We start from the raw sequence: 243,793 nt of genomic DNA, 5'->3' as shown, positions 1-243,793 counted from the left end.
CAGCCGGGAAGGGGTTTGGCCGCCCCCCGGCAGGACTGCCGCGCGGCTGGGGTTCGCTCGCTTGGGACCCACCCAGCCCGCTCAGCTGGGGTCGGTAGCCCGGTCGGCAGCGCCGCCGCTTCCTTTGTGTGCGTGAGGGAAGCTGCGGCGGCGAGTCTCCCCGGCGGGCTGTCAGCGCTGCCCGCGAGGAGGCGGGGAAGGGAAGGGGACGGGAAGGGAAGGGAGGAGGCGAGGGAAGGCGCTGGCAGGGCGGCTCTCCCGTTCCCGTCACAAGGTAAGCCCTGCTTCTCAGGCGGAGAGAGGCGCTGGAAGCGCCGCGGGGCCTCTTCCCCGACCTGCTGAGCGGCTTCGCCCAGCCCCGGAGAGCGGCCGGCAGCGCCTCGGCGGGGCACCGCCGCCACCCGCTCCCCGGCAGCGCGGGGAGCCGAGCGCGGGCTGCGGCGGCTCGGCGCGGCGCAGCTCCGGCACTTTGCGATGGGCTGGCGGCAGCGGCGGCCGGACAGCAGCGGGGGCCGACGCGAGGATCGCAGCTAAAGGGCGAGGAGGAGGGACCATGGCCGCATCCAGCAACTCCAGTTTGTCCGGCTCATCGGTTTCCTCCGGTAAGTTTCTCCGCCGAGCTCCGCATTTCCCTTTCCCTCCATTTTAGCGGGGAGCTACCTGCCTGCAGAGCGCCTCGCCGTCCCGACCGCCCCCGGCGCCGCCGGCAGCCGCAGCACTGGTGCCCGAGCCCCGTGGGGGATTTGCCTGGGGTGGGCAGCGATGCCCCTGCCCGGGGCTAGCTGTCCCTCAGGCGGCGCCGAGGAGGGCGAGCGGCGGGGCCCGAATTGCCTTCCTGGCCGTGCCTTTGTGTGGGGTGGGGGCGAGGGGAGCTCCGCGCTCAGCAGCTTCGCCGGTGAGCATCATCCCACTCGGATTCGGGAAGAGGCACCAGCGGTTCCCCGCGCCTCCGCGCCCGACACTTTGCCCCGGGCACGGGTTTGGATGGCCGCGGGTACTCGGAGACCACCTCGCCCTGCTGACGGGCGTCCTCTGCCTCCGTCCCCGCGGGACAGGACCAACCCCGTACGGAACCTTGGCGCGGCGTGCTGTGCGGATGCCCTGCCGGTCGAGGACTGCCAGACCTGCCCCTTCGTGGGCGTCGTGGTACCCAGGGCGTTCTGAGTACTTTGCAATACTGGGAACGATTCAGTTCCCGATCCAGATAAAAAAAAAACGCTGTAGGTGGAAAACAGCTCCAGGGGCGGCCGCGGGGGCCGTGCGCCCCTGTTAGGAGCCGATGCTTGCGCTGGGTTTTAGGGGTGCTGGGGTGGGAGGCGGTGTGGTGTGGTGGTGCGGGGTGGAGAGGTCTGGCTCTGCTGCAGAGCCTCAGGAAGACAGAAAAGTTACGATGCGTTTCTGAGCGAGGCAGCCTGAAATTGAAAGCAGTGATGTAATAGTACCACCGCCTGCTGCTTAGATCATATTGAAGTTATGAAGAATCGGCAGAGAGTAATATCATGGCATTTTAGTGGGCTGAAGGAGTAAATAGCAGGATGAACAACTTTAGAGACTTGTGACTTGCCAGATTCAGAGTTTACAAGAGAGCTTCTTAAACATATCAATATGTGCTGTGAAAGCAGACAAGCTCCTTTGTCTATGAATACAGTTGTAGAAAAGGATAAATAAATTTAAAAGGCCATGAGCAGTGGTGTGTTTTAATGATAGCATATGTGACTTCAACAGCTTATTCTGTGTAAGTGTTCCAGTGTGCAATAACAGTCATGGCAAAGAAAGAACTATATCTTGAACATATTTATTCCAGCTCTTTCAATATAAAACACAAACATTGTGAGCCCTTAACTAGAAAGCACCTGAAAGAAGCAGGCAGGAGAAATTATGCCTTCTCATCATGTTTGTGGTGCAAGAGTCACAAGACCAGAATGAAAGCAAGCAAGGGTCAACCCAACTCAGTAGCTTGTTAGTTGAGGTACATGTTTGGGCAATGCCATTTTTATGTTCTGGATCATTTGTATGTTTTTACATTCAAGTTATGTGATAGAACTAGGAACTGGACTGGAACCTGGGACTCACTTCCTCAGTGCTCCAACCACTAGCTACAGAAGTGTGTCCCCTACATGTGTACCTTCCATGCCCCATGAATCTCCAGGTCTTCCTTGCATGTTGTTCCAGATTCTGAGAAAGGATGCTGAGTGTATACCTCTGAATTCCCTTTAGCTTTACTGAATCTAGGCTCCAGTACCTGTCTCAAAAAAAAGGACAGATGGCGTCTCCCTTGTCATCTTAGTTCAAATGCCTGAACTGCAGGGAAGAGTGGAGTTCAGGCACATCTTTGGTCTGAGCAGTTGATAATCACTAACTCCAGATGGCCTTCTGCTCAGCAGGTGAATCTAGCACCAAACTTAACATTTAGCCAAGGAACTGAGCTCTGGGCTTTAGATGTACATACTGAGAAGTCAGGGGGTTTGGCACTTGACTGTACCCTGCTTTGTATGAAGCCTTTAGCTGGAGCTTACAGCAGCTTACCATTTATCTCTTGGTTTGTTTTTTCACAAGGAGGAGCACAACTGAGCCTTGGCCCATGCTTTTGTCTCTTAGATGTCACAGTAGTACAACTAATAAATACTGTCAAATGCTTCATGAAATAACTGAGTGTTCTTGGCTTTTATAACTTACAACTTTGGAGTGCTTTTTGGGTTTGTTCCAGTGCATTCAGCCTATATTTTTTTCTATGCACAAACTAATCAGAAGTCAAATTTGCTGCAGCATGATAAAGTTTCCCATATTAGCAGACGTCATATCTGACTGCGTGCAGCTGTATTTTGGCTGTCTGTGGTTTCAGTTCTCAGAACTCAGCAAGTCTTAGAGCATATTGTTTACATAATCTAACCAAATAAACAGTCTTGCTTTTAAATTTCATTTTGGTGGAGTTTATGTGGAGGTTCAGCTTGCCCAAATGAAGACTTCCAAAGAGCATAATTACTTCTGTGGAACAGAATGATGAAGGTTATAGCGGCACAATAAGTTTTATTAATGGAAAAAGGAAGTCAAGTCTGTGGCTGGTAGCAGAATACCACGCAGCAAGACTAGGCTCTACCACTGTCTTGACCAAGCTGTACAGTGTGATGCTGGATCTTTTTCCCCATCTTCAGGCACAGTTTAACTGTTTGTTTTTCATCTTATAGGGTATTTCTGAAGCCAAACTAAAGCATTGCTCGTATAATCCTTTTAGATCCTGAAGAAATCTAGCAACAATTACTGTATTTCGAGTGCATTTTTAGCTTCATCAAAACATGTCTTTTGATTTTTAGGGTCTGGCTTTGGTTTTTTCCTTTTAGTGTACTGATGTACAAACATTCTGAGAAGAAATTTAAAGGTTCACCTCAAGAGCGTATAAATAATTCAAGTTTGAGAGCACTTAGGGTTTGCTGCTGTTTTGAGGCAAAAACAGAAGACCTGCCTTGCTTCTGTCCTTAAATTAGTGTCTGTAACATCCAAATATGTGGTTACATTTGAGAATTAGGATGTGATACTTGAGAAATCATAGGGGATTTGCTTGGTTTAAGAACTTCTGGGGGTAATAGCTGACCTGCATATGCATGAGTACGAGTTGGATTTCTTGATAACCAGATTCTGGCTCTTGCGAGCAGTATGGTGCAAAGCATCTTCAGGTTCCTTCTACTCACTTCAAGAGTTTGATTACTCTCTGTTGCTTATGTGGAAAGGCAAGACTTAGAGTATTGCCTTGAGCTTATGTCTGTGTTAAAGACCAGAGTTTGGTTCTGTCCTGGAGCACTGTCTGCTCAGTGACATGACAGGGTGGTTAGCTGTGGCTCCTGTGCAGATGAGGACCTAACATGCATCGACAGCTATGTCTCCAGATATCAGATAACAGTAAAGCAAGTGTTTGCACTTAGGGCTCTGTAGTTAATTTGCTTTCACAGCTAGAGAATGTGTTCATCCTTCAAAACTTGTCTGTGGTCTGTGTGCTCATCTCAACAGCCACTGTGAGGCTGCTAATTACAGGGTCAGTAGTACCAGGTATTCACCACAGACCCCATGTGACAGGAGCTTATGGAGCTTCTTCAGTAAGTTAGCATTTGCTGGTAACAGTATCTGCAGGAGAACTGTGAGGATTTGCATTGCATTTTTTAAAATGCAGCTCTCTGCTTTTGGTGACAGAACTTCAGTTGCTCTGACTACCAGCAGTCATGTTTGAAGGTGTCTGGGGGAGAAGGAGGTATACTGTGCTGAAGGTGGGCATGACAAGCACTTACATAAAATATTCTTCTTTGGACCTTGGGTAAATTTGCACAGCACATGAAGTCCTTGAATTATAATTACTTCCACAAGGAATTCTACTTTACTTTCCTGTAATCTCATCTATAGCATATGCCCAGGTGATCTATTAGTTGTATTCTTTGCAAGCCCCTAAATTTTATTGTTCTCCCTAGATGAAGTGCTGATTCAACCACAAACAGCATCTTTTATTTCTCTCCTGTCCTCTGAAGAGGACTATACATATTTTTATGCTTTCCTTCCTGCTACTTTTTCCTTAAAATATGCACATTCCCTTGCCACTCCTCATCTTAGTATTGACTCTTATTCGCACTCATTCTGATCTTTCCTTTTTAAATCTTCTTGTTGTTGTTGTTACTGTTGAAACTTTTCAGCTTGCTTCTGGTGGAAAAATTACTTCTCCCACTGTTGCCAGCTGCCTCCAGTTTCCTCCACCCAGTAGCCAAATACTGATTGTACACAGCTGATGAACTTGGAGCTCTGTTTGCTGTAATGTAAACACAGTCCTGAGGGAAGAGACCTTTGTGGCTGTGGCTGTTCTGCTTATCTGAGGAGCAAAAAATCCAGCATGCTTCTCAGCTAGGCTCTGTGAAGTTGGATGCTTTGTCCTCTGCATGGTTTTGCCATCCAGAACTGCTATGAACTGGCTGGAAATCCCAGCTGCCTTTAAGGCTTTGAGTTCTGACTGAAAAGCCTTCTTCCAGGTAACCTCCCTGTAACAAGTGGGTAGGTTAGGTATCTTGCACTATCAGGTAAGAGTCCACACTGAAGGTATCTGCTAAATGACAGCGTGTGATTGAGCCTTCTCTACCAGCAGGACTCGAACTGTACCAAAACCTTTGCCTGAGCCTGTGCTGTGAAAATGGCAACACTGGGAAAATGTAGATGAAGACCCAAGGCAAATATGTAAATGTATGTGTCAGTTTATCCAGTATTTTGTGTTTTCTGTGAGCTCCAAAGGTAGATTTGCAGGTGTTAGGCTGAAGAGATGGCTCTGCACCTTTCTGCTTCACATCCATATGGATGCTTCTTCGTGTGCCGTGCACATTTCAAGTAATACCTGTTATTAGACCCAATGATGGAGTTGAAATGTGTGCAGGCTTTCTGCTACAGGCCTGGAGAAGGGCTTGTGCATCTTGTCTGGGTAGGTTTACTGCTGCTCTAATAAAAGATGCTGCTTCCCTCCCACCCAATTCCCTGTTTTTGTACACTTGGGTACCTGTATGGAAAACAACTGCAGTAAGTTCTTTTAAACTCACTGACTATTTATGAATTTATTTTCTTTAATTGAAAATCAGAAAGTGTTTTCCCCAGAGCTTCAGGACAGAAAAAGGCCTTGAAGTATCACTTAGTGATCTTCATTTAATTAATAATGAAGTTTACCCTTCAGAAACTAATTCTCAGAACAAATTGAAAAGCAACAAATTGTTTTTATCTGAATAAATGAAGAAGGAGATGTTGTTTAAAGGCAGCATCTGTGTGTTTTCACACACAATGTATTTTGAGAAGGACAAAAAAAAGCTTGGGGAGGGAAGGAGAAAAATCTTTGATGGTTCCAGTAACCAAACAAGGTCAAAATAAAATATTAAAGGCTCATGACTCTCTGGGGGTCATGAAGGTGCTATGATGTGAAATAGGCAGATGTATGGTAAAAATGAAAGTCAACATAGGCTGATTTTAATTAAGATGCAAGCAAATAAGAAATTAAATTACTCCAGTACACAGATTGAGAGAGATTCTAATTGAGAGAAAAGATTATGAAAATAGATGTTTATTTTCAATGATTTAATAGAATGAGTGTTGTGAAAATGGCACACGGAAAGCTATTTAAGCAACGCTGCCATTATGCTGATAAGGTGCTACTTTTGATTTTGTTTTCAAAAGGGCAAGAAGAGTTCTTTTTTGATTTCTCTTCCTCATGCCAAGCTTCTGCCGGCCAGGGCTTTCTAAATTAAAGCTGAAGTCTTTTGTGTTTGATGATTATAAGGAACTCGCTGTTCTGATTAAAAATAATAATAAGAATTCAAAAGGGAAAAATGCCCAAGTGCCCCTTTCTGATGTCGCAGTTGATTCAACAGTTAGTTACTGAACATGTAGGCTGTGATTAGGGAGAATAATAAAGCCTGGAAACTGGTACAATACGCGTCTGCTTCACCATTTAGCTTGTATTTGTACTCTGTGAATCAAAAGTCTTATTCTTCTTACAGATCTACTTGTCTCAAAGACATATGTGGAGGATCAGACGAACAGTCTTTCATGCTGTCAGGATGATGACCTTTTTGGATACCAGTTCAATTGACAAGTTCTTGCCTTCTGTTTGATGGGTCTGGGAGGCTTAGACGTGCCAAATGCTGAGAGGTTGGAGGCAGGAATATTTTAGATCACTGAGTATTATACACAGTCTTCTCGTGGGCCTGTGTCCATAGCATTTTACATGTTTCAGATGATAATAATTTAGCTGTTGTGGTGTTTAAAACCATCAGTGGCTATTACACTGTTTCAGACAAAGAAATATTTTGTTGTTTTGGTTTTTCATTAACTTTCTTTGTTTACATACATATCTTTGGCTAAAGGGCAGCAGTGGCTGGGCTTGCCTTGCTTGCAGCATTGGGTACTGGCAGAAGGTGTTCCCATGCTGAGGAGCCAGGCTGTTGTCGCATGCTGTTCTCCTCTACAAAAGGAGGAGATACTTAGGAGATGAAATATTTGCAGGACTGTGTGTTAAGGAATGGCACATTAGAATTGCATGAAAAAGCTTTTGTGGCAGGGAGGTGTAGCAGGATTTACACAGGGAGATATAAATCCCTAATTCTATCTATCACATTCTTTACAGGTGTACTCACAGTTTGTCTAAGAATTATATACAGTAGCTAATGTAAACCTGTAGCTTTAACTGCTATGAATAATGACTCATTCTTGCTGCCTTTTTTTCTGACCATTGATTATGAGAATGTAGATATGAATTTTTACATTTAGAGGTGGTTATTACCAGCTATGAATCATATGCAATTCAGCAATAGTAGTTTCATCACCCTGTTTTACTCAGCAGTAATCCAAATCCTAGGGCTGGAGGGTGAGTGTATCCTTGCGGGAGGAAAATGGTGTTGCAATATGGTCTTTGTAAGATTAACAGGCTGAATAGGCTGAAACTTGACAGCACAAGCTCATGTGTTTTGTAAGGTAAGGAGAAGTTAAAGGGATTTTAAAATTCAGAAGAATGTGCAAGTGTCACACTCCTCACTTCAGCTATTATTGATCAAGGTCATGACAAAAGAGTTAGTTCAGTAAATAAGACATCTGTTCTGAGAATATCTTCATTAGGCAGTCCAATCCCCCTGAGACAAAGTGTCTCCCAGTATGGTATTGTTACTGACAGTGTAGAAAACACTAGGTGGGCTCTTTCTTATCATTAGTAAATCATGTGCCACCTGCTGCAACCTGGGTGTCAGTTTCTCAGTTTCTTCTTAGAAGCTAGTCACGTAGCTGTTTCTCTCCTTCCTTTTCACCTTCCTGTTGTCTGTTTTAAAGTTGCTTGCTTGTAGCTTTCTAAGAAGCCCAACACATTATGAATTTTTGTGGTGTTACACTTTCATTTCATTAAAGATGAAAATTGAGTCTTACAAGAGATGGAGACCTTAGTTTGTAAATGAGGTTCAGCTTGTTGAGCAGATGTTTCATTGTAAAGAAATTGTCTCATCTTGACAGATGAGACAGATAGAATAGAATTAACCAGGTTGGAAAAGACCTTTGAGATCATGGAATCTGACCTATCATCCAACTAAACCATGGCATCAAGCACCCCATCCAGTCTCGTCCTGAACACCTCCAGTGATGGTGACTCCAGCACATCCCTGGGCAGCACATTCCAATGGCAAATCACTCTTTCTGTGAAGAATTTCTTCCTAACGTCCAGCCTAAACCTCCCCTGGCGCAGCTTGAGACTGTGTCCTCTTGTTCTGTCACAGGTTGCCTGGGAGAAGAGACCAACCCCCACCTGGCTACAACCTCCCTTCAGGTAGTTGTAGAGAGCAATAAGGTCTTCACTGAGCCTCCTCTTTTCCAGGCTAAACAACCCCAGCTCCCTCAGCCTCTCCTCATAGGGCTTGTGTTCCAAACCCCTCACCAGCTTTGTTGCCCTTTGTTGCCATTCCAGCAAGTCAACATCTTTCCTAAACTGAGGAGCCCAGAACTGGACACAGGACTCAAGGTGTGGCCTAACCAGTGCTGAGTCCAGGGGCAGAATGACTTCTCTGCTCCTGCTGGCCACACTGTTCCTGATACAGGCCAGTATGCCATTGGCCTTCTTGGCCTCCTGGGCACATTGCTGGCTCATGTTCAGCCTGCTATCAACCAGTACCCCCAGGTCCCTTTCTGCCTGGCCACTTTCCAGCCACTCTGTCCCCAGCCTGTAGCACTGCATGGGGTTGTTGTGGCCAATGTGTAGAACCTAGCACTTACATGTGTTAAATCTCATGCCCTCAGACGCTGCCCATCTGTCCAGCCTGTCAAGGTCCCTCTGCAGAGCCCTCTTAACTTCTAACAGATTAACACCTACCCACGGCTTGGTGTCATCTGCAAACTTACTGATAATGGACTCAATCCCCTCATCCAGATCATCAATAAAGATATTGAACAGGATGGGACCCGACACTGATTCCTGGGGGACACCAGTAGTGCCTGGCTGCCAGCTGGATGTGGCATCATTCACCACCACTCTCTGGGCTCAGCCCTTCAGCCAGTTCCTAACCCAGCACAGAGTGCTGCTGTCCAAGCCAGGGGCTGACAGCTTGGCCAGGAGTTTGCTATGGGGGGCAGTATCAAAGGCCTTGCTGAAGTCCAGGCAGACTACATCCACAGCCTTCCCCACATCCACCAGGCAGTCTCCTGATCATAGAGGGAGATCAGGTTGGTCAGGCAGGACCTGCCCTTCCTAAATCCATGCTATCTGGGCCTGATCCCTTGGCCATCCTGTAGGTGCTGTGTGATTGCACTCAAGATGACCTGTTCCATAGTCTTGCCTGGGAATGTTTGACTTTGTGTTGTGGCAAAGAAGGAAAATAGCAAATGCACATCATGTACAGTCATACTGGGCATAGCCACTGCAGAAGTTTCTGAGAGAGGGTGGTTCTTCTGCTCCAGCAATGTGCAACATGCCAGAGGGCCTTTACTATGTTCAAAACCAAAAGAAATCTGATACCTCTTTCAACATTAAGTTGGCCATCAAAATGTGGAGTATCCATTGTAATATTTTTCTGCTGCATGAGCTGCACTGATTCTATCTTAACTCCCTAACAAACTAGTTTAGAGTGCCTAGAGGAAAGAGGAGAGCATCAGGGGGTCATGGGAGACCCAGACAGGTCCTCTGTTTTCAGCTTTTTCCAAGGCATGTACTGCTGTTAAAGACAATTGTATGGCTGAACCCTCCCTTTGTGTGTGTGTAACACCCTACTATTTCTGCATACTGTACCATGTTGTGGCCCTGCAGATGGTGCCAGCCCTTCTAGCTCCCATTTTGAAGCAATTCTTTCGTGTGAGCACGAGTAGCTTAGTAGTGAACCATAACAAATCTTGCTTAGGAGTTCAGTGTTTGGTGCTTCCTAGCACACACAGATAGATATATGTATCTGTACGTCTGTGTATGTGTGTGTGTGTATAAACATAAACTCTGGACCTCTGTGGCATGGAAAATTATGAATGGTAATGGCTGATGTGGGCTGTTGCCATGTTTAGATAACTTTACAGGAGGAAGATCCAACCACTGCTTTTAAACACAATGGTATCACCTCTCTCTACAGACCCCAGCCTGTGTGTAGGCTAGAGAACTGGTGAAATATAGATGCTATACACTTGCTGTATCCTTTTACACTTAAGCATTCACTGATAGTCACTGTGGGAGATAATCCACCGAACTAAGCCATTATTGCTCTTTGTAAGTGTATAGCTGGTAGAGTTACTGCTGACTCAGCATGCCATGACCTCTAGGTCCTGCTTTCTGTAGCCAAGAGCTCCTGAAACAGCAGAAAAATTTGGGGTTGGTTTGAAATATGGGATGTTGACATTTTGTGTTGCAGGTTAAGAACAAAACCTGTGCCTGTGTTGTGAAGACACCTGACAGGAGAATCTTATTAATAGCCTCCTGTATAGAACAGTATATATAGATTCATCTCAAACACTCTTCTTCCTTTTACAGAAAAGCTGCTTTCTTCTTCTCCTTTGCTTTATGAATGTATGATTCAGCTGGATTTATGGTCTAGCTACAGCTGGATCATATTTCATTCTTTTGATTCCAATATTAAGGCTAGCAATTAATGAACTTTTAAGAGCTGGAGCAGAGTTTTTCATATAAAGTTCCTCATAGTTCCAAGATTTAGGGCTTTACAAAAACTGTGAATGTTGCAATCAAATTTCTCTGCCATAAAGCTGAATTAATAATTTGTGAACTATTTTCGTTTTTAAATGAAACCCCTTTGATGAACAGAAGATATTAAGTCTTGACCCATCAAGCTCATTGCTGCTTTCTGTTCCCACTGCACTGAGGCAGTAAATCAGCAACTTGAAGGACTGGTTTGTTGCTCAACTGAGTATTTTTATGCAGTTTCCACTAAAGCAGTATTAGGTGTTCAGGAGGGGATTGGATGTGGCACTTGGTGCCATGGTCTAATAGTCATGAGGTCTTGGGTGACAGGTTGATGATCTTTGAGGTCTTTTCCAACCTTATTGATTCTGTGAGTATCTGCTGTTAGGATGGGACACATTATTATAGGCTACGTAGTAAACCTCCCTTCCTCCAAGTATTGGTGCACAACATATTCAGTGCATTTACATCATTCATCTATCTATCTATCTATATGAGAAATATTCCAAGAATTATGCACAAGACTTGCATTACATGTGATATGTATAAACACCTGCTTCTTGAGAGAGCCTGCTCTCCGTAACTCCTGATCTCCTGCCAGACAAACCAAGGTGACGGACAGCTTTCAGCATCATGCTGTGATAGCTCTGTACTTCTTCTATGTTGCAGCCTGAAGCATGTGGTTAGATTGTTTCATGTTGACAAGTTTATTTGCTTTAAGGATACTGAACTCTTTTGTGTCTTAAAAATGGAAAGACAGATTTCAATTCTAAGCTTCCTCATGTTCATTTGAATCTAACATGCTTGTGTATGTTGGAAATTTTGCTTAAGTTTAGAGAATAACAGTAAATGATTAGTTAAATAGAGCTGGCTGTTATGGATGAGATGTCAGTGCTCCTGAGCAAACACTTGAGGCTGGGGGACAAATTAAAGCTATGGAAATAGTGGTTGACAGATGTGCTTTTTTCTCCTCTTCCACTATGACACTAAACTTAGTGTTAAACCAGTAAACTACTGAGAAATAGGTGAACTGAGGATGGAGGCAAGCAGATGTCAGAGAGGTGAAGTTGTGTAGCGAAGAAAAAGGTGGTATTTAGGTTTAATAGAAAGAAGAATACGGGATGGTGAACTCTCTTCACAAAACAAGTTGCTGTATCAGACTGTTATTTAACAGAGAGAGAGTTTTATGACACCAAGCTGAGGGCAGGTGTTGATCTGGTGGAGAGTAGAGAGGCTTTGCAGAGAGACCTCGACAGGCTGGGCAGATGGGCAGAGTCCGAGGGCAGGAGATTGAACACATCCAAGTGCCGGGTTCTGCACATTGGCCACAACAACCCCATGCAGTATTACAGGCTGGGGTCAGAGTGGCTGAGAGCAGCCAGGCAGAGAGGGACCTGGAGGTGCTGGTCGATGGTAGGCTGAACATGAGCCATCAGTGTGCCCAGGTGGCCAGGAGGACCAATGGCATCCTGGCCTGCATCAGAAACAGTATGGCCTGTAGGAGCAGGGAAGTCATTCTGCCCCTGCACACTGCACTGGTTAGGCCACACCTTGAGTCCTGTGTCCCGTTCTGGGCCCCTCAGTTTAGGAAAGATGTTGACTTGCTGCAAGGTGTCCAGAGAAGGGCAACAAAGTTGGTGAGGGGTTTAATTGATTAGGTGGTGTTGGATGATAGGTTGGACGTGATGATCTTGAAGGTCTCTTACAACCTGGTTTATTCTATTCTATAGGGCTTTAATGTACAACCTCTGGTTATTTTGGTAGTAGATGAGTATATCTAAGTATATGAGAGAGCCTTAGGTCTGCTCTAGAATGTTGAATGGTGGGTGCAGGCCTTATCTGGTGTTTCTGAGTGAGTGCACAAGCAGGGGAGCTCTAAGGCATCGCCAAAAGCATCAGTCACGGGCTGTGAAAAACTAGGTAATAACCTTTTTTCTTCCAAATGAACCAATGGTTGACTGTCAAAGTGAAGAAGCATCTTATGCTGCAGTAGCATTTTTAAATGCACCCAGGATACAGTATGATTTCTAGGGTAAGAGGTTTCAGGTTCTTGTGGAACTCCCTGGGAGCTGCATTTGCATCGCTGCAGCGCCTGGAGTGACCACTCTGCTGGCTTTCCATACTGCAGTGGGAGGGATTTCTGCTGCAATTTGATAAGTACCAGGAACGTAACTGTGGAAGGTTTCCTGGGCATGCTGTTGGGAGCATTGCCAGGCAGTGCTGAAAAAAAAAAAGTGTAAGTGCCAACCCAGGGAGTTAAGTGTATTTTTTTTAATCATTAATGTAACAGTAAATCTTTAAGCGCTGACAGCTTAATAAATGAGCGTACAGTTGTGTGATTTCTTCCAGAATAACAAAATTGGGCAGGTGCATACAGGGTTTATATGTAGGCTTGTTTGTACATAAAAATTATTTCAAAACAAGATCTTAACAGCTACCCGAAAGGATGTTGTAGAGAGGCTGGTGCTGGTCTCTGGTAATTTGTGTTAGAATAGAATAGAATAAATCAGGTTGGAAGAGACCTTCAAGATCATCACGTCCAACCCGTCATCCAACACCATCTAATCAACTCAACCATGGCACCAAGCACCCCATCAAGTCTCCTCCTAAACACCTCCAATGAAGGTGACTCCACCAACTCCCTGGATAGCCCATTCCAATGGCCAATCACTCTCTCTGTGTAGAACTTCTTCCTAACATCCAGCCTAAAACCTACCCTGGCACAGCTTGAGACTGTCTTCTTGTTCTGTCACAGGTTGCCTGGGAGAAGAGACCAACCCCCACCTGTCTACAACCTCCCTTCAGGTAGTTGTAGAGAGCAATAAGGTCTCCCCTGAGCCTCCTCTTCTCCAGGCTAAGCAACCCCAGCTCCCTCAGTCCCTCCTCATAGGGCTGTGCTCCAACCCCTCACCAACTTTGTTGCCCTTCTCTGGGCACGTTCCAGACACGTGATGGAGCAAGGGGGAGTGGCCTCAAGCTACGACTGGGTAGGTTTAGACTGGACATTAGGAAACAAATTTTCCCAGCAAGAGTGGTCAGGCATTGGAATGTGCTGCCCAGGGAGGTGGTGGAGTCACCAACCCTGGAAGTGTTTAAAGGTGGTTTGGATGTGGTGCTTGGGGATATGGTTTAGGGGTGAACCCCTTGTAGAGTAGGGTTCTGGGCTGGACTTGGTGATCCTGAGGCTCTTATCCAACCTGAATGTTTCTGTGATTCTGTGATAATGAGAAAAATATTCAGACATGGCAGTACTGCAGATTTGGGAGCAGCAATTCCCGAGCATTGTTTAGTTAAGTTGTGGTAACGGAGATCATCGACTTGAAAGATACAGAAATGTGCCATTAATTATACTAATTTGTCAAGTATTGCTGTGATTCTCTTTTCTCTTTTTTCCTTTCTACCTGATGTATTCCTGAAAGGTCATTGCTCCCTGTTTTCAGAGGCATAATGCGTTCTTGTCATCAGAAACTTGAACATGGCATTTCTCAAGCATTTTGGTTTTTTACTTCTTTTATTTAGTGTTGCTGAGCACAGGAGCCTGTCATATGATTATCAAACTTTAAAAGGATGAATGGATGTGCAGGTAAATACTCATGTCAGAGTAAAACTTTGCTAAACAGAGCAGCTCATGGTTAATTAGAAGTGTTCATATTGTGCACATCAGAGGTGCAGTCGGTATCAGAGGTCTGCTTTGCTGAATGTTGTTGAACGGGCTATCACAGTGACTGGGTTTTCATTTATGCTGACTTACATTTGTAGAGATTGCATGACTAGGCCACAGGGAGATTGCTAGCTGTATAACTGTAGAGTAAAGGAGAATTTGGGGCCTCAAACTCTTGTAACGTGAAGAATGCTGGAAGTGAGAGGATAGTGGCTCTAAACTACAGTCAGAGTGGTGGGGAACTGGCACACTGTCATTAATCACATGTATGAAAATGCATATGTAAGAAAATAGCAGGAACCAGAATGTTTAGGAAAACAGCAGGAAATTACCCCCTGTGTCCCATAAGCTGTTTCTTTAATTCTGTTAACTAAGAAGGAGGAGACACATTGTCTTCAAAGAATTGCTGCCGAGGGTTTTGGCTCGTGAAAGTCTTTTCTGTCTTGTGTTTGTTTCAGATTCTTTGATCTCTTTTGGTTTGATGAGTGTGTGTCTTCACTTGGTACTGCAATTGCTTCCTCTTCCTCAGATGTGACAGTAACAAATATATTGACTGACAAATCACAGAATCACAGAACATTAGAGGCTGGAAGGGACCTCCAGAAATCAAGTCCAGCCCCCCCTGCCAAAGCAGGATCACTCAGGGTAGTCTGCACAGGAATGCATCCAGGCAGGTTTTGAATGTGTCCAGAGAAGGAGACTCCACAACCTCTCTGGGCAGCCTGTTCCAGTGCTGCCTCACCCTCACTGTACAGAAGTTTCTCCTCATGTTGAGGTAAAATCTTCTACGTTCAAGCTTGTACCTGTTGTTCCTTGGCTTATTATTGTGCACCACTGAAAAAAGTTTGGCCCCCACCACTTGATGCTCACCCCTCAGATATTGATAGACATTGATCAGATCCCCTCTCAGTCTTCTCAAGACTAAACAGCCCCAGGGATAGGACAAGGGGCAGTGGATAGAAACTACAGCACTGGAGGTTCCACCTCAACATGAGGAGAAACTTCCTCACTGTGAGGGTCACAGAGCACTGGAACAGGCTGCCCAGAGAGGTTGTGGAGTTTCATTCTCTGGAGACTTTCAAGCCCCATCTGGATGCCTTCCTGTGCAACCTGTCCTAGATTCTATGGTCTTGCTCTGGCAGGGGGATGGACTTGTTGATCTCTGGAGTTCCCTTCCAACCCCTAACATCGTCTGTGTGTGTATGTGTGTGATCTCAGTCTCTCTTCATTGGGGAGATGCTTGTCCCCTGATCATCCCTGTGACTCTCTCCGGCATATCCCTGTATCTCTTGAACTGGGGAGTCTGCTCTGGGTGTAGTCTCACCATGGCAGAGTAGAGAGGGAGAAGAATGTCCCTGGACCTGCTGGCCACACTTTTCTTGATGCACCCCAGGATACCATTGGCTCTCTTGGCCACAAGGGTGCACGTTGCTGTCCCTTGGAGAAGCTGCTGTCCACCAGGACTCCAAGGTCTTTCTCCGTGGAGCTGCTTTCCAGCAGGGCAACCCCTAACCTGTACTGGTGCCTGTTCTTATTCCTTCCCAGATGCAGGACCCTGCACTTGTCCTTATTGAATTTCTTGAGGTTTGCCTTCCCCCAGCTCTCAGCCTGTTCAGACCTGGTCAGATGGCAGCACAGCCTGACAGGTATGAGCCCCCCCCCCAGTTTTGTATCATCAGCAAACCTCCTGAGGGTACACTCAATCCCCTCGTCCAGGTCATTGACAAAGACAGTGAATAAAATTGTACCCAGTACTGATCCCTGGGGAACACCAGAATATAATTTAAAATCTCTATTTTCCCAGTGAATGGTGAAAATGAGGGGGAGGCTAGTTCAGATTGATTTTTTCAGAATAATTGCTCTGTCTTATCAATATGCATAGGAAGCTTATCAAACCAGACTTCTGAACAATAAAAATGATGATGGTAAGTGTAATTGAATAATGTAATTTCACTTTACAGGAAAAGGCTTTCAGCTTCACCTCTTAAGCCACTTTAGAAAACTACAGGCTGCCTCCTGGCAGTAATGCATTGCTTGAAAGCATCCAAAATGTCTAGAAAAGAGAAGTTTTATGGAGAGAAACTCCTTTATTGTCTAGGGTTTGTAAGTATGTTAACTTCAAAAGTACTGGCCATGCCATAATCTGTAATAAAGAGGTTAATAATAGCAGGATTTTAATGAAAGAAAATACTATTTTCCCATCATTCTGTGAATACTTAACTAATCCTCACAGCACGTGTTTCATAACCAGGCAGAAAAATGGAACCACTCAGCTACTACCAGGAACTCAAGTTAAAATCAATGTGGAGTAAACCCAGACTTTTCAGGAAGCATTCTTATTTCATGAGAGAACAAACTGAGGTCCTCTCTTGGACCTCACTGGGAGCTTTGGTCCATATACAAGTGATATATTCCCCTCCCTGTAGTATAGGTTATCTTATTTTTGGTTATATAATTGTGTCACAAATTCTTCTTACACCTCTTTGCTTCCTATTATAAAATCAGTTTAGGACATGCTTTGTCTCTGTAGCACTTGGGTTTTCCTCCTTTGTTCATAGTATTATAGTATCAGTCAGGGTTGGAAGGGACCACAAGGATCATCTAGTTCTAACCCCCCTGCCATGGGCAGGGACACCCCACACTAGATCAGGCTGGCCACAGCCTCGTCCAGCCTGGTCTTAAACACCTCCAGGGACGGGGCCTCAACCACCTCCCTGGACAACCCATTCCAGGGCTTCACCACTCCCATGGTAAAGAACTTCCTCCTCACCTCCAGCCTGAATCTCCCCACCTCCAGCTTCATTCCATTCCCCCTAGTTGTATGTTGTATGTATTTTCTCCCTCCAAATGTAAAGCTTTGCTACACTCGCTCCTGGGGTTAAGTGGGCTTATGTTTAGAGCACTTAAACTGCAAGTAATGTCAGCGGGTTTATATCCTGACAGTCACTTAGTCTGATCCTGACTTCTCCAACCTCGATGGTCAGACTGTTCCCTAGTAAACATTTCAGAACAGATTTATTCACTGATACATACTTAAAGAAGTTGATGCTGTTCATTTCAGAGGCTGCTGAGTACCATTTGGAACAGCAGCTGCTGAGGTAATGATTTGGACGTGTCCCCTGCTACCCTTGAAAGGAGAAACATTGTGGGCGCCTAGAACCTTTCCAACGACATGCAAGCCTGAAAGCATTTGCATATTGTGTTTTAACAGATTTTTTTTTCATGCCATGAATATGTTTTTCTTGCTTTCAGATACTGAGTCTGGTTGTGTGATGTCAAGCAGGAATGACTTAAGCCTTTTTTTCTGTATCTAAGGCTTCTGTAACCGCATGAGCACGGACATTTTCTTTCTGATTACCTGCCAGGTTGTGATAAACTTAAGGAAATAGGATCTTAGGGGTAAGACTTGGTAGTCAGTTCAGTTTACTGTATCCTGTGATTTATTGGAGCCTGCAGTTCATGTAATGGGAGATGCCAGCTCTCATTTGAGGGAGCTCTAAGAAAGAATGAGAAACTCATCTTCAGGCCAGGACCAGCTTTTTGAAATACTGAGAAAAAAAGAGTCTTGTAGTGAGGTTATTACTTGAAATCAAACCAAATTTTAGGCCAGTCTTTCTTCATCTCATTCCCTCTGTGCCTCTCAAAACAGTCCTTCTGCTCAGTAAAAACACCAGTCTCTATAGTGTGTAATCCTAAGGAACCAAACCTTGGGGAAATCAAGCCAGGTTGCACACCACTGGAGAATCTGGCCTTAAGTTTTGTAAGGAAGTTAAGTTCCAGGACTAGCTGGACCTGTCAGAGTAGTGTAAGGTGCCCATCAGTGCACATGGGAATCAAAACAGAAGTGCTGCTGACTAGTTGTTCTCTTTCACATGTGTTGTCAGGGATAATTTTTCTTTGGACAGCCTTAGTGTGGCAGTTTAGGCTGGGTGCCTCCTGTTACTGCCACATCAGTTACACCTCCAGTGTCCTGAGTATCCAACCCAGTAAGGTGGACACAGGAAACAGCCTATTTCTGCCTATATATCCTGTGCCCTATAGATTTGCCTGCAAAGTCATTCTCTTCCTCTCTCTTCCCTCTCTGCTCCTGTGGGAGATGCTCCCTATTGGGTTATGGTGGGGGAGTATCTCAAGGCCTCTTAGGCCTGTCTAGACCTAATGCCAGGAGGAGAAGGGGGCAGGGGGGGCAATTTCAGACCAGCCTAGCCATGTTGGAGGGTGGGGGGGTACAGGGAAGAAAGAGCCCTGGGGTTTTTGGGTACACCGCCAGGTGGGGAGAAGGGAAGTGTTGGCAGGCCTTTGGGTGTGGTGTAAGGGACTCTGTGCTTTGGGATATCTTTGACACTATGCTTTGTAGCTTCTGTAGAACACTAATTGCTTGTCCATTTAAACTTTCCATCACTCTCCAGTCCATTTGTGTGAGTGTCATTCTTCTGTTCCTCTGGGGGCAATAGAGGATCTGTCTGACCTTAAACCAGGATGCTTAGTAAAGGAAAATAAAAATCAGCCAATAGTACAATATGCAAACCTTAGCAACCATTCAAAATGCTTCACTCATGCTGCTCCTTCTTTCCCCGCATTTAGAAATAGCAGGATAAACACAGCAGAAGGTGGCTGTGTAAGATGACTTTGGAGCCATTATATTTACCCCATTCTCAGTCAATTGCAAGATACTTGGTTATGCTGGGCAGCTTACTAAAGTGCAGGACTTGAAGCAGTGGCTAGAGGATGAAGAAGAGCTGTACAGCTTTGGCTGCAAGCTCTGCTAAGTCCCATTTTAGTCCCATCTTTGGCCATCAGGAAATAGAGAGAAGAGAGTGTAAGAACAGGACAAATGCACAGAGTAAACTTCTGTAGAATCCTCTCTGGGCATCCAGAAATTTGTGGCTTGGCAACTTCCCAAGACAAAGAGCTGGATTCTTAAGTTTAATAAATCTACTTTATTCTTGGGTTTCGTTTCATGAATTTAGGTGGTTGTTCTGTGGAATTGTGAACTTGGAACATTGGATTGGTTGAAGAGTTGGACGCGATGATCTTGAAGGTCTCTTCCAACCTGGTCTGGTCTGGTCTGGTCTGGTCTATTCTATTCTATTCTATTCTATTCTATTCTATTCTATTCTATTCTATTCTTCCTGTGTTGGAGAGCTCTGGAGTTTGAGTTTCCTTATGCACGTTACTCATGGTATCCATGAGTCCCTTGAGAAGGCTCTCTTAATAGCATCTGATCTCTACAAATTGTCACTGTTCATATGCTCATTCTGTATCCTTCTCCATTTGAAATGGATGATCCAACTGGTCCCTCATAAAGAAATGTTTTGATGTGGCAGCTTTGCCAAGCTTTGGGGTGTCTATATCCAGTGCTCAAAATACTTGGTTATTTTCTGCTGTAAGTGCTGCTTTTATCCCTTGATCATCTATTAGCCAGGATTTGCATTAAAATATGACAAAGAGGTTGTTCCTAATTCCTATATCTTCTGCTGGTAATTTCTTAGGCTGTCTTTTGGATTGCCATATTGTGGTTTGAGTTTGCTTTGGAATTTATTTATTTATTTAGTTTATTTTCCCATTTCACCTGCAATGGCTTAGGAGTCTATTTCCTTCATTTGTCCATGACTTCAGCTCTCAGAAGGATATTTTCTCCCTTCTGATAACCCCTCATACCTTCCGAATAGAATAGAATAGACCAGACCAGGTTGGAAGAGACCCTCAAAATCATCATGTCCAGCCTATCATCCAACACCACCTAATCTGTGTTTTTGTGCTGTTTTGTCAATTGTTTTGGTTCTTCTTTTTGCTATGTGGCATGTATTTGCTGTCAGCCTCCAGTGTGGTATCTCTGCTGTGCTACCTGGAAAGGTTTAACTTGTAGCTTCTTCTCCATTTAGCTAGCTTCCTTTCAGCAAAATCTAATATATCCTGGAGGGTAACTTAAAAATCTGATTTTAGAGGCTTTATCAGTCCTGTCAGAATTTCCTAGTGTGTGTATCAACACTACCTACAGTTACAAACCCATTAAAAATGTCCAAGCTGTGAAATGCTGTGTGAATGTGTAAGCACGTGTGTCTGCTCGCCCTAGATGGGGAACAGATAATCATTCGTGACAGGAAGAATAATTCTAAATGCAGAACCCAGGCAGTCAAAGCTGGGTTTTGTTTGTTTATATCAGGCTCTAAGCAGAAACTGTCCCTTCAGATATAATGCTGCCATCTCTGGCACCTGTGGCTGCTTGAGGGCCAAGCTGCTTTTGCTCCCAAGGAGTCTGGGAAGTAAGGTCTCAGTTTTGAGGTACTGCAAATTGAAATTTGGATCAAGGTGGTTTAGCAAGACAACTTGTACAGTTAGACACACTTTTTGGAGTCAAAGTAGGCAACCTTTATTCCTGGAACAATCTGGAGCACTCCCCTCAAATTGCATGTCTTTGTCACAGCTGAGTGTGGGGGATACTGTTGAGGAGTCATGAAGTGTTAGAGAAGGGCCTTAATAAGTGTGGACTGATGTGGTCTAAACAAGCTTAGTGAAGTCCTGTTACTTAGCTGTGGCATTGTTTTTAAGGAGAAAGCTTCTTAAGGAGTCAAAGTATAATAGTAATTGTATTGTGTAATAAGACATCACTGGCATTCTGCTGCTCAAAGGGAATTAAAACTGAGCAAGATCAGTAATTTTAAATACTGTAATAGAGAAAGGTAAAAGACTTTCAGAAAAGATGAAACAGAGAGCAGACATTCTTTCTTTCAACCAAAATGCTGCAGTTTGTTTGAATTGAACAGTAGAGTCACTATACATATGCATGTACTCAAAAGCTGTCACATTACCCAGCCATTAATCTTGATCTGACCTGTTCCAGGCAAGAAGCACATGCTCTGTGAACTTTCTTCTCTAAACTTCAAACATGAGCTCTCCTTATGATAATATATTTTCCATGCTGTCATTCTGAACCTTCCTCTGTGTGTTTGAAATTTACAACACTGAGCTTTATCTGAAAGTTAATTCTCTTTTAGAGCTTGCAAGAGAATAATTCAGCTGCATGAGTAAGATGCAGAGACCAAACAGCCTGGAGATACCCCTGTCTGAGAAGCATCTCTTCTTGGCTAGTCACGCTTGATTTCGGTTTGCCCCTGATGTGAATGTGCACTGAGTGTGTGCCAGAGTCCTTGCTTGGTTTCAGGTTGGTTATTTATAGTTGATTAATATTTTTAATACAATTTTAAGATGAGCAGCTCTGTGTTAATTGAGTAAGGAAAAGCTCATACTGAAACGTATTCCTGTTAATGGCTAGGGAGGTCTGTTGCAGAAGCGGCAGTGCCTTTAGCCTGACTGGGATGATGTGTTCCCACCTCTCTCTTTCCTGAGGCATCATCCTTGGGAGTCAATGCTCCTCTGCAGTACACCTTCCCTTCTCTGTGTGGCTCCCCACCACCTCCCTAAGCCCTGCACACTTGCTCACCATTTTCACTTTGCTCATGGGAATCCCCAGCACTAAAGTCAATGTATAGGAAAGCAGAGGAAGGGTTTATTAAGCCTGACTTCGAGCAGTCACAGGGTGAAGATCCAGGAGGCAGCTTGAACAGACTGAACAGCTTGTTGCTGCTGGAGAGAGGGGGTGTCCCAGCCTGCTCCAAGTTCCCACTTGTGCTGCTGCCGTGCTTAGCGCTGGCACTCAGCTCAGCCTTCTGTGAGCTGGCAGCTGGTGCTGCTTGAGAAAGAGGGTTGACAGTGAAAAGCAGAAATCTCATGCTAGCATTTGCTTAGCAACGTTCTCCTCTCCACATCCCAGCATCTTATCACCCAAAATCTGGGTTTTTCTTTTTTTTCTCTCTCTGAAGGTATGTGGCATGGCAATCACTTCTTGCAGCTTTGATGTTTAGTGGCTTTTCAGTTTCCATGCCTTTCTCTTCAACTTCTTTTTGAGCTCCCTGGCCCTTTTCATTTAGAACTGTAAAATCTTTTGGTGTCTGTATCCTTCTTTTCGTGTGGGAAGCGATGTTTAATTGTATTATTTGTGCATGGCTTTTGCTAATTCCTTAGTATCTGATCCATTCTTAGATTCTGACAGAGCATCTGTGAATGTTTTATTTTTAGGACAGCTGACCAGAGTGGGAGCCTTCTGCAAAAAAAAAAAGAGGGCAGTACTCTGTATTACAAACAAAGCAAAAAGGTTGCTAAGGAGAATCTATTACCAAGTGATGAGAGGCCATAAAATTCCAAAGTCGAAAGTCAGGGTACACGTTTTCCTGGGCTGCTGTCAACATCAGCACTAAAATACTTAATTGTCGACCACATGATGAAATGCTAGTTTTAAAACCAGAAAAACATAGCATACAGTTTGTGCTTACAGTGTTGGCTTGTCTCCCAAACACTGCCTGTTTTATTAGATGTGTGAGCTGGAACCCAGGAAAACTGTTTAGTGGAAATGTACTTATTCAACAGATAGCAATGCCCCTACCACAATGAAGGGTTAAAAGACTACACTTCTCCCCTCTTCCCTTTTTTTAACATGAACATTTTAGAGTCCTGCTCTGCTGTCTGTATGCAAAGACTTTCTTTTAAGGATGCAGTCTTGTTTCTATCCTTTTTTTCACTATTCCTTTGAAACAGTGTACTGGAAAAGAATAGAATAGAATAAATCAGGTTGGAAGAGACCTTCAAGATCATCACATCCAACCCATCAACCAATCCAACCCACCTAAACAATTAAACCATGGCACCAAGCACCCCATCAAGTCTCCTCCTGAACACCTCCAATGATGGTGACTCCACCACCTCCCCAGGCAGCCCATTCCAATGGGCAATCACTCTCTCTGTATAGAACTTCTTCCTAACATCCAGCCTAAACCTCCTCTGATGCAGCCTGAGACTGTGTCCTCTTGTTCTGATACTGGCTGCCTGGGAGAAGAGACCAACATCCACCTGTCTACAACCTCCCTTCAGATGCTCTGTGACCTATTGTATTAATTTGAGCCTATGTGGTAGTTTTAGGCTGTGCCTTTAAAAGTTGTTCACAGATCTTGAACAAAAAGTAGTAAAATGTGAATGAATCCCTATTGGGTGTAAAAAGGAAAATCAAGGTAATTCTAACCAATCCCATTGAAGAGATAAGGAACTTAAAACTGGTTGTACCAAAGTAATCTCGCTTCTCTTCTGGATTCTTTGCTCTGGGGAGATACTAACTCACTTCTGCTTGACCTTGGCTGCATTGTTTTGGTATTAACTTTTTTGCTTCTGCCTCTTCTCCCGTTTGTACAGGGAGCTCAGGGGGAGGCAGGGAAGGAGAAGCCAGTAGCTTCTCTTGGCCTTTGACCAGGGGATGCTTGTGCTGTTTATTAATTGTAAATATCTGTAAATATTGTAAATCCCAAATATTTTGTACATAATTGTTGCATTCCATCGTAGATTGTAGTTTTGCCTGTAACTACAGCTTTCATTTGCTTCTGGCTGGGCTGGCATAGTTCGTGTTGGGGGTAGGGGGGGGAGTTTCAACCCACCACAGCCTAGTGCCAAGAAAATCTTTCAGCCTGGAAAACTAGTGCAAATTTTCAGGTACAGTATTTCATGCTACTTGGCTTATAAAAGCATGAATTTCTATGCATCTGACAGTTTGCCTTTCCAATTCACAAAGCTGTTACAAAAAATTGGTTAATACTTGGATTCAAAGTTTTCTGAAGGTTTTGCTTGCTTTCTTCTTCTTTTTTTTTAAACCTAAACTGTCATCTTGAGCAACTCTAGATAACTAACATACACAGGAGGGTATGTTCTACCATGAGAAATTTTGAGCAGCAGCTTTCAAATGCTGAATGAATAGCTCCTTTAATATATTAACTGTTTTACAACTGAGGTTAAGATAACTTCAGCTTGGAGAAGAGGAGCCTGAGGGGTGACCTCATTAATGCTTATAAATATGTAAAGGATGAGTGCCCAGAGGATGGAGCCAGGCTCTGGCAATGGCCAATGACAGGACAGGGGGCAATGGGTGCCCAGGGAGGTGTGGAGTCACCATCCCTGGAGGTGTTCAAGAGGGGATTGGACCTGGCCCTTGGTGCCATGGTCTAGTCATGAGGTCTGTGGTGACAGGTTGGACTCGATGATCTTTGAGGTCACTTCCAACCTTGGTGATTCTGTGAAGTTGAAGTATAGGAAGTTCCATGGAAACATGAGGAAGAATTGATGATCTTTGAGGTCTCTTCCAACCTTGGTGGTACTGTGATACTGTGTGACACTGTGAATTACTTCACTGTGAGGATGACAGAACCACTGGAACAGGCTGCCCAGGGGGTTTGTGGAGTCTCCCTTTCTGGAGATATTCAAGACCCACCTGGATGAGTTCCTGTGTGCTCTGGTCTAAGTGATCTTGCTCTGGCAGGGGCATTGGACTGGATGATCTTCTGAGGTCCCTTCCAGCCCCTAACATTCTGTGATTCTGTGAACTTCAAAAGCAGGAAGAGTGTGGTCAAGTCATTGTAGGAAACAGCTTCTTTGAATTTAAAAGCATTCTACAAATGTTTCTTGATCTCTCAGTAACTTGATAAGTTTGAATTTTCAGATGCATGTTGATCTTAAGTGACATGATAAGCAAATATTTTATGTTCCTTGTTTTATTACATGGAGAACTTTGGTCCCATTGAATCTTGGGAAAGAGCACGTTGTACATCCAATATCCATGCAGGGAATTTCAGAGATGACACAGATGCTCATTTAAACCTTTTTGGGAAGCTAATTTGGAAAACAAACTTCAAAATATTTTCAACAGGGAGTAAATCCCCCCCTTGTACTTAAATCTCTGGAATCATTTCAGTGGAACAGTAGAAATGCTTTGGAGAGCAATAAAAATGGAATTGGCTCTGTGGTTCAGGATATTAGGTCGCTGCAAATGCTCAATAGCAGATAATAAGGATAAGTGAGAAATCCAGCCAGGAGTGTAAAGAGGGGCTTGTTCTCGCAATGAGCTCCATATGGATAGACATTCTGCCTTTGCAGAACATCACTCTTATCAGCAGGTCCCTACATAATAATGGATCAACTGTGTAGACCTGATTGCATCATCAAAATGAAGCATGTGTCAACTGGTTGACTAAATGTTGTGTGATACTTCTGATTATAAAGTCTGTGGTAATTTTGTTTCCATTAGCTGTTTCGGTTGTGTGTTTCACTCAGCTATTCTTACAGTCTTTATTTACTGTCTGGGATAACATAGGCATAGGCCTGGATTTGGATTGAAGCTGCTTAGTCCTAACAGCAGGTTTTGGGGAATTTCTGGTGGATGACTTGGGGAATGGGGATTAAAATAAGGGATTCTGTGAACAGATGAGCATCTTAACCTTCTTTATCACAAGATCTCTAAACTACCCACTGACATGACAGCAGGTCTCAGTTACATCCTCTGTGAGACTTCAGCTGTAATGCTCAAGAAACTGTCCCTATCTGCTTTACCCCCACATATGCTTATATTTTCCCCTTTACCCAACTAACTGCAGCCCTCTTTGATTTCTTCTACATCCTCCCAAATCTGTATTCTCCCTGTTACAGTACCCTCTATTTTTGGACATGGTTGGGCAAAAGTGATGCTATTCTTTTCCTCGTTTCTATGCACTTACTGGTCAGGAAGTGTGTGCTTACCCATCAGGAGAGCAGAATGATGATCCCAGTGGGGTTTTTCCCTTTGTTAATGGCCTTAACTTTTTTGGGTTCTCCCTGTCTTCTGCTGAGACGTTGTGCAGGTGTGGAATTTCACTAAAGCTACAGGAATTTCATGATTTTTGAGGTCTTTGTTAAATTGAGTCCTAACTGGGTGACAACTTACGCTAAGTCTCATCTGCCTGTGAGAAAAGAGGGGGCTGTCGTTGTGGAACTGATAGTAAGCTGAAATTCAGCCTTCTAGACATATGGCTTATTGTGTCTGTATGAGTGACTGAATGTGAGCCCCTTCAGTCTCATTAGTTACATGCATTTTAAAAAGGGTGAGAAAAGGGATTTGTTAGAATTTGAAGTACATTTGTGGATAAAACAGTATCAGTATTAACAAACTTTGTGATTAACTTTGGAAACAAAGAGACTTCAGCTTCCTGTGAATTCAAGTCAGAATTTTTCCCTTTCCACTTGAGACTTACTTCAGCAACAATAAATCACCTATATTTTTAGATAGATTTAAAGTATTTGTGATTTAAGGTATCTTTAAATTATATCTGCTTACTAAAGTGATTGGTTGTTAGAGCTGCCCATACATTTCCAAAGTGGCAGTTTTGAGGCCAGGTCAGACACTACCAGATGGTTTGACTGATGATACAGATACTGCATGTTCCTGGAAGGCATTTAGCCAGTCAGGAAATTAACACTACCTTGGATAGAATGAAGAATTTTGGAGTTGACTGCTGCCACAGCTTTGCAGCACAGAGAAAGGTCAACAGGGAGGAAGTTAGGAAGCATCTGCTGTTGCAAAGGAGTTTGTAGGTGAGCGGTCTGCAAGCACCTCAAGGGGAACTTGGCAGCAGTACTGAAGCCATTGCTACTTCTGGTATAAAATGAGTCATGAAATGAACAATTCAGTGTGCTGCTTTATGGCTTGCTTTAAAAACTGCAACTGCAGACAACGTGGACTTTGCACATTGTAGTGGGAGATCGGGTCAGTGCAAATGCAAAGGATGTCATTATTGTCAACTTCAAACAGAAAAGGTAGGCTGAATTCTGACCTGGCACTGCTGACTCCAGATGTTTAGTGAGTGGCAGTGATTATCATCAAAGTGTATCACATGGGAGCTATATTTTAAGACTCGAGAATGCATTGATTTAAGCAGTGGAGGCAGAACCTGCCACATTTTTCTGTCTAGACATGCTTTTAGCTGCAGCGTCTTGAAATACCAGAACACAGAGCATTAAAAACTGAAATGCAGCAGACAATGTCTTGATATTGTGGTGGGAAGGGACTGTATAACTACTTGATTAAGACAGGGAGACATGAAACCAGAGCCTGGTGGCTGATACTAATGCAGACCAACACCTCCTTCCCCCAGAGTGTGTGCTTTTGCCTCTTCCTCTTGCTTGTAACGTACATTTGAATCGTAATACAGGCCCTGAAGCTCCCTGTTACTGTTTCTTACCTAAATTTCTGAACTACTTAATACTTTGCAAATACATTCAAAGTATGATTTAAAATATTCCAGGGAGCTAGTATTTGTTCTTAAAAGAATTGGGCTTACATTACTTAAGGTTCTTCCTACCTCTTTTTTTCCCCCCCCCTCTTTGTAATTTCTGTAATGCACTCTGGAAGTTTTCACTAACAGCTTCTGTCTTCTGAAGTGACATATGGAGAAGCCACGATGTTGGCATCAAGTTATCTCCCAGTAATAATGCCAGCACAGTGTTATTTTGCAGCATTGTTTAATACAGGAAACTGCTTTGCATTTTGTCTGTAATTTCAGCTTTTATGAGTGTTTGCTTTTGAATGCAATGAGAAAGGCTAAGGCCCACCTGGAATTAAATCTGGCAGAGGATGTTGAAGACAACAAGAAGGGTTTGGGTGCCCTAATGACAGGATACAGAGAAAGCAGAGTTACTGAATGCCTTCTTTGCTTCAGTCTTTACTGCTAGACTGTCCCTCAGAAATCCCAAAAGCCAAAAGAAAATGTACAGAAAAATGAAGACTATCCCTTGGTTAAGGAAGATTGAGTTAGAGATCATTTATGCAAGCTGGACACCCACAAATCCATGGATCTTGATGGGAAGCACCCATGAGTGCTGAAGAATCTTGCAGATGTTAGTGTTAAGTCACTCTCCATCATCTTTGAAAGTTTGTGGGTAACAGGAAGGGTGCCTGAGGGCTGAAGGAAGGCCAGTGCCACTCCAGTCTTCAAAGAGGACAAGTCTGAGGATCTAGGAGGCTACAAACCAGCCAGTCTTGCATCCATTTTTGGAAAGGTGATGGAACAGATCATTCTGGGTGTCATCTCTAAGCATCTGGAGGAAAAGGAAGCTATCAGAAGTGGTCAACATGGATTCATGAAGGGGAAGTCATGCTTAACCAATCTGATTGCATTCTGTGATAGCATGACTGCCTTGGTAAATGAGGAGAGAGCAGTGGATGTTGTCTACCTCAGCTTCAGCAAGGCTTTTGACACTGTCTCCAATTACATCCTCAGAGGTGAGCTTAGGAAGTTAGCTGAGTGGACAGTGAGGTAGATTGAGAACTGCCTGAAGGACAGAGCTTAAAGGGTTGTGATCAGTGTTGCAGAGTCTAGTTAGAATCCTGTAGCTAGTGGTGTGCCCCAGAGGTCAGTACTACCTAGCCTGGAGGAGAGAAGCCTGAGAGGAGGGGATCTTATCAATCCTTGTAATTAACTAAAGGGCAGGTGTTAAGAGGATGGGGCCAGGCTCTTTTCAGTGGTGCCTAGTGGCAGGACGAGGGGCAATGTGCACAAACTGGAACACTGGAAGTTCCATACGAACAGAAGGGAAAACTTCTTTACTTTGAGGGTGACAGAGCACTGGATGAGGTTGCACAGAGAGGTTGTGGAGTTTCCTTTTCTGGAGACTTTCAAAACCTGCCTGGATGCAGTCCTGTGGAACCTGCTCTAGGTGAAACTGATTTAGCAGGGAGGTTGGACTAGATGAGCTCCAGAGATCCCTACCAACCCCTGCTGCTCTGTGATTCATAATGTTAATATTGACAATTTCTGTTGCATTTTGAAATGTCCAGGAAAAGCAAGAGTGATAACATAAAATATCTCTTGAGGATTTAGTTTTAAATTTAGTTTCCTTTATGTGTTTTTAATAAGTTCTCTGTGGCAGATATTGAAGAACAGATATTCTAGGGCAAAACTGTCAGTTCAGGTAAAATCCTTATTCTTTGCTCATGGCAGCAGCAGGCAAGGCAGGAAGAAGGGAGTGGGATTTCCACATCCCCTCTTGTTTCCTGACTTGTGGGCTGATCAAATTTGGTTTGGGAGGTAAATGAGAGTCAGTAGAAAGACTTCAAAGTTCTTTTAACTATTAACAGCCAACATTTTTAATAGCAAATTGCAGATGAAATCCTGGCACTGCTGAAGCCAGCATTAAAAGCCCTGCTGTCTTGAACAGAGCCAGAATTTTGCATGTAGTGTTCAAAGCACTAGCAGGACATGGAATGATTCTCCATTGTCCTGCCCAAGAGGTGGCTTGGTATCATTGATTTTAATTTGCAGACCAAGATAGCAAGATGAAATGACTTGGTCCTTCCTTCATAGAGAGTCAGTTAGTGCTACAACAGTAATTCAGGGTTTCCTTGATCTCAGTGGTCAGTTTGTGCCTGATACCATCTTGTACAGAGCTTATTTTCATGATATCCCTGTGTGTTAATTTGGTATTCCATTATTTGGCCTTAGTTTCACTTGGTTATCCTTTTACTGAACATTTCATTTATCATGTGCTTCTCCAGCCTTTTCTTTGTTTTCCTCTGGTTAATTTTCAGTGGTTCTATTTCTGGCCATCAGATTTCCTCTTCTCCTTTTATGGTTATAACAGAGTATGCTTGTAAATCATCCTTCAGACTGCATGCACTGGCTGTCGTCTTGCTGCAAAACATGAGCAGCTCTACCTTGTCAGTATTATGCACTGACATTTAGCAGATGCATTGCCATTCACAGGATCACAGAAAGTTAGGGGCTGGAAGGGACCTCATAAGATCATCCAGTCCAACCCCCCTGCCAGAGCAGGATCACCTAGAGCAGATCACACAGGAATGCATACAGGCAGGTCTTGAATTCATCTCCAGAGAGGGAGACTCCATGCACCATGTGCAGCCTGTTCCAGTGTTCCATCACCCTCACAGTGAAAAAATTCTTCCTCATGTTCACATGGAACTTCCTATGCCTCAACTTCCACTCATTGCCCCTTGTGCTGTCACTGGGCATCACCCAGCAGAGCCTGGCTCCAGCCTCTTGGCACTCACCCTGCACATCTTTATACACATTAATGATGTCACTCCTCAGGCTCCTCCTCTCCAAACTAAAGAGCCCCCCCAGCTCCCTCAGTCTCTGCTCATAAGGGAGATGTTCCACTTTCCACTCCCCTAATCATTTTTGTGGCTTTGTTTGAGCAGCACTGTTTTCTTAACATTTTAAAATAGTTTTAAAATAATTCTTACTAGTCTTTGGTGTCTCTTCACAATCCTAAGTCTTGGATTGAGTTGAGCCTGCTGCTGTTTTTCATATCATGCTTCAGTCATCTCAGCTTCAAAAATGAAGTGCTAACTGGAGCAAAGTAGTATGGGGCTTGAAGTTCAGAATTGCAACATGGTGGGCTTCCTGTTCTGGTTACTGCTTCTGGGTTCCAGGTTCTTGGGTGGGGGTCTCCTTTCTGCAGGCATGGTGGTAAAAAGAGGGAGTCAGGTGGCTGCTGGGTTTGGTTTTCTATTTTATGCTGGTTTGTTTTTTCCCCCCTGTGTATTTCACTGTACTTCTGCAAATAGGCTAAGCTAAGCTATCACAGTACATTAGAGGAAGGCAGCTCAAGAGATCGTTGAGTCCAGCCCCCCTGCCAAAGCAGGATCACCCAGGGTAGTCTGCACAGGAATGCATCCAGGTGAGTCTTGAAGGTCTACAGAAAAGGAGACTCCACAACCTCTCTGGGCAGCCTGTTCCAGTGTTCCTTCACCCTCTGTAAAGAAGTTTTTCCAAATGTTGAGGTGAAATATTTTATGTTCAAGCTTGAACCTGTTCTTCCTTGGCTTATTATTGCACACCACCCAAAAGAGATTGGCCGCCTCTGCTTGACACCCACCCCTCAGATATTGATAGACATTGATCAGATCCTCTTAATCTTCTCTTCTCTGGACTAAACAGGCCCAAGGGCTCTCAGTCTCCCTTCATAGGGTTGATGCTCAAGTCCCCTAATTATCTTCATGGCTCTCTGTTGGACTCTCTCCAGCAGGTCTCTGTCTCTCTTGAACTGGGGAGCCGAAAACTGGACACAGTATTGCAGGTGTGGCCTCAGCAGAGCAGAGGGGGAGAAGACCCTCCCTAGACCTGCTGGACACACTTATCTTGATGCACCCCAGGATCCCATTGGCTCTCTTGGCCACAAGGGCACATTGCTGTCCTGTGGAGAACTTGCTGTCCTTCAGGACTCCAAGGTTTTTCTCCATGGAGCTGCTTTCCAGCAGGGCAGCCCCTAAGGTGAAATGCTGCTTCCAGTTATTCCTCTCCAGATGCAGGACCATGCACTTGTCCATGTATTGTATTATTAGATTAATGAGATTATTAGCTAAGGTAATTGTGCATTGTGCTTAGGATATCTTATTTTACATTAATCTTTTATGCCTTAGCTCTGAGTTTTGTGTGTTACTCTTCCTCTTACTTCTGTGTTGGGAAGCAGGCGGTTTAGCCCTTGCTCTAAGCTGTTACAACTTAATAGATGCATTCTAATATGTGTAAATATTTGTTGATGTGTTTGGGAGTAGTCTGTACAAGCTTAATTGTTGCTTTGCTGCCAGTTGGTGACAATTCAGTTGGGCAATGTGAAATTCTGTCCTGGTTGTATATTGTATTCTACACACACAAAAACCCCTTAAATTACTTTTGTAACAAAGACATCATCTGAACAATGGTGAACATGCCTGCTGCATCCAACTTCTTATACTCTGCTTCTGGAAACAGATAATATGCTATCTTTTCAAATTTCCTATTCATTCTCCTAGTCTGTTCCTTGTAGTTGTTTTCAGTTTAGTGCTGGCTTCTTTCCTCTATCAAATGAGATCTTTTGGAGTACCATGGCATGTATTGTGATTAAATACTCATTAACTGGGTGCTCTCTGGGACAAAGACTGGCATAGCCAGAAATCCCAGAGTTCCTCTCTCCTGTCTCCTCTCCCCTTGAGCTCCGGATTTTTAACAGCTGGGGTCTCATCTGTGTTCCCTGGTATTTGATGTGAGAGTTCATCACTCAGTAAAAGGTGGTGCTCATTTCTTCAAAACCTGTGTTCAGTGGCTGTAACAGTGTCAGATGGCTTGGGGTAAGTGAGCTGAATCCAATCCCGAGCACAAATTGTCTTCCATAAAACACTCTCTCTTTTCATGTTTGGTAGGCCTTATCGTTTTGTTTCACATGTGTGCAGCAAATTTATGCTGAAATTTGCAAGTTTAATTCTTTGTAATGTTAAAATGTGGCAGTTTGGTAAGTGAATTGCTGCTTGCTTTCTACTCAACGTTATCATCGTTTTGGCCCCAAACTGAGACTTTGTTCCCAAGCACTCCTGCGTTTTTGATCTGGAACAAATCCCAACTCCAGAGAGTGTTTGGTTCTGGTTGGGAAGGCTCCAGGCTTTGCCAGGAGGAGTGATTTTTACCAGGTTTCACTGCAAGAATAGCAATGTCTTTGGAACAAATAACTCTGTGAGATTTCTGCCACAGTGGTGGCAGCTGTTTTTCAGAGTTACCGCCTTTGCTAGCACCTTGGATTGCTCTTGCTGCCAAAGCAGTTGCTTGATCTACACCTGAATTCTAGTCTGAAACTGCTTGATCTACACCTAAATTCTAGTCTGAAACTGCTAAACTCTGTATCCAAACTAGTGCTTTGCAGTGTACCCTTGCCTATGTTATCACGTCACTACTGATCTCATACTTCCAAAGTTGAGTGGAGGAGAAGGACAGAAGAGGAACCACCACCTGTGTGACCAGCTTAATTCAGTCTGTGCTCAGTAATGCATCCTGTGACTGTAGTGGGCTATTTGTTTTTTAAATATTATTGCTCTTCATGGAGGCATAGCTGAAATACTAGTTTGAGCATTGGCCCATGTGTATTTAAATGCTAATAGCTGCAGAAAAGGGTAAGCACTTAGGAGCTGTGTAATTTTTACTGGAAGGATTGGATAGATTGGTGTTATTTCCTTACGTGTTTGAATAATCCATAAGCTGCTTCAACTAAAGAGTGGGAATGTATGTTTGTACCCCAAGTGTGCCTAGGGGAATGCCAGTCATGTATTCCTCCAGAAATTTTGGAAATGCATTCAGGTAGATCTAATATTCAGTGTTTCTTCAGCTCTCTGAAATATTGACTGATACATAACATAAGATGATAGTAGGGTTAATTCAAAAATTTTTGAGTATTCATTGAAGCCTAAGAGTGCTTGATCCTGTCAGTAATTATTGAAATCTAAGTGTACTTGCTTTTCATGGAGGAATTCAGTATTACTGGAAAACCTTTTACATCAGCTCTCACTCTTCTTGCATTGTGCCTGCATTGTGAACAGGCCAGATGGTGCTTTGCTGCATGTGAGCACAGCAATAATTGCAGTTCTCAAAATGAATGACTACATTTTGCAGCATGACACCAATTTTAGATGAAAATGAGGCCCCATGTATTGACAGACACAAGCAGAGTGAAGCCCTGGCTCACAAAGGGGGAGCGGACTTGCTTTCTGGCTATTCCCTCCTATTATTCCTTATGTACATTAACAAAAGTCTATGCAAATCAGGGCCATTTGAAGAGAGGTTTGCCTAGGATAAAGTTTCAGAAATTAGTCCTCATCCTCCCCAAGGATGTGTGTTTCAGGATCCTGAGAACTTTCTTCGCATATCATGAAAAGGTATGAAGTGCAATAGATAATTGTCAGTGTTTTGAAAGGTGAAAAAATGATTGGCAGTCCCGCAGATCTTTTTGCTGCCATTTACCCTTTATCACCTTTTGTTTCTTAACTCTATGTTAGATTGTTTCTAGTGCCCAGATAATTTCACCAACTTCACTGCTCAGTGCATTTTTGCTCCCCTCTTCTGTCAGAAATTTCATCACTAGTCTCCTGGTCTGCTCATGAATCACTAAGGCTCCATCTTCACCTTCCTTTCCTGCTGCTTTCGTTTTATTCTTCTCACCAGGACGTCTTTTCTCCTCTCTTCCTTATCTTTGAAATTGCTGTGTCCAACAATGAGGTCCCTCTGTTTCCACCCTCCTTTCTTGAGGACCAAGAATTGTCTGGCCTTTGTGGATGGAAGGGGAGGAGATGTTTGAGGCAGGTTGTCAGCTTCATCAGGTATTAATAGGAAAGGGATGGGGAGCTGGGGAGGGGAAGGGGGCTAGGATGGGAGAAGGTTGCTAGGGATTAGGTTTCCATCTGCCACTCTCTCATCTGTCCTTACCCTGGTCCTTGGCTGCCGGTGCTCCCCTCCTTTTCTGCTGCTGAAAAGAAGGACGAAAGTGTGGGCTTCTGTTTGTTTAAAAGCATAAAAGAAAAGAGGGAATTAAGCTCATTAGTCCTTCCTTATTAGTCACCACTGATTGTAGGGAGTAAGCTTGAGTAAATGGAGGCTTGCAAAGCAGTGTGAAATCATTCACTAGCAGCAGTCAAGGGAAAAGTGAAAGTCCATTTTGCTTCTCTGCAAATTTGAAAAACACTGGCAATAGATGATTTGCCCTGAGAGTGCCAACCTTAAAATCTGACATATGAACAACTCATTGCATCACCAGTTGCTTGTTTCCCTCTTACTGATTGTCAAAAGGATCTAAACACTTTTGAAGCAGGCGTTTTGATTCATGCTTGGGTTGGCTCTGCAGTACATGTGGCAGGCTTGCATGGGGTATTGCTGTATGTTTTTTTAAGAGCCAATTTGCTACTTTCTGTAAGTGCTTTGAAGTGGATCTAGAGTACATGAACATTCTCAAATAGCTATTTGTGTTTTAGGAGGATGTTGTTTTAGTTGGGACACAAGCTGCTGTTTTCCTGCTCCTGGCTTTATCTTTGGCTAGAAAATAGACCTGATCCTGTGTTATCAACCCTGACTTTGAAATGGTTCCTTGATTTTAATCATGGAAAGAGAATTCCTGTTGGCAAGTTCCTGGGTAGATCATACTTAGGAATGGGCTGGGTGCTGAGGGTGCCTAGTTAACATATTCTTTATGATGCAGAATGTCTAAACACAGAATATTGACTAATTCATTAGGATAGTTTTTTGTGTACCAAAGAGGCAGCATTTGGCAATGCGCCCTTGTGGCCAAGAGGGCCAATGGGATCCTGGGGTGCATTAAGCCAATCCAGTGAGGTTCTCCTCCCCATCTACTCTGCTCTGGTGAGGCCATGCCTGGAATATTGCATCCACTTTTGGCTCTCCAGTTCAGGAGGGACAGGCATCTGCTGGAGAGAGTCCAACGGAGGGCTACAAGGATGACTAAGGGACTGGAGCACTGCCCTGTGAGGAGTGGCTGGGAGACCTGGGGCTGTTTAGTCTGGAGAATTTTAGAATAGAATAGAGAAGACTGAGAGAGAGGGGATTTAATAAATGTTTCTAAATATCTGAGGGCTGGGGGTCAGGAGGGAGGGGACAGGCTCTGCTCATTTGCACCCTGGGATAGGACAAGGGGCAATGGATAGAAACTACAGCACAGGAGGTTCCACTTCAATGTGAGGAGGAACTTCTTCACTGCGAGGGTCACAGAGCACTGGAACAGGCTGCCCAGAGAGGTTGTGGAGTGTCTTTCTCAGGAGACTTTCCAGACCCATCTGGATGCATTCCTGTGTGTCCTGCACTAGATTCTATGGTCCTGCTCTGGCAGTGGGGTTGGACTCGATGATCTTCAGAGGTCAGTTCCAACCCCTGTGAGCCTGTGACAGTGAAATGGTGTAAGTTTTCAGATCAATGCAGGAAACAAATATATAGGTAGCTTAAAAATTTATTACTGCTGTTACAAGGAACACTGCAAATAAGATATTAGCAGGGAAATTATATTGGGAAATCAGTAGTTAGTGCATTCTTAGCACATGAACATATTTGATAAATGCAAGTGGTTTAGCAACTAGTGTGATCTGTTACTAACAGCTGTTCTTCCCTTAGCTCTTCACCATGCCCACACGCTCTTACACAGGGTGCCAAGCCCAAAAGCGTGTGAAGGGATGGGAATGTCTTCTTCTGACCACAATCCCTCTGTTTGTCCTGCCCATTAGATTAGCAAAGCAATTGTGCAACTTAATTGAAGTGCTGTGTGCTTGTAGTTCCATCAGTGTCATTGCAGTAGGACTTTGGCACCTGGAGCAGCAGCTACTCATGCAAGCCTGCTGTGCTGAACAGCGAGTGGAAGAGCTGGGGTGTTGTGTTACCAGCACAGAGAGCTCTAGTGCTGCCATTCTGTGATGGATGGTGTCTCCCAAGCTGCTGATGACAAGACTTTCCTCTGGTGTGTCATGTGGGATGTCAACTGGCATCAAAACTTCTGTAAGCTTGGGATGGTATTGGTAGGTGGTCTCTTGCAAGTGAGACGTGCATGAAAGGAAAATGGGCACTAGATTTCACCCTCCAGGCAGCACTATGATTTTTCTCTCCTTTTGAAAGGAGTCACTTCTGAAGATTTCAGTATAAATTACATAATTGCTCCTGAAACTCTGTGAGATTATAAGCATAAAAGTGGATCATTAATATGTCTTTATGAGCTTTGTTGTACTTTACATGATTTGCTTCCTCATGAAGGAATCAGTTTCAGTGAAGGCATTTTCACACAGGGCTTTAAGGCAGGTGAGAGAAAATAGACAGCTGTTCACAGTACTTTTGACAACACCTTCATTTTTTACTATCCTTTTATCTACATGTCTAAAATTAAATTAGGTCTCCATTACTAAAATTAGAAGAGTCATTGGATTAGAAGTGCTTCCTTTTTGATCCTTAACTGAATGAAAGGAGCTGCTTTTGATAAAACTCTAATAGAATTAAATGCTCTACAGCTCATCTCCTGAAATCTTATGGATGGAATATTAACTTTATTATATCCACCAGACTGAAGACACCTTAAATGGTGGGACACAATTTTCTGAGCAGGGAAATAAGGTTTATGTGAATAAGAGAGATTAGTCTTGTAGCTTCAGTGTTACTGGCACGCACTGGAATTTTTGTTCAGGGTAGCCTTTCCTCTCCAACTTACACAAACAGAATTCCTATTGTATTCAGCACAGGTTTTGCTTGTTTGAGGCAACATGCTTGCCATGAACTTCAGTGGATTACACTGGTACTTAATACAAAGCTTAAGCATAAGTATTTCTACTAATTGGGACCACAGAATTCCACATCATTGAGCTCTGGCATCTTTAGGGCTTCAGGATTAGATCTGCTTCTTGGCACTATTGCACAATATGTGCATTTTGTATCTGTGTGCTTATAAAATGCTTTCTTTTCCAGAAATCATCCATAACTGAATCCCAGCCAGATTTCTTTCTGCTGAGGTCTCTGGCTCAGAGGCATTGACTGAATCTTCAGCAGAAATGATGCAAGGGAAAAGTAACAATCCCCAAAGCAGTTCAATCCCCAGTTTTGTTCAATGTCTTTATTAACAGCCTGGTTGAGGGGATTGAGAATACCCTAAGGAGGTTCACTGATGATACAAAACTGGGGGGTGGCTGATAGCTGTCAGGCTGTGCTGCCATCCAACGAGATCTGGACAGGCTGAGAGCTGGGGGAAGGCAAACCTCATGAAGTTCAAAAAGGATGAGTGCAGGATGCTGCATCTGGGGAGGAATAATAGCAGGCACCAGTACAGGTTAGGGGCTGCCCTCCTGGAACGCAGCTCCATGGAGAAAGACCTTTGAGTCCTGGTGGACAACAAGTTCTCCTGGGGACAGCAATACGCCTTTGTGGCCAAGAGAGCCAATGGTATCCTGGAGTGCATCAAGAAAAATGTGGCCAGCAGGTCTAGCACGGGTCTTCTCCCCCTCTGCTCTGCCCTGGTGTCACCACACCTGGAATATTGTGCCCAGTTTTGGGCTCCCCAGTTCAGGAGACAGGGATCTGCTGGAAAGAAACTAACAGAGAACCACGAGGATGATTAGGGGACTTGAGCATCAAGAGAGACTGAGAGCTCTGGGGCTGTTTAGTCTGGAGAAGACTGAGAGGGGATCTGATCAGTGTCTATCAATATCTAAGGAGTGAGTGTCAAGTGGAGGGGGCCAAGCTCTTTTTGGTGGTGCACACTAGTAAGACAAGGAACAATAGATATAAGCTTGATCATAGAAGATTTCACCTCAGCATGAGGGAAACTTCTTTACAGTGAGGGTGACAGAGCCCTGGAACAGGCTGACCTGAAAGGTTGTGGAGTCTTCTTCTCTGGAGACTTTCAAACCCCACCTGGATGCATTCCTGTACAGACTACCCTAGGTGAGCCTGCTTTGCTTGGACTTGATGGTCTCTGAAGGTCCCTTCCAAGCTCTAACATTCTGTGATTCTGTGAGTTGTGACCACTGTTTTCCAGACCGAGAGTACTGCCATGGACTGCCAGGTCTCATTTGTGAAGTATTCACCCAGTCTTGCCAAAGAGCTGGGGCTCAGGTTACGAGGACTCCACTTTTTTTGTATATAAGCCTATTATACAGCTGGAACTGCCAAATTCTACATGTACCCTGACATTAAACAAATGAAAAAGAAAGGATCAAAAGTAATTTCATTGGCATAATTTCAGTTGTTGAAGGTGTGTTGGGGTGTGAAATTCACACATTTAAACTTATCTATGAGCTTTGAGATATATAAGCATAATCAGCATTTGCTGTTCTTTTCACCAGCTAAGTGGCATGAGAGGAAAAGCTGATACTTAAATTTCTTTCCTATAATTGGGTTTTCTGACTGTACTGAGGTTGTTTTAGCATGATGCAACGTCTTCTGTAATGCAAGCAGGTCTCTTTCATGTCTGATGTGTCACTTTTAGAAATAGAACCATAGAGGAGTATCTTTGTAAAATGCTAAGACTGTATTTGTAGTTTTCATGACCTCCTTTTATTAGTGCCTGTTCATGCTGATACATCTTCTGTGTCAGCAGTTCCCCAACTTACCTGCTTTGAACTCTTTCCTGCCTTCCAGCCTTGAAGCTGAGTTTCCAGCTGCAAGTTGCAGTGCTTTTCTGGAGTTACAACATCCCTTGTAACCCATTTTTCAGGGTGCTGGGATCCCACCTGGGCTTGTGGACCTACATTCAGACCCGAGGCTTTGTGCAGTAGTGTTAAAGCCTAGCCTGCCTTGCTTATAGTTTCATAGTTTGCCATCTGATCTAACTTCTGGAGACAGTTTCATAGTTTCATTCAGGGTTGGAAGGGACCACAAGGATCATCTAGTTCCAACCCCCCTGCCATGGGCAGGGACACCCCACACTAGATCAGGCTGGCCAGAGCCTCATCCAGCCTGCTCTTAAACACCCCCAGGGACGGGGCCTCGACCACCTCCCTGGACAACCCATTCCAGGGTCTCACCACTTGAAGCTGGCCTTCACAACAGGTGAAAAGGTGAAATTTATCCAGCATAAGAAGGTCCAAGCCTGTGTGAAGAAGGCATTTGTTGTCCTTCAGAGAAACAACAGGCATCCACTTGGAATACAGAAAAACCTCGAAGGAAATATTCACAGGGAGGTACTCACTGTGCAATGTCAGTCTCTTCTGGGAGAATCCCAGGAAGTGAGCAAGAAGCAGGAGCTGTTGAGATAAAAGTGTCATCTGCAGCAGGATAAATAAACTATGGTCCATGGATCCAGGAGCAAGTGGGGCTATGAAAGTCGTGCTTCACAGATGACATAAAGGAAGTCTTCAGAAGGGCTGCTGAGAACACACTTGTGGTGGAAAATGTATTAAATGTAAAAAGCAGGCAAACTTAAACAAGATCAAGCAAGTGTGGTGCTCAGGTTCTGTAGGTGGAGTTGTGGTTTTAGACTGAGCCTGTCTTATTACCATTTTACATTTGATTTCAAGAAATAAATTAGGTTGTGGATGAAATCTTAGGCAAACAGGTAATTGCAGAAAGCAAAGTTGCTTCTGTCATCTGTTTTTAGGTTGGAAGAGACTTGAATGGTAAAGGCTAGTTAAGTTCACAGAGGGGCAGGATGTAACTGGAAGCATTTCCTTGTGTGCAGTGAAGCACTGATCTGAAGAGGAAGTGCTTGAAGGGTGGATAAATGTCTGCATGTATATTTAGCCAAAAACTCTGTGAGAAAGGGAAGGCTGGAAGCATTGCCAGGCTTTTGGCGTACAGCAGTGATGGTTGAGGAGCCAGCTACCTGGAACAATTCAACTTTCTGGCCAGGCTGGGTGTTGACAACAGGGCCTGACCCCAAAAAGTTTCTAATTTCAACATCAATACAAATTAACAATTTAAATAGTACTAATTTTCACATGGATTTCTCTGAGGGCTGTGAAAGCCTTGGCTAATCCAGCATTTTAAGTGACCTGTGAGATCTGTGAGGTTGCTACAGACCTACCTGCTTTGCTGAGCTGCTGAGGGACATGAATGTTAAGATCATTTTTTGAAGGAAAGGAGTGTTGGTGCTGCAGGAGGAATTAAAAGTCCAAATTCAGTTTGGTTAATTCAGGTATATATGTAGGAGTTTCCAAGACAAAGTGGTGGAAAAGGTAGCCTGTGAACTAAAACCTCTGTTTACAAATATCATCTTGTTTATTAAATATGATGTATTTAAACCAAAGCAAACAAACAAACAAACCAAACAAAACCTCCAAACCTTTGATCTGTGATTTGTTTATTTGAGGGGAAAAAAAGCCAATTCTAACTTGTTAGACAAGGCAGTATTTTATGGAATGCTTGATTCAGCAGCTATAAAACTATTTTTTGAGCAGCTTATTCTGCCTAACTCCAGTAAAGGAAATCTGAGCACCTGGTAGTGTAGCAATAAATTCTATGCTGCATTTTTATCTTCAAAATGCAGCAGAATGCAGTCTTCCCCCTGATATTTCTGATGTGATAGCTGTATCAGCTATTTTGCATACTCAGAACAAGAGGGCACAGTCTCAGGTTGCTCCAGGGGAGGTTTAGGCTGGATGTCAGGAAGAAGTTCTTCATGGAAAGAGTGATTGGCCATTGGAATGGGCTGCCCAGGGAGGTGGTGGAGTCACCATCACTGGAGGTGTTTAAAAAGAGACTGGATGGGGTGCTTGGTGCTGTGGTTTAGTTGATTAGATGGTGTTGGGACTTGATCTCAAATATCTTTTCCAACCTGGTTAATTCTATTCTATTTTGTCAGATTGACTTTTTGATGGGAATTGTCCATGGAATTGATCTTCTTGTAAACATGTATTTAATAAATTAGAACTTGACTGACAGGCAGTGATGACTAAATTATAATGCAGGAAATACTAATACAACAAGAATTCCTGTATCTTAAGAGTGATTTGAGTTAGCAATGTATGCAAACAGACTGCAGTCAGCAGCAAACTAGCCAAGGAACAAACCATTGCTCCTCTTGGTATATTTTTGCTATAGTTTCCAGAGTAACTCATGCCAAGTGAAGAACTGCACACTTGTTTGGTTTTTTTCTTCTTCTTCTTTTCTTCTTCTGCTAGTTCTTGTGTTTGGATCTTTAGTCATTTGTTGTCTTTCAGGTATTGTTTTCCCCACTAACAGGTCATTTCTTCTCTGAGAGCAACAAGAACGTAGAATGGTTTGGGCTGGAGGAAACCTTAAAGATCCATCTAGGTCCTACCTCCCCTGCCATGGGTAGGGGAACCATCCACTAGAACCAGGGTGCTCAAAGCCCCATTCATCCTGGCCTTGAACACTAATGTATGCTGAAGGCAATATCTGACATATAAAAATTCACATAAAGATAAAAAGCTCAGCAAATTAAAAGCAGGGCTCGAAAGGGCTAAGGAATGAGTGATAAGATAGCACAGTGCACTTACAAAAGCAAAGAGGTTTGGGTGGTTTTTTTAATATCAAGCCTATGTCAGACAAGGCTTTTTTCCTGTTAAAACCTGTAGCAGGATTAGCAGAATGTGTATGCTAATTTCTGAATGCTTGAAGTTTATTCCTTTTCCCCCCTTGCTCTGTCTTCTCATCTGATTAGTAATAAATCACTTTTAAGCCAGGGCACAGGGTACAGTGGCACAGAAGAAACTGCAAGGTTGGCAGGCTTATTTACTGGCTTAGTGCACAAACATGTTTGGCAGATTGCCATTAGTCATTCTGAGTTTGGAGTTCAGTTCAAAGTGATGCTTGTCAATGCATTGCCAAAAGGATGCATTATTTGTTTGTATAACCATGCTGGTGGTGACTGCATGCTCAGCAGAAGCTAGGAAGGAGCTGCAACTTCCTCTTTGTTCTTGTTTTGACGCAGCATATATGATTTATACAAACTAGGCTCTGTGATATTGAAATTAATGGTTGTACGTTACTTTCTGGCTAGAAGAAAGTTAAAAGCACGCTTTTCAAAACAGCCAGCTTTGCCCAGGCTTTGTTGGGTACATAACCAAGAAGAACATGTCCTGATTTGTTGAGTGGTTCAACATCCAAATGGATTTTCTGGGGACACAGCAGGGCAGAACAGACTGAGGAAACTGGGATGCTGAAGATGTACTGGGCTCTTGTAAATGGCACAGACCCTGGCATATCTGTCCATTAACCTTTGGGATCTCCTGTTGAAGAAGGGCAGTGTCAGTGAACTGTCATCACAGAATTATTGAGGCTGGAAAAGACCTCTGAGATCATCAAGTCCAGCCTGTGACCTAACACCACAACACCAGCTAAGCCATGCCACCAAGTGCTACGTCCAATCTTTTCTTAAAGACCTCCTGTGATTGAATGATGGTTCCAAGTAAGCCTTGACTGGGTGACAGTTCCAGACAGGTTCTAAAAGGATTCCTGAAGTGTATGTAAATGCATGTCAGAGAGAAAATTCTGAACCCCAGGAAATTAAAGTCAGGCTGTCTTCCTCAGCAGAAAATGTTCTAGCTCCTTTTCTGTCATGCTTGCCAGCATGAGATGTGCCGATCATTCTGCAGAAGGTGATAAATCTCTCTTTTAAAGGGCGATGGTCAATAGCAGGAAGTGGTGATGCCATCAGAAAGTGATTAGTATGTGGTCTTTCAGGAAAAAACACAACTTTAATTTCTCAGAAGAAAGATTCCTTGCCAAGAGAGAGGAAGGAGTGGCTATCGACTGAATAATCCTGAAAAAATCCTTGCTGTGTTTTGTAAAGGACATTTTAACTGGTCCAATTCGGCAGCTTCTCAGGGGCCTTCATACTCAGCTGAAATTTAGCTTTGGGGCCTTAAGTATTGCCTTGAGTTTTAACTGAGCAAGCCTGTGTAGGCACTTTACCTGACCCAGGTACCACAGAATAGAAATAGGAATAGAATAGAATAGGCCAGACCAGGTTGGAAGAGACCGTCAAGATCATCACGTCCAACCCATCAACCAATCCAACCCACCTAATCAACTAACCCATGGCACCAAGCACCCCATCAAGTCTCCTCCTGAACACCTCTAATGATGGTGACTCCACCACCTCCCCAGGCAGCCCATTCCAATGGACAATCACCCTCTCTGTATAGAACTTCTTCCTAACATCCAACCTAAACCTCCCCTGGCACAGCTTGAGACTGTATCCTCTTGTTCTGCTGCTGACTGCCTGGCAGAAGAGACCAACCTCTGCCTGTCTACAACCTCCCTCCAGATAGTTGTAGAGAGCGATAAGGTCTCCCCTGAGCCTCCTCTTCTCCAGGCTAAGCAACCCCAGCTCCCTCAGCCTCTCCTCATAGGGCTTGTGTTCCCAACCCCTCACCAACTGTAACAGTTTTATTTTACTTGCAAATAGAATGTTGCTAAATGAAGTGCATTTTCTGATACTCTCTCAAATGTGTAAAGATAACTCTGTCAAAACCACGGCCCATGGCAGGGGGGTTGGAACTAGATGATCCTTGTGGTCCCTTCCAGCCCTGACTGATACTATGAAAACCAGAGACCTTTTAGATCAACTTTTACGGTCTGCTGAGTCCTTTTTCCAAAGTGTTAGCCAATGTGGTGAAATTCTGCCTTTTCCTCATCCTTGTCTTTTCCACTTTGTATTTCACATTTTGTAGGTGAGTTTGTTTTGACATCAGCATTTTACTACCACCGAACCTGCAAGCGTTTGTAACTTCCCTCACAAAATTAATTTCTCCTCTTTTTTTCTGCTGCAGAAGCACATAATCAAAAATTGTTTCTACTAAACTGACAAAGAAAATTTTCCATGGGAGCTTGAATCGGAAGAATTCCCAATACAGAGGATGGAAATCAAGTGCAGCTAGATCAATCTGAATCCTGTTGGTAGTTATTTATACAAGTAACAGGAACTAGGCTATGCTAATAAGCAAGTCAGCCTTTGAAGTACAAAGCATATGCAAATGTGCTAGCCAAAATTTGGAGTTTGGAATGCAATTAAGTGAGCAGAAGAAATACTGAGGATGCAGAAAAGTTGTGTGATTGCAGCCCACTTTCCAAGTGGAATTTACTGGTGGTTTGTTAGTCCCAAATACTTTTTCATGCTTTTAATTGCCTTCTCAGTTGATAAGTGATACTGTAAGCTGGTGCTGTTCGTGGATAAATGTTTTGCATGTTATTGTTCCTATGTTCTTCCTGCTGTTTACGTAAATAAGACCTTTGCATTTACCTTTGCATTCCTTAGATCTTAACAAGCACAGCATTCTTGAGAATGCTCAGTCTTAGGTAATTTTGCACCTTAATTTCTCTAAGCCTCTTTCCAGCAGCAGTGCTGAGCCAATATACTCAGCAGCTTTAAGAGGAATTAAAGGGAAAGGCTGATACAGACCTGCAAGTGTGGTGCTGGTCTCTTCTCACATGTAATTAGAGATAGAACAAGAGGGAATGGCCTCAAGCTGCAACTGAGTAGGTTTAGACTGGACAGTAGGAAACATTTTTTCATGGCAAGAGTGGTCAGGGATTGGAATGTGCTGCCCAGGGAGGTGGTTGAGTCGCCAACCCTGGATGTGTTTAAAGGTGGTTTGGATGTGATGCTTGGGGATATGGTTTAGGGGTGAGCCTTGTAGAGTAGGGTTCTGGGTTGGACCTGGTGATCCTGAGGGTCTTTTCCAACCTGAATGTTTCTGTGATTCTGTAAAAAGTGAAAGATGAACACATGGAGTTTGAATATATATGGAAACTGGAAAAAATTACTTGTGAATTGAAAGAACTGTTTGTAGAAGAAAATAACAATAGAGTATAGAAGTGGGGCAAACAGCAGGGCAAGAAGGGAAATTTTTCTCCAGCTGGAAGTTTGTGTGCTTCCTTGAGTGCAACTCTGAAATTTTAGAGAACAGTCTGCAAGAGTTGCTTTGCTCTCTTAAATAATTGAAGCTGAATACTCTGTAATGTGGGATAGAGTTCACTGCTCACTGTCTGGAAGATGAGAGAAGTTATTCTGGAAAAACAGTGTTTGTAGTATGCAAACTCAGTACTGGTATTGTTCACGTGTGCTGCTCCTGCAGCATTCAACTACACCTTTAAGGGCTGTGTATAAAGTAACACTACGAGAGTGGTACCAGATTGGGTCAGGGTAGGTGCTTGAACACTGTCAAACCATTTTAGGTTTCCTTAGTGCAGTGACCTAGACACCCCTGGTAGAGTTGTGACAGATTTTGAAGGCAGCAGCTGACTGCAGTGATAGGGATGGGGTGTTTACTCTTGCTGCATCTTTTCTTGATTAAAATAAAAATGTCAAAAAAATTTGAAGCATGAGTTAGGTGATACATAGAGGCACTTGAATGTGTCCAGAGAAGGGCAACAAGGCTGGGGAGAGGCCTCGAGCAGAAGCCCTACGAGGAGAGGCTGAGGCAGCTGGGATTGTTTAGCCTGGAGAAGAGGAGGCTCAGGGCAGACCTTATTGCTCTCTACAACTCCCTGAGGAGTGGTTGTAGCCAGGAGGGGGTTGGTCTCTTGAATATAGTCTCAGGCTGCACCAGGGGAAGTTTAGGCTTGAGGTGAGGAGAAAGTTCTTCACTGAGAGAGTCATTCATCATTGGAATGTGCTACCCAGGGAGGTGGTGGAGTCACCATCCCTGGAGGTGTTCAAGAGGGGACTGGACGTGGCACTTGGTGCCATGGTCTAGTCATGAGGTCTGTGGTGACAGGTTGGACTCGATGATCTTTGAGGTCTCTTCCAACCTTGGTGATACTGTGATATTCCCCATGTATCTCTCCCACTTGTTTTGTAGAATACATAATAGCATTAATACTATTTTCCTACTTTTCTGCTCAAGATCTGTGAAAAATATTAAAGGCATAGCCTAAAACTAGCACAGTATATACAGTAGTAATTGCACAATGTGCACTACAGATTACATTTCTAAAGGTGAAAGTAGTAACAATCTTCAGAAGGTCTGTGGTGGCAGGTTGGACTTGATCTTTGAGGTCTCTTCCAACCTTGGTGATACTGTGATACTGTAATGTATTTGCTTTACTTAAATTTAATTATCAGATTAATGTCTCTTTAAATTCCAGGGGACTCAAATGTTCCAAAGTCAAGTTGTTTTTTTTTAAAGAATGATTTCAGCAAGTGTAGAAATTGGATAAACCCAGAAATCTCTTGTAGTAGAATAGAACAGAATAGAATAGAATAGAATAGAATAGACCAGGTTGGAAGAGACCTTCAAGATCATCGAGTCCAACCCATCAACCAATCCAACCCACCTAAACAACTAACCCATGGCACCAAGCACCCCATCAAGTCTCTTGCTAAACATCTCCAGTGATGGTGACTCCACCACCTCCCTGGGCAGCACATTCCAAATAGCCAGTCACTCTTTGTATGAAGAACTTCTTCCTAACATCCAGCCTAAACCTCCCCTGACGCAGCCTGAGACTGTGTCCTCTTGTTCTGGTACTGGCCACCTGGGAGGAGAGACCAACATCTGCCTGTCTACAACTTCCCTTGAGGGCAACTTCAAAACCCTGGAATCAGAGATAAGTACATTGGGTTTGGTATCTAGTATTAAAAATCAGCTTTGAATTCTGTGTAGTGGAACAATTTTTAGCATTTCCTACTTCTGATTCACAGAAGTAGCTGGTGAAGCCCAACAGGAAAGGATCGTGTGCAGCCCTGCATGCTTTCACTCCCCTCATAAATTTTGTTTGCATCCTGTTTTTTAAACAGGTAATGATTAAATGTCTTGCAGAAAAAAAACAACCAGAACTTTGAAGGTGTGGCATTGTAGTTTTGCTTAGGAATTTTGTAACATGAATGGCTCTCTTCTGGGAATGCGAGGGGTTTGGCTAGTCAAGTCCTGCATGTTTTATTGCCATACAGCCCATAGTGTTTCAGATGGGATTTGGAAACTTGTGAGATAATCATAGAATGGGCCAAGCCAAGAGGGACCTCCAAAGGTCATCCAGTCCAACCTCCCCACACTCAGCAGGGACATCCCCAACTAGATCAGGCTGCCCAGGGCCTCATGGAGCCTCACCTTGAATATCTCCAGGGAAGGAGCCTCAACCACCTCCCTGGGCAACCTGCTCCAGTGATCCACAACCCTCATAGAACTTGTTCCTAACATCCACTCTAAATCTGCTTTCCCCTAATTTGAAGTCATTGCCCCTTGTCCCATCACTGCAGACCTTTGTAAACAGTTTCTCTTCATCCTTAATCGAATGAAGCTGGAGGTGGGGAGATTCAGGCTGGGTGTGAGGAGGAAGTTCTTCACCATGAGAGTGGTGAAGCCCTGGAATGGGTTGTCCAGAGAGGTGGTTGAAGCCCTGTCCCTGGAGGTGTTTAAGCCCAGGCTGGATGAGGCTGTGGCCAGGCTGATCTAGTGTGGGGTGTCCCTGCCCATGGCAGGGGGGTTGGAACTAGATGATCCTTGTGGTCCCTTCCAACCCTGACTGATACTATGATACTATGATCCTTCCTGTAGACCCCTTCCAGGTCCTGGAAGGCTGCTATTAGGTCTAATCACTGCACACACCACCTTTTACCACTCTGGAAAGCTTTATTCATTCTTAGTTTACATACTTTGTAGTGCAGAATACATTTTTTGGCAGAAGCAATCACCAGACTTCAAGACATTAAAATTCCATCTTTAAAGATTGCCCTTTTTTTATGCAATTTCTTGTTCCCATTTGCTCTCTGCTCAGCAGAACCACCTGGGTGTGAACTGCACAGTGTGGCTTCAGTCAGTCATAATTCTTCTGTGGAAAGAGATTACTTACCAACTGTGACTGCAACCAAAGAATATGTTGAGCTTTCTGTTCACGTGCACAAGCTGTGTATTATTCCCCTGTGGCAAATGTGACTTTTCCCTTGTTAAGATAATATTCCTGGACCAGTGGAGTGACTTTGGATGGTCTTTGGGAAACTGTGCTCATCATTGGTGTCCTCAGAATCATAATGTGGCTGAAGATCTGCTGCCTTAGGCAAGCTCTCTGGTCCACATGGATGGTATGTCTGTCATTGCCTTATCAATTTTTGGCAAATCTAGTCTTGGGGAAAATGTTAGTTGGCATTAATGTCATTAGGTAACATCATGTATAAAATGACACAGTGATTTCTGAGAAGGTTTATCCAATTGTAAGTTTAAATGCCACTGGAGGACAAAAGGACAAGAGAAGTCGTTACAGTTGTCCAGCCAGAGGTTGTCAGAGCATTGCAGACCCCAGAGCACTTCAGAAATCTTTATGCTGAAGTATCATAGTATGGTATCGTAGTATCAGTCAGGGTTGGAAGGGACCACAAGGATCATCTAGTTCCAACCCCCCTGCCATGGGCAGGGACACCCCACACTAGATCAGCCTGGCCAGAGCCTCATCCAGCCTGGGCTTAAACACCTCCAGGGACGGGGCCCCAACCACCTCCCTGGACAACCCATTCCAGGGCTTCACCACTCTCAAGGTGAAGAACTTCCTCCTCACATCCAGCCTGAATCTCCCTACCTCCAGCTTCATTCCATTCTCCCTAGTCCTATCACTACCTGAGATCCTGAGCAGTCCCTCCCCAGCCTTCCTGTAGGCCCCCTTCAGATACTGGAAGGCCACAATGAGGTCACCTGGGAGCCTTCTCTTCTCCAGACTGAACAGCCCCAACTCCTTCAGTCTGTCCTCATAGGAGAGGTGCTCCAGCCCTCTGATCATCCTTGTGGCCCTTCTCTGGACACGTTCCAGCACCTCCATATCCGTCTTGTATTAGGGGCTCCAGAACTGGATGCAGTACTCCAGGTGGTGTCTCACCAGAGCTGAGTAGAGGGGGAGAATCACCTCCCTTGACCTGCTGGCCACAGGATCTGATTGGCTTTGAGGGCTGCAAGTGCACATTGAGAGCTCCTGTTGAGCTTCTCCTCCACCATACATGCTCTAATATAGTAGCCTGCCCTAATACAGTCTAGGCAGACCTGCAGTTGTTGAATACATCAGCAATAGGAATGGGGAGTTTGTGGGATGTGAAGAACAATTTTTTTTTTTCCCCTTGATTTGCAAAGAGAAGTAGAACTACATGAATGCAGCTTGGACAGAGGAAGAAACAGACAGTGCCTCAAGCCTTTTGAACTGGATTGATAGAGTGGTGGGTGACACCAGGAAGCAGCAAAAAGTACAGAGAGACTTTAAGAGACAAGGGCTTTTACATTTCAAAATAGGAAGATCTTTTCTGTAGATTGTGTTTCAGGACCTATTAAAAGTGGGTGTGTTAAAGAGACTTTCTTTTAATGAAATAAGACCTGAATGTTTCATACAATAATACAGATTTGCATGCTGTGGAAAGTGATTTTTGTGTTACATGTCTTTATTGCATAAGTTTAGACAAATGCCTTAAGGAATGAGGCTGGTATAACCAACTTCAATATTAACAACATTTTCAGGAAGGAGGAGCTGCTAATACAGGCTTACAGTGACAGCTTAGAACTTTTTTTTTTACAGTAAGAAGTCAGAATTCATCACATATGCAGTCTGTGTTGCTAGAAAGATACTTCACTGTGTACTGCTGCACTTAAAAACCGGGCAGAAAGAAATCGGTTGTTGCCCTTCTCCAGGCAGATGCCACAGCACCACTCCCAGGTAGATCAAGCATTCCCGATTCAATAACCTAACTGAAAAGTTTGGCAAAGCCTCAGTTCAGGGATTATTTACTAGTGGGCTTCCTTACTATTTTGGGGTATATGAGGCCATAACAGTATCACCTGGAACAGTAACAGTATTAGCCCTGGAGTGGGTTGTCCAGGGAGGTGGTTGGGGCCCCGTCCCTGGAGGTGTTTAAGCCCAGGCTGGATGAGGCTCTGGCCAGGCTGATCTAGTGTGGGGTGTCCCTGCCCATGGCAGGGGGGTTGGAACTAGATGATCCTTGTGGTCCCTTCCAACCCTGACTGATACTATGATACTACACTATGAACTACCATGGGTCTCGTGCTGTGTGCCAAGACCATGACAAATGCGCAGCTGCTGTAAGTAATTTTCTTTATTCATCACTCAAGAACAGCTGAGAAATCACTGTGCCAGTCTTGTCCCAGGGGCAGACCAAGAGATCAGCAGTTTCTTCAGCGTGCAGGTAAAGCTTTTTGTGCTCAACTCCCGTCCTGAAATGTTTATACAGCAATGCACATGGCATGGGCAATAAGGAAGAGGAGCTGGAGGCCATTGTGCTACAGGGGAACTATGATATAGCAGCCATCCCCCAAACCTGGTGAGATGACTCCCACAGGTGGAGTGCTGCAGTCAGTGGGTACCAACTTTTCAGAAGGGATAGGCAAAGAGGAAGAGGTGATGGAAGGGCCCTGTATGTTAGGGAGATATATGAAACCATGCAAATGAATGAAAGTGATGATAGGGCTGAGTTGTTATGGGTAAGAATCAGGAGTAAGGCCAGCAAGAGTGATACCATGGTGGGAGTCTGCTATAGACCACTCAGCCAGGATGAAGAGGTAGATGAAATTTTTTTACAAGCAGTTGAGAGAGGTTTCACAATCACTACCCCTTGTTCTTGTGGGAGGCTTCAATATCCTGGGTGTCTGCTGGAAATACAATAGAGCTGGGAGACAACAGTTCTGGAGGGTCCTGGAGTGTGTGGAGGATAACTTCCTGACACAACCAGGGAAGGTGCCCTTCTGGACCTGCTTCTTGTGAACAGGGAAGAACTTGTGGGGGAAGTAAAGGTTGGAAGCTCAGCAATCACAAGATGATTGAGTTTTCTATCCATGGGGAAACTAGGAGAGGGGTTAGTAAAACTGCCACCTTGAACTAATAAAGGTTTATTCTAACGTCTCGAGGGCAAACTTTGGCATGTTCAGGAGACCCACAAAGTCCCTTGGGTGTCCACCCTGAAGGATGTAGGAGTCCAGGAAGGCTGGGCATAGTTCAGGAGGGAAGTCTTAGGGGCACAGGAACAGGCTGTCCCTCTGTGCCAAAAAAATGAGTCAGTGGGGAAGGTGTCTGGCCTGGCTGAACAGGGACCTTTGGCTGGACCTCAAGAACTAGAGAGTCTCTGGCCTTTGGAAGCGGGGACAGGTCTCCCACCAGGACTATAAAGATATAGTAAAGCTATGCAGAGAGAAAATTAGGAGAGCCAAAAGAGCTCAACCTAGCTACAGTCACTAAGGATAATAAAAAAATATATCTATAAATTCATTAACAACAAAAGGAGGACTAGGGAAAACCTCCATCCTTTATTGGATGCAGAGGGAAACATAGTGGCTAAGGATGAGGAGAAGGCTGAGGTGCTCAGTGCCTGCTTTGCCTCAGTCTTTAGCACTGGAACCAGCAGCTCCCCAGACACACAGCCTCATGAACTAGGAGTCAGGGAGAGGAATCAGAATGAGGTCATCACAATAAATAAGGAAGTGGTCAGTGATCTCCTATGCCACTTAAACACACACAAGTCTATGGACCCTACACCCAAGGGTGCTGAGGGAGTTGGCAGATGTGCTTGCCAAGCCACTTTCCATTATTTACCTGAAGTCCTGGTGAGCTGGGGACATCCCAATGGACTGGAGGGTAGCAAATGTAACACTTAGCTACAGGAAAGGAAGAAAGGAGGATCTGGGAAACCTTAGACCTGTCAGTCTGACCTCAGTACCAGGGAAGGTCGTGGAGCAGGTCATAACAAGTGCTATTACATGCCATATAGTGAACAACCAGGGGATCAGCATGGGTTTGTGAAGGGCAGGTCCTGCCTGACCAACCTGATCTTTTATGTCAAGATGACTGACTGTTGGATGATAGAAAGGCTGTGGATATTGTCTACCTGGACTTTGGAAAAGCCTTTGACACAGTTCCCCTCAGAATTCTCGTGGACAAACTGGCTGCTTGTGGCTTGGATGAGCAGTGCTCTGCTGGATAAAGCACTGGCTGGATGAATGGGCCCAAAGAGTGGTGCTCCATGGAGTTAAATCCAGCTGGCAGCTGGTCACAAGTGGTGTTCCTGAGGGCTGTGTAGGGACCACTTCTGTTTAACATCTTTATTGATGACCTTGATGGAGACACAGAGTGTATCAGCAGAAAGTTCTCAGATGACACCAAGTTAGGTGGAGTGTTGATCTGCAGGAAGGCATGGAGGCTCTACAGAAGGGCCTGGATAGATTGGATCCATGGCCAACTTTAACAGGATGAGCTTCAACAGGGCCAAATGCCAGGTCCTGCACTTGGGTCACAGCAACCCCAAACAACGCTACAGGCTTGGGGCAGTGTGGGTGGAAAGCTCTGGCAGAAAGGGCCCTGGGGGTTCTAATGGACAAGGAGATGAATAGGAGCCAGCAGTGTGCCCAGGTGGCCAAGAAAGCCAATGGCATCCTGGCTGGGATTAGAAGTGTTGTGTCCAGCAGGAACAGAGAGGTGATTGTGCCCTTGTACTCAGTTCTGTTGAGGCCACACCTTGAGTATTGCATTCAGTTTTGGGCACCTCAATACAGGAGAGATGTGGAGGGGCTGGAGCCAGTGCAGAAGAGGGCAAGGAAGCTGGGGAAGGACCTGAAGAATAAATCTGATGAAGAGTGACTGAAGGAGCTGGGGATGGTTAGTTTGGAAAAGAGGAGGCTGAGGGGAGACCTCATTGCTGTCTACAACTACCTGAAAGGACATTGTGGAGGGGCTGATGCTGGTCTCTTCTCAAAGATAATTAGTGATAGAACAAGAGGGAACAGCCCCAAGCTGAAATTGGGTAGGTTTAGTCTGCATGTTAGGAAACATTTTTTTCATGGCAAGAGTGGTCAGGCATTGGAATGTGCTGCCCAGGGAGGTGGTGGAGTCACCAAGCCTGGATGTGTTTAAAGGTTGTTTGGATGTGGTGCTTGGGGACGTGGTTTAGGGGTGACCCTTGTAGAGTAGGGTTCTGGTTGTACTTGGTGATCCTGAGGTCTTTTTCAACCTGAACTTTCCTGTGATTCTGTGAAGTGGCAATAAATGCCTCATTCTTGGTTTTAAATCAGGGTAATCTACATTCAAATGATTTACCAAAAGTTGGTCACACAAATTCTGGTTTACTCCTTTATGTGGTGTTACTGAGGGAGAGAAGTTTTTGTTCCCCACCCTGCTTGCAATGGAGTCAGGAGAACATTTTTGTAATAGATTTACTTCTAGCTCCATGTCCCTGTGCAACTATTCTTACACTTGTGTTTATAATTTCTTCTGTAATATCTAGTAAAAGGAAGCAAGATGGACTATATGACTTTAGAGATCAGAAGTGTGAAGTGTTGTGAAATAACCAACCCAGATCTATTAATTGCATTTCTTTATATCATTCTTTCTATGTATTTTGTTTATGCTATTTTTAATAGGAAGCTTGATTGAAAGCAGTGGAGCATAACAGCAATGAAGTGTTTTAAGAGGCACTGTGAAGGCTGATAGCTCTGAATTTTACCTACATATGTTTTATTTACTTTATGGGCTTGATGCTAGTCTAGACCTGTCTCTAATGCTTCAAAGCTTCTTAGGTACAAGAGGAACCTCCCTCTGCCTTTTTTCCTTTGGCAGTGTGGTTGTTTGAAGCTGCTCTTTGTTTTCACTCTGGAACATTATAATGTTAATCTTTATATAACATAGCCATGCAAGTTCTTTCAGCTCTATGTAGTAATCACATTTACAAGAGTGTTGTTAGGATTGTGAGGTGCTCATTGATAGCATAAGGGAATGTTGTTACCTTACTGCCTTCAAATCTCCTCTCTTCGAGAGACTTGAATGGTGGTGTCCCCAAGTAGTTCAAAATACCTGAAATACGAGGTTGAAAAGAACTGAAGCCAAATACAGAATAATTTTAAAGATTCTAATGGATCATCCAAGGTGAGGCAGTTGGTGAGCTGGCAATGATTTGGTTGCTTGGGTACCTAAAATAACTATGGAATTGAACTTTTGGGGTCATCAGCATGCAGCAGAGAACTTCAGTGCTACTCACTGGATGTGTATGGAGATTTTTTCCCTTGATGAGAGGAACTTCTGACATGAAGGAGTGACTTCACAAACAGCTGCCGCTTCATGTATCCTAATTTTAGGTGAGCAGCTTGGTACTCTTGAGAGCAGCTGGTTGGAAGTTTCTAAACTTGAAATGTTAGGACTCAGAACCTCTTTTGGAAACGGGGCCAAAATCCCAGCTACTCTCAAATTGACAGTGCTAAGTCCCAGAGTCACAGCATGTTAGGGGCTGGAAGGGACCTGACCTTGAAAGATCATCCAGTCCACCCCCACTGCCAGAACAGGATCACCTAGACCAGGTCATACAGGAATGCATCCAGGAAAGTTTTGAATATCTCCAGAAAGGGAGACTCCACAACCCCCCTGGGCAGCCTGTTCCAGCGCTCCATAGCCCTCACAGGGAAAAAAGTTTTCCTCCTGTTTCCATGGAACTTCCTATGCCTCAACTTCCAGCCACTGCCCATTGTCCTGTCCTCTGAGCAGAGCCTGACTCCAGCCTCTGGACACTCACCCTTTACATCTTTATAAACATTAACAAAGTCCTTAGTATTTGGGAAGTGTGCATGGCTGGCATTGTACCAATGTTGATAGGAAGACAGAACGTGGAGAAGACCTCATTTTAATACTTGCTACCTGAGCAGCTGAATTTCCATGTGTTTTGCTAAGTAAATGCTCATTCTTTATAACACAAGCTTTTCGGTGAGAGGTTTGCATGTTGCTTTACCTTTTATTTGATTCCAAGTTTTAATTACTTCTTAAATGTCATTTAGTATCTGATTCAGGCTGTTTTGTCATAGGATGTTGACTTTATATCTCAGTGTGATAAGCAGAGTCACTTGCTCTTAATCATCAGGTGTAGGCTAGAGAGTACACAGAACGCCACTGAAATGTATATGTCTTTACCATATCTTCATTGCCCAAAGAAAAATAAATAATAAGAAACCAACCTGGCAATTTCTAACCATGAGTAACGTGGCTGGCAGGTTAATTGCAGGCCTAGGCATGAATATGCAAAGGTGGAGATGATTCACAATTGCAGGAATAAAAAAACAATGAATGAAGTCTTTGGCTGGATGTACAGTTACGCCAGTGAGGCCTGGCACCAGAGAGGGTGATTATAATACTTCCTTGATTGGGCAATCATCATGATCAAGAACAAGTTGTTCTGTGAGCAAAACTGCACTGAAACCTGGTTTCCTGTGGAAATGACTTGAGCTCCTCACCATGTGCTTCACCCCAATATCTGCACCTGTAGTTGCCACGGTTTTCAGTGCTCCCTTGCCTCAAAGCAATGTCTGGGGCTCTTCCCTCTGTATTCTTTCCTTCTCCCCTCATGCTCCCTTGAGGAGAGAGACTTGGGGGTGCTGGTGGACAAGAAGCTCAACAGGAGCTCTCAGTGTGCACTTGCAGCCCTCAAAGCCAATCAGATCCTGGGCTGCATCAGGAGAAGTGTGGCCAGCAGGTCAAGGGAGGTGATTCTCCTCCTCTACTCAGCTCTGGTGAGACCCCACCTGGAGTACTGCATCCAGTTCTGGAGCCCCTAATACAAGAGGGATGTGGAGGTGCTGGAACGTGTCCAGGGAAGGGCCAGGAGGATGATCAGAGGGCTGGAGCACCTCTCCTATGAGGACAGACTGAAGGAGTTGGGGCTGTTCAGTCTGCAGAAGAGAAGGCTCCCAGGTGACCTCATTGTGGCCTTCCAGTATCTGAAGGGGGCCTACAAGAAGGCTGGGGAGGGACTTCTCAGGATCTCAGGTAGTGCTAGGACTAGGGGGAATGGAATGAAGCTGGAGGTGGGGAGATTCAGGCTGGAGGTGAGGAGGAAGTTCTTCCCCATGAGAGTGGTGAAGCCCTGGAATGGGTTGTCCAGGGAGGTGGTTGGGGCCCCATCCCTGGAGGTGTTTAAGCCCAGGCTGGATGAGGCTCTGGCCAGGCTGATCTAGTGTGGGGTGTCCCTGCCCATGGCAGGGGGGTTGGAACTAAATGATCCATGTGGTCCCTTCCAACCCTGACTGATACTACGACACTACTATGAACTGTCAGCTGGGCTGAAGGCAGTATGCATTGCTCTTAAGTTCAGCAAACCAAGCTCTCAAATCCCTGGTGTGGCCTTTCTCACATTGCTAAGTCACACATTCTACTTTAATTCTTGAGAATGAAGCTGATAAAATGTAAAAGTAACCTTAAGACACTATTGAACTGAGAAAAATTAATTGAGGTCTTCAAAGTGTGAATTCAGACTGAAATTTTGCAGCTTTAAACCTCAATTTGTATCTAATGAACTGTAGGATCAGTGTCTTTTTCAGTCTCAAGCTGTGCCAGGGGAAGTTTAGGCTTGAGGTGAGGAGAAAGTTCTTCACCGAGAGAGTCGTTCGTCATTGGAATGTGCTGCCCAGGGAGGTGGTGGAGTCACCGTCCCTGGAGGTGTTCAAGAGGGGATTGGAAGTGGCACTTGGTGCCATGGTCTAGTCATGAGGTCTGTGGTGACAGGTTGGACTCGATGATCCTCGAGGTCTCTTCCAACCTTAGGGATGCTGTGATACAGAGAAGCCCTTGACTAACTCCTGACTGACTCTCAGCAACTTAGGAGAAAAGTGAAGAGTTCCTCTTTCTATTAATTGTACATTTATTGGCAGGCATTTAAGTTTTGCCATGTCTTTGGTAACTTGTTTTCTTCAATACATAATGGATTTGGGAAGTCCTTTGAATGTGCCTGTGGTAGCTAATGTGGGTGGTGCACTTCTGTGCTTTTGTGACCATAAGGATTTGCAGAGTGCACATTTGCAAGGTGACCAAGTGCTAAGATGAATCTGGACAGGCTTCCTACACAATATGCTTTTAGCTGCAGTAGCACTTCTCAGTAAATCTGTCAGGAAAGCCATGGCACTGGCAGTATCTGACTAGTGTTGGAGTGCACTGGAGTTGCATTTTTCTTTTTCCTTGGTTTTGCTTTATGCTCCCTGACAGCTGAATCATTTGATCAGTGTTGATGAGCTCTGCTTTTTTTCTTTTCCTTTTTTTTTTTATGGTGTGTGTATGTGGTTTTTCAAATAGCCCAAGCGATGAAAAGAGCTGGAATCAAACAAGACATCAGCCCAAGTTCTGCTTCTCTGCTAATTGCCTGCAGATTTATTTCGTTCCATGTCATTTCAATGTGATACAGATTATAGCGTGGTGATTCAAACGGGTTTGAAAAGCGGTGTGACGTGGGATAAAGACTGGAAAGGGTTTAGAGATGTTTAGGTTGCAGAGAAATGAAGCTTTGGTCAATAATCTTGGAGCACACAAAATTGCTGCTGACGTCTTTAGTGGATGTGCATAATGAGGAAGACAAGGCAGTTGTGCAGAACAGGCTCAGCTGCTGGATAAGGCTGGTGAGAGGCCTCGAGCACAAGCCCTGCGAGGAGAGGCTGAGGGAGCTGGGATTGTTTAGCCTGCAGAAGAGGAGGCTCGGGGCAGACCTTATTGCTCTCTACAACTACCTGAAGGGTGGTTGTAGCCAGGTAGGGGTTGGTCTCTTCTCCCAGGCAACCAGCACCAGAACAAGAAGACAGTCTCAAGCTGTTCCAGGGGAAGTTTAAGCTTGAGGTGAAGAGAAAGTCCTTCACTGAGAGAGTTGTTAGCCATTGAAATGTGCTGCCCAGGGAGGTGGTGGAGTCAGCATCCCTGGAGGTGTTCAAGAGGGGATTGGATGTGGCACTTGGTGCCATGGTTTATTCTGTGGTGACAGGTTGGACTTGATGATCTTTGAGGTCTCTTCCAACCTTGGTGATTCTGGGATAAGAATACAAAACCCAAAAGCAGTGTCTGCTTTAAAGGGGGATCTCTGACTAGTTGTGTCAGAGGGGGGTTACTGTGTCCCAGCAAGCAGCAACTGGCTTTTTTTTTTAAAGTGTGACAGAGAAAACACATCTTGAGAGAGACTTTGACAAAATGAGCTCATGAGCTCTGAAAACACATAAGTAGGGCAGTAACCATCAGGAGCAGGCAGGTAACTTACAGTATGTGTGTCACTGGTAGAACTGGCACTAGAGTTCTGAGTCAGCTCTCCTCATCTCTCTCAAAAAGGAAGTTGTAAAAGGTAACAGAAAACAAATGGTACAAGGTCTGCATCCTGAGTCACCATTATTGGAGGTGTTCAGGAGAAGGCTTAATAGGGTGCTTGGTTGCATGGGTTAGTTGATTAGGTGGTGTTGTATGATAGGTTGGATGCGATCTTGAAGGTCTCTTCCAGCCTGGTTTATTCTATTCTGTTATACAGAAAACATAGAATATTATTCAGGCTGATTTTGCCAAAAAGGAGTAAATTGATTAGAGCATTCAAGTTCCTCCACAGAGAAGAGACAGGGAGTGCTAAAAGGTTTTTTTAATTTAGTGGAAAATGAGTAATAGTCAGAATCAGAAACCAGATAAAGTCAAGGTAAAAATGAGGTATTCAGTTTCAGGAGAAAAAGGATGAATGAGCAAGGGAGAAAGTGCAGCCTCTACCCATCAATTGCTTCCAGTCAATACTGAATGCTTTTCAAAAAGGTGCATTTTCATAAAGCATTAAGGGTGTGATATTCATCACAGTGCATTAGAGGTTGGACGGGACCTCCAGAGGTCATTGAGTCCAGCCTCCCTGCCAGAGCAGGATCACCCAGGGTAGTCCTCACAGGAATGCATCCAGGAGGGTTTTGAAAGCCTTCAGAGATTGAGACTCCACAACCTGGAACACCAGCATTCTGTCACTCTCATGGTAAAGAGATTTCCCTCATGTTGAGATGAAATCTTGTATGTTCAAGCTTGTACTTGTTGTTCCTTGTCTTATTAGTGTGCACCACCAAAAAGAGCTTGGCCCCCTCCACTTGACACCCACCCCTCAGGTACTGATAGACATTGATCAGATCCCCTCTTGGCCTTCTCTTCTCAAGACTAAACAGCCCCAGGGCTCTCAGTCTCTCTTCATAGGGGAGATGGTCAAGTCCCCTAATCATCCTCATGGCTCTCCATTGGACTCTCTCTAGCAGGTCTCTGTCTCTCTTGAACTGAGGAGCCCAAAATTGGGCGCAATATTCCAGGTGTGGTGTCAGCGGGGCAGAGTAGTGGAAGAGAAGACCCTCCCTAGCCCTGCTGGACACACTTTGCTTGATACACCCCAGGATCCCATTTGCTCTCTTGGCCACAGGCGCACATTGTCATGTGGTCAACTTGCTGTCCACCAGGACTCCAAGGTCTTTCTCCATGGAGCTACTTTCCAGCAGGCAGCCCCTAACCTGTACTGGTGCATTATAGAATCTCAGGGCAGGTGTCCTGTGAAACTGAATACAATGACCAGATCACTGTGGCTAATGACACTAAACCAGCAATGGATTCCCAAGAAGCCTGTATGTAAGTACTGTTTCAGTGATGAAGTGCTTCAATTGTTAAGCTCCTAGTAAGAATTAGTTGCAAACTTAATTCACTGTAACAATTCTGTTTGTCTTCTAAACCTCTTATCATGTCACAACACTTTTGTTTGTAGAGCAGCACTACTAATTAGTATGCACATGATACTGAAAACACTGGTAGGCAAACAGTGCTGAAGAGCCAAGAGAGGAACAGTAAAAGTCTGGTTTATTTGTGATTCACAATTACTAGGTGCTTTTCTTGAGCTGAAGAACTGACAGTGGCCTAGTGGGCGCAGAGCAAAGTGTGTGATGCCATTTCTCCTAAAAGTTCCTGGCTTTAGGAGTGTCTTGGAAGTGAAGAAAGGGATGCAGGAAGAAGATCCTTGGAGGTTTTTAAGGCCAGGCTGGATGTGGCTGTGAGCAGCCTGATCTAGTGTGAGGTATCCCTGCCTATGGCAGGGGGGTTGGAACTGGGTGATCCTTGAGGTCCTTTCCAACCCTAACAATTCTACGATTCTAAGATGGGCTTTTCACAAACATTAGGCAAAAACACATCAAAAGGTATTTTAGGGTTAGATGATTACATTATTACTACTGGTAACTGCTAGAGCAACTGCAAGAACTTCAAAAAAAAAAAATACTATTTATTGTGACTTAGTTTGCTTGTGAAGCAGGCTTTCAGGAAAGTTTATAGGACTATGAGGTATAAATTGATGAAAGTTTACTGTGCTGTTTTTAGGACTGAAAAAGCCACTTTGGTAGCAGTGCAGAGGTCAGAGTGATTCTTCTAAAACATAATTTTAGGAAGAAGTTCTATACAGAGGGAGTGATTGCCCATTGGAATGTGCTGCCCAGGGAGGTGGTGGAGTCACCATCACTGGAGGTGTTCAGGAGGAGACTTGATGGGGTGCTTGGTGCCATGGGTTAGTTGTTTAGGTGAGTTGGATTGGTTGATGGGTTGGACACGATGATCCTGAAGGTCTCTTCTAACCTGGTCTGGTCTGGTCTATTCTATTCTATTCTATTCTATTCTATTCTATTCTATTCTATTCTATTCTATTCTATTCTATTCTATTCTATTCTATTCTATTCTATAATCTAACTTTCTGTTATTAGTAGGGTTTTATCTGTTTGTTTGTCTGGTTTTGCTTAGCTGTATGGCCTTTTCCTGTCTTTGAAAGCAGCCTTAAAGAAAGGCTAACTGAGGGAGTACAGTTGATGCCTGCTAGGAGGGGGACACAGCTTGGCATGCAAAATCCCTGGTCATTAGGACCCTTTGCAGAAGGGTTTGAGTGCTGTAATTCAAAGCAGCGCTGCTCTTCTTGTATGCAGCATCAGTTCTGGTAAGTGCTAAGTGCTCTCAATTTTAGCTCTGCTCAGATCTGAAAATGATCAGTTATGGTAGCAATTCACAGTCTTAGATGTTCTGGACTCTGTACCTTGTCAGTCTTTTAACGATATCTACTCTGCATCTTAACCTCTTGCACACTGATCTCTTCAGAAAGGACTAAAAGAAAGGACATGGCAAAATGAGTCTAAAAGAAAAGAGCTGTTGATAATACCTGGGATTTGATTGAAGATCAGGTGCAGTGCTTTAGTATTTTCTTTCTTTCATTCATTCTTGCTCCAGATGTTCTACTAAGTGCCAAGTGAAGCAGCACACCATCGTTCTTAGTTTTGCCATCCTAACCATTTAAAGATACATTTGAGTCAGGAATGAGAATAATCTTCTGATTCCTTCCCTATCATTAGTGAGGCTGAGCACTGAAGGGCTTTTCAGAGGAATTCTGCATTTCCTTTTGTTTTCCTCTCTGGCAGAGTGGAATAAGGTATCGGCTGGGGAATTTTATTTCACGGAAACGTTCCTCTTGGGAAATAAAATGAAAGCTGTGACAAAAATCCAGCCTCAAGTATCCAGTCCAACGTTTGATAATGTACTTAGGGGGTCTAATGAGTGCTATGGCTGTTCCTATTCACTAGAGCTGCCTTTGTGGGGGTAGTCTGATCTGCTAGACCTGGGAACAGAGAGGAGGACAGTAAAAGAGTATCAGATGAAAGGAAAAAGTAAAACTTCATTACTGTTACTGTTTTGTTCATGTGAGGATAAAATGTGCTCTGATATCAAATTGGGTATTGCTAATTGTCATTTCTCCTCACTCTTTTCCATTTTCTTTCTCAAAGCACTAAAACCAAGCACATTTTTCACATGAAGAGAACTTAAACTCAGGATTTAGAAACTCGAACAGCAATTTCCTGTCTCTCTGTCAAAAGAAATCATTTTCATTATTTACAATTCTGTTGCCATTTCCTACCTTTGTTTTAAAAATGGTTGAAAGAATTCTTAGTTTAAATAAATACAGATGTAGATAATTTGTGAGCAGAGCTACACGACAGCCAGCATCTAATGGATAAAACGGTGGGGCTGAGTTGCAGGAAACTTTGGGGGGGTGTTTCTTTACATTAGGTATGTTAAATTCCTTTGAATCATAGAATGGAATCATAGAATTGTTAGGGTTGGAAGGGACCTCAAGGATCATCTAGTTCTAACCCCCTGCCATAAGCGGGGACACCTCACACTACAGCAGGTTGCTCAGAGCCACATCCAGCCTGGCCTTAAAAACCTCCAGGGATGAGGCTTCCACCACCTCCTGGGCAATTTGTTCCAGTGTCTCACCACCCTCATGGGGAAGAACTTCTTCCTAACACCCAATCTGAATCTACCCATTGCTAGTTTTGTTCCATTCTCCCTAGTCCTATCATTACCTGACACCCTTAAAAGTCCCTCCCCAGCTTTCTTGTAGGCTCCCTTCAGATACTGGAAGGCCATGGCACGTTTTGGAGAGGTTCTGATGTTAGTAGGAACCTCAGGTATGTAGGAATAGCTGAATATGTACCAAAATTGCATATTGAGGGTTGGAAAATAATTTTCTGGTGGTGATTTCACATAAAGTAAAATTCTTGAGGGGCAAATTTTTGCACTCTCTTGAAGGCAGTTTTATATGTGTGTATTCATCCAGGGATTGCCATTGATCCCATGAGATCTTTATCAGCATTCTCTTAATTCCTGTGAGCAAAAGGATTTCAGTTGCAGACAATTGGAAGTGCAACCTTGCTCTGAGCTATATAGATAAGAGTCATGCATATGCATATATGTGTTGTGCATTTCCTTTTTGCATGGACATGTTCGGGTCCTCTTCGTAACCCTGACTGAGAAATACTTGGCTTCAGAACAATTGCCCTCCCAGAAGTCTGAAGCATAGCAGATTCTGTCCTCTCTAAACCTCACCCAAGATGGATCATACTGTTCTGAAATGGCTTTTCCCCTATGGGAGGAGCAGAGGTACGTAGCTGCATTGGTGGGAGGGCAGTAGAGAAGGGGGGATTTATTCCATCCAGCTTACAGAGGACTCAGCAGTGTGCTCAGGTGGCCAAGAAGGCCAATGGCATCCTGGCTAGTATCAGGAATAGCGTGACCAGCAGGAGCAGGGAAGTCATTCTGCCCCTGTATTCAGCATTGGTTAGGCCACACCTTGAGTCCTGTGTCCAGTTCTGGGCCCCTCAGTTTAGGAAAGATGTTGACTTGCTGGAAAGTGTCCAGGGAAGGGCAACAAGGCTGGGGAGGGGTTTGAGCACAAGCCCTATGAGCAGAGGCTGAGGGAACTGGGGTTGCTTAACCTGGAGAAGAGGAGGCTCAGGGGAGACCTTATTGCTCTCTACAACTACCTGAAGGGAGGTTGTAGTCACGTGGGGTCTGGTTTCTTCTCCCAGACAACCAGCACCAGAACAAGAGGACACAGTCTCAAGCTGCACCAGGGGAGTTTTAGGCTGGGAGCTAGAAAAAATTCTTCACGAAAAGAGTAATTGGCCATTGGACTGTGCTGCCCAGGGAGGTGGTGGAGTCATCATCCCTGGAAATGTTTAAAATAAGACTGGATGAGGCACTTAGTGCCATGGTGTAGTTGATTAGATGGTGTTGGGTGATAGGTTGGACTTGAGGATCTCGAAGGTCTTTTCCAACCTGGTTAATTCTGTATTCTGACTCAAACACACCTGGAAGCATCTCTCTAGGCTGATGATTAAAGTAGCCTAAATAGCTATCTGAGATTAGATGCACAACTTCCAAATAGCTAAGATGAGACAAATCCCTATAAATATTTCATTATGCTTCCCCTGTCCACACTTAGTCTTTGGATAGTCCAAGGCCTGACGGAGGGACCAAACCAGTTTGTCTTGGCAACTTACCAGTAGCTAGTGGGTTTGTCTCCAGAAGTCCTTAATGCACAGTTACATCTTAAGTGTGGTGGAGGCTGGATAAGATGAATCTGTTTTAAATAAGTATAAATTACATGCCAGTCTTGACCCATCACTGCTTTGGTATATTCTGGCAGAAGAAGATAATGTGGATTCTATCTTCTTAGGGAAGATTGTGCCAGGAACTGAATCCTGTGTTATGCCTGACATTTGTTGTAGCTTTTGACAGGCTTTCAGCTACCGATTTATCTCCGCCAGTGCCGTACCATCAGAAGGTATTAGCTAAAGTTTAGGCTGTTTTTTACCTCTTCATCCACCATCATGACACCATTTTATTAGCTTCACACTCTGTATACCTGTGTGATCTTGGCTAGTCAGCTAATTGGGTCTTGTCAATCATCTTCTAAAATGCTTTTATGAGACTTTTGGCTGAGATGTTAAGACAGTGTTCAGCATGTTTGGCATTTCTGTTTGGATGTAGCAAGATTAATTTTGAGCTCCCAGATATGTTTGAGAAATATAATGTGTGTCAAGTGAGCTGGATCTGCCTGTTTGGCTGGAAATCAGGAAAAATTAGGACAAGACATTAAACTTCTTGCAGCTGTTGTAGAGCCACTGTTGGAAGGCAAGAAGAAGGTATGGAGTTCTTGATGTATTCAGGGAGGAGTCTTGGCAGAAGCTAAGAAGAGTGCAGCTATTGCCAGCACTGAAACATGTTGAAGCTTTTTTTCCTTCCAGCCCATCCTCAATTGCTTATCATGTCTCTCTTGCTGGAAGTAACTATTTTCTGAGATTTTCCCACAGATATGCTTGTTTAAGATGTTTCCCGACCTTGTTGCATCCATTGCAAGCTTAGTTTATGCAGACTAAAAAACAGGGCTTTGCTTAGACCCTACCTGCTGCACTTTTTGTGACCTGAGACATTGGGTACAAGGGAGCTGAGCAATAATCTTTGAATGATAGAAAAAGTTGGTTGGAAGGGGCATTTGGAAGTCTCAAATCAAAACCACTTCCAGCACTGTCCCTGGTGAACTGTGGCTTTGTCCAATTGAGACTTGAGAACCTCCAAGAACAGATACTGCACCATCACTCTGGGCAGCCTGATCCACTGCTGCCCAGGGTTTTGTTTCACAGTGTTTGTCCATTCTGAACCATTCAAACTGTAGATGTTTGCCATTTGTTGCATTGCCTGCTACGACTGAGGAGACTCTGGGCCCTTCACCACTCTGGCTGATCTAGGTGTACCTGCATTATCAGGGGGTTTGGACTATATGATCTCCAAAGGTCCCTTCCAACCCATACCATTCCATGATTTTCAAGTCCAGCTGCTCTTTAAGCAACTGTAGACTACTATCAGATTGCCTTTTGGCCTCCTCTTTGCCACACTGACAAAGCCTAGGTCCCATACTCACTGTTGAGAAAGTGCCTTCTGCATGGTGTTTGTGTGATTTGTGAGGAAAGCATACTCTTGGTTGGGACTAGGCTGTGGTTCTCTTTGTCCTCCTCCTTGCCTTTCTTAAGATAAGCACAATATCAGCATTTTTCCAGCTGCTGGGGACCTACTCTGATTGTGTGCATTTTTTCCCACATAATGACCACACAATCACATCAGCCAACTTGTGGCACTCTTGGATGAATCCTGTCCAGCCCCAGATGGATACCCCCATATCTCCAGATGTATTTGAACAAATGCATCCAGCTTTGCTGACAAGTCCCTAACCAGCTAGTTCTCCACTGTCAGCTGCCCATCTCTTTCCCAAACTGCATGCAAAGGTCTGGAAGCAAACTTTTCCATCCTGTGACAGCAGTTGACAACTGACAGCAGTGGGCTCTCCACTTCATTCATCTCTGGACCTACATTTTCTCTGAATTTCCTTTTTCTGCTGGCATGGCCTGCAAAAGCTCTTCACGTTTCCTGTTGCCTAGCTGGCTAATTCAGCTGTAGCTGGCCTTTAACCTTCCTGATGTTAACCCCTAGTGATCAAGCAATGTGTTTGTACTCCTCCTTTGTTGCCTTTTTAGCCAAACAGAACTGCTTCTTGGAGAGGATATGTGTCTGCAGCTTTGGTGTTCAGGGAAGCTGGAAGTGCACAGACAGTGTTTCCGTCACTCTCCCTCCAGGGCAGAGGAGTGCCTGCTAAAGATACCATCTTAATATTTACATCATTTCAGTCACCTACTTTTGTACACATGGAGCAGGTCATGAGAAACTATTACTTTCCATATCCCTGATGGCTATTTACTGTGTAACTGATTTATCTCACCCAGCACTGTATTATAAATATGTATTATATGAGGCTACTGGTGTGAATCACTGTGTTGTTCAGAAGATCTGCTCTGCTGCAACGTAATACTTTTCAAGTTACACTATAATCTTACTGCTTTTGAATTCAGTGCAGTTAAAATGCCATAAAAATGAAGTATGGAAGTGGACCTCTCTGCAGTTTAGGTATTTTTTCTACTTCAGAGACCAACTAATGGCAGCTGGCTACATTCTGTGTTTTAGAGTTTAAATAAAGAAAATAGAAGGCAATGCATTCACAAAACTTTTCCCATGCTTATTCCATATCAGTACTTAAGCATGCCACAGGATTGTTTAAGTCCAAAGCACTCCAGAGGGAGTGGGTATGGTGTAGCTCTGATGGTGTCATGTGGACAGAACCACCTTTGGCTTGGTTCTCCTGTGCTCAAACTCTTCCCCTGAGCCAATGGTGCTGGACTTTGTTGGAAGTGGTGTGTTGGGCAAGGTGTGCATGTGATGTTCTTCTGCTGTTGCTGCTTTTTTGCTGTTACCACAGTAGATTAGAGGTTGGAAGGGGATGTTTTCTGCATTGATCTGAAAGCTTAGACCGTTTCACTGTCACAGGATCACAGCATGTTAAGGGTTGGAAGGAACCTACGAAGATAGAATAGAATAAACCAGGTTGGAAGAGACCTTCAAGATCATCGTGTCCAACCTATCAACTAATCCAACCCACCTAAACAACTAAACCATGCAACCAAGGACCCTATCAAGTCTCCTCCTGAACACCTCCAACAACCGTGATTCAAGATCATTGAGTCCAACCCTCTGCCAGCACAGGACCATAGAATCTAGTGCAGGTCATACAGGAACACATCCAGATAGGTCTTGAAAGTCTCCAGAGAAGGAGACTCCACAGCCTCTCTGGGCAGCCTGTTCCAGTGCTCCTTCACCCTCACTGTACAGAAGTTTCTCCTCATGTTGAGGTGAAATCTTCTGTGTTCAAGCTTGTACCTGTTGTTCCTTGGCTTATTACTGTGCACCACCCAAAAGAGCTTGGCCCCCTCCACTTGGCACCCACCCCTCAGATATTGATAGACATTGATCACATCCCCTCTCAGCCTTCTCTTCTCTTGAGTTTTATACCTTGATATTTTTAACTTATATATATTTAGTTCAAGTGAATGTGTTTTCTACACTTTATTAGTAAGTAGAATTTGTCAATAGGATGGATAAATAATGTTGTGAAAGCTTTTTCAAGTCAAACTTTTGGCTTATCTGCTTGTTTTCTGATGCCTCAATGGCAGCACAAAGGTCTGTTATTTCATTAACTGTAATTCCTTTTCAATATGGCTTATTCCTGGGTTAGTTTCTAGAGTGAGAGTAATGGGAAAAAAAAAACACACCAGCAGTTGACTTTTCCCATAATTCAGTTTACTCAGTGAGGCATCAGTGTGCAAGGTCTGCTGCACAATTTTATTTCAGAATCGTGCTTCTTTTAAGAAGACCTCTCCAAAGGTCACAAGAGACACTTCTCAAAAGATTTTTTCAATAGCAACTTGCTTGCAAGATGAAATTCCAAATCAGTAAATGAATAATGAATAGAGCTGGAATTGGATATATCACAATGACTGTTAGAAGTGTCTGTGCCTTGTTCAATTTGAACAGGGGAAAAAAAATGTCCATGATAGGAAGTCAGAGGAGACACCTGAACTGTACAGCTGTTTCAGATTTTATTTTTCCCTGGCTAATTTTCTGTCCTACTATACTTGGATTTAGTTTTTTGTTCGGTTTTGGTTTGTTTGGTAACTTTCTTTCTTTTTTTTTTCCCAGTGCTTCAGCTACTTCCTGCACTTATCTGTTCCTTTGTGGAGTTAGGTAGTACTTTGTTATTCATGAGGAACTCAATCAATCATCACTCTCCTGTCATCTTGCATTGCATCAGCTTCCTTTTTCAGATGAAATGGATGGGTGTAGCTCTCTATGGAGTCTAGCAGTGCTGTTTGCTGGCTTGGGTTTGGGTGGTGGTTGCTCAATAGTAGCTTAAAGATTTAAGCATAGCAGTTAGTTTATGTTTATTCATGACAGTGCAAGGCAGGGAGTTTAAGCACTGTTGAGGTAAATAGGCATTTTCACCACACTGGGAGGTTGTAGACAGGTGGAGGTTGGTCTCTTCTCCCAGGCAGCCAGCACCAGAACAGGAGGACACAGTCCCAGGCTGCACCAGGGGAAGTTTAGGCTGGATGTTAGGAAGAAGTTCTATACAGAGAGAGTGATTGCTCATTGGAATGGGCTGCCTGGGGAGGTGGTGGAGTCACCATCATTGGAGGTGTTCAGGAGGAGACTTGATGGGGTGCTTGGTTGCATGGTTTAGTTGTTTAGGTGGGTTGGATTGGTTGATGGGTTGGGCGTGATGATCTTAAAGGTCTCTTCCAACCTGGTCTGGTCCATTCCATTCCATCTATTCTCCCTACAGTCATAATTGTAAAGCTTTGCATTTTCAATAGAGCTGTGCAAGGAATAAGAGCATAAGCAGGCGAGAGGTGGGTTGTAGAGACAGAAATGAGAGCTAGGATCCTTTGATTGCTCATGATGCCTTGGAAGTACTAGAAGAACTTGGGATTTTTATTTTCAAGATTGCCAATGAATTTGTTTACTGGAGGGTTGAAGGAATACCTTATGGAGTATGGGAGCTGCCACACAGGAAAAGGTACCTTCTCATTTTAAACTTCTCAGGCTGGAGCTGCATCCAGGTTTGAGTATAATTGAAATGCTATTGAAACAGAAGCCTCCAGCTCACCGTATGATCTGCTCTGCTCTGATTTACTTCCCCAACAGCATCTAAGACTATGCTGCCTAAGTGAACACATGAATATTCATTGCATGGATCAGCTTTGCAGTGTTGGAGCCAATAAATTTTGGTTTAGTTCAAAATCAGAGGTTATATTTTATACATTGTGTTTGCATACAATTTTTATTAGCATATCGGGCTGTGAAAGAGTGATGCATTGCAGTAAGAAAGGCAAAGTATTTCAAGTTAATTGCTATTCCATTAAGTAGCAATGGTGGTTTCAGCTTAAAAGAGTGTAGAGGAATATTTGGCTAATGAAAAGAGTGCTCACAGTGATAACAACTGTTTGATGTAGTGAAGATGCCAGCTGAGAATACTCACCTCAGTGGTCAGAACTGAAGGCCGTCAGAAGCAGGTGGTGAGAGCCTGCACAAGCACTTTACAGAATGAGCCCAAGAGGCAGCAGTGCCCACCAAGGCCCCACTGTGCTGCTAAAAGTAAATAAGTAAACAGCCACCAAGGTAAACATTGAGCAGCAGGTTTGTCTGACATGACCTGTGCTTTTTGCCTGGAACAAGCAGTGTGAGAGAGTAGAAGCCACATCAAAGAGCTATGTTAGAAGGTAGCTGTAGATGCAGGTGTGATCCTGCTGGTTCTCTAGCATTGTGCTGCTGCTGAGCCTGAGCTCTGCCCACATTCTGCTGGCCAAGGCAGCCTCCTTTCTTACTTTCTTCCTTAGGCCCCAAGTGTGGGGCAGGTATGGAGCCATTGCTTTCGGGGACATGTCACTAGGTGTGTGCACAGCCACTCAAGCTGCTGCTTGATTTCCTTCAGCATCCACACCCTACAGGTTGCTAGTTCCTCCTCCATAGAGGAGCTACAGCTCAAGTCAGAATGGAATGAGAGAATTGAGCTCCTCCTGCCAGCTACAGAGGTCTCTGGAAAATAAACCAGGTTGGAAAAGACCTCAGAGATCATCAAGTCCAACCTATTACCTAATACCTACCACCTCCTGGCAACTATACCATGTCTCCAAGTGCCACATGCAGTCCTTTTTTGAACACCTCCAGGGACAGTGACTCCCCCACCTCCCTGGGCAGCACATTCCAGCAGCCAATTACTTTCTGCGAAGAACTTTCCCTTCACCTTGAGCCTAAGCTTCCCCTGGTGCAGCTTGAGACTGTGTTCTCTTGTTCTGGTGCTGGTTGCCTGGGAGAAGAGACCAACCTCCTCCTGGCTACAACTTCCTTTCATTAAGCTGTAGAGAGCAATAAGGTCTCCCCTGAGCCTTCTCTTCTCCAGGTTAAATGGCAACAGCTCCCTCAGCCTCTCCTCATCGGGCTAACACTGCAGACCTCTTAGCAGCCTCCTGTTAAAGGAGATCTCCTGGAACTCATTTTGACTCCTAATGCAACAGGAGTTTTCTTTCCCATTCTGCTCTTCAGTGGTGCTTTCCACAGCTACCATTGATTTCTGTGCCTCAGGTGGAGCAGTGCAGCACTACAGGACTATTTTTATTGGATTAGGAGCATTTACTCCACTGAACATGGTGCTGAAGATTGGATTTGTTTACTTCTGCTGCCTTCTCTTGCTTTTGCTTTGTGCTAGTGTAGAGAGCCACTCACTCTTGAGACATGCTCTTTTGAGGCAGCAGAAGTATTTGTGGCTCATTTTACAGTGATGTCTAAAGGCCAGATTTGAACTAGAACTCTGATGCTGTGCAAGGCTCCATCCTGAGGAAAGCCCAAGAGAGGCTGAGAGAACAACTATGTGTTTGCTGGTTTATAGGGATGGGGAATAACACAGGGAGCATTTGGAAGAGTTAGAAATGACACTCAGTGTCTGAAGTTTCAGTATTGTCCTTTCATTACAAACTCATCCTTTGCCATTCCTAAGCATCACAGTGTTCACTCCTGATACATTCCTGAGCTGGGCCAGTGGTTTGTCTTTTGCCTAGTTGGACCTGTGAAACTCTGAATAAATAAAAAAAGCAAGTAAACACTCAACATTTATTTTGGAAGTCAGTCCAAAGAGGGAAGAAAACTTACTGACTGTTCCATATACTGTCTCATGAAAAATCCACTGAAACCTGAACTTATTGAAAGAGTTGTAGTAAGTGTGAGATGGAATACACAGATCACACTTGTAAAAATGAAGTCTTCATGAGTATATAGAGATCATAGAATGTTAGGGGCTGGAAGGGACCTCAAAAGGTCATCCAGTCCACCCCCCCTGCCAGAGGAGGATCACCTAGAGCAGATCACACAGGAACACATCCAGGCAGGTCTTAAATATGTCCAGAGAGGGAGACTCCACAACCCCCCTGGGCAGCCTGTTCCAGTCTTCTGTCATCCTCGCAGTGAAAAAAATGTTTCCTTCTGTTTCCATGGAACTTCCTGTGCCTCAGCTTCCAGCCAGTGCCCCTTGTCCTCCTGGTCATCACCCAGCAGAGCCTGGCTCCATCCTCTCAGCACTCACCCTTTATATCTTTATAAACATAAATGAGGTCACCTCTCAGGCTCCTCCTCTCCAAGCTACAGAGCCCCAGCTCCCTCAGTCTCTCCCCATAAGAAAGATGTTCCAGTTCCCTAATCATCTGTTTGTGCTGCTAAATGTATAGAAGCCTATTCAGAAAAAAAGATGGACCCAGATGAACTTTAACTGATAAATCATGAGATAGCCACTGTAACTCAGGCATTTTTTAATCTGATTGTAGAGCCATGGTGTGTGGTCAGGGCTTGATACTTCTCTGTGAAGTAAAGTATATTGCAGTCCCTGGCACTGAGCTTACCATGAGGAGCCTGAGAACCATCTGCTGTTTAACACCATGGCCACTGGGATTTCTGAGCTCACGGTGCTTATATGTAATTCTGGACAGCTCTTTGGCTGGAATAAATCACTCCTGCTGTACTGAAATCAATGGAGGAATTGCAAGTTTTATAAATCAAAGTTTAGCACTCTCTGATATAAATTTTTCTATTGACTTGGAATATCATGGGGGTCTTATGGAGCTGTAGGCTGCATTCTTTTTGGGTTTTTTTAACCGCCCTGGAGATGAGAGGCCTTGAACACAAGCCCTTTGAGGAGAGGCTGAGGGAGCTGGTATTGTTTAGCCTGGAGAAGAGGAGGCTCAGGGGTGACCTCATTGCCCTCTACAACTACCTGAAGGGTGGTTGTAGCCAGGAAGGGGTTGGCCTCTTCTCCCAGGCAACCAGCACCAGAACAAGGGGACACAGTCTCAAGCTGCGCCAGGGGAGGTTTAGGCTCGAGGTGAGGAGGAAGTTCTTCACCGAGCGAGTCATTCATCATTGGAATGTGCTGCCCAGGGAGGTGGTGGAGTCACTGTCCCCGGGGGTGTTCAAGAGGGGATTGGATGTGGCACTTGAGGTCTGTGTTGATAGGTTGGACTCGATGATCCTCGAGGTCTCTTCCAACCTTAGTTATACTGTGATACTGTGATGTTTCTTTAGTATTGATTATGCTACTTTATTCTCACCTGCATTCACTTCTGGATAAATTTAAAGCTGATACAGATTCTGTATCACTTTTAAAGTAAATCCTGCAAGTATTTACCATCTGTTGTTCAGAAGACAATAGAGGTAGTCATTTAGATGCAGGGTAAGTGGTGTAGGAATGGAATACCACTCATACAGGGTATGCAAAATGTAGTATGCCTGCTAGGCTACCACTTCTGTACAGCAGCAGGAGAGTCAGGGTACAGCCCTGGAATCCTAGATCTAACTGGTGCAGAAAGACACCTGCACTTTGAAGGACACTGAGATTTAAAGTTGAGTCTGTTCTAAGAGGAGAAATCATAAGAGCTGCAAAGGCTTTCATGAGAGCTGGCATCAAACCACCTTGGCACCTAATCAGTCATCTCTTCCATTGTTGTGAAGTCTTTGGAGTATTTTCAAGTGGGTGTTTTGAGGTTGTAGGAGGCTCTCCTGCAATGCATTTCTTGGGGAGGTGTGATTCGCAGCTAATGGTCATGAAGCACACCTCATGCTGTGGGTTTTTTTCTTAGTGATATTGCCCAGGACTGCTGGGTGGTTAGACAGAAGCTCATATTTCACAGCTCCTTGTAGCCAAGGGTTATGTCATCATAAATTGTCTGCAGCAGAACTTGGCGTTCTCCCGAATGTCACTGTTTAATGGCACTAATTGCATGCCCATGGACCTCACCAGATATACATGGTTGCTCTGAAATCTGGCCTCCTCACTTCTCTGGGGACTGAGTTTTGGACCCTGTTGAGTAAGAAGCCAAGAAGAAATGTGATTCTTCTACACCACAAATTAGTTTGAGAGAAGAAGCCTTTCTGTATTGAAAATGTTTACCATTTGGGGACTGTGGAGCAGACTTTGCACAGCAGCAGTGTGAGTAAATTGACTGGCATCAGATAAAGTGATGCACTGAAATCAAACTGCCAAGCAATATTGCATGGGCATGGCTTTGAAAATCCAGTGAACTCATCAGGTGGTGTTCTCTGGTGTACCTTATGCAGGGAAGGGGATGCTCAGGGTGAGCTGGAGTTTGCCTTTGAATAATTCATTCTTTGGTAGAAATAAGTTATTACAACCCCCTGGTACAGGGTAATTTTATTATTTATGTGTCACTTCAATAAAAATGTGACATAAATGTACTGAGGTTGTTTTTTTTCTCATGCTTTCAGAGGGAACTAAATCTCCACCGTTTTTCTTAACTTTTATAAGCAAAGCTTCCTAATGTAGTAATAAATCAGCCAAAGCTATCCCTAGTGCATTGGTGTGATGCTCTGTGCTTCTTAAATTTTTGTGTTTGCTTCTAAGACCATCTTCTTCTGGTTTATAGCTGTCCTTGCCTTGCATTTAGATGAAATTATTCTCTTAATAGTTAGGGGAGGAAGCTGTGACTGGTACTTAGGGCTGACACAGAGAACCCTCCTGTTACCCTTTTGCTTTTCCATCCCTTTTGCTTTTATCTGTTGGATGCTTGGCACACACTATAATCACAAGCACTTAGAGGTCAGCAACTGCTGTGTTTTATTTTAAATGGTACTTGTTAGCAGTTGGACACAACACCAAACCTTATTTGGGGTTCCAAATGCTGCCCTAATGGGAATATTTAGTGATAATAAAATGCCTGGCTTCTCTCTCATTTGGAGTTCCACCTAATCTGGCTGGGCAATCAGCAGTTAGTGGGCAGATCTAAATGAAATTATTACCCTATAAAACCATTTAAATTCAAATAGCCTTTTATTTAAGGTGCATAAGCAATTTCCCAACATTTGGTCTGTTAGGCAAAAGTATATGCTGTAAAAGAGGCATTTATTCCTTGCTTGTAACAATAAAATATCATATTGGTAAGTTAGCTGGAAGCCTGTAGATATTCTAAGAAGATGACAAGGTAAGATAAGCAGTGGAGCTAAGCTGAAATTGCTGTGAAGGTCTTTCTGAATAGCTGTCAGTTTTATGTTCTCCTAACACAATAATGGGCACTCCCAGGAGGTGGGAGTCTCATGGGATAATTATTCTTCTGAGGTTTAGATTGAGTTTGCTATGCCTTTTGCACAGATAGGTAAGACTGCCTTATAATTATTCTTCTCCTCTTTCAGTAGATTTTCCTAATGTAGAAATTAATGGAATTAATTTTGTATACATGCACTGTACTTAACATCACCTAGCATATTAATGAATTTCAAGCAACACTGAATGCTATCAGATGCTAACTGTAAATGGTCTAGTTAGCCTTTTATCTTACAAATTGAATTTAAGTCTTACTGTGCTTGGCTTTTGAGATGTGGTTCTTTTTAATATTCACATCTATTTTCTGCTGTCATAAGCAGGCAAATTTACTCTCTCAGCCTGATTAGCCTTTAACTGTTCTTGAAAGTAGCAAGCACAAGGTGTAAAAGTTGCAAATAAATGCACATTTTATGGTTGCTGAATAGTTCTGTAGTTCCTAGTGCATGAAGCTGACCCAGTTGCTCACTAGCTCTCTTTGGCCAGCCAAACACATTGAAAACATGAAGCAAGAACTGGGCAAAAACTCAACTTCCTATAGAATAGAATCATAGAATGGTCTGGGTTGGAAGGGACCTGCAAAGGTCATCTAGTCCAACCCTCTCCACTGTAAGCAGGGGCAGCCTCAACTAGATCAGAGCCTTGTCAAGTCTTACCTTGAATGTCTCTGGGGTATCTCCATGTCCCCAGGCAACCTGTTCCAGTGTTTCACTACCTTCATGGTAAAGAACTTCTTTCCTAACATCCAACCTAAATCTGCTGTTCTCTAGTTTGAAGCCATTGCCCCTTGTCCTGTCACTGCAGGCCTTTGTAAACAGTCTCTCTCTAGCCTTCCTGTAGGCCCCTTTCAGGTGCTGGAAGGCTGCTATTAGAAAGTATACTTGCTTGCTGATATTGTATTGAATGCTGGTTATTAGTTCATTGCTGGAAGCTTGCAGCAAACATATTTGCTGGATTTTTTTATGAATAGTGCAGCTTTTTCCTGCACCATGAAATACATTAAATATTGTTGTGCCTTCTTCCTAACTGATTGATTTACACAAAACATTTTAGTCAGGGGTTTGTTCAAAATTGGGGCATTGGTGTATGCCTTTAAAAATAACTCCAAGGAAGAGGATTTTTTTTCCCCCTTACTGTACTGTTTTTATTATCAAAGATCTGATGGATGAACTTTTTAAGTAGAGACCTGAATGTTTCATGAGTGTATCTGCAAGATAAGTGGGCTTATAGTAGGGTATGAAACAAATGTTCTCTGTGATTTCTGCAAGGGTGAAAAACAATTCCTGAAAAGTTACTGAGGAAAAAAATGGTGCTTTCTCCTTCCTTTATAATTTATTGATGTGAAAGATCAGCAGCCTGTTGCTGATTAATGACTTCTTTACTTCAGTCTCCACTAGCAAGGGCTCCAGCCACACTCCCGGAGTCATGGAAGGCAATGGCAGGGGCTGGAAGAAGGAACTGCCCATGGTGAGTGAAGATCAGAGGGCCACAAGGATGATCAGAGGGCTGGAGCTCCTTTACTATGGAGACAGACTGAGGGAGTTGAGGCTGTTCAGTCTGGAGAAGAGAAGGCTCCAAGGAGACCTTATTGTGGCCTTCCAGTGTCTGAAGGTAGATTCAGATTGGATATTAGGAAGAAATTCTTCTCCATAAGGATTGTGAGACACTGGAACAGGTTGCCCAGGGAGGTGGTGGAAGCCTCATCCCTGGAGGTTTTTAAGGCCAGGTTGGATGTGGCTGTGAGCAACCTGATGTTGTGTGAGGTGTCCCTGCCCATGGCAGGTGGTTGGAACTAGATGATCCTTGAGGTCCCTTCCAACCCTGGCAATTCTATGATTGTACAGAAGCAAAATCCATTTTATACATGGGAATGGCTGCCTTCAATTTTTAAAACTTTATTTTATATAAATAATGTATACAATATATACTTAACTACAGTTATTTTTATGCTATATACATCTTTAAAACTTTCAAAGTAGGAAATCAGGATCTCAGCCAGGCTGCAGTGACATTTGCTGCTGTGTATTTCAGATGGCTAAATACTGTCCTCCCCCTCAGTGCCACTGACATGACAGAACTTTTGGAGATTTGTGGTTTAGGGGGGGTCTAAGGAGGTTCTTCTCCCCTCTGCTCTGCCCTGGTGAGTCTAGACCTAGAATACTGCATCTTGTTTTGGGCTCCCCAGTTCAAGAGAGACCGAGACCTGCTGGAGAGAATCCAACAGAGAGCCACAAGGATGATCAGGGGACTTGAGCATCTCCCCTGTGAAGAGAGACTGAGACCCCTGGGACTGTTTAGTCTGGAGAAGACTGAGAGGGGATCTGATCAATGTCTATAAATACCTGAGGGGTGGGTGTCGAGTGGAGGGGGCCAAGTTCTTTTCAGTGGTGTGCACTAATGAGCCAAGGAAGAACAGGTGCAAGCTTGAACACAGAAGATTTCATCTCAACATGAGGAGAAATTTCTTTACAGTGAGGGTGATGGAGCACTGGAGCAGGCTGCCCAGAGAGGTTGTGGAGTCTCAATCTCTGGTGACTTTCAAGACCCACCTGGATGCATTCTTGTGCAGACTCCCCTGGGTGATCCTGCTTTGGCAGGGTGGTTGGACTCAATGGATCTCTGGGGATCCCTTCCACCCTCTCATGTTCTGTGATACTCAGATGGGGTTAGCCTCATGTGACGTGCCATCAATGAGTGTTTCTCAAGGGAAAATGCAGGCTGCAGGCAAATGCAGCCTAGGGAAAATGCAGGCTGCAAAGCAAAACACTCAGCTGTGCCCGTGCACAGCCCTGTTGGTTAGTCTGATAAAACTTGTGGAAAGACCTAAGTGTATTTTAAATGGGATAGTGTTTCATGCAAGGTGTTTTGCCAGTATATGATACTGTAAGAACTCATTATCAACTGTAAACATGCCAGGCTGTAGTAAAACACTTCTGAGAGAATTGCAGACTTCCACAAGGCAATTAAAATTCCTCCTGAGTAAGGAAAGAATAAGCCATATTCTTCTTGGGGGAAATAGTCCATGATAGTTTTCTAGTGATTTTTAAATACTGGTAGTAACTCTTCTAGTGCTAAGAATGCAGAGAAGAAGTTGTAGTTACATAGACCTCACTAAGACATGAGAATCTTGGCATCATAAACATATTGTTATAGAACTGAGTTGTAAGAAGATAAACATTTCTCTGTTGTTAGATCCAAGTTGATAACTGCAGGAACAGTGGTACTGGGGGAGCAGTTAAGTGATGGGTGGCAGCACAATAAATAGGAAGTGTTTGTCCATTTGTACAACATATTACTGTGTCTGGAGCCCTCAATATAGGGAGGACATGGACCTGATGGAGAGGATCCAGAGGAGGGCCATGAGAATGATCAAGAGGCTGAAGCACCTCTGCTACAAGGACAGGCTGAGGGAGCTGAGGTTGTTCGTCCTGGAGAAGAGAAGGCTCTGGGGAGACCTTATGGAGGCTTCCAGTACCTGAAGGATGCTACAAAAAGGATGGAGAGAGACTGTTTACAAAGGCCTGCAGTGACAGGACAAGGGGCAATGGCTTCAAACTAGAGAAGAGCAGATTTAGACTGGATGTTATGAAGAAGTTCTTGACTATGAGGGTGGTGAAACACCGGAACAAGTTTCCCAGGGAGGTGGTTATGGCCCCTTCCATGAGGTGAGGCTCAACAAGGCCCTGGGCAGCCTGATCTCATTGGGGATGTCCCTACTGACTGCAGGGAGGTCAGACTGGATGATCTTTGGTGGTCCTTTCTAGCCTGGACCATTCTGTGGTTTGAACAGAAGGTGGGTGCCTCAGTAGTAGCTGACATTGATCAATCAAAAGTATCTTTAAGAAAGAGGAGAACTGAATATCCCAAACCTCACTTCACATAAAATAATAATTCAATTGGCTTTGAATGCAGCTGACACACTTAGATGAAACTGTTACAAATGTAATGAAAAGAAAAATACTGCATATTTAGTGGCAGGGGAAGTACACAGGTAGAGTACTTACTGCTGCTTCTCTTAGAAGCCCTGATTATTCAGAGTTTATCAGAGCTGAGTGAATGATTAATAAGCTTTGCAGGTGGGTGGTGTCCTTCCTGTTTTTCAAGGTTTCATATATAGAAGCAAATATTGCTGCAATACTACAGGGCAATGCTAAAGGAAACCAAAGAAAGATCAAATTATTTACTAATCTTTTATTCTTTTGGAGGTCATTGTGCATGCTCTGGGTAGCAGAGTGATTATCCCTGATATCCAAAGCCTGAGATTGTATTTAGACTGCAGAGTTCCCTAGGGTCTGTAGTGTATGAATAGCCCCAGTGCTGAGTACAACACAGTTTGTGATTCTGTAACTTTCACAGGATCACAGAATCACCAAGGTTGGAAGAGACCTCAAAGATCATCAAGTCCAACCTGTCAGCACAGACCTCATAACTAAACCATGACACCAAGTGCCACGTCCAATCCCCTCTTGAAGACCTCCAGGGATGGTGACTCCACTACGTCCCTGGGCAGCACATTCCAGCAGCCAATTACTTTCTGTGAAGAACTTTCTCCTCACCCCAAGCCTAAACTTCCCCTGGTGCAGCTTGAGACTGTGTCCTCTCATTCTGGTGCTGGTTGCTTGAGAAAAGAGACCAACCTCCACCTGGCTACAACCACCCTTCAGTAGTTGTAGAGAGCAATGAGGTCACCCCTGAGCATCCTCTTCTCCAGGCTAAACAACCCCAGCTCCCTCAGCCTCTCCTCACAGGGCTGTACTCAAGGCCTCTCCCCAGCCTTGTTGCCCTTCTCTGGACATGTTCAAGTGTCTCAATGTCCTTCTTAAACTGAGGGGCCCAGAACTGGACACAGGACTCAAGGTGCAGCCTAACCAATGCAGAGTACAGGGGCACAATGACTTCCCTGCTCCTGCTGGCCACACTATTCTTGATGCATACCAGGATGCCATTGGCCCTCTTGGCCACCTGGGCACACTGCTGGCTCATGTTTAGGCAGCTGTCAATCAGCACCCCCAGGTCCCTTTCTGTTTGGCAGCTTTCCAGTCACTCTGACCCCAGCCTGTAGCTCTGCATGGGGTTGCCATGGCCAAAGTGCAGCCAGTGTTGTGGCCACCCCATGCAGAGCTACAGGCTGGGGTCAGAGTGACTGAAGAGCTGCCACAGGACGATAGGGGTTGGGAGAGATGTCTGGAGATCATTGTGTCCAACCCCCCTGCCAGAGCAGGAACACTGTAAATTCTCTGAATGTTAGCAGTGTAAATTCTCTGAATCACATGGCTTTGCTGAGTGAGAGGAATTACTGGAATTCAACTTGATTCCAAGTCTGCAGTTTCAGCCTTTAAACATTTTTCTCTATCTAGAGAAGGGCAAATGTGGGGCTAGATGGGGAAGATCTAGATGATTTCTGAATAGCTGTCCAGCAGCCTCCACAGTCAGCTGCAGGACCAGGGCTGCCTCACACCATTTGACCAGTCAAGAGCAAACCCTTGTGTCTTTGCTTAGAGAGACGATCAAATTACACGTGTCAGAAATAACTGACTTACCAAAAGCAATGATTTGGGTTTTCCTAGAGGTTAATAAGTTTTCAGGGAATGTGTTGGCTCCTCTGACAAGCCAGATAAATGGGCATCATGTCAAGGTATGACTGCATTTCTGGAACAAGGAATGTGCTGACACTACTTCAACATAAATGCTCTAATTGAACTGCTTCATGGTTACCCTTTTAATGCCGTTTTTTGGCATTATTGCAGTTATTCCAGTCACGTGCTTTCCCTTACAATGCCTGTACTGCTTTGATGAGTCTAGGGATCACTGGCTAGTGGCTTGAGGGGTGTTTGGGGCTTTTTTTTAATATACAGTAAGCAAATGTCTGGAAATGCATTGGCAGAGGGATAAAATTACCTCAGTGGAGCTGTCCTCATACATGCCAGCTGATTATCTGGTCTTGATTTTTAGCCAGGAACTAAATGGTCATTAGAAGCTAAAGTATATCTGTGTAAGGTAGGAGGTCTGCTCACGTGATGTAATTTAATTTATGTCATGGGATTATTCCTACCAAAGAAATGTTAATCTCCCAGTCAGGCAGAAGTCCTGGTTGTGCCATTTTAATGTCTTCATACCTCTGGTTTATAGGCTAGAACCATGAAAAGGTGAAAATGAGTGGGCTCCATTTTAATTGCACTGGATTCAGTGTTAAAATAGAGAATGGTAATAAGTATTGTGGTGTAATTCTTAGTGACCAGGTTAAATTGAATGGCAGCTAGAAATTTATACAGATTTATTTCTTTTTTGGCAATCAAGCATGAAGGAGATGTTTAGTGATTTATTTCTTTCATTTAATTTTCTGCCTTTCTAGATTTCAGACAAACATTAATTACATATATGAGGAAATTATTCTGTTTTGCTCTGTGAACAAAATGTTTCAAAGCATCTAAGTCATAGATGGTCATAGATGCCATCAAAGGTCAAATAAATTCAGTGTGATTCAGTATTAAAAAGGACCTACCTGCCTACTACTAGGCAGTGTGAATACAGGATACAGAATTAACCAGGTTGGAAAAGACCTTTGAGATCATCAAGTCCAACCTATCACCCAACACCAGCTAATCAACTACACCATGGCACTAAGTGCCTCATCCAGTCTTATTTTAAACACTTCCAGGGATGATGACTCCACCACCTCCCTGGGCAGCACAGTCCAATGGCCAGTCACTCTCTCTGAGAATAATTTCTTCCTAGCATCCAGCCTAAACCTTTCCTGGCACAGCTTGAGGCTGTGTCCTCTCGTTCTGGTGCTGGTTTCCTGGGAGAAGAGACCAACCCCCCGCGTGGCTACAACCTCCCTTCAGGTAGTTGTAGAGAGCAATAAGGTCTCCCCTGATCCTCCTCTTCTCCAGGCTAAGCAACCCCAGCTCCCTCAGCCTCTCCTCATAGGGCTTGTGCTCAAACCCCTCCCCAGCTCTGTTGCCCTTCTCTGGACACATTCCAGCATCTCAACACACTCTCCACTCTTTGGTTTTACAGATGTTACCGGAAATATTTATAAAGCCTTGGACATATTTGCATCAACATAATTAAGCCTCATTTGGGTTCTTTGATTTGCTCTGGAAGAGCCTGTTTACTAGTATTTTTTTGGAGCCCCACACAGGAGCCCTAAGAAAGATTAGTCTCCAAAAGAGACTTCTAAAAGTAGAATTGTACAAATACCCTTCCATTTCCCACGTCTCCTATAGCTATTGAGAACTCTGCTTATTCCTTTGTTCCATTTCTACAGTTTGAGTTATGTTTTCAGCACTTTGAATTCTCTTTAGGTCTGTGCAGAATAGAAAGGCAGATTATTACTTGAATGGGATATTGATTCAGATTGGATGTTAGAAAGAAGTTCTTCACCTTGAGGCTGGTGAGACACTGGAAGGTTGCCCAGGGAGGTGGTGGAAGCCTCATCCTTGGAGGTTTTAAGGCCAGGCTGGATGTAGCTGTGAGCAACCTGATGTAGTGTGAGGTGTCCTTGCCCATGGCAGTGGGGATGGAACTAGTTGGTCCTACACATGCCTTCCAACCCTAACAATATTATGATTGCTCCCATTGGATGGTCATAGCTCACTAACCACCACTCACTAAATGCAGAACATGACTTCTTAAGCTGCAAGTTTAGCTGTGGATTCAAATAATTCAGATCCTTTTGAGTAGGTCACTAGTAATTAATTAGCTTATTTCACAGTTGTGTTTTATTTGATCCTAGATATCGCATCTGAATGATTAAATTTACCTGTTTGCCCAATTTTTATGCTTCACTTTAGTAAAACAGACATGTGCATTAAACAAAATTATCCATGGGCTGACCATCTGTCTCTTAGTGGAGAGACACTGTTTTGCCATTTGAAGCAAAAGGGGGAGAGAGCACAATTTGGAAGGAGTGGCTGATAGAATGGACTAAATGAGCTACTTTTACAGCAGTGGCTTGTAATAGCACGTTTAGGGTAGGTAAAAGCAGAAGATCCAAAATAGCTGCCAATTTGTATTGTGGTTATTAAAAGCTTTACTGTCTCAGTGTAATTGCTGGGAGAGAGGGGAGAACACCCCCACCCCCACCCCCCCCTTTTGTGAGCATGTTTTTGACATTTTAAATGGCATGCTATTGCAGATTTTGAGTTATTTATTTTCAGGGTAGTGGAGTGTGAAGCTCCCATTGTCTGAATTGAGACACCAATTACAGGCTGTGGTGCAAAGAAACGATTTGGCCATTCCTGTGGCCATGCCTTATGGTGGAAGTGGAAGTGTCTGATGAAAACAGAAGCTGGAAGTCTCGTTCCACATTTTAGCTGCCCATGTAGAGTAGAATAGAACAGGGTAGAATAGAGTAGAGTAGAGTAGAATAGAGTAGAGTAGAACAGAGTAGAGTAGAATAGAGTAGAGTAGAATAGAGTAGAGTAGAATAGAGTAGAGTAGAATAGAATAGAGTAGAATAGAATAGAGTAGAATAGAATAGAATAGAATAGAATAGAATAGAATAGAATAGAATAGAATAGAATAGAATAGAATAGAATAGAATAGAATAGAATAGAATAGCAGTAGAATAGAATAGAATAGCAGTAGAATAGAATAGAATAGAATAGAATAGAAGTAGAATAGAATAGAATAGAATAGAATAGAATAGAAGTAGAATAGAATAGAATAGAATAGAAGTAGAATAGAATAGAATAGAAGTAGAATAGAATAGGAGTAGAATAGAATAAGAGTAGACTAGAATAGAATTAGAGTAGACTAGAATAGAATAAAACCAGGTTGGAAGAGACCTTCAAGATCATCACGTCCAACCCATCAACCAATCCAACACCACCTAAACTAACCCATGGCACCAAGCACCCCATCAAGTCTCCTCCTGAACACCTCCAATGATGGTGACTCCACCACCTCCCCAGGCAGCCCATTCCAATGGGCAATCACTCTCTCTGTATAGAACTTCTTCCTAACTTCCAACCTAAACCTCCCCTGGTGCAGCCTGAGGCTGTGTCCTCTTGTTCTGGTACTGGCTGCCTGGGAGAAGAGACTGGTGACAGGAAAGTTCAGCCATAAAGCTGGCAACTATTGGCTCCTCCACTGGCAACTTCTGTGCTCTGACTGAAACATTAAACGGAGCTTTTGACATGCTGAAATGTTTCAACAGCTCTATGGCTAATTATTAACTGCAAGAGAATTAATTTTGCTCTTCAAAGGAACAGTGACTGCTCAGGAGTTAGCGAGGTGCTCATTTGACAGTATGATTATTTCCAGCTTAAAAAACAAAAAAAATAGTAAGAATGTTCTTTCTCAAAGTGTAGTCAGATGTGCCTGCAAGGACAGTCACGGCGTGTAATACAAGTAATCAAAACACCCAAAGGTATGTGCCAAATGACAATCAAAGATAGGGGTGGGGAAAGAAGTGCCTGTTTAAAATAGTCTGCACAATGAGTGCAATGTGAGATAGTTGTGTGTGCATGCATTGTAAGAGGTGAGAGGGCAAAATAAACTAAGGTAGCCCTTCGCCATCCACAAGACTAGCCATTAGTAGTTCGGATAAGATGAAAATGAGCTTCTGTAATTGGTACCTTTTAAGCACAGAGTGAACATTATATAATGCAGCCATGTTTTACATGATGAAAAAGGATTGTCCTTTCAAAGAAGCACCCTTAATCATCTCTCACTTTCTTTCTTCATCCACCCAATATATGCTGGGTCTACTCAGCTGGGAAACAGTCTTGCAGAGAAGGACCTGGGGCTCCTGGGGGATGCAAAGCTGAAAATGAGACAATCATGTGCTGGTATCCTGGGCTGTATCAGGGGATCCTTCCCATCTCCTTAGTACTAGTGAGGCCACACCTGGAATGCTGTGTTTTTTTCTGGGCTCCCCAGTACAGGAGACACATGGACATGCTGGATAGAGTCCAACAAAGGGCCACTAAAGTGATGCAGAGATTGGAGCATCTCTCCTGTAAAGAGATTGCCCTGGGCAACTGGCTGCAGGTGGCCATGCTTTTGAGCAGGGGTGTTGGATGACCTTCAGAAGCCAAACGGAGAGGGACCTGGGGGTGCTGATCAACAGCTGCCTAAACATGAGCCAGCAGTGTGCCCAGGTGGCCAAGAAGGCCAATGGCATCCTGGCCTGCATTAGGAATAGTGTGGCCAGCAGGAGCAGGGAGGTCATTGTGCCCCTGTACTCTGCATTGGTTAGGCCACACCTTGAGTCCTGTGTCCAGTTCTGGGCCCCTCAATTTAAGAAGGACATTGAGACACTTGAACGTGTCCAGAGAATAGCAACAAGGCTGGGGAGAGACCTTGAGCACAGCCCTGTGAGGAGAGGCTGAGGGAGCTGGGATTGTTTAGCCTGGAGAAGAGGAGGCTCAGGGCAGACCTTACTGCTCTCTACAACTACCTGAAAGGTGGTTGTAGCCAGGAAGGGGTTGGTCTCTTCTCCCAGGCAACCAGCACCAGAACAAGAGGACACAGTCTCAAGCTGCTCCAGGGGAAGTTTGGGCTGGAGGTGAGGAGAAAGTTCTTCACTGAGAGAGTCATTGGTGATTGGAATGTGCTGCCCAGGGAGGTGGTGGAGTCACTGTCCCTGGAGGTATTCAAAAGGTGATTGGACATGGCACTTGGTTACAGGTGTGGTTACAGGTTGGACTCGATGGTCCTCAAGGTCTCTTCCAACCTTGGCGATACTGTGATACTGTGAAGTCCATTCCAAACTCAACCATTCTGGGAGCCTGTGATACCCATACCCCATTCTAGTGTGTAATACCATTCTGATTGTGGGAAGAGAAAACATAAGAAAAATAGGTGAGAAAAAAATCCGTGCCTAAAGAGTACAAACACTGCTCCTCTTTCACACAGCCCTTTACTCAATAGTTGTATGCTATTATTAGATATATAATTACATATATTAAAATAATACAAAGGAATTTAATAATATATGCTAACTTAATGTTTTGGAAGCAAAGCTATAAAGATGAAAGTCTCTTTGGTGAAACTGTGAAATGTGTCTTTAATGGAAATACGCAAAAGGAATTAAAAGATTAATAGTTATTAGGCTGGCTCCTGAAAATAATAACAGAAGATGGGGGAAAAAAAATAGTGAATAAACTTATTCATCTGCTGAATCATTTGTCTGCACACTGCCAGTGTGCCAGCAGCATCCAGATTGGCTCCTCCTCACACACAAGTCCCTTTTCTTGCACACACAGGTCATAGTTTTAAAATGAGTTGTTACTGGAAAGGAAGTCTGAACTTCAGACAATGGTGGCAGAGAATTCAGGCTAAGGTAATTCTTCCAAGGGCAACTGCAGAGTGCTATTTGTAATCCTTCAGTAAGGACAAATGAGAGGGAGGAAAAAGAAAGAAATCTTTTTTCCACTTTCTTAGTGGCTGTGAAGAAATGAGCAAAGAGCAATGATCCCTCCTTTGGTAGCTGTCCTGCTACTACTCTGTGTAACTCTTCAGTGTCGTAGGAATCATTAGTACTTTGAGAACATCTAGAACTGGGCATGGTGTATAGCTACAGGATGGGTATTTGTCACTGTTCCCCTTCTAAGTCAAGAATATTTTGTTCATGTGACATATCTGTCATCCTTCCTGTAAAACAGTTTCTTCTTTCCAGTGCATTATTAGTCTTGGCAGTCAGAAGAATCAAAGTTTTAGCATAATTACTGTTTTATTAGACCTGCTTCAGGTAGGTCAGTCCCAGTGGTGGTAGCACACATCCACAAGCGTTGGCATAGCATCATGATCATCTTTACAAAGTACAAGGAAGTACTATGAACCAAATCAGTCATTCCAGTGTCTTTCACAACTCCATTGAGGAAGGTGTCACCTTTGGTACAGAGCCAGGCTGGGTAAAGAACAAGGTTTAAAGTCCATGGGTAACTCCACTTGCTGTATAATTAACATGAGCCCATGTCTCAGGAATTGCTTAAGAATGGCCCTGACTAATGTATTAACAATTTACCACCCATTATTTACAGAAATAATGTCTTCTGCCTGCATCTTTCTTTAAAACTACATAACTTCCCCCCTCCCCCCAAAAAAAAACCCAACTTTTTATCTGGCTGCTGGAAGCTTTGCCAATTTCTCAGAACTCCCTTTTCTGTAATCTTTTCCTACTTAGTCAGCTTTACACACCTGCATCAGCTGTCTGAAAATAGTTCATTTCTAAAATGCTTTCCATCCACTCTACTCTGTGCAGAGTAAAGCAAATACAGAGCTAACCAGCTTTTCCTTACTCCCACTTTCCAGTTCCACTCTGTCATTTTTGGTTTGACAGTTTTCTGCAGTATCCTCTCATGTCAGTTCTGCCTGCAGTGTGAAACCTTCTGGTGACTGTAATGCTCCATAGGAGTCAACATTCACACCTGGAACGCGTCCAGAGAAGGGCAGTGAAGTTGGTGAGGGGTTTGGAACACAAGCCCTATGAGGAGAGGCTGAGGGAGCTGGGGTTGCTTAGCCTGGAGAGGAGGAGACTCAGGGGTGACCTTATTGCTCTCTACAACTACCTGAAGGGAGGTTGTAGACAGGCAGATGTTGGTCTCTTCTGCCAGGCAGCCAGCACCAGAACAAGAGGACACAGTCTCAGGCTGTGCCAGGGGAGGTTTAGACTGGATGTTAGGAGGAAGTTCTATACAGAGAGAGTGATTGCCCATTGGAATGGGCTGCCTGGGGAGGTGGTGGAGTCACCATCATTGGAGGTGTTCAGGAGGAGACTTGCTGGGGTGCTTGGTGCCATGGGTTAGTTGTTTAGGTGGGTTGGATTGGTTGATGGGTTGGACACGATGATCTTGAAGGTCTCTTCCGACCTGGTCTATTCTATTCTATTCTATTCTATTCTATTCTATTCTATTCTATTCTATTCTATTCTATTCTATTCTATTCTATTCTATTCTATTCTATTCTATTCTTCTTGCCTTTCTGCTTAGCATACAACTAACTTCTAGTTACTCTTTTAGAGCTAATAAATATTAACCTTCTCAACCATTCCGTGTCAAAGCTTTGAGGTAACAGCATTGTCTGTGATATTGCTTGTGAAAGTCTCTCAGGCTTTTTTGCCAGTTTCACTCTGTTCAGTCAGTATTCCTTGGGTTTTCTGGTTTTGCTAAGGTAATTTCTAATGCAGTATTGGTAAGCTTCGAAATAACAAAAACCACGTAGACTGGACATTCAGTGTTTCTAAAGGAAGTCTCTCTGGGTTCAGAAAGGTGTGTCAGAGCTGGCCCTCAGACTTTTTTTCTAGAACTGATTTTCATCTTGTGCTCTGAGTTTTCTCCTGTGACAACTGCTTTCAGCCTTGGCTGGCTCAGTTTCTGAATTTAAACAAGAAGTCACTGCTGAAAGTGTGAACCCTTCAAGAAAACAGCAAGAGGGCTGACCCTGTCTTAGCACCTAGGAACACCTCAGTGAACCCTTTTTCACATGCTGCCAAGCACAGTTGTGATAAGCATTATGATCAAAGTTCATATTAGAAATAGCATTTAATGAGAGGTCAGTGCAGAGTGCTCATCATTTGTGCCAGTTTGGACTCATTGATTGTTTTTGTTAAGTGGCTCAAATCCAAGGTCTGTTGTCCTTCCTGAGACCATTGAAAGAAAGCTGGTGAGGGACTTTTTAGGATGATATGACTGGGGAGAATAGAGCATAACTAGCAATGGGTAGATTCAGATTGGATGTTAGGAAGAGGGTGGTGAGACACTGGAACAGGTTGCCCAGGGAGGTGGTGGAAGCCTCATTCCTGGAGGTTTTTAAGGCCAGGCTGCATGTGGCTCTGAGCAACCTGATGTAGTGTGAGGTGTCCCTGCCCATGGCAGGGGGCTTGGAACTGGATGATCCTTGAGGTCCTTTCCAACCCTAACAATCTTATGATTGCCATGTGCAAAACTGAAGGCAGAAACTGTGGAAATTGAGGGGTCATGTTACTACACCCACCCAAACTCCTGGCAATTCCTGTGAACCTGCTGCGTTCAGATGGGAAGCAGAGCATGATGTAACTAGTAGAGCTACCTTATAGTAAATGAATACTAATAAAAAGAACAGAAATATATATATATATACACACACAAAAGGCAAATTGTAGTAGTCCAGTCTACTGAGGGTCAGAATCACAGAACGTTAGGGGCTGGAAGGGACCTCAAAAGCTCATCCAGTCCAACCCCACTGCCAGAGCAGGATGACCTAGACCAGGTCACACAGGAACACATCCAGGCAGGTCTTGAATATCTCCTGAGAGGGAGACTCCACAACCCCCCTGGGCAGCCTGTTCCAGTCTTCTGTCACCCTCACAGTGAAAAAAATTCTTCCTCCTGTTTCCATGGAACTTCCTATGCCTCGAATTCCACCCATTGCCCCTTGTGCTGTCTTTTGGAATTACTGAGCAGAGCCTGGCTCCAGCCTCTCAGCACTCATTTGTCTCATTTGACCCCTGTTGAAGTTTAGTTTAATCATCCAGGATGGGAGTCCTAAGACCTTATCATAGATGGAGGAGAGTCAGTGTATTCCTCTGGTGACTCAAATGTGGTAATTGTTGTTCTGTGTTGTTCTGTGCCTGCAGTTGTGCAGAATGGTTGTGTGTGGCTCCTATCTAGACAGGGGGAAGTGGCCTCCTTCCACAAAGGGAGCAAGAGGTCTATATTCATTAAACATCTTCCTGATCATCTCTGTCTCAAGGTTGTATTGAAATTAATTGTCCTTGATTTCCCTACAAATGGATGACATCAGATGTCATGCAGGAGAGCTTGTATAAGTATTATCACCTATATGGAGTTTTGATCCTTGTGTCTTAGGGGCATGTTATCAGCTGATGGGATCACAGAGCATGTGGTACCTCATAAGGGTCAATGAGGAGCTGGTTTTCCTATGATTGTGCTGCCCTTAGGAATTATTTTAGCCATTGCAGAATGGTTCTGTCTGCACTTTCCCGGGCTGAAAGCTTCATAACCATGACAAATCAAACAGAACCATTGAGAGTTTTGGTTTATGACTGTCTTCTGGACGATTGTTCTCCACCTAGAGTGCAGGCTTTCCACACTAACAGCCTGCCTGAAGCTAAGGAAGCACTTTATGCCCACTTGTAGATCAACTTGCACAGTCCTCTTAATTTGGAAGACTAAAGCAACATCTGATACTCTCTGGGGTTTTTTTATTGCTTCTCACACTTTATTTCCTTTTCTGAAGTCAGGAGTGTAGACAATCAGTGATTGGCATCATCTCAGCATTTCTCCTATTGGAAAAACACATTTAGTGAACAAGAGGGTTCAGAAATTCTCTTGCACTAGTGTGATAGAGGAGTTTGATACACAATATTATGGTGTTATGGTAAACTATATGTGGAGGAGCAGATGCATAGGAAAAAAGAGTAATACATTACCATTATAATGTGAGAGGAGAAAAAAATTAGTCAGCTCTTGCATGAATAAATTTCTCTGGTCTCGTGAATAGCTTCATATAATTTAAAATAATCCTTCTGTATAATGAACTTGCAGGCTAATTACTCTTGAATTGCCACAGCATGGTAGTACTCTGTCAGCCTGGGAGTGTTTTGAATCTTGCCAAAATTGCAAAGTAGATACAGTTGAAAGTAAAATTGAATGGGTTTTCCTGATCAATGTATCTGCAAGCTGGCTGAGGGCATTATTCCACAGAGTCACTAACTGTACTCATTGGCAGTATCATCCTTTTGTGAAACAATAGAGTTAAAAGCAGCAGATGGTAGTTAATGATTAACATTCCTAGTAAACAAACTTTTGCAGAGATATATTTAAAGTGTCTGTGTGTATATAAATAGACAAGGAGCATGAGCTATGCAACTACAATTGAATTATATTAGCATAACTTAAGAAGAAGTTTGGTAAATAGCAAACACCTTAATTAACTTGCACAGTATTAGGAGGATAATGACATGCCTCCTGCAAATGACTCTTCAAAGCGTTTGGCAACATGGCAGTTCAGAGCCAAACTCCAGTCCCCTGTACCCCACCCACCCCTTCTGGCTAGGGTATGGTAACTTTTTTAACTCCTACTGTTCAAGCTTGGCCTCTGCTGGGATTTCTGGGTGTTGAAGCAACAGGCTTTCTTTGCAGAAGGCTGAACACCTTGCTGTGGAGTGGGAGTGTGCCCTCCAGTTGTGTCTGTTTGCCTCCCAGCCTGGAGAACCCTTTGCTTGCTGGGCTCTCTTAACACAGGATGGTGTGGAGGTGTAGCTCAGGCTCTTCAAGCTTATATGTGTAAAGACATTTTGCTCCTTCTGCAAAAATCAGTCTGAAAAAGAGAAGGCTTCAAGGAGACCTTATTGTGGCCTTGCTGTGTCTTAAGGGGGCCTACAAGAAAGCTGGGGTGTCAGGTAATGATAGCACTAGGGGGAATGGAGCAAAACTAGAAATGGGCAGATTGAGATTGGATGTTAGGAAGAAGTTCTTCCCCACGAGGGTGGTGAGACACTGGAACAGGTTGCCCAGGGAGGTGGTAGAAGCCTCATCCCTGGAGGTTTTTAAGGCCAGGCTGGATGTGGCTCTGAGCAACCTGATGTAGTGTGAGGTGTCCCTGCCCATGGCAGGGGGGTTGGAACTGGATGCTCCTTGAGGTCCTTTCCAACCCTGACAATTCTATGATTCTATAAACATTTAAAAAAAAATGCTCTGCAGCATTATGTAACTCTGATGCTAACAAGAGCTACCAGCTCTGTTTTGTGCCCCTGCAGTCAATGAGGGCAGTCACTGTGTGCTTCCAATTGTAGGTTTTGCAGTCTTCTTTTTCTAAGCTTTTTAGTATTGCTGATACAGCTTCTGGAAAAGATGCCAATTACATATTCTACTGGACTCAAGAAGTGGTCAAGGTGGTGGAGTCACCATCACTGGAGGTGTTCAGGAGGAGACTTGATAGGCTGCTTGGTGCCATGGTTTGGTTGATTAGGTGGTGTTGGATGATAGGTTGGACACGATGATCTTGAAGTTCTCTTCCAACCTGGTCTGGTCTGGTCTATTCTATTCTATTCTATTCTATTCTATTCTATTCTATTCTATTCTATTCTATTCTATTCTATTCTATGTGTAACTGAATCTTGGTTTTGGAACTGCTGGATCTGTGCATTGGAGTCCAGCCTGAGCTGTGTATCTTTTTAGTTAAGATGTGTGGTATTCATTGATGCTTGTTCTGAAATCTTTGAAGCCTTACTGAAAACCAGTAGTGATTTGTCAATTTATCATGCCAAGTAAGTAAGTAATGTAGTTAACAGTCTAGTTTATTATGTTTTTAAAAACACTGTTGGGTCAGGCAACTATATGCAAATTGATAAGAAATTAATTCCTGCTACATGTGAATGATTTGGGGGAAGCACACTGGATCCCCAAGCAGCTGAAATTTATATTCTCCTCTCACATGAGATACTGCAGTGTAAATGAGCTAGCTTCTCTCTTGGGAAAGACAGAGGAGTCTTGCTGACAAGCTGAGGTTTCTGAGCAGAAAAGTGCATGCTGAGAGCTTGCCTGACTCAGTGTCCAATTGAGTGATATCTTGTCTTCTTTTTACTTCTGTTTTAGATGCTGAAGAATACCAGCCTCCAATATGGAAATCCTACTGTAAGTATATGAGACATTGGAATAATTTTAGTATCTTACCAAGGTGCCACTGTTAGACCTTTTCTCCTTGTTTAGAAAAAGAGACTTACATGTATTGTGGCCTTGCAGTATCTTAATGGGGCCTACAAGAAAGCTGGGGAGGGACTTTTTAGAGTGTCAGGTAATGATAGGACTAGGGGGAATGCGAAAAAAATAGAAATGGATAGTTTCAGATTGGATGTTAGGAAGAAGTTCTTCCCTGTGAGGGTGGTGAGACACTGGGACAGGCTGCCCAGGGAGGTGGTGGAAGCCTCATCCCTGGAGGTTTTTAAGGCCAGGCTGGATGTGTCTCTGAGCAACCTGAGGCAGTGTGAGGTGTCCCTGCCCATGGCAGGTGGTTGGAACTAGGTGATCCTTGAGGTCCCTTCCAACTCTAACAGTTCTGTGATTTTGTGTGCTAGGTGCTTGTAGAAATCACAGCAAAGACAGCAAAGAAATTTGAACTCTTCCTTTTTCCCCATGGAGCAAGTTCAGCAGCATTATGAGTGCTGGACTCTCTGCTTTGCCTTACAAGTGTGTAGATCCTGGGTTTCATGGTTTCTCTGCTGAGATTTTTCAAGAAGGATTCCTGGTAGAGGTAGAGGTTAATGCTTCTTATGTTTACTAAAGGTCAGATTTGAGTGTACTTGTCTTTTTATATGGGCCACCAAATCACATTAAGATAATAGCATTTTTGATCTTTAGCAATAGAAGCTGATTTTTGAAGTGGTGGCTTGGAAGTTGGAGACACCATTATCAGGTCTTTGAGGCTTCCTGTCTGCCTTTAGAAAAATAATTTACATGGAGTGCCGTGCAGAAGTGCACATTTAAAGATCTTTTTGCTTTGTTCCAGATGTATTTTCTAATAGATCTAAGTCAAAATGTTAGCTTTTCAAACCTTAAAGATAGCCTTTCACAGAGTCACAGAATGTTAGGGGTTGGAAGGGACTTCAAAAGATCATCATAGCCTTTTAAATATGATCTTTTTGTTTTAAACCTTTCCTGGAACTTAAATGAAACTGTAGCTTTGGGTATGGAGGTTTTTTGCCCTCCCAGATACAGAACTATCCTAAGCAAAAGTTGTCTCTTGTATTGTGGCAACTTCAAATTCAGTACAGTGCCATTACCAACAGGCAAGGATCACAGTAGGTACGTGTGTGTGCACGTCTTAAGTTTAAAGACTGGAATCAACTTGTTGACTTCACTTCTACACATGTTTAGCTATCTTGCTGACTTCAAAGACATCATCTCTGTATTTACCTGAGAATGACATTCTGCCTCAGAATGGCTGGCATTTTCTCAAAGAAAGTTTGAGTATGCCCTTAAATTACAAAAAAGAATTGCTCCTCAGAACACTGTTTTCTAGTGTGTTAAAGGTCGTGCTGGGTTGAAACTACCCCCCAATTAATTTGAGAGAATTACCCCCCCCCAAAATAAAATTGCCAGACTAGGCCAGTGGAAGCAAGTGAAGCTATATTTACTAGAAGTAAAATCTGGAAATATGAAATGCAATGAATCTGTACAAAATATACAACATTTACATGTATTTACAGTTTATAAACAACACAAGAACCCCCCTGGACAAAACCAGGGGGCTACCAGTAGCATCCCTCTCTTCTCCCCCTGGACAAGGGAAAGAGAAAGGGGAGAAAAGTAGAGAGTAGCTTGTTAGTACTTAGCCACAACAAAGAAACACAGCCAAGGTCAGCAAGCCAGCAGAAGCAATCAGCAAGTATCCAGTAGAGCAAAGAGCCAAGAAAGAGAAAAGAGTAGTTTATACAACTAAATTTATGTTAGTTACCAGATCAATGGGATCATTTAGAACCTATAATTACTTTCCCTTTGCATCCAATGGTGATTTATTTACCTTCTATCACCTTCTACTCAAAATCTGTAGAAAATTTCCTAGACATCAGCCAAAAAACTACCACACAGGTTATTGTTGCAGTATTTCGAATGTATAAGTAAAGAATCTGCTCAGAAGTCAGCAGGAGTATCCTGATTTGAGATGAACCATTCCAGCAGGCGTTGCTGGGCCCTTGGAAAGAAGCAGACACTTGAATGGGTTTTTTCAATTTAGAAGAGGAACTTGGCTTACTCAAAATCAATGGAAAACCTCCCATTGACTCTGATGAGACCAGAATGTGAAATGACAGATGTTTCCTTTTATGCAGGAAGTTTTCATTAAGAAGTCAGAGAAAATAAGCACATGCCTTTCTTATCTTCTCTTGAGTTGCCCTGGTGGTGCAGCAGACAGATTGCTGCATGCAGTGTAAAAAAGTTTGCTTGCTTCTGCGTGCACATGGTCCAAGGAAACTTTATTGTAATATTAAAAAGCAACAAAGCAACCAAAACCCAACAAAACAAACCCAAACCACCAAGAAACAAAAAAACCCAAGAATGAACTAGTAGAGGAGGAATTCTGCCCCTGTACACTGCACTGGTTAGGCCACACCTCGCACCTCGAGTACTGTGTCCAGTTCTGGGCCCCTCACTTTAGGAAGGAGGTTGACTTGCTGGAACGAGTCCAGAGAAGGGCAACGAAGTTGGTGAGGGGTTTGGAACACAAGCCCTATGAGGAGAGGCTGAGGGAGCTGGGGTTGCTTAGCCTGGAGAGGAGGAGACTCAGGGGTGACCTTATTGCTCTCTACAACTACCTGAAGGGAGGTTGTAGGCAGGCGGATGTTGGTCTCTTCTCCCAGGCAGCCAGCACCAGAACAAGAGGACACAGTCTCAGGCTGCGCGAGGGAAGGTTTAGGTTGGATGTTAGGAGGAAGTTCTATACAGAGAGAGTGATTGCCCATTGGAATGGGCTGCCTGGGGAGGTGGTGGAGTCACCATCATTGGAGGTGTTCAGGAGGAGACTTGATGGGGTGCTTGGTGCCATGGGTTAGTTGTTTAAGTGGGTTGGATTGGTTGATGGGTTGGACGCGATGATCTTGAAGGTCTCTTCCAACCTGGTCTGGTCTATTCTATTCTGTTCTGTTCTGTTCTATTCCTGTTCAGATATATGTACAATGCCAGTGCTGCGGTAAAGACAAAATCGTGGCCTCAGCATCTGAGCCCCCTGCATGAATGACCTTGGCAATAGTTCTGCAGCTCTAAAACGCAGAAAATAGTTTGAGGTTACAGACATTTACTGCTGAGACTGCTCAGCCACAGACAGTTTACATTGCTGTGTTAAGTACTGTATGCTGCTTTACTCTGCTAAAAAATCTCCATCTGGTAAATTAATTACAGAGGTGATGTCCCACAGCATTAGTCTGTAATGCAATATTCTGTCCTGCCCCATCACAATTTTAATCAGCCTGTGTATTTCATTTTTGCTGGTCTGTGTTTACTGACTAACAATCATTTGCAGTGTATTTTATCTAGTAACTTCTGAAGTTTGCTCACATACTGTTAAGATACTTAGTATAAAGTTTTTGGAGGGAAGGGAGGCCAATCAGAGGGACCTTGACAGGCTGGAGAGCTGGGCCCGTGACAACCTCATGAGGTTCAACATGACCAAGTGCAAGGTCCTGCATCTGGGTTGGGGCAATCCCAAGCACAAATATAAGCTGGGCAGGGACTGGCTTGAGAGCAGCCCTGAGGAAAAAGACTTAGGGGCGCTGGTGGAATGAGAAGCTCAACATGAGCCACCAGCGTGCCCTTGGCAGCCCAGAAAGCCAACCACATCCTGGGCTGCATCAAGAGAAGCATAGCCAGCAGGGTGAGGGAGGTGATTCTCCCCCTCTACTCCGCTCTGGTGAGACCCTACCTGGAGTACTGCATCCAGTTCTTGAGCTTCTACTACAAGAAGGATCTGGATGTGCTGGATCGTATCCAGAGAAGGGCAACAAGAATGATCAGAGGGCTGGAGCACCCCTGCTATTGAGACAGACTGAGAGAATTGTGGTTGTTCAGTCTGGAGAAAAGAAAGTTCCAAGGCGACCTACTTGTGGCCTTCCAGTACCTACAGAAAAGCTGGGGAGGGACTTTTTAGGGTGTCAGGTGAATAGGACTAGGGGGAATGGAACAAAATTAGAAATGGGTAGATTCAGTTTGGATGTTAGGAAGAAATTCTTCCCCATGAGGGTGGTGAGACACTGGCACAGGTTGCCCAGGGAGGTGGTGGAAGCCTCATCCCTGGAGGTTTTTAAGGCCAGGCTGGATGTGGCTGCGAGCAACCTGCTGTAGTGTGAGGTGTCCCTGCCCATGGCAGGGGGGTTGGAATTTGATGCTCCTTGAGGTCCCTCCCAACCCTGACAATTCTGTGATTTCTAAGTCTTGGATATGTTTAGGTGCAGTGTATTGCCTTTTATTGGCATCAAGGCTTCAATTCTTCTAGCTTTTCCACAAAGGCTGTTTATGAGGGCAAAGCCTTCAAATAAACCGCATGATGATCAAAGTGGAACAACTTTCAGAATCCAAACTTTACTCCTTGGTATAATGTGCAGGCTTGATTCAGCTGTATTTGAAAGAACACTTGTAATGCAGATCCTCTCTTGCTTATGAAGAGTTGTTAGGAGGTACATAGGTTTCACCTATTACAAGATTTCTCAGACTTTTTCTAATGGGCCTGGCACACAGAGCATAAAAAAAAAGGCAAGAAGAATTTTGTGCTACCAGGAAGCGACTTAGGGAGAAACAATCTGTAACGTTACCAGCAGCCAGCAGGCTCTAGGCAAAGGATTTCATAGTTTCATAGTTTCATTCAGGGTTGGAAGGGACCACAAGGATCATCTAGTTCCAACCCCCCTGCCATGGGCAGGGACACCCCATACTAGATCAGGCTGGACAGAGCCTCATCCAGCCTGCTCTTAAACACCCCCAGGGACGGGGCCTCGACCACCTCCCTGGACAACCCATTCCAGGGTTTCACCACTCTCATGGTGAAGAACCTCCTCCTCACATCCATCCTGAATCTCCCCACCTCCAGCTTCATTCCATTCCCCCTAGTCCTATCACTACCTGATATCCTGAGAAGTCCTTCCCCAGCCTTCCTGTAGGCCCCCTTCAGATACTGGAAGGCGACAATTAGGTCACCTCGGAGCCTTCTCTTCTGCAGACTGAACAGCCCCAACTCCTTCAGTCTGTCCTCATAGGAGAGGTGCTCCAGCCCTCTGATCATCCTCGTGGCCCTTCTCTGGACACGTTCCAGCACCTCCACATCCCTCTTGTAATAGGGGCTCCAGAACTGGACACAGTACTCCAGGTGGGGTCTCACCAGGGCTGAGTAGAGGGGGAGGATCACCTCCCTTGACCTGCTAGCCACACTTCTCCTGATGCAGCCCAGGATCTGATTGGCTTTGCGGGCTGCAAGTGCACACTGAGAGCTCATGTTGAGCTTTTTGTCCACCAGCACCCCCAAGTCTCTCTCCTCAGGGCTATCCTCCAGCCAGTCACTGCCCAGCCTGTATTTGTGCCTGGGATTGCCTCGACCCAGATGCAGGACCCTGCACTTGCTCTTATTGAACTTCATGAGGTTGGCCTGTGCCCACCTCTCCAGCCTGTCAAGGTCCCACTGGATGGCCTCCCTTCCCTCCAGCGTGTCTGCTGCACCACACAGCTTGGTGTCATCAGCAAACTTGCTGAGGGTGCACTCAATGCCACTGTCCATGTCCCCCACAAAGATGTTGAATAAGACAGGTCCCAGGACTGATCCCTGAGGGACTCCACTTGTCACTGGCCTCCACTGGGACATGGAGCCATTGACAGCCACTCTTTGGGTGCGGCCATCAAGCCAGTTCCTTATCCATCTAGTGGTCCACCAATCAAACCCATGTGTCACCAGTTTGGAGACCAGGATGTGGTGTGGGACAGTGTCAAAGGCTTTGCTCAGGTCCAGGTAAACGACATCAGTTGCTTGCCCCTCATCTATTAATTTTGTCACCTGCTCATAGAAGGCCACCAGGTTGGTCAGGCAGGATTTGCCCTTGGCAAAGCCATGCTGACTGTTCCCAATCACCTCTTCACTATTCTTTTGAGCGAGTAGTGACTCCAGGAGGATCTGTTCCATGATCTTTCCAGGCACAGAGGTGAGACTGACTGGCCTGTAGTTCCCTGGTTCCTCCTTCTTGCCCTTTTTGAAGATGGGGGCAATGTTTCCCCTTTTCCAGTCTGTGGGGACTTCACCAGACTGCCAGGACTTTTGAAATATAATAGAGAGGGGTTTAGCAACCTCATCTGCCAGTTCTCTCAGTACCCGTGGGTGTAACCCGTCGGGTCCCATGGACTTGAACACTTTCAGGTTCTTCAGATGATCACGAACCTGATCTGCACTTACAATGGGCAGTTCTTCCTCCCCGTCCCTGGCTTTGACTTCCATAACATCAGGAGTGTGGCTAGAGGCCCTTGCAGTGAAGACTGAGGTAAAGAAGTTATTAAGTACCTCAGCCTTTTCCTCATCACAGGTGACCATGTCACCATTTTCCTTTCTGAGGGGGCCCACACCTTCCCTAGTCTTCTTCTTCCCATTAATATACCTGTAAAAGTTCTTAGTATTCCCTTTAATCTCCCTGGCTAGATTCAACTCAAACTCTGCTTTGGCTTTCCTAACCAGGACTCTTGCTGCTCGGGCAGCTTCCTTGTATTCCCCCTGTTCTACCTGTCCTTCCCTCCACTTCCTGTAGAGTTTCCTTTTAAGTAATAGTGTGTCCAGTAGCTCCTTGCCCATCCAGGCAGGCCTCCTAGCATTCTTACCTGCTTTTCTCTTTGTTGGTACACAGAGCTCCTGGACACAGAGGAGGTGGTCCTTGAATACTGACCAGCTGTCCTGGGTCCCTCTTCCCTCCAGGGCTTTGTCCCATGACACTTTGGCTAGCAGATCCCTGAAGCGATCAAAATCTGCATGCCTAAAGTCTAGGGTCATGAGCTTGGAATACTTCCTCCTGATTGCCCTGAGGATGTTAAATTCAACTGCTTCATGGTCACTGCAGCCAAGGCCGTCTATGAGCCTCACATTGCTTACCAGCCCTTCCCTGTTGGTGAGAACAAGGTCCAGCATAGCACCATTTCTTGTTGGTTCCTCCACCATTTGGAGGAGGAAGTTGTCTTCTATGCAGTCCAGGAACATCCTGGATTGCTGGTGCCTTGCTGTGTTGTCCCTCCAGCAGATGTCCGGGTGGTTGAAATCACCCATGAGGACCAGGGCTTGTGACCTGGAAGCTGCTTCTATTTGCCTATGGAGGGCCTCATCTGCTTGGATCTGCTGGTCAGGTGGCCTGTAGGAGACCCCCACAGTAATATCTTCTTCCCCTGTCCTGCCTTTAATTTTGACCCATACACTCTCAACTAGCTTATCATCCCTCCCCAGTTGGAGCTCCACTGATTCCAACTGGCTATTGACATAGAGGGCAACACCTCCTCCTCTCCTTCCCTGCCTATCCTTCCTAAAGAGTTTATATCCATCTATGCCTACATCCCAGTCATGGGATTCATCCCACCAAGTTTCAGTAACAGCCACTATGTCATGGCATCCCAGCAGCACAGTGGCACTTAACTCATCCTGTTTGTTGCATTTATATCCAAGTTACAGATCAACAAATACAAAGCCAATAACACATTTCTTTCTGTAGCCTGCTGTGTGTTAGGAATACTGTATGAAGTGGCATTTTGCCTTCGTATCACCAGTGAAGTAGGAAAGAAGGGAAAATAAGAATCACAGATGTGGATTTGCAGGGATGCCGAAGATCAGCTGATCTGCTTCTCACTTGAGGCATGATTATTGTCAGCTTTAGAGAAGAACAACCATGGCTTTACCTACCCAAGGCCTGGAAACCTTCTGGGATGGAGCCTCTGCCACTTTTATAGGGAACCTGCTTCAGTGCTGCACTACCTTCTTAATTCTTTACACAAAGAGTGAGACGCTGGAACAGGTTGCACAGGGAGGTCATTGATGCCCCTTCCCTGGAGGTGTTCAAAGTCAGGTTGGGTGAGGCCTTGAGCAGCCTGGTCTAGTGGAAGGTGTCCCTGCTCATGGCAGCAGGATTGGAACTAGATGAGCTTTAAAGTCCCTTCCAAATCAAACCTTTCTATGAATCTACAGCAGAACCAATGATCTTACCTGCTCTGGGTGACAAGCAGGCAATTTGACTGCTGAAGCAGCATAGTCATTTTTTACTTACAGCCACAGCACATATATGCTTGAGTTTTGAAGAGCTGTAAAAGGCAGTTTTTAGTTCTTTTACTACTGTTGAGATTGGCTTGATCTAAGCAAGCCTAGTGTCAATGTCACTTCAAAGTTTATTTGCATTATTTCAGATCATTACACTGGTGTGAAGCAGTGTGAGGAGGAGAGCATCAGCTGATGCCTCGCTTCAGCTCCTCCCAAAGTTTCCCCACCTTCTGCTCTCCATCAGATAATAAGCACAGTGTCTGAGACTCAGTTTTGTTGGAAATTAAGGCTTTATTTCAGCCAAACACTTAGGTTCCTAATTAAGCCTGTGAGCAATCCTGCAGAAATAGGACAGCTTATATTGTTCAAGCTTGGCATGTAAATAAATGCCTGCCTGAGATGAGGCTGAGGAGGCAAACCCGAGGAACTCTGTGAAACAGCTCAGAGAGAAGGCAGTGTGTTTCCTTGCTGCTTTATAAAAACAGTGATAGGAACTTTTACTTCTCTGCTGGAGCATCAGTGAACACTAGTCATAGGGGAGTTAAAGAAGAAATCTTGAGTTCCTGACACACTGAAGAATGAAAAAGGATGAAGAAATTGGTGGTAGTTCTTCTTCCCTGGCAGAAAAGGAGTAAGTGCTGATTTCTGCATGTCATCCCTTTGATTCTTAGATCAGATTTTGGAATTAGACAGTCCTATCTAAAACATAGTGTAGATATTCATCTTATTCATCTCGTGTGACATGACTAGTCCTCTAGCAGGAACAAAAGAGGGAGATATATTCTAGCTAGATACTTCACATCTCAGAGAAATGTTCCCATAGAAATTCAATAATACATTTATGGGTGTTTTAGCTCTCTAAGCTCCCGAATGATTATGATACCAGGAATACTGACAAACTATCTGAATTATGAAACCAGTGAAGATATCAAAGGCCAATAAAAAAGCTCCTGCAATTTTCTATTGCAGTGATGCATTTTGGTCTAATTGAATTATAAAATTGTTAGGGCTGGAAGGGGCCTCAAGGATCATCTAGTTCCAACCCCCCTGCCATGGGCAGGGATACCTCACACAAAATCAGGCTGCTCAGAGCCACATCCAGCCTGGCCTTAAAAACCTCCAGGGATGAGGCTTCCACCACCTTCCTTGGCAACCTGTGCCAGTGTCTCACCACCCTCATGGGGAAGAACTTCTTCCTAGCATCCAATCTACCCATTTCTAGTTTTGCTCCATTCCCCCTAGTCCTATCACTCCCTGGCACCCTACAAAGTCCCTCCCCAGTTTTCTTGTAGCCCCCTTCAGCTACTGGAAAGCCACAATTAGGTCTTCTCGAAGCCTTCTCTTCTCCAGACTGAACAGCTTCAAGTCAGTCTGTCCTCATAGAAGAACACTTGGTGTGTATTGTTCCTGAGCATTTCATCTGTATCTGATGATGAACAGAAGCCTACTCCCAGTCTGATGCTGTTCTCTAAGCAGTAATAATACTCTTTATTTTTAATGCAGTTGATTTTTCATAGGGTTAATTTTCTCAGGTCTAAAATAGCAATGCATCATTATGTTCAAGTGTCACCTTTTTATGATCACAGTGGGTATATCTCTAACCTGCCTGTCAGCTCTAAATGCTACAATAGACTGGGTCAGATGACAATCATTACTTTTCACTGTGTTAAAAAAAGGAATGATTTTCTGTTATTTCGGTTAACCATATCTTTATATATTGGATTCTAAGAGTCTCAGCGGTGTAGGGAGCAAAATGAAGCAGAAAGGCAGGGCTGGCTTGTCATTTGAGCAAGTAAGTGAGGGGCATGGGTTTTCTGAGCTCCTGACCATCCCCTGGACTCTGCTGGGCTCTCAGCAGTGTAAGGCAAAGTATCAGCACCCAGCGCTTTGAAAAAAGTGTGTAGTGAAGTAGGGCAGAGCTGTAAGATGTTCAGCACTTCTGAAAATGAGGTCACTTAATGAGGTGTCTGTGCTCATTGGAACTTAGCTCTAGGGCACATTTTTCTCCAGTCACCTTGGACATAATACTGCACTCATATTCTTAGCCCATACGCAGACTTTCACGTAGCAAGCATTTGAAGCAGGAACAGCAGAGAACCTTTCCAGAAAAGAACTCAGTTTTTGGTAGGACATGCTTTGCTCCTTAATACCTTAGTCTGTGAGATACTGCCTTTTCCTCATTTTTCACTTAACTGCACTTTCACTATTGTTTTACCTCCTCTGCCCTTGCCCTGCTGTGTGCCTTTTGTGAGTATCCTTGGCAGCTGTCTCCCCTCTGGTTTTTTGTGTCCTGTTTAATTGCTTGACATCCCATACCATGATGACACGTTCTTTATTTTCCAGATCTATCTTTTCTCCCTTCATCTGATGGTTCTAATCCCTCTCCAGTCATTCCACTGAGTTGTCAGTTTAATATCCTTCCATTTAAAGCTAATATGGCCAAATCTGAATTCTTTTATCTTTCCCAGGAAACCATTTCCCATTTCATTATGTTTTCTGTGATTACCACCATTCATGATCTTAATCACTCTTGTTACTTGGGGCCATTTTCTCATCTAGTACCTTTAAGGCAGCATATAATAATAGTGGTGTTGTTATTTTTGGTGGTGGTGGCATTAGTAACTATTTATTTGTATAGTAATAATCTTACTACATTTTCCTTCAGTGTGTATTTCTAAATAAGATATCTTTCTCAGTTCAGGTGACTGTGCAGATTAATTACCTGTGCCTCTCTGAGACTGGCAGCAGCATTTTCCAGGCTATTAAAAATACAGTTAAGAGGATTTGTCTTCCTTGCATGCATCCTGAATCCCCCACTGCATCCTATCACATCCAGGGGTTTGTGTCTTCCTTCAAGTCCTTCATATGTTTACTCTCTCCTGACGATCATTTCTTCCTGCTGACTCTTTTTTTCCCCCCTTCTTTCTCCAGCATTATCAGCCTCAGAGATCCTTTCAGTCATTTCATTTCTTTGCTTTTCCCATTTCTCACAAATGCAGCACATCACAGGACAGGCTTCCTATGTGCTTGTCAGACCAGCTTGTTGTGCACCACAGCTATCAAGCTTATCTTAGAAACAGCTCCACTGACTTATTTTGCTATGCCAGTGAATATTTAACAAGTTTGATTGTTGAAACCCAGGATTTTTACAAAGTATGGTTTGTCAATTACAGTTTGAATTAATCAATTAGGGTGGTAGATCTTTAAATGTGAAGCCATCATATTGTGGTGATATTCTGAATCCTTTTGAGTTCCTTCTCTCTGCTGGAAATTTATCAGGGAATAAATTACTATTTTTCTTTTAGATATGTTTAGTATTAAGCATCTGTAACTTCCTGAATCAGTGGTTATACTGACTTCAGACACTCAGAAATGGACTCTAAAATTGTGATATTTGGCTCTAGAATAAGAGTTTTTGAAAAACAAACTCTGGAGTAAAATTTTCATGCTCTGCTTCACAATACTTTTGGATACCCACATCTTTTGATCACAAAAGAGTGAAAGGAAGGCTTTGGATCTTAGTCACAAGATTGCAAGAGGTAAGAAGGATCACAAGTTACCATGAATCTTGTGCAAAAGTAGCAGGAGGTCTGGCAGTGCTGAGTGATGCAGGTTAGATCCAAAACCTTAGTCAAAATTCAGTGGGAACTTAAGAAGTCATGAACTCTATTTCTGTGCCCCTCCAAGGAACAGGATTGAAGTTTGGGTCAGGAAAAGGATGTGACATGACATGAGCAGAGAACAGAATAGAATAGAATACAATAGAATAGAATTAACCAGGTTGGAAAAGACCTTTGAGATCAACAAGTCCAACCTATCACCCAACACTATCTAATCAACTAAACCATGGCACCAAGCACCCCATCAGTCTCTTCCTAAACATCTCCAGTGATGGTGACTCCACCACCTCCCTGGGTAGCACCTTCCAAATAGTCAGTCACTCTTTCTATGAAGAACTTCTTCCTAACATCCAGTCTAAACCTCCCCTGCTGCAGTTTGAGACTGTGTCCTCTTGTTCTGTCACAGGTTGCCTGGGAGAAGAGACCAACCCCCACGTGGCTACAATCTCCCTTAAGGAAGTTGTAGATGGCAATAAGGTGTCCCCTGAGCCTCCTTTTCTCCAGGCTGAACAATCCCAGCTCTCTCAGCGTCTCCTCACAGGGCTTGTGCTCCAAACCCCTCCCCAGCTTTGTTGTCCTTTTCTGGACACCTTCCAGCAAGTCAACCTCCTTCCTAAACTGAGGGGCCCAGAACTGGACACAGGACTCGAGGTGTGGCCTAACCAGTCCAGAGTCCAGGGGCAGAATGATCTCCCTGCTCCTGCTGGCCACACTGTTCCCGATGCAGGCCAGGATGCCATTGGCCTTCTTGGCCACCTGGGCACACTGCTCGCTCATGTTCGGCTTACTATCAACCAGCACCCCCAGGTCCCTCTCTGCCTGGCTGCTCTCAGCCATTCTGACCCCAGCCTGTAGTGCTGCATGGGATTGTTGTGGCCAATGTGTAGAACCCAGCACTTGGATGTGTTAAATCTCATGCCCTTGGACTCTGCCCATCTGTCCAGCCTGTCAAGGTCCCTCTGCAGAGCTCTCCTACCCTCTAACAGATCAACACCTGCCCCTAGCTTGGTGTTGTCTGCAAACTTACTGATGATAGACTCAATCCCCTTGTCCAGATCATCAGTAAAGATATTGAACAGGATGGGGCCCAGCACTGATCCCTGGGGGACACCACTAGTGCCTGGCTGCCAGCTGGATGTGGCATCATTCACCCGCACTCTCTGGGTTCAGCCCTCCAGCCAGTTCCTAACCCAGCACAGAGTGCTGCTGTCCAAGCCATGAGCTGCCACCTTGGTCAGGAGTTTGCGGTGGGGGACAGTATCAAAAGCCTTGCCTCCAAAGCTTTCACACCCCTGAGTGACAAACTTGTGTGCAAGCTGTGGATGTGCTCCCTTCTCTGATTTCACTTCTCTGAGTCCCATGCAAAGAGAAAGTGCAGAAAAGTAACACCTACCACTTCTGTCTGCAACAGGGCTTCTGTGTTTATCAAACATTCAGGCATTTACATTCGTCCTATGACGTGCTGCCTTGTGGGGCATAATTCTGAGTTTCACAGGCAAGAGCCCTGTCTGGAAACTTGAGCTTTGAAAAAAATGCACAGGCACGACACCACGCTTCCAAATACTGGAGGGTCAGCAGACAGAAGGCCTTTCTCCAGGGAGGCAGTCCAAACCTCTGGGATTTTTACTGGAGTTATGGAGAGACAGTCTGTCTGCACTGGAATTGATTACTGTCATGGCATGTCAGCTTCTTCTCACAACTCTGAAGTGGAAAAGAAGGAGAGGATCTCATTAAATACATTCAGTGAAGAGGCTGGAGGCCAGGGTTCAGCAACTACCCCCTAGCCTCAGCTCTCCCTCCTCCAGCCCTCAGAAGGTCTGCAAAATTGATCCAAGGGCATTTGAATAGAGTGTAATTGTTCTGAAAGCAATGTTTGCCTGCTCCTCAGGAAGGGCCAGCAAATCCTGAAATAAATGATGGGACTGTGGTGAACCCTTCCACCCCCTGCTGAACTTTTTCTTGGCCTATCCAAAAAGTGGGTGTTACTTGGGAGCAATCTGTCCTTGAGTTGCTGCAGCACTGTATGTGCAAAAGTGAGATTTTTATCCCAAGGCACACCTAATGAATCTCTCTGGCTGGTCTGCCATGCTAGAGAAACGTAACAACAAGTACAAAAGGACACAATACTCCTAGAAGTTAAATCAGCCATCACTTCACTTAGCTTGCAGATCAACAGCCAATTTTCATATGAATGACTCAGATACTCTGAAATACCTCCACTGCTGCTGTCTTTTCCTGTGCATTTGCATTTTTCTCAGCAGCCTCTGGCTAAGAAGCCTCTGCTGAATGAAAGTTTGTGTATGTTGCCATCTTCTAACGATCTGTTGGGTTTTGTGTTTGACAGTGTATCAATTGCAACAAGAGGCACCGCGTCCCAAGAGAATCATCTGTCCTCGGGAGGTCAGTTCTTCTTTTGCTCTACCTTGTTAAAGCTGATGAATTGTCAGCAGCCTATGATTACCCCCCAAAAAAAAAATCTCTTTTGTGCAGTCTGTGGATAGTCTTCAGTTTAATTTTTCTGAGCAATTGTTTTATGTAACAATTTTTCTTAAGATTGATCCATTAAAGCTGATTCATATTTTCTAATTAGGCACAGAGACCTCATTCACCACCAGAAGCACCTTCATTAGGCAGATGCTCATTAATCATTGTTTAGTGTGCTTCTCTGTATACTGCCTAAAGTTTTGTGTTCCCTCATCAAAATTAGAGGTGTATTTTCTTCCTATATCTGCATGTTAATGTCTGTGTGGTAAGTCTCAACATGAGACACGTAGCTCCAGTTTGTTGAATGCATTCTGGGATGTATTATGTTCAAACCAGCATCCTGAAGTGGTAGCCAGAGAGTTTAGCTCTGTCACAGAAACTTTAAAGATTATAGGGTATGTGGACATCTACGGGGTTGTGTCACCTTGTCTCCCTGTTTTATTCTTCTGTATTTCTCCATTTCTACTAAGTTAAATATGTCAGTTCCTCAACCTGCATGGCATAATAGTAATGGGAAACGTGTAGATGTCTCAGCTCAGTCAATAAAACTGTGATAGATTTATTTTCTGCAGTGGCAGGGACAAATTTTGTGCAGCTAGACGTGTAATACTGGTAACAGAAGTACTGAACACATGGAGTGATTGCACAAGATGTAAAAGATGATATCAAAGGAGACAGAAACAATCATCCTGATCTCTACCTGCTTCCCACACTGTGCACCCACTGAAGCAGAGCCCTAGAACAGCATCTGTCAAACGTTAACAGATACAGTCTGAAACCAGTTTTGCGTGGGGCAGGAGGCTTTGTCCTAAGGCGCCAGCAGTTGCCCTGCATGGTAGAGAATTTCCATAGCAAAGCCAGGAATTTAATCCAGCTTTTCTGAGTCCACACAGAGCCTCAACTAAAAAGCCATTGCATTTTCTTCTCAAGTGCCACCTACCAGTTCTTTCAGGGCAGGGAGAGCAGGGCCTTGGCCTCAGATTGGGAGTCTTCAAGGCCTGTCAGTTTGGGATGATCCCAAGACGTATGTGCAGAATGCTAAGAAGATCAAGTAAACACCAGAGTGGGTGAGCCCTCGTGTCATCCTTTTTCCCTGTCAAAGACAAGGCTTGGGGAGAAGGATCACGCTGTAGCCCTTTGGGACTCCAGTGCATGTGTGCTGAAGGGTTTTAGAAAGACCTTCTTCCTCTCCAAAATTCTTTAATAATTGACAGGTAAGTCTCTGCAGCCAATGTTCTCTAAAGGAGAGGACATTGAGGGGTTTACTGAATGAATATCACACAACAGGTATTAAACTAGTAGTAATACAGTTGTAAATAGTTAAACAATTTATTTACTTTCAGTGAGGACTTTTTCACTTTGTGTGAGATAAAAGTTTACCCTAATATTTTATGTATTTATTTCATACTGAAACTGAGGAGGAAATTGTCTTGAGAAAATCTGACTAGTAAGCATGGGATGCTTAGGACCACTTGCCTACAATGTGAACTCATTTTATGGGGATACATGTGACTTCATCTGAACAAATGTAATCTAAAATCTATTAAGCATACTCAGTTAAAGCACTGTTAGATTGCCTCCATGTGTAAAAATCCAAATCAAGGTAAAATGTTCTTTTAAAGTGGAGGATCCATTGTATTCTCATTCTAAAAGCAAGATTATCAGCACAAGTAAGTTGAGTAAAGGTACAGCTGTCAAGTCTTTAACTGTGTGCTGTATTGAAGTTATTTCTTTAGACTCAAGAGCATGTTATGTACAACTAAAGTTGTGCTTTACTCTCTTTGCCTGATGTTTAAAGCCCATAAATATTCAGTGTGTATTTGGGCTGAAATCTACAGGAAAAAAAGCTAAAACCATATTATGTTGACCAGGTTCTTTGACCCAAGAGCCAAAAAAACCACTACAATACCGATGATGTGCTTTATTTTTACATGTAGTTGGGGACGGGAGAGTGAGTGGATAACAAGTTCTGCTTGGGACAGCAGTGTGCCCTTGTGGCCAAGATGGACAGTGGGATCCTGGGGTGCATTAGGAGGAGTGTGTCCAGCAGATCCAGAGAGGTTCTCCTCTCCCTCTACTCTGCCCTGGTGAGACCTCACCTGGAATATTGCATCCAGTTTCAGGCTCCCCAGTTGAAGAGGGACGGGGATCTACTGGACAAAGTCCAACAGAGGGTTGCGAGGATGACTAAGGGACATGGAGCACATGCCTTATGAGGAGAGGCTGAAAGACCTGGGGCTATGTAGTCTGGAGGAGAGAAGGCTGAGAGGGGATTTAATAAATGTTTCTAAATATTTGAGGGCTGGGGGTCAAGAGAGAGGGGACAGGCTCTGCTCACTTGCACCCCATGATAGGACAAGGGACACTGGATATAAATTACAGCACAGGAGGTTCCACCTCAACATGAGGAGGAACTTCTTCACTGTGAGGGTCACAGAGCACTGGAACAGGCTGCCCAGAGAGAGGTTGTGGAGCTGTCTCCTCTGGAGACTTTGAAGACCCATCTGGATGCATTCCTGTGCATTCTATGGTTGTGCTCTGGCAGGGGGGTTGTACTTGCTGATCTCTGGAGGTCCCTTCCAACCCCTAATATCCTGTGATGCTGTGAGTGGGGCGTCCTGATTGCTTCTTGTGGTTCATATTATCAGCTTTATACAGAGTAGAACTACATACTAGTTTTAGAGATAAAGTTCAGCACTATGTTCCTGTAGCACCTCTCAGCATTTCCTCAGCACACAGGCTGTAAGGTGGGTGTTTTGGGGTTGTTCATCATGATTCTAGTTTGACTTAAGTGTCATCTGATGATTGTAGGGGCTTACTTCACTGAAGATGGTGGCTTATTAATCCTAAATTACTGTCAGCTACATAGAAGGATCTCAAAACCTAATTTTCTGTTATGTGTGTGGAATTACATTAATTGGCACTATGATAGTTACTTAGTATGCAACGTGATGCTCATCCAACATCTGGAGAGCAGGTGCCAGCAGGGTGTGTGACTGACAGGTTAGATTTATGTATCCATGTGCACATCATAGGAACTGTACTTTGTTGAGGGTGTTTTCTCTTGCATAATTCAAAGTGAAAACTACTCCAGACAAAAGAAAAAAATTCAGAGAGTTTTAAATCCTTTGTGCTGGTGGGAAGACGTTTTTCATTCATAACTGCCAAGTTCTGTCCTCTTTGCGAGGAAATCGAAGCATCTGCTACAAACAAAATCTGTAACACCCACAGATAAACTCATGACAGGCTGGAGTTTTGTTTTTCTCTCACCTCTTAGCATTTCCATCATTCCTTCCTCTTTTCCATTGCCATCTTTCACATTCTCCATGTTCATGTCCTCTTCCATTACCTCTTTGATACTCCTTAGTCACAAGCGCTTGTAGCTTCAGGTCTCCATGGTTCTACCATCCGACTGTGTGGATCTCCTGATTAACTCTGCTGTGGAGACAGAAATCACCTCTGCTGGTATGCAAACCACCAGCCTAAAAGCAGGGCTGTAAATAAAACATGAACATTTACGTCTTTGTGTCTTTGAGCTTTGCTATCACCATTTCCCCCCTTTTATTTTGCCTGCATAAATACCTTGTCAGCAGAAGCAGGTCGCTCCTGCGATGGGAATCACATTGAATGAACTGGTTTAGGGCTTCAGGTATCTAACTGCTTTTAATTAATCAGCACTGGCAGCAAGATGAGTGTGAATATCCTCTCCTTTCCAATAACATTGGATTTCTGCCAATACCCTCATTTGTAACCATATTCCTCCCAGCAATGTTTTAATGATTTATTTTTTTTTGTCAAACAGAAGAAGTTTCATTTAAAAATTGCCATTCAGGTGGTGGAGTAGCTTTGAAATGTTGTGCAAGTGGGATGATAGGCACCAGAGAATCATATTTGTGGGGTGAGGAAGCAATGTTCTAAAAGATCTTTTGGAGCTTTATTCTACAGAAATGCTGATTTAAAAAAAATAATCATAAATTCTCAGAAAACAATTCAAGCTGTCGACTTCCTGGACTTAACTCAAAACATTTTAAAGACTTGTTAAGTTCAAGAAATAGTTCAGGAGTAGGCTGGCCAAGTTAAGGTATCCGGCCGCACCTCGAGTACTGTGTCCAGTTCTGGGCCTCTCAGTTTAGGAAGGAGGTTGACTTGCTGGAACGAGTCCAGAGAAGGGCAACAAGGTTGGTGAGGGGTTTGGAACACAGCCCTGTGAGGAAAGACTGAGGGAGCTGGGATTGCTTAGCCTGGAGGAGACTCAGGGGTGACCTCTACAACTACCTGAAGGGAGGTTGTAGACAGGCAGAGGCTGGTCTCTTCTCCCAGGCAACCAGCACCAGAACAAGAGGACACAGTCTCAGGCTGCACCAGGGGAGGTTTAGGTTGGATGTTAGGAAGAAGTTCTATACAGAGAGAGTGATTGCCCATTGGAATGGGCTGCCCAAGGAGGTGGTGGAGTCGCCATCATTGGAGGTGTTCAGGAGGAGACTTGCTGGGGTGCTTGGTGCCATGGGTTAGCTGTTTGGGTGGGTTGGATTGTTTGATGGGTTGGACGCGATGATCTTGAAGGTCTCTTCCAACCTGGTTTGGTTTATTCTAAATAAATGGTTTATAGAAATGGGGACTTTAACAGAGTAAAAGAATGAAGGCAAGAGGGTGGCATGATTTCAGAGTAATTTTTGGTTAATCAGTAGGCTTGTTCTAAATTTCCTGTGACGAGGCAGTGAGTCTTACCCATGAGTTTTTAGATTACTTGTGTAGAGATATTTATACCTATGAGGGCTATTCCTGTTCCCTTCCAAGAAAGTCTTAACTGCTGACAGCAATTTTGGAGGCTACTGATTTTATCTGCATTAGACCTTGCATATTCCTAACAGTGCCTTGGCCAAGCCAGTGTCAGCAACAATGAGAGGCTCCTCTAAATTTCCCTAGTGTAGACAAAGCCTTAGAGCCCTAACTTATATTATTATGTAGAAAAATGTCAGTTAATTGCCTTCCTTGTCGTTCTGAATTCCAAATAGGTTGTGTCAGCAGCAATGGAAAGTATTTTTTTCTGCCTTTAAAGCATAAAAATTATGGCTTCTTGAGTCAAAGCAAACATGATTACAAAAGGGAGATTTTTCTCTGGAAAAAAAAAAACAACAACATATACAGATAGGTATCTCTTCTCTTTTCATTTTGCTTAAGTGATTGTAAGAGACTAAAATAATTATGGCACATTCAGACTGTGCTACTGAGAGTCTTTCACTATAGCCATCAGAGGGTCAGGAACTGTTTAGACCCTGTGGGTATCCATTACCCAGATTTATCAAAGCAAGTGTACACATAGTGGCATTTCATGGAGCATAGCTGCTGAAATGGTCACTAGCAGATATGTAATGATGATATTGCCATCTTTTACATTGCTAGCGGAGAATACAGGATAATTGCACAGCCTCAAAACTGAACCCCTGCAAATTATTCTTTACTCAGCTGTCCAAATTATTCTTTACTCAGTTGTCCTTGTAGTTTCTCCTGAAGCACCGATTGGAGCTGAGAACAATGCAATTAGCGGGGCATCATTTAAACAACAGCAATACTGAAGAGCACTTTAAAAATGCTGCCTGCTTTTGTTAGCCCTTCTTTCACGTCCAAAAATGTTTTATGGAAGAAAAGGCTCGTGATTAGGTAAGCTTGGGCAAGGTTGTTAAAATTAAGCCTTAGTAAGATGTTTGTGCAGTGGATCTGACTGGATAATAAGTGTTTAATCGTTGCAATAAGTCTTCCATGAATTCCCTTGTTCTGATCACTTAGCGACCTTTGCGAGCTGAATATTTCCTCCTTCCCTCTGTCCTCATCTGTCTAAGGGCAATGTCTATCCTGTGGTAAAGTACTGGAGAGCTGTAATAGGCACTGAAATTGGCCATAAAATTGGTGGTAAATAATGGGAGCAAATGGGAATTTTCATGGCACTTGTTCAAATCACCTTACTGCAAAAAAGTCAGACACTACCGTGAGGAGGTCTCTCTTACTGTCAGTCCTGAGAGCTTGTCTAAGCTAATTCAGAATATGATATTATCTTTTCCTTAGGAAGAAACCTCAGAACACACACGGTGACACACCAAGAGACCCCATTAGCCAGCAATTAAGTGAAAATGAACAGAATTGCTCTGAAACCTATTTTCATTAATGAAAATGTTTGTGCATATAAGACTTAATAGAGCCCATATCTTCAAGTTCTTATAATATTGCTGCTGCTGCTTTAATTATGCTTTTATAATCCTGTCTTTATGATAGAAACAAAAAGAAACAAGGAGGACACAGCAGTAGCCTGTGGGTTGCCAATGAAGCTGAAGAGCAATTTTGAATAGATATTAACAGAAGGAGGAAACTGAAATCCATAGTGAAAGTAGAAAGCCTGCCTGCATTAAAGGGGCTGAAAACAGTTGAAAGCCAGGAAGGGCCTTGGTTGAAATAATGCAGAGGACATGTGGAATGTAAAGATTTTTTGCATCCAGCATCCCTCTAAACAGACCACATGCAGGATTTCCTGCTGTGTTTAAAATGTGGGGTTATACCCAATGTCATTTTTCTGTGGTATCCTCATAGTGGATTTTCCCTCATAGAATGCCTGTGATTTGCAGCAGTGAATGCAATAAGGAAGGGAGGATGGAATACTGCTTGTCCACAATTCCCTTGTAGTCATCACACCAGACAAAACTGACAGTGTGCTTTTTCCAAAGCACTTTTAAGTACTGATAGGAAATGTCATCTTGTCTGGACTCCACAAAGTCTCACCCTTATGCAGTAAGGTGGTGGAGCACTGAGACGAAGCCACATCATCCTCATTTTAACACTCCATTGACTAATGACTGATGAAGAGATCTTTCTAATTCTTCTGCAGACACAATAGTAAACATTTCATGTAAGGTACTTACAGCTAAAAAAACACAAAAGAGATTTGTCTGTTCCACTTGAATGTCGTCAGGTTTGATTTACTAATGTTCTGGGTTATGATTTTCAAATGAGAGTGGTGTTCATCCTGACCAGAGGACTATGGTATGAACCAACGAAGGTGGTGAGTGGCTTGGAACACAAGCCCTATGAGGAGAGACTGAGGGAGCTGGGGCTGCTTAGCCTGGAGAGGAGGAGACTCAGGGGTGACCTTATTGCTCTCTACAACTACCTGAAGGGGGGTTGTAGACAGACAGAGGTTGGTCTCTTCTCCCAGGCGGCCAGCACCAGAACAGGAGGACACAGTCTCAGGCTGCACCAGGGGAAGGTCAGGCTGGAGGTCAGGAGGAAGTTTTACACAGAGGGAGTGATTGCCCATTGGAATGGGCTGCCCGGGGAGGTGGTGGAGTCGCCGTCACTGGAGGTGTTCAGGAGGAGACTTGATGGGGTGCTTGGTGCCATGGTTTAGTTGGTTAGGTGGTGTTGGATGATAGGTTGGATGCGATGATCTTGAAGGTCTCTTCCAACCTGGTCTATTCTATTCTATTCTATTCTATTCTATTCTATTCTATTCTATTCTATTCTATTCTATTCTATTCTATTCTATTCTATTCTAATTGATGCATTTATTGATCACTGCAGAATTGAAAAGTCAAAGCCTTCTTTTTGGAAGGCAGGCAGCAGCTTCTGACTAATGAGCATGAATTGTATGTAGCTGTATTTAAGGACTGGTGAACTTGTTCATTATCCCACTGGCTTTGCATGAGAGCTTCTTTGGGAAGTTTCATCCTCCTGTCCATTTTTCCTCGGATGTGAGTGATGTGTGCATGTCTGTGCTTGTGAATTTGCTATTCTTGTGACTGTTTCATTTCCTTTGATCCTTGTGTACCAGGTGGTCTTTTCATCTAGTTCCTTTCCTTTTTGCATGATGTCGACTGTCGGTGGGTTTCAAGACAAAAATAAATGAAAGCTTGCTTCCTGTCTCAACCTAGATAAAATTTATCAATGATCCTACATGTGGGTGAAAAAACATTGTGCTCAAATAGATTCATCTATCCCTTTCAGCTTAGACCACTATTCCTTGTGTCTGGTTAAATAATATGTAGAAGGGAGCCTTACTGTCTCTGCTGTCTCACTGGTATTTTGTGAAGGGCCTGATGTCTTTTTCAAGAGTCAAGAATTATGAGAAACACAGGATATTGAGTAGTTGATGAACTTTTATTTCCTAGTGTGAATAAATACAGAAGCTTTACACATCCACCTGTCTTGTTTCCCATACTTCCTGTACACATATGTGTATAGGACATGGGGGTGCTGGAGTGTGTCCAGAGAAGGGCCATGAGGCTCATGAAGGGCCTGGAGCACATGACCTACAGGGAGCATGTGAGGGAGCTGGGGGTGTTCAGTCTGCAGAAGAGGAGGCTGAGAGGAGAGCTCATTGCCCTCTACCACTACCTGAAGGGAGGCTGGATCTAAGAGGGGGCCAGCCTCTTCTCCTTGGTGTCAGGCAGCAGGACTAGAGGAAATGATTACAAGCTGCACCAGGGGAGGTTTGGGCTGAAATATTTCTTCACAGAAAGGGCTGGAATGGTCTGCCCAGGGCAGTGGTGGAGCTAATGCCCCTGCAGATGTTTAAGTAAGGGACAAGATTCAGTGTTGCACTGGGTGATCTTTGAGGTCTCTTCTAACCAGATGTATTCTGTGTTTCTGTATATGGCTGCACACACAGAATGATCAAATCAGCCAGTTAGGTCTGTTTGGAAGATTGAAGAGAAGCAGATATCAACATGGGACTTCTGAGTTTCAAGATTCAGAAAGAAAATTCAGGTTTGCAATGTAGGTTTCTGTTTATCTTTTGTTTCCAAAATGTTTGCTTATCTGTTTGAAATACCATCATGAGTGAATAATGCATAGTGAGACATCTTAACTGCCCTGTACAGATTAGTAAGGGCATGTATGTGATAGAGATCTTTTTATGAACAGTGTGTGTCTCATCATTAGCTATCAAAATATTGAGCTTTGTTGAAAAGAAAGCATCTGTAAGTTACTATGTTGTTCATCATTTGGCATATAAATATTCTCTGACTTAGTATTTTGCACAGGAGCTATCAGAATACTATTTCCAGACTCAGGAAAAGTAGCTAGCACTATCCAAGCTCATTTATTCCTTAAGCCTGACTCAAAGGACACACCTGGAGTTCTCAAGTACAGAGCAGAAGTGCCATAAAATCAACAAGAGGAGATAAACTGAATTGATATTTTTATTCCTGCTTGGGTTTTTGCTTTCACCCTTCTCTTGTTCCCATGTAGGGATGTTTTTCCAGTGTAATGAAGTGGCAGTGCCCCTCACATCCCACAGGGGTGCACAGGGGCTTGTCTTCCCCTTTTCTACCTATCCATTCACCATCAGTTCCGATGGGTTGTTTTCTGACTTTACTTCCACAGCTTCAGCCTGCACCGTAGATTATAACCAGTGTCTAGCAGATTGGTTATAAATGTTCATTTGGCACTTGGCAAGCTCATTCACTAGGCACCTTGCTGAAGGGCTACATGTTTACATCAAATACCAGTGAGCTGGTGAGGAAACATGGGTTTTGAAGATACATTAGGGCAGGTGACATAACACCAATAAGTTTGTGCAGATGTACTGTGAACTGCTGTGGCATGTGTCACAGAAATGCTTCAGTGCTTCTCACTGTTCCAGAGTTCCAAGCAGCATTTAGACCTTTGGTAGGACTTACTGCATTTATCTGTGGCTGCCAGGGGTGTTTTCTCTCCCATTTAAACCACACTTCACTCTTGAAACAAAAGGAGCACAGCTTAAATGCTATACTCCAATTTTTTGGTCTCATATTCAACATAGCATTGACATTCCTCTTTACATTTAATGAAGGCTTTACTGTGTGAATGGAAGCTGTATAACAAAACAAATTACTCCTGCTTTTGCTATTGACCCTGTTTGAACGTGACCCTATGTCCTCTGGCTATTTAGCAGCAGCTTTCTAGATTAAACTTTATTTTGGTTTACATTCAGAAGCACATTTTTTTCTTTAGTAGGTGAGAAAATACTTTATTTCCCTTTCTTTTCTTGTTCAATCTTGCTCTTTTCTATTACAGCTGAAAGTATAAAGAAATATATTCTCCTTTAGTAACAATAGTAGATGTCTGTGTTGGGGAAGGTTTCTGTTCCCTTCTGAAGTTTATAGTGTCTCATCTGGTATATTGATTATTGGCTGCTGGACCAAGGTCACAGATAGGAAACAAACCTGAGTTAAAAATGCCCTCATAAAGGATGCTTTAAAGCAGCTCTCTTGAAAGTTTGGTACAAGCAAGTAAACAAAGAAAGCAAACCATATTAAAAACAGAACCAAACCAAACAAAAACCCCACAAACAAAGAAACTTTCATTAAAACTTACAGAAATAACCTTGACTGGTTGGAAATCAACCTGCAGTAAGTGGTACAGTAACTGTCAGAGCTGCTGAGCTTCCTGTGTTTCTTTGTAATGTATTATCCTTCTGCAAAAGGGGCATTATGCATCTTACCTTCCATGTACGTTACAGCAGAGCAGGGAAGCTGTGCAGCTATGAGCAGCAGTTAGTAAAAGCATTCTTTATGTTCATCACTTCTATCTTTCCTTTATATCCTTCCCATTAGTGAAGAACTTCACTCCTGCTTTCTTCCCAGTGCTGTCAATATTACAGCAGAGTGTTTTGTTTGCATATCTCAAATACAATTTGGTGCTTTGCTGTGCTGATAGGTTTAAACTGGGTTGTGTTATTTAAGCAAACAGTGACCAGTTTAATCACTTAAGGTTGGTCTTTCTCCTCTAGAACAATTCACAATCCACTGCCTTCTCCCTGCTGTCTTCTCGTCTGAGAGCCTCACAGAGGTGGGCAGAGACATAGTATTACTGCGGTTTTATGTGTGATTTATGCAACCTATTCAGTCTGCTCCTTGTTAATCCCTGTCTCCTGAGAGCAGTGCAGGCAGAGATGAGGAACAGACTGAACCGTTGTATCTTGAGGCCAGAAGAAACTCAAGAGGTTGTCAACCCTGCATCAGGAGGGGATGTTTGCATATCCTCTTCTTAAAGCCTTGCAAAGCTGAAGATTTCATCACCACCTCTGCTCATTTATTTAGTGTTTAATTACTTTAAACACTTTCCTAAGCACTAAGGATCTGATTTTTTGGTAGGTTAAGCCTATTATTTCTTGTCATGTCTAGTAAGCACACAGGGAACAAATTCTTTTATTTCCTCTGGAAAGTGGAAAGAACCTCTCTGCTACAGCCCCTCTCTGTCTTATTTTCTTTAGGCCAATCTCTTTTCATGTCTTTCACAGTTGCTTAATCCCTGCTCACTCCAGTTACTTGATCCAGGCTTGCTTGAGATGTGTTGCCCTAACACACTCTCAGAATATTGCAGCTGGAGACTTTCAGAGAGGACATTGCAAGTAGAGGATTACTGTAAAGTGTTTGTTGGCTGCACTCCTGTTGTTATAACCCAGTGTGACATTCTGGTTTTGGCAGTTTTTGCAACAGGCAGCTTCAGTGATTCATGTTCGTTTGATGATCTGTAACAATGTCAGGATCCTTTACTGCAGAGATGTGCCTAATACCTTCTGGTATTTGGAATGATTTTGACATCTTGCTCCCAGCTACTTTGCAGAAGGCACTGTAGTCCCTCACCATCACGTGCCTGAATGTTTATCCATCAAGTGGCCATAATGCTAGCTTCCCTATGGCTCTGCGACTGAATGCCAAAAGGAGATGCAGACTTCCAAAACTATTTCCATCACCTTCCCGGAGAGCCTCTGAAATATGGGCAGCACAGGTGGAATACCTGCTGGGGTCTTGTGCCTTGCTGGTTTGTCTCTGAGGATTGTCTTTGCTCCTCCCTCATTACACAGCCCAAATACATGAACATATTCATGATGTTATGTGTGCTGGATAGGTTTGTCAGATGAAGCCTGTGCCATCACTCATGCTGAATGCCATTGGCTGAGAGTCTTAGTGGGGAAGACTACTTTTCATTATGTGTGTACACAGTGAGAGTATATAGCTGGCCTGTTTTTGGCCAGGGAGTACAGATCTTCTATTGCTGCTTCTCCTGCTAGCAAAATTACCAGCAGGCTTTGTGATACACTAAGCAAAACTAAGAGTTGCTTTTCCCTGAAAATATGAGTGCCAGAGAGATTGATGGGGGAATAGTAAGGAAGTGGTTAAAAGGTAGGGGAATGCTTCCTCTCAAAAAGACTGTTCTCCCAGTTAAAATTGTTAGAGTCAGTACTGTTAAATAACTTGTCCTACTCAGAGATAAAGTTAGGCACACTGATTGACCTAAGGAGAGATTTCTGTAACAAAAGTTTGGAGGGAAAAAAAACCAAACCCAAGAAGTAATGAAATACAACATTTTGGAATTTGTTTCTATTCTTGTTACATTGCATAGAAGCTTCCAATCTTCCTTAATCCTTTTCTGTTGTTGATTGTACTGCTGGCTTATGACAGTTCTGCCAGAAGCTGAACTGTTCAGGCAATAAACTCCTGTTCTGTACAGTTTAATTTGAGGAGGGGGGGGAGAGAGAGGGGGGTGGTGTCTTGAAAGCTTCTCTTCCAACTCTTCTATTTCTCTATGTCTAACTGACCTGAAAAAAACTGTATTTGTAGGCAGCTAGAATTGCTGGAATATAATTAGGACTTTTCCAAACAGAAAATATATCAGATTGAACTTCCTTTGGGAACATCACAGTATCACAGTATCACCAAGGTTGGAAGAGACCTCAAAGATCATCGAGTCCAACCTGTCACCACAGACCTCATGACTAGACCATGGCACCAAGTGCCACGTCCAATCTCCTCTTGAACACCTCCAGGGATGGTGACTCCACCACCTCCCCGGGCAGCACATTCCAATGATGAATGACTCTCTCAGTGAAGAACTTTCTCCTCACCTCCAGCCTAAACCTCCTCTGGCACAGCTTGATACTGTGTCCCCTTGTTCTGGTGCTGGTTGCCTGGGAGAAGAGACCAACCCCTTGCTGGCTACAACCACCTTTCAGGTAGCTGTAGAGGGCAATGAGGTCTCCCCTGAGCCTCCTCTTCTCCAGGCTAAACAATCCCAGCTCCCTCAGCCTCTCCTCACAGGGCTTGTGAGCCTCACTGCCTGCCATGAGCTGATGTTATTAGCTCTTGGATCTTGTTTCTCTGCTTTTTTTCCTATGTACTACAGAAAAGAACAGACAGCCAGGTGCAGCTACCCACCTTATTGTTTCCCTTCCCCTTTTATATTCTTTTCATGGATGTATTAAAGCAGTGGTTGAAAAAGGAGATATCCAACATTAAGCTCTGTTGGCCCTTCTGAATTACAGGCAGATTGCTGTCCTAGAGGGATTTCTAAAATTTCATCCCACCATTTTTGGATTTCAGCTTTGGCCACTGGATAAGGAAATGTGTCTTGTTCAATGAAGCTGAAGAGAAGGTAATTTTCCCTGAAAATTAGAGTTATCATATTTCTGTGGTATACTTACACAGAAAGAATTCTTCAGGGTATCTTTGAATCTTCAGTGCAGTGTGGCTTTGATGTCAGTGCTTGCAATGAAAATGTATCACATCAGGGGATGCTCACCTCTTGCCTGCGTGACTCCCAGGAGGTTCGTGATGAGTTATCTTGCAGAGCGGTGTGGGATTTTAATACAATAATCTGTTACCTTAGCAGGAGTACGTCGAGTCAGGGGCAAACCATCCTGGCCAAAAGAGAAGCCACAAATCCCAGGGCACTAAAATTCAGTCAACATTAACATTATGTAGACTTAAGATATTGAATTAGCTTTGATAGCTAGTGCATTTGTTTAATTTTTTTTTAAGGCTTACTTCCTTCTCAGTATTGACTCCAAACCCCGGCACGACCAGCTCCACGCTTTGAAGAATATGCTGTAGCATTGAAAAGGAAAACCAACCCAAAACCCAAACTTGTAAAACTAGACTAAGTGTACCAGTCAGGGATTTATTTATTTTTGTTTTAGGGTGGGAAGAGGCAATCAGGTTTGGCAGGCTGGGAGTCAAGGCTGGTGTATGCAGCGTGTCTTAGACGTGAGCTTCCAAAGGCCTTTGGAGAATGCTAGGAGAGCTGTGCTGAGTTTGATTTCTCTTTGAGCATGCTTTGAGATTGGATGCCACTGCATGTTGCTGGCTTCATAGGAGTACTAGGTTAGTAGTGATTGAGGCTGTTTCACCATACATCTTATTTCCCACTCAACATAACTTTGAGTTTAAAACAGTTTAGCCATTCACTGCTTATTCATAATTTATACAACTGTGAGTTTTAAATAGTAAATGTCAGTGTTTCCCCCATGGTTTCTGGAACAGCAGCTAGAAGTGCCTGCTCTGCAACAACAGTTTTGGTTTGATATTGGCAATAATACCTTTTCCCAAGCCAGAGAATCGCTGTTTCACATTTGAATTGAAAGCTGCCATTTACTTTTAGTGGAGAGAGAGAGCCTGTTTGATTTATCCTCTGTATGAAAGTAGTAAAAGTAAGAAGTGGAGCTCTTCAAGGCAAAACAGCCTTTTCCTAGAGAAAATCTGTTATTTGCCTTACATAATTTTACTTGGGCTTGTACTTGGGTTTTGTCTGTAAGTCCTAAATTACTCAGACCCTCTGATCTCTCCCCTTAACATCTAGGGAGATGGGGCAGGATGCTGGACAAAACATCTGGTCAGCTGAGAAAGGTTTGAACAGGGAAATTGTGAGGACCATACAGAAAGTGATGAGAGAGTTCTTCATAACTATTATCCATGAAAAAAATGTAAGTGTCTGTGTCCTCAGAATAAAGCTGATTATTCTGGGCTCCTACCATAAGGAAACAGTCACTTTTCTACCTGTGGATTTTTTGTTCTTTCCACCACTAAGAATTCTCTTTGGCAGGTCTGCCTGGCTTTGTGTGTGTGCAAGCCCATTTAGAGCAGGAGAGGGAAAGCTAATCCCAACTGAATTTCAGTCACCTTTGCCTTCTGGGATACATAGAATTTCCCTTGAAGTTTGTAAAGAGTCTGTGGTGGGCACAAAACAGCCCTACTGGCTCCTTTGATACTTTCAAGCCTCTGCTCCATCAATTGTGCAGGCTTTTGGTTTATTTCCAAGTTCATTCTACCATTCTGGTTTTGATCTGGAGACCCTGATGTTATTTTGATCTTTTATCTTGCTGAAACTTTGTTTCCTTGTGTTTGTTCTAGTGGTAAAGTTGGTTAGGAGTGAAATGATTATTTCAGGCTAAAGGTTACAGTGAGCATGAGAGGAGTTTTTAGATTCTGGGGCACCTGGATGGTCTGGCAGATCTGGAGGTTCATTTTGGGAAGTATTACAGTGTCTTTCTTGCCTGAGGCCGAGTGCTGACATTGAGGCTATTTTAGACTCGCAGGCTAAAAGGGGTTGGAGGGAAGGTTTCAGTTTTGTGGAAGGGGAAGAAGAATATAGGATTTGATGGGCTTTGTATGGATTCTCAGGGAGCTCCTGAATAGCAGGGGGAAAAATGGAAATCGCTGTGTCTAGGGCAGTTCAGTCAGTTGCTGTTTAATTTCACAGATAAATTTGGTTGGTTTGGGTTTGTTTCGTTTGTTGGGTTTGGGTTTATATATATATATGTATATAGATAGATATGTGTGTGTGAGTGTCTATATATATATATTAATAGAAATATGTATGTATAAATCCTTGTGAGAAGGATACAAAATGTGCCTCCAATGGCTCAGGGAGTTATTTCCAGATTGGTTTTATACTTTCTATATAGTTTGAGGTTGAGTGCTAGTACTGTTAATTCCTTTATCTTTCTGAGGTAGGCTCACAGTATCACTAAGGTTGGAAGAGACCTCAAAGATCGAGTCCAACCTGTCACCACAGACCCCATGACTAGACCATGGCACCAAGTGCCACGTCCAATCCCCTCTTGAACACCTCCAGGGATGGTGACTCCACCACCTCCCCGGGCAGCACATTCCAATGACCAATGACTCTCTCGGTGAAGAACTTTCTCCTCACCTCGAGCCTAAACTTCCCCTGGCACAGCTTGAGGCTGTGTCCCCTTATTCTGGTGCTGGTTGCCTGGGAGAAGAGACCGACCCCTTCCTGGCTACAACCTCCCTTCAGGTAGTTGTAGAGGGCAATGAGGTCACCCCTGAGCCTCCTCTTCTCCAGGCTAAGCAACCCCAGCTCCCTCAGCCTCTCCTCACAGGGCTGTGCTCAAGGCCTCTCCCCAGCCTCATTGCCCTTCTCTGGACACCTTCAAGTGTTTCGATGTCCTTCTTAAACTGAGGGGCCCAGAACTGGACACAGGACTCAAGGTGCGGCCTAACCAGTGCAGAGTACAGGGCACGATGACTTCCCTGAGGAGAGAGGTTGAGAGCATTGGGGTTTATTCAGTTTATACACACAATCAAGGCATAGCTGTGTTTGTTAAAACCAAGCAAATTCTGAATCCTGATTGGTTTTTTTTACCATCTGTGGTGTAAAGTTTTTATTTAATTTTCTGTGGGAATTAAACTTCATCTGCTAGTTCCTTGCCACTGTTTTCAGTGTACTCGGTGGCCTTTGTTTCTGTGAAAGAGAGGAAGATTACCTAACCCAGCTTCTGATACCTATTTTTTATGTTTGCATATAAAAATTAGTTTTATGGGGTCATTAAGGCTCCTAAGGGTGACAGCAAGGCAGCATCACACGATGTTAGTAAATATGAGCACAGGGACTGGAGCACTGCCTTATGAGGAGAGGCTGAGAGCCCTGGGGCTGTTTAGTCCCGAGAAGACTGAGAGGGGATGCACTGTTTGGGAAGCTCAGCAGCCCAGTGGCAGCAATCACAGCCTGTCTGGGAGCCCAGGAAGGAGAGGTCCTTCCACCTCAGCTGCTGCATCTACCCTCCTGCTTCATGCACGCAAGCTGACAGCTGCTGGAAGTGGCACTTGGTGCCATGGTTTAGTCATGAGGTCTGTGGTGACAGGTTGGACTCGATGATCTTTGAGGTCTCTTCCAACCCTGGTGATTCTGTGATTCTGTGATAAATGTTTCTAAATATCTGAGGGCTGGGGGTCAAGAGGGAGGGGACAGGCTCTGCTCACTTACACCCTGTGGTAGGACAAGGGGCAAGGGATAGGAACTACAGCGCAGGAGGTTCCACCTCAATATGAGGAGGAACTTCTTCCCTGGGAGGGTCACAGAGCACTGGAACAGGCTGCCCAGAGAGGTTGTGGAGTCTCCTTCTCTGGAGCCTTCCAAGCCCTATCTGGATGTGTTCCTGTGTGACCTGCACTGGATTCACAGGGGGGTTGGACGCCATGATCTCTGGAGGTCCCTTCCAACCTCTAACATCCTGTGATCCTGAACAACCTTTCTAAGGTAATATGGCTTTTTCTTTATATTTTTTTAACCTAAAAAAATATAAACTCAACAAAAATCGAATTAATATACTTTCTTCTCTGAGTTGCACACAGGGAAACAGCACCTACGCTTTGGCAGTCCCTCTGATTTTGTTCCCTTCACTTCTATGCTTGCTGTTGCCTCTCCTTCCTGCCCCTCAGAGCTCAAAAATGTTTGTACCAAGTCTTTAGACCCTACCTGGAGTACTGCTTCCCGTTCTGGAGCCCCTGTTACAGGAAGGATCTGGACATGCTGGAATGTGTCCAGAGAAGGGCCATGAGGATGACTAGAGGGCTGGAGGTTCTCTCCTCAGTCAAACAGACTGACAGAGTTGGGGCTGTTCAGTCTGGAGAAGGCTCCAAGGAGACCTTATTGTGGCCTTCCAGTATCTGAAGGGGGCTGCAAGAAAGCTGGGGAGGGACTTTTTAGGGTGTCAGGGAGTGATAGGACTAGGGGGAATAGGAAAAAAGAAACCAAACCACTAGAAATGGCTAGATTCAGATTGGATGTTAGAAAGAAGTTCTTCATCATGAGGGTGGTGAGACACTGGAACAGGTTGCCCAAGGAGGTGGTGGAAGCCTCATCCCTGGAGGTTTTTAAGGCCAGGCTGGATGTGGCTCTCGAGCAACCTGATGTAGTGTGAGGTGTCCCTGCCCATGGCAGGGGGGTTGAAACTGGCTGATCCTTGAGGTCCCTTCCAACCCTGACAATTGTATGATTCTATGATTATTCCTAGGCAGGAGCTCCAAGGGTATGATCCTGCTATTGTTAGTGCTGTGCTAGAAAAGAAGCGCCGAGCTGGGGAAGAAGCGCAGTCAGGACTTGATTGAACTCCCATCGGGCTGCTATTGAAGATTCTCATTATCTTGTACAACCTTTCCTTCCCCTTGCGCTGCGCCGAAGCCTCAGTGACTGCAGGGGAGAAAGTCAGCTGCTGCAGTTTGAGTGCCTGGCGTGTGCGTTACTGAATCAGAAATGTGACATTTATGCCTTTGCTGTTCAGAAATTAAAGTTTCTCTGAGGGAAATAATGAGGTGTAATCAAAACAAGAGCCAGTAGTGCTTGTTGCTAGCCAGGAGCAAGCGACAGGGGATGCTCTCTGTGTGTGTGGAGGTGTGGGGGGTGGTGGGGAGAGGTGTGGAGGTGTGGGTGTGTGGAGTGTGCGTGGAGACGTGGAGGTGTGTCGAGGGGAGTGGGGGCACAGAGGGTGGGGTGAAGGTGTGTAGGTGCGCGGGCCGCTATAGCCCTGTTCCAGTCCGCGCCGCAGCTGGGGCCAGGGCGCCGCCTGCTGGCCGCCGTTGGGCAGGGGCCGGCCGTGCCAGCAACAGAGCGCCCCTGCCCAGCAGCTCCCCCTGCTGGCACCGCCGCTGCCCTGCCGAGCCGGCCTGCACTGTGAGCACGTAATGAAAAGCTGAGTTTTGGGCAAGGGTTCAGAGCAGCAGGTGTATCCAGATTCTGGACAAGAGCGTGGTATTCCTAAAACTTGGTCTTAAAGTAACAAGGAGGCCTTCCACAAGACTTTGATGTACTTTTGCATCAAGGTTGCAAGTGCTTGAGACTTCAAGGCATGGAAGGCTGTGTCTAAATCCAGAAACCTTGTTTTCCCCAACAGTATGTTGTTGTGTTTGTATTGTGGTTTGGGTTTTTTCTTTAAACCTCCAATCAGTTGCTATATATAAGCAAAATGTGGTTTTAAGAAGCTAAAAGGTATGTAATAAAAACAGAATCATAGAATGGCTTGAGTTTGTTGGGACCTCAAAGATCATCTAGTTTTAATCCCCCTGGCATCTCCTGCTGGACCATAGCCTTGGTTTATGGTATAAATGCTAGCTGGGCAAAGCTACAATAAACTCTTTTTCATGCATTTGATCAGATTTTATGGGTTTTATGTGGTTCTGGTTTTTTCACCATTGATAGCTGTTATTTTTTCCTCAACAACCCATTGGGAAAATCACCTCTTCTGGTCTCATTTTTCTGTTCATCTGGTATAATCATGTTCTAGTCACCACTTTGAATCTGCTGATTTTTGTCACTTAGATGGGTGCAGCAGGCCTTGTTGACAATCATGCACAACTGAGTTTTGTGTAATTTATTGAAAAACAGAAGTTTTTAATGGGTCTTTTCGTTTCTCTCAACATTTAGGTGGAGAACAGGCCAAAGTATTATGGACGAGAGTAAGTATTTTTCCTCTTTCTTAGCACCTTTTGGGGGCATCCAAAAGTTGTTGTTCTGAACTTTAAAAAAAACAAACAAAAGTGAAGGTCTCATAAAATACTTGATTTTACCTTTCACTTCAGCTGGGAGTGAAATACATTGAAAGCCTAATAATTTACTTGTGTTACAGTCCAGCACTGCTCACATTCCATGGACCGTGCTGCTATCTGAGCCTGCATGCTTACTTTGTTTTTCTCAGGATCATTTGGGGAAAACAATTAATTGTGTGGAGTACTTATTCCTTTTATTTTGGTTGTCACTTAAGCCTCCCAGTGGACCTGCAGTGGACTTGCATTGGGAGGAAAGCAGCAGCTGCCTCCTTCACTATATGTTCCTACACTTCTACCACCATAGATGGCTGTGGAATAATGTGTATATACCACTGCACTGTAACTGATGAAGTTACGAGGTCTGAAGTGCCCAAAGAGGTGTGTGTTTGCTGTGAGGAAAAGAACAGGCCACTAGAGAATAGTTCCTTTGTGCTCAGCAGTCTTCTTGCCAATAAAGAGCTTGAGATGGGCTGGATCCTGCATTGGGAAGGTGAAGTTGAAGGGCATAGCCACTGCAGCAGCCACCCAGATCTGGCATTTGACCTTTACTAGAGTAATCTGCTGAGGCCCTAGCCCTCATTTATAGCTAAATTACTTAGATACAGTGTTCTATTTTTTCCTTCCACCCCAGACACATCATCTGTGTTTAATGATCCTTTTCTGCTATCAAAACCCTCAAGAGCTAGCAGCTTTGCCCCTAATTACTGCAGTTTCATTTTTTAAGTATTATCTTTGACAATAGGGAATTCAGATCTAGCCACTAGAGTAAACAGAACTAGAGACAGTACGTACCTCAGTAACCCATCACACTTCCTACAGTCTCTTATCCCAGAACCTGCCTGGCTGTTGACATACTCTGAGTTTGTGAAGCAGCAGGGCTGGCAGGAACTGTGAGAAGTCACTTCAGGAACCTGCCCAGGCAAGATCACATTAGTTCTCATTCAGAAAGATTTCAGAACCACTGGGACAATGCTATAAAAGCACTTGTCTCAGTGCTCAGTAGTGCTTGGAAAGTGAATTTGGAATTTCCAGGGAAAGAAAAAAGGGGGGGGGAACAACTACATTATTATATAAATCTATGATGTGAGTGCATTTTAAATAGTGCACATAGTCCTGGTCCCTCTCTGCCCCTTCCTTCTCCCTCCCATTTAGAAAGGATGCAGAAGAAATGAAAGGTACAGCAAAATGCAGCAATAGTTGAGCAAAGAGATGCAGCTCCTACCATAGGAGGAAAATTGACAAGTCTTCCCCATTGGGTGTCCAAGAGGGGAACATACACAGTGTTCCTCTCAAGTTCATTGCCATGCAGAGGCCAAAAGTATAAAGATATTAAAGGGTTTAGGAGTGAGATTCTCAGACTCATGAAGGGTAAGGTCACAGCTGATCAGGCACATCTTCTAGCTCAGCCCATGATAGATAGGCAGTGATGTGAAGTGAACAAAATATGTCACTGCTTCCCGTGCTCCTTCTGTAGGCATTCCTTGTCAGCTGCTGTCAGAGGCAGGTGTCGAAGTTCAGGAGATCTTGTGCCATGTACAAGCTGGTTTAATGCCCTTATAAAAATGTACCAAAAATGCCCATGGGAAAGTTCAGATTACTCAGTGCTTACCACTCACGGTTAAAGACATTTCACAGGTGTCCCAAGCATCCTATCCAAGTGATCTCTCAAAGTGAGAATAGACAGGTGTGCTTCTTTTCCTAGCATCTAACCTGAAGCCTGCTGTATTTTATAGTGAACAGCAACAGATTGATCAGGTATCTGTTAAATGTAGATTTTCCAGTGGTGAATAGCTTATACTCATTATTTTAAACAAGAGCTGTGAATTGTCATGAGTTTACTGGTAAAGACATGCTTAAATTATGTCATCTAGGAGGTGCTTGTTTCAGTTCGGATGTGGCAGTAAATAAGTGCATCCCCCACCAGCACAGAGGAACCACTTTACATATTTTTGAACTGAAAGATCACCTAGACCTAATATTTTCAACCTCTGCCAGCTGTGAGAAGGCAACATAAAGAGAACAGAATGTTGCTTGCATTTACAGCCAATGTGTTTTTATCTTCTCTTTCACTATTGAGCCAGAGGCAGCGTTAGAGACATGCCGCTTTGCATGTGCTGTCAGAAAAGAGAAGATGCTGAAGGCCAGCACATTTTAGTTCCTTTTTTTTTTCAGACAGCAGCAAAGATAGAAACTTTCAAAACCTCTAAGGGGATACACAGAGACTTATCAGCTAGCAAAATGTGTGTAGGAGTTAAGACTCAAACCGCTGTAAAGACTGCGCTGGTACTTACGGAAAGATCACTGCTAAATATTGATCATTGTAAGGTTAATTGTGCATTGCAGGGCCTCTTCCTTACTTCATACAGCAGTGACAAAAGAATCAGAGAAGTGTTGCTTTTTTTCCAACACTGAATGGAGCTCATTGGTAGGAGGAGAGCAGTATTTTTCTTACGTCCCCTTGCCATTTCTTGTCTCAGCTTCCCTTACACATTTGAGGAAGCAATGTTAACATAAAAAATTAAGTGAACTGATACTAAGAATGATCTCTCTCTCATTTTGTCATCTCCATTAAAAAAAGGAAAAAAACAAAAGTGATGCCTCTGTGCCTAGTTTTCAATTCTGTTGTAAGGCCTTTAGAAGAGAAACAAGGAAGAGTGGCATAGCCTGAGATGAAAAAGAGGAGAAAAGTTGTGTAAAAAGGGAACATTTACAGGAAAAAAAACAATCACTGGGTGCAGCTGAGCATTATGCTGAGTGAAACTGCATATATGGAGTCACCATCATTGGAGGTGTTTAGGAGGAGACTTGACAGGGTGCTTGGTTGCATGGTTTAGTTGATTAGGTGGTGTTGGATGATCGGTTGGATGCAGTGATCTCGAAGATCTCTTCCAACCTGGTCTGGTCCATTCCATTCCATTCCATTCCATTCCATTCCATTCCATTCCATTCCATTCCATTCCATTCCATTCCATTCCATTCCATTCCATTCCATTCCATTCCATTCCATTCTACAGTGTCATTTTTCTTTTGCCTGTGTAAGCTTTGTTTTACCTCTGTGTTGGACTTCCCAAGCTAGATGACTGTCTCTCCATTTCTAGCTGCTTGGCCACTGTCCTGATGGCTCAAACCATGCTGCTGTGTAGTACAGAAGTTTTCAAACGGTTTCTAGGCTGGAGAAGTAGGTGCTTCTGCTCAGGTTGTTCTGTAAGTCACTGAGATGTCTTCCCTTAGGTTTCACGGGATCATTTCACGAGAGCAAGCAGATGAAATACTTGCTGGTGTAGAAGGAGCATATATTCTTAGAGAAAGCCAGAGGCAACCCGGCTGCTATACCCTCGCTCTCAGGTAAACACTGTTTTAATAGAGGCTTATAGTTCTAATGGAGATGTGTTTAAAGGAGCAGATTATATCAATCCCTTCTGAGTGAAATCTCTGTCCACTTTATGGTGACAGAGTGATTTTATGCCCTCTTGTCAGCAGTTTGACAATCACAGTACTGCACAATTCTGTCACTCCTTTAGCAGTTGGCTCTTTCCTGATGCAAGCTGTGCCTGTCCTCAAAATTCTTGGTACATAAAGTTGAGTGTTACCAAGAATGGAACTTCTTGAAATCTCTGTAAGAGATGTGAGGGAGTACAGAACATGGGAGTGTCCCAACAGAGGACACAGCCAGGTTGTCCTCTGAGCTCAGTGATGCGTTATACAGATACACTGGCAACCATGGGAGAAAATAATCCTGGATAAACCTGGAAAATCATTAAGCCTGGTGGCTAACCAGCTGTCAAAGGCAGCATACCAGACTACAGTATTCTTCCCTTACTGGAATTCAAACTTGCTGTATAAATACAGTGTGAAACATGGGATGCCACTGCTCAGAGAAGTAAGAGTCTGCTACTCATCTGACTGCAAAATTCAGTGGGAACACCATCTACAACCTCCCTGCTCCTCACTGGTAGCTTTTCTGGTGTAACTGTGCCATTTGAAACTTGCCCATGTGACAGTCTGATATCTGCTGTGAGTTAGGAACAAGGGGACCAGGTATTCTATTGGATTCTGACAAAACCAAGCTCCTTGAAAACACTTGGCAATGTTTACAGAAGTATTACTTCTGTGGGATATTCACAAAATAACAGCCTGCAGTTTTCCTCTTTTGCTTGGTAAGCCAGTAAGAAAAATCCTTTAAGGAGTTACCCCTTGTAGCTACAATATGGTGCTGAAATCCCTCTCAGAATTTGTACTGATGTGCAGATGGTAGAGCTGGAAAAGCTGGTGAGTCATGCCAACCAAAATGTGGTGTAAATTAAAATCAACTTTTGTCAGCTGAAAAAGAACAAATGCCTTCTTCTTGGGTTGGGTTTTTTTTTAAGAGTTTTGTCAAGATTTCAAAATAGAGAATAAAAAAGAGCTACCAAAGGAGGGGGATTGTGGCAAAGTGCCTGTTGTTTTGACACAACAGCATGATTTCTGAATCTGTCTGAACAACTACTTATAAAATCATGAACTGAATTCAGGAACAAATTGGATATTCATGTATTAATGTGAGTGGAAAAAAAAACCAAGGTTTAAACAGCTGGGATTGAATGCCCAACAAAATGTGCAGAGTTTTGCTCTTCTGATGCTATACACAAGGACCAGTTAACCCAACCTCCTAGCTTTGAATCTTTGACTCAAGAATGGGATTCCAGGCACGGTTATTCCACCACCTCCCTGGGCAGCACATTCCAATGGCCAATTACTCTTTCTATGAACAACTTTCTCCTCACCTTGAGCCTAAACTTCCCATGGCACAGTTTGAGACTGTGTCCTCTTGTTCTGGTGCCGGTTGCCTGGGAGAAGAGACCAACCCCTACCTGGCTACAACCTCCCTTCAGGGAGTTGTAGACAGCAATAAGGTCTCCCCTGAGCCTCCTCTTCTCCAGGCTAAACAACCCCAGCTCCCTCAGCCTCTCCTCACAGGGCTGTGCTCAAGGCCTCTCCCCAGCCTCATTGCCCTTCTCTGGACACGTTCAAGTGTCTCAATGTCCTTCTTAAATTGAGGAGCCCAGAACTGGACACAGGACTAAAGGTGTGGCCTAACCAGTGCAGAGTACAGGGGCACAATGCTCCTGCTGGACACACTATTTCTGATGCAGGCCAGGATGCCATTTGCCTTCTTGGCCACCTGGGCATGCTGCTGGCTCATGTTCAGCTGCTATCAACTAGTACAGTACCCCCAGGTCCCTTTCTGCCTGGCTGCTCTCCAGCCACTCCAACCTCAGCCTGCAGCACTGCATGTGGTTGTGGCCAAAGCACAAAACCTGGCACTTGGACTTGTTGAATGCCAATATATGTCTGTATTCCATAGATTTGTCAGAGAAATTTCCTGCTGAGTGTTCTGCCAGTATGGATTTTCCCTTTTCACTCTTCCCTCTTCTCTCCCTCCTTTTGTTCTGGTGTGTGCAGATTTGGGAATCAGACCCTAAACTACAGGCTGTTCTATGATGGAAAGCACTTTGTGGGGGAGAAAAGATTTGAATCGATCCACGACCTGGTTACAGATGGCTTGATAACACTGTATATAGAAACAAAGGCTTCTGAGTATATCTCCAAAATGACAACAAACCCCATCTATGAGCACATTGGATATGCTACTTTGCTTAGAGAAAAAGTCTCACGGAGGCTGAGCAGGACAAAAAATGAATCAAGAAAAGCAAGTGTAACCAGTGAAGAAAATACTCCAGTTGAAAAGGTAAGCACTCAGTTTAGAGCTTGGGCAATTAATGCCAGTCTTTCAATCAAATCTGAGAGGAAAAAAAAGTGGTGTTTTGACAAAAGACTTGATTCTATTTTTCTGTGCTTCAGTAAGTATTACTATCCCACTGCAAAGTTTATATCCTGTTATATGTGATCTCGGATCCAGACTAATATCTGACTGGAGCTTATGATGAAAGCTTTCTAATAAGTACCAAATGCAAAGGTTTTTGCAGTACCAAATGCAAATGTTTTTGCTGTCTAAATACCTACATACAGACATGTATATATATATCTATAGTCTGACATAGGAGCTGTACCTAAAATCATTCACAAGTTACTGTTCTTTGTCCACATATATTCAAGCCTATTCCAAAGAAGGATTAAGAAACTGGTTCCCACTGACCCTTCACCATAGCTCAAGTTTGTTATCTTTCTGTTCCATTGTGAAAAACTTCTCTTTTCTGCCCAGTCTTTGGTGGATGGGTCTCAAATTGGGATACTGTGTGTTTTCTTGCCTTTCTTCCTGTGGGTCTGAAATTGGGATATTATGTGCTTGCTTCCCTTTCTTCTCAGTCTTCTCATATGGAGTGGGCTTTCCTTGATCTGCTTCTCTCATGCACCCAGATTCCATAGCATTGTATGGACAATGGCTTATTTCCATGATGATAAATTAGTAAGTTAGTAGCCACCTAAGGATGTAAAATTAGGTGTAAAACAATCTTGTGAGAAGTGATGTGGATATTTTCATTTTCGAGGTGATTAGGCAGTAAGAGCTGCTGAAGACACCTCTGTTTTGAGTCTGGTGTTTGTGCTGAATTGACTTTACTGCCACTTGAAAGTGTAGCTCTGCAATGTGACTGGTGATTTACTTTAGTGGTCAGTGTGCTGGCCAGCTAGTTGGGAGCTAGAGCTGGTTTGTATTTGGGAAGCAAAGAGTGGATTTGTTGCCATATAGTAATATTGAGCATGAAACAAGATCAGCTTTTTTGTGTGATTCCTCATCACTCCAAGACATTTCCAGAGTAGTTGCTATCTATTAAGGTCACATATCTGCATTGTCTGATTATGTACTGGTTTGGATTTCTCAGTAGTAATAATTGCTCAAGTAACTGGGTCTGGGATTGTGTCCAGTTGTGGGCTCCCCAGTACAGGAGGGACAGAGATCTGCTCAAAAGAGTCCAGTGGAGGGCTGTGAGGATGATGAAGGGACTGGAGCATGTGCCCTGTGAGGAGAGGCTGAGAGACCTGGGGCTGTTTAGTCTGGAGAAGAGAAGACTGAGAAGGAATTTAATAAATGTTTATAAATATCTGAGGGTTGGGTGTCAAGGGGGAGGGGACAGGCTCCCCACAGAGGTGGTGGAGTCTCCTTTTTCAGCCAGGGCAGTTTTGAGTAGAACTGTAAAAAAAACTCTTTTAAACCAAAGAAGGCAAACTGTTGCTGCAGGGATCCCTGCCCTCCCTCCTTCACAGCTCCCTTTGCTGATGTTCAGTTTTATGCAGCTACATGGTAGGTGACACTAGAAAACAGCTCCAGACTAAAAACTCAGCCAGAAGAAAAGTCCTTTGAATGTTCAGTCAGATCTGCTACCTGATCTACCTCATATGAGTAGAAGAGGGCAAGTCTTTTTTTCTGGCAACAGCTTAAAAAATGATGCTACTGGCATAGAGTGAGTGGAGAGCTGCATCCTTAGATGCTGGTGCTTGAAAATGTTTGACCTTGATGTATCTTGTTGTCAATAGTGAAAATACACCTCTGAATCTCTTTTAGTGATTGGGTTAGGTCTTCTTTTGCATTGTGGCTGAATGAAGTTAAAGTGTTCAGAGTATTATTTGCCTCTGAGGCAGCTTGTGATGCCAAAAGCAGTACTGTGGCTCTTTAGGAGGATCGGTGCTCATCTAGTTTTCGGGGCTGTGTGGCTGCACTGCTGTATAAAAATAGCTGGCTTCAGCTAAGCTGTTACACTGTTGGCAACTCTCTCTGCCTTCTTCCTACGGAGGGAAAGCAGCACGAGGAATAGCAGCTGTTTCTGCCATATTTTTCTTGCCAGGAGGAGTAGGAGCAATCACAGCTATAAGAGGAGTGGGGCTAAAAAGGCAGAGTGATCGGCTCACAGGCTGAAGATCTGCTGTAGCAGCTGAAGCCTCACTGTTGATAGTTAGGACTCATATGGGTTTCTCTACTGGTACCAGTAGTTTTTCATCATCTCATGCAAATCCATGTAAAGAAGGTTCATTGCAAGTAAATTGTCAGCAAGGAAAGAAAATCACTTAAGTCTGTATGGTGAAGCTTACCGTGTTTGCTTTTGATTCATATGTTTCTGAGGGAAGCTCATGAGAGGTCTGGGTAGCAGACAAGGGGTAGTGGATATAAGCTACAGCACAGGAGGTTCCACCTCAGCATGAGAAGGAGATTCTTCACTGTGAGGGAGGAGGAACTTCTTTGCTATGAGGGTCACAGAGCACTGGAACAGGTTCCCCAGAGAGGTTGTGGAGTCTCCTTCTCGGGAGGCTTTCAAGCCCCATCTGGATGCATTCCTGTGTGACCTGCACTGGATTCTATGGTACTGCTCTGGCAGGGGGGTTGGACTCAATGGTCTCCTGAGGTCCCTTCCAACCCCTAACATCCTGTGTAATCCTGTGACAAAGATTCAGGCATCAAGATTCCCATTTATTCCTCACAGTAACTTCAGATAAAGTATGGACTGGGCCTTGAACTGAACTGGTGAAATACCAAACATCTGTCAGAAAGAGGACAGAGAGAGAAAGAAGGGTAAAGGCAATTTAGTGAGTGGTTTTGTATCAACTTTAAAAGTCTTCTAAAATGTAATAATAACATGGGGGAGTGGTAGTTCAGTGTGAGTTGTATCAGATGTTTTGCTTGAGGCTATCATATGTTGTACAGCATTTTAGACAAAGGCCATGGTTTGCCCACAAATTAAATCCTTCACCCACTTCAATTGCTCCAATACATTCCAGACCCCAAGAAATAAGTGGATGAATATTCGGTGTGACATTGCTTTGCTGCATGTGTGAAAAATCAGAGAGTTTTGTATGAAGTATGTTTTCTCTGACCAACTGAACAGGTAAAATGCCTTCTTTTGGTAACCAAGCTGCTTTATTGTAGAGTGTTTTGAATGTTTCTGAAATGATGGAGGGGAAGCCATACATGCAGGATGAAGCTTCCATTATTTCTCGAGAGGAAGGTGGGAATTCACTGCTCTAAGGTTAGGCATCAGTACTCCTACAGATTAGGCTTTTTACAAGTGAGATTTTGTTTTATACTGAAACCAATTCCAGAGTGTGAAAGTGAAGCTGAAGGCATTTGTCTCCTTAGCAGGTTTGTTAACACCATCTGGGGAGTCTGCTCATTCTGTCACCTCCCACACTGGCTGTGGCGATTATTCAGTGTCTCAGTCGCTCCAGCGCCACTGCTCCCCGTGGGGTAGGTCGATGGAAGGGGGCCACCAAGGCGTGGGCTGGCAGGAGAAGCCTGCATTTAGATGAAATGTCTTGGTACTGCCTGGGGTACCTGTCTGTTCCCATAATGATAATTTCTTTGAGGTTGTAATTAGTGGAGTCGTGCCTGTTCCAGAAGCGGGGTGTGATACATGGGCTGGATTAAGCTGTTGTTGTTCATGCCTTTTTATCCATGGGGGTTTTTGTAACAGGCCTAAGAAAATGTTTGCACTTTAAGACAGTGCCAGTGCTTCATCTGAAAGTTATTACTGTCTGACTTTAAAGAGGTGCTAGATTTGTAGACACAGATTGCAAATATTTAGTCCAAATAGCTTTGGTCTGCAAAGAACTGCAATCATTTTTAGGAACAAAGTGTTGGGGGAGAACAGCATGCTGCAAATACTTTCTGAAGAGTGCAGGCAATTGTCATTAAGATTGCTTGTTGTCTGATTGAGGTTGTGATTTAAGCTTGGACAATTTGTCATCACCTACTTTGCGTTTGCTCTGCTTATGGAAGGCTCTACTTGGGGCAAGTACTAGAAGATGTAGGGCAGATAAGCACCTGATACTGGTATGTCCTGTACTTAATTACCAGTAATTCATGTTACTAGTGAATGTAGGAGAAGTGTCCCTTGCTGTAAACAAATAGTCTTCACTTGTAGGAGTGAAAAATGTGCAGTAGTGTGGTTCTGAAACATTTATTGCTGTCACATCCCATGTTACCCTGCAACTCCTGCACTTATTGCATCAGTGGTCCTTGTATCTCAGGCAAGGGAAAAAAAAGATTTCTAAGTTTCTAGTCCTACACTGGCAAGTGTAATTAGGAAAGTATAGTCAAAGACCTGAACTGTTGGAAGTAAACCCAAGCTCAATTTTCATGAGTGCTCTGATCAGATAAAAGCTGTTGTGATTGCTGATGAGAAACCATCCCGGTTCCCTGCTCTTGCACTTTCATTCTCACTGCTGTGACTTGCCCTATGCACTGCCACAGTTGTCCCATGCCTTGGATAGGACCTGGATGCTGTGTCAGGCAAAGGCTCTGCCCCACACCTTGTTTCTTTGCTATGTTGATCTTAGGCAGGAGCAGTTCCTTGGTTTGCATTGCCTTATAGCTTCTGAAGTATTCGTGTTAGCACAGGGGACATGATGACAATGGCAGGCTGGAGTTAAAAGCTCTGGCAGTGGTTGAGCTTAAAGTATTTACCAAAAGAATGTTCTTAACCTATCTGACAGAAGACAAACTGTTTGTAAACGCAGTAAAGATTAAGGAAGGTTTTGTCAGTGCCAGGTCTCCGCTTACTCAGACCCTGGCAAAGCTCCCATCAGTTTCTCTGCAAGTAGGATCTGGCTCAGTCAGTTCAAACATACTGGTTGCACATGAAATACGAGTTTGCATGGAGCCTGGGCTGCAGCACTTGTTCTGCTTTCTGGTTGCAAGTACCTGCCAGCTGCAGCCAGAGGCATTTAAAACAATGGTGGTCTGTAAAGAACATTGTGGTGGTTTGAGCTAAACCAAGAGTGAGGTGTGTGTGACCTTTTCACTAGGCAGCAAGACAGTGCAGGAAAACTGTGCTGCTGCTTGGCATGTCAGCCACTCTCTTTGCTAGAATTCAGCACCAAGCATTTAAGTGCGAATGACAGATCCTGTGGTTAATGCTGCAGCTAGGACTGAAGAGTTGAAAATGACAAGCGTATTACAGAGCAGTCTGGAAGGTGGCAGATTTTCCTCGGCAGAAAATCCCCCACGAATAATAGACAGATAAGAAAGCTACTCCTGTAAAGGCAGAGGTGACAGGAAAGGAAGTGTAGCTTTGCTAGAAGTAGTAGTTGGTGTTACTGTCCTTATGAATAGAATAGAATAGAATAGAATAGAATAGAATAGAATAGAATAGAATAGAATAGAATAGAATAGAATAGAATAGAATAGAGAATAGAACCAGACCAGGTTGGAAGAGACCTTCAAGATCATTGTGTCCAACCCATCAACCAATCCAACCCACCTAATCAACTAAACCATGACACCAAGCACCCCATCAAGTCTCCTCCTGAACACCTCCAATGATGGTGACTCCACCACCTCCCCAGGCAGCCCATTCCAATGGGCAGTCACTCTCTCTGTGTAGAACTTCTTCCTAACATCCAGCCTAAACCTCCCCTGGTGCAGCCTGAGACTGTGTCCTCTTGTTCTGGTGCTGGTTGCCTGGGAGAAGAGACCAACCTCTGCCTGTCTACAACCTCCCTTCAGGTAGTTGTAGAGAGCAATAAGGTCACCCCTGAGTCTCCTCCTCTCCAGGCTAAGCAACCCCAGCTCCCTCAGCCTCTCCTCATAGGGCTGTGTTCCAAACCCCTCACCAACTTTGTTGCCCTTCTCTGGACTCATTCCAGCAAGTCAACCTCCTTCCTAAACTGAGGGGCCCAGAACTGGACACAGTACTCGAGGTGCAGCCTGACCAGTATTAGTCACGCTGCTCACAGTTTCTCACTGAAGAAAATGCAGGACTTCCAGACAAGGCTGTTTTCTAGCATCCCTTAATTGGGGATGTAATCTGGTTATGGAACTAAATTTGTTAGGGGCAGCACAGTTCTCCACACATCAAAACTGCACAAGGGAGAGGCAATTTTAAGAGCACGCCTGGTTTGGGTTTATTTTATGTATTTACACTTCTACATTGTTATTCACCCCACATCCCTTCCTGCAGGCCTTTTAGCCTCATCTTACTCCTCCATTTATGTCTCTTCATTGAATTTTCTACAGGTACTGCTGTTAGCTAACGATAACGAAATCTTTTCAGTCTTTCATTTATTCATTATTCTTCCCATTCTGCAGCTCCTCTAATGATCCTATTACAGGTTGCCAGCTAGTGTTTAACTCTCTGCTGGGATGTCTACCCAGATGTTGAGCATTTCCTCCTACATGAGAGCTGTAGGGTGTTGAGCTGTCCCAGCAGTAGACCATGGAGTTAAGAAGATAGTGAGCAGGAGCATCTGTTCCTGGAGACCCTGGTCTGTAACTGTACTCATTGTTTCATGTGGTCAGAACAAATTAAAATGCCCTGTTCTGCAGGGATATTAACAACCCACCACCTTCTTTTATTAGGAGTTACAGTCTTCCTCTGTGGTGGGATGAAATTTCCCCCCCAACATTAACTTTGCCAGACCAGCTCAGTCGGAAGCAAATGAAAGCTGTATTTACAAGCAAAACTACACTCTACAATGAAATGCAATGAATATGTACAAAATATACAGCATTTACAATATATACAGATATTTACCATGAGAATGCCCCTGGGCAAAGACCAGGGGAAGCTACTAGCTTCTCCTTCCCTGCCTTCCCCTTCCCCCCCTGTACAAAAAGGAGAAGAGAAAGGAGCGTAGAAGTTAGACTAACCAAAACAATGCAGCTAAGGTCAAGCAGAAGCAAGTCAGTATCTCTCCCAGAGCAAAGAAGCAAGAGAAGAGAGAAGTTGTTTTGGGACAACTAGTTTTAGTCCCTTATCTCTTCCAATGGTATTGTTTAGAATGATCTTTATTTTCCTTCTTACACCCAATAGTGTTTTGTTTACACTTTACTGCTTTCTGTTTAAGATCTGTGAAAAATGTTGAAGGCATAGCCTGAAACTATCACATACTCCTATATGCACAGCCACAGAACTGGTGAGAGACTTCTCCCTGGCAGTACTGATTTTGCCTGCAAGGTGCTCAGACACCACACTGAGAAGCATGAACATAAAGCCTGCACGTCAGAGTGGCCTTTAGCTGCAGATTTCAGGAGCACGTGCCGTGATAAAAGGTACAGCTAGGAGCAACAAACTCATACACAAAAATTACTTTGGGAGTAATTAATTCCTTTCCTTAGTCACTCAGGCTTGTCCTGCAAGAGTAGTGTGCTCCACACAGGTTATCAGGTGTGTGCTTAATTGTAGCATGCCCTGACATGAGTACTTAACTACGTATCCAGTTGTCTGCTTGGAGTAACTGTTAGCAGTTCAGTAGTGATTTCATCCAGAGTACTGTCTGGCATTATACCACAGGGAGGAGAGGTTTACATGAATGCACTATATGTATTTTTAGCAGTGTTATATTCTGAGTGACAAACACCATCTCACTGAAAATATAGCTGGCTGATTATTTTCTTTTGTCTTTCAGTGTTGGCCTTCTCCTGTATTTTCCAGCTGTGACTCCTCACAGCATCTCTTTTTTGTAGTTGTTGTTTAAAGCATCATAAATATAAAGTTAGGCAATCCCTAAGACAGAAAAATAACAATGCTACCAAAGTAAACCCATGGAAATGAGCTTTTTCAGTTCCTTCCTTCTGGCTGTCTGTATTTATGCACAAGCAAAGGGATGCTGCTTTGTGGCATCCTCTGACACAGGAGTGACCGTGGCATTCCTAACTAACACGTAATGTTTTGCCTGATTGGGCAAGGATTTTTGAGAGGGTTAATTTGGATTCATTTTAACAGTAATGCAAATGGAGGGGATCAAGAGAAAGAGAGGTTCCATTGCAAAGTGTTTGCTTACATTGCTTGTCTGAGCTGTTAACATCTCTCCAGGTTCATGGTTTATGTTATTAGCATCAGCCTAGGACTCATGACTTTTGCCTTAAGCAGAATAAGTGATATGATTATGCCTGAAGAGAGCTTGTAAGTTGGAGACAATGCTGTTTTACAGGGATGATGTGATGCAACAGATATGATATGATGGGGGTCGATCTCTTCTCTCTAGTGTCAGGTGATAGGATGGGAGTAAATGGCCTGAAATTGTGCCAGGGAGGTTTAGACTGGATATTAGGGCAAATCTCTTTATGGAAAGAGTGGTCAGGCATTGCAACACGCTGCCCAGAGAGGTGGTGGAGTCACTGTCCCTGGAGGTGTTGAAGAAATGTGTGGATGTGGCACTCTGGGATAACAGGACGGAGATGGGAGTCGATACAGCTGACCAGTATGATCGAGTATTGTTCCTTTATTGTTCCAGTATAGCGCGAGTATAGCACAGTAAAGTAAAGCAAAGAAGGGGGGAAAAGAAAGGCAGAAGTGCCTATCAAGGGAACTCTACAACTTATATAAACTCAGAGTGCCTTGTTGGCATAGCTTCATTGGTTCCCTATGAGTGACCACACATCACACTATTATAGATTATTGGTCCAACTACTAACAACAAGTCAGGTTGTTGATGCAGGTGCATGTCCTGTTGTCCCAAGATAACTCTCTGTGTTTATAGCTACCAGTGTCCTGATTTAGTTACATGCTGCAGGCACAGCACTGTTTTGCTGCACTGCTAGCTGGCTCTGCACTTATGCTGAGCATGGCCTACCTCCATGGCAGCCTCTAAGCCTGCACTGCCAGATTGCTCACACTGCTCGTCACTGGCATTGCCACACTGGGATGTGGTTTAATGGCCTTGGTGATGTTAGGTCAATGGCTAGACTTGATGATCTTAGAGGTCTTGTCCAACCGAAACAATGCTGTGATCCTGTGATCTGATCCAAATGCTACTAAAATTAATGGGAGGATCCCCACAGATTTCACTGAGTCTTGGAGCAATTTAGGGCCCCGCTAAGCATGTGGAGCAAAGCTGAATATGAGATTTGTTACCACCAAAATGTTTCCCAATCCAGGGCTTTAGAAAGCTTGCCAAATGGGAGCGATGAAAGAACTTCACACCTGAATACCAGAACAGCAGATTGAAATGTTCTCAAGTGAGAATGTCACATTGGTACTAAAAGTGATTAAATACACCAGAAGTGCTCATAGGAGTCCAAAGGCAAACACCCCTTGGCTCTTCAGGTACAAGACTGTATCTGCAGCGAGGCTTTGCTGAATGCATACATTAATCTTTGCCTCTTGGGTAATTTCCTGTTAGGAACATATTAATGATTCTAATAAAGCTAAATATTTGTTGCATAATAACCATGCTTAGTTTGTTTTATTAAAAACAAAAGCCTTATATATTTAATTATTTCTTTTCCTGGCCTTGGATTTTATACTCTTTACATAGTTTGATTGTATGAAATTAGCACTAACAAAGTTCCACAGGGACTGGGGTGGAGCCTTGGGCATAAACATTTAATTTTATTGTCACTGGAAAATGAAAAGCCATTTTTAAAAGACAAATCTGTACTTGGTTATCTCACATAGAGTTAGAAATAGACATTGTGTAGGGATAGGCACTAAACCTTTACAAGCACCTCTAAACTGCCATGTTTCGATCTTGGAAGGCAATGTTCAACTTCTGAAGAATCAGAGAGTTATTTCTGTTAGTGAAGGACTTGGGATTACTGTCAAAAGGTAAATGTTTAAAGCAACTAATAGTTATCCTTTAGATTTTGCTTAGAAAATAAATGGTTTCAGTGATGTACTTGTTTAGGTCAGGCCTTTGCTTGACTAATTACAAGGGAAAAAATAACCTGTCCTTTGTGCTCATACTGGGCATAACAAGAGATGATAGACCTGAAATACACAGTCATGAACATAGCAGGTTAGCTGTTAAGGGATTTAGTAAAGGAAGAACAGTGAAACACAGGGTTGAGTGCCTGAGAGAATGACAAAACCTCCCTCATTATAGGTCACAGAAACATGTTAGAAAAGCTCTGGGAGAAAAGGCACAGATAGCACTGATACCTGGAGGCAGGCTGGAGGAGATAAAACCTAAAGTACCTTCTATTCCTACTTCTCCATGATTTTCTGTGACTGAAAAGAAATACTATTTAGACTCTGAATCGCCCTGTTTAGATGAAGACATCTTAACAATGTAACTAAGGAGCATGGGAGGAGAGTACATTCCAGACTAGAGACAAGAGGGCTCTAGTGAGACCTCACAGCAGCATTCCACTAGTTAAAGGAGGCCTACAGGAAAGATGAGGAGGGATTCTTTATCAGGAACAGCAGTGACAGGACAGACATCATGGTTTTAAACTGAAAGAGGGTTAATTTACATCAGGTACTAGGAAAAGATTCTTTACAGTAATGGTGGTGCAGCACTGGGACATGTAGCCCAGAGATGCCCCCTCACTGGAAGTGTTCCATGCCAGGTTGGACAGGGCTTTGAGCACCCTGGTCTAGTGGAATCATAGAATCACAGAATTATTGAGGCTGGAAAAGACCTCTGAGATCATCAAGTCCAGTCTATGACCTAACACCACCACATCAGCTAAGCCATGCCACCAAGTGCCACATCCAATCTTTTCTTAAAGACCTCCAGTGATGGTGACTCCACCACCTCCCTGGGCAGTCCATCCCAGAGCCTAATCAGCCTTTCTGTGAGGAAGGGCTTCCTAATATTCAACCTAAACCTCCCCTGGCACAGCTTCAGGCTATGCCCTCTTGTCCTGTCACAAGTTGCCTGGGAGAAGAGCCTGACCCTCACCTGTCTGCAACTTCCAAGATGTCCCTGCCTGTGTTGGGGGGTGGAATGATGTGATCTTTAAGGTCACATCCAACCATTCTGTGATTCAATTCTGAGTTGTCACTTCACTAGTGAGAAATTACCTGCAGCTATGATCTTTATGTCCCTGGCTTCCATGAAATGCTTAAAGCTAGCCAAGATGCACTAAGTTGTTCCTTTTCTATATCCTGCATGCCTTGAAGACCTCCTGCCAAGGAATGTCCTGGCCTCTTTCTATGTCCCTACATTCTCACTGGCACTTGTCCCATCACACTCTGGATGTTATCATCACTGAGCACAAAACCTGTATGTCATATCTACTTTTTCCATACATAAGGTGCAGAAGGTCTTACCTTTAAGACAGGTACACACTCAAGTTATGTATGGAGCCCAAGCAAATGTTCTTTGTCTGATCTGGGCTGTTGCCACAAAGAGCCAGCTCAGCAGCCTGCACCCTCAGAATGAAGCTTGAGTAGTGTGAATCCAGGTGTGGGGATCAGCAGCTATCAGTCAGCTGCATTCTCATCCACAGGGCTAGCAGAGCTCACTGGAGCTGACAGGCAGAGGAAGGCAGCAGCCTGGGCAGGATGACAGCTAGTACTGGCCATGTGCTGTGGACAGCATTCTCAGCTGAGGCTTGAGTGCAAAGGTCAGGAACTAGTGATTTTGGATTTTTGGAGCTGCTGTCCCTGGAAGTGTTTAAAAAAGCCTGGAGAAGGCACTTGGTGCTGTGGTTTAGTTGATTAGATGGTGCTGGGTAATAGGTTGGACTTGGTGATGTCGGAGGTCTTTTCCAACCCTGTTTAATTCTGTGATTCTGTGAATTTTATAACTGCTAATATTTGGAAAGGAGGGCATTGTGGTGTGAAATGTACAAGTGTAGCAATGGACTCATTCTTGCAATATATTCTTAGCCCTGGAGAACAGTGGGGCTGCGCCTAGGCGTCAGTGTGGGTTATATAGGATGAATACTGCCAGTTAGACTTGATTGCCTTTTTGAAAGATTTACAAAAGTACTGCAGGAAAAGAATGCAGTGGATGCAGAGCAACTGGATTTTTAGCAAAGTAGTGCAATGTCTTGTGAAATCATACTCTTGACATTGCTTCCAGTTGGTTGGCACATGAACATGGTCGCATGGACCAAAAGCAGCCAAAGGAATTTCAAGCAAAGATAGGCAGCAGCTTGATAATGTGAGGAAAGGGAGCTGAGGAACTCCTGCCAGGGCAGGAGTTTCATTTAAGGTTTTTAGGGATCTGGAGAAAGTGCAAACAAGACATTACCAAACATTCAGAATGGTTTGTGCTATGATGTGACTCAGGGTAGGAATTTAATCCTTGGGAACATAATGAGTGTCCATGACAGAGCATCAAGAAAATCTCAATTAGAAAATGTAAGAAAATAATATTGGCATGTTTTAAGCACATGAAAAGAGGCTAAGCTATGCACATACCTGGAGTATCATAGTATCATAGTATCAGTCAGGGTTGGAAGGGACCACAAGGATCATCTAGTTCCAACCCCCCTGCCATGGGCAGGGACACCCCACACTAGAGCAGGCTGGCCACAGCCTTATCCAGCCTGGGCTTAAACACCTCCAGGGAGGGGGCCTCAACCACCTCCCTGGACAACCCATTCCAGGGCCTCACCACTCTCATGGGGAAGAACTTCTTCTGTTGGGAGTGAGAGAGTTGTTTGCATTTAAGTCCAATGTGCCAGTGTTAACCAGGGGCTAGAGGCAAGGAAGAACTTTGCCATAGCCTCAGGAGGAATTATGTCTCTGCTGCTTGTCCAGAGAAATAGTTGTTATATTTCCAAAGCCTCTTTCTCTGACTTGCTATTGGTTCATCCATCCATCTAAACAATAACTATTGCTGTGGTAATTTGGCGAGTTGTAAGCCAGGAGCAGTGCCTCTGCTTCTTGGAATGATTGTGCCCAGCTGCTGTAGGCAGGAAGATGCGGAAAGCTCTGCTTCCTTCACTCCCTGCCCTGTGCTGTCTGGCTGGTGGTACAGGTCAGCTTTTATGAAATCCATTTGGACTGTTTGGGATCTTTACAGTGGGGGTGATCCACCAGGACCAGTTCTCAGTGCCTTCTGGATTGCTCATAGCAGTCTGAGGTGTGGGTTCCTCAAATGAGAAAGATGGTCTGGGAGTGCAGATTGCCCATTTGGCAGGGTCCATCATGAGCTAAATGGCCCCTGCGGAGGGAGAGAATCTTCAAGGAGAAAGCTGTAGGGTGAGTTTTTTGGGGGAGGGAGGGTGGACAAGCAGTCTCCAGATACCTCAGCCAGACTGTATGCCACCTAGGCTTGCAGGGAACAGCTTGGAAGGAATGGATGAAGGTGATTTATGAATGAACTTGTCCCAATTAAACACTAGGTGGCATATTTACGTAAGAGTTTCTAGGTGCTCTGTTAGAGCATCTTACATTGCTGACACTCATTTGTGCTTGTGGGATGAGTTTAGTTTCTTGGCTACATACCACCTGATGCCTTTTTTTCAGAACTGGGATTCATCTTGCTCTTAAAAAAAAACCAACCAAAATTGACACAAAGATACATTGCTTACTTCAGCCTTAAGGTTACTCCTTAGCTTCAAAGTCACATCTGTGTCAGTACACAGATTACTAAATAGTATCATAGTATCAATCAGGGTTGGAAGGGACCACAAGGATCATCTAGTTCCAACCCCCCTGCCATGGACAGGGACACCCCACACTAGATCAGCCTGGCCAGAGCCTTATCCAGCCTGGGCTTAAACACCTCCAGGGATGGGGCCTCAACCACCTCCCTGGACAACCCATTCCAGGGCTTCACCACTCTCATGGGGAAGAACTTCCTCCTCACCTCCAGCCTGAATCTCCCCACCTCCAGCTTCATTCCGTTCCCCCTAGTCCTATCACTACCTGAGATCCTGAGCAGTCCCTCCCCAGCCTTCTTGTAGCCCCCTTCAGATACTGGAAGGCCACAATGAGGTCACCTGGGAGCCTTCTCTTCTCCAGCCTGAACAGCCCCAACTCCTTCAGTCTGTCCTCATAGGAGAGGTGCTCCAGCCCTCATGCCCCTTCTCTGGACACACTCCAGCACCTCCATATCCCTCCTGTAATAGGGGCTCCAGAACTGGATGCAGTACTCCAGGTGGGGTCTCACCAGAGCTGAGTAGAGTGGGAGAATCACCTCCCTTGACCTGCTGGCCACACTTCTCCGGATGCAGCAAGGAACAGGAGGTGCACATGACAGTGGTCCTACAGAAGGTCCACTCTGAGAGGACTTGTGTAAACAGGGAGAGTGGTTGATATGCCAAAACACAGTGTGATTCATGTCCTGTACTTTGTCTGAAAGGCTGCATTTCCAAAGTGAAACGAAGGAGGCCTAATGTTTCTGCTCGCGTGAACGCCGAGCACAGCTTTTGATTTCACGGCTGCTTTTTTAAGGTAACAGCATCCAGTGGCGGAACTCAAAGGCAGAAAATATGCCTTTGTTCTGTGTCTGTATGACATCTGTTAAGTCAGCCAAGCTGCAATTTTCCATGTGCCGCGGCTTCTCCGTTGCTGAAAGAATAAATGCACCTAGGTTGTGCCTTTTCTCATGTTGTGTGCTTCAGAAAAGGCAATGCCACGGCCATCGCCAGGGCAGAGCACTTAGCCTCTACCAACAAAATATCAGTTTTAGTGCTTCTGCTCTGAAATTCTTAATCCAGGATATGTTAAGATGACAGATACTTTGAAGAAACTGCAGGTACCATGCTGTGCTGCATCACAGGAGGTTCCACCTCAACACAGGGGGGAACTTCTTTACTGTAAGGGACACAGACCACTGGAACAGGCTCCCCAGAGAGGTTGTGGGGTTTCCTTCTGTGGAGACTTTCAAGGCCCATCTGGATGCATTCCTCTGTGACCTGGCAGGGGGTTTGGACTCGATGATCTCTTTTGGTCTCTTCCAACCCCTGACATCCTGTGGTCCTGTGTCTGTTGCAGCTCTCCTTGGAAGGGAGTTGTACGTTGCTGACCCATGTCCACCACCAGGCAGATTTCTGAGATGAATCCCATCTTCTGTCAGTCTGTTCTGCTGTAACTCATGTATGGAACTCTGAGTCAACAGAACTGATTATAGCTGTTGTGTGTAAGCCATTACAAACAAAGTGGGCTGTACAGAGAGGAAGCTAAATATATAGGCCTGAACTGGGGCATGCTCATTAGGCTGTTGCTGAGAAGCGTGGATTGCTGTTATCATGGGGCCACATCCTTCCCTTGCCTTTCACTAGCAATGCCCAAACATGCCTGTCTTCTTCAACAAGATAAAGTCCCATTCTGCTTACTTTTTCCTGTCCTCACACACAACCAGCCTTTTTCTCTTAATTCTTAGTGCTTTGAGGCCTACAAGACACAAAATTATGTGAACAATGTCCTTGAAATTACACTCTCTTTAGCCCGATCTCTGCTCTAGCTGTCGCAGTATCTGATGCCAGGGAATGTGATGGAGCGAAAGCTGAACATCTTACAGCCTGCCTTAGGACATCTAAAATGTGTCCTAAGCATCTGTGCACTGGCATCAGGAAAATCTGGACAGGTTCATATTACAGAGTTAGATTTATCCCTATTTTGATTTTGAATAGTATCTTTTGATGCCAAAATTCTGTAAGATTTTTGTACTTCTGTTATTTTCCCAGCTCTCAGGACAAGACTAGTAGACCAGTGTGTAATTCAGATAGTCATCTGAGATCTGCTGCCCTGTATAGACTCAGAGAATCATAGAATTGTTAGGGTTGGAAGAGACCTCAAGGATCATCTAGTTCTAAGCCCCCTGCCATGGGCAGGGACACCTCACACTGCATCAGGTTGTTCACAGCCACATCCAGCCTGGCCTTAAAAAAACCTCCAGGGATGAGGGTTCTACCACCTCCCTGGGCTACCTGTTCCAGTGTCTCACCACCCTCATGATGAAGAATTTCTTCCTAACATCCAATCTGTATCTACCCACTTCTAGTTTTGCTCCATTCCCCCTACACAGTGGCTGTATCCCTGAGAGCTGCTGGGCTGCATTCACAAAGCTGTGATTTGCAATATAAGGACATAGACACCTGGGCAACTCTTTAAAATAAATTAATTATATCTATTTATAGTTTTTTGGAAGTAGAGGAGAAAAAAATAATTTCCTTTTATTTCCTTCTTCCCTTCCCTTTAATTTGATTCATCCAATCAGTGCCGTTTCCTAAATCCATCTGGTCAATCATGCATTGCCGAATGTCAGGCCAAGTGAATTTGCAGACAAAGCTTAAGGCACTTCCAGAGTGGCTGAAAATGAAGTGCACCAGCAGTGACTGGACTAAAGAGAGTGTGTTTTCAAGGACATTGCTCACATAATTTGGTTTCTTGTAGACCTCAAAGGACTAAGAATTAAGAGCAAAAGGCTGGATTGTGGTTTCTTTGCGGACTGGCAGGATCCCAATTGTACTAAATCATCATCATTTGATGTAACTTGCTTCTTATGAGATGCTGCCTACAATGCAGAATTTATATAACTTCCATATGAGGCTCTGTAGGGAATTTTTCCATGTGTGGGGGGTTTTTTAACAACCTTGCAGTTCAGTGGCTGAAGTTTCATTCTTCATGTGAGTGGTGTACAAGCTCTCTGTCATCCACTGAAGTTCATGAGAACATGCAAAACCTCCTGTGATTTCCTTTGTCCTAGTCCTCATCAAATTTTATGTTGCAAATTAAAATGTCAAAAACAAACAACAGAAAAAGTGGTTGGGGGTACTTTGTCTTCCTTTGCAGGGCACAGTGTTTGCTCTACAACAAAGGCACAATGCTGCCCCAGTTGAAATTACAGCCAGTCTGCATAGCCATGGGTCAAGGCACATAGGTGTCCCATTAGAGCTGCCCAGAACTAGAAATGTGGACCAGTGTGTTGTGATATGCACCCACAGAATCCAGTGCCTTGGGGCTGTGATAAGCCAGTCTACTGAACAGGTACAGCATAGGCAGCTCATAGAGCCATTTCAGAGAGCTTGTTCAATACATCAGCACAAGTAGAGCTGATTCTACCACTTTACTCTGCTCTAGTGAGACCTCACCTGGAGTACTGTGGGCAGGTCTGGAGCCCTCTGGAGCCCTTGAGTACAGGCTGAGGGAGCTGGGAGTGTTCAGTGTGGAGAAGAGGAGGCTCTGGGGAGACCTAATAGTAGCCTTCCAGGACCTGGAGGGGGCTACAGGAAGGATGGAGAGAGACTTTACAAAGGCCTGCAGTGACAGGACAAAGGGCAATGGCTTCAAACTAGAGAAGGGCAGATTTAGATCGGATATCAGGAAGAAGTTCTTTACTATGAGGATGGTGGAACACAAGAACAGGTTGCCCAGGGAGGTGGTTGAGGCTCCTTCCCTGGAGATATTCAAGATGAGACTCAATGAGGTCCTGGGCAGCCTGATCTAGTTGGGGATGTCCCTGCAGAGTGCGGGGAGGTTGGACTGGATGACCTTTGGAGGTCCCCTCTGGCCTGGACCATTCTCTGATTCTATGATTACTGGGTTAGAATTTCTGGGAATCCATTTTTTTCCAAACATCAGATGAAAAAAACCCCACAAAACAAACCCATGTTCATTCAGTATTTGGTAGCACTTCCAACCCAACATAATATACTTGGAGCTGGTTGAGGGAAAATATATTCCTTCAGGGTTTTGATATTCATCCTTCCTGTAAAACTTCAGTGGCTACCTTTGTGGTACTTGTCCCTGCAAGCCAGAAACCAGCAAATAGGAAACAGTTTTATAATAACCCACCTGGGACTGTGAAGCATTTTGGATTAGCTATGCACCACAGGTAATCCTAGGTTATCTTTTTATTATTGTTGTTGTTCAGCTCACAGTTTGATGCTTTCCGGTGGCCTTTTGGGGTATAATTACATTTTTCACTTGATCTGTAATTTAGCAGCTGGAACAAGAAGACAAAAGGTTATTTGGGATCAGACCTGACATCTAGAAGGCTGAAGTGCTGGCATTAGTCTGCCTGACAGATCTGTGCCTCATGGATGGTGTCTGTGTGTGTGTGTTTGTGATATATTTTAAAAGCAAGAAACCTGTCAGAGGGGAGCCTCAGCCTACACATAGGTGCAGGCCAAACACACTGTAAAGAATGGAATGGAATGGAATGGAATGGAATGGAATGGAATGGAATGGAATGGAATGGAATGGAATGGAATGGAATGGAATGGAATAGAATAGAATAGAATAGAATAGAATAGAATAGAATAGAATAGAATAGAATAGAATAGAATAGACCAGATCAGGTTGGAAGAGACCTTCAAGATCATTGAGTCCAACCTATCATCCAACACCACCCAACCAACTAAACCATGGCACCAAGCAGCCCATCAGGTCTCCTCCTGAACACCTCCAGTGATGGTGACTCCACCACCTCCCCGGACAGCCCATTCCAATGGGCCATCACTCTCTCTGTGTAAAACTTCCTCCTAACCTCCAGCCTAAACCTCCCCTGGCACAGCCTGAGACTGTGTCCTCTTGTTCTGGTGCTGGTTGCCTGGGAGAAGAGACCAACCCCCACCTGGCTACAGCCTCCCTTCAGGTAGTTGTAGAGAGCAATAAGGTCACCCTGAGTCTCCTCTTCTCCAGGCTTGATTTTCATTGGGGTGCCTTTTTGGTTTTTCTTTTGCCTTGCTTTCATGGAACCCAATGAAAAATAGGTGTCATATAATGCATCAGAAGATGGATGGGTTTTTTTGTCCCCCTCTCCTGGAAAGCACATCATTGCTCTTTGTCCTTCTCAGTTTTCCTTCCGTTAGCAGCGTGTACTCTGTTGAACCCAAGTTGAACATCAGCTGACTGTCTGCCTCGCTGCTTTTAGGCCAGAGCAGCTGGCCCATCAGTGGTCGTGTTGCCTGGTGTAGTGAAAACCTGTTGTGTTTGGCTTTTGCTAGCCAAAATAACTGGAAATTATTCACTATCTACCATTAACCACTGTAGGTACCCAGCTGAATTAACATTTGTATCTCAGCAGCTGGTGACGTCCCTTCTCCTGGCTTCCACCAAGTCCTTATCTCTGCTGCTGTTGCACCAACAGCTTTACACAGGGATAATTTTATCCCTCAGTTTACAGATAGGAAGGTGAAGATGCATAAAGAGTAAATTCAGAACAGAAATGCAGCTCTGTCTTGTTCAAGAATGATGTGTCAGTGGAGTGGCTGTGGTAATTAGGGCTGTTTTGTAAATGTGTTCTCATGATGGTTTATTTGGAATAGTAACACTGATGCACAAGGTATTTTGTATACTTAACTGCCCCCTGAAGTCGCTGTGTCAAGGAAGGGAGTCTGGTGTGGGGAGATTAAGGAGGCACACTTGTGCTAGTGGAACTGACACTGAAGTTCAGGGTTGTACCCTAGCATGTGTCCGTTAGGCTAAGCCTAATTTGGCACTGTAATCAAGGTCAGTGAGGTGTTGCAGCCAAGGCCCAAGATTAACCCCAAAGTAGAACCTCCAGCAGATTTTTCCTTTCATTTACACAGCTTTATTGATCTCAGTGGATGTTGGTCTCTTTTCCCAGGCAGCCAGTACCAGAAGAAGGGGACACAGTCTCAGGCTGCACCAGGGGAGGTTCAGGTTGGATGGTAGGAAGAAGTTCTATACAGAGAGAGTGATTGCCCATTGGAATGGGCTGCCTGGGGAGGTGGTGGAGTCACCATCATTGGAGGTGTTCAGGAGGAGACTTGATGGGGTGCTTGGTGCCACGGTTTAGTTGTTTAGGTGGGTTGGATTGATTGATGGGTTGGACGCGATGATCTTGAAGGTCTCTTCCAACCTGGTTTATTCTATTCTATTCTAAATGCTAAACAGACAGTTATTGTGAAGAAATTACAGGGCCATGAGAGGCAGAAGCAATAGCAGAAATGGCATAAAAAGCATTTTCAAATCACTTGCTGGTCTCAATCATCATCACCCATTTCCCTTGGATGTTCCTCGGCAGCACAGTGTCACAGACAAATCATTTCGCCTTAATCACACTTTTATGGATGTCTTTAGAGTTGGAATAGGGGCAGAGCTCAGGTTTGAAAGGAGCAGGGTGCCACTGCCTCAGCTCTGCAACTCATAAGATTTCACATTGTGTGCTTAGGAGAGACTTGCTAAGTACGGTGTCCTCTTCCTAATCAAACGCTTTGTACCTTTCATCTGTGGCTTTGCTAACCCCTCATGGGTATATCTCCAGTCATGGTGCTTTGGTCTTTACCTTCCTTGGCTTTGGATGCTTCCATTCAGTCTTAATTTATTTTTTTCTTACACAGAGCTTTACTATATCTCTCAAAATCAAGCTTGAGAAGTTTTGATGGTGTAATAAAGGCGTCCAGGGAACTTGTTTTGGCAAAGGGAACTGTCCCAGCCAGAACCTGAGAAGAGAGGTTTTAAAACACAGCCTCTAATCAAAACCAAGAACATTAACATGGTTAGTTCCCACATCTTCTGAAGCAGACACTTCCAGTCAAGGAAGTATTTGCCAAATAGGACTGTGTGGGCTGTCTAAAAAAGTACGTCCTGCCTCAGTGACCATTGTTTTTCTCCATTTTAAATTCATGTCACTGACTTTGTGAAAATGCAGATGCTGTGCTGTCACTTCAGGAGTGACAGAACATCAGGAAGTATACCTCAAAAATATGAAATAGAGATCTGTCCCTTGGCAGAACTTAGTTCCATTGACTTCTCATTTAAACAGTGTGCTTGCATTTCTAAACAGCCATTGATCAGAGTTGTGAGGTACTGAGGGATTTACAGAAGGTGCCTTTTTAGCTCTCTGTAGTCTTAACTGGCATAGAAGGCACAGCAACAAGTGGAAAGGAGTCTTCCAAGTTCATAACAAAATGGTCATATCTTAAAGATATGTACATAGTAATATAATAAACATAACAGAATAATATCATAGCTATGTGACACCCCGTTATGGTCTTGGTTTTCAGGAACAGCCCTTTTAAAATACCTGGGAAAAGTAATATACATTCTGCTTACCATTATTTTAAGGAACAAAAGTTGTAAAGAAATGAAACTTCATTAGTTTTGGGCCCCATAACTTAGCAAAACTGAATATTGCTAAGATGTGAATGTGAAAATTGAGTGGTCTCCAACAGCTAACATCAGCCTGGAGGCTCATGTGGCACCAGTCTGCCAAAAACAGGCAGCATTTTTGTGCTATGTTGGTAAACTCTTACTATTTTCTTTCTTCTTACACTAAGTTTGCAGGAATTATGTAACAATTATCTTTTTTTTATCCCTGCAAAAATATGTTTTTAATATATTTTTGTGTGTGTTCATGTACACAAAGAGTCATCACTGCCCTTTTGTGTTTTAACTTCCCCAGCGAGGTCATCCAGGCCGGTTGTGCCAAGCTTTGCGAAGTGTGGTACTATTAACAGTTCAGGTGTGTTGTAATTGCAGGTTCTCCCTGGTTAGCAAAGGGAGCTATGAACATCACACTGTGCTGGCCATAGCATGTTTAATCAGAGCAACATCAGAACAGACAGTCTCTTGGGTTGCTCAGCCCATGCTACCTTCTCTCAGGCCTCAAAGTGGAAACAGGAGTACTCCATAGAATCTGGAGAGACGGATGCCCAGGGAAGCTATAGGAAAAGCTCTTCACACCAGTACACTAGTGGCTCTCCCTCCCTAAAGCAGTGGAGGCATGCCTGGCTGCCTCCATGCTCTTCTGTGTGCAGGTTTTTTTTGGAAGGAGAGGAGGAGGACTGGTGACTGCAGGGAGCCAGGCAGGAAAAAGGCAATTCAGAGCTGCTCCATGAAAAATAACAAATCAATGCACCAGTTCTCTGGGAGTTGAAAAGATTGGCATGACCGGAATCAAAGGATGTTTTGTGGGGTTTTTTAGCTCAGCCTTCACATTCACTGGCAGCAACCAAATAAGTTGAGCCCAAACATTTCAGGTCACACAGGCAGGGTCCAACACTGGGAAGTTCTCAAGCGTTGCCCCTGAAAAACCTTTGAGAAAGCAACACTGAAGACAACTTTTTTTCCCCAGTCAGCTGTGAGAAAGTGCAGCAAAGGCTGCAAATTCCATTGCTAAATAAAATTGTCTCTCAAAAGCATTGCCCAGTAAGGATTTTGCTTTAACACTCTTTAATATTTATAAAGAGGCATCTTCTAAGTGAAAATCTCACTTGAGAAGCCATCAGAATCATCTCCAGTGTGAAGCACTGGGATGTCTGCCCCTCATCTGTGGATTTCCTTCAGTGACTACCTTTATTTAAGCTGTCATCCTAAAAAACCACCCTGCAGCACCTTTATTTTTTTTCCTTATTATTTCCCCTCTTGCCTTCCCAGGAGAAGAAAAAGTCTTTCTTTTGGCTTTTTCCCACTTTATGCTTCAAAAACCCCAACACAGATACCCTGGTTTCTACCTATGGAGCACCGGCACGGCAAAAGAAAACAGTCACGTTCTGCCGCAGCACAGAAGATGCGAGAAGGACCAGCAGCAAAGGAGTTAAAGGAAGTCCCATAGCAAAGATATGCAATGCCTTGAAATTTTAAGCACTAAAATCTATGAATACATTAACACACCAAAAAAAAAAAACCAACCAAAAACAACACCCCAAACCCCCCACACACACACCTTTCTAATACCAGATACTTCTGGTTGCCACAAAACACTCCGAGCCAGTTACACAGTTGTGTTTATTTCTTGTGAGCACTGGAACTGGTGATGCCTGGTTTCCTATTCTGCACATCTTACTTCCACTTCAGTAAGCCCAGCCATCCCTCCAGACTTTTCACACATCCATCCTTTGCCCCTCAACTTCCTTCTCCTGCCCTCTGCTCCCCTTGATGTTTCCTCTTCACTACATGCAGAGGCAGAAGGCATTGCTGCTAGGACAGCCAAGAGCGAGCACCGGAGCTCAGACCGCAGGCTGCATCTCTTGCTTTGTTTCAGCTACCAAATTTCTTGAATCTGAAGACATCTGTTGCTCCATCAGCATCAGCTAGAATTGGTCAGCTGGTTCAAAAGATAATCAGGGGCAAGAGGCAAGCAAAAATGATATACATTGCAGTTCTATTTCTGTAGGCAACCAGGCTAATTCGAGACTGACATGACCTTTTCAGTAATAGTTTGTTAAGCAATATAGGTACAGTTTGCAGGTATGGTTTTTATCTCCCTGTAAGTGTAAAGGAAGTGGTAAGACCACTTAGATTTATCTTCTCTGCCATGTTTGTAAACATCCCTCTTCTGCAAAATGCCTGGCTTCCACCACTGCCACACAGAGTGCCTGTAGGTGCTTCACAGAAAGCTAGCAATGTACCTTGCCACTTGCCAACTTCCTGTATCCCACTGACAGGCTTCAGGTGACATTAACTGACAAATAAATAAATAAATAAATAAATAAATATGAAAAGTTTGCCTTTCCCTGAAAATCACAACTGTAGCAGTCTCCCCTCTTTGGCAGCTGCCAGGAGAGGTAGCTATGGGTGAGCTGAGCAGCTCACGGACAGTGTTTCAGACCTGCTCATTTGAAACTGCGAGGTGAGTGGCTCCTAGCTCTCCAGAAGGTGGCTGGTGGGTTTGTGTGGAATGGAGATAAAAGAGATCTCACATTCTCTTGAGTGCCATGTAGCTTCCTAGCCTTCCCTTTCCTTGCTGCTGGCTTTAGCACCTGAGAATACCAGCTTTGACCGTGGCAAATTGCCCTTATCTCTACCTTTAACATCTTTATTGATGATCTGGATGAGGGCATTGAGTCTATCATCAGTAAATTTGCTGACGACACCAAGCTGGGGACAGGAGTTGATCTGCTAGAGGGTAGAGAGGCTTTGCAGAGAGACCTCGACAGGCTGGACAGATGGGCAGAGTCCAACGGCATGAGATTTAACGCATCCAAGTGCCAGGTTCTGCACATTGGCCACAACAACCCCATGCAGTGCTACAGGCTGGGGTCAGAGTGGCTGGCGAGCAGCCAGGCAGAGAGGGACCTGGGGGTGCTGGTTGATGGTAGGATGAACATGAGCCTGCAGTGTGCCCAGGCAGCCAAGAGGGCCAATGGCATCCTGGCCTGCATTAAGAACAGTGTGGCCAGCAGGAGCAGGGAGGTCATTCTGCCCCTGTACACTGCACTGGTTAGGCCACACCTTGAGTATTGTGTCCAGTTCTGGGCCCCTCAGTTTAGGAAGGAGGTTGACTTGCTGGAACGAGTCCAGAGAAGGGCAACGAAGTTAGTGAGGGGCTTGGAACACAAGCCCTATGAGGAGAGACTGAGGGAGCTGGGGCTGCTTAGCCTGGAGAGGAGGAGACTCAGGGGTGACCTGATTGCTCTCTACAACTACCTGAAGGGGGGTTGTAAACAGGCAGAGGTTGGTCTCTTCTCCCAGGCAACCAGCACCAGAACAAGAGGACACAGTCTCAGGCTGCACCAGGGGAAGTTCAGGCTGGAGGTCAGGAGGAAGTTTTACACGGAGAGAGTTATTACCCATTGGAATGGGCTGCCTGGGGAGGTGGTGGAGTCGCCGTCACTGGAGGTGTTCAGGAGGAGACTTGACGGGGTGCTTGGTTACATGGGTTAGTTGATTGGGTGGTGTTGGGTGATGGGTTGGACGTGATGATCTTGAAGGTCTCTTCCAACCTGGTCTATTCTATTCTATTCTATTCTATTCTATTCTATTCTATTCTATTCTATTCTATTCTATTCTATTCTATTCTATTCTATTCTATTCTTGGGAGGATAGAATGAAAGGCATCTATTACCTTGTTGTCTTTGAGCAGAGATCCCTGAAAAACTCTCTGGTTTTACCTCCATCCCTCAATACAGGGGCTCTGGATAGTGAACAAGAGGCGTCACCCTTCTGTGATGCAATTAGGTCTCTGGTTGAGGAGCACACACTGTGTGCCCTCAAGACAGTGTCTTGTCCATGAACCTGGGTGGGCATTGTATCACTCAGGACCATCTGTTTTGAACCAGTCTGTTCTGTCCAGTTCCTCTGGTTGTGCTCAGAGTTATGTGCACCCAGCAACACACAAAAATTCTCTCACAAAAATGTGCATCAGGTAGTCTCCTACTTTGATTTGGTTTAAATCTCCCATGTTCTCTGTTTTGCTGCCTGCTCTGATTGCAAGAGAGGTTGAGTCTCCTTTGCTTCTTTAATGACACTGCTCTCAGTGAGTTACTGTCTTGGTTGAGCAGAAGAATAAATGCCTGATTTTCTCCATTTGAAAAGACCCCCCCAAAAAACAGGCTTCTGCTCAGCTTCAGCCATGTGGCTGGGAGGTTTCCACATTGTGTAAAGCTGGCTTTTCTTCTCTGACTGCAGAAATCTGCTGAGATGAGGTTGAGGGAAGGTACAAGGTTTCGACAGCAGATAGAACATTCCAACAAATTGAATTTATTTGGATTGGTTTTTTCTGTTGACGAAATGCCAACTCCTTGTGGAGGAGGGTTAGGGTTACAACAAATTACTCACTTGAACTGAGACAGCCTGAAGGAGCCTGAGGTGGAAGAGGCCAGGTGAGGCTGGTGCCTGAGGGGGTGGTGTTTGTACCCCAGGACTCTCCTTTATAGGGCTTAAAAATTCTGATTCCAAAGTCTAAGCATTTCCTTCCTGTTGGGCTCATGCCTCAGTGTTCTAGGAAAACTTTGCTCAGCTGAAGCAGCTTGGTAGTTAAACAAGCTTTTGTCCCCAGGTTGGAGTCAAGTGTTTCAAACCCAAGAGTTTCCCCATTTTGCCTTCCTCTCAACGCCACAGCCGTAGATGACTTCGATTTCTGCCGTTTCCACTTGGCGATGACTCTTAAGTCATGGTTTGTGTGTGAACGGCGGGCTGTGGGCGAGCAGCTTTGCCTTGCTATTTGTGGTGGTGAAAGGCATGTGACAAAAAGGAAATAAAAAAAGGCTACTGCAGTGGTGAAACTGGTTGAAAGTTGCACAATGGACCGGATTACATCCCTGCCCAGAGCCCTCATTCCGTGCTGGCAAGCAGCTCAAACACGTTCAGAGGCTAATGAGGTTACTGACTGCACAAATTAGGTTCTGCAAAAGTATTGAGTAAAGGCAGGTGAAACTAATGAGATCTGTTATCTGAATGTAGTAAATACTGCACCCTATTAAATGCTATTTTTGAAAGTGCAAGCTGGACTTATGGGACTAAAGCAGGCCTTTTGCTGGAAGTTGTTGTGCAGCATCCAGACTACACAGCTTGATTGCCTGGTGAGCTGGGGCAGGGGAGGAAGGGACATCAGCATTCAGGATTCAGAAGAGAGTTTGAGAGGAAGGTGCATAATGTGAACTGTCTTGGAGAAAAATAGTTTGCTCCTGTAGACACAGGCAGCATCATCAAACTTCAAGGATCAGAACTCAGCTTGAATTAAAGGGGATCTCTCTTTAATATTTAGCGTTGGGAGGATGAAAGAAGTGCACTGCCCTAGAAAAATCAGGTTTCAAGTTCTGTTGGGTGCTGGGATTCAACTTCAGAAGTAAACAGGAGGCATTCTTTGCTTTGCTTTGCACTTCAAAGATTTGTATGCGTGACAGTGAGTAATCAGCTGTTCCCCGAGTGCGTGGTGGAAAAATAGCCACGGGTTTGTTCTGTGAAGTCATGGGAAGAAACAAATCAGTCAAATGGCACAGGCAGTGTTTGATATGTTTGGGGGGTTTTAGGAATATTTCTTACCACCTTGTGTAAGGCAGCAGACTGCCAGCTTTGTGGTTGGTCTAAGCAACGTTTTTAGTAACAGTGCTGTAAGAAAGAGGAAAGAAAGTGACTCAGACAGCTTTTGCAGAAAATGCTGCTGAGGCTTTCTCCCTGGACCATGCTCACCCCCTCAGTTGTCACTGGCTTTGCATCACTCAGAGGCAAGTCTCTGCTCATCTCACAGATATCCTGAGGATTACTATTAATATTTTGTTTCCTTATTAGTATCTATTTCTGTAAAAGCACTGAGGTGTACTAGGCACTTTGTGTAGACAGGTAAGGACACAAATGACTTCCCCTAGAAACTTGTCATCAACCAGGGTTTGCCTGAAGTAGCATAGAATGGATCTCTCTGAGCTGTATTTATTTATCTATTACTTGTACTGATTCCTCTTGCTTGCCTGGCCATGACCGTTCTTGTTTTGCAAAAGGTAGAAATGCTGTAGGTGATCCACAGCAGAATCTAAGCGTGGCCTACAGCTGGAATGATACTGCAAGGGAAACAAAGCCAAACAAACACCAAGCAAACACACACTTACACCTAAACAAACCCCCCACCAAAACCCAAGAGGCTCACAGATCAGTCTTCTTGGCTCTTTTTCTTCCTGTTCACCACTGGGAAAACTCAGGCAAGTTTTGTAGCCTGCCTAATTTGTGTTAGAATGAAATGGGAGAACCACTGATAGAGAAACACTGGGGAGAATTAAATTGAAGAGAGCTCAGCACAGATATTTGGTGCTCTGAGCATCCCATCCCCACAAAGGAGGCTGGCAGCTACAGTCTGTGTTGTGCAGAGCCTCTGGTGGGTGCTTCAGGTTTTATCCTAAACAAATGACATGAAAGTTCCTTCACCCTGAAGGGCATAAAGCAAGAAAATCTCATGCAAAGTCTGCATGGCATTTTAAATGATGTGAGGTGCTGGTCTTGCCTGATGGCTGAGAAAGGATGCTGGCCCTAAGAAATACTGCTAATTGATGATATCATTTTAGGGAAAGATGATGAGGATGTTGGTAACAGGCTCTAACTGACAGCAAACACAGCCAGCTGTTGGAGAAAGCAAGCTGGTTCAGTAGCGTTCTGCCTAGCACAGTCATTTATTTCTTTTCAAAAATAACACTGGAAAGGTCTTCAGGAAGAAGAACAGGTGACACATTTAACTGAGAATACAAGCTTTGTTTTGATTTGGCTCTGAACTTAGAGGCACATGAAACAATGTGTTCCATCTTTCTGACTGCAGTGCTTTTCCCCTGCGTACCCGTCGCTACAAAACAGAACCACAGGTTTGTAGAATCATAGAATTGTTAGGCTTGGAAGGCACCTCAGGGATCATCTACTTCCACACCCCCCTGCCATGGGCAGGGGCACCTCACACTACATCAGGTTACACAGAGCCACATCCAGCCTGGCCTTAAAAACCTCCAGGGATGAAGCTTCCACCACCTCCCTGGGCAACCTCTTCCAGTGTCTCACCACCCTCATGGCGAAGAACTTCTTCCTAACATCCAATCTAAATCTTCTCTTCTCCAGCTTAAAGCCATTGCCCCTTGTCCTGTCACTGCATGTCCTTGCAAACAGAGTCTCCCAGTCCTTCCTGTAGCCCTACTTCAGGTACTGGAAGGCTGCTATTAGGTCTCCCCAGAGCCTCCTCTTCTCCACACTGAACCCCAACTCCCCCAGCCTGTCCTCGTAGCAGAGCTGCTCCAACCCCCTGATCATTTTTGTGGCCCTCCTCTGGACCCTCTCCATCAGGTCCATGTCCTTCCTATATTGAGGGCTCCAGACCTGTACGCAGTACTCCAGGTGAGGTCTCACCAGAGCAGAGTGAAATGGCAGAACCACCTCTCTGGATCTGCTGGCAGTGCTGCTTTGGATGCAGCCCAAGATGTGATTTGCCTTCTGGGCTGCCAGCTCACACTGCCTGCTCACGTCCAGCTTCTCAGACGTGTACATCTGCAGATAGTGTAATGTTATATTACATGAGTACAATATAGTCATAAATATCAAATACTGCCATTTTTCTTTGGTTTCCATGCAGATTTGTGGCCTGTCAAATGGATTGAAGCCTGTGACTGCTGCATGGTGAAGCAGGCAGCTGCTCTGTGTTTATTTTTATCTTTGTTGCTTAAAAAGTAGACCCCCACGGCTCATTGAATTAGTCCTGGTTCTTCCATTAAGCACAGCCTCTCTGCTTCAGAAAGAGTCCAGGGCAGAGAGGTATTTGGAGGCTTTCCAGCATCACCTAGATTTTCTTTTTTTTTTTTTTTTCCCAGAAAAATTTGAGCCTGAACTGTTTCACTGAAAAGAAGGGGGGGAAAAAGGCAACAACACATTTTGCTGAGTTCCAAGTGACCATATGTGCTCACACATCACACCTGCAGTCTCAGCACTCACACCTTGACACTTCCTTGGGTGGTTTGTTTTTTTTTGGGTGTCCTCAGCCTTAGTGTAATCTGCCTGATAGACTGGCTAATTGAGGCAGTGTGCCCAGGCAGCCAGGAGGGCATCCTGGCCTGCATCAGGAACAGTGTGGCCAGCAGGAGCAGGGAGGTCATTCTGCCCCTGTACACTGCACTGGTTAGGCCACACCCTGAGTCCTGTGTCCAGTTCTGGGCCCCTCAGTTTAGGAAGGAGGTTGACTTGCTGGAATGTGTCCAGAGAAGGGCAACAAAGTTGGTGAGGGGCTTGGAACACAGCCCTGTGAGGAGAGGCTGAGGGAGCTGGGGTTGCTTAGCCTGGAGAAGAGGAGACTCAGGGGTGACCTTATTGCTCTCTACAACTACCTGAAGGGAGGTTGTAGACGGGCAGAGGTTGGTCTCTTCTGCCAGGCAGCCAGCACCAGAACAAGAGGACACAGTCTCAGGCTGTGCCAGGGGAGGTTTAGGCTGGATGTTAGGAAGAAGTTCTATACAGAGAGAGTGATTGCCCATTGGAATGGGCTGCCAGGGGAGGTGGTAGAGTCCCCATCATTGGAGGTGTTCAGGAGGAGACTTGATGGGGTGCTTGGTTGCATGGTTTAGTTGGTTGGGTGGTGTTGGATGATAGGTTGGACATGATGATCTTGAAGTTGTCTTCCAACCTGGTCTATTCTATTCTATTCTATTCTATTCTATTCTATTCTATTCTATTCTATTCTATTCTATTCTATTCTATTCTATTCTAAGTTAATGATCCCAGGGCCTCAGGCAGTCTGCCATTAAGCTGGAAGCCCAAGCACAGGCCCCCTGTCTGGCTGGCAGATCTTCCCTTGGACACAGCAGCCCTGATAACAGTGGCATTTTCCCCAGAAGAGCCCTTCCACCAAATGCCTACCACCTGAAAATCTTGGGGGGGTGGGGGAGGGAAAGACAAGCAATTTAATTTTACACAGAACAAACCTTTTCAGCCCACTCACGCTCGTTGGTAAATCATCACAGTGGTGCACAGCACCTTTAGCTTAGTATTCACCTCTTGCCTATGACATCCATGGAATAACAGGGTCTGTGAATACACACACACAGACACACACATATATATACACACATATTTGTGTGTGTATTTATATACATGCACAAAATTAGACAAAGATTTTTTTTTGCTCCATAAGTAGGTTGCTTGATGTAGTGCTCAGAAGGGCAGTGCTGGAATTCCTCAGATTGTTCTTAGCTTCGGTATTTTTCTTGGCTCCCCAGTGGTTTACTTTGCAGCCTATTTACAAACTTCAGGAAGTTATTTTAAAGATCTGTTTGAATGGCAGTCTTAAGAGAGGCTCATTTTGAGCTAAAACACGTGGGATTCTTTCAGACCTTCTAAAACTATTTTAGTTGTGTGTGTGTGGATATGGAGGTGCCAGAAGGTGTCTAGAGAAGGGCCACGAGGATGAGCAGAGGGCTGGAGCACCTCTGCTATGAGGACAGACTGAAGGAGTTGGGGCTGTTCAGTCTGGAGAAGAGAAGGCTCCCAGGGGACCTCATTGTGGCCTTCCAGTATCTGAAGGGGGCCTACAGGAAGGCTGGGGAGGGACTGCTCAGGATCTCAGGTAGTGATAGGACTAGGGGGAATGGAATGAAGCTGGAAGTGGGGAGATTCAGGCTGGAGGTGAGGAGGAAGTTCTTCACCATGAGAGTGGTGAAGCCCTGGAATGGGTTGTGCAGGGAGGTGGTTGGGGCCCTGTCCCTGGAGGTGTTTAAGCCCAGGCTGGATGAGGCTCTGGCCAGGCTGATCTAGTGTGAGGTGTCCCTGCCCATGGCAGGGGGGTTGGAACTAGATGATCCTTGTGGTCCCTTCCAACCCTGACTGATACTATGATACTATGTATGTTGTGGGCTGCAGTCTTTTCGATAGCAAGGGTTGTTTCTCAGGCAAACTGGTGTTTGTTAGGAGTTACAGAATGGAGTATCAGACTGTAAAATAACCTACAACCCATGACAACATTCAAGGAGAGCTCCAGATCTTTGTAAACACTGAATAAATTGGTTGGCCTTTGCTGTACACATGATTGCCCATTGGAATGGGCTGCCTGGGGAGGTGGTGGAGTCACCATCATTGGAGGTGTTCAGGAGGAGACTTGATGGGGTGCTTGGTGCCGTGGGTTAGTTGTTTAGGTGGGTTGGATTGGATGATAGGTTGGACGCGATGATCTTGAAGGTCTCTTCTAACCTGGTCTGGTCTATTCTATTCCATTCCATTCCATTCCATTCCATTCCATTCCATTCCATTCCATTCCATTCCATTCCATTCCACTCTATTCTATTCTATTCTATTCTATTCTATTCTATTCTATTCTATTCTATTCTATTCTCATTTCTCTGTAGAACCTGTGCCAGTTTGTTCTCTGAGGAAATAAGAGATCTGGTTAAGCTGGGTAAAAATAGTACAGCAAGGAGAAAAACCTGTAAATTCAAACAGGGTTTCTCCTTGCCTCCTCCTCGTTGTGTGCCTGCTATTCAGTAACTCAGCAGTGAAGCAAAGGACAGGCAGGAGCTTTTCTCTTTGGGCTGTTATTTATAGTGCACTTTGAAAGAACTCGGGTAATTTGCCGTTGAGTCCTTGCTCCAACTCTTGCAAATGCTTCTTCACAGGCTTAGAAACAAATGTCTGTGTCTGCTGTGCTTAATGTCCCATTTCATCTTTTTTCTTGTGGGAAAAAAAAACCCACAAAGGTCTTTGCCTTGCCACAAAGGTGGGGCAGCTTTCTAGAGTGTAAGCTCTTCAGGACAGGGAACAATCTCCTACTCCGTGTTTGTATGGCACTGCCGTTGCCACGACCTGGTCAAAGGCTCAAGCTCCTGTACCCTGTTGCAAGGCAAATAATAAACACTACTGAAGTATAAGAGAGTCTGTTTGGTCAGTTGGACTGTTACCCAAGTGTGCACAGAGGGAAATTAGGTGTCAGAGTCACTGCTCTTTGTGGTGTTTTGCTTTGTTGTTTGTTTGGGGGTTTTTTTTGTGCACATAGTAACAATTGCAAACAGTAATGGACTTTATAAATTAGCCATGCAGCTGGTGGATGCTTTGCAGGCTTGGGATGATTTGCTGCTGATGAATGTGATGACATTTCTTGTTAACAATAAATAGTGTTAGCAAAGGAAAAAAATTCTTCTTCCTCTGTGACACTGCTGCTTAAAAAGCCCTTGGATCTTAAAGAATTTCTGTAAATATAAATCACTGTGAACTGCTAAAGCATGCAGCAAAGCAATTGTGTAGATCTAGAGTGTCTGGTCATTCAGTTCCTGACATGAGTTACCATACAGTTCACTGCAGAGGATGTGTCATTTGCTTTCTTTAAAATAAAAAGAAGTTTCTCTAGGCAATGAGTTAATGTACTCAGCTCTGGGCAGGCCACACCTTGAGTTTGGGGCACCTCAGTACAAGAGAGATGTGGAGGGGCTGGAGCCAGTGCAGAGGAGAGCAAGGAAGCTGTGAAGGGCCTGGAGAATAAATCTGATGAAGAGTGACTGAAGGAGCCGGGGATGATGAGTGTGAAAAAGAGGAGGCTGAGGGGAGACCTCATTGCTGTCTACAGCTACCTGAAAAGACATTGTGGAGAGGCTGGTGCTGGTCTCTTCTCACAGGTCATTAGTGATAGAACAAGAGGGAATGGCCTCAAGCTGCAACTGGGTAGGTTTGGACTGGACATTAGGAAATATTTTTTTCATGGCAAGAGTGGTCAGGCATTGGAATGTGCTGCCCAGGGAGGTGGTGGAGTCACCAACCCTGGATGTGTTTAAAGGTGTTTTGGATGTGGTGTTTGGGGATATGGTTTAGGGGTGAGCCTTGTAGAGCAGGGTTCTGGGTTGGACTTGGTGATCACAGTATCACAGTATCACCAAGGTTGGAAGAGACCTCAAAGATCATCGAGTCCAACCTGTCACAACAGACCCCATGACTAGACCATGGCACCAAGTGCCACATCCAATCCCCTCTTGAACCCCTCCAGGGATGGTGACTCCACCACCTCCCTGGGCAGCACATTCCAATGACGAATGACTCTCAGTGAAGAACTTTCTCCTCACCTCGAGTCTAAACTTCCTCTGGCGCAGCTTGAGACTGTGTCCTCTTGTTCTGGTGCTGGTTGCTTGAGAGAGGAGACCAACTCCCTCCTGGCTACAACCCCCCTTCAGGTAGTGATCTTTTCTAACCTGAATGTATCTGTGATTCAGTGAATGTGTCTGAGTGATTCCAGACATCTTAGAGAATAAAAATGAAGCTTTACCAGTGGCATTAGCACAGTAAGTATTTTCCTCCTTTGATGCTTTATGAGGTTATGAAAGCAGAGTCACCTCAACTGAATGTGAGCAGGAAGTCATGGAAATATTGATAGTACTGATAGTGTCAATAAAACTGCATTGAAAATCATAGCCAAAATGTGTTCAGTAGAATGGGTGGTTGACTTCTAACATGAGACAGGCAATTACACAAAGGCACGAGGCAGAAGGTGAAATATATAGAGAGTAAAAGTCAGATCATGGCAGAGATCCTGGTTTAGAGCTGGTGGTAAACTACAGAAGGGTCTCATCTGAAGATTCACTGAATTCTTCCTCTCAACCAGAACTTTTCTATTACTCAAAAATAAGAAATAAGAGCACTGCAGTTGTAAGTCAGCTTTGATGTTCTGCTTTGGGAGGAGGAGTGCATTAGACAGATTGCTCTGGCTGCTCAGGAGATCTTTCAGGTTGCTCAGCTGATGTTTTCTGCTAGGGAAAAATCAGCCACAATTTCCACCATTCTCTTTCACCTGTAGCATAAGCATCCCATGACACCCATGGCCTGTGTGAGACAGGAGCTAATGAGCTCCAAGGCCCTTCTCATTTTCACTAAACACTTGCTGTGAAGACTTGATGTCTGTTTCCATTGCACACAGTGTACCAAAACCTGGTACCTTGCCCTGCTTGGATGGGTATGGAGAGCTTGTACCTGGATGGTTTCTCACTCTTCCCCTTACCAGTAAACATTTGTGTTCACACTGCTGAGACTGTCTTTGATCAGCCTGTCAGTGTAAACAGCTGGAAGAACAGCTGGAATTGCTTTCTAGGGGCTTTGTTGTTAGCTGAACCACTTGTTCATTTCCAGATGTTGGTTCTTTGTCCCAGGAGCTCCCTGGAACAGATGTTCCCCTTTGCCTCTGCCCTGCAGAGTATGGGGGCATAGGGCTTTATCTCTCCAACACCCAGATGATTTGCATCATGTGGATAGAGGCAGCAATGTGGAAGTCTGTGACACTTAGAGTGAGCTCTAGGCACATGTTACTGCAGCTGATGTATTGCTACACCTTCAAGTGCTCTTTGGCATTTACAAGCAGTAGTATCTAGTAAGGATGCCTTTTCATTTTGTTTTAACCTTCATCTACTTGGGGACTGCAGTGACTAGGGAGGTCATGCTGTCCCTGTACTCAGCACTGGTTAGGCCACACCTTGAGTACTGTGTCCAGTTCTGGGCCACTCTATTCAAGAAAGATGTTGAGATGCTGGAAGGTGTCCAGAGAAGGACAAAGCTGGTGAGGAGTCTGGAGCACAGCCTTGTGAGGAGAGGCTGAGGGAGCTGGGGTTGCTTAGCCTGGAGAAGAGGAGGCTCAGGGGAGACCTTATTGCTGTCTACAACTACCTGAAGGAAGGTTGTGGCCAGGTGGAGGTTGGTCTCTTCTCCTAAGCAACCTGTGACAGAACAAGAGGACACAGTCTCAAGCTGTGCAGGGGGAAGTTTAGGCTTGATCTTAGAAAGAAGTTCATAGAGAGAAAGTGAGATTGCCCATTGGAATGTGCTGCCCAGGGAGATGGTGGGGTCGACATCCCTGGAGGTGTTTAAGAAGAGACTGGATGAGGCACTTAGTGCCATGGTCTAGTTGAGTAGTTAGGGTTGGGTGATTGTTTGGACTTGATGATCTTGGAGGTCTCTTTCAACCTGGCTGATTCTGTGATTTTCATCAGAAGCATTCACTGCTACCATGATCTGTCCCATTGCTGCTACTGGCTGCTTGCTCCTAAATACCAAGCTGGAAACAAGGCTGGAGCAACAAACAGCCTCTTTAGGGACTTGTGCATTGTGGAGCAAGCAGTACACATGTTATGAGGCACATTTTTCCTGCTAGTGTGCAAAAAAACTTAGGATGCTGAGGTTTGACCTATAAAGTGCAAGGAACTTTGTGAACTCTTGTCTGTGGAGATAGCCTTTCTTTTTGCAACATTTTGCCACTGCTGAAGTTAATGAAGAAGATTTGCAGGAAAGCAAAAGCTCCCAGCTGGGAAGGCCTTGTGCTACACATCAGAGGAGTGTCAGGATCTGGTGCCCTGCAAGTACCAGGCTGTCAAACTGGGGTGAAAATGAAATGTGGAGCACAGGGGAAATGGAAGTGAGTGGCTTGCTTTCCGTGCCAGCCTTGTACTTCTGTTAAATGACTAAGAATCCACGTTGGCAAGTTGCAAAACATTCCTATAAATGAAAATAAAGCAAGGGCAGTGTGTAGTTGTGATGATGCTGATAGGAGGTGGCAGGTCACTTAATGAAATCTCTCTGCACTGCAGCAATAATAAACCAGCTTGGTAAACTTCTTAAAGCAAATTAGATGTTTTAGAATGAAGTGAAAATTGCATTTAAGAGAGAAAGTAACTTACTTTGTCTGAATGGGCAGTACAGGGCTCAGTCTGGTTTTCAAAGTGTCAGAGCCAAGGAGGCAGTGCTTTTATTGTTGCAATGGGGAAAAAAAAAGAGTAAAGTTTTGTCTCATTTGGAAATTAACAATACAAATGGAAGCAATTAGTGTGGTGTGAAATGCAGTGAGGTCTCGTTTTAGCTTTTGTCATGGGCACTGGCAAGCCTTTGACTAGTCTGTGTAAACATGAGCTTTAAAATGCTGCATTGTCTGCTCCTGGCTGAGCAAATCCTTCATTAATGCTCTCCTATATTAAGCATGGCTGTCCCCTCCACCAGGATGAACTGTGATACTTTACAAATGGCTGAGAGGCTTTCTATGGCATTCCTTCAGGGGTGCTTCTTGGCAATCGGCCTTTGCAAGGGCATGGCTGTGCTGAGGCTCCCTCTTCTCACGCTGGCCAGATTAACTCTCTCCATTGAAGCCCTGAGAGAGCAGAAATGAAAGCAGAAGGTGGCCATGATTCACATCAGCCTGCTAAGGCATCAGCCCTTCTTTTGTTACTGCTTTCTCCATCCAGAAGAATAAGATCCTTTCTCCTTGGAATTATAAAGTATTTAAGGATGTGCTTTTTGTTTTAGCAGCAGAAAAGCTATTCTGGTCAGGACTGAGGCTGTCACTGCAGCTTAAAAGAGCCCTGGGGAACAACTGATTAGGGGAAAGAAAATGAATGCAAAGCCCTTGTGCCTCTGTATTGAGCTCCTACAGGAGAATACAACATTACTTGGCAGTCACTGGTAGAGGACTGCCTTTGAGATTAATATTTTATCAAAGCACCATAGTGGAGGGTTATAATCATAGAATTGTTAGGGTTGGAAGGGACCTCAAGGAGCATCTAGTTCCAACCCCCCTGCTGTGGGCAGGGACACCTCACACTACATCAGGTTGCTCAGAGCCACATCCAGCCTGGCCTTAAAAACCTCCAGGGATGAGGCTTCTACCACCTCCCTGGGCAACCTCTTCCAGTGTCTCTCCACCCTCGTGGGGAAGAACTTCTTCCTAACATCCAATCTCAATCTACCCATTTCTAGTTTTGTTCCATCCCCCTCTAGTCCTATCACTCCCTGACACCCTAAGAAGTCCCTCAGCTGCTTTATTGTAGCCCTCTTAAGATACTGGAAGGCCACAAATAGCTCTCCTTGGAGCCTTCTCTTTTCCAGACTGAACAGCCTCAACTCCCTCAGTCTGTCCTCACAGGAGAGGTGCTCCAGCCCTCTGAGCATCCTCATGGCTGTTCTTTGGACACACTCCAGCACCTCCAGATCTTTCTTGTATCAGAGGCTCCAGAACTGGACACAGTACTCCAGGTGGGGTCTCAGCAGAGCTGAGCAGAGGGGGAGAATCACCTCCCTCGCCCTGCTGGCTATGCTTCCCTTGATGCAGCCCAGGATGTGGTTGGCTTTCTGGGCTGCAAGTGCTCACTGCTGGCTCATGCTGAGCTGCTCATCCACCAACACCCCAAAGTCCTTTTCTTCAGGGCTGCTCTCAATAATAGCAGTGGGAAATTTCTGCACTTTTGTTTTCACTTTGTTCTGAATTGAGACAAAAGCTGAAGATTCAGCTTCTCATGACTGAGCATTGAGGAAGCAGGATAGAAGGCAGGAGAATGTTTGAGTTGGATTGTCTGAAACAGTTCCAGCTATTTTTACTGTATTATTATTAACTCTTTTAAAAATAGTGCTTCAAACCAGGAACAGAAAATCACTTAAAAATAAAAATAACATTTACACTGAAATGTTTCCACAGTTCAAAAAAAAACAAAAACCAACAAAAGAATTTGGGTCTTCACCAGAAGTTCCCTGTGCAGAAGTTCCCTCTTTGATGAGTCACAAAGTGCTTCTCTGAAAAATCCCCCTCAAGTTCAGCCATCCTCACCAGGGTGCTGTTCTGCTCTTCAGATTAGCAAAGGGGAAAATGGTGGTGCCCTGGCAAGTGAGCATTTCCTCTCTCTTTGTAATAACCTCTGACCTGACTCCATGGTGTGCTGAATGCCTTCAGGTCTGAACCAGTGGCAGTGGAAGATGCGTTGGCTGAGAGGGACCTGGTAGTGCTGGTTGAACATGAGCCAGCAGTGTGCCCAGAGGGCATGGAAGGCCAGTGGCATCCTGGCCTGTATCAGGAATAGTGTGGCCAGCAGGTCTAGGGCTGGAATTCTGCCCCTGTACTCAGCACTGGTGAGGCCTCACCTTGAGTGCTGTGTGCAGTTCTGGGCCCCTCACTTCAGGAAGGATAGTGAGGTGCTGGGGGGAGTCCAGACAAGAGTGGCCAGACTGGTGAGGGGGGTTGGAGGGAAAGCCCAATGAGGAAGGGCTGAGGGAGCTGGGGTTGTTCAGCCTGGGGAAGAGGAGACTTAGACCTTATCACTCTCCACAACTGCCTAAAAGGAAGTTGTAGTCAGGAGGGGCCAGGCTCTTCTCCCAGGCAACTTGTGACAGGACAAGAGGGCATGGCCTGAAGCTGTGCCAGGGGAGGTTTAGGTTAGATATTAGGAAGCCCTTCCTCACAGAAAGGCTGATTAGGCACTGGGATGGACTGCCCAGGGAGGTGGTGGAGTCACCATCACTGGAGGTCTGTAAGAAAAGCTTGGATGTGGCACTTGGTGGCATGGCTTAGCTGATGTGGTGGTGTTAGGTCATAGGCTGGACTTGATGATCTCAGAGGTCTTTTCCAGCCTGCATAATTCTGTGATTCTATGACAGGTTCAAGCCCTTCCAGTATATGTTGGTGCTGCCATCAGCATCTCTGAGACAGTAAAACTCAGAATGCATTTGATGAGAGCTGCTGTGTGTCTTGTCTCATCAGCATGGTTTTCTGTGCTCTCATCTGCTGGCCAAGGCTGTGCAAATCTGATGAAAGCCGCAGGTTTGCTCCAGAAATCTCACAGATAGAGCTGGTTTGTACAGCTGTGCCCAAGGGGATAACAGGAACCTTACTCAGTGTGGTTAGATGCAGGAAGAAAAAGACTCAGCTTGGTTCTTAAGGCAAAACCACAAGCAGACATTGATGTCTCCCACAGATGCTGATCTGCTTTTAAGAGGGAAACCATTCTCTGGGCTGGAGCAGGAACTGTGATGGGGCCCTCGTGAGTGAAGGGTCCCAGCTCCAGCTCAAGCTGCATGGAGTGCCTCCCTGCTCTTACCTCTACACCCTTACAGATCATGAGTACTGTTTAGAGAAGCCCCAGGATCATAGGCAGGCTTGTATCATGCCAGCTTTATAGCTGGAAACATGGATTAGTGGAAGGGTCAATTACTTATCCTAGCCTGTGTGGTCAGCAGTGTTACAACAGCTGATCGTTGGGTGGGCCCATGACAACCTCAGGAGGTTCAACAAGACCAAGTGCAAGATCCTGTGTCTGGGTTGGGGCAATCCCAAGCACTGATACAGGCTGGGCAGGGACTGGCTTGAAAGCAGCCCTGAAGGAAAGGACTTGGGGGTGCTGGTGGATGAGAAGCTCAACATGAGCCTCCAGTGTGCACTTGCAGCCCAGAGAGCCAATCACATCCTGGGCTGCATCCAGAGAAGCACAGCCAGCAGGGTGAGGGAGGTGACTCTCCCCCTCTACTCAGCTCTGGTGAGACCCTACCTGGAGTACTGTGTCCAGTTCTGGAGCTCCTGTCACAAGAAGGATCTGGACATGCTGGAATGTGTCCAGAGAAGGGCCATGAGGATGATCAGAGGGCTGGAGCTCTTCTGCTATGAAGACAGACTGAGGGAGTTGGGGCTGTTCAGTCTGAAGAAGAGAAAGCTCTAAGGAGACCTTCTTGTGGCCTTCCAGTATCTGAAGGGGGGCTACAAGAAAGCTGTTGAGGGACTTTGTAGGGTGTCAGGTGTCAGGTCTGTCCTTGAGTACCAGAGTGGCTGCCATCTTTTGATATCCAGTGATCAGAAACAGGAGAAATCAAATTGATTTCATAGATATGGAGCTGGATTCAAGGTTGGTTTGTTATTTGTTTTTCAAAGTGGCTACAAAGCTGACTGCTGACTGCTTCCAGAACTGAAGTTTTGTGCTGGTTAGTTCCGTGGACAGAAGTAGGACTCTGAGATACAGATGAAATCCTTTGTCTCCAAAATGGCTCAGCAGGAATGGTCCTAGTGGTGAAACTCATGTATTCTATTTCATGCTCCCCCCAGTCATTTGATGAAAGCTCCTGGGCACAAGTGAACCAAAATAAATCAGCTGTAAGCAAAGTTGCTGCAGCTGAATTATGGGCAAGGATTGGGGTAGGGTGTAGTGTAAATCTTGCTTTTTGAGCACTTTGAAAGTGCTGCTGCTGCTAGGACAGTATCTGTTCAGATTAGCTGAACAGCTGTAGGAGAACATAAACATTAAGGTGATAGCAACTACATATTTCAAAAGAAAATACCAGCCCTTTCCCTTCCCTGAACAGAGCCAGCCACAGTTTGAGCTCATGCTGGCGGTAGCCCCAACAGTCTCATGACTTAAATCCCAGGCTAGGTAGTAAGTTCCCTTAGTTCTTTTTTTAATCTCCTTTTTGTGCTAAGAGCAGCCATCTGTCCCCCTCCAAACAATGATGGAAGCAGCTGTGCATGGTGTGCCATCGGGAACAAAAGCTGCTACTTCATACCAGAGGGCAGCAGGCTGCAGGTCACAGGGAGTTGTAAGGATATCAGGGTCAAATGACACCTGTATGGAACAATACAGCCAGGATTATGCTGCCTTTAGGCATGCTTTTGCCAGCAGAGAAGTGGGGCCAGTCTTTGTCTAATGGCCATGGGAATGCATCTGTGTTTTCAAGGATGGCCTCGCTGTTGCTTACCCGTGGAGCAAAGCAGTAACAAAACCAGCTTCAAGCAGTGAGCAGGCAAAGCAAACACCAGGCAGTTCCATCCCTTTGAAGGGGAAATAAACCAGCTTGGATACATTCTGGTACTTTATACAAGTTCAAAGTGTGTGATCTGAAGTGGTTTTGGTATCCTGTAACACGCCCTTGTGAAGGGGCAGTGAACCATGCTTCTCATGTGCAGTCTGCAGCAGACGAATTCCCTTGCTGCGTGGTGGGAAAAAGGAAGCTGAGCAAGGGCTGAAAGCTGCTCAGAAGAAGGTGGTTAATGTACTGAGCTGCTTTTTCTGCAGGGTGAGCTGGAAGGAGCTGAAGGAGGTAAACTATTTGGAATGTGTCCAGAGAAGGGCCACGAGGATGCTCAGAGGGCTGGAGCTCCTCTCCTGTGAGGACAGACTGAGGAAGTTGGGGCTGTTCAGTCTGCAGAAGAGAAGGCTCTGAGGAGACCTAATTGTGGCCTTCCAGTATCTGAAGGGGGCCTACAGGAAGGCTGGGGAGGGACTTTTTAGGGTGTCAGGGAGTGATAGGACTAAGGGGAATGGAGCACAACTAGAAATGGGTAGATTGAGATTGGATGTTAGGAAGAAATTCTTCCCCATGAGGGTGGTGAGACACTGGCACAGGTTGCCCAGGGAGGTGGTTGAAGCTTCATCCCTGGGGGTTTTTAAGGCCAGTCTGGATGTGGCTCTGAGCAACCTGATGCAGTGTGAGGTGTCCCTGCCCACGGCAGGGGGGGTGGAACTAGATGCTCCTTGAGGTCCCCTTCCAGCCCTAACAAGTCTATGATTCTATGATTTCCATACCCCATACAACGAAATTCCTCCTTCCCACAGGTGGCTTTCTAGTTCTTCACCAAGCGGAGCTGGCCATGTCCCAGCTATTCCCTCTCTCTCCAGGTTCACAGGGAGCTGGTGCAGGTTTAAGCTATAGGAACCTTTCTTATATACCAAGGGAGAATGTAAATATGGGATAAAGTTCATGCATATAATGAAATAAGTGATTGCAGATGAGTGTAGCTTTTCCTTATCTCACATCATTTCTGACTGCATGGCCCCCTGTGCTGTTTCAAAGCAAACATACATTTTTGGAGCCATTAGTCAGAGATACACCAGGGGTCATACAGCCTTACCTTTTCTTTTGGGATGACAGTCCAGGGTTTGACCCTGTCTCTCAAGAGCAAGATGACAGTCCAGAGTCCAAGTCCAGAGAAGGGCAACGAAGTTGGTGAGGGGCTTGGAACACAAGCCCTGTGAGGAGAGGCTGAGGGAGCTGGGGTTGCTTAGCCTGGAGAAGAGGAGACTCAGGGGAGACCTTATTGCTCTCTACAACTACCTGAAGGGAGGTTGTAGACAGGCAGAGGTTGGTCTCTTCTCCCAGGCAGCCAGTACCAGAACAAGAGGACACAGTCTCAGGCTGCACCAGGGGAGGTTTAGGCTGGATGTTAGGAAGAAGTTCTATACAGAGAGAGTGATTGCCCATTGGAATGGGCTGCCTGGGGAGGTGGTGGAGTCACCATCACTGGAGGTGTTCAGGAGGAGACTTGATGGGGTGCTTGGTGCCATGGGTTAGCTGTTTGGGTGGGTTGGATTGGTTGATGGGTTGGGCACGATGATCTTGAAGGTCTCTTCCAACCTGGTTTATTCTATGTATTCTATGTATGACATTCCTTGAAGCTGGATGAGACAGAAGCACAGATTTCACAAACAGGGAATCTGTGCACACTGTGTGCTCCCACCTCGGGGAGACAACTTGGGACATGGAGGCATTCATGGATATACAGCTTAGCTCAGATGAATGAGAAGACAGGCATGGCTGGCCTAGCACCACCACCAGTGATCCTCTCCATGCCACAGTTCTCCTTATGCACATGGGAAATATTTCCCTCATTATTTATTTCTGTTTCTGTGAGATGAGAGTAATGAATACTGCAATCCAAGTCCCCAGCCATAAAGCACAGCATTTGAATAAAACTACCATTTGGGGCTTTTCCCCTTTCTTATCCCTTTTTCCCCCCTTTTTCCCCTTTTTTCCCTTTTCCACTTTTTTCCCTTTTCCCCCCTCTTTTCCCTCTTTTTCCCCCTTTTTCCCTTTTCCCCCCTTTTCCCCCCTTTTTCCCCTTTTTTTCCTTCCCCCACCCCTTTTTTTTTTAATAAAGTGCAGTGGCTCAGGCTTCTTATAAAGTGTCCTTTCAACCTGCAAACCTGTTGTGTTCTTCTTGTCTCATTTTGATTCCTTTGTGCCCCAGATGGTGTGAAGAATTCCTTTTACCTTACACTGGCTGCTCGGTTTATGGCTTTTTGCAGGCAGCAGCCACAAGATACTGGAGTAAAAGGGGATAGAAGTGTTACTGATCATGGAAACCACATTACTGTGTTTCTAAGTCCTTGTATTTTGTAGGTTACCTGAAGCTGTCATGAGTGCTGAGGAGCAGTGTAACTCAGTCTTGCTCTTCAGTCTGAGGCTGACGATTTTCACACCATCCAGAAGCTGCTAAGAGAAGAGTCTCATTTGCTGCTTGATGCTGATATTGGCACTGTCCTCTGCAAATTGCTTATCATCCCAGTCTCCCTGTGAGCACTGAACACACAGAGCATCACACCACTGAGAAGCCACTCCTGAGCTGTTGCTGCCCAGGAGCAACTTCATCAATTGCCAGGTTTTTAGACAAGATGATCACTGCTTCATGAATCAATGGTTCACAGATTATTTCTTCTTTTTCACTTAGACAAACTTCTTCTTTAACCCACACTGAACTCCTGATTTAGTTTCTCTTTAGCTGGGGCAAAACTTAGGATGCTGCTTGGTTCTCAAGACTGCCACAGCATACTTCACATTCTGGCAGCTCTCTGGGTGTCACTTTACAGCCTCTCCAGAGATCAGCTGGCTCGGCTGAACAGTTAGTGGCTCCAAACATAAATGGGGTTGATATGTGACTCTGAGGTTTGTAGGGACCTCTTCAGAAGCCTGTTTTCCTCCTCATCTTGTCCCAGTCCCAAGAGGGGTGGGTTTTTGCTTCACTCTATGACCAGAAGCTCTAGTTGTGGCCTGTAAGATTCAGCCTAGACCACATGCTGCAAGGCTGAGTTGGTCTCACTCAGAGAGAAGTTGCAGAACTCAAAGGGAAGACCAGAAGGACTGTCTGGGTTTGGTGGGGGTTTTGTTTGTTTGTGTTTGGGGGGGAAGTTTGGGTTTTGTTGTTGTTTTGTTGTTTGCTGTGTTACATTTCACTGGGAGTTATTATCAAGCTCACTCATTTCATGTCCTGACATTAAAGAGGCTTTATGCAGTCCCACAAAACATGGCTCACCATTTAACCCTGTGACTGAGTGTGGCACCCAACCAGCTCCTTCAGTGCACAAGCAGGTGTGTTTAATGACAACACTACATGGGCAAGCTGAAAGGGCCCCAGGGGTAGGACTGGGGGTGCTGTGATGCCTTTAAGTCTGTCCTAGTGTAGAGCAGGACAGATGCTGTGTGCCCCAAAAGGAGCAAAAGAATGACACTCACACAAATGGATTGGATAGTGATGGAAAGTTTAAATGGGAAAGCAATTAATAGTCTACAAGAAATGACAAAGCATAGTGGTGAGCATATCCCAAAGCACACAGAGTTCCCTTACACCACACCCAAAAGCCCAGTGTTTCCCTTCTCCCCACCTGAGGGTGCACCCAAAACCTCCAGGGCTCTTTCTGCCCCCCACCACTGCTAGGCTGGTCTCAGGCTGGCCAGGCCTGAGCACCCCCCCCACCTCCCCATCCCTTCTTATCCTGGCATTAGGCCTAAACAGGCCAAAGAGATACTCCCCCACAGTTACCATATGGGGAAGCATCTCCCACAGGAAGAGAGAGGGAAGAAAGAGGAAGAGAATGACTCTGCAGCCAGATTTATGAAGGTGCAGGATTTATGGGTAGCAATACCCATAGGCTGGACACTGGAGGTGGAACTCTGTGGCCTCAGTTTAGGAAGCACCCAGCCTAAACTGTCCCAGAGTCCTTACCCATCCCTTCAAGGGCACTGCACCACACTCACAGCTGTCACCTTTTTCAGAGCAGGCTGTTCCTGCCTTCCTTTCTCTCTCCAGACTGAGAAGTGTTCACCTCTCCACTTCATCGTGGTGGCTCCTCAGGTGTGGCTCTAGTTGAAGCTCTGCAGTCTCCTTGCATGGCAAGGGCAGGTTCAATCAGGACAGGTTTACTCACTGGCAGGGCTGGCTTTCCCAAACAGCGTTCTCCCTTCTGAAAGCAAGAGCTTCATAGTGAGAAGGTAAAAAGTTGAACAGATCATACTCAGAGAGAGTTTCCATGGTGCTGGGCCAGTGTCCACTGAGGGTCTAGATAAAAACTCTAATGTTTAGGATACTTTTTTAATCTCTGTCTCCTGAGTTATAGCCTCATATCTTGCAGAGAGCATGAGTCATTTCCCTCTTAATTCAGAGAGGCCATTGGATGTCATATTAAGTTCATTATGTTGCTAGGCTATTTCCTCTGTGGGTGAAATGTCAAAATACTGCCTACCTATATAATCAGCCTCAGAAATCTGTACTGAGCACAGGCTGATTCCTCTACAGTTACACTTTGTGACAAAGTTCATCAAGCCAAGAAAAGGACAAGCAGCTGTGCAACACACACAGTAAACTGAGTGTTTCAGAACATAAGTCTTAGACAAGGTCTGAAGTATTGATACCTACACTGAAGAAGAGTTATTATCCTATCATTGCTTATAGAGATGGTTGAGTCTGATAAGATTAATGATTCCTTATTTAATTTATCCTAAACTTGAATAGGTAATAGAAAAATAGAAATAGACAAGAGTTCAGAGAGAGAGTAATCTTAACTAGTGTTTAATGAAGCAAGCTGTTTGTACCTGAATCACCTAATTTCCTTATCAGATCCACAGATGAGCTGCAAAGGCCCATTTTAAACTTGGTTTGTCATAGAAGAGGATGAATCACTGTTTGGAGGTGTCAGATTTTTCTCCTTTGGTTATAAAGAGGAAAGAGATTACTGTTGTAGATTAGAAACCTGACACACATCCATCCACCCATCCATCCATCCATCCATCCATCAGCCCATCTATCCATCCATCCCCCCATCCATCCATCCATCCATCCACCCACCCATCCATCCCCCATCCATTCATCCACCCATCCATCCATCCATCCATCCATCCATCCATCCATCCCCCCACACATCCATCCGTCCATCCATCCGTCCATCCCCCCATCCATCCATCCATCCATCCATCCATCCACCCATCCATCCATCCATCCCCCATCCATCCCCCATCCATCCATCCATCCCCCTATCCATCCCCCATCCCCCCATCTATCCTCCCATCCATCCCCCTATCCATCCCCCATCCATCCATCCATCCATCCATCCATCCATCCATCCCCCCACACATCCATCTGCCCATCCATCCATCCATCCATCCACCCATCCATCCTTCCCCCATCCATTCATCCATCCATCCATCCATCCATTCATCCATCCATCCATCCATCCATCCACCCATCCATCCTTCCCCCATCCATTCATCCATCCATCCATCCATCCATCCATCCATCCATCCATCCATCCCCCCATCTATCCTCCCATCCATCCACCCATCCATCCATCCACCCATCCATCCATCCCCCCATCCATCCATCCATCCCCCCATCCATTCCCCCATCCATCCCCCATCCATCTACCCCCCATCTATTCCCCACCCATCCATCCCCCATCCATCTATCCCCCCATCTATTCCCCACCCATCCATCCCCTCATCCATCCCCCCACCCATCTGTCCATCCCCCCACCCACCCACCCATCCATCCATCCATCCATCCATCCGTCCATCCATCCTATCCTTAAATGTCTGTTAAAAAGATACTCATTATTATTCACTGTCAACAAAATCAACATCAATGACAGAATCACAGAATCACTTCAGATCTCTGACAGGTAGCAGGCTAAGGACTGTCTTTGCATTTTGATCTGACTACAGGCCAGATGGTATAGATGTGATAGCAGATCTGAGTACAGGGCAGAGCTCATTCACATACCCTGCAGTCAGTCCAATGTGGTCAGATAGGGTATATGCATACAGAGAATGAGAAGCAATTTAGAATGAAGTTCAATGCAGGTTCCCTGAGAAAGCTGTAACTGCAGATGAAGTGGCTCCTGCCAGCCTCACCACGGGGGCAGCTGGCTCTCCTCTTCTTCCATGGCAGTATCAGTGGCAGAGATGTCCAGTTCTGCTCTCATCGGCCCTGCTCAGCCCTCACTGCTCTGCTCTCCCATGCCTCTGCAATTCTGGATCATGAATATTAAGCACAGAGGAGAGGCCCCTGACCTTGGCCAGGAAAATGTCATTAATAACCTTGAGAAGTATGGAGATAGATTGGGAAGGATAAAGGAGAGAGTGGGAGGAAAGGAAGTGGAGGCAATAAAGAGGCTGGACATGCTGCTACCATGATAATCTCTGCAGGGTTATTCAGGGGGAATTGCTGAATTAGTTCATCCTGTACCTAAGTTCTTCCCTTATTTCTGGACTATCTCTTCCCTGACACCAGCAAACTGTTTGGAATACAATGCATATTTACTACAATCTACCACAAATGAGAACTCCAAATGCTATTTCAAACCTATTCAATACAACAGCAGACACAAAACACACAGCTTAAGCCATTTAACGCAATACAATCGCTCGACAGCAGAAAGGGTTTTAGTCCACCCATTTGCTTTTAAACTGGAGATGGCAGTGTAATTGCACACCACTTGATGTAGCCTCCAGTTTTTGTTCCAAAATAGACAGTAGTTTATTATATTAATACTCTGTAAGAGGCTTACAGCAACTATTATTTTAATAATGCTCTTGCTAGTGCCTTCCAGAGCCCACATCATTTCGCCACTGCTTGGTTCACCACGTCGTTGGGAGACAAATAATCATGGTGTGTACAGAGAAATCTCTTTTGAGAAGGGTTTAGAAAGAGAATCTGAAGTTTAAGGGTGATTATATTTCCATCTGCTGCAGGTAAATTGTATCTTTGATCTGTAGGGGAGAGGATCCTGGCAGAAAGAAGTGCATGTAAATGACAACTGGTCACTGCGGCGCTGATAAACACTCTGTCACCTTAGCTTAGGAGAGGTGTAAAGGTTAACGTAGTATCAGTCAGGGTTGGAAGGGACCACAAGGATCATCTAGTTCCAACCCCCCTGCCATGGGCAGGGACACCCCACGCTAGATCAGGCTGCCCAGAGCCTCATCCAGCCTGGTCTTAAACACCTCCAGGGATGGCGCCCCAACCACCTCCCTGCACAACCCTTTCCAGGGCTTCACCACTCTCATGGGGAAGAACTTCCTCCTCACCTCCAGCCTGAATCTCCCCACCTCCAGCTTCATTCCATTCCCCCTAGTCCTATCACTACCTGAGCAGTCCCTCCCCAGCCTTCCTGTAGGCCCCCTTCAGATACTGGAAGGCCACAATTAGGTCCCCTGGGAGCCTTCTCTTCTCCAGACTGAACAGCCCCAACTCCTTCAGTCTGTCCTCACAGCAGAGGTGCTCCAGCCCTCTGCTCATCCTTGTGGCCCTTCTCTGGACACCTTCCAGCAGCCTCATCCGGCCTGGTCTTAAACACCTCCAGGGACGGGGCCTCGACCACAGAATCACAGAATCATAGAATTGTCAGGGTTGGGAGGGACCTCAAGGATCATCTAGTTCCAACCCCCTGCCATGGGCAGGGACACCCCACACTACAGCAGGTTGCTCACAGCCACATCCAGCCTGGCCTTAAAAACCTCTAGGGATGGAGGTTTCCATACACATGGAACCCCCCAAATTAGTTGAGTTTTCAGTTGTGGAGAAGGCAATCTCCAAATGTACAGGTTTAGTTACTTCCCCCACCACCTTTTTTCTTCTAAGAAACTGACAAAAATACTGTCTGTTTTTCACTAGCAATTTGGGAGAAAGGGGGAGCAAAGCCCAAGGCAACCTTTAAATACACATCATGATAGAAAACTGAGAGATCAGCAAGATCCTGAACTGCAGAAGTGTTAGGGAAGTTCATAGGAACATTCAGGTTGGAAAAGACCCTCAGGATCACCAAGTCCAACTGATAATCCTACTCTACAAGGTTCACCCCTAAACCATATCCCCAAGCACTAGGTCTAAACAACCCTTAAACACATCCAGGGTGGGTGACTCAACCACCTCCCTGGGCAGCACATTCTGTGAAGTCTTTTTTCCTAGCACCCAGTCTCCAAACCCCAGAGCACCTGAGCTCTGTTGGAGTCTCCTCCCACCCCAGCTGTGGCCACTTGGCCCTCCACCCACTCCCCTTTTAAATACTGCTCAGGAAAGGCAGAGGCCCCAAGCTGAGCCCATCTGGGCTGAGGGATCCTCCTCTCATCACTGGTGAGTGCCCATGGTGCACACTGGGTGTTGGTGGTGGTGACCAAAACAAGGCCGGGGGGCCTGGTGGCCCCCCGGTCAGGCAGGGCAGTGATTGATGACTACTCCAATATCATCCACAGGTGCTGGCTGGGTCTCCTTGCTCGGGCTGAGCTCCTTTGTGTGCTGTCTTGGATGGTTAAGGGTCTTGCCCCAGGCTCTGGGATGGGTGCAAAAATGGTGGTGGTGGAGCAGAAGCTGTTTAGGCAAGGGGGAGGATGGTGAGGGAGGAGCAGGAGCTGCTTGGGGTAGGTGAAGGGTAGTGGCACAAATCCAGGCTGGGTGCAAAGTGGGCTGAGAGAAGCCCTGAAATAGAATAGAATGAACCAGGTTGGAATGAGACAATAGAATAGAATAAACCAGGTTAGAAGAGACCTTCAAGATCACCATGTCCAATCTATTATTCAACCTACCCAATCAACTAACCCATGGCACCAAGCACCCTATCAAGTCTCCTCCTGAACACCTCCAATGATGGTGACTGCAGCCCATTCCAATGGGCAATCACTCTCTCTGTGTAGAATTTCCTCCAAACCTCCCCTGGTGCAGCTTGAGACTGTGTCCTCTTGTTCTGGTGCTGGTTGCCTGGGAGAGGAGACCAACCTCTGCCTGTCCACAACCTCCCTTCAGGTAATTGAGGAGGCTCAGGGGAGACCTTACCTCCCTGGACAACCCATTCCAGGGCTTCACCACTCTCATGGGGAAGAACTTCCTCCTTACATCCAGCCTGAATCTCCCCACCTCCAGCTTCATTCCATTCCCCCTAGTCCTATCACTACCATTTTAATCATGTTAACTTAAGAGCATTCACTGCAGGAGTCCTCCTAAATAAGCAGTACCTTTTGCTCTGAAGTGTGTCACATCCTGGAAAGGTAGGTGGCTTTAGTGGTGATGGGAAAAGTACTCTGGTTCTCCAGGGTAGGGATCCAGTGTAGATAATCTGTGTCATAAGTGCTTCTAGCACATTACAGAATCACAGAATGTTAGGGGCTGGAAGGGACCTCAAAAGTTCACCCAGTCCACTCCCCCTGCCAGAGCAGGATCAGCAAGACCAGGTCACGCTGGAACACATCCAGGCAGGTTATGAGTATCCCCAGAGGAGAAGAACCCACAACTGCCCTGGGCAGCCTGTTGCAGTGTTCTGTCACCCTCACAGTGAAAAACCTTTTCCTCGTGTTGCTTCCTATGCTTCAGCTTCCACCCGTTGGCCCTTGCAGAGTAACATATTTTCCACCTAAGTTTAGTGTGTTATGTATAGGTATCTCATGAAGCTGCATAGATCACAGGATGTCAGGGGTTGGAAGGGACCTCAGGAGATCATTGAGTCCCTGGAAATGAGTAAGACTGTTGGGTTGTCAGTGGGCAAGATGGCACCCTTGAGGAGTCCAGATGGGTTCAGAGGCAGCTCTCAGCAACTGCAGCTCAGCTCTGTTGAGCAGAGGAGGGTGGCAGCCAATTAATGTTAATTATTTTTGTCTGGTTTTGATTCCCTGAGAGCAATTATATTGTGTTGCCCCACTGCCTGATTCCTTTCCTAACCCCAAACTTAGTGTTGTGGAGCTTCCTGGCCCTGCTTACCTGTGCAGTCTCTTATCACCTAACTGACACCAAGAGCCTTCCTGCCAGAGGGAGGGATTCTTAGGTTTTCAAGATCAGGTTGGTGAGCACCACTTTCCAGGCATCATGCCCTACCTCATGTTTTTGTTACACTTTGTGCTTGGAGCTTGTTTCCTCCCACTCTTTCAGCATTACAGAAGCCTTTTAACGGCAGCTCCGGGTGCCATGATAATGGGAGGCACAGGCTGGTGGCATTGTGGTATGGGAAAGGCCTTTGGCTGACTACCCTTCACCATCATTTCTCATCTGTGTGATGTTTGGCTAAGAGTGCACTTAGACCACTGCATACCTTGCTCACTTCTCTGGCCTTGTCTCCTGAGCACATTGTGGGAATTGGTCCGTGGGAGAAAACCAGGAAAAAACCCAATAGCTGCAAGATTCCTGCCCCGTGTGTCATCTCCGTGACGTGCTTGCAATTGAGCAAACATAATCTGTCTGGCAGATTACTGACAGTGCTGTGCCTGCGAGGAAGCAGGCCTCTTTGACCTATGACTGTGCCTGTGTGTGGTGTGAAGTGTATTTAGTTAGAAATCAGTCATGAATTTGTCACAGTTCCTCAGCATGGAGCAATCTCCCTTTCGCTTGTGTCGGCCAAGGAGATGTGCCCGTGCCATTCCTCTGCCTGCCATAGTTGTGCCCTGTGGCAGGTAGAGCAGCAAGCCAAGGACCTGCCACTCAATACCCCCTCCCTGCCAGCCACAGGCAGTCACAGTGGTGACTCAGGGAGAGGAGCCAGTGCTCACACAGCATCTCTTCCCACCAGGCTGGAGCTGACACAGGAGCCAGGCAACCTGCAAAGTTCCTCTGCCACTTGCTTCCAGCAAGTTCTCAGCGCTGCCCACATGGCTACGACAGAAATCGTGCCACATGTGCAAAACCAAAAGCTTTTCATGCCACAGTTTGTTCTTTCCTGCCCCTGAGGCCTTTGTTAGCAAACAAGAAGGCAGTGTTGGAGGGGAGAGACAATGGTGTAGTTCAACTCCATCTGCAAAGGCGTGCTGGAAATGGCACAACAGCTGAGTCGTCCTCTTTCCCCTCCCCCCTTCAACTTTATGCTTCTGGATCAGTGACATTTATCTTGCTGGAAATGCCCAGTTTGCTACACAGTACATGTGTTCTACAGAGACTAGTAAACTAAAATCATGTGTTAGGCAGAAATGCTTTGGTCTGAAAACACAGGCAATGCATATTTGCCTTTCAGCCTTCACTAGCTGAGATGTTTGGTGACAAGCAGCAATAATATTTTTAGCTGCTGGCATTCTCCCCCTTAGCTGCAGTCTGAGTTGCTAACTTGATCAAGAGATGCTTTATAAATGAATTGATACCATGTGCAGTAAATTTTTATGTTGGGGGTGGGGGAAATGGATAAAAGATAAAGGCCAATAGGGATTTGCCAGTGGTATCAGTGCATTGGAACTGGCTGCTGCTGAGAATTTGTAACTGCTTCTGCTTGTGTTGTGTTTAGAGAGAGAAGAGGTTATGTGTGTGGTTGAGCTCATCTCAGATTCACAGCACTGTTTTAGACACCAAACCTGGTAGGGCTTTGTATGATTAAGCTTCTTAAGAGGCCGCCGTCACTGTTGGCCTTCTGTACACATCCCGTGTTTGCAAGGGATCCTGTTAAACAACTGTCTAAGCAGGGCTCCAGCAAGGCAGAAAAAGCAACCTAAGGGATAAATAACATTTTATATATGGTAAACAGTAAATACTGATCTGCCTTAGTCATGTAAACTGGCTTGACTGAGTTGTCCTCCTCCGAGTCTGTTAGTGCTTCTGTGTGAACACTCAGAGTTTCCATTAAATACAGTACTGTAGGTCTGATCCCCGGGTGACACTCTGATCTTCCAAAAAGCCAGGTTCATGAATAGCCATTTCAAGATGTATCATCATAAGCCTGTAGCTTGAGTATCAATCTGCCATGTTATGTAAAAAAACCATTGGTTATATAATGAGATTTTTATCAGTCTAGTGACATAAATGCAAATATTAGAGCATTATTAGGAAGCTGACCTCGCTCTGACTTTGAATCTGTTATGTGGAAGTCAGGGAGACAGCAGCTTATGTTTATGTGGAGTTTTGGATGCTGAAGCTTCAGAAGTGTCTTAACAACTCTGACCTAGTTTGGGTATTTTGTTCCTGTTAAATGTAAGTACATTTCAAATGGTGCTGAGGAAAGGAACTGGGGCCTGGTAAGAACTTCAAGCCATCCAAGTTTCCTTTGAGGTGGCCCACAGAGAAGCTATTGTCACTGATGGTGTCAGAGATGTCCCTAAAGTCAGTGTTTCTCATCTTGAAATTCTTTGAGAGAGAGCTAGGGAACTATAGTCTGTCTTCATCTACTGGAAAGCAGATAAAGCTCCTGAGCTGGCAGAAATCAGGGCTCACTAGTGGGAGAACATATGGAAGAGCAGCAGGGATTTTCTGCAGGCAGATCAGTGTTCATACATGCGTCACAGACAGTTGTCACCAGGTGGCCAGGTAACAGTGCTGAGCCCTAGGGAAAGGCTGGGAGGGCAGGAACTGCTTGGGGAGCCATGAGGTTGTGTGGAAATCCTTCCTACCAGGGAGGGAGGGCAGTAACTGTTTGGGGAGCCATGAGGTTGTGTGGAAATCCTTCCTACCAGGGAGCAGAAACTTTGGACTATGGGAGCACAACAAAAGAGTTACCTGGAAAAGAAAGTATCCCAGTATGCCATGCATACAAATGCAGCACTTTGAAACTGAGAAGCTGATTTTGCAGGTTGCACAACTTCTTGAAAACCATAAGTAGGGCACTATCTGAAATGGCCTGGCCTGATGTTACTGACGGCTGACCATCTGTCCCCATGGGCTTTCAAATCAGGAGAGCATTGCTTTTACTAAGATCAGACAGTCTATGGTGGAGGTTTTATTAAATAAATTAGATGAACATTCTGACTTCTCAGCCTGAGGTGAAAGCAGACTGAAAAAAAAATAGAAGGAAGATCAATTTCCCAAGTCACAAGAAGTGAATTAAATACTTGAATCTGTTTTCTGGGTAAGTCCAAGTGGGTACAGCATGTAAAAGGCTGATGCAGTCTTTAGTGTCCCTAGTTCAAAGAGGCAGTTTTCCCAGCAGTGCTGGTAACCCCCAGTTTGTTCTGCAACGGCGTCTCAAGCATTAGACACACCTTAGAGAATTAAATCTCATAGTCCCCTGCCAAGCTGGTAGCTCCTGTCCTCCTCTTGTGGGGGGAGAATGGACATGCTCACTAAGGGAGCAGGAGATAGGAGCTGGAGGGAGGGAAATCAGTGGGGAGGGAACACTAAAAGGGTTTCCAATGTCACACACATTTCATGTCCTAGGATAGGACCTGCCCCTAAAGAAGTGAATCAGGTGCCCTGGTCAGGGTCCAGATTGCTGCTGTCCTTGGGCTTTAACTAGAAATCAGTTCTTAATCCCCAAATCGATAGACACATGTAACCAGAGCAAAGGACGACTGCTCTTGCTACCTTGTAGACTTTGCATTGCAAACAGAGCTGTGTGCATGGGTTTCCAACATCCATGTGAAGCTCCCTGCTGCCTTTCCTCATGTGCTGCACAGGGCTTGCCAGCTTCCTATCTGGATCGTCCCGGCTGGGCTTCCAGCTTTCCCTGACAGTGAGCTAGTTCTGTGCTACTAAATGCACGCTGACAAAGTGCTCTGGTTAGCAGCACAGCAGCAAAGTGCTATTAGTGCTTGGAGTGCTGCTGTATTTTTTTCCCTTTGTACAGAACATGAGGGGGGAAAGGGGGGGAAAAAAAACCTGAAAAAAAACCAGAAAGAGTTTTTGCTCTGAAAGATTAATCGTTGTGGTTTTAAGGGCTTAATCTGCTGGCATGCAGACTGCTGGCTGATAAGTCTCCGAATCTGAGTGTAATTGGATGCAGCACTGGATTCAGTTGTGTGGGCTTCCCTGGGGCTTTTTGTTTGTTCTTTTTTAACACACTGCCGAGCTGAAGGGATCTGTCCCTGGAAAAGCCTTTAAGTGCGAAGCTGTAACGCTGTGTGCGTGTGTGTCTGCAGTCGGTGTTCTGGCAGCACCTGGCTGCAGACCACCACTTGGGGAGGGGTGGGGGAGAAGGTTGTTGAGTGGTATAAATTCGGGCTATTGTTTGAGGCACACATCTGCCTTAAGAAATCGCAGGGCACAGGCCGTTACTTATTCAGATGCAGAAGCTCCTTCCGTCCCACAAGACGGCCCATTCAAGTCACATGCTAGAGGTCTCAGCAGAATGGGCTGCAGCTGCTTCAAATCTGCTGTCTAACATCAGAAGCAGTTGGACAAACTGCACGGTGCTGACTCCGGTCAGGCTCCCGGGCGCCGAGGAAGACAGGGAAAAGATCTGGGACCCCAGCGCGATGTTTTCGGAGGATCTGTGGCTGGAAAATGAGAAAAACTGTGCCGTTGTTCACAAGGCGAAGCGGGGAAGGAAGCGCCAAGAGCTCCTGGCCGTGGCTCTCGGGGTGAAGGTGGGAGTCAAAGGGGCGCTTCTGTGGCAACCTCTGAAACTCTTTGCCTATTCACAGATTACCTCCTTGGTCAGAAGAGCAGCCTTAACTCAAAATGACAACCACTTCAACTATGAAAAAGCACACAATTTTAAGGTAAGCACCATTTCCTATTGTTTTCAGCTAAAAAGTTCTGGTTGGGTGCCTCACATTCTCTTGGTTGGTTGTTTTTTGCCGTGAGGGGGTTTTCATGCCCTCATCTATATTAGCTCCAAGAAAAGTGTTGAAAATAGCATTTTTCTCAATCCAAACCACAGTTTTGCTACTCACTACACTGCTTGACTGACATTTTAGCTCTTTTTTTTGCTGAGATTCAGTTTGTTGGGTTTCTATTTGTTTGTTTTGTTCAGAAACTGAGTACTTCATGTTGATTCTCTTTGTCTTAAAGTGTACCCATTTTTAAAGGAGAAAAAGGCTCCTTTTCAAAATGTATCTACTATCAGAATTCCAGTAGCATTTTACCAGCAAGCGTTTTGGACTGCTGCTGTTTCCAGGATTTGAGGAGCTTGGATGCTCCCTAACAATAAAGCAGAGCACAGCGGTGGTATTGTGTCCCAGCTTTTGTTCCACCACCATATGCTAAAGAAATGCTCTCTGAGTCCCACTGAGCTATAGGATCTGAGCTGGCACACAGGGATGTTCAGATGGGTCATTGCTTTGCTGTCTTTTACATCCCAAATCAGATTCTTCGGGGGGTTTTTAACCCAAGTGCCGTGCCTGACAGCACAGGGGAAGTGACTCAGCTTGGGAAACAGACCTTCCAGGCAGCTTGCACTAAAACGCTTTGCCAAGAGGCTAGGGCTGGTTTCAGAGTGTGCCTGCCAGCTACCCTACCTAATGCTGTCAAATTGCAGTTTGATGGTTATCAGGATAGATACAGAGAGAATAAGAGGTTGTAACAAGACAAGAAAGGAATGTGTCTTAGCTTTGAAAATTCAGTTTACTTGATGCTTCTTGAGGATGCTGATCTGGGTCACCATCAGAATAGTTCTACTCATTAGGAGAAAGAGTTTTTTGGTGTTCATCTCAGGCCTTTCAAAAAAGGAGCAGCACTGACAAAAATGATGTCCTAGTTTATCCCAAAAGCTTCACTTCTTATTTTTCTGTGTATTCTGTCATGTAAGCAATGCTCTCATCTGGAGTGCTTCTGCTGTAGCTGGCAAATCAATAATTTAATATTAGTGAAGAAAGCAAACAGCAGCATCACTCCTCTCACTCCTTCTCCTTGACCTACTCTTCACAAAAGTCAATATTGATCTCACTGATCAGCCCTAAAGGACCTAGGGGAAATACCCTCTGCTTTCTTCTTGAGCAAACCCAGTGTCATTCTTCCTAGGCTTTCACCTTTTGCTATCCTTTTAATATCAAAACTATTTTAGTTTAACTTGAAAATATTTTCTCATGCCTGAGAGTCTTTGCCACTTTGACCCACGCATTCTTTCCTCTTCAAAATTCCCCTTCTTCTAGCTTTGATTTCTAATTGGACAAGTGCCCAGTTAACTTGGTGTTTGCACAATCTAGCTGTTGTACAGCCTCTGCTCCTTTCTGTTTCACAAGAGTCACAGTCTGACTGGAAAATCACATGATTAATAAATATACATGTATTCAAAAGCTTGACAGCAGAAAGGTTACTGTTTTCTGCTTGTAAAGGCAATTAATATCTGAAGGAAGAAACCCTCTAAAAAGCAAACTGTCCAGAAAGGCCACTCAAAAGTGTTGTAATTACTTAATGAACAACCAGTATGCAAATAGAGTTGCTTTCCAAAGGAGTATATTAAAGCATGCCTAGATGAACAAAAAAAAGTGGGTAGACAGGGTATACTATTTAGACTGCAAAGAGAATTAAAGTCTAGTAAAGTAACTTTAACCTAGTCCAGTACATAATACAATTAGTAAATTATTGAAAAGACAGAGAATGGCTTTTAGGGCCAAAATGGAAATGGCTTTTGACAGCAACTCCTGCTGTGGCGATGTGGGATTTGTCTGAAGGAGAACACTGTTTTGCAGACGTTCAAAGAGTTTTCTTCCCCATTTCAAGTGAACACTGGCATATATTGTATCATTCTTCTCAGTCCATAGGCACAGAAGTTGTGTGCCAGTGTCAATCGTGATCTTGGCACGGGCAGTCCTTCCTGACCAAGGAGACACTCTTGAGCCATGAAGGATCTCACAAATGGAGAGGGAAGGGCACGTTTTTAAGGAAGTCGATGAGATTTTTGCAGATTTTACACCAAGGATCTTATCCTCTAGAAGAGAGAAGGAACAAAAGGAAGAAATAGATTCAGGGCAGAAATTGAGAGCCAGGCTGGACCTCTTTCCGTGTTTTCCAAGCTAATATAAAAGCCAGAAAGAAGCACTGGCATTTGGAGAGTGAGGGTGCTGTGTAACAGCACTCCGAGCATCTGTGCTTTCTCCTTTCAGCCTGTCTTCCAAACTTCCAGGCACTCAAGGCAAATGAACAACAAAAAAAAAGGACTTAGAATCCAAACTGATTTGTTAAGCTGGGTTCATCCTAGGCACACAATGCAGTCACATGGATCTAGCTTTGGAGCTGGCGTCTGTCTGGCGGCACAACTTTGCATAAGCCAGAGTAGACATACCATAATTCAGGAAAGAGAATAAATCTCTGGAGCCCTCTTTAGAAAAACAGAGAGGTATTTCTGTAACTATCTGGGCATCAGCCTAACTGGATTGCAAAGTTCTCTTGCACCTTGTTACAGTTAGGATCCAGCAGGCTCTTTGGGATGCGTTTTACCTGCCTACTTCAGTGGGGTCACAGCTGTGGTGAGGTCACCTTATGCCTGAGGGCACAAGGAGCTTGGGGGTGCTCCATGCAGTTTGTTCTAGGCTGGGAATTCATGAGAGGGCATCTGTGCTGTTTCAAGTGAGTGAATTCAGCTGAATAATGTGCTTTTACCACAATATTGTGCCTGTTTGCTTCGATAGCACGGGCAAATTCTGTTTGCAGGCAACCTAGTGGTGTAGAGGCAGCTGGTTACTGACAGGACCAAAGATCTGCTGGGAGAAAGGAGGCTCTGGGATAAATTTCCCCTTGTGTTAATCACTGCAAACAAACACTGCTTCTGAGAGACAAAAGGGTTGAGGGAAGCATTTTTTTATAGACATCATGAAGATTATGTATTCAAACAAAAGAGCAGAGTCAGCTTTTCTTCCCCCAAAATGGCCCAGGTTCAGCAGGAGTCCACAGGAGAGTACAAGTGTGCATGTAGTCAGGCAAAAGACTGAAAAATCTCTTGTTTTCGTTGGATGCAAATAGAAAAGTCTTCAGACCAGTCAGATAAACAACAAAACCCTCTGGGAAACAGCACCATATAATGCAAATCAAAACCATACACTTCAACTCAAGGCAGCTTTTAGTTTGCTTCTGCAATATTGCTGAAGGGATTCTTTTGTTTTGCCACTGTATTGGCACTCCTTATCTTTGGTCTTAGTTTTCTCTGTGAGCACAGCTTGGACAACGGACTAAAACTGTGTGAGATCACACCCCCAGGGAGAATTCTACCATTTGGGAGCAAGGGCACCAACCAGAGGGATGGATGGTAAGGCTGAGAGCACAGGAGGGTGATCAGAAGAAACGCTCAGTCTCTGGTACAGGATGAGATTGTCCAGCACAGAAGAAAGGATGGATGTAAGAAACAACTTTTCATTGCAACAGCTGCAAAGGAAACAGAGTGAAGAAGTTAGGAGTTAAGACACTGTGGAAAGCAGATGAAACACAGAACACAAAAAATATGGTGTTTAGTCTCAAACATCCTGATTTTGCCTTATATGAAGAAATCTTTCCCTGTAAACTCTTCTTAAAAGCTGGAATACTGTGTTGACTGCAGCTTAAGCAGCCCAAATCTGTTCTGTCTGTACACAGTAGGGACCTGTAAAAAATAGATCTTGATGATGTTTCCAAAATTGTAAGCCTAGGCCATTTGTAATGGTGTGCTTACAAAGGATAGAGGGAGACCCAAAAGCTCATCTCAAAAACCTAAGACCCACTGTTACCTCTCTCTGTTTAAAACAGTTGGGGCCAATCTTGCCGGCAAAATTCCTCTTAGCTGCTCAGAAGTTTGCAGGCTTCAGGCTACATTCAGGTGTTGTGTTCATAAGGACAGACTTCCTTTGTTATTTCGTTAGCATTAATGGCAAGTAGGAAGAGAGTTAGTTCCAGACTTCATCTTAAGAGACTTGCCCCACCTTCATCTAAAAACTTTTGGAGACTTGATGGGGTGCTTGGTGCCATGGGTTAGTTGTTTAGGTGGGTTGGATTGGTTGATGGGTTGGATGTGATGATCTTGAAGGTCTCTTCCAACCTGGTCTGGTCTATTCTGTCTCCCTTTTTTTCAGTTAGAGATAGCAAGTATTTCCTTGTTTCAACTTGACCACAAACTGCCACAACTTACTTTTCTCAGGGCATTTCAACTGGAAACTTGCCATTTGAGCTGAATGGAAAACTGAAGTGAATGGATAAAAAGAGCTAAACCTTTGAGGGCCACTAAACTGAAGGGAACAAGGGAAGGGTGCACAGTCAGCACTTCTCAGATGGAGCCCTTGGTCAGCCTGGATGACTCTTTGCCATCAATGACAGGAGAGATCAAGGAACAGTCAGCTACTATTTTCTAAGCACAGCACGATAAGCTGAAATAAGCTTTACATAAAGTGAGCAAGCAGGCCCCAAATAGCCTAGAAACTGTGATGGGCTTCAAACACAAAATGGTGTGTTTTAAAAGAAATCCTGAGTGAGCTTTCACAGCCACTTCTCCAAGGTTAGCTTCTGTAAACTGCAGCAAAGCAGGAGTCAGAGTTCGCTATCTTCCTGCAGCAGATGATTTCACCCACAATTAAATGCAGGTGCAGACCAACTAATTATGTGCTTATCATGTCTAAAAATGGTAAAGATGCAGGCATAATTATTTGCGTCCCTGGCTCTTAATCCACTGAAGGTCACACAGAACATATGCCTGAAACTCAAGTCATCAGGTGATGCTAGATATTGCCGTTTCCACCCCCCCTACTGAAAGCCAAGTGTGACATTTATGCTAGAAACCCTGCAAAACTTTATCAGATGAGAAACAAGCATGCATCTGTACCATCTTTCTAGCTGTCTCAGACTGTATTGCAAAGTCTTGTTTCCCAAAGACATATCTTTTTTTTCTGAGAGGAAGGAGTTGGGGCTGTTCAGGCTGGAGAAGAGAAGGCTCCGAGGTGACCTCATTGTGGCCTTCCAGTATCTGAAGGGGCCTACAGGAAGGCTGGGGAGGGACTGCTCAGGATCTCAGGTAGTGATAGGACTAGGGGGAATGGAATGAAGCTGGAGGTGGGGAGGTTCAGGCTGGATGTGAGGAGGAGGCTCTTCCCCATGAGAGTGGTGAAGCCCTGGAATGGGTTGTCCAGGGAGGTGGTTGACATGGTGTCCATGGAGGTGTTTAAGCCCAGGCTGGATGAGGCTCTGGCCAGGCTGATCTAGTGTGGGGTGTCCCTGCCCATGGCAGGGGGGTTGGAACTAGATGATCCTTGTGGTCCCTTCCAACCCTGACTGATACTATGATACTGCTATGAAAAACAGTATTTCAAACCACCAAATATGGTCAGTCAGATATTCCAGCTTTGACCTTTTACCATCAAAAGGGAGGTAGTTACTATTGCTTTAAGCTTATTGGTGCAGTTATTGACTGGGGGTAATTGGTCAAGAGTCATTTGTAGTCAGGCTCAAATTTTTAGCACTAAATGAGAAAGTCTATATTAAAATCACAACAATTCATTTTCCTGGAGAATGGCTTCAAGAGTAGAGGCTTGCTTAGGTGTGGTTCTACAGACAATGCTTGGCTTAAAACTTCGCCAGGTGTGTTTGAAAATGGCAATAGCTGGTTTTTACTTTATGAAAAGCAAAGAGCAGCTTTCCCTGTCCCTGGGGGTAGAAGTGGCCTTTGAGCCATTCACCCAAGGGGCATAGAGAGAAGGAAATGGAACCATTAGTAGTTGGAGAGTGCATGATTTAGGTTTTCTTAACCACAATTAAGTCTCTGGCCAGAACTAGCTCATACCATTTCCCTTCACACAGGCACAGACCTCACTATTTACTTTTCTGTTCAATGAAAATGAAATGCTTACCTTACCAAAACATATAGCTTAAATAAGTAAAGGCTTCTGCCATAGCCTATGGACAAGGAGGGGAGGAAGAAGTGGTTTGTAAAACCCTGGCTAGGGGGCTGTGGGCTCTGCCAGCACACAGATCTCTTTTTTCATTCCTCCTTATTTAGTGCTTTGTGGGCTGTAGCAAAATGAAGCTTGGTCTACTGCAAAAGAGCCTAGTGACGTCTTTCCCCTCTGTGAGTTCAGTTTACTTACTGGAGTGGAGAAGGGTCTCACTTGCTTCTTTCACTAATGGATTCAGTGGGCAAAATGCAGTCATTACCCTAGCACTGACTGGAGCGGCCTGCACAAACCACTCATCCCTGATGATTTGATTTACAGCAGTCCCCAACAGTTTTGTTCAGTGGTGTCACACAGAAATGCACAATGTAACACCGGAGATGTAGTGCCTTCAAACCCGAGTGGTGCTCATAGAACATGGGTCTTGCACAAGATCTGGGGTCACACATGCTCATGGGGAGCCAAAATGTGATGCATTTGAAGGGACTTCCTGTCACTGCATTTGCCCTGCTTCCATGTGATCTGGTGAAGAGCGTTTGAATCTCAGAAGTATTCTGATTTTGCTTGACCTAGTCAAATAAAAAAGCACTGACTCCAGTTCCATGGATTATTGGTTTTACTTTTTTTGACTAGTGAACCCGGTTTCTTCCACTCTAGCTAAAATGCCAGCTAGCAAAAATTACTTCTTCTGAAAGGTAAACTTCAAGGTAAAGAACATTTCTGTCCCTATGGTTTTATTTTGGCTAGACTTTGGAAACATGTGGGTACTGTGTGCAAGACTCTTCCTGAGTCTTCTGTGGTTCATCCATTTCAGTTCCATCTGTCAGACCATCTGCCTCCCAGTGACCCCATTTCTTTCTTTCCCCCCCCCCATTTGTATTACAGGTTCATACATTTCGAGGTCCACACTGGTGTGAATACTGCGCCAACTTCATGTGGGGTCTCATCGCTCAGGGAGTGAGGTGTTCAGGTAGCCCTTTGACCTTTTCTCTCCTTCTCTTGAAATGCTCTGACCTCTCTCTCACTTCTAGGGATTACTTTACAAAATTCTTGCCTTGTTCTGTAATGGGTGGGTTCTGCCTTACTTCTCCCTGCCCTGACCTGCAGACATTCCTCATCTCAGACTGGCACCAAACACATCCCCCTCTGATGCCTGCCTTTCATGGGGATAGAGGAGGTGGTTGTTACCTACAGCTTAGACTGCACATGATCTCTGGGGGTTCCTTCCAACCTCTAATGTACTGTGACACTGTGGTACTGTGATGATCATCGAGTCCAATCCCACTGCCAAAGCAGGATCACTTAGGGTAGTCTGCACAGGAATGCATCCAGGTGAGTTTTGAATGTCTCCAGAAAAGAAGACTCCACAACCTCTCTGGGCAGCCTATTGTGGTACTCTGTCACCCTCACTGTAAAGAAGCTTCTCCTCATGTCAAAGTGGAATTGTTAGGGTTGGAAGGGACCTCAAGGATCATCCAGTTCCAACCTCCCTGCCATGGGCAGGGACACCTCACACTACATCAGGTTGCTCAGAGCCACATCCAGCCTGGCCTTAAAAACCTCCAGGGATGAGGCTTCCACCACCTCCCTGGGCAACCTGTTCCAGTGTCTCACCACCCTCATGGTGAGGAATTTCTTCCTAACATCCAATCTCAATCTACCCACTGCCAGTTTTGCTCCATTCCCCCAGTCCTATCACTATGAAAATCCCTTTCATAAATGCACAATTTTAGTGTAAGTGCAGTTTCAGCTACTGCTGCAGCTTGTCTGCCTGTAGACCAATAACAGAAGCACAGAGAATGTAAGAAGGACATTAAAAACCCCCAGGAAAATGAACAGTAATTTGCTTTTCAAGCTATTTGATCTTAAACACAAGTGTGCAAAACCTGACCTCACTAATGCATAGTGCTGCATTTGCTCACATGCATAAAATATTAAACTTATTAAAAGGCTTATTTATTCAGTATGAAACATAATCTTCTCCCTCATTAAATTACCAGCGTTTCACTCTAGACAGATGCAGTGGGGATGGAGCTTCACATGCACAGAGAACAGCACTGAAAACAATACAGGGAGGATCCTGACTGCAGCTGCTCCCATTTGTTTTTGCAGCACAGTAATGTATTATACAGTAATAACTGTGTGGAGAAATACACAACACCCCCAACCCCACTATATGTGTAGGTGTGTTTGTATTGATTATATGATTTTGCTTGATTAATAGTATCATAGTATCAGTCAGGGTTGGAAGGGACCACATGGATCATCTAGTTCCAACACCCCTGCCATGGGCAAGGACACCCCACACTAGATCAGCCTGGCCACAGCCTCATCCAGCCTGGTCTTAAACACCTCCAGGGATGGGGCCTCAACCACTTCCCTGGACAACCCATTCTAGGGCTTCACCACTCTCATGGGGAAGATAACATTTTATAGAGAGTGATACTGAAAATATGCTCCCAGTGTGGGGGGGTTGAAATGACCTCCCAACTAATCTGAGAGAATTACCCCCTCAAAATAAAACTGCCAGAGCAGCTCAGTTGGAAGCAAATGAAGTTGTGTTTACAAGCAAAAATTACAAGCTAGAGATGTGAAATGCAATGAATATGTACAGAGTAGACAATATTTACATGGATTTACAATTATAAACACAAGAACCCCCCTGGACATAGCTTCCCGTTCTCCACCCCCCTGTACAAGGGAAAAGAGAAAGAGAAAAGCAAAGAGTAGCTTGGTAGTACTTAGCCACAAGAAGAATGCAGCTAAGGTCAGCAACAGCCAAGCAAAAGCTCCCAGCTGGTGTCTGCTAGAGCAAAGAGATGAGAAAGAGTTAGTTTATACAGCTAACTTTATGTTAGTTTTCAGCCCAAGGGGATTGTTTTTCTCTTGCAGCCAACGGTAATTTGTTTACATTCTACCACTTTCACTCAAGATGTGTGGAAAATTTCCTAGGCATCAGCCTCAAACTGCCACACTCAGCTAGCAAACCAAGATTTAAAAGGCACTAAGTAACTTGGTAGTGATGCTCTCAGCCATGTTATCTCCAAGGGTGCCATCCGTGATGGGTGTTGCTGGGAAGGCATTAAAACAGGAATCAGAGTGATGTGAGATGATGTAAATCATGAGGGTGGGGTTTGCTCTACTGAGGCTGAATGTTTGGCTCTGTTAGAAAACTTCAATTTGGGGGAAATCAAGCAGTGTTGTTTAAGTTAATAGAAACCCCCTTGTGCAGGCGAGTAGCAGGATTTGACTGTGAAGTAAGCTACCAGGAACCATTGGTAAAATTAATCACTTTTTTATGTCATGCCTTTCACAGCATTTTATATGCCCAAACTGACCTACAGACTAAACAAAGAGCATACTTTAGTCACCAGTGATGAGACAGGGACAGGGAGGCTGCTGGTGTGGCAGAGCAAGCCAGAATGCAACACTGCAGGAATGTGGAAGGGGAAGAGACATGCTAGCTCAAACTCCTGGCCAAGTTTGAGTGATCAGCTGAATCTTAGGTCCTTCATCCATGAGCTCAGCCAGCAGAAGACAGACATTACTGTGAGTCTGTGATTACTGTGTTAAATTCCTAAGAGGCTGAACTGAAATACCCAGAAGCTGAGTCCCACACATTCAAATGCAACACAGAGCTGTGTGTCTGGCGGTGAGCTCACCTGGCCCGCAACACTGGCCACCTCCGGATCGCGGGGGTGTGAGGACCCTGCAGAGCTTTCATAGCTTTGTAACAGTTCTGCTGGAGTTCCCTTGGCTCACTGCAAACTTTTTTACAGATTTCTCTATTCATCCTTCTCATCTACATCCTTGCTGACTGATGAGGAAGTTACACCCCTTGCTTGATGTGGCCCAAGAAAACCCATTGTTAGAAAATACCTGTTGGCATTAAGTACTCCAGGTTAGGGGTTGCCCTGCTGGAAGGCAGCTCCATGGAGAAAGTCCTTGGAGTCCTAGTGGACAGCAAGTTCTCCATGGGACAGCAATGTGAGCAATGTGCCCTTGTGGCCAAGAAGGCAAATGGCATCCTGGAGTGCATCAAGAACAGTGTGTCCAGCAGGTCTAGGGAGGTTCTTCTCCCCCTCTACTCTGCCCTGGTGGGACCACACCTTAAATACTGTGTCCAGTTTTGGGCTCCCCAGTTCAAGAGAGACAGAGAGCTGCTGGAGAGAATCCAATGGAGAGCCACGAGGATGATTAGGGGACTTGAGCCCTGGGGCTGTTTAGTCTGGAGAAGACTGAGAGGGGATCTGATCAATGTCTATCAATATCTGAGGGGTGGGTGTCAAATGGAGGGGGCCAAGCTATTTTTGGAGGTGCACAGTGATAAGCCAAAGAACAACAGGTACAAGCTTGAACATAGAAGATTTCACCTCAACATGAGGAGAAACTTCTTTACAGTGAGGATGACAGAGCCCTGGAGCAGGCTGCCCGGGGTGGGTTGTGAAGTCTCCTTCTCTGGACACATTCAAAACCCACCTGGCTGCATTCCTGTGCAGGCTACCCTGGGTGATCCTGCTTGGGCAGTGGGGTTGGACTCAATGGATCTCTGGGGGCTCCTTCCAACCTCTAATGCACTGTGACACTGTGGTACTGTGATGCTTACCCTGGCTAACTTTGTTCACAGACTGCGGGTTGAACGTCCATAAGCAGTGCTCCAAATACGTGCCCAACGACTGCCAGCCAGACCTGAAGAGGATAAAGCGAGTCTACTGCTGTGACCTCACCACCCTGGTGAAAGCCCACAACACCCAGAGGCCGATGGTGGTGGATTCCTGCATTCGAGAGATCGAAGCAAGAGGTTTGTGCGCTTAGCAAGGCGGCAGGCCCAGCAGAAATGAAGATGACATGAATAACGTGCTAAGATAGGACAGGGGAGCGTGCTCATGCACCTGGAAGACAGGAGGAGAGAAGGGCTTTGTTAGTGTAGGTGATACATTGCTTTGCATCAGCTAGTCAAATTAAATCATGGCATTTCATAATGCAATTTCCTGTAATGCTTCCTGAAAGCATGTCAGAACCTGCATTACATGACACTTCTGACCGGGGTGAACTTGAAGTTCATGTTTGTGTCTCTCTCATTATTTGCTTTTTATGTGCAAAGGGACACTTTCAGTTGCAGAGCAATCAGCTCAAATTAATAACCTTTCTGGATGTTTTGGGCAAAAGACTGAAGTACCTCAGAGAAGTGAGGTCACAGGCTGTGGTGTTTTGTGGTAGGTCACTAACTACACAAGCATTCATGCAAGCTTCAGCCTGAAGAAGAGGAGGCTCCAGGGAGACCTAATAGCAGCCTTCTAGTACCTGAAGGATAGAGAGAGACTGTTTACAAAGGCCTGCAGCGACAGGACAAGGGGCAATGGCTTCAAACTAGAGAAGAGCAGATTTAGATTGGATGTTAGGAATAAGTTCTTTCCTATGAGGGTGGTGGAATACTGGAACGGGTTGTCCAGGAAGGTGATTGAGGTCCCTTCCCTGGAGATATTCAAGTTGAGGCTGGACGAGACCCTGGGCAGCCTGATCTAGTTGGGGATGTCCCTGCTGAGTGTGGGGAGGTTGGACTGGATGACCTTTGGTGGTGCTTTCCAGTCGGGACCATTCAATGATTCTATGATTCTGTGATTCTATGCTGGTCAGCTACTGATTGATGAGTACCACGGCTCAGGCAGAGTGTCACAGCCAGATCTCCAGCTTGTGACAATTTTTGGTAGCCAAGCACATGCCAGGTGGAAGAAATACAGTCTCCTCTCCAAAACAGCAAAGTAACCATCACATCAGAACAATGGGACACAGTCTCAAGCTGTGCCAGGGGAGGTTTAGACTCGAGGTGAGGAGGAAGTTCTTCACCGAGCGAGTCATTCGTCATTGGGATGTGCTGCCCAGGGAGGTGGTGGAGTCACCATCCCTGGAGGTGTTCAAGAGGGGATTGGACGTGGCACTTGGTGCCTTGGTCTAGGCATGAGATCTGTGGTGACAGGTTGGACTCAATGATCCTTCAAGTCTCTTCCAACCTTGGTGATTCTGTGATACTGTGATCATTTTTGCATTAGACAGTCAATGTATGTGTCACACCACCCCAAAAAGCCAAATTTCCCTGTGAGTCATAGCTTCAACACAGGGATCTCATACTGTTGAATTCATGGCATCCCAGTAATCTGCATGGCAACACACTGATTATAGCTAGAGGGATTTCAAAGACACGTAGCATCTCCTGAAATGAAGCAAAGGTTTACCAGTAAATCCCCCACACTGCTCTGTAAAGCTCTACCAGGATTATATCATCATTTCAGGGACAGATAGAATGGTTTGGACTGAGACAGAAGAGCTTTATGCTGATGATACAGCAGGAAGATACATTGCAGCTGAGATCCAATTTCTTACTTGTACATTTATTGATTAAGATAAAATCTGCTGCCCGCTCCATTTTTTCAACATCTTTATCTTTGTTTCCTTAGCTGTCACACAACTATTTAAGATACTGAGTTCATTCTTGAGAAAACAAAGTGCATTGGATCTTGCAAGGAGGTTAGACTGTGCATAGTCACAATAAGCATTTAATACTGTGTGTGGCTAGCTCTGCCTGCTGGGGCTGCCCTACGTTTCACGCTGGTGGGGAGAGTTGTGCAAGAGAGGTCTCTCGTGGCCAAAGAACTGTGGAAGGGATGTATTGACAGGGAGCAGAACAGCATCCATCACATCTGTCAGCTGTGTATAAGTAAAAGCTGGCAGCAAAACTAGGAACAAATGTGCTCATAGGGAAAGGCCATCTCTTGCTTGCATTGCTATTTACCATTAGGCAACTGGTAAAAGGAGAGGAGACCTCTAAAGCTTTATTAATTACAGCCAAATCCAGGGAAATCTCCCCCATAAAATGAGAAAATCGTTATAAAATCATGTGCCTCACCATGAGCAAATTGCAATGGTTTCATAGTATCAGTCAGGGTTGGAAGGGACCACAAGGATCCAACCCCCCTGCCATGGGCAGGGACACCCCACACTAGATCAGCCTGGCCAGAGCCTCGTCCAGCCTGGGCTTAAACACCTCCAGGGACGGCACCCCAACCACCTCCCTGGACAGCCCAGTTTTCCCCTAACATGATCAACCATGTACCTAACAAAAATCAGGAAGTATAAATTCCAGAACTGTTTAATCCTTTAAAAAGCAATTTCAAATTATCTTGAGCCTTCCTTAAACACTGCAGAATTTCACATTGCAGTATTTTGCTACACTTCCCAGATCTGTCGCTCTTGCTCTGGGGATTTTAAGCCTAAATGTTTGTTGGTTACCGAAGCAAAGTTAAGCAAGGATTTCTTTTTCTTTCAGGTTTGAAGTCTGAGGGGCTCTATCGAGTGTCAGGCTTCACTGAGCACATTGAAGATGTGAAAATGGCCTTTGATCGAGGTACACAATTATTGTTTTCCAAGTCTTAATCACTTTTTATCTGAGCTTTCAGGTGCAGGAGCTGTCACTTCTTTCTGAGTTTGTATTGCTACAGGCTGGGGTCGGAGTGGCTGGAGAGCAGCCCAACAGAAAGGGACCTGGGGGTGCTGACTGACAGCCAGCTGAACATGAGCCAGCAGTGTGCCCAAGTGGCATCCTGGCATGCATCAGGAATAGTGTGGCCAACAGGAGCAGGGAGGTCATTGTGCCCCTGTACTCCATATTGGTTAGGCTGCACTTTGAGTCCTGTGTCCAGTTCTGGGCCCCTCAGTTTAGGAAGGACATCAAAACACTTGAATGTGTCCAGAGAAGGGCAACAAGGCAGGGGAGAGGCCTTGAGCACAGCCCTGTGAGGAGAGGCTGAAGGAGCTGGGGTTGTTTAGCCTGGAGAAGAGGAGGCTCAGGGGAGACCTCATTGCCCTCTACAACTACCTGAAAGGTGGTTGTAGCCAGGAGGGGGTTGGTCCCAGGCAACCAGCACCAGAACAAGGGGACACAGTCTCAAGCTGCACCAGGGGAAGTTTAGGCTGAAGGTGAGGAGAAAGTTCTTCACCAAGAGAGTTGTTAGCCATTGGAATGGGCTGCCCAGGAAGGTGGTGGAGTCACCATCCCTGGAGGTGTTCAAGAGGAGATTGGATGTGGCACTGTGTGCCATGGTTTAGTCATGAGGTCTGTGGTGACAGGCTGGGCTTGATGATCTTTGAGGTCTCTTCCAACCTTGGTGATTCTGTGATTCTGTGTGATTATATTTGTATTACTGTGGTAATGAAGCTGGCATAGAAGCAGAAGTGCAGAAAGCAGGCAGTGTTTTCTGAGTTCCTCATCTGTAGTGCTTTTCACAAGAAATCCTGTTTCATAGTTGGAAGAAATAATTAAACAGTAGACAGAAGGCGAAGTGGATGATTGCTCAGCCTAGCACCACAGCCTAGGCTCCTAGTTTAAGTCCAAGCCTAGATAGCACCAGAGAAAAGTTCTTAGCCCTATCTTTAGTAGACTGAGTGCTTTACAATACAATCACCTACTTATGAGTTTAAAAACCAGGAACTCCAACTGGGAAGTTGTTCTGCATGTAGCCCTGTAGAAAACACTGCACAACTGTGCCTGTGATTGCATCTGCACAACAGATGGGAAGGGCACTGAGGAGATGGGCGGTATAACATACTGAAAAACCAAAATGCTGCCTGATTACCATCCCCCTAGCCCTTCTGAACTGATTCAGCTGATTACTTTGGTTCTGGCTGTACACAGAGTCTTTGCACACAGGACTAATTTTGAATACATCTGTAAGTGGGTGCAGAGTGTGGCCTCCATCAAGAGAAACCTCATTCTCTAGTACATTTAGGAAGTTACATAAATGTTCTTCTCCTATGCCATAGTGTTTTCCTTCTTCCTTAATTTTTTCAGGTGTTACCTCTGCTGGGAATAGCCCATGGGTTTGAGGCAGGTCTTGGTCAAGTCAGAAAGTCAGGCAGGAGGTCTGGGTACTAACCACAAGGTTCCTGGCCAGACACAGGCATGGCCACGATGCAGCTTGAGACAGTTATGGTGTTTTTCAGGCAGGGACTGAGAGCCACAGGATCCCACAGGCAGGAGGTGTTGGGGCTCCAGGGGAGGCTGGGCAGGGCCAGCAAGGTCTGTGGGTTTCAATTACTGTGCCTGAATGCTTTTCTGTTTGGAGATAGTTTGTCATGCAGATGTCACTGGCAAAGCCTGACTAGGAATTTGCTTTCATGGTACAACCAAATAGCCTTTAACAAAGAATAAATCATTTAAAATGTGTGGGAGGTGGCAGTTGTGAGTATATGCATGCATAGATCAGCCCTGATCTGGGTGGAAGAGATGCTCAGTGACATGCCTACTATCAGAGGAGAACCCAGGCTGCAGATGTGCTACATGAAGTACTACTGATGAAAGGGCCACAGTCCCCATAGGTCCCACTGCTTCCTGCAGAGACATCTGGCCTGGAGAACCCTTTTGTTCTGTGTGTTAATTCTGCTCTAAGTGTATTAGCCTGAATGAAGCTCAGAAGAAGCATAAGCTGAAGGGGGAAGAGTTTGAAAAAAGCAGATGACAATGTATGTCTGTGCATGACTTGAGTACTGCTGCAGCTGTAGTTCCTCTGCAGGTGCTTTGAACCACAGGAGCCAGTTCAGTTTTACAGACAGCATATCTTTTATTATTGTCTAGATTTGTGGCATAATCTCCTGGCAATCCACACCTGAATTAGACACACAGCAAGTAAGAGAGGGTGATGTACTGGCAAAGAAAGCAGCACCTAGAAACAGGAAGAGTAAGGTCACTGGGCAGTGTCAAATTTCCAAAGGCAAAGAAAACAAAACACCATGGATAAATGTGGAAGCAGCAAAAGCAAGAACAGTGCTTACCTACAAAGGCTTTGAGGATAAATTGATGAAAAAGCTGTGTCTTCACTTTCTTTTAACAATCTCATGAGGGAAGAGGGCTAAGAGAGGAGTGTTGCCCTGAGGAATGCTAAAAGCAGCAGAACAAAACCTTGTTAGGAGAGTTGCATGCTTAGAGTCCTGCTGAAACTAGAAACTAAGAACTTTCAATTCAAACGTTTCAGGTTTGAGTGTGTTCTTCCTCAATTGAGATGGAAAAGCAGAAGGAGATGGGGAGTTTTGCAGGAAGGGAATTCAAAGCAAAACAAATGTTGTGTTCTGGTGTGTGGGCTGTGCAGCCACAAGGTGGTTGTCAGCTGGCAGAAGGTTGGATTGGCAAGACATTGCCAACACGACAGCTCAGAGCTTGCTTCCCTGTCAGAGCCAGGTTTACTGAGATGGGGACCCCACCCTCGTTCTTTGCATCCCAGCCCCACAGGTAGGAACATCACACTTCTGCTGTCTGGTTACCCCTGCTTAGTCCTAGAAACCAAAGCAGCGGGCAGTGGACAATCCCAAGGATGTGGAATGCCCCAGACCTCTGTCCCAGGTGACAGAGAGCTAGGAACTGAGAGCCAGATGGCAGGTCTTACCTCCATCAATGCCTGGAAGGTCTTTTTTTGTTCAAATTTCATTTTCAGCCCAGAAAGTGAAGTCTGTGGGAGTTCTACAGAACTGGTACTTCCACATCCTAGGAAAAAGAGGGAGGAAAGAATAAACAAAAAAGGAAAACTTGTGTCTGAAATACTACCTATGGAAAATTCCTGAGCAGGTCTGTTCCACAGATAAGTGTTGCAGCAGTAACAGCCACATCTGTGGCCACATCACTACCAGACATCTCTGCAGCACACTGCATAGCAGAAGGTTAATGTGTTTGAAAAGAGTTAGTTGTCAAATAGGAAGCTGGGGGCGAGGGTATGAACCAGAGAAGAGGACTCTGTAATGGATAGTCTTGGCACAATACTGCCAGAGGATGTACAGTAACCAGGAATAAATTGAGTTTTACAAGGTAAAGACTATTTCTTAAACATCTGAAAGCAAGTCTCTGACACAAGCTTCTGGTAAGAGTGGGAGTAAAAACCTTAACTAGTTTTAAAATGGCAGCTGAGGTGTTTATGAGCAGGGTTACAGAGCGTGGTTTGTGCGGCAGCAGAGCGCTGCGCTCTGGCATTACAGAGGTCCCTCCCTGCCCATGGGGTCCCAGTCAGTTCCCAGGCACCTGGCTAGAACGCTTCTGCATCTCTGCAAACACAGCCTGTAATAAATGGGTTTGAAAACAACCAAGCAAAGAGTCTTCTGATTTCAATGCACAGGATGCAGCCTTCAAATAATGCCATCAGGTTTTCTGTTTTCCCAAGCTCTCTGTCAAGCCACAGGGGCCAGAAGACAGGGATGAGGCACAGGGGCTGACTCAGCTGGAGAAACCTCTCCTGCTGAACTCACGTGCAGCTGAAGGGGTGCAAGGAAGAGAAGCCAGCCCTCCCTCTGACTAATTCTGCCTTGCCAAAGGGACACTCACTGGCCTTTTTTTTTAAACAAAGAATTCTAGCAAGAACAGAAGACTAAAGGCAGGTTTGAAAGTTAACATCTCAGGAAGAGAATGGTATCCCACAGAGTATTATCTGGGTCCAATGAAGCTGCAGTAGATGGTTTTGAAACAGTAGATGGTTTTGGATCCTCATCTGATTTATAGGAAGGCTCCCTCCAAAGCCAAAGCAGTGTAAATACTCCGACTGTAAATTAGCGTTGGGCCTTCTGTGGCACTGACAATGTTCCATTTGAGTGATTTTTGTAACAAGAAGGAGGGGAATAATGTGGATTTATTTAATCTGGTGAATGTTGGTGCTGTAGAATGACAGTTGCTCCCTGTCAGTATTGTTGAGCTGTGGCGTTGTGGCATCCAGAGAACTCTCATTGTGCGCTTTACCCACAGAGCTGCCATTGTCGCCAGCGCATTCTGTCCCCCTTGCTTGTTTGTATGGCTGGCTGGCACAATACACTTGGTAAAAATATTGTGCTGTTAAATGTTACATGAGTACTTAGAGGCATCCTAACTCATACCCACTCTTTAGCCAGGGTAGCTGAAAACCTGGCACATGCCAAACCCAAGAAAAGCCACAAAGAAACATGTCAGAGTGGCAGAGGTTACACAACGAAAACAAAGCATTAAGGGATAAGGAGCTTAAGCAAAAATTGAATTCAGTGTTCAGAAAGCATAGCTGAGGCTCTAAGAATGCAATACTTACTCCATTTCATTCTCTGATCAACTATTGATACATTTCTATGGCACCCAAAGTCAGCTGAAAGCTTTAAGGAAGAGAATAAAGACTCTCTTTGTCTTGAGGCATTCGAACTTCAACATAATGCAACAAACTCCATTGAGAGCCAAAGGAGCGAGGAAAGGGAAATGACAGGGTTTGGGTAGGATTAGATTTGCAAAGCTGAAATGAACTATTTGTTTGCAAGCCAAATTCTAACATAAATAAATAATTTTGTATTAACATGTGGCCACTGCAGTGATGCTGAAAATACTAATTGTAACCTGAGGAAAGTGACTGTATTGAAGAGTGGGAAAAAGGATTGTGGTAATGCAGGAGGTACCACATAAAACAGATGTAGTCCATGTAGTATTGCTGCTGAAGAGCATTCTCTCTTAAATGTCCATCATGATTTTACTGACAATTAATTAACTTTTCCTTCTTAATGCTTCGAAGGGATGTTTAAATAAAAACACAAATCCAGGAATCTGGCGAGGACAGGAAATAACTGCAGCCTGCCAAGGGCCTTCAGTTGCTGAAACTGAAGAGACAGACAAAATAAAACAATAGAAAAGGAAAAGGGAAAGAGGCAATTCAGAATTCACCAAAGGGAAATAAAAATCTACCTTCCCCTACACAGCCACTGCAGAATAGAATAGACCAGACCAGGTTGAAAAGACCTTTGAGATCATCAAGTCCAACCTATCACCCAACACCATCTAATCAACTAAACCATGGCACCAAGTGCCCCATCCAGTCTCTTCTTAAACATCTGCACCAGGTGTTTAAGCTTCACCAGGGGAAGTTTAGGCTCGAGGTGAGGAGGAATTTCTTTACTGAGAGAGTCGTTTGCCATTGGAATGTGCTGCCCAGGGAGGTGGTGGAGTCACCGTCCCTGGAGGTGTTCTGTGGGACCTCCAGGGATGGTGACTCCACCACCTCCCCAGGCAGCCCATTACAACACATGTCTAGTTAAAATTCACTTTTAAATTACCTTCAGTGCATTTCCAGTGGATGTACATTTGTCTCTGAAGTGAAGAGAAAAATCTTTGACTCAGGCATCACAGCATTTTTCCTCCAGTAAGCAATGATGTGACTAAGAAGTACATTTGTAGTACACTGTAGCTGGAAGCCCCTCCAGCTGAAGAGCTGCTTTAAGGAAGCATGCTAGGCTGCATTGTGAAAGTACTAAATAAATAACAGTTTCCTTTAGTGTACTGCTGACCTGGATAATAGATGGAACCCTCTGCTTTGCTCTCTCTGTTCTGATGCAGCTCCTGGCTCCTTGGAGGTATCTGTTTTCAGTGAAGCATTCTGAGTGCTCAGTGTCCATCAATTAAGTAGAGCTCCCCACACAAAGCTTTACATGACTAATGCTACCGTTCCTGGAGTGTGTGGATTAAACAAAAGATTGGGGCAGTGTAAACATGCTCCTAGGGCTTATTGATGCTGTATTAAATTAAATGCTGATGGATGTATTCAGACTGCTCAGCTGCACCTAGAAAGGCTACTTGTTTTAAACACTTAAGCATATAATCTCCTCTTGATGAGAACATGAAGTGCTATTAGTCTTAAGGAGAATTATGTGCATACATTGGACAAGAGGTGTCCCTTCGAGATTAATGGCATAGCTTTGTATAAAATGCCTACAATCGATATAAACTCTTTTACTCTGCTTTGAAAGCCTTTATCACCATCTTAGACATCATCTATTAAGCACAGCCACTCCTCTGTATCAGGGTATGTCTACAAGTGCTGGTTATTGTGAGACAAGCAAGGCGATGGCTTTACAGCATGTCAGTGACCCAGTGGTAACAGCCCGAGCTTGTGCTTGCACCTCCTGGCAGATACAAGCAAACTCCTCTCTGTTGTTCAAACAAGCATAACCTCACATCACCACACTCACCATATGGTCCTAATCTTACAGAATCACAGAATGCTTTGGGTTGGGAGGAACCTTTAAATGTCATCCTGGACAAATCCCTGCAGTGAGCAGGGACATCTTCAACTAGATCAGGTTGCTCAGAGCCCTGTCTGACCTTGTGGACCCTGTCTGCTTCACCTGACCTTGAATGTTTACAGGGTGCTTCTATGACCTCTGTGGGCAAACTGTTCCAGTGTTTTATAACCTCATTGTAAATCATTTCTTCCTCATATCTGGTCTAAATTTACCCTCTTTCAGTTTAAAACCTGTCCTGTCACAACAGGTCCTGCTAGAAAGATTGTTCCCATCTTTTCTCATAGTCCCCCTTTAAATACTGAAAGGCTGCAATAAGGTCTCCCCAGAGCCTTCTCTTCTCCAGGCTGAACCACCCCAGCTCATGTTTTGTGCTTTTCCACTGTTTGGTGCTCCCACCACCAAGGAAAGCACTAGTATTGTCACGTGAAAGGACAGTAAGGTACAACTGATCTCAAAGTAGCCTGAGGTAGAGCTGGGGGTCAAATCCAGACAGCCTCAGCCTCTACTTGGCCAATGTCCTACCCCATACTTCTACTGGTGGGCTGCCAAGGACAGATCCCAGGTGAGGAGAGCAGCATCATTTTTCAGTCTGAGGAAAAATGTGGGTGTAAAGGTACTAGGTGGTACAAAGCAGATGTAGCAATTGCAACTTGAAAATAAGAGTGATCCAGCCTCACTGCTGCCTCTTGTCATTTCCCGCCTCGCAAGCCATGCCTTGGTCAAGGGCTTAGGAGCAGCACTTGTAAATGCTGAGCCCATGTGATTAAGAGCACTCTGTAATTGAGTTCTGACTAACTGCGTTACAATATGTGGCAAACAAAGTGCATGTCATTTCCCTTGCATAATTCATCTAGTTACCATTAACAGGTATCCATATTCATCTGACAAATTGCAATCCAGCTTTCAGAATAAATTGTGCAGCTGAATGCCACAGCATGTCTATTTATAGTCAGATCTTTGCTATAAATAAGTCAGTCAAATATCTTCAAGACATTAGAGGACATCCAGAAAATAAGGCAGCTTTTTTTACTAGCTGATCACTACAGAGAGGCTGGAGCAGGGCTTGCAAAAGTTGGATGTTTAGTCTGATTTTTTCTTGCCGCTCTCCTGAGGGTCGTTAGAATCATAGAATTGTCAGGGTTGGAAGGCAAGGCACCTCGGATCAGTCAGTTCCAACCACTCTGCCGTGGACAGAGACCCCTCATACTCGATCAAGTTGCTCAGAGCCACATCCAGCCTGGCCTTAAAAACCTCCAGGGATGAGGCTTCCACCACCTCCCTGGGCAACCTCTTCCAGTGTCTCACCACCCTCATGGGGAAGAACTTCTTCCTAACATCCAATCTCAATCTACCCATTTCTAGTTTTGTTCCATTCCCCCCCTAGTTCTATCACTACCTGACACCCTAAAAAGTCCCTCAGTTGCTTTATTGTAGCCCCCTTCAGATACTGGAAGGCCACAAGGAAGTCTCCTCAGAGCCTTCTTTTCTCCAGACTGAACAGCCCCAACTCCCTCAGTCTGTCCTCATAGCAGAGGAGCTCCAGCCCTCTGATTATGCTCATGGGCCTTCTCTGGACACACTCCAGCACCTCCAGATCCTTCCTGTAATAGGGGCTCCAGAACTGGACACAGTACTCCAGGTGGGGTCTCACCAGAGTGAAGTAGAGGGGGAGAATCACCTCCCTTGCCCTGCTGGCTATGCTTCTCTGGATGCAGCCCAGGATGTGGTTGGCTTTCTAGGCTGCAAGTGCACACTGGTGGCTCATGCTGAGCTTCTCATCCACCAGCACCCCCAAGTCCTTTTCATCAGGGCTGCTCTTAAGCCAGTCCTTTCCCAGCCTATATCAGTGCTTGGGATTGCCCCAAGCCATTAGAAATTCTTTATGCTTCTGTTCTCTCAAGTGAAAGTGAAAAGGATGGTTCATACTGCTGTGCATTAATCTGCAGTCACAAAATGCAAGGTCAGAAGACGTTGTTAATAGCTTTCTTTTCAGTGAATAAATAGGCCAAATTCACTAAATATATGACTGAGTTTCAATCCCACATTAAAGCATTCTGTGTGAGATGGTACACTGCAGGTGCTGATGGACTCAGCAGCCTCTCCCAAAGATGTAAATAAACTATTTATTTCTTTTACTGTAAGCTAAAGGAACTCTCATTCTTCATAGACTGTAAAGCTGCTAGCAATATCTTCTCATTTAAGCCTCTGAGATGTTCTCAGATTGTTTTTTTCTTGTCAGGTCAGACACAATGAATGTGAATAAGAAGCCTAGCTTTGCTGAAGTCAAAATTACCCTGATTTCAAAGCAACTTCTTCTCCTCTTCTAGATGGTGACAAGGCTGATATTTCTGCCAGTATTTATCCAGACATAAACATCATTGCTGGAGCACTGAAGCTGTACTTCAGAGACTTGCCGATTCCCGTGATCACCTATGACACCTATTCCAAGTTCATAGAGGCAGCAAGTGAGTATTGCATTGTCATCTGCACCAATCTTTAATTACTTTTCCCATCTATAGGCTGTCCACGTTAAAGAAAAAGAAATAACAGACAATAAACTGGAAGCAAGGGTGCTCTTCTCTTCATTATTTCTCTGCCAGGCCCTTATTTCACATGAAACTTCTGTCTGATGGCTGATCAGCTGGAATCATAGAACTGTTAGGGTTGGAAGGGACCTCAAGGATCAGCCAGTTTCAACCCCCCTGCCATGGGCAGGGACACCTCACACTACATCAGACTGCTCACAGCCACATCCAGCCTGGCCTTAAAAACCTCCAGGGATGAGGCTTCCACCACCTCCCTGGGCAACCTGTTCCAGTGTCTCACCACCTTCATGGGGAAGAATTTCTTCCTAACATCCTGACAATCGGAATCTGCCCAATCCATGTTCATGACTTTAATCTTTATCCCTCCAAGCACAGTCAATGGCTTGTGAATGACACCATAATAAGAAGTGAGCTCTCTGCATTATTGCTGTTTACAGATGTCAAGCCCTATTAACATTAATCTTGTTTGGGGTTTTTACAGAAATCTCCAATCCCGACGAACGACTAGAAGCAATACATGAAGTGCTGATGTTACTCCCTGCTGCTCACTACGAGACACTTAGATACCTAATGATTCATCTCAAAAAGTGAGTTAATTGGCATGCAGGATAGTTCTTGAAGAGCTTAACAATTTTCTGCTTTGAAGGAAAGATATTACCAAAATTACCAATAAAGCTTCTGTTACAGCCACTAAAACGGTAATGTCACAACTAAGCAGACAAGCTTTGTTTGGATAAATGCATATAGGCTATGCACATATATAGCATAGATCAGATTTGAAGAGTCAGAGATGAGATTTGTCATGTTTCTCTGTGACAGGTAATATCTGAAAAACACTGCAGCAGTAGAGCAGTAGATACTTCAGAGACGGGCAAGATGTGCTGCAGTATATCCACTGATCAGGCTTTGCTTGTGAAATAGGATAGGATAGGATAGGATAGGATAGGATAGGATAGGATAGGATAGGATAGGATAGGATAGGATAGGATAGGATAGGATAGGATAGGATAGGATAGGATAGGAAGAATAGAATAAAATAGAATAGAGCAGGTTGAAAGAGACCTTCAAGATCATCATGTCCAACCTGTCATCCAACACCACCTAATCAACTAAACCATGCAACCAAGCACCCTGTCAAGTCTCCTCCTGATCACCTCCAATGATGGTGGCTCCACCACCTCCCCAGGCAGCTCATTCCAATGGGCAATCACTCTCTCTTGTGCTTCCTCTTACCTCCTGATTTGTCTTGGTGAACAATAACCCTAAAAGGAAAGAGCTGTCTCCTACAAGTTGTTTGCTCACAGCACAGTTAAGCCAAGAACCCAGCAGGGCCTATTTTTATACTCCTAGTAAAAGCAATACAGGCCCTCACCACTTATGTCTCTTGGTTTTAAACACACTCTGCCTCATTTACTTTCCACAGCTACTTTAGGAACACATAAGGCTCCCAAAAGCCTTCAAAGGACCTACAAAATTTTCAGAAGTCCCTAAATTTCATTTCTGAAGGTGACTTGGGTGTGTACTGCCAGGTCTCCCAAGATCACAGGTAGGTAGGTAGGTAGCTAGGAACATTAAGGAATGCTTCACAGAGGGTGCCTCACCTTCACCTCATTCCAAGCAAAACTGTTTCGCAAACCCATGCTCGCTCCCCTTAGCTGCTGTGGATATTGACATGCCTCAGGAAAGCTTCTTTGTTCAGTTTTTAAAGCCTGAAGACTGGCACTGTCCTCTCAAAGCAGGCCTTCATTTAAGGAGGCATTGCCCAAGATGCCTCGCGTCTCTAGTTAACATTTATGGTGCTGTTGGGTAACACCAGAAAAGGGGACAAGGGAGGAAACCACTCACCTTTTATATAGGAAATCCCTGATCTCTGCTTGGTTGTCCTACTGCTTGCAACAGAGTTGCAAATTTCTCCTGTTTCCTGGCCGTGATCTGAACTATTCATGCCAACTTCGAAACACCTTAACTCGTGTAAAATTGTATCGGAGAGCTCCTGAGAAGCTCATTTCATGCTCAATCAGGTCCTCCTTGTGCAGAGACTTCTCCTCATTTTGAACTGGCTCAAGCCACTGCAACTGGGTAATTTTTCCTTTCAGTGAGACACTCTGTGGGCATGCAGGAGAGTTTTCAGACTGCAGAAATGAGGTGTGCAAATACCCACCCTGGTCAGTGCCTGTGTACAGACAACTCTGGATGAACCACGCTGGCTTTTGGGAAGGCCTGTGGAGGCTGGAGACAAGTGACCTGCATACAGAATCAGTAATTTCATGTCCCAGCAGCAAATTTTTAATGGACCACTATTGACTTGCCTGCCTTCTCTTTCATGAACAGCCCTTGGTTCAGCTGTTGAGCTGAACTGATGAGACAAAAATAGTCCAAACAGTTGGTTAAGCTTTCTCACTCAAATACCTGCAAGTGACACAATTAATTTCCTTCCCAAATTGTAGCTTTCAGCATCTGCATGGAAATCGACTGCATGTCAGTTCCTATAGAGAACCTGTTGGAAAGATCTGAATGCAAATCAGGGAAGGGTCCTTTAGGTTCAGACTATGCTGCTCTGTAGATAAAACATAAAGTCCCAGCTCCAACTCCACAAGGCTCTTCCTGCATGAAGCAAACACGTGGCAGTGTCAAGGGGGTGCCTAGAGGATCACAGCCTTTACATCGGTGCCATTGATCCACAAAAAAGTAACTGCACTGAGTTGTTAAAAGCACAGAAAAAGCAGCAAAGGACAATGCCAGCAGTGAAAAAAGGGATTGTCAGTCAGTTAATTCATTGCTTTCTTCAGTTACCTCTCTGATAACATTTTGCTCCACAATGGAGGAAATACAATAGCATGAGCAGTCCCCTCTGCAGTGAAACACACACAGCTCCATCCATGCTGACATCACAGTGAAGCTGTGAATCTTGTGTTTACCCCAGGCCATGCAGCAATGCCTACACTCCTGCACACAGGTGCTAGTAAGATATGTGTGGTGTGGCATGGCATAGTTCAACAACTGTGCTGCATGCACCCACGAATGGAAAGCAGTCTCTTAGACATGCACTTGCACAGAGGTGGCTTGGGCTGGGCACCTGTGGTTTGTTTTATTCCCTGCAAAGCACAGCTGCATATCTGTGCTAGAAGATGAGGATGTGTGTAGGGGCACTAAAGGACATCTGTCCTGAAAGCAAAGAGGAACAGTGTTTTTCTGCAACGTAGCCACTCTTTGCAGAGAGCGAATAGTAGAGGCAAAACCTAGTGGCCTTGCAGTCAAGGGAAAACAGATTACAACTGGTTTCAGCCTCTTACTGCTCCCCAATGGCATGAGTGAATTCCACTGCTGTCCACCTAGGAATTACCAGGGCCAAGGGTGGTCTCAGCTGTTGCCAGTAGAGCTGGCTCCAAAACCAGATGTGCTTCATCCTGGCAGTTGTGCATGGATGTGAAATTTCACCCATGCTGTAGTTAGTAACAGCAAATGTCTGGTCCATGAGGGAGCACTGCAGATAAGAGATCATGGCTGTCTCTACACTGCAGTGAAGAGCACTCTCAGGTCCAAACTTGGATGCCAAAGGCTTGCTGGGACAACACTGATGTTATGACCTGGAGAAAATCCTTGAAAACTTGAATAGACCCTTGCATTTTCTGGCAGGCCCAACTGACTTTTCAGCCAGGGCTGACTACAGCTTGGCCAATTCATAAAATCATAGTATCATAGTAGTATCATAGTATCAGTCAGGGTTGGAAGGGACCTCAAGGATCATCTCGTTCCAACCCCGCTGCCATGGGCAGGGACACCCCACACTACATCATGTTGTTCAGAGGCACATCCAGCCTGGCCTTAAAAACCTCCAGGGATGAAGCTTCCACCACCTCCCTGGGCAACCTGTTCCAGTGTTTCACCACCCTCATGGGGAAGAACTTCTTCCTAATTCTTGGTTGTCTTTCTTTGCTCCAGCCACACATAGTGTACTTGTTCTTGTATTTATGTTACATGACTCATGTCAGGAAACAACACAACCTGGTCTCCTTCCTACCAGTGTCTCTGTTCTCTGTCAAGGATCAATGCCATTTGTAGCAGCTCAGCTTTAGCAAGCTGCCTCTGCAGGCTGCTCCAGGATTCAGCCTACTCTTAAAGTATAACAAGTACTCCGAATTACTTGGCTCTTGGTTAGCCTAGGGAGGCCAGCAAGGCAGAAATGTGTGAAGAGGTGGGTTGCTACAGGCTGGAAATGTACCTGGTACTATGAGGGTCATTGGTAATCAAGAGAAAATCTGTATTTGTATTTGGGAATCACACCTCCACCTCCAGTGTGATGCACACCAAGCACAACATGCCAGAGAACTGCAATTACCGTAGCGCAGTGGACTGCTTTAAATCATTTAAATCATCATTATGCTTTCCTAAAAGCAATTGCTACTAATTCTTTATACCCTCATGAATAACCACGTGGAAAAATCACTTAGGAGTCACATCAGGGATGTTTAAAGGCATGGAAACCATAGCTTCACTGTGGCTGCATTGTATTTAGTGTGGAAACAGTTATGACATTGAGTGAAAGCAAAAATTGCTACTGAAAAGTGTCACTGCCAGTGCTTGATGTGAATCAGGATGGCAGACTAAGAAGTGTGTACTATTTTCCTGTGGGAAATAAGCAATTACTCAACTACTCTTTGTTTGTTTGTGTGTTTGTTTGTGTGTGTGTTTGTTTGTGTGTGTGTGTGTGTTTGGTGTTGGTTGCTTTTGGGCTGGGTTTTTGGTTCGGTTTTGGTTGGTTGGTTGGTTTTGTCTCTGTGTTTGTTTTGCTATTTGTTTGTTTGTTTCCTATCCTAGGGTTACCTTGCATGAAAAGGACAATTTCATGAATGCTGAAAACCTGGGAATAGTGTTTGGGCCCACTTTAATGAGACCTCCAGAGGACAGCACCCTTGCTACGCTGAATGACATGCGGTACCAGAAGCTAATTGTGCAGATTTTAATCGAAAATGAAGATGTTCTCTTTTAGCCAGAGAGAGAGGGGCACATCTTCAAGCCATTTGGTTGAAAATCATTCATTTGAAGGATAAAACAAAACCAACCCACCACAACATTTCTTGACTTTTTTTTTTTTGTTGGAAACCTAAAGGAAAAGTTCCTTGACTGCACTTCAATTTCTGCAGCGTTGCAGATGGATGCCAAAACCTTGAGGGAAAGCCTGTGTCTCATAGACATAGGCCTCTGTGTAGAAGGGAAGGAAGAAAGGTCAGAAAAAATCCTCTCACCTTGTATCTTTTGCCTTGCCTCAGATGTATATTTGTGTTGAGAAGTCTCAAGCAGTTGTATTGTTAACTTATTAAGAGACACCAAACGTATTTTACTAGGGCTAGGGAAGCAAGAAGGTACTGAAGCAGTGTTACTCGTCTGCGCCTCCGCATTGCCCGCTCCGGGAGACATAATTCTCTATGTCGCTACTGGTGAAACAGAACCTCTATGATAAAGATATTTTTTACTTTACCTAGCTGAAAGAATGCAATTTGATTTTAGCAAACTACAAAGTCGATGCGGTGCATTGATTGTTTGCCAGCTGATTCTTGCCCTGCGTTTTTGCTATGATGTATTGAAACCAATTGCCACTAAATGCAGTATTAGCCTGACATACCTCTTTCATTGCAAGAATTCTTTTCTTGTGTGTATTCCAGCTTCCTTAGATTTCTTTGCATCTTCAGATTGTACACATTTTACCATTTGCTGTCCCACTCCCCCCATATAAAAGTATTATATCCTCTTTTTATCCTTTTTTCTTCCCGTGTGAAATAAGGTATTGAGAATCTTTCAAAAGTCCTGGTGGTTGGATCAGTTTCACATCCCAGATTTTTCTTGGGTTACAGTAGAATCATAGAATTATTAGGGCTGGAAAGGACCTCAAGGATCATCTACTTCCAACCCCCCTGCCATGGACAGGGACACCTCACACTAGATCAGGTTGCTCACAGCCACATCCAACCTGGCCTTCAAAACCTCCAGGGATGAGGTTTCCACCACCTCCCTGGGCAACCTGTTCCAGTGTCTCACCACCCTCCTGGGGAAGAATTTCTTCCTAACATCCAATCTGAATCTACCCATTTCTATTTTCTTTCCATTCCCCCTAGTCCTATCATCACCTGACCAAAAAGTCCCTCCCCAGCTTTCTTGTAGCCCACTTCAGATACTGGAAGGCCACAAGAAGGTCTCCTCAGAGCCTTCTCTTCTCCAGACTGAACAGCCCCAACTCCCTCAGTACTATGTAAGTTAAGTGATGCTGGGACACTGGATATTTTCTGGCCTTGTTGAAAAGTTAGCACTTTTGGGGGGGTGGGGTGGGGGGGATGTTTAATTATGAAGGATTTGCTTTTTTTTTTTTTCCTGTAAAAATGGAGTTCTGTTTTTGCCATGTTTCTGTATTTATAAACGTACAGTAAATCTGCTCCAACAAAATGTAGGTATTTATCCTGAATGTGTTTCCTGATGGTTTGTTTAAGAAAAGAGAAAAACAAAGAAAAAAAAAAGGAGAAGGAAAGACAGAAAAGGTGTAGGAAATGGGGGAGTTTGGTAAATTTAATTCTTACCAAATGTTAATATTTTTTCTCCCCTCACTGGAGCCTGCAGGGGGAAGGGAAAGGAATTTCACACCTTTGTCCTCCCCCATTCAACCCTCCCCAGATGGAGGTGGGGGGGAAGGGGGTTTTGGAGCACCCTACAACACTCACAACCATTGACCTATGGAGTTCATAGTCTAACTGCAACTCACTCCTAATGTTGAAACTGTTTCTCAGCATGGCTCGTTCCTGCCAGCGTAGAAAATCGACAGACTTTACTACCAAGCTCAACTTCCCATGCAAAAAACAAAGCCCCCCCCAGCCCAATATCTAATAATCCCTCATCTTGATGGCTTGTGTCACATGCCTGGTAACTCAGTGATGCAGTTTCCTGAATTATTTCAGGGAGCACATGTTTCTATTCAGATTGAAAAAAATCTGTGTAACTCTGATAATGAAGGGAGGTGGAGGGCTTGGCTGTAAAGTTGTCGTCTTCTAGAGACATAACTAAGGGCTAGATAGATTAACCCAGGTTGCAGAGCAAATGCTAAATAGTCTGAGTTCCCAATGCTTCCACAGACCTTGTACAGGACTATTTGTTGTACGTTATGTACTGCTTAATACTGTCATAAAAAAAAAAAATGATCTGGAAATGGTTTTATTTTGTGAAGTGAAATATGCTTTGTAATTTATGATAGTGTAAATGGAAGGAAAAAAATCCCATTAAATGTGTTAAACAGCTCTGGTGTCTGTCACTCCGGCCGCACGGCAAGCTGCCAAGCGAAAATCAATTGCTAATCATCGTCCTGCTGGCGCTGGGAACTTTCCTGCTTGCAGAACTTACACCAGTTTCACTGAACGTCAGCAGTTTCAGGCTGGCACTTGGGTTGGCCGAGCCTGCGCACAGGCTGATTGCCTGTGACCGCGCTGGAGCACCTCTGTGTAAAACGCCAAGCGAGCGACGGGTCGCGCTCAGCGGCCCAGAATCGGTGCCGCCAGAGCGCCTTCCCACCACCTGCAGCAGACAGCTGACTAGCAACCATTTCACTCGCTCTACTCCATTCACACAGTCATAGACTTGTCAGGCTTGGAAGGCACCTCAAGGATCATCTAGTTCCAACCCCCCTCACACCTCACACTACATCAGGTTGCTCAGAGCCACATCCAGCCTGGTCTTAAAACCCTCCAGGGATGGGGCTTCTACTACCTCCCTGGGCAAGCTGTTCCACTGTCTCATTCATTCATTCATTCATGAGTTATCATTGTAAGGCAGGAATAGTACCCCGTTTTTTAAAGTTTTGGTAGGAATATCACAGCATCACAGCATCACAGTATCACTAGGGCTGGAAGAGACCTCGAGGATCATCGAGTCCAACCTGTCTCCACAGACCTCATGACTAGACCATGGCACCAAGTGCATTATCAGCAGGCCACTCTGCTTCTGCTTCTCCCTTTCCCTCTACCATGCTTTGACATGTCTCACAGTCTGGGCTCTTCAACATGTGTCCCATCCTAAGGATTTGATGATGGTATGAAGCAGTGTGTTTATAGTGACAGCACAAGGGGCAGTGGGTGACAGTTAAGGCTTAGGAAGTTCCATGAAAACACGAGGAAAAAAATGTTCCCTGTGAGGGTGACAGAACTCTGGAACAGGCTGCCCAGGGAGGTTGTGAAGCCTCCTTCTCTGGAGATACTCAAAACCTACCTGGATCTGTTCCTGTGTGACCTGGCCTAGGCAATCCTGCTCTGGCAGGGGAATTGGACTGGATGAGCTTTCAAGGTCCCTTCCAGCCCCTAACATTCTGTGATTCTGCAATGCTGTGAAATATCCATGCTTAGTGTCCTTGGAGAACAGAAGTTTCTAATCTGTTGGACAGAGGGAGAAATACAATTCTACTATCTAGTTAATTGTTCCTGTTTGTTTAGCTGATTAACAATATCCATCATCCTCAGGGCATACTGAGCATGGAGGTAAAATAACCCTGTCCCCTCAGGACCTTACCAGTGCTGCTTCCTCTCTTGTCAGACTTGCTGCAGCCATTATTGCTATGCCTGGGGCTACACAGTCTCTATCCCAGGTTCACCATTCATGGAAATGAAAAGGCAGAAGACTTTTCTCTGCAACTAGTATCTAAGCTAGTGAGTAGCTCAAACCACTACTACTGACTGCTAAAGCAGAAGAAAAAGTCTATATTCCAGTACACAGAGGAAAAAAGAAAATAGTCTAACTGGATTACACCAAATTCTTCCCTTTACTTCAAAGCATTCAGCAAGACTTATCTCACTACTACTAGAGTAGTGAGAATCATCTGAAAGATGCCCCTGGAGGCTGTGTTTGAGCCGATATAACTTCCCTGCTAGGTCACGTCATCTTGTGTGGCACCCAGCTGTGCTCCTCTGGAAGCAGATGAGATACTACTGGAGCCTGTCTGCAGCCAGATGTTCAGCAGGAACCTTGTTCCCCTCCAGCTACTGGAGAAGGCCTTTGGTGGACTGCTGTGTGTGCAGTAGCAGTTCCCTACTACTGGCATCCAGCCATGATTCCCATCTCCCATTCAGCTAGCCCCATCTTCTGGTGTGATGACTGCAACTGTGTACCCCCTCACAGCTGGTCACTGGAGCTGCCAGGGTGAGGTTTTCTGGCTTCCTCCAATGCAGAAGCATCTTAGCCATGACTAATAAAACATTATGTGAAGTTAATGGTTTGTAAGGTAGTAACCTGCCTAAGTGCTGTGGAACAGTTGAAATCTCTTCTTTATCTCTCTCTCTCTTCACAAGACTCATTGCTGTCAGCAATTTCGAGTGTGCAGAGGCAACTGAGCAAAGGAATTGTTTCCTGAGAACACACTGGAGGGGAGGCAGCATGTGCTATGTGCTGTGTCTAACTCTAAAGCACACATGTAGTGAGAAGGCAGCTGGCAGACAAGACAGGGCTGGGAACTCTTGAAGAGCTCCCTCAACTACAACACCAATTTGAGGCTCCTCTAGCCAGAGACCACTTGTTGTGAAACCTAATTATATTGTCTCTCCTGCTGCCAAAGACAATTGGAATTGGACAAAAAGGAGGCAGAATTTACTGAGGATGAAGAATTTGCAAAGAAAGGGAAACCAAAAGCCTAAGTGCAGTTATGTTTCCTCAGGAAAACTTTCTTCCAATGAAGTTACAAATGAGCCAGACCTTAGCTCTCAACAATGCGAGGTGAGGTCAGTTTAAGCTACAAAACAGGTCTAGCAGAGCACACAGCTGGGTGAATTGGTACCACATTCATCTTATTTCTAAGCAAGATGTATCAGACTACACTTCCCTCTATAGTTAAGTCTTCAAGTTCACACAACATTTGAGTTTAATGAAGGTGACAGGGCTGCAGGGGCACTTGGCCTGAGACTCTGGGAAGGAATGTTGTCAGGTTTGGGAACTCTTCTGAGCTCTGCAGTACTGTCAAATTTAGGCTACAGGAGGAAGGAAGGATTGTGAATGTAGTATTGGGCAAACTCTGATCTCACTCAGACCTACTGCTGGGACTGCCTGGGGTAATAAATAGCTGGGCTGAAGGATGACTTAAAGTCACATTGCAAGGAGGTGAAAGTGATGGTAGGTACTCAGAGCAGTTTGCAGAGCACGTGGAGCAACCATGCCTTTTGTGATAAGCTCAAACAGTGCACAGTGCAGATCTGTACAAATGAGACACTGTGAAGTGATTAACTGTGTTTGCACAGGGCCCTACCTGGACTCACATGCCCAGAAGGAGAGCATTTTCCTAAAGCTGCTAGGCTGCTGCTCTCTCCTGGCTCCCTCCCACTTGGCGACAGAGACAGCCAACAGCCTCTTCTGCTCTGCCTTCAGCTGCTCTGCCAGCCTCATGCTGTCACACACAAAGGCAGCTTGCTCCCCTTGATCCTGCTAATGGCCAGATAGGTGCTGCCTTGCTGAGAAGAGGCTGGAGACAGCAGAAAAAGGAGATGGGGCTGGCCGGCTCCGTCTACAAGTTGGCACTTCTCCAGCTGTTCAAGCTCCCCGAAGTGGCAGCAATTGAAGAGGCCCCCACATTTTCCCTCAATGCTACACTCTCCCCAAACCTTGCTCAAAGGGCAGAAGCTGCAGGAGGCCTTCTGGCTGCCTCCTTATTTCTTTATTGGCAAGTAGAGAGCTAAAGTTGGCAGAAAAGGGAGGATGAAGATTCGAGTGCCAACAGACCCCTCTGCCAATAACCAGGAACTGATGAAGGTAGGTAGGTAATTCCCAAACACACAGGGAGAAGAATGCCATCTAACTGGATCTTCAATGCAGAATTGTATTACTATAGCCCCTGCAGCTGTCTGGAAGGAATGAAGAGCCTATAGGGCTCATGGAGATAAGAGTGAGAGCATTGACACATTTTATGCTCTTTAGCTGCAGAGATCAATTCCTTGATTAAAGTAAAGATCATGGTGAAGATCTGCAAATCTGAACCCTTGTGAATTATGGTTATTGCTGAAGGCTCTAGGCCTTGCAGATTTAGTACATGAATAGATCTTACATGGGCAGCATGCTTCACATTACCTTCCTCTGAAGGGTAAGGTATTCTGCACATAATTATGCTGATGCTACAGCTAGAGCCAGACCGTGATCCCCCTGGTATAATTATAAATGTATTCAACATCAGAGTTAAAGTTGCTGTTGTGTTTGGAAAAGCACAAGTTGCCAAAGCACAGTTGGACATGCACAGTCAGGAAGGCAGTGGACGTGCCTCTCTTCTCCTGAGAGAACAGAACCTCAACACAATTAGGTGAGAGCATGGTTTGGTAATCTGAAGTCTCCAGAGCCCAGCTACAACTTAAACACAGAAGAATTTGCAAAGTTTGGAAAATGCACAACGGGAAGGGGGGTTTGCACTGTTTTGCCCCCTACTTTTCACTCCAGTAACAGATTAGGAAGTAAGATTAGTTTGAGAACTGATATGAAAATTAGTCTTTGGGAATCTAAATCTTTAGAATAGCAGGGTATGGCTGAATTTTGGAAAGGCTGAAGAATCACAAAGAGCCCTGATGCCAATATGGTTTAATTCTACACAAAAGGAACATGTTACAAGGTAAGAGAAAAGGCCCTGCAGTGTACTGGGACATCTGCTAGAATCAGAATTGTTAGGGTTGGAAGGGACCTCAAGGAGCATCCAGTTCCAACCCCCCTGCCATGGGCAGGGACACCTCACACTACATCAGGTTGCTCAGAGCCACATCCAGCCTGGCCTTAAAAACCTCCAGGGATGAGGCTTCTGCCACCTCCCTGAGCAACCTCTTTCAGTGTCTCACCACCCTCATGGGGAAGAATTTCTTCTTAACATCCAATCTGAATCTACCCATTGCTAGTTTTGCTCCTGTCACTCCCTGACACCCTATAAAGTCCTTCACCAGCTAGCTGGAAGCCCTCCTTCAGCTACTGGAAGGCCACAATAAGGTGCCTCGGAGCCCTCTCCAGAGATGGATCCTGGGCATCCAACCTAGTTGGGACTATAAGGACACCCTAATTTTTATCCTGTCCCCCTGCAAAGACAGGACAGAGCTTAACTGCAGCAGTCTTAATATGAATATAGTAGCTGACGTCCATGAATTGAAAGAGTCAATGGGTTATTTTATTTTGTGTTTTTATATCAGCAGTTTAAAGATGTGCATCTGAAGGAATGCAAGGAGCACTGTTGCAGGAAGACAGGGGCAGAACGCACATTTTCACTGCCAAGAGTTGTTTTTATATAAACACTAACCTCGGTGACAGCCTGGTAGAACACTGTGTTGTGACTGATCCCTAACAGCGGCTTTCAAATGCAGAGCAGGTTTTGCTGTCGTCCTGCGCCCCCACCGCACAGACATGCACTCAGCACCCTCCCACTCACACGTCCCTTCCAAAGCTTTCCAGCCCGCCTCTTCTCAGCATACCCTGCTTTCAGTACACGTGTCAAAAGGGGATGAATCTCTTTCGTTGTGAGACCCCTTGGAACAGGCTTAACAGTCACTGGGCAGTGACTGGCTGGAAAGCAGCCCTGAGGAGAGAGACTTGGGGGTGCTGGGGGAGGAGAAGCTCAACATGAGCTCTCAGTGTGCACTTGCAGCCCAGAAAGCCAATCAGATCCTGGGCTGCATCAGGAGAAGTGTGGCCAGCAGGGCAAGGGAGGTGATCCTCCTACTCTACTCAGCTCTGGTGAGACCCAACCTGGAGTACTGCCTCCAGTTCTGGAGCCCCTATTACAAGAGGGATATGGAGGTGCTGGAAGGTGTCCAGAGAAGGGCCACAAGGATGAGCAGAGGGCTGGAGCACCTCTCCTATGAGGACAGACTGAAGGAGTTGGGGCTGTTCAGTCTGCAGAAGAGAAGGCTCCGAGGTGACCTAATTGTGGCCTTCCGGTATCTGAAGGGGGCCTACAGGAAGGCTGGGGAGGGACTGCTCAGGATCTCAGGTAGTAATAGGACTAGGGGGAATGGAATGAAGCTGGAGGTGAGGAGATTCAGGCTGGAGGTGAGGAGGAAGTTCTTCCCCATGAGAGTGGTGAAACCCTGGAATGGGTTGTCCAGGGAGGTGGTTGGGGCCCCGTCCCTGGAGGTGTTTAAGCCCAGGCTGGATGAGGCTCTGGCCAGCCTGATCTAGTGTGGGGTGTCCCTGCCCATGGCAGGGGGGTTGGAACTAGATGATCCTTGTGGTCCCTTCCAACCCTGACTGATACTATGATGCTATGATACAAAAATGCACCGATTGGACCTAAGTTTGGCATGGTGTGAGCCAAGAGGTCAGGTACAGTAATCAAAATAATATAACCCAGTAAAACAGTGGCAAGTGTTTTGTATAAGGCTATAAGCAGAACAGAAGCTATGAATGTCAGGTAGGAATATTTTTGGGAAAAGGGCTTTTTAAAATATTAATTACCTTTATACCCCCATCAACTCTTTTCTCCCCAGGCACATCCCTGGGACACAAGATGAGGACAGATACCGATCTTCTCTTTCTCTATAGAAACAAACGAGTAGCAAAGCACTAGGTCATATTCACTGCAGGAAATTTGACTCTAGGATCTGTCTCTCTCCTGGGCCCAACAAAGCCTGATGCCCTGGTACTATGCATCTTAGAAAACGCTAGTTGCTTACTTGTTAGGAGGGAATGTAAAGAGCATTTTTTTTCTCAATGGAAATTACTGTTTTATTCCACAGGGAGCTTTTGGCTGCTGATTTTATGTAGTACGATAGGTAGTTTAGAGCAACGTCAAGTGTGTCTGCCTGCATGCTTCCCTATCCAAAAGCCTTTGAGTTCAAAGAGAGCAATCTACAGTGTAATGTAAGTGCTCACCCTGGGCTCCTCTCCCTCAGTAGCCTGCATTCACCAATTTCCATACCTCTTATCTTTATGGACTATTCAGAGAAGCTGCAAGTAGCTGGAGTCGATCTGCAAAAGATGAGGCTCAAATACCACTGCTTTCAGGCGCTGCTTCACATGAGCACAGGCATCCCTGAGCAATTGTGTAGCTGATGGGAGGGTTGTTAGGAAGCAAACGCATATGACATAGCATTGCTGTCCAAGGAACAAATCACCATTTTAAACACAGAGTGTGGTACAAAAATCTCTTTTTTCACCTTTCGGGATGAATCAAAAAAGACATTTGTATTGCCATCTATCTGTCCTCAGGTAGGAATTCTAAGCCGTTCGAGCACACATATATAAGGTGGTACTGCCTCTTGGCTACATTTGTTTTGTAAAGATGGACCACTAGAGGCAATTCCATTTCCTTCAAGGCCTCAAAACGCTCACCTACGCACATCCATCATGTGTGCGAGCAAAAGGAGTTACGATTTCAGCCACGTACACTGACCACACTGCAGGCACCGCTGGCAAGCCCCGGGTTTCGTCAGGGTGCCGCCTCACCTGCGCTAAGGCTCCTTCCTTCCTTCCTTCCATCCTTCCATCCTCCTCCTCCTCCCTCCCCACGCCTCTTCAACGCCAAGTGTCCCTCCACGGAGACTCCGGCCTTCCCCCACCCCACGGTCTCCTCCCTCCAAGCCCGAGGGAAGACAGACACTCCTCCCGAGGTGGCTCCGCCACCCCACACGGCGGCAGCCGGGCAGGTGAGCAAGAGCCGCCCCGGCCCCGGGGCCGGCCGGGCCGCGCTCCGCCCACGGGGGCGAGCCGCGGGGCTGGCCGCCACCTGCCGCCGCTCCCGGCAGCAGGTCCTCGCTGCCTCTTTGCTTCTTTCCCGGCAGCCGCGGAGACGTAGGGGCGAGTGAAGGGAGAAGCGGCCGCACTTCCCCGTGGGAGAAGGAGAGCGCTCCCGCAGCGGGCGGGGGGGCGCCCGCAGGTCAGTGCCGCCTCCCGTACCTGTTGCTCTGGAAGCCGGCGGGGGGAGGCAGGGAGGGAGGGAGGGAGCGAGCGAGCGGCGCCCCACCGCCGCAGGCGCCCCACCGCCGCAGGCACCCCAGGAGGTACGCGAGCTCCCGGCCCGTGGGGAGATGGCAGCCCTGAGGCACCAGGCCTCGGGGCCCACTTCTGCAGCTGGGGGAGAGTGTGCAGGGAGCGGATCCCGCCCAGCCCCGGGTCGTATTTACCTGTAACTCTGTCAGCCGCGCAGGGGAAGGCGGAGCGGCGTTTGAAAGCCTGTCAGCGGGACTCGAGCAGGGGCAGAGCGCAGTACTGTGCCCCGGCGCCCACCTGGCCACTTGTGCCAGACCTGTCCCGAGCTGTCCCTCCCTGCCTGGCCGCTGGCGGCGTGGCGGGCAGGCGTCCCCCAGCTGAGCTGCCCGCAGCCCCTCAGCAGGGCATGAGAGGTCCTCAGCGCCTTCAGCGGCACCCAGAGTCGGCCCGAGCAGAGGGCTGCTCGCCCGGCTGCCCGCCCGTTCTCGCTGTCTTTTCCCCCTCCTCAGGCACCCGAGATGGCTGACAGCGCCGCGGCCACCTCCGCCCCCCGTACCGGCGTGAAGGGCAGCTCGGCAGGGCCCTGGTGGAAGTCGCTGACCAGCAAGAAGCACAAGGAAGCGGCGGCCGCCCCGCCACCCGCTGCCGCCAGCGAGACCCCCGCCACCCCGCCTAGCCCCGGCGGCCGGGAGGAGCAGCCGCCGGTCTTGGGCAGCGGTGATGCCGCGGGGACGGGCGGCGGCAACCGCCGGACCCTCCGCGTCTCCCATTCGGGCCGCTTCAAGGAGAGGCGGAAGGTGCGCACCTCGCTGCTGGCCGACGGCCCCGAGGTCTTCGACGGAGGCGGTGCCGTGGGCACTGCCGCCCAAGGGGCCGAGTAGCCCAGGAGGGCTTCGCCCCCGGAGCAGCGGTCCGGTGAAGAGCCGCCACTGGACGGGCGGCCGGAGCACCGGCAGGACAGACGGCTGGAGTCTGCAGCCACCCCACAGCTGGAACTGGCATTGCTTAGCCCCGTGGGCAACATGGAGATGCGTGGCAGCGGCCTGCCCAGCCCTGAGCGGACCCTGCGGAGAGCCCAGCACCTCTGTCAGCCCGGTGGACAGCGTGCAGTGTTACATGGACTCCGCCAAGACCAAACCCCTAGACGACAGACCAATGTGATTGTCTTACCGAAATAACACCAATAAACACCCCGATCCCTGTACTGCAATGAGTGGACTCAGGTGCTATCCCAGGGCTGATGCTAGGGTCTCTAGTTTCCCCCCAGCCCTTGCCAGGAGCCAAGGTGCTGACTTCTCAGGCCTGTGACCCAGCTCCTCTCAGCTCTCTGGCCCAGAAGGCACTTTGCTGCTCGCATCTCACTTGCTGCCTTATCGAAGGAAGCATGGAATGAAGTGCTCTTATCTAATTTCAGGGCTGAGGACCTCCAGCAGTGCCGTGTGTGCCGCTGTCCTGCCATTAGCAGGCATGGCATGAACCCATCCTCCTTCCCCTGCAAGAGCGATATAGTGAGAGGCAGACACTTGCATTCACCCGTGCCCCACATCATCATTTGTAAATATACAAAAGGCAAGACCATGCTGTTTCTCTCCCTCTTCTTACTGTCTAATGGCAAGCAGGTGTTTTCAGAGGCTGGCCTCCCATAGCTGGGTTACAGAGGGAGGCCGGATTTTGTCAGGTGATTCACCCGTGATCTTTGCATAATTGGTGGTAACCGGTATAATGAAGCTGTGGCGAAGAAATTGTGTGATAAAATGTAAATTCTGAGAGACAAGCAGCCCTGGAGAGCACAGACAGGGTTGTACTCCTAATGTGGAAACAGGCTTGGGCATCACTGGAAATGTTCTTTACCGTTTGCTGTGTCTAAGGCTTGTGAAGCAAGGCTAAGGGAGTCGCAGGATTTCGTTTGGTAGCGAGGTAATGTGCTTTCACCCAGGCGGCTGTCTGCTGCCTCTGACACCACCTGGATTGTTGGACAGAGTAAACTGTAAGCCAGATTTGTACTGGTGGTGTGCCTTACAGAGCAAACTCAGCAATTCCACATTTCTTGACAGTAGGTGATGTAGCAGCAACTGATCTATTTATTTTCAATGCATTTGCAATACACTTTGTACTGTTAAAATGGGTTTAGACTCTTTCTAAATGTGAAATAAGGTATTGCGTGGTGTCAGGGGGGCTGAAAACGACTTCCTCAAGTCCAGTATTTCGCCATTTTGATTTTGTTTGGTTGTAAATCATCATTTAAGGTCAATTTAAAAATTAAAAACCAGAAATGATCTGAAAGGAAATGAGAGCTGAGAGCTGAGTCCCAGGTGAAAATGGGGATTAAACCAGTCACTGAAATGATGCAGCAGATGCTGGGCAAGTGCCCCATGGTTCGCTGTGCATGATAATACCTAATGAACTTCTTGTGTGGTGAACTCAGCCAGCCTAGCTGGCTTAGGCACTGGCTGGCCCTTCTCTCAGCCACTCCTTCAGACTCTGAAACTCAAGGATAAGGGGACTGTAGCATCAAATCTACTTCCATAAAGGCTTTTTTATACCCAGTGTGCAAGCATAATGCTTTTTTATTTCCCTTAGTAAAACTCTGGGGTACTGGTTTTGGACTGCGTTTTATGTTCACTAGTATATGCTGACCAAGAAAAGAGCTGGAATGTTGTGGGGGAAGCTCTGAAGTTTCTCCTTGGAGATGCATTTCTTCTGGTTAGCTTTTTTTGGTCAGGGGGCATCTGAAACCTGGCCCCAGATGAAGGGATGTGTGTGTGAGAGAGAGAGAGAGAGAGAAAGAGGAAAATGTAAGAGCTGCGAGTGGAGAGACAGATGAAGAACAACTATGCATCATCTGCAGTTAGCCAGGGCTCTATTTATACATTCTAGGGCCAAAAGAACCTTTTGTGTGTGTGTGTTTGCACTCAAAATGGAAGAACAAGGAAGGAAGGAGATACTGCATGTTTCTTACTCCTTCATCTGGTTTTAGTGTGAGCTCTGGGAGGTTCAGATCCACAGAACTATCCATGGGCCTGAGCATGCAGGCTACTGGTTTACACATTTCATGCAGATGCTTTTCTGCATTTTTAATCCTGGTGTGAAAATGCTTTCTTTTTTTCCCTGTACCTCCAAGCTACCTCTTTCTGCAGTGAACCTCTGATCTCTGGACACGTCTCAGGTTTGTTGGTTGAAATTCTTTATCTAGGCACAAGATACCTGGCAGTTCAGGTTTTGTTTGAGAAGTCTGCTATGCTGTTCACATGGCTGCTTCATGATTCAATTATCAATAGTAGTTAATATATGACTAAGTATCAGCCACCTCTTAATCCTTGTGTGTGGTACTTCCAGCCTGCAAATTTGGCCAAGGGTTCCCAATAAATGCAGATGAAACGACTCGCTTGCAGCCATCCTCCATCTTTAGCCTGACCTTGAGCTGTGGGAAGGAGACGTAATCCTATCTTCCTGTTCAGGCAAATCCTTGCTTCAATGAATTTGATAGCAGCCGCTGAAAAACTAGATCCATGAGAAAATGGGCTGGCTGCCTCATCTCACTTTCCCCACCCTCTCTGCAAGGGCCCTGCAGCAGCAGCTTTAGGTTAGTTCTGACCTGGGTGCCGCAGTGAGGAGTGAGAATTTGGCCATAAACAACTTGTAGCACAAAACCAGTACTCTTGTTTCTCAGCCTGAGCATCAGGTAAAGCTTTAAGTCATCTATACATGTGCAAGTGAATTAAGCTGATAGAGACAAGGATGGCATTTTATGGAGCAGCTAATTATTTGTTTTAACCACTGAAGTGGGGAAAGTTTGACCTTCCTTTGGTAAGGGAGAATATGTGCTCAGTTACAACAGCAGTGCATTTCTGTGTATTGAATTATTAAAGGGCTGTTTGCATTCTTAAGATAGGTCTTTTCCTCAGCTCCTTTATAAATACCATGCATCAGAAAGTACATTTAGGAAGCAGAGCTCCTGAGAAGGTAGTTGGCTGTTTGTTTTTGAAAGCAAGCAGTGACATACTGACAAAATAAATGGAAGGAAGCAGATGAGGCTCAACCTCAGCTGCCTCAGTTGCAGTGCAGTTTTCTTACTATTACTCCAGATACCACTGAGAACTACAAGTCTGGGAGGGGGTTGGAGAGGGGGGAATAAATATTTAGTAAATAGAGCTAACTTTTCAAATAAACTTGCTAAGTATATGTCTGCTTATTCCTGCTCTTGCCAAAACTAAAAATAAATCCCTGAGTAGCTGCCTGGTGAATCATTCCCTGCAATTGCAGGCTGGTCAGTCTGGACCTCAGCAAAGATTATAAGGGAGCACCTGCATAAAATGTCCTAAATTGGAAACACTGGAATAAATGCCTGGAAAGCCTCAAGACTTTAAACTTCAGATGTTATGTCAGGGTATGACTCAAGCTGAGGAGGACAGGGGTCTTGACTGATTTTGGGGGGTTTGTTGTGTTGGGGTTTGTTTTTTTTTTGAGTTCTGTCCTCCCTGTAGTGCAACCAAGGATAATTTTATATCTGAATTACTAAGTTATTTGTCCATGAGGAAGATAACCTCATACAGGGTCTAAAATCTGAAGGCCAGAACAGCAGCCTTGGCCTGGGCAGTGCAGCTGGATGCTTGGTATTAAAAGCCATGTTTAATTTAGCTCAATCACCTGGTATCTCACTGGAAGAAAAAGCTATTTTGAGCACAGGTACAAACTGGAACCTCACTCTGCTCTGTTTTGAGATCCTACCTTGTAGGGCAGACAAAAGAATCCCAAACCTTGCATTTTCTAAGCTGTTTTCTAAAAGCTGTGGTGAGAGAGAGTTGGTTATAGAATGGTATTTGAGACCACATAATTGCAGCATTTAAGGAAACAAACCTTTGCCCTTCATCACTAATTTATTGTAAGATGGGAGACCTGCTGGCTTTGATTTTTCATTGCCAAATAAACCAAAAAGGGATAATGTTGCTTGATTCTATAGGGCACCAGAAGCAGTGAGGTAATTTCTCTTTATCTGTTTTTATCCTTAATGAGGCATCTGAAACTCACAAATAGCCCCAAGAAACAATCCTTGGATGTAGTCTTCAACTAAAGCATATTCATTAGCAGCTGCATCTTACCAGTTTGATTTACTGCCCATTTTATCCAGATAAAGAAATCTTAACAGCAGATCAGATGTGGTTGGGGGGGGGGGGGGGGGTGTGTGTGTAGCAAACAGCTTTCCACGATAGCTGTAAGGCATGATTTTAAATGAAAGAATTTACTCTGGTGAGTAATCCTCATCAGATCTAGATGTCATGTTTCATGTGAATAAAAATGAGTTAGAATGTGGGGTTTTTTTCCCCACAGTATTCGTTACCAGACCATCAGATGTTTTGGGCATTAGGTAGGTTTGATTCTCAGACTCAAGCCTGTGGGTGCCATGAATCTGCTGCTTGTTTGCCACACTGCAAGTGTTTCCCCTCATCCAAAATCACCATTCATCATAGCAGTTCCTTTTACACTAAGGAGGGAAAAAGCACAACCCTCTTTATTACTGACAATAGGAACCAGGCCTATGCATGTCTGTTGAGTGAAAAAAATTAGAGGTGCTGAGCTCCTGAGCTCGTCTCCCCTATGAGGAGAGGCTGAGGGAGCTGGGATTGTTTAGCCTGGAGAAGAGGAGGCTCAGGGGTGACCTCATTGCTCTCTACAACTACCTGAAAGGTGATTGTAGCCAGGTGGGGGTTGGTCTCTTCTCTCTAGCAACCAGCATCAGAACAAGAGGACACAGTCTCAAGCTGTGCCAGGGGAAGTCTAGGCTTGAGGTGAGGAGAAAGTTCTTCACAGAGAGAGTCATTCATCATTGGAATGTGCTGCCCAGGGAGGTGGTGGAGTCCCCATCCCTGGAGGTGTTCAAGAGGGGATTGGACGTGGCACTTGGTGCCATGGTCTAGTCAGCAGGTCTGTGGTGACAGGTTGGACTTGATGATCTTTGAGGTCTCTTCCAACCTTGGTGATACTGTGATACTGTGAACTTTGGTGGCTCAGGGTTGGGGTTTTTGTTGTTGTTGTTCTTTCTTTTCTTCTTTTTTCAGTGCTGAGTTAAGTTTGTTTTGCTTTACGTCTTTGTTTGAGCAGACAAACTGTCCACCGATTTCATAAGAACTGCTCAGTGACAGGAGAGTGAGCAATGCTTCAGTGGCCAAGGGAAAAGTTATAATAGATCCAGTTTTATGGACAGCAGCAGAGCTGAGCCTTAGTCTTGATGCTGGAAATGCCTGGGAAACAGCAGGAGCCTCACAGTCTGCACATTCTGGCTTGTGTTTATCTTGGCATGTGCTTTCAGTGACAGGAGTTTCCAAAAATCCGAGGTGGTTTACCTGTCCTGTTTAAAATCACTGGGTTCCAGACTAGGAGCATGGTCTAAACTTAAAAGAGAAATCCTGCCAGCAGCACTTCCTAGAAGTGCTGTAGCTCAGACCTCTGCAACAAAAGGAGAAATCAAAACAAAACAAAGTCTTTTCTGGCTCCTCTATTTTCAGGTTCTTTTCTTGGCATAGCAATGCTTACCAATGCATGGTCCCTGCTGGACCATAAAGCAGCTGGAGAAATAAAAATGTATGAAATAGCCATTCTGGATGTACAAGGAGAGCTTTTTGTACTGGCAGTCTCTTGTGAAAAGGACAAACCATGCCCTAGACATGACACCAGACATTTAAGGGTAGTTTAATTCTTCCTGCAAAGCTAGGAAGCTCTGGCTTGTTTCTGGTTCTGTTATTAACTGGCCAATAGTTAGATGTGAAAATGCATCTAGGCAATATATTAGCTAGCTCACAGGTTAATTAACATCTGCTGAATTACATCTGAAATGAAAAACAGTGAGAAAGGGAGGAATTGCAATAGAACAGCAAATGTTACTGACCATGGCCAGCAGGGCAAGGGAGGTGATTCTCCCCCTCCACTCAGCTCTGGTGAGACCCAACCTGGAGTACTGCATCCAGTTCTGGAGCCCCTATTACAAGAGGGTTATGGAGGTGCTGGAAGGTGTCCAGAGAAGGGCCACAAGGATGAGCAGAGGGCTGGAGCACCTCTCCTATGAGGACAGACTGAAGGAGTTGGGGCTGTTCAGTCTGCAGAAGAGAAGGCTCCGAGGTGACCTAATTGTGGCCTTCCGGTATCTGAAGGGGGCTACAGGAAGGCTGGGGAAGGACTTCTCAAGATCTCAGGTAGTGATAGGACTAGGGGGAATGGAATGAAGCTGGAGGTGGGGAGATTCAGGCTGGAGGTGAGGAGGAAGTTCTTCCCCATGAGAGTGGTGAAGCCCTGGAATGTGTTGTCCAGGGAGGTGGTCGAGGCCCCATCCCTTGAGGTGTTTAAGCCCAGGCTGGATGAGGCTCTGGCCAGGCTGATGTAGTGTGGGGTGTCCATGGGGGTTGGAACTAGGTGATTCTTGTGGTCCCTTCCAACCCTGACTGATTCTACTATGATACTATGACTGGAACCATGGAAACTTTGGAAAGCACTTCAGATAGTGCCTGGTTTGGTCACAGACAGCTATTCTTCCTTAATTCCTATGTTTTTATTTCTCTGCTGGAATAATCTTATTCACTATATATTATCCCCTTAGGTCTATTTATTGAATTTCTCCTCCCTTTTTTGTACTGGAAAATAAATTTGGCTGGTCTTGTGCCCTTTAGAAGGTATGCCTAAACCTAAAATTACACAACAATAGCTCGCTGTTGAGGAGAATTCTGCAGAACTGAGCTCAGCACTATGGATCAATAGTTTAATCTCTCTGAGGAAAAGCATGCAACCAACCTGCTTTATCCCTAACCTCTCAACCTAACTCTAACACCAAACCTAAACCAAACCTAAACCTGAAAAACACACCCTAAACACTAAACCCTGCCACTTACACTAACCCATAATGTTATCTGTAACCCTAACCTTAACCTAATGTTAACCCTAAGCCCTAATTTCTAACCATAACCCTAACCCAACCCTGATCTTAACCTAACCATAACACTAACCAGTGGCATGAGATTGAACACATCCAAGTGCCAGGTTCTGCACATTGGCCACAGCAACCCCATGCAGTGCTACAGAGTGGGGTCAGAGTGGCTGGAGAGCCACTTACACTAACCCATAATGTTATCTGTAACCCTAACCTTAACCTAATATTAACCCTGAATCCTAATTTCTAACCATAACCCTAACCTAACCCTAATCTTAACCTAACCATAACCCTAACCCCTAACCATGACAGTAATCCCTAAACCTAACTCCTAACCATGACACTAACCCCTAAGCCTAACTCCTAACCATAGCACTAACGCCTAAGCCTAACTCCTAACCCATAACCCTCACTTAACCCAAATCGTAAAGGTTAGCATTAGCTAATCTCTAACCCTAACCCCTAATCCTAACTCTACCCCTAGCCCTCCAGAACTCTGGAGAAGTGAACTCGGCACTCAAGATAGATCCTTTCATCTTTCTGCAGTCATCCCTGCTTTAGAGAAAGGAAATGTAAGATACCTGAACATAATGAAGAACAGGGTGGAGACCAGAAACTGGGCTATGGCAAAACCACCTAAGGACACCAAGCTGCAGTAAGTGGTGGTAAGAGGTTCATATGGGCTTTCTAAAGTTGTAGATACCAAAGAGGAACCATCGAATGCATGAGAGTCTTAGCATCACTTACACTGATGTGTGATTGCACAGCTTCCTCCAGGACAGTTACTGGTGCTCTGCATTGTGAGCCGTGTCTGGGACTTCAAGGAGGAGCACTGAGACATGCAGAAGTGGAGTTACAGCTGTATTTGTGGCATTGGCATCCAGCTTGTATGCACAGGAAAAACAATGTAGGTGTAACCTAAGGTGTGCATTTCACCTGTCATGGTTGTGTGAGTATGGATCTCCCCTCATGCAGCTGCAGATTTCCAGTGTGGTCAAAGGGTCACACTGAAAAAAGCATTGAGGTGTCTGATTCCACTTGCTTCAATGGTGTCTCAGTACCTTTGTGGATCTAAGCTTCAGTAAAATCTTTTAGAAGAAGGAGAATAGCTACACAAAACTATCAAAATCCTTGCAAGAGGAGGAAGTTAAAAAGGTCCATTTCTGGTTTCTCTACCAAGGTGAACAGAGTTAACACTGCAAAAGAGCTGCCTAATAACTACTGTATTTTTTTCACTCTGTATTTTCAGCTGTTGGTGCTGAAGCGGTACAGCTCCTCTCCCCCCTCCTCCCTGCTATATTCTTGCTTTCCAACTGCTATTTGATCTTTTCCAGTCTTGACTTGAAACTGCTCCTTACAGAAGCTCTCAGTGAGTTGGTTTCAGCTCGGCCTCGTGTAGCATTTCTGCAGAGCCATTGTTCTTTTGTCCTCCGCCTCTAGATCAGCTTTTACTGCTAAACGGCTTCTTTAGAAATCTCAATGACACCTCCTCTCAGGCTTTTTGTCTGTGTTGAGAACAAGACCTGAGGTTGAAGATAGCTTTAAACCCTAAGGTGTGCGGAGCCCCCTCTCCCTCCCTGCTTTTTGGTGTCAGTTACCGCTTTGGCCTTTACCTGCTTTGCTTTGCCAGCTAGGATGGGGCACACCCTCGCCCAGCACAATACAAACCCGTTTAATTAAGAGCTATTCAAGCTCTTTTTTTTCTTTTTTTTTCTTTACTGTTTGCTTCAACAAGTGGCCATGTCAAGCAGCAGTCATAGCACACCTTTCCAAACCCTGCAATCCAGACCTATAACTAGCCATACAGTTTTAACCCGGCTTTGGGTCACCATGAAGATCCACAGTGTGTTCCCAAGGCTGGGGAAAGGTTGTTTGCCAAGGCTTCCCTGGTCACAGAGTCATAGAATGGGTTGGGTTGGAAGACACTTCAAAGATCATCCAGCTCCAACCCCCTGCCACGGAGCAGGGACACCTCACACTAGCCCAGGTTGCTCAAGGCCTCATCCAGCCTGGCCTTGAACACCTCCAGGGAGGAAGCATCCACAACCCCTCCCTGGGCAATCTGTTCCAGTGTCTCCCCACCCTCACTGTCAAGAATTTCTTCCTAATCTCCAGTCTCAATCTGCCCTCCTCAAGCTTCAGTCCATTCCCTCTCGACCTATCACCACAGCCCCTTGTCAAAAGTCCCTCCCCAGCTTTCTTGTAGCCCCCTTCAGGTACTGAGGGGCTGCTCTAAGGTCTCCCTGGAGCCTTCTCTTCTCCAGGCTGAACAGCCCAAACTGCCAGCACAGAAAGCCACATCAAGAGATTTAGAGAGGATGCCACAGCCCCAGAATAGGTGATAACCTTACCCCCCCTGCCATCTGCATACTCTGCAATGGTTTCTGGAAATGGTACAGAGAAGTGTCTGCTACCTGGGGAGGCAAAAATAGCAGTACCAAGTTATCTTCTTCAGACTGGTAATGCCCAGAGGGCACTAGCAAGTGGGATAGTTCCAGGCTGCATGTGACACCCAGCCTTTGGTGACTGCAAGCAAGATGCCACCTGCCAGTGTGTGTGAAGGACTGGCATCTAGGTGTGGACCTGTGCAACTCAACACAGGCTATTATGTGCAGGAAGCAGTCTGAAAATGATGTCCTTGCCATCTTGCTTGGGGATTGTAGGATCAGCTGGAGTGTCCCTGCACACCCCACGTGATGTCTCAGTGCCACTGTACCTGGGAAGGCTCTGAGTCCAGCACACTTCTCCTAGAGCACCTTGGTAGTCCCTCAAGAGGAAACAGCCACTGATTTATTGATCAACCTACATTCCCTTTTTGAAGGGGAAGAGACAGAAGCCATTTGGAAAAAGCTGCAAGCAGGCAACTCAGAGCAAAGCTGCTGTCTGCTGCCATCCTTTGCTATGCTTTTGAGGGTGTCAGGGAGTGATAGGACTGGGGGGAATGGAGCAAAACTAGAAATGGGTAGATTCAGACTGGATGTGAGGAAGAAATTCTTCCCCATGAAGGTAGTGAGACACTGGAACAAGTTGCCCAGGGAGGTGGTAGAAGCCTCATCCCTGGAGGTTATTAAGGCCAGGCCGGATGGGAAAATGAGCAACCTGATGTAGTGTGAGATGTCCCTGCCCATGGCAGGGGGGGTGGAACTAGATGATCCTTGAGGCCCTTTCCAACCCTAACAATTCTATGATTCTGTGATCTACTGAAAATGGATCATAGGATGTTAGGGGTTGGAAGGGGTTCAGACTAGATGTGAGGAGGAGGTTCTTCACCATGAGAGTGGCGAGACCCTGGAATGGGTTGTCCAGGGAGGTGGTCGAGGCCCCGTCCCTGGGGGTGTTTAAGACCAGGCTGGATGAGGCTCTGGCCAGGCTGATCTAGTGTGGGGTGTCCCTGCCCATGGCAGGGGGGTTGGAACTAGATGATCCTTGTGGTCCCTTCCAACCCTGAATGAAACTATGAAACTATGAAACTATGGAAGGGACCTCCAGAGATCATCAAGTCCAACCCCGCTGCCAGAGCAGGACCATTAAATCTACTGCAGGTTGCAGGTTTGGTCCACCTAGAGGATCAGTGTCAAAGATGTTTTAGTAAATGGGATTTGGGGTTAGAAACAATGTATCATTCCACTTGAAACAAAAAAAACCCATGAAAACAAACAACATAACCCCATGACCAAGCTTCCTGTGGGCTTGTGAAATGGCTTGCTCAAGCAGTAAAAAGGAGAGTAAAAGCTACTACTGGGGGAGTTAATTCCACAGGGACACTGGAGCAGGATGCCTTACTTAATCTTCTTTGCCAAAACAAAGCTATTTGTGCTTTAGCTTAGGCTGGGTTTGTATCTGCCAGGGTTTTGATAGTCAGGGAGGGGGCTACTAGCATGGCTCCTTGTAAGAAGTTTAGAGAAGCTCCCCCGCCTCCAGGTCCCCAGACCTGCCTCTGGCCAAAGTGAGCCAATCACACATGTGATAACACAGTGAAGAGTGGAAAACCCTGTGGGGTTGGTTCTTTTGTTTTGGGAGTTCTTTTGTTTGGAGAGAAGTGGGATGTAACAGAGAAATCCATGGGGATGCCAAAGTCATTGAGGAAGAGGAAGAGGAAGAGTGGGAGGCAGGACAGAGCAGCTGTTTCACTGCAGTCCATGGTGAGAAGGCAGGTTGAGCTCTTAGAGATCCACAGTGACACAGAATCTCATCTGCAGCTCTTGGGGGACATGACACTGCTGCAGACTGCTCCCAAAGAAGGCCATGACTGTGAGGGAAGCCCATGCTGGAGCAGTCCATCTTGAGAGGATTGCAGCCCATGGAAGGGAGAACACTGCTATGAGAGCTTCACAGATGTCTGTCTCCTGTGGGAAACTCCTTGTTGCAGCAAGAGAGGACTGTGAGGAAACAACATGGGATGGACTAAGACTGACCACAACTCCCATTCCCTGCCCCCCTGTGCTGCCATGGGGGAGAAAGTTCAGAATGAGGAGCAGAGCTGGGCCTGGGAAGAAGGGAGGGGTCGGGGGGAAGGTGTTTTTGAGATCCAGCTGTGTTTATCACTGCCCTACTCTCATTCAATTGGTAAATTGTTGGCAATTTTGTTTAAACTAAATCCATTTTGTCTCCCCAAGCTGAGTCTGTCTTTTGCTCATGACCATAACTGATGAGTGAGCTTTCATACCCTGTGTCACAACCCCCAGGCCTTTGGTTGTATTTTCTCCTCCCCATCCCACCAGAGTGGGTAGGAGCAAGCGGCTGTGTGGTGTTCAGTGCCAGCTGGATGGGCTTCAGCCATGACAGGGAGCTGTGCTGGGGCTACCTATTGCTGGGACAGCTCCCCCACCTGCTTACATCTGCCTTTAGGCAGTGTGGTGATATTCTAATGTGAATATGTTTGACAGGTTTGAGAAGGGCTGTGCTTCCCTGGAGGCTTGACTAAAGAACAAACTCGGAGAGGAGCCATTTTCACTTGATAAAATACAGCTCCATTTATGGGGAGGCATCCCCCTGCCTAACCTAAAGTCCATACCTGTATATGAACACACCCATGAAATACCTGTGAGTGAGTTGCAGGGTCTTGTCTGAAGGGGCAGCTGACTTAGGGACCAAGCTGGGTGCCTTTTCACTCCAGTAACAAGCGGTGCCTGCGCTGAGGGACTTTAAACCTGCAACTTGTTGTCCTTGCTAATGGATCAGATCCCAGCGTGTAGGGAAAACGCAGATTTTCACTCACCTAATTGGCTTAAGAAAGGCACATTGGACAGTCCTATTTTATGCTGTCAAGGTATCATCACTGTGCCATTTTGGTCAGCCTTGTTTGTGTTTGCTCACTGAGCCAGCTGCTTGCTCTCTGCTTTGGACAGCTGCTTACTCTCAGCTGCTAATCTCCACTCTAAATCTGCCCAGAGGCTATTAAAAATCTGCCGGAGGGTGAAGTTGCCCTGCTCTAACAGGCAGTCAGAGAAACCTGCCCATCCAACAGACTAGGAAGATTTGCAGCCTCAGGTAATTCTCCTGACAGATGTAGGTTTGAGTCCCCTCGGCTGTCAGGGAAACACAGCTGAGGTAGCCACCTTCATTAGTAAGTGCTTTAAATGTCAGACTGGGTATCTGGCACTGTTGATGGGCCTCAAAAACTATTAGGTAAATTCCAGTGAGAAGAGTCCATGGAGAGCTATTAACACAAAGCTGGGGTTATAACCTCATGATGGGAATTTCTCAAACAGCAAAGCTTTGATCTCATCATCAGTGAGAAAGCAGAGCAGAGCAGAGCAGCTTTCCCATGTTCGTTCTTTGCAGAAGACGAGGCAAGGGAATATTTACTATCAGATACTGTCAGAGGGTACTGGGCTAGACAGACACTTGGTCTGACCTGGTAAAATTCTGTCTCTCTCATTATAAAAACAAAAATAAAAGCAAGGCCTGTGCAGTTCTGTGGAAGAAATGGTGCTGGCACTCGAGCTCGAGGGGATCCTGAGTTTGAGAGGATCCTGAGCTCTGGAGCTTGCCTTGCTGAAAGCATGTCCCAGTGCAAAGAGAGGACACAAAAAAACTGTGCCTGGCTCCAGGACTTTCACCTGAGCCCAACACCTGAGATCTGAGCAGTCCCATCCTAGAATGGAGTGCAAAATCCAAGGCTTCACAGTGAACTTGGACTTTGCCAGCAGGCCAGCAGTCATGCACTGTATTTGCACCGGGGCAAGGGCCCTTCACACAACAGAAGAGTAGGGACTGCTTTTGCCAGTGCTGATTTCTCTGTGGTTCAGACCTAGCAGGCACTTTTGGCTACCTCTCCCACAGGCTATATCTTTGCTATACTTTATCTAAGTCTGCCTGTACTTTTGCACATTGTGTACTAATTGCTAGGGAGATAATATTTGATGAATGCATGGGAGCTGCTTGGGCAGAAGGGATGTCTTTCTGCTCCTAGGGGTGAATGAGGACTTGGCAGGAGTTCCTATGCCTGCACTAGAACATGAAATATCTTTTAAATGCCTTGTCATAGGCAACATTTAATTAAAACAAACAAAACCCAAGCCACAAACAAAATACAGCCCCAGATGCATGCAGGGTAACATGACATGCTGGATTTTACAGCAGTTTAACTGTCCAATGTTCAAACAATAAACTAGTCACAATCATACAGCAATAGACAACTGCTCTAGGGAGAGGCTGATGTGAAAAGCTTTTCACCCACATCCTTTGGGAGGAGCTCACAGCCTCAACCTCCTTCCCAATGGAGACACCTGAGTCCACTAGCTCCAGGGCCTTTCCTTTTGTTGTAAGGAATAGGTTTTACACTCCATGCTCTTTCTAGGGACTCTCCAAACTCTGAGCTTACCTACCAGGAGAATTATTGTTATACCAGTTATGGCATAACCTTAAGATGATCTAGACAGCCCTCATAAAAGTTTAATCTGCAAGAGTGAGAATTTTACCTATTCTTCAGCTGTGTAAGGCTGAGTATTGCATAGTCCCTCTATGCATACAGAAAATTGCTTTACATTGATTCTTTCCTCAACTGGCATATAGCGGCTTCTTAAAACTTATGTTCTCCAGCAGCAGCCTCAGTCTCCCAGAGGCAGGATTTCTTTTACACCACTGGAATAAACCCCAGGAACCATAATTTAAAATGTTTCTTTTGCTATAGGTACTTCACTATCAGTTAAATAAATAAATAATCCAAGGGTGGTTGTTTTTTTAAGGGAACTACAAGTTCCTCTGGAACAGGGGATGCTGCAATTTGCATGACCAGCTTCAGGCAAGGAGGTAAAAAACTCACTGCTCTGCATAATGTCATTAGACTAAACCAGGTTGGAAGAGACTCTATTATCACAGTATTATCACAGTATCACTAAGGTTGGAAGAGACCTCAAAGATCATCGAGTCCAACCTGTCACCACAGGCCTCATGACTAGACCATGGATGTAACTGCAGAATTTCTTCCACATTCCACTGATTTGGGAGAAAAAAGGGGAGTAACAAAAAGCAGCAAATACTAAGGACTGCATTGGATTGGACTCTCTGGTCAGGCTTTACAAATGGAACTGTAGCTCTACTGGTTTACCTTTTTTTGTACCATTAGACAACCAGGCAGCAGTCAATAACCTCCACACGAATCTTTTATTATCCTACAGTAAATCAAAGATTTTGGGATTAGTCTAGATGTTCAGACCTTCAAGATCATCACATCCAACCCATCAACCAATCCAACCCACCTAAACAACTGAACCATGGCACCAAGCACCCCATCAAGTCTCCTCCTGAACACCTCCAATGATGGTGACTCCACCACCTCCCCAGGCAGCCCATTCCAATGGGCAATCACTCTCTCTGTATAGAACTTCTTCCTAACATCCAGCCTAAACCTCCCCTGGTGCAGCTTGAGACTGTGTCCTCTTGTTCTGGTGCTGGCTGCCTGGGAGAAGAGACCAACATCTGCCTGTCTACAACCTCCCTTCAGGTAGTTGTAGAGAGCAATAAGGTCACCCCTGAGTCTCCTCCTCTCCAGGCTAAGCAACCCCAGGCTGTAAATCACAGGCTCAACCTACTGCTCACACAAGTTTTTTTCTCACCATCTTATCATAGTACCTTAGAGGTTGGAAGGGACCTTCAGAGATCATCAAGTCCAACCCCCCTGCCCAAGCAGGATCACCCAGGGTAGTCTGCACAGGAATGCATCCAGAGGGATTTTTAATGTGTCCAGAGAAGGAGACTCCACAACCTCTCTGGGCTCACTGTACCCTCACTGTAAAGATGTTTCTCCTCATGTTGAGCTGAAACCTTCTGTGTGCAAGCTTGTACCTGTTGTTCCTTGGCTTATTACTGTGCATCACCGAAAAGAGCTTGGCCCCCTCCACTTGGCACCCAGCCCTCAGGTATTTTGAAAACAGGCAGTTTATGAGCTTTTATTAGAGGGGTGCTGACAATAACTGCTGTTAATTGATTCCAATTCTCTGTGAACGGAGAAACAAACAAACATCCAAAAGGTAATAAGTGATCAATTTTCTGATTAGAGGAAGCAGCTATCAGGGAACAGGCAGCAGAGAGTGAGGTGCCAAGACTATAGATTGTTCAGAAGAGTCAGAGTTTAAACTACAGTCTCAAGACTTGGCAAATAAAACGGCAGATCAAACTCAGAAAGATTACAGAGAAAACAATCCTTACACTCATAAAATCTATAGAAGTTATTACTGTTTGGCAAAGGCTATGAAACTGCTGTGTTGGCTATTTCACCAAGGATGTCAGCTCACTACTCCATGGCAGTCCAGAAAGGTAAATAAAATGTTGACATTTATCAGTAGAGAAACAGAAAGCAGAACCGGAACCTTCACAGTTTGCCTGTTAAAGGAAGTTTCTATTCCTCATTTCAGGGAAAACATGGTAAGGCGAGAAAGAGTATAGAGAACGGTGAAAAGATTACAGGTTCAGAAAGGTTTTTGTTCAAAATGAGATTAGACAGATTTGCTTGGGGGAAAAAAGTGCAAGGCATAACATAGCTGTTGATGTTGGCTTGCTGGAGCGTGTCCAGAGAAGGGCAACAAAGTTGGTGAGGGGTTTGGAACACAGCCCTGTGAGGAGAGGCTGAGGGAGCTGGGGCTGCTTAGCCTGGAGAAGAGGACACTCAGGGGAGACCTTATTGCTCCCTACAACTACCTTAAGGGAGGTTGTAGACAGGCAGAGGTTGGTCTCTTCTCCCAGGCAGCCAGCACCAGAACAAGAGGACACAGTCTCAGGCTGCACCAGGGGAGGTTTAGGCTGGAGTTTAGGAGGAAGTTCTACACAGAGAGAGTGATTGCCCATTGGAATGGGCTGCCTGGGGAGGTGGTGGAGTCACCATCAGTGGAGGTGTTTAGGAGGAGACTTGACAGGGTGCTTGGTTGCATGGTTTAGTTGATCAGGTGGTGTTGGATGATAGGTTGGACACGATGACCTTGAAGGTCTCTTCCAACCTGGTCTGTTCTGTCCTATTCTATTCTATTCTATTCTATTCTATTCTATTCTATTCTATTCTATTCTATTCTATTCTATTCTATTCTATTCTATTCCATTCCATTCCATTCCATTCCATTCCATTCCATTCCATTCCATTCCATTCCATTCCATTCCATTCTCTTCGGCTATACAAAATCACAAGCAGCAAAGAAAGGTGAGCAGGGTGTTAGTAGTATTTTCTCCCTCTGTGCAAAAGTGTGAGAAGCTAGTTTGAAGTGATCAGGAAGCATTCTTCACAGCCAATGAATTAAACTGGGAAACTTCTCACCACAAGGTGTTGTGGAGACAGCAAGTACAAGCAGGTTGAAAAAAAAATTGTTAAGAATAAACTTGCATATGCAAAAATAAAATTCCACCAAAAAAATATGAAATACAAAGGTTTGGATTTAATCTGTCTGAGGTAGGCTGTTAGGGTATGTGAAGATGCACTGCAGGAGGTGCAATTTTGCATTCACTTTATTCCTGCACTCCCTTACTAAACATCTGCTACTGACTGCTGCAGAGGCTGGCTACTGGCCTGGACAGACCTTTGCTCAGATCCAGTATGCCTGGGCTTGGGCACCATAAATCTGCTTGCTTGATATGCAAATACACTGAAATTAAGTTCATGCATCAGATAGTGCTGGGGAAGATAAACACTATCTTATGAGAGCCCCATAAACCGCATACAAGCAACCCACCCTTCTCTTGCAAATCTATTGCAGGGAGCTATTATAAACTGTCCTGATGTGCTCCTTATCTGGGCTCTATCAGACTGCTGGAACTAACTCAGCACTGTTATATTGCCACAGATTATATTATTTTCATAACACAGGTCAGGGCAGAATCTTGGCGCCAGGGCTTCTGATAGTTGAGAAGGTTATTTCTCCGTTCGAGTCAAAAGGTTACTCTGAGCTCAAGGTCTTGCTGCCAGTTGGTCAGTCAGGATGTGCCTAAACTGCAGGTCTGAGGTGCATCAGAGTTCAGGATGAATCTCTGAAAACCAAACATGACTTTAAAGAACTAAGAGTTGACAAAACAGTGCAAACCTGAATGAATATTCTGTACCCATGCTTTACAGAGGGCACAGAAGGATTCTGTTTGTTGCACAGAATCACAGAATTTCAGGGGCTGGAAGGGACCTTGAAAGATCATCCAGTCCAACCCCCCTGTCAGAGCAGGGGCACCTACACCAGATCACACAGGAACACATCCAGGCAGGCTTCGAATATCTCCAGAGAGAGAGACTCCACAACCGGCCTGGGCAGCCTGTTCCAGTGCTCTGTCACCCTCCCTGTTCCTGTTCCTGTTCCTGTTCCTGTTCCTGTTCCTATTCCTGTTCCTGTTCCTCACAGGGAAAAAAAAAATCCTCATATTTACATGAAACTTCCTAGTCCTTAACTTCCACCCATTGCCCTTGTGCTGTCATTGGGCATCACCCAGCAGAGCCTGGCTCCAGCCTCTCAGAACTCACCCTTTACATATTTATAAACATTGATGAGGTCTGAGGTCACCTCTCAGTCTCCTCCTCTCCAAGCTAAAGAGCCTCAGCTCCCTCAGTCTCTCCTCACACAGAAGGTGTTCCATCCCCTTACTCATCCTTGTGGCTCTGTGCTGGACTCTTTCAAGCAGGTCACTCTCTTTCTTGAACTGCGGGGCCCAGAACTGGACACAATATTCCAGATGCAGCCTCACCAGTGCAGAGTAGAGGGGGAGGAGAACCTCTCTTGACCTGTTGGGTCACAGCCCTTCTAATCCCCCCCAGAATGGCATTGGCCTTCTGGGCCACAAGAGCACAGCGCTGGCTCATGGTCATCCTTCCATCCACCAGGACCCCCAGGTCCATTTTGCCTTCACTGCCCTCCAGCAGGTCTGTCCCCAACCTCTACTGGTGCATGGAGTTGTTCCTTCCCAGTTGTTCCTTTCTCCCCATGGTTATAGAGATCCAGACTAAACAGTGGTTTATCTCTCATGGAGATCAACCACATTCTCCCATTCATGTAGTACCACTCATTAGCTGGGGAACTATAAGTGCTTTACAAATATGAACTAGCTAGGGGCTA

The 243,793-nt window shown here is 45.0% G+C and overlaps 2 protein-coding genes and 1 long non-coding RNA gene across 4 annotated transcripts; 2 read left to right on the top strand and 1 right to left on the bottom strand.

Annotated features, from left to right (window-relative positions):
• Positions 1–240: 240 nt before the first annotated feature.
• CHN2 (chimerin 2) lies at positions 241–216,732 on the top strand. Its single transcript, XM_068152369.1, has 13 exons — positions 241–602; positions 92,090–92,128; positions 106,209–106,264; positions 125,822–125,853; positions 129,175–129,288; positions 131,386–131,671; positions 186,705–186,782; positions 193,734–193,818; positions 197,476–197,649; positions 200,173–200,250; positions 209,234–209,371; positions 209,934–210,039; positions 214,271–216,732. The coding sequence occupies exons 1-13, from the start codon at positions 554–556 to the stop codon at positions 214,440–214,442; spliced, it is 1,407 nt and encodes a 468-aa protein (XP_068008470.1). The 5' UTR covers positions 241–553; the 3' UTR covers positions 214,443–216,732.
• LOC137448147 (uncharacterized) lies at positions 202,483–223,464 on the bottom strand. Its single transcript, XR_010988989.1, has 4 exons — positions 223,347–223,464; positions 203,282–203,379; positions 202,674–202,779; positions 202,483–202,564 (listed from the first exon to the last, which is right to left on the bottom strand). It is a non-coding gene; the product is annotated as an uncharacterized lncRNA (long non-coding RNA).
• Positions 223,465–224,051: 587 nt separating this feature from the next.
• Positions 224,052–229,311, top strand: PRR15 (proline rich 15). 2 transcript variants are annotated; one of them, XM_068152372.1, is made up of 3 exons: positions 224,052–224,073; positions 224,209–224,303; positions 224,866–229,311. In XM_068152372.1, exon 3 carries the CDS (start codon positions 224,875–224,877, stop codon positions 225,235–225,237), a length of 363 nt encoding a protein of 120 aa, XP_068008473.1. In that variant the 5' UTR covers positions 224,052–224,073; positions 224,209–224,303; positions 224,866–224,874; the 3' UTR covers positions 225,238–229,311. The 2 variants fall into 2 exon arrangements, with proteins under 2 accessions (XP_068008473.1, XP_068008472.1); XM_068152371.1 differs by lacking the exon at positions 224,052–224,073 and having other exon boundaries at positions 224,110–224,303.
• Positions 229,312–243,793: the final 14,482 nt, after the last annotated feature.

Source organism: Melanerpes formicivorus, unplaced genomic scaffold (genome assembly GCF_026170545.1).
Source record: "Melanerpes formicivorus ecotype bairdi unplaced genomic scaffold, bMelFor1.0.p_v2 SCAF_23, whole genome shotgun sequence".
Lineage (NCBI taxonomy): Eukaryota > Metazoa > Chordata > Aves > Piciformes > Picidae > Melanerpes > Melanerpes formicivorus.
This window is presented reverse-complemented; position numbering and strand designations above follow the sequence as displayed.

Bases quoted from the DNA above. Each gene is read 5' to 3' on its own strand.
- CHN2 (XM_068152369.1), top strand. From the start codon at position 554: ATGGCCGCATCCAGCAACTCCAGTTTGTCCGGCTCATCGGTTTCCTCC. The intron at 603-92,089 runs GTAAGTTTCTCC...CTTCTGTTTTAG, and splicing joins CGGCTCATCGGTTTCCTCCG to ATGCTGAAGAATACCAGCCT. The intron at 129,289-131,385 runs GTAAACACTGTT...TGGTGTGTGCAG, and splicing joins TGCTATACCCTCGCTCTCAG to ATTTGGGAATCAGACCCTAA.
- PRR15 (XM_068152372.1), top strand. From the start codon at position 224,875: ATGGCTGACAGCGCCGCGGCCACCTCCGCCCCCCGTACCGGCGTGAAG.